This window comes from Protomyctophum parallelum (genome assembly GCF_964188405.1).
Source record: "Protomyctophum parallelum genome assembly, chromosome: 21".
In the NCBI taxonomy this organism is placed as follows: Eukaryota; Metazoa; Chordata; class Actinopteri; order Myctophiformes; family Myctophidae; genus Protomyctophum; species Protomyctophum parallelum.
The window spans coordinates 35076002-35353501 of record NC_139713.1 but is presented as its reverse complement, the minus strand read 5'-3'; the positions used below and the strand labels follow the sequence as shown (position 1 = coordinate 35353501).

Here is a 277500-nt window from a genome sequence, read left to right as displayed (position 1 = left end):
AAATAAAAAGGTTCCCATCACACAAAGATGTGGCGGACCCCCTGCCTGTAGTAACTCTGAGGACCTCCTAGGGGTCCCCCTGATGTTGAAGACCCTGACCTTACGTATACTATGTTAGTTCCATTGATCCAATCGATTGATTGATCATTCAAATAATCATGCTCTGAAAATGCAATGAAGGCATGCGGCCAACCCATCGGACCACTTAACGTGGTAGAGACGGGTGGGCAACGGACGCTGTCAAGGTTTTCAAGTGGACCCTGATTCAGAAAAGGTTGGGACTTGGGAACCGCTCCTCCAGCTCATAGCTTTGGTAACAGAGGGTTATATTTGTCTTAAGCACATGCAGACAGCACACATGCTACAAGTAGGGGGCATCCCCATTCCCCACATGGGACAAAGGAAGGGAGTGTGCTTCTATTTAAAACGTTTACATCATAGCTGGATGGTTGGAGAAGTTTGTCTATATGACTGCTTATTTTCACAGACAGTAGTAGGTACTGGCATGGTCTACAGTAGTGATTCTCAGACCAGTGGTTCTCAAACCTTTTAGCTCATGACCCAAAAGAGAAATTGTTTACCCGAATGCCCGGTACCCAAACTAGTGAAAATAGCAGATCTACAAGTTCGCAATGAGATCAGCTATTTTCACTACATTTGTTTTCTAATTAATGGATTAATTTATGGAATTTCTGTGATTTTCTTTGAAGTTATTTAATTCATTTCATTTTAATTTAAAACAAAATGTAGGACACCATAAAAATGTATCCGTGACCACAAATGGGTCCCGACTCACTGTTTGGGAAACTAGACCATAGAGCACTATTTTAATTGATTTTTTTATTTACACCGTTACAGTCTTAATTTAACTATGAGCGTGCCGTGTGCAAATGGAACTGTAACTCTGAGAGCTGATTGATTAGGCGTCCATTTTCTTTCTAAATAGCAATCAGCTCTCAGAGTTATAGTCTATTGGTTCCTAACTAGCAATCATTTAACTGGGCACTCCCTGGAAAAGAGTTAAATAGATTTACAGTCTAGAATGGGGTCCCCCAGAGATATGAAGCGTAGCAAATGGGGGTCCTAACACTAATGAAAACCACTGTTTTTTATTTTAGACACAATCATCTTTGGGCGTGTTAGCATATTAAGGAATCCTACAGTAGCTGCCAAAGGAGATATCTGCAAAGACTAACTCACTGGTTCTTCGTAACTCAGGTCCGGGGACCACCAGACGTCCAAATGGACCCTCATGGGTCTATAAGTAAACTGAGTGTCCCAGAGATTTAGAATAGTGTATCAAATGAAGGTCTGTTCTGTGGCCTGCATATCACACTGCGGGTCCTTGAAATGGGGAAGTAAAGGTTGAAAGTCACAGGACTAAGTTTTGCTGTCTCAACCAGCTATGATGGTGATTCTTTTTTTTTAAGTTTCGCATGGGCACATCAGTGCCCACAGAGACCTGGTAGGAGCATTAACCGCCATGCACTGTGGCCTATATGGAGCAGAGCAGCTGTGAGACGGCGGTGCCAAAGACTGTAGACAGCAAGACAGATGGTCTGGCTGCGGTAATGGCACTGTCTGTCACTCGCTAAAGGAAATAAATTAAGAATTTATGTGTGCTGTTCATCTGGGAGCCATTATGGATCTTAAGTAGCGCTTCAGATTTTAGATGAGAGAACAGTTTGTTGTGTGACCATTGCCCACATATACAGTACAGTACGACCCTCAAAATGTTCCCCCCACCCCTGTATCGTGGGTTTATAGAGGGTATGCGCATGCATAAAGTGTGTGTCAAAGTGAGTTGCAAAGTAAGTTTAACATAGTTTAATGCAATCAGATAGGACTTTTCTGTTTGGACGTATGGGCTGTCAAGGCCAGAAAGTAGTTTTTTGACACTCGGTACGGTAGGCGTTCCCCGCATAACTTCCGGGTATGAGGATGATGTCACGTGGATATACCCTCTATTATTGATAACCAGGGCCCACTTTTAATCCCTGGATCTGATTTGGATTTTGGGTGTTTAAGATATTAGGGCCCTCATTTATCAACCGTGCGTACGCCAAAATATGGGCGCACGCCGAAATTACCGACATTTTCGGCATTTAACATTTCCGGCAAAGCTTGAAATTGAACTTGAGTAGGACAAATAGTCACGTCTGGTCGCGAGCTGGCGTACGCTTTGTCCTTGGCTGTTTTTCTGTCTTACACAAGCGGAGCAGCCTTGTCTGAACTGCTGAGAGGCTGTCACAGGCATCTAAACATATATGTATTCACTCCTAAAATGTTTATATAAAATGTATGTATAATGTATATGGGCTACATGTAAAAAATAAATAAATAAAAATGTTAAGGAATACATGTGTCATATGAAATTAGTAGGAGATAAAATCGCGCAATTAAAAACAACAACAGTTGCAAGAGATGCTTAAGCCATTTAAACAGTGTTTTGCATGAGCGCATACATGCGAGGATTTGGGCTGTCTGTGCTGAAATATTTCCATGACGGGACGTTGGAGAGTATAGTGCAGCTATAGTGCTGCAGCTCAGCTGCGGAGAGTCCCAGCGTGGTATAGCCTACTTTAGCCTAATCTACAGCAGGCTGCAATGTCTTTCTGCAATATAATAAACCCGACGCTCAATGCCAAATGTACCGTGCCATGCTCCCAGCGCAAGTGGGAACTGCATCGGAGATATAGGTAGGCTATATAGGTGTGTGTGTGTGTGTGTGTATGAGAGAGGGGGGTGAGGCGGGCAGAAAGGCACGGTAACCATGGTTTCCAGATCGTATAGCAGTGGTTCAGGTCGCAAAAACGAGGGCGAGGCTTGATTTCTTAGGGCGTGCCAGATCAAATTCAGCCGTGACATTTATTAACGTGAGAACAAAATTAAGGAAGGATCAGCTGTTTGCGATCACTTTATAAATGCCGTGGCGACGTGGGTGTACTACGAAACCTGCACTCGAATCTGTGGCAGATTTGACACTCGATTGATAAATGAGGGCCTCAGTGTCCAGAGTTAATCTTGCAAAATACATTTGGATCAGGACCAGATGTGTGGTGCCAGTGCCAGGACAACCGAGTCACTTCCTGCATATTTTCTAATTGGCCTCATGGTGGCGGTAACAAGACAACTCACCCCGTTTCTGTTTTCCTCCCAGAATGTTCCCCAGTGAGGGGTGGGACAGCAGACGGCTGGACTTTGAATTTCTCTAACTATAAACTTTCATGACAGCAGACAGCCTAAGTACAAATATAATTTATGAAAAGCTACTACAGTGAAGTCTGTTCACATAAATTGTTGTATGATATGTGGGGATTTTTATATTTTTCCAAAAATAATACAAACAGCCAAAAGCATATTACAAAGTTATCCCCCTCACTGGTGAAAATCCCGGGAGGAAAAACGGGCAAGCACCGGGGTGAGTTGTCCAGTATTCATGGTGGCTCTGTAACAGCCCACTTTGCATTTCACACAAATGTGAAAGAAACTTTACTTTTGGGGGGATCAATGTAGCCAGTGGCGGTCGATTTTGGACTGACCTTGCCCAAATAGTGTCATACATCATAGATATGTCATACATGACTGAGAAATTGAGCTCGGAGCTCGCTTGGAGCTCGCTCTGTGAAGCGCCCCTTTTAGTTACATTTGTGGTGTGTGGCTACTCTCTCATTTCGTCCAAGCTTGGGTGCAGGTTTCTAACAAAGAGATGTTAAACATTGGTCTTCTAGGCTTTCTGTGTGCCGGGGGAGCTCCCTCACATTCCCATATGGGGAACAAATATCCTGTGTAAGCAGGGAACCTCCTAATGAAAAGATGGGTCAATATCGTATTCATAGAGTGCATTACAAAGATTGTATAAGCTCTCTGTTCCTTAACGAACATTTAGCAAATTTAGCAGATCTGCAAGCTCACAACAGGTCACTTATTTTTGGCAAATATATTTTGTGTAGAGGAAAAATAGGAGGTTTCTAGTATCCAGTTAACTTAATATATACTGCTTATTTGGTTAAGATGTGTGTGTGTGTGTGTGTGTGTGTGTGTGTGTGTGTGTGTGTGTGTGTGTGTGTGTGTGTGTGTGTGTGTGTGTGTGTGTGTGTGTTGAACTATTACCCCATAGGGATGTATTAAGTAAGCTGGCATGTGAATAGATTACCGAAGTGACTCCTGACGTCACTCGTTCATCTCCTGGGTCGGGAAAGTTTTTCTCCATGGAGAATAAAATGGGGTCATCTTAAAATCATCTCATATTAAAGCAGCATTGTGGTCCAAAAATAAACAAACTGTATGTAACTGTTTGTCTCTGCAATATTGTCGGAAGTGGTTCTGTATCGCTTATGAGAGTCAGTCACACATACTTGATAGAGTCTATTTCTGGTGAAATTAATTTGGCGGCGGTAATATAGCATCACCGTTGGCGGCGGTGGCTCTGGGGTAGAGTGCCTGGATGGTAACCGTAAGGTTGCCAGTTCGAACCCGGGCTCCCCCAGAGTTACTGTCGAAGTGTCCTTGAGCAAGACACTGAACCCCTAATTGCTCCCGATGTGCTAGTTGGTGCCTTGCATGGTTTCCGCTGCCATCGGTGTATGAATGGGTGAATGTAATGCACAATCTCTGTAAAGCGCCTTGGATAAAGGCGCTATATAAATGCACCATCAATGGGGAAAGAACGCGACCCAGGCCAGGTAGGATAATAATATAAAATCACCTACCGGTATATTTAGTAACTCTACCAGTAAGTGTTTGCTTGAATCCTCAAATCACCACTGGCTACAGTATATTCATATTTCTGTTTTTAACTACCGATATTCTTTTCTATCCTTCGGTTATTACTGCCACATAGCCTGCCCCATGCCTATTCGCTAGACTATAGTAAATATTGTATTCATCAGGCTTCATCAATGGGACCCTTTTATACTCGGCAGGGCATGAGGCACATGAGACGGAATGTTAGCGCAACAAAGGATTATACACAAAACAGAAACCCATGCACATGGGCCTGCGTATAGGCACGCACGCACGTCGTACGCACATGCCTATATGTAGATTACGTACACACACAACCATACACCCACACACCCCACACCCGCAAACACACACACACACACACACACGCACGCGCGCGCACATTATTGTATTACTATACTTCATCAGAATTTTAGAACAGCGATTTCTTTTAAAGGCATTTGAAAAAACATAACCTTTAAATGCTTCTCCCTAACCCTAATGCCAACATATTTTTAACCATAAAACAACCACGTCGTACGCACATGCCTATATGTAGATCACACACACACACACACACACACACACACACACACACACACACACACACACACACACACACACACACACACACAGTTATTATGTTCACTACATTCTGTCATCTTCAGAGACAAAGGATACACAGCTGTGTTCCATGTGAGATGATGGGGTTTGTTTGTTATTCTACCAAAGCTATAAAGTTTTAGAAGTGAATGACTTTCATCCGGTGACGGTGACATAAGGTTTAGAATCTCTCGCCACATTAACCCATTTTGGGCGGGAACCCCTTTTGGTGTTTTAAAGCATTGTTATACTTAAGCCACGTGCTATGATCTTGTAGGTCTGCTATTTTTTTAAATTCGTGAAAATGTGCCTCAAATCTTTGAATATATATTATTACAGAGTGGACATTTTAACTCAAATCTTTGCTTCTGGGGAGGTCCCTGGAACAACATATTTTCAGATGGGGGGGGCAGAGGCATATTACATATAATGTTTGGGGTCCTTGACATGAAATATTGAGCACCACTGATACAGAAACATAAGGTTTTTTCAGAGCTGTCAGGATTTTTAAGACGTGCATAGCCTATTTTCTTGTCGAGTCTGATACATTTTTGATACATAATCCTCTTCCTGGGATGTTGAGCCCGGTCCGAGCCGGCGGAATTTGTTTGGAATTTAATCAATCCAAAATAATTTATTTTGGAAAGCCTCTTTCCTCTTATTAACCACAAATGTATAAGTAATCCTGTAAATCAGTAGTTGCCAACACCCCCCTCACGTCTTACAGATGCACGTCTTGAGATGAAAACACACACACACACACACACACACACACACACACACACACACACACACACACACACACACACACACACACACACACACACACACGCACGTTGACTTGTGTTTTTCTCTGTATTGAGGGTCACTGACCTCCAGCAGCACTGTTGCTGCTGGAGGTAAATTTTGTGTCCCATGTTTTACTTTAATGGGTAGTGGGTACATAAGACAAAAACATATATAATGTGTTCTAATCCAGAGCTAACTAACAAAACTCATAAAGACATAAAGTGTTTGTGCTCGTAGTACAGACCTGGACCGGGAATCCTGACGGGCGGCTCCGCTGATCTGGAGTCAGATAAAAGTGGTATGTGTGTAGACAGTAGTAGGCTACTACTATTAACTTAGCAGGTTTATTTAATGTATATAGGCTTTAGTAGGCTAGCCGCTTATTTATAAAACAAGTTGGTAAATTTGTAGACATCCGTTATTGCGCACGCACGCATGCACGCACACACACACTCACACACACACACATCCAGTCCCCGATGATCACACTGCAACCACGTTACCATCACTTTACGTCCTAAAGTCCTAAATATTACTCAAAGTATATATTCTTTTAACACATATATATTTCACCGTGTAGTTTATGAATTGAACACATTGATAAAGGTCCCTGCTGCGTTTCCAATTGCTGCGGACGACAGCGCAGTATGAAGGCAAACACAGCTCAACTTCTCCGCCCATTCGCATTGAGTCTACCGAAGTATTGGGTGTGAATGTGACCTTAGTGTGACTCAGAGCCATCCAATAGTTGCGATATTGAGGGGGCAGGCAGAAAACAGCACGGTCACGTGGTTCATGTACTCACGCGAGCCCATAGACTCCCAATGCATTCCGTAAACGTCCGCTTGTTCCCATTCAATACTTCCGGTTGTCCCCATTCAATAAGAGCCGCCATTGGACTGGCCCCCATGAAGTGAACGGAGTTTGCGTAACTCTGTCTTACTCTATGGCTCTGATGTGACTGTGTGTGGGTCAGGACCAGAACAAAGGCCACCTCAGCAGACCTGCTGCACTTGTTCCAGTGCTGACTGGATGAAAAACCTTGTTGTGCCACAACATCTGGTCCTCATCTTGTTCTCTGGGTCATCTGGACAGCACCCTCCCCCCCATCATCACCACCACCACCAGGCCTAGCTTAAAACAAACCTCCAGAAAACGTTGGGAACATTTACCGCTGACTCTAGCAAAAATAATATGCCTGTCTGTCACGCCCACTGTCAGATTTAACAGTGTGAATGTGCTCACTCAGCCTCTAAAACAGGATACAGGAAGTTTGAAGCAGGATTATAAATGTGATGTATGAGAGTAGTTGCATATTTGGGCTTGTTTCCTAATGTTGTTTAAACCAGTGGTTCCCACATTTCTTCATGTCAAGGAACCCCAGATTAATATGTAATTGTCCACGGACATCTGAAAAAATATTTGTGCTTGTTTTCATAGACCTAGCTGCTTGATTCTCTTGCAAAATTTGGCAACACTGATCACTCACAGCAGCAACAGCAAGAGGAAGTTATGCACACACAAAACACAAAGGCTCATGGGACACTGGAATCAGGTGCATATCAGGTGTCCACCTGAGCAGCCATCAGCTTGGTAAAGCTGTAAACGATGTAATTTTCCATTCACAGGACCAGAAAATACCCCCTTTCCTGACCAAGAGCCGAAACTGTTAATTGTTTGATATTGACAGCAGAAACATAGGTTGTTGTTGTAACTGTATCGCTATAGTTTTGGTCGGTCAAAGGCGGCCAAGAGAACACCACTAAGGCTAAATAGGTCGCACAAATAATAGATTTGGCCATGCATTCGGCCGTGCAGCAATGCAATGTAATGCAGCATAATTTGACATCAGCATTTATTCAGCATTTGAGCCACGGACCACCATTTGATGACATTAGACTCTCAGACCCAAAATGTACGAATATTTTGCTGTCATTGGATAAGATTCTGTGCAATACCATGCTGTATTGATGTTGGTACCATTAGGAGAGATAACAGGCAAACGTTGATCAAAATAACAATTATCCTACATACTCTTTAAATGTGTAGACTTCTTGTAAATTAAGTAATGCAGATATAAAAGAGCATAAAATGAAACCAAATAGAACCATAACGATATATAAAAGTCCATTTGGTTACCAACTCTCCATCATTTAGCTGGGGACCACCTGGAACCCCCCTCAAGGACCACTGGTGGTCCCCGGACCACTGGTTGAAAACCACTGAGATAAAGGATTAAGAGTTTGTTGTTATCTGACCTACAGTAGGCTAGAAATGCCTCCTCTCACATCTCCGTTCCTGCACTCTTCTCACATAGCACCTCCTCACACTGTATGAGACATTTGCTTTCCAAGAAGATTACAAAAATAATAACAGAGAATAAACCAGAGTCAGAGAACAGAAATATGCACAGTATGGGTAAATGCGGCCGTGTTAGATCTGACCCGATAGATAAGCTTTGTGTTTTTTCTGAACATTTTATCTGATGTTCTGATGTTCTGATGGCACAGCTACCATTTCAACCCCCCCCCCCCCCCCCAAGGGGAACAGTGCTCTATTCATCCCCACTATATCGGCAGACTTTATCTGATTCATGTTTTCTCATGCATTTTTGCAAACGTGACGCACATGTAAAACGGAAAAACTTGAATAATAAATAAACATAAAATAAAATAAAAATATGTCTTGCAGGTTACGGAGCTCCTAAACCGCCCTGACAATGGAAGAGCAGTCCGTGGTGTCGCCCAGCAGTCCCCAGCAGCACAGCAGCAGCGGAGGCCAGGCCGTCGTCACCCAAACCCACACGCAGGGCCCGGGAAAGTCCAGTGTCATCAAATGTGGGTGGCTGAAGAAGCAAGGAGGCTTTGTGAAGAGCTGGCACACACGCTGGTTTGTCCTGCGTGGAGACCAGCTCGTCTATTACAAAGATGAAGAGGAGACGAAAGCTCTGGTAAGATGTTCACTACAACACTAGTCTCGCGTTGCTAGACTGTTGCCTCTCGCATTTTCCAAATGCTTCCGTCAAACAGTCTGGAGCAACGGAAGTGCTATGATGAGTAAAATATAAAGCGGAAGTGGAGCCTCCTCCCCACTTCCATTTCGCTCTTTGCAGTCGTGCAAATGTATCATTTTCTGGGCTTTTGTGCCTTTTATTGATAGTTACGGTGAAGACAGACAGGAGGGTGGGGGTGAGAGAGTGGGAGAGACATGCAGCCAAGGTCGTCATGAACGGGACTCGAACACACAACGGCCGGAGCCTATATATGTGGCATGCGCCTGGATCCTAATATAAATTAGAAATCATCTAAGCATATATTGTTTGCTGTTTTGCAGAAATGGAAATTTAAAAAAATAAGCTCTAAAGATATGTAAAAAAATATTTTGTGTAGTTCCAGACTCTATATAGCATTTGGAGATTGTGGAATAGTTGTCTGGCTACGCGAGGCTACTACAACACAAACACTCAAGGCCCTTGTTGAACACATAACTCCATAGCATGCAGTCAAAGCACAAAGGCACATATGCTGTAGAGCATAAACCACCACTGGTGGCCAAATAATAAGTGGGACCTGATCCAGTAATGGTTGTAAAAAACTGATCTAAAGCCTAATTTATACTTCATCACACATCTGTGAGCGACTGAGCATTGCAACACAATGAGCAGCATGATCACAATAATTGAGGCTTGTACTAAGATGGGTGTTGTATGACTTTTAAAACATGGAAACCTCAGAAAAGAAACGATACAGTGTAGAATTATAGAAATAATATAGAAAGTATCTTTACTTAAATCTGTTCACTCAATATCCTTAAAATAAAACAATACATATTACAGACAATGTGCAACTGTTTACTGTATATGTTATGCATAACATAGATATTTGCATGTGCTTAGTCTACCGAGACTAACCTCATGTAAATAATAAATATATAACATGCTGGGATATTACAAAACAGATGCATCCGGTGAACGTGAGGAGATAGCAAGACCCAGACAGATTGAGATTAGTTGGCTTGTTTTGACTGCCGTGGACTTGTTTACACTGCACCTTTAATGAAGGACACGCAGGTCTTAAGTTGCTGTCTCGCTCTGCATGTGTAGACTGATCGACCACCCTGGATCCTCACAGCCAAACAATAAAGAGGAGAGCCGCAGAAGGACCACTCTTCTAGTAGATTTGCACAGTACATGAATGCTAAAATTAAAGAGTGCTGTGATCCCCCCCTAAAACATGATCATCGGGTACTATGATTATACTGGGAGGAATATGTTTTTCAAAAAAGTGTACAGAAAGTGTCAAAATTATGTTTTATGTGGCCACACCCACCAGTTCATTATACGTTTCATGACATTATACATTTTAATTATTTTTTTTAATCTTTTATCTCTTTAGGTTTTATGACCTCGATTACACCCACACAACCTGAACTTGATTTCCTGTGTTCTAGGGTGTGTTCTGAAGCCTTTTGCGCTGCAATGAAAACAGGCAAAATCCCTCAACAGTGACATCTGCTGGCAAATTCTTATGACATATATGGGATTTGTGGACTCTTACCTCAGGCAAATCAGAGCACTTGTTTGACCCAGAAAACCCCAGACCACAGAAAATCTAGTGAACGTTAAAAGATAAAGTGACTGGTGCAACAGCGCCCGCTGTTGGTACCCTAAACATATAGGGACACAGGGACACAGCCAGGGACGGACAAAGCTGGGCATTGGAGTGGCTGCGACACTCAAAAATACCCACCTGAACTTAAGCTTCGACCACAGCAGTTGTGGGGAGGGGTTAGACTAGGGTTAGGGTTATGATGTCACTAAAATGGTGTCTTTCGATTGAGCATTTTGACTCAAAGGCTTTCAGCCAAACCAACCAAAAATACAAAGACATATTTGAATATTATAACCACACCTGGGGGTCTATTGGAGTAATGTTAACTCCATAGACACATGGAAAACTGAGTGCAAAAATCACGGCACTCCATCTTTAACAAATTGTTATTCCATCCTTATACTTCCTTTTAAACAGTGTGTGAAGGGAATGGTTTAATTCAGCAAGGCTGAAGTGACAGGTAGTGAAGGTAAGGTAAGGATGAAAACAAATATTTGCGACCCTTTTAAATGGCTGTGTGGCCCAACATGGGTCCCAACCCACTGTTTGGCAAATACTGTATTCATCTATTAAAAACACAACACAATCCCTGTACAAACTCAGTGCAGCTCAATTTACTCCACTGAGGGTGCTGGACTTATTTCAACATTACACGGTCGACTGACTTCGGGCTATTTCAGTAAGCTTATAATCTGAGCAGAGGTATTTAGAGAGGTACTTCATCTGGAATAAACTATCAGTTAAAAGTTATACATGTGAAGGCGAGGTAAAAATGATTAGACGTAATGTTTGCGGCCGTGTAGTGAATAAGGCAATGTATTTATTTAACAACTTTTGTTTGGCTTCTATCTGACAGGGACCTCAGTCTGAGCTTTGATCTTTGTCCAATGACGTGTGTGTTAAGACATCATCAATAGAGTATCAACTTCAAAAGGGAGTGTGTTACTGTTAATGTAGTAATGTTTATCATACAAAGGTACAGCATATGGAATGATAAAACACTGCGGGGAGAACACCATTGAGAACTGAACACAGTGCCTAAAGCTGCGTTCAGACCTGAATATATACTGTATATATCCGCCTCGGTTTCAGGCCTCGTTTCAGGTCGTGCCCGTTCGCGCAATTCTCGTCTTTGCTTTGGCTTTGTATGTAATCGCGCCGCTCTAACCATTCAAATCTGAACGCACTTTTAGGCTCCGCTCACACATTCAATGTTTTGTCTCTGTTCTGGGGGGAGAGGGGTGTTGTTTTTTTTTACTATTTCGAAAAAGATTGTTTTTATAATGACAGGATTCTGTGCCGTACAAATAGATATATTTCTCTATTTCAACTTCTCAGGTACCCAGATGCATTAAAACATTTTATTAAAATCTATTTCAGTGGCGGTGGCGCCTGGAAATAGAACAGTGGCGGGAAGGTTGGCCAGGCAGCACGTCTTATTATTGTCTGTACCCCCCACACAGATGTAGCCAGGGTCACTAGTCCAGTACAGTATTATTTTTCCTGTTGCATGCTCTCTGAAATGTGCAGTGTTTGCTTCTGCTCTGAAGTCTGAATGCAATTGAATTTGGTCCAAGTCTCTATAGTGTCAACATACAGTAGGAAACAAATAATGGAACTTCGAGTTCTAGTTCTTTGCTATAATTTACTGAACGTGACAGTGTTAGCCTAGTGAACATGTTAGCCTTTCTCATGGCATTTGGTTCTGTTTATTCTCTATGAAAAGGTATTCATTCCGTACGCCTTCAACTACCTGAGGAGCAGTCCACTCCATTATGCGTTGACGTTTTCCATCCTTTGGCCTAGTTCTGAAAGGATGCCAACATAAATTCCCCATGCTTTTCAGTAAAACTATAACTTTTTGCCTGCAATGGAAAACTGTAATGAAACTAGGTCAGGCACAGAACAGTTTGTTCAAAGTTCTTAAATCTCTGTAACCTGCAAAGTAGAGCATTGTGGAACACACAAAAGACCAACGAGAACAAGCTAACCAGACAGAATACACGCTAACTAGTCTAGCAGAGAGAGAGAAAGAGAGAGAGAGAGAGATCTCAGCCTGTACGGCAAAACACTGATACCTAAACTCAGGATATCTGAGTCAATATGGATTAACTTTCTATAGTTTCTATAGAGTTGTGATATCAGCACACTATCAGACAGACAGACAGACAGACAGACAGACTACAAGATCAGCAAAAGGTGTTGATGCTTGACAGAGAACTATTTTTACACTTGCAATTAATTACTGCTCTCATATGATGTGATGTCTCCATTCGTTATGTACCTCATTAGCCTAATTGCTGACTGCCACGGGAGCAGGGACATCTGCCCTTCTATTTCGCCAATAAGAATATCACACATAAGCCATGGCAGCCATTGGGTCATCTTAAAATCATCTCATATAAGAATTGCGGTCCAAAAATAAACAAACTGTCTCTGCGATATTGTCGGGAAGTGTCTCTGTATCGTTTACGATAGTCACTCATTATTTCTCATATAGTTTGTCTCTAGCGGATATTTGACTAATTCGGCAGCAGTAACATCAGCGTTTTCTCGCAGTCAATTCATTCTTCATATCCATTATGAGTGAAACCGGCGGGCTGATTTGTTTATTTTTCAAACAAAGTTCTTATATGGGGATTATAATACAAATAAAAAAGTACACAAACCTTAGACTTAGCGCCCTCTAGCGATATTGCGGTGCTCTATTGTGTAAAGATGTTGAGAGATGTTTTACTTTCAGTATATTGGATTGACAGGCAGTTTTGGGACCCTCATAGCTATACCCAGCCCCTCAGAGCCACCAAGACCCTCAGAGTCACGGCTGGAATGTCAGGAATGGGAGCAGTAGGGAGGTGAAGGGTCACTGAAGCGTGCGTAGAGCGCCGCACGTGTGGGTTTGGCATGAATATGCTGTCTGCATGCCCCAACACGCTTACACACACACACACACACACACACACACACACACACACACACACACACACACACACACACGCTCGCTCTCAGCGTCAACTGTTTGAGTCATAAAACAAAGGCTACACTTATCCAGTGGTGGATATGATCTGATTATTGTAATTCAGACCACTTACCATTTTTCTCATGGTAATAGGGTGAATAATATACTGGGAGAGTATTATTACTAAATGAATACACGGAGCTCATTTGTTTCTAGCCGTGAAACATGACTGTCATATCATGACGGTCGTGGCGGAACTTCAACCTGTTTTTTGCACTTCCTCCACATCTACATAAGCATTCAGATTTAAAATATAAAGTGCTTACCCCCCCCCCCCCCCCCCCCCCCTGGCCAAGGATGTTACAATTCGGGCGGGTACACTGTAAGTACCTGTATCTTACGTATTGTTCAATAAAATGCATTTTAATTAAATTGTTTGACATTTTCTCATAGTGTTATAATTTATCAGAGTGCAATACACCTCCAAACCGATAGGGGCGCGTAGTTGAAAGCATTATGGCAAAGAAACAGAGAAAATGTCAACCGATCGTATTAAAATGTGTATTATTGAACAACACGGAAGATACGCGTACTTATAACCGCCCGAGGAGAATTGTAACATCCGTTTATGTAGATGCGTGGGTTGGGTTGCAAAAAACAGGAGGAAGTTCCGTCATGATGATCGTGACGGACGAGCATGAATTAAACAAACAGTAGTTGACCTTAATGAACAGTTACAGTGCAAATCCATGAACAATATCCATTACATTTTCTTTCTTCATACAGTATGTATCTCAAAGGGTGACCACGCCTAGAAGTGGAGGAGTTGTGAAGAAAATCTATTTAACTTGGTCAGATATGTAGTAGATAGATAATGGAACCTGTAGATTAACGACCTTCCTGAACCACTGCACCATATACAGTACAGGTCATAAACTATTGCACTTGTTTTCTATATGCCAAAATGAATAACAGGCTCCATGGTAGGACAGATGACAGCAGGATTCTTGGATTAACAAGCCCTTTATTTTCCATTTTATGCGTTACGGAATCATATGCAGCTTGCCATGGTGCCTTTCTATTTCTTTAAAAAGTATGCAGAGTAAGTTTGGCCAGGAAAAAGTAGGATATAGTCTTACAAATGTACTGTGTACACGCACACACATACAGTCATACACAGAGTCTTGGACATGATAATAATGCAGGTAGCAGTGATGTCCTGGGCCATGTAACAAAAAGGCGGCGACGTACAGAGCTTATATAAGATACAGCTTAGATACTGTACATACAGTAAATTTAAAAAATATATTTTAAACATTTGCAAAAATAGCTGATCTACAAGTTCACCAATGTGTCACTATTTACAACGGTTATTTTAGAAATGTTTTAAATAGAGAGCTTAAGTGTTAATTTTGGGTTCCAGAAAGAGACATCAAATGTCTCTTTTGGGCCTTGAGCTGAAAATGTTTGGGAGAGAAAAACCTCTCAGAAGCCAGTGACATAATGATGCCTTTCTTTTCTTAAAAGTAAAACCCATCTATCTTTCATGTGGGCCAGACACCCACCCACGCCATAACACAGCACTAACCTCAGCCACTAGGACACTACAGCATGCAGAAACATACAATAGATACTGTAGCAACCTTGGAAACAGGTATGTGATATCATGTATGAAAGTGGTCTGATTTTGGACTTATACAAGTTACTTGTTAAAAATAAAAGCGTAGTCTTAGCATAGAAATATATATATTTGACACATTGGATCCTAACGACAGGTATACTCGTCATATAAATTAATTACGCAGAGCACGCATGATGAGTAGGCTCGTCTTTAGGCATTTGTTATCACTATAAGATTGCCTCGCTGTGTTTCATTTTCTCTGAAACTAATGCGCTGTCCGTGGTTTTGAACAAATCGCAGATGTTCGGAGGTTTTTTCGGACTGTCCGGTGATTGCGATTGTAACATTGCTGTTTTCTAGAGCAAGGATGACCTCATTTTAGCTCGCTAGCATTAACGCTATTACAACAGGTGGCACTAAATGTGGTGCAAGTAAAAGTATTCATTATGTAGAATGTCTATTTCAGAATCATATTATCCTGCGATTGGACTATGATCCACTTTTTATATTTGTATTGTGAGCTGTACATTTTTGACAAATTGGGAATATTTTCAATTAATAATTTGTTTAATTATTAATAATCTATATCAGCAAAGTAACTAAAGCTGTAACAAAAAATGTAGTGGAGTAAAAAGTACATATGCCTCTGAGATGTAGTGGAAAGGAGTATGAACTATCAAGACATGGAAATAAGAAAGTACCATAAAATTGCAAATTAGTTACAAAACCACTGATCACAACCGCAAGCAATTCTCTGAGAGTTTTCCCATCACTATCTTGCCTGGAGAGAGACTTCCCAGAACTGACCCTTACAGGCCTTAAATAACGTGGGACGCTACAGTAGCTTTCTGTCTGTGCTAATGAGCCCAGTAGTAAACCATCCAAAACAGTGGGGGGTGTCCCTATGTCGGAGCCTCCTGACAGCCCTGAGCAGCGTCTCCATGACGACGTGGCTACCGGGCAATGCGGGCATAGATGTGACTTTGCCTTCTTCTGTGGCCAAGCGTTTTACTCTTCTATACGTGTATCTTTCTTTAGAAACATGGCACAGTGTAATTATACAGCGGGAATGTTATTGCCAGATTTAACAACAACAGAAATACAGAAATCATCAAATTACAGCGGTGGAAAGTAACTTAAGTACATGGTATTTGTTTTTAGTACTTTACTTAAGTATTTCCATTTTGTCATTCTTGACAGCTTTAGTTACATTGCTAGTCAAAACGAACATTAACCATTTAATGGCTATTTGTTAATTAACATTAACAGCTATTCGCGAATACAGTAGCTGATAATCAAGCTTGTGAGCTTGTAGATCTGACACATAGTTTGGACAAAAATTAGTACTTTTACGTTGGTACTTTTAAGTATATATTAATGCAGATACTTTTATATACAATACATACCCTTTTTTTTTTCTTCCACCACTGTCAAATTGTAACAATTATTTTTCTTCCCCTGTGTTGAGTCAGGCCACACTAATCTGGAGTACATTTTGCTCTGCTTGAGGTTGGGTTTGTCTGGAGAAAACAACAGGCAGCCAGGGTTAAGATGACATTATGCAGTGGCTATGAGGCAAAGACATGGAGCTACAGTGGCGTTGTGGTTTTACAACTACTGTGGCTATAGTGACTTTGAGAAAAGGTCCACCTAGCACTCAATTACATACATGCAGTGAAACATAAACACACCCTAACCAGCACGCACACACACAAAGCATGCACACACGCACACACAGGTCGCACACACACACACACACACACACACACACACACACACACACACACACACACAATTACATAATGGTACAGTATATGCATGCACATACATCTTGGCTCCGCAGTTGCCAGGGGTGTTAACGAACAACAAAAGACTTTATATGTTTAATAGGGTGATGTCATCATGGCAATCTAGTGAGTGACTGGCCTTGCAGCTGCTGAGCAGAATAAGCATCTTGCAGTGTAACTGCATGCATGGCAAAACTCATTACATGCACGCACACACAGACACATGATATTGTATACATACAGCATATAGTTTACAGTATATACACAGGAAGTAAACAGAGTATAAGAATGACTCGCCTTATATCTTTTTGGTCCATGTCCCGCTCTGTACCCAGAGGCGATAGGGGGGGGCGTGTATACACACGATGGACCTTTTATCATTGGGAAAATACTTGTTAATGTTGTTTCTGTTTGTCTGGAGACCCTGATGCAAAGCAGACTCTGTTGCTGAGGGGCCACATCAAACAAGTTCTTTCCCTTCCAACACTCATCCACGCTGGGGTCAGTCTGGACCCTCTTTATGAGTCATGTTAATGCACTTCACCTGGGGCCTTAGTAGGGGCAGACCCATGTATGGGTTTGGCCAATATATCAGCCATTATTTTACTTTTTTTGATGACATCGGTAGGCCTATTGGCAAATATGCAGCTGATGTGTCTTGATTTTTTTAACCACTTTCAGATGATCTGATCACATGTTTTCGAGGAAAGTTTTTTTTTTTTTTTAAGATATTTTTTTGCGGCTTACGCCTTTTATTGATTTTTGAAGGGACAGACAGTAGGCTGACAGGAAACGGGAGAGAGATGGGGGATGACATGCAGTAAAGGCCGTGTCGGGTCCGGGAGTCGAACCCGCGGCACACTGCGACTGGATTACCAGTCCGGTGCCCAGACCGTTACGCTACGGCCTGGGCTTCGAGGAAAGTTTAATCAACTCTAAATGATTTTAGATTTTGCTTCAGATTTTTGAATTACTATATATTTTTAAATAATCAAATCAATCTTTTTTGGGCTCGATCTTCTATGTTTCGACAAAATATAGTTAAAAAACGTCAGCAATCGGTAGCCCAGGACTCTCCAAAATCGGCATCAGGTCCCAAAATCTGGCATCGGCCCGGGCTCTATTTCCACACTTGTGCGTGTTGGGGTCAGTCTGAAGCATCTTTATGGGTCTTTTTTTAATGCACTTCATCTGCTGGGGCCTCAGGTAGGGTTTCCACTTCCTGGTTGTCACAGTCATGGCTCATTAAAGAAGCCTCTCTCAGCAGGAAGGAAAGCTTACATCCTGGTAACGTTTATGGGTCCTTTATGCGGAGATATATGTCACATATTGTATACATTTGAACTAACCTGCAGATGCGGGTCATTTTTAATACAGAACAGATGGTGGTGTGGGTGCACAGTAGCATTATGGGTGCTGTATTTTTGATTATTATTTTATTTATTGTTATTATTATTAAATGTTAAAGCTATAGTGTGAGAGTAATCATTGCTAGAGTATAGAGTTTGTTCGGTAACTCCCGGTCTCTCCAGCGCTTTAGTAAACGGAAATTCATTTTTCAGGTGGGTCACCAAGGGAATTTCATCCAATCAGGAGATTCATCCCATTCATCAGCTTCAGTAATTGTATAGGGCTCTGGCTGGTTCCAATTTTGTATGCTTGCTTACTTTGTGTCATCACTTCCACTTCCACTTGTTTATCCTGCATCCTGTATGAGTTATCCCTCCTGATTGGATTAAATTGGTACCCTGAACTGAAAATAGATTACTTTCTGTTTATTGTAGAGCCAGAGAGATTGTCACTGAAAAAGATATAACAATGAATACTATCAATATATATATATATATATTTTTTTAATGGTTTTTAGGTACTGTCAAAAAGAAAAACACATACAAGTGAGTAGCACCACACATTTTATTTCAGCCAGGCTGATAAATCTCTAAACAAAAGGACCGTCTTTGGTGATTGACTTATAATGAAACAAAGATTGTGCTTCATTTTGGCACACGTTTGCACTTGGGAAAGCCATCCCTAGAAGACGTGGGGGCATGGGTTTATGCATCCGGATAGAATTGCTAATTGAGTCTGTTGCACGCGCAGGCACACACACACACACACACACACACACACACGCTGTGGCGCTCACACTTTCATATGTTCACAGAGATAATGTCCCATATATGTGACTTAGCTGTAGGAGTGGGGAATTTCACATTGTGCATTATAACTGGTAACACAATCTCTGGTAATATAATATAATCTCAACTTCTCAAGTCAGTATTTTAAGTGTGTGTGTGTGTGTGTGTGTGTGTGTGTGTGTGTGTGTGTGTGTGTGACTGTGTGTGTGTGTGTGTGTGTGTGTGTGTGTGTGTGTGTGTGTGTGTGTGTGTGTGTGTGTGTGTGTGTGTGTGTGTGTGATGCTGCTCGCCCAGTGGGGTCAGTGGTTATAGATCTGTAGGTAGTGAGGCTGCCTGTCGCCACCTGTAACACAAAACGTCTCCAATACAAAGTAAAATAAAACCCTGTTGCAGCAGCTTGGACGGTATGAGGTTGGGCTTTTTTGTGTGCTTCTGTTGTCGGTGACTCTGAACCTTAGTCAATTTCATGGACGCTCAGTTGGCGGGTCCATTTGGTTCCATTTGTGCACTTAACCTGGGCGGGAACCTATTTTGGTGTTCTAACCCTTCTGGACGGGAACCCCACTTGGGGTTCTGTACAGTATTAAAAAATGTAAACATTTTTATGCTGCTGAAATATTTTAAGTTTTTCAGAAAACTTGGGTCAGGATTTAGAAGCTTTTTTAGAATCGGCCTCAGTCCAAAATGAGTTAATTGTAACACAAATAACAATCCATTTCATTCCAAACCATTTCAATCGTTTAGCTGGGGATCCCCTGGAACCCCCTCACGGACACCTGGGGGTCCACAGAGTACTCCACGTTGAGAATCAGTGATTCAAGTGAATGAATGCTGAACCAATTTTAACGTATGTGATTCAAGACAATAGATTATGCGAACTCTTGCCTCATTATGAAATAGAGAAAATGCTTACAATAGGGAATGTAAACGGAAGAGTCAATGCACAATCTTTCATGGATGCACATACAGTACACACACACACACACACACACACACACACACACACACACACACACACACACACACGCACACGCAATCCATGCACAGACAAATGCATGCCACGTCCACTTGTGACAGCCCACCATAGCAGACGGACGCGCCTCCAAAGGGACGGCTAGACTGCAGCAGACATCTATCCTGTGGAACTATTAATAGGCAGAAAGGTTGTCGTGGTGATAGGGGAGCATGCTGATGCTGATACTATTTAAAGCAGGAGGGAGCTGCTGGCCTTTAGTGTCACATCGCTGATCTATCGCCTCTGCCCAGGCAGAGATTTGTGTACCCCCGTCGAAACACTGCTTCTTTGCCGCACGTGACCACTCAGCTCTGTCATTCACACCCACACAAAGACAGTGGTTCTCAAACAGTGGTCCCCCAAATTCATATGGATTTGTATTTGAAAAGATTTTGTGTGCCAGTCTGCCAGGGACCCCCCCCCCCCATAAGAGAGGATTTGTTTTCAGATGTTCAAAATGTTTTGAATATAGGGGAACAATTCAATATCCACTTCCCCAAGGGATGTGGACACGGTGAGACTGGCTGGCAGCCTGTGACGTCACATGCTGAATGCTAAATGCGTGCATTTACTTGCACTGGTCAATGAGAAACTATAAAAGGTGCTCCTTGGATCACCTCCTCGGAGCACTACCTCTGCCAGGTCAGGTAGTAGGTTATTGTGAGCCAGCAATGTTCAGAATGGGAAATAGAAGGTTCCCAGTTCCTCCCGAGTTATTATCGAAGTGTCCTTGAGTAAGACACTGGACCTCTGACTGCTCCTGATGAGCAGGTTGATGCCTTGCCATGCTTCCATGGTTGTGTGAGTGTATTCGAATGGGTGAATGTTAAGCGCTTTGGATAATGGCGCAATATAAATGCACCATTTCAAGGCCATAAATAAGTGTGTGTACCGGTATTATGGCAGAATTATCCTTCTGCCATGTTACAAATTTCTGTGATATATGTCGGAAACATGCAATTTAGCATAATGATATAAATTATTGTTTCCCAAGAAACATAACCTCGATTGGCCAGATTTATGCAAAGAATCATTCTGTGAAAATAAATCAAATAAATCAACTTGCATGAGAGCCCAGTAAATTTTAATTTTAATTGCTATTTTGGAATACCCTTCAAAGTTTATTCAAACCCACCAAAAGCAGTATACTTGAACTATCACAGCGTTAGCAGTCACCTGCATTGAAAGATTACTGGGACTTTGCTTTGAAGTGGGCATAATTGGAAGCTTTTAACGTGTTTTGGCAGCTGCATCCATGCTTTACAGATCTGCTTTAAAGCTACAGTCTGTGTGTTTTATGTCTCTCTCCCAATGGTGAAAGGTAATTGCAACAATGTCCCAACTGCAATAAAAAAAATATCTTTATTGATATTGTCGACCAGTGTCCTTCTGTCTACCCATTCAGCTATGCCACACATATTATAATGTATGGTTGAAAAGTCCCTTTAAAACTTTGTGTTGGCTACCTTTATGGTGAAATCAAAATCATCAAAGGTGGGCTACTGTACGTGATAGGAATGTGTATTTCAGTTCAAAGCAATGCTAATAATGAATAATTAGTTAATACCGTAATAGTTGTCCAAATGGGCTTCAACTCTTTTTTTATCATACATTATTTGTATGCATTTATGATATGAAAATAGTTCATATAAACCTCAAAGAAGTGTTGAATATGTTCTTCCTTCTGCATGTTTTGTTTAAATAGGTGTTTGGGAGGCCTCTGGTGATTTCTGTTTGCTTAATGGTTTTTGTTGTTTTGTTTTCTCCAGGGAGCTATTCTCTTACCTGGAAACAAAGTCACAGAACATCCAACCACAGGGGATGACGGTGGAAAATTTCTCTTTGAGGTCATTCCAGGTAAGAAGAATGAACACGCACACACACACTTTACACCACTCCCCCACAAACACACAACACTAAAACCTAGAGTACACAACCCCCTCATGTATATGTACAGATATAGGCTGTCCGGATGGGTGGGGTGGGAGTGTGGGCGGCTTTTCCCAAGCAGAGCAATTCAGAGAATGTGAGTGTTTGGAATGAACACACAGCTGTACACGAGTTGGGCCAAGGACCAATCGATCCACGTGAAACCTTAGAGAGAGGCAGCGGATGTGAGCGATGACCCCTAAACCCTCGCTTCATTTTATCTGCTGTGTTAAACCCAGCAGTTCCTCTCAGCCTCTCAGGAGAAACTTTATATTAAACGCAACCTGAGTTGGCTCGGTACTTGTTTTGGCTCTTGTTTCCCTCTACATAGAATCTCTTTGTGGGGAAAAAAGCCAATTCTTTGTGATACTGCCTGTGATACTGCTCGATTTAGGTTTTTGTCAGTATTTATCAATAAAACATATCCACATGACTGCCCAGTGCAGCCCAAAGTTCTGCAGTGTTAGTGTTAGTGTTAGTGCATTCACTTCTAGTCATTTTTACTAGTTGACTAGTTGCCTAGTTGTTTAACTACCTATAATGTAAAGAAATATTATTATTTTTTTACAAAAAAAATAATATATATACGGTATATATATATATATATATATATATATCCTATTTTTTCTTGTCAACTAGTACCAACAAGGTCGACTAGTGGATTTACTAGTCGACTAGTCGACTATAGTTGCTTAATGCCGGGCCTAGTGTGTGTGTGTGTGTGTGTGTGTGTGTGTGTGTGTGTGTGTGTGTGTGTCGCTACACTACTGCATCTGTAGTACTAGCAAGTATGAGTACATTTACTTTAGTAGTATTTCTACTTCACTTGAGTATTTCAAATTTCCAATGCTTTTACTTCTACTCCACTACATTTCAGGTAAAAAAAATAAAATAATAATAATAATAATATAAAAACACTTTTATGCCATATTACTTTATATTTGATGTATCCTGTAGCCTATGAGAGGTTGCTCTCAGAGATGTGAAATTAAACATGTCTAGTTTCTTATAATTAATCGCAAAACAAGAGCATAATATAGCCAATAGCCATACCAATTACATGGAAACAAGCATGCACAGAAAGACCAGAATGAACTTAAATCCGAATGAGTGTTTACATGAGTCCACAATTGTTTCAATAGGATTTAAAAATGGAATAATCCGGTCAGTTACATCAGATCTAAGTTTAAATCAGATTGGCCATTTTCATTCCGATTTAAGTTTTTGTAGGTGTTTACATGACAACTTTTAATAGGATTTAACTTTTATTCTGAATGAAAAGGGGATTTAACTGTCCATGTAAATGTAGCCACTGTCATTTGGAAATGCTGCTGTGAACTTTGTTCAGATTCAGTACATGCAGAAATTTGTCCCATTGTTCCTCAAAATGCCACACTTTGATGTACTGGCAAAATGTGGTATTTCAGTGTAAATCATCCGGCATTATGGGAGGCTTCTTCAATTAAATTGAGGCTACACAATTATTTAAACCCTTCTTTTTTTGGACAATATGTTTTTAAAACATCGAGAGTCACCCCATATGCACTAAGCAGTGCTGCTCCTTAAACCTAACTGGAAATTGACCAGGTAGCATTTTGTGATTTGTCTCGGTTCATTGTCTCGGTCTAAGCTATGGCTATAAACTAAGACCTCCCTGTAAAGGTGAAGTGAAAGTCTCTTGACTTGCAAATACTCACACCTAAAATAGCTGCAGTTGCTGTTTCACTGCCAACTGAACATTTTTAGGTTCCTCTTTCTAACACGTGTTTAGAAAATATTTGTCACAATGGTGGACAATAACAAAGTGAGACTACATTTCTAGGAAGGGAAAATGTACATTATTAATTAACCACTTAAGCCTGATTTGAAACTTAGTGAAAGTAACAGATCTACAAGTTCACAATGCATTGCAATGGGATTGTGAACTTGTAGATCTGCTATTTTCACCATTATGTTTTACCATTTTGGAAATAACTACAAGTCAATTTACCTAGGTGGTGCACTCCTTGCCTTTCCTGGCTGTGCCCTGGGTTGGCTCCCATAGTATCAGTTTGCTGGCCTCTAGTTCCGGGTGCCTGACGCAGTGCCCTGCCAGCCTCATCCTTCTCTCTCTGACTTTGTCTGTGACCCGTGGTATATCCCCATTGAGGACCACGTTTCTGAATGTGGTCTGTCCATGTGACACCGCCTAGTGCCATTCGGAGCATTCTTGTGTAGACTCCATCCAAGGCCCTTTCCTTGTTGTGCTTTGAGGTCTGCGTCTCAACTCCATACAGCATTACTGACTCCACAGGAGCTACAAACAGCCGCCTCTTGAGGTCTTCTCCCATGTAATAACGCTTGAGAATGATTTCAACTAGTTCTGTTTGAGTAATTTGGACAAGAGTGCCTACGAGAGCTGCTGACAACACCCACATAAAAGTATCATTTGGTTGTTGACAGTACATGACTTTGCTGATATTGATGTCGTCAAAAACGTCTGTCAAATTCTCAAATATATTTTGATGGATTTGGAAACCCCTTTTAATTAAATAATGATCTGTAATAACCCTGGATAAATTACCCTTTTGTCATCCCATGTATGCTTGTATGTGTTGTATGCAGAACAGGTAGCTTGTAGTTAACTTTGAATTCCACTTGTTCCCTGCTGGGTACAATGAGAAAATAAATAGTACCGCAGCACCATCTGTCATTGATGCCCGTGATATTCTGTACTGTGAAAGGAGCCTCTGTGCTCATTAGACAAGGAGGTGCAGTTCATATCCAGGTATAATTAGTGGTAAACAAAGCATAGTCACAGAGGGAAGCATTGGATGAGCTCATAAATATCATGAACTATCATATCACAACTACTAAACTGAACCAGTACCCCAAATATCCATGGGCACTTTCCTCGTACTGCATTGCAGACCCACAGATGGGGAGATGGGGGATGTCCATTATTTGCCACACAGTAAAACCCTGTAAATGTCATGGCAGCGACCGATATTGACATGAAATACTACCGTACACACAGGTTTTACCAATACAACTAAGGCTCTGTTCCATTTAGTGTAGCAGAGTCTTTCCATGAGCCAAAGTGCACAAATAGCTGCACTCTGACTCTAACCTTCATGGAACACAATATGGCCACAGCAGCCTTGAGGGTCCCTAGGTGTTCCCAGGCCAGTGCAGATATAATCACTGCACCTGGTCCTTGGTCTGCCCTGTGGCCTCTTCCCACCAAGCTGGGCATGCCCAAATGACCTCAAATACTCCTTTCTACATAAAGGAGCTGCGGCTCTACTCTGAGTCTCTCATGGATGACTGAGCTTCTCACTTTATTCCTAAGGGAGATGCCACCCTCCTGTGAAAACCCATTTGAGTAGGAATGAAGATTGACCAGTAGATAGAGTGCTTCGCCTTTTATTGTTGTTGCTATAATACAAGTAGCCAACTGGTTGCCTAACATTGTTAATGACTAAACCATTACTTCACTCACTGGAACCAAAGACCTTTATGAGTTTCAGTGGTGGGAGCCTGCCTGCATCCAGATAATACTTCAATTTCCATCAGGCAAAACAGTACTTTACCAAAGAAAAGGATGTGAGGACAGCTGACACATGTAGTGAAGGTAAGGGTGTGGCTGATCCTAAACGGCCTGTTAACCAGGTCAGGAATCAAATCATACACGCAACCAGGCTTAAAGGGACAGATCATACTGGTGGCAAGAAGCTTCTGGCTCAGCTGTTTATTAACCACATTATGGCAGTCTATATGTTTGACAGTGTAAAACGCTACAGTATGTGGTTTATGACTCATTCCTGGCATGCATGTAGCTACCACTGACAAGACTGAGGTCATGTCTTCTGTGTGTTTTGGGGGATTTGGGGCTTAAGCAACTTCAGGCACAGTTTCTCCAATTTTGACTACACTTTATGACTCCTCTTCCCAGACTACACTTCCCATGGCTACTCTTCCCATACATTTGTAGTCCACTAACTAAACAGTAGTCACATGACTACTATACGGTTGCTTTGTATGTGCAATGTGTTGCAGCACAACATATTATGAGCTTACAATCCGATATTTAATTATTGTAACACAATTGTAACAACAGTTTTTGGAACATTTTAGTTTGTAAGCTTTAGTTTGAGTTGCTCAGCATATACACTCATCTGTGTCCCAAAGTTTTCCAACTAGGCTTTTTCACTTTTCCAGTTCATTCATTGTGTGAAAGACTGCTTTGGCCCAAACCACTAGCTTCTTCCTGGCAGAGTATCTGTTCCACTACAAATTTCCTCTTTTCTGTGGGTGTTGCTTTGTTCCCAACAGTCCAGCTTGTGCCAAATCAAACTCTCCCAACGCATTGTACCCATGACTGCTGTCTTTATTTATTTGGTTTATTTTCATTCTAGCCAATTCACATTATCGGAATCACAATCACTTTTAATGGCCATATCATTTTCACATACAAGGGCCGACTTCATGTTCATTCTCATGGACAAGAAATTACAATGTTGTGAAAACACCATACCGGCATCAATACATTGTCTATTCACAGCTTCTGCCATATATTCTACAAAATATTTAGCAGCTGACAAACCACATGAACCCTAGCAACGGCGGACATTCAGTGAAGATATGAAAATAGCAAAGCTCAGAGTGGGTTTCATTGTGACACGTAGATCGACATGTTGATTTTCGCTGAATAAATTTGATGTTAAAAAAGGAGGCGTACCCCAGTCAACGAAGTACGGTTTAAAAGTTAAATTTCTTTACATTTTGATTAAAACAATGAACATACCAGAATAATAGAGTCAATGTTATGGGATGTTTTCATGTCACCAGGCTTAAGTCATCAGACTTCTTTTGACTTTTCAAGACTTCAAATGCAACAGTAGTGTAACTTTGATGAAAAATAACCACAAAATGATACTGAGTGTGTTGGATTACCTACAGTATCTCAAGTACGTTTCAACTCCCTGCAAGTCCCTTTCACATCATACTGAAATGAATGGAATCAAATGGCTTCCTCGAAAGCCAAACAAACCACAGTATGACTTGGAAAATGGTTGGCAGTAATTTCAGGTATACACTACAGTGAGTCATAGACAATGGGCTTGTTATGGCCTCAGCCTAGGGAAAAGCTAGGCACAACGAGGGAATGGTTCTCCCTCTTCCCAGCTCCCAAAACAACCAAGATAACCAAGACCAGCGCTAAGTGGATAATTACACCAAGAGTTGTTAAAAATACATACAAAGCAAAACCATTGTTTTCATATGGTGCGCACTGCTCTCTTTTCTTTTGGTTTTTAGACACTCATATTCACAACCTTTCAGAGTTGTCCTGCTGCTTCCTGTTTTGATGCTTGTAAATGTGGTATGAACGGCAGGACAATGGCAAATGCAGACAAGAGTTTAATATTAGACTCAAGAGTCAAGACTCAGCATCTGCTTGAATAAACGTTTTCCCTGTGATTCATTTAATTACCTGGTTATGCACGTACATAGGCCTGACCCACAGGCACGGCACGTTTTTTAGCCAAGGTGTTTTTGAATAATCTGCGCCTGCAGTGCTCACCCCATAGGAAGTGTTTGTTTAATCCATATGAGCCCAGGGTGGGCTGACAGCTAAATAATAAACAAAAGAGCCTGTGTCACATGCGCAAAGCAAGTTCAGTCAGGAAACTCAGTGCAGTTGCCGGCAGCCTCAGCATCATGTTCTCACTCACATGACTGACTCATCCAATCACACACTCATTCCATCTTCAAACTGGCTATTTAGACTGGCAGTTTGCACTGCTCATCCTGCTTGCTTGCTGCTGCACACTGATACTGCTGCACTGCTGTCTGCTTAAACTTTAGCTGCTCACCCTCCTCCACCCCAACTACCACCTGTCATTTTGAATCTGCTGTTTAAGTACGGGGGATTCGGAGTCCCTATGGTTGGGACTGATGCGCTTGATCAGAGTACCTAAAAAGCTGATCCAATTCATCGCCAAACCATAATAAATATATTGCTCATTTTTTATTCAATATTCCATCCATTCATGAGTCGTCCTGACTGAACTAAACATTTACCACCTAACTTGACCTAAGCATTAAGCAAAAAGTGTGTGTGTGTGTGTGTGTGTGTGTGTGTGTGTGTGTGTGTGTGTGTGTGTGTGTGTGTGTGTGTGTGTGTGTGTGTGTGTGTAAAATGGTAAATGGCACATTTATATAGCGCCTTTATCCAAGGCGCTTTACATAGATTGTGCATTACATTCACCCATTCACACACATTCATACACCGATTGCGGCGGAAGCCATGCAAGGTACCAACCAGCACATCGGGAGCAATTTGGGGTTCAGTGTCTTGCCCAAGGACACTTCGACATGTAGACAGGGATTCGAACCGCCGACCCATGGATCATTGGATGTGTGTGTGTGTGTGTGTGTGTGTGTGTGTGTGTGTGTGTGTGTGTGTGTGTGTGTGTGTGTGTGTGTGTGTGTGTGTGTGTGTGCAGTGCACACTGTGTGCGAGCTCACGCACACATTGGGCCTGATTCTTCAACGTGTTTCCGCTGATATATTGCCGTGACGCTGGCGGAAAGGCATTTACGTGGATTTCCCACATTAATTTGGAATTCATGGAAATGGCCGTGAACTTGACGCTGTCTTTGGTTCGTCGGAAACTCCGCTAAATCCTCCGCCACCTCTTTAGGTGGCGGAGAAATTTGCGGAAGCATACACTTGCATATAGATTTATTCTTCATGCTTCATGCTTCATGCTTCATGCTGAATCAATAAATAGTCCCCAAATCTCAGATAAAATATGTAGGCATGTGCCCCCAACATATTGGTCGATCAGCACATAAAAAAACGATATATATATATATATATATATATATATATATATATATATATATATATAAAAGCCGAGTGCACTTGTATGCCTAATGCATGCATTCTAGAGGCAAGTTAGCCTATAGAGTCCCATAAGGAAACTGCCCCGACACCTTTTATTTTATTTATTAGGATATTTCTATAGCATGCCATGCGCGATTGCGCTGCTCACTGGACAGCCTTCTCTAGGCTACTCGCAGTGCAACGCGTTGTGAGCTTGTAGATCGGCTCTCGCGGACTGCATGTTAAAAAACAAACTCACAATTATAATAAGAACATAGGCCTACACTTATCTGCATTTTGCACTGTACGAATCTAACGTTGTTTCGGTGTGTGTGTGTGTGTGTGTGTGTGTGTGTGTGTGTGTGTGTGTGTGTGGGGGGGGGGGGGGGGGCAGACAGCAGCGTGCTGCCGATCCGATTCACATTGGAAAATGAATAGGGCTAATAAGCCCTATATAAAAAATAGAAGACCACATTTATAGCCTAATAAATGCAGCGTGTTTGAAAGTCGGCCAGTCATATCAGTTTTAAACCAGCTCACCTTCACTCGTGAACATGACGGACAGACAGACAGAATTTATAATAATGTATATTGATCACATGGATGCCACACACAGAATAGTTTAACTCACTGGATAAACTCACTGGATTATAATTTCTTCAGACAAGAGGATCCCAGGCCTACGAGGTAGGCCTATAATATTTACTTATGAATGTATGGGGCTATGGGCTACTGTTCTTTATCGCGCAACAGTGTCGAGGGCCCATGCAGCCCCCCTCCCTCTCTCGTCTCTCTCTCTCTCTCGCTCTCTCTGAAAAGACGACTTTTGCATTGACATATCCGATCGGATATGTTTTACCTCTGCATAGGTGTGAGAGAGCACCCGCCTTGGTCCCGAACTTAATTAAATAAATTATAATTATATTGCTTCAGCGGAGCACGCACCGTTGCAAGCTTCGATAGCAGTGACCGCGGCTGTGATCTCAGACAAACTGCTGTCTGCTGAGTCATGCTTGAAGCCTTTTATGGTATGAAATTGGGCGTGGATCAATGCAGATGAGGTTGTCGGGTGCTTTTCCGATCACTTTGCACCCGCTGCATTCAGTATGACATACACCTGCGATACACCTGCGCACCTGTGGTACACACCACTCTCTGAATAACACGTCATCTCAACGTAGCTTGATCGGACGGATAAATACGATATCTGTTTCCGCCACCGTTACACTCTGGCGCATTTCGTTTTTGAAGAATCAGGACCATTATGTGCATGCTTGCGTGTGTGTGTTTATTAAACATAATTAGTTCATGTGGAACTCCTCAGCATTTTTCTAGGTGCTTTGTTTTAGGCTGCAAGGCAGTCAGGTGTGACTGTGGTGTGCCTGACTGCAACCACACAATGGAATAAAAAGCAGCTGTACTGACAGTATAGTGTTTAGTAAGACAAACACATACTTGGACTTGTACAGAATTGGACTCGGACAGTATAATGTACAAAAGCATAATACAGCAAAGCACAAAGGCACATGTTTCCGATGTCACAAAACGTGAAGGCCACTTCATGACAAACGCATAAAAGAGCAGGGAGGGTGTTTCTTTCCAACCTATAAAAGACTGTGGGCATGTTCTGGCTGTGTCTCAAAACCAGAGCAGATGCCATAAATGAACTCATGCAGACCAAAATGTGTTTGAAAATGTGATCACCAAGCATGTTCACAACAAGGGGGCCGTTGTGCATCACTAAAACATCTCAGGGTACAAGGGACTATATACTGTAGACGGAAAGTTTTAGCATTCTCAAGTATTTTTGCCTGCCAAAAAACGAAACCGGCTCCTACATTCTGTGTCCTCCTTGTCCCCTCTGTGTCGAGGGAAAACAAGGGGACAACTTATGTGGCAGCTAATAAAGAAGTCTAAGAGACGTAGGGAGTGAATGAAAGGGAAAAACTCCACAAATAAATTCCACTCGTCTAAATGTGGCCCTGCAGCAGTCAGAACACAACAGATACTGGTTAGAGCCAGGGACAGGGCCATCTGGGCCCGAGAGAGACACGGTGTTAGATCTGATCAGTACAGAGTTGTCCATTGTCTTGTGAAGGGTGATGATGGGGGGCTGGACAGGCGCCAGGTGTCTGTTGACTGCCAGGGGAACTGGATATAGGGACACCAAGACGACCGCTGCAGTGGGATGGGAGACTTTCTGCTGTTGAGCAACAAGACAATTATTCTATCTCACAGTTCAGCTCAGTGATTCTCAACCTTTTTAATTTCAAGGAACCCCAATTTGATATGCATTAGGCCATGGGCCCACATTTAAGGTGATTATTTATCTCTCTGACCCCAATCTCACACTGTAAAATCATCTGTTTATTTAACTCTGAGGCCTGTAAGGCCGGGTCCATTTGGTTACATTTGTACACTCTCTGTGTTGCAGTCCTATAAGGGTTGGTTTGGTTCTGAACTATCAATCATTTACCTGGGGACCCCCTGGAACCCCCTCAAGGATTCCAGGGGTCCCCAGACCACACTGAGAGTAAGTGGTTTAGTAGACAGCTATTACATCGTCTTACAGATCACAAGATCTATTCTTCAGCGTGTGAAACTGAAGTTTGACTGTCAGGGATTGTGTGAGACAATGATCTGCATCTGTTAGTTGGCACACCTGTCAAGTACATCTAGAACTGCCAGTGTTGTCTTAGGAACAGCCTCACTATTACTCTCCCATTGTACTGTGTGTACTGTGTGTGTTTGCTTTTCTCATCTTTCTTTTCGTACACAGAAGCTGATGCTTCAAGTGCTGTTTAGACTAGAGTGGCTATCTTCTGTGTATCCCACAGAAATGAGCCGCAGCTGAGTGGGTAGAGAGGCTGTCTGGCAATCAGAACAGAACTGAAGGTCTAACATTTGACCTTCAGCTCTCACATCTACGTGTCTTAAGTGTCCCTGAGCAAGACACTTAAGTTAACCCATACCATCCAGTGAACCAACCAATACTGTAAGTACCATAGCAGCACCCTGTGTCCACAGGCATACTGTACCATCATGACGATGGGCCCCGGCCGGTGCTAATATTTAGTTTAGGCCCCCAACGCACACAGAGACACAAATAGCCGACATGTATCGTGGGATGGAGGATCGCGTGTCAGCATGTAAATTGTCTACTTTCGCTGTTTGATTTGTCCTAATATTGGTGCTAAATAACACTTAAACTCACTGCCAGACCGGACGGGATGAATGGGCCGCTTCAGCTCTGAGCAGATCCACATGGGCACGCATGCAACTCTAGGACGCACACAGGTTTTTGGCAGAGAAAATTGGATTGCCTTGGCTTTTCTTCTCTCTTTCTTCTTCCTTCATGGGCCCCCATGGCGTCTGGGTCGATGACCCTGTCTCTGTTTGACCCAAATGGAACACCGCCTTAAGTAGGACCTACTATGATTGGCACAACTCTAAATTGCTGCTGTACGTGAGAAAGGTCTAGATTTGTATGTTACATCTCACTTCTCATGTACGTGGAATCCATTTGTGGATATCTTTCATGATTACAGTGGAGTTTTTGTTTTTGGTTTCCCCCCATGTAGTGATGTTGAATCACCTCAGGTATGCCAGGTATGGTGCGCAAAGACAGTTACCTGTCATGACAGGTAGATGGGCGGAGGGGTTTAGTTGATTACTGTACAATGTACATCGGTTGCAAAGGCTGCCTGCCTTTGCCAAATTATAAATTATGTTCATTGGGGAAAAAAAGGACATTGTGATTGTATAAGCTTCTGTAATATTGGAATGGGTGGTGTATGAGAGGAGATCAATAATATAGTATGACTAAAGAAATGCCCTATATGTATGTATTGCTGCACTGCACGCAATGTTAGGGTTTTTGTTTTTCACTTTAATACTGACTGAGCATTGCATCTCCCAGAGGCCTGCTGTACAAATATCAGTAATGGTCGCATAAACTCCTGTAGCCAGAGATCAGAGCACTGACCTCCTGCTCCATCTGAGAATAATCATCTGATTCCTGTAAAACTGCTACAGTATGTAGAGGCAAATAAGAAAGAAGTCCCCTGCTGTGCTGGAGACGGAGAAACCATATGCCTCCCTGTCCCCAATGTGTCCCCAAGGTCTCATGAACACACTGTAGGACTCACCATGCTTTTTACTCCATGCCTCGGGCTGGGGTTTTACAATCTCTCTCTCTCTCTCTCTGCCCCCCCCCCTCTCCCTCTCTCCTTCTCTCTGCCTCTTCTCTCCCTCTATTAAGCTCTGGACTTTGTTGTGTCCGCAGTGTCATTTTAATGCATTTCAAACAAACTAACTCTACCAAGCTCCACCCCCCCCCCCCCCGCCCCATCATTTTCTTTACCACTAATATACTATTGATATTATACATCATCATCATCATTCCCACTTCTACACGATATAGGGGCTTTGGGGCGTAGGTAGCTAGTGCAGCTATTTACTGGTCATACCACCGCTGCTGAGTTATAGGAATGTTTCCATGGTCACCCCTGGAGGCATACATCCCATCATTCATAGAGGACCTTGGGATCATGTTGCACTGAGCAGGTGGCTGGCCCCAGGCACAAATACTGTTTACAAGGCAAAACCAACAAATGCACAATATGTGGTTATGTTCCCTTCTGTTGATGTGTTTCCTCCAGCAACTCATCTGAGGCTTTCTGGGAATGTTGTTATTTTTTTAGTCTGTCCGCAGAGTGGTCTTGAGAATAACTTGAAGGAAATAGCTTCACCAGTGATTTGGCTATCCATTGTGTGCAGTGAAAGCTAGACCTCTGTTTGAAATAAAGGCAACAGTGCCCTCATGTGTTTTCTTTAATAATTACAGTGATTTAGAGAAATACTGATTACAACTGTGTGAAAGCTGCAGTTGGATCGAATTGACTCAATCTCCTATTTTATGTTGATGTGCCATAAAGAAAGACAAAAAGTGATGTAGCCTTTGTCAATTAAGTTTCCAGCTAAATGGTGGGAAGGGGAGGGGCGCTCTTATCATCGTACATCATCATGACGTAAAATAGACACTATACCTATTTGCTCAGACAATATGACGTAAAATTGTCCATTCAATGTCAATGGGAATTGTAGGACAAAAATAGACACAAAGCTGAATAGGCTATAGGAGGGGCTAGCGTCCCTCAAAAATATCACACTTGTGTGAAGTGAGGGGACACCCACTGTATTTATATCCGCCACATGACGTCTTATGTCAAACATTAAAGTCCATAGACTTGGCTGGCAAATGATTTACGTCATAAGTGCTCTCAAAACAAAACCCTTAGACTTGGCAAAGTCACATGTTGGAGTCGTTAGCACCGCTCAAAAAGCTACCCACAACACATGCTGCCGGGACGTGTTTCTAAGCTAGTAGCTTAGCCTACTTATATCTCAGCTAGCCTACTGCCCAACACTGCAAATAGCGTAACAGTGTTTATGGGTCATCTAGGCTGTTTGGGGACCACAGCTGGTCTCATAACATTCCACTGAAAATGAATAGCTGCTTGATCTGCATTTCCAGTGACATCATAGCACTCCATCCCACCCACACCCGCCACAGCTATATTGACTAGGTGCTGAATTCTGCACTCACGCACATTGACGAAACAGATTGAGATTTCAATCATATGCCGTGCTTTAGGTATGCATCTTGTGCACTTAGGCTACTGTTTGTTTAAAGGCAATCTCTGTGGTTGTTGCTGCTACAGTGATGTGTTGTCAACTTGTCATTGACTAATGCTGCTCAAATAGCCTAATAAACAGCCTGTTATCCAGGAGCATTTTATCATTATTACTTGCGCAAGCAGAGCGTGCAAGTAATGTTTTTCGTCAGGTGCTACGATGCGTATGTCCCATAGCAGCATATGACATGATGATATGCCAGGGTATAATTGGTTTTCGATGGTGACTTAATATACTTATACTAAAATATTGTATGAGTATACTGTAAAAGAAGAAAGAATGACAAATCAGTCAAATCAAAGCACACAACTATATGCGCACTGTCACAACTAGGGCCGGACATAACACTCCGTTCATATCATCAAATATTAATAATAATAACCTACACAAGGTTGATGCATAGAACCCTGATGCATGGAGTGCAGGTGCAGCGTACATTCATAATTAAGGTTCAAGTGCGCCAGCAGAGGACATAGCCCACATTGTTAGACCTTTTTTATTTCATCTCACAAATAGCCAGTGTTGGGCAAGTTGCTTAAATCACTTAAACCCATTACTTCATTGACTGGAGATCCACAGGGGTTTGTACTAGGCCCCTCCTTTTTGCCCTCTACACCAAATATCTCCGGTGAAAATATTTCCATGATGTTCTCCCCCACAATAGGCATGTTATTAGGGTTTGTGATTTGTGTCGTTTTAAATGTAGCTGGCTAAGCTACTAGTTTCTTACTTTCAAAAATAGTAACTGCAGCAAGCTCTCTTTCAAAATATGAAGCTAGATACATTATATCCTAGTAAAATAAATAGCTAGTTATACCTTGTTGAAGAATTAAGATACATGTTATAACATTGAGCGATTGAATAAAACGTACATGACATGATAGACAAAGTGTCATGACTAAAAACTATTTTTTGCTGACGTGCAACTGAAAATGTCAAGCTACCCAGCAACATAGCAACTTCTTGAAAGCTACATCATTCCGAATGTGATGAGGCTATACCACAATCTACTGCAGTAGCTACAGTACATTTCCCAGTAGTCTACTGTGAAATGAAGCTAAGCTACTCCCCAACACTGCAAATAGCGTAATGGTGTTTATGGGTCATCTAGGCTGTTTGGGTCCCACAGCCGGTCTCATAACATATCCCACTGAAAACGAATAGCTGCTTGATCTGCATTTCTACTTCTATCATAGCACTCCACCCCACCCCGGGCCCCACCCACCACAGCTATAATAAATTGACTAGGTGCCGAATTCTGCACTCGCCCACATTGACAGAACAGATTGCGATTTAAATATATGCAGTGCTTTTAGGTACATGCATCTTGTCCAATTACTGACTGTTTAATAGAGATCACTGTGGCATATATGCTACTGTGCCATTTTTTAAAACTAATTTACTGCTTTAATACCCATACAGGCGTGTGCATTAAGCATCAAAATTCAAATACAGTTGGCTAGGTAATCCATGTCAGACATTACACATGCCTATGTAAAAGTATACTATGTAAAAAGTATGTATAGCCTACATACTGTCAAAAATCAGACCAGTTTGAACTGTACTGTACTGCTGTACTGTACTCTACTGTACTGTACAGCTCTCCTCCCTGGCGTGTGTGTGTGTGTGTGTGTGTGTGTGTGTGTGTGTGTGTGTGTGTGTGGCTGCGTGGCTGCGCAACAGTGACATTTGGTGGTGAGCAAACGCTATTTCCGTGCTTGGACACACAAAGGGGGACACATTGCTGTCTATAGACCGATTCCGTAGCGGTTTCATGGTCGCAGCCTACGTATTTCCTGTAGGCGGAATCGATGTAGCTGTCGGGGATAAAACCCTCACCAGGCGCACCTCTTCCACTACAGTGAACGGCAGAGTGACTGATGTTAGTTTGCCTCAAACTTTACTCCTTTACCTGCTTTTTTACTAACACTAACATTACAAAGATGCCCAGAACATCGAGATGAACCTGTGTAGTTTATGGCTGCTCCAACAGTAGTGGCAACATAAAAAATTAAATAAAACGGAATGTCTAATATCCACCGCGGTGGCTGAGACCAGAGCCATTGAGTAATGGTTGAGACGAAGCAGGGAAAGATACATATTGCCAGTCTTACCCAATACCAAATCTTTCTGTTTTATGAACACAAGGCTGCTGTATTTTATACCTCATACTAAGCATTTAAAGTATGAGGTATAAAGTACACTGGCGTTATGTATCTGTCACTGCTTCGTCTCAACCATTACTCAATGGCTCTGGTCTCAGCCACTGCGGTGGATATTAGACATTCCGTTTAATTTAATTTTTTATGTTGCCACTACTGTTGGAGCAGCCATAAACTACACAGGTTCATCTCGATGTTCTGGGCATCTTTGTAATGTTAGTGTTAGTAAAAAAGCAGGTAAAGGAGTAAAGTTTGAGGCAAACTAACATCAGTCACTCTGCCGTTCACTGTAGTGGAAGAGGTGCGCCTGGTGAGGGTTTTATCCCCGCAGCTACGTCGAGTCCGCCTACAGGAAATATGTAGGCTGCGACCATGAGACCAGCTACGGAATCGGTCTATAGAAGGGGTCAGCACCACTCAAAAAGAAAGAATGACTGATCATTCAGAAAGCACACAACTATGTCACAACTCACAACATTCACTGTTGAACTACTGTAAGTAAGTAAGCAAGCCTTGTGGCCCATAGGGCAGGAGCCAATTTCCTGTTTCTATATCGTGAGACAGGCACACCCCCTGGACATGTCGCAGGGACCCTCAACCTAACCCTTGATGCTGAGTGCCAAGCAGGGAGGCATATAGGACGGGTCCCACTTTTATAGTCTTCAGTATGACCCGACCGGGGATCAAACCCCGACCTCCCCGTCTCAGGGCGGACACTCTAACCAGTAACCTCAAGGCCACTGAACTGGTGATAATAATGACTTACTGTTTGTTTTCTCCACCAGGCCGAAGGCATGGGGAGAGAGTATGTTTTGCACTCCGTCCGTCCGTCCGTCCGTCCGTCCGTCCGTCCGTCTGTGGACAGCTAATCTCCGGCATCGTTAACCCGGTCGATGCCAAATTTTGCACACACACTCCCTGGATGCCAACGATGAACCTCTGCCCCCAAATTTCCAGAACGGCCTGTTATAGCGCCACCAGGAGGCAGACTTTTGAAAAACACATTTTTGTATATTACTCCTCCAGATTCTGTCCAAAAATCGTTACACACTAACTCTATAGTCATGTGTTCAAGATGGATCTGTCCGATATTTCATATTCCATCCTAATTGGCTAATATTGGCTTTCAAAGTTTGCAGGATTGGCCCTTTTGAAACAAAAAGCCTCAAATCATGAACGCAGCGTGCAATTTACGTGAAATCTTTCACAGACTTTCCTACTAGGCTATAAAAGCGCTATAAACGGCAGATGTTGAAAATGCAGGGCAAAGATCTTTCCTTCGAGCCTCTTCTAGGGAGTGTACATACAGATTGGGGCAGTTATAGGTAAAGACAAAATTCTGTCTGTTATAGCACCACCATGAGGCTGATTTGAAAATGTTCAAGTGGCATTTCTTGCCTAGTGGGAATGTGCATGCAAAATTTCACCTAAATTGCACGCTGTGTTCATGATTTGAGGTATATTGTTCAAAACCAATCTTAGCCAATCAGGATGGAATATGACAAATCTAGACCCATTTTGTTTATTGACTATACATGTGTACTGTACTGTACTGTACTGTACTGTACTGTACTGTACTGTACTGTACTGTACTGTACTGTACTGTACTGTACTGTACTGTACTGTACTGTACTGTACTGTACTGTGTACTGATTTGTGTGATGTTTGGACAAAATCTGTAGGAGTCCTATGAATTCATTTTTTTGCAAAAAGCCAAAAACCACCACTTTCAGCTATTTTGCAGTGTATGTGTTTTAGTCTTTGCCAGTCTCTTGATTGACCAAAGCAGTCCTGCCATACAAGGACATGCACCTCAGGGACTTGTGTGAAGGCATGAATGTCGTTTTCAAGATACACAAAAGATATCTAAGTTACATCCACTGTAGTCATGTATTTGTTAGTTACCATCTATATTACAAATAATCGTGTATAGATTTAATATGGTTGGGACATGCAATATGTGGATCAGCTGTCTGACACCACCAACCTCTTCTAGGTTGCTTGGCCCCTTGCCGTAAAAATGATTTGAGCTCGCACATAAAAAAAGAGGATTGACAAATAAGAATATAAGATACCACAGCTATTGGTTTTCAGTATATGCTGTCGGTGTCCTACAGCAACATTCTGTGGCCATGGTCCCTCTGTTTCTTTTCAGTCGTCAATAGCGGGACCAAAGCTCAGGGGAATCTGCTTAATGGCTCATGCAGCACACCAGTTGTTGAGACCTAGTATTTGTCATAAAAATAACATGATTGATCCCCTATGAAACGAGGGAAGACAGCTACAATAACACGACGCAGGAGAATAATGTGTGGGCGCGTGGACTGGACATGGGATATAGCCAGCCTCTTATTGGTTTTATGTTTCAAATGGTGTTATATTCCATGTTACAAGTTAACAAAGCTGATGGGAGTAAGTAGCAGCTTATGGTGCTCGTTGTTAAGATGTTGTAACCCAGAACATAAAGCCTCTTAAAATGGTAAATGGTACATTCATATTATAGTCGCTGACGTCACTCTCTCATCCCCATGGTTCACGGAAGTAATTTCTCTATGGAGAATAACGTTGGGTCATCTTAAAATCGTCTCATATACTGTAAGCATTGTGCATTTGTGGTCCAAACAAACAAACCGTCTCAGCGATATTGTCGGGGAGGTGCCTCTGTATCGTTTACGACAGTCAGTCACTCATATTTGATACAGTCTGTTTCTAGCAAAAATGTAACTAATTCAGCAGTAGTAACATTAGCGTTTTCAGTATCCATATGAGTGAAACGGACGGGATGACATGTTAATTTTTCAAACACAGTTCCTATATGAGGCAATCTGAAATCCCCCTATGGTGATTATAATGCAAATTAAAAGTACATGAACCTGTGGACTTGTGCCCTCTACCGATATTGACGTCAGACTTCAGTGCTCTATAGAAATCGCTTTAGAGTAGAGTCGCCCATTCACACACCGACGGTGGAGTAAAGGCCTATTCATATTCCAGTTTTAGGTGATAAGGTAACCACCACGGCACGCCGCGGTGGTAATCGCTTCACCTTTTCGGCGCTCACCCAAACACATCTCTCTGTTTTTACTAACCACCGTTTCGGTCGCCACTCTAAAACTGGAGTATGAATAGACCGTTAAACCATGCAAGGCACCAATCTGATGATCTGGAGCAGTTTAGGGTAGAATGTCTCGCTCTTTGACACTAACTCATGGGGTATGCACATGTGTGCATGCACAGACACTATGGGCTCCAATTTCGTCTCTTCTTTCTAAATACACTGTTTGGGGATTTAGCAGTGGGGAAAGGGGTGTTCCCCCACTAAAGTTGTATTATGCATAGGTGTGGTTTGGGCGTTACAATAATTGACCAATCAACAAGTCCACGTGCCATTGCCTTTAAGAGATCTCCATATCCGCTGCCCGTTATGCCCAGTTCTATATTGCTTCACAGCCTTACGGTCTATAGCCCATGGAAGAGCGATGTGTTGCTGCCTTGAAATCTTGATGCACCCTGCCACCCCCCCCCCCCCCCCCCCCCACACACACACACACACACACACACACTACGAAATTAGGGCTTTCATTTGGTGTATAGATCGTGCGTGTAGGCCGTCTCTACGGAACTGTATGAAGCGAAAAGGAAAGTTCGGCAAAATCATTAAACCCCATTTGCTGCTATGGGCTGAACGAACCTGGCACAATTTTGACTATACAATTATATAAACACAATGGACACATGGAAGTTGCAGGCACTCACTTCTGCTGGATAGGAAAATTACAAAGAGATGCAATAGGAGAATAAGCTGGAGAGATGACGCAGCCTGACTCTGCGACTAAATTGGAGCCCAAGGTCCCATGCATGCATTTATAAACCTTCATGCCTTGATTTATTATGAAGGGAGAGAGAGACACTGTCGTTGTCAATTTTTATTCAAATTGATTAGGTTAATTGGCTTCTCTGACATGCATGTGTGGATAAAACAATCAATACAATGCATCTTAACAGTACACCATGGCGTTTTCTTTTTCATTGATTTTATAGTTAATTTTATTCTCCTTGCTGTAGGGAAGAAAATGTGCCTTTGGTACCTACGGTCATGTTGTATGAAATAGATTCCTTTGTACCCCAGACATTGCATGAGTAATGTTATTGAAATAAGTGCATTAGGGATACATTATGCAGATGGTTTGCAACTTTGCCTTGGTGCCTTCTTTACAATGTTCCCATTGTTATGTACAAAAGACCAAGGAAATCCCATGGTAAATATTGGGCACTTGGCGTTTGCACTGCGTATGATACCATTTTGGTTTTTAAATTAAATAGAGTAGTTCATGTGGAAAGTGGTAGTACTGAAGAGATGTCCTTTTATCAAAGTTGCTCTCGTGGTACATTAAAATGTCTGAACACTAGCCTATACCATCTGTTTGTGATGGAAGGCTTTTATTAATATCAATTCTCCTCGTCTTCCTCTCTTTACAGTAGGACTGGGCAATACATCGTTGTTGTCGGGCAGAAACCTCATATGTCCAAAACAGTTATATTTTATTGTTGTTATTGTTACTAGTCCTTAGCCGTTGTGAGATATCTGCCCCCCTTGTGGCCGTGAAGGGTACTGCGCCCGGGTGCGTTTGTAATTGACTAATAAATTAATTAATAATCATTAATGTGTCAAATCGAAAAAAGGGCTTCGTTACGCCCTCCATATGCATATGGTCAATGCCTCTGTGAAGTGGGAGTGATTGGTGCAGGCAGTAAGGAGTTACGGCACTGTTTCTGACAGACACACACACACACACGGACACACAGACATCGTTAGAATTATAGTATGATTAATAAGCAATTGTGAAAATAGCCGATGCGACGCGTTGTGAGCTTGTAGATCTGCTATTTTCTTTTATGTGACACTCTTGTATCATTAAGTAAGCAGTAGTATGGCATTGATTTATGAAAAGAAACCAATTTGAAACTTGGAGATACATGGTTTCTGCCCGATAGCGACAGACTAGATATTGTGTGGGATCGTAACGTAATATTGAGATATGGCATGCTGCATGAATGTTGTCTTTTCCTGGTTTCAAATACTTTAGCCCTATTACTTTCAAAAAAGTTCCAGAATAATCCAAAGCAGCGAAAATAGCTTGTAGATCTGCTATTTTCTAAACTTTTGGGGGGTGGATATTATCGTCACAATATAATATAGAGATATTTGGTCAAAGATAACATGATATTTGATTTTGTCCACATCGCTGAACCATATTTCACAGTACTGTACGTATGTGTCCATCTCGTCTGTTGGTTGCAGTACTGTGTGCTTATTGGAACAGTATGTCTGGAGGAGTGACCGATGAGAGCTAGCAGCACTAGTAGAGTTCCTCTCGAGCAGTGCTGATCAAACCTTCCAAAGTTTGGCCGCAGACCCCATCTGATATTTCTTTTTTCCCCACGATATTTTAGAAAATAGCCGATCCACACACTCACCAAGCATCATATTGCAAGCTTGTGACTCAGGTATTTTCCAATATCTGGTGTATATATTGTGGTTTAACTGATTTTGATGCTTTTTAACACATTTTGCTGGGGACCCCCTGGAAACCCCTCAAGGACCCCTGGAGGTCCCTGGACTCCACTTTGAGAACCGCTGCTCTGGATGAACTGGCGTGTGAGAGCTGAGAACTGCCATGAACCTGGTCTCAAGCCAGAGAGAGCGATGGAAGAAGTTTGGAAGTTAAGACACTTCCCTAACAGCCGGATGGAGGGGATTGGTATTTGACATGTCAACCCTGTGCCCCCCCCCACCCCCCGAACCCTGGCCCGCCCCACCGGCATGTATCAGGTTAGCCATGTCTTTGCAGGGGAACATGGAGTCTGTGTTTCATTGAGGCCGCTGCTAGGCTATGGGACATAACTGTTTGTGAAACATGGATCCTTGACTTGAATGTTCAGACCTATGGTATGTAAACTAATTTCACCTTGAGTAAATATTTGGATGTCTAGCTCTCTCTCAACCGTTCTTTCCCCCCCCCCCCTCCAAGCTGAATGGAACAGATAGTGCAGCATTTACTGCAAGCCTAGAATCCGAGGGGTGTTCTCTGTTTCAGAACATGAAAGCTAAATGACAGCTTGTAAGATCCAGTGGGATTGAATGTGTTTTTAGGGGGAGATTGTTGCAGACTCTTCTTAGATAGATAGAAAGGCCAATCAATGGGAAGAACCTCCGGTGTCTCTTAGGACTTGTAGGCCACCAGTAGCCGCCGTATACCAGACCGTACACGGCCGTATTTATAGAGCTCTGTGGGTGAGTCATTTGGCCAAGTCCCCACTCTTCGTTTGCCAGATTTACTAGTCCCAGGAGGGTGGAGAACCTCCCCTGACTTTGTGGTAGGCTGGCTGATTTACAATGCATTTTCTCCTACAGAGAAGAACGGAGAGAATCTCTTAGCTGTCCCACCCGGGTCCCTCGAACAGCTCTGCGTGTGTGTGTGTGCTTGTCTGTCTGCAGGAAAGACAGACAGACAGACTGTGGTGGACAGTGAGTGCAGTACTATGAGCCTTTCCATGAACTTGTATACTATAAATTCTACTGATTGGATTTTCTTACTGATTGAAAAAGATGGAGGCTATTGTATGTATACTCACCAGTAGAGGGTGGTGGCGGAGGTGGAGATATAAGAGATGGGAGAGGAGAGGAGGAGGGAGTAGAGGCGAGGAGGAGGGGTGGGGGAGCATAGTACCAGTTGCAGCAACAGCAGCAGCAGCAACAGCGGTGCTGTGGGTAGCAGAGGGAGACCCAGCTGATCTGTGAGCGGCAGAGGACAGGACCAGATGAGGAACACTCTGGAGCGTACCATACCATCAACAGCTTCTGTTTCCTCCCAGAAAGGGGGAGAGACTTATTCTGTTACCCATGGATCTGAACTCCAACCCAGGTCTGTGTTTTACATACCCATACTCTTGAGGGTTTTGAATGTTGCCGCGTTTGCTTTTGACTAAATGGCACTGTGCTGTACATTTTTTAACTGGCTAAAGTAGGCTTTTAGTTGTTAAACCATACCTGTTGATTCCAACAATGTTCCAGAACGTTTTCTCAAGCTCCGTCTTGATTGGTCGGATCTATGATGAAAGGGAAAGTGTTGTCTTATCATATTAGTTAATGGCTGCTTAAAAAGTTCTGTCTCATAGATAATTATTGTGAGTGACTGTGATGAGGAATATGGCATATACCGCTTGTGTTCTGCTTTCCCTATATTGTCGAGATTTTAATGCAGTTTAAGTGCCTTGAGATTTTATTTTTTATTTGTTCATAATTGAAAAGATGTCAATAATGGAATCATTTTACTGTGAGTGTGATGTCACACATTTTATTTCAGAAATACTGTTTTAAATGAGCAGTATTTGCTATTTGGTGATACAGAGTGATGAGATTGATTAAATGAATCTGATAAGGCTATCAAGTAATTAATATTGATCAGTAGTTGGAGGGAAGCCATACACTTCTTTCACTCACTACAGTATGCCCATAATCTGACCAAACAATGCTGATTCTGTTAAATGGCAAATGGAATGAGTTTACAGGTTATTTACCTCTTTTCTATAAATTAATTAACTTATATTACTCTCATATAATAATACCTGGGTGGGTGGGTGCTTGGGTGGACATCACAAACGTAGCATGCCCATATATGGAGACCACATTGAACTAGATACAAATCTAGTTTATTATAATAACTGTAGTTCCCACCTGCGATCAATAAAGGTCTGTTTATTTTAATTATGTAATATTTAAACATTCATGTACCTAATTTGTATTACTCCCAAAATAATACAAATAATACAAATTAAATTAAGTCACTGAATATATGATATAAAACATTTGCAATATTTGTAATCATGATGTAAGTAATTCATGAACATTTATAACTATATCTATTCTCCCTCTACTTGTCGGTACCTTTACTCTTATGTGAATACGTAAAAAAAAAAAAAAAATGTAAATGGCACTTAACATATTATCCTGGAATGGCAAACGCATTTTAAGAAATATACGTGTATGTAAAGTCCTCCTGCTGAAGCAAAAAGTATTAGCTTACACATTCTGAAGCATTTTTAGCAGGGTTCAACATGATGTGTGCCCTGCAATACACGCCGCTATAAACTTGTACCTTTGAATAACCACCATCAAAGGAATAGAAAACATGCAGCTTTGTAAGAAAACATTTTTATGACTGGATCAGATTTCACTTAGCTGTGGTCCTTCAGGCGGCCCAACGTGCGACTGAATTCACAGCTCCCAGCCTACCTATAAATCTACCGTGGAACATCTACCTATAAATCTAGCATGCTAAAGATGCTCTGAAGCCTGAATGTAAAATAACAGAGAGGAGAGAACGGGGGGGGGGGGGGGGGGGGGGCTACGCTGTGGGGAAGAAACCTTGTATCTCCATATTTCATTATTATTATTATTTTCTAATAAATGCCCTATTTCATACATTAGTTGTATGACGATGTCACGCGATGCAATGCGATACGTTGTGATATTATAGATCTGCTGCTACTTTTCAATTATCTCATGACAAAGGAACACTATGTTGAAACTGAAATGAGTCAAGTTCGCTCTACCTGCTGAGCCAGTGCAAACGCAAACTATGGGAAATGGTGTACTGTAAACTATTTACAGTACACCATTTCCCATGGTTTGCGTGAGTAAGCGAGCGAGGGAGTGAGAGAGCGACTGACGTAACAAGCAAACGAGGTTGTGTGATGATGGAGGGTCCAAGGGTCGGGGGGGGGCAATACTAAAGACCACTTCAATCTGTAAATGCTATCCGGTTAATGCACCGTGGACTGACGTCAACACCATCTGAATTAATCTGAGGAGAGGATTACCTGAATGTTCACCTATAACGACAGTACACTGGCATTACCTAGGCAGCGTTCACTATTCACGAAAGCCTTATTGATTCTGATTTAATATGACAAGAAGCCTCAAGAAACTAACCAGAACCATCATCCAAAGTTCACACGCAAAATGCATGTACGCACATAAAACCTAACCTCATTGTCAGCATTTCTCGGTCCTTCCCCCAGTGTCTCACTCTCTCTCTCTCTCTGCTCTAGGCTTACTGCTCTTTCCGACAGGCAGTGGTTTGGTCAGCTTTGTTAGAGTCAACAACATGGATGTGAAGTGGCGAGGCAGACAGGAACGTTGTGATCCTTATTTAACCCAATGTGATGGACGTTGTCCAATGACAAGTCAACAGTACAGTCCGCGATGCCTCTGTTATGTGTACAATACATTGAATACAGTATGTGCTCAAACTCACATCCTGAGTGTTAAAACTAGTGTAGAAAATGGACCCGTTCAGAATCAGATCTGTGGATTTTATTTCAGAATTGGTGGAATAACGGAGAACCCCTTCTGCTTGCATACAGCTCAAAATAGTATATCTTTAACTTTTCATGTCTATTGTCGTTGCAAGTTTGGTCTTTCTAGGTGGCATTATAAATGTCTTTAACCCATTCTGACCGGGCACCCATTTTGGTGTCAGCATCATGTTATGCTTTAGCTATTTAAAAATAGCAGATCTACAAGCTCATATCGCGCCACCGAGTGGCGCGATATGAGCTTGTAGGTCTGCTATTTTTTTTTAAATCGAAGAGCGACTGACATTTTTAGAATCTGATCTTAGGTCAGAATGGGTTCATCAGACCAGACCGCAGACAAGACAAGCACCCTGTGCTCAGTTCCTGAGGCTTTCAGAGGTCAGTGTGTCTCCATCTGTCACTTGTGGCTGTGATGAGTGCAGGTGTGTGTCTGCAGGTGTGCTCCTCATCTCTACTGAAAGATGGCATTCATTCACGAGGAGCAACAGGTGTCTAGTAGTAAAGTCTAATTCAAAGAAAGATCCTGAGCATACAGATGCACCCATATGGGACCAACATTACTCTCTCAGTTAGGGTTAGGGTTACACCCACAATTTTCACAGTTTATTTATCTTTGTGAGTTAAACCAGCGGTTCCCAAACATTTCCATGCCAAGGACCCCTACATAGACAATATAGGGGTGAGAGTCAGACATATCGATATTGCGATATATCGCGATATATATCGCTGCAATAAACATATCGTATCGTCCTCCTAATATCGTGATATTGATGATAGTAGTAGTAGTAGTAGTAGTAGTAGTATGACTAGTAGTAGTAGGCTACCCATTGTTGTGGACAGACAAGTTGTAGACAAGTTGCAAAGTTACAGTCAGTGTTTTACTGTTTGGAGGAGGCAAGATTCATGTACTTATTGGCCAGTTTGTGACACAAAACATATTGTAAGATTTTGGAATATATACATAATTCCATTCCAGATTTTTGCCTTTCATGGTTATTTTTTCATTTTCAGTTACTGATATTGTGATATATTGTTGACGAAATCTCTTGTAATATAGGACTATTTTGTATTGCAATATCACAATATATCGAATATCGCCACAGATATCATATCGTGAGGTGCCCATATCATCCCACCCCTAATAGCCATAGTCTCTGATATTGTGATATTGTGATACAGTAGCTTAAAACACTTTTGGGGAAATAAGATGACCAGAGGGACGACTCTGGTCATCTTGCATGGTACAGACAGACAGACTCAGCACATTTGGTCTGTGGGGAAGCCAAAGGTCCATTTGGCACAGCTACCAGGATGAGATTGTAAAGGATGAGCTGTCACTGTGCTCCATACAGTACATCATGAGATTTCTCATCAACTTTAAATCGCTGAGCCATGCAAAACTCCAGTGACTAGCACACTGTTACTTATTTTCTGTTAATAACACAATTTTCAACACGTAAGATTGCCTAGACAGAGAAACAGAGTACTACCCTACTACCCCTGGGTCACAGCATTATTTTTTCTCTTGCAAATCCTGTAGAGAAATCTTAGGTTGCGTCATATAAGAACTGTTCCAAAAATAAACAAACCACCCGGTCGATTTTGTCAGTGACTCTGTCAGTGACTGTGTCGTTTATGATATTGATTTATATATTTTAAAACATATATATCCATATATGAATATGAATAAAATAGCCTGGCTGATTTGATTATTTCTGGAACACACTCTGGAACTCTTATATGACGCGGGCAAAACAGGAATTAATTGGCACCGTACATATTATTCCATTGAGTAAATATAGGCTGCCATTACAACATTTAAAGAATGCACGTTCAGTACTACTATTACTTGACACTAGAGAGACCTTCTGTGGAGCCACTCTAGTCATTCACCCAGATCTGTGTGAAGTTTCCTTTGATATCCTGCCTCTCAGTAGCGTTGATGATTTACCAAAAGACTTGTTTATCCCATTCTGACCTGAGATCAGATTCATACGAGGTTTTCGCCGGACACACACTGGTCTGATGAACCCATTCTGACCTGAGATCAGATTCTAAAAATGTCAGTCGTTCTTCGATTTTTCAAAAAATAGCAGCTGCAGACCTACAAGCTCGTATCGCGCCACTCGGTGGCGCGATATGAGCTTGTAGATCTGCTATTTTTAAATAGCTAAAGCATAACATGATGCTGACACCAAAATGGGTGCCCGTTCAGAATGGGTTATAGAGTCAGACCAATGTATCGGTCTTGCTGATAATATTTCATCCATTATTTGACTTTTGGTATCTGATTTATACAGCTGACGTATCACGATTTTTAACAACTTTCAACTTTATTTAGGACATGCCATTATAGGTGAAAACATCCAACAAACTATTTTTAAATAGCTGACCTACAAGCTCACAATGTGTCACATTGCGATGTGATGCTGTTTTTGACCAGCAGTTTTTCAAATGTATTAGAATCGATTCTTTTTCTTAAACAAAATATTGTTCAAAACATTGGTAATCGATGGTCTAAGACTCTCCAAAAGTGGGATTGAGTAAATAATCTGCCATCGGTCACCAGGCTCTACTTCGTCATATAGTACACACAGTGTAGTGTGACTGGCGTTGCGTGCAAGTCTTCAGGTGACAGCAGCTGCCAGTACTCAGAAAAACTCAACAGTCCTAAAGGTTTTAATTAGCTTTTAATCCCCTGTCAGTAGCTGGTGAAGCTGTCACTGGTCTTAACAGTGCACTCCACAAGGATTCTGGCATTCAGACAGTCGTGCGGCACGTTGCCACACATGATCTTGGATTGAACAGAATGTTTGTGGTCTCTTCTCACTTTACACCCACGATATATTTTGATGTATTGAAAAAGTTGTCATTAGCTGCGAGAATGACGTTATAACCGAGGCAAATGTGGGCACGGTGACATTAAGTGTCCTGTCAAACCAATTATCACTTCTAACTTCTATTCCGATAAAGTGATGTCTGAGCCATGTTTCCTTTTCTTGAAGTTGAAATTGATTCCCGTTGCATAATGGTATATTTACAGCAGCCCTGGCAGAACACACAGACACAACTCTTTATTTAGTTGGCATGGAATCAGATGCTTGGCTCATTGTCAGCAGAGTTATCACTGGACAGAGTGACCCATTGCTTTACATGCTGTAGGTCTTGATGTCTGTCAACCATACTCACTCCTACCGTCCAACAGGTGCCTTTAAGCACTGCATAGTACATTAAACCCATTTAGATCTGGAAAGCATAGATGTGTCATTTTAGACTTTAAAAAGATATATAGCCTCCTGTAGCAACATAGGTTTTCCAGAAAACAGATACTGTAGGATTTAGAAGGCATTTTGCTTCTGTCGGAGATCTCTTTTTCAAACATTTTGTGGTTTTCCGTAAATTAACGCCCTACTTGATCATACTACAGCATCAAACAAAAGTACCTAAAGTAGCAGATCTACAAGCGAACGTGTAGATCTCAAACCTTTTCATGTGAAGGACCCCCAAATGGTATCGTATTTGGCCGCGGAAGTGAATCATGTGAATGAGAACGTGATGCTGAGGCGGCCCAATGAACCGCCGGCAGAAACGGCACTGAGTTTCCTGACTGAACTTGCTTTTGTGCATGTCTGTGGCAGGCGTGATGCTCATTACAATAATAATCAAAATCTTCAAAGTAACTAGTAAGTATAACTAAAGTTTTCAAATAATTGTAGTGGAGTAAAAGTATAATATTTGCCTTTGAGGTGTTGTGGAGTAGAAGTACCGGTAGGCCTAAACTGAGCAGCTTTATGGCGGTATCGGGGTGGGGGTGGGTGGGGTATGGGGGCCCTGCAGGGCAGCCAAAACCGCCCCAAGAGTTATTTTTCAAGTAATGTTTTATTCGTTAGAATAAGTTCCGGACACCAGAATGCATTGTGCTGTATATAGTACATAGACTGAATGATGATGTCATACCGTATAGACTTACTGCATCTCAGTCGTAGTGTGTCAATTTGCACATGGATTTAAAGAGTTTTCGCGTCAATGTTCTGCAACAGCACTTCCACACACACAATTGGTCCAATTCCTTGCATTTTGTGGCACGTCCTCCGGCTCTCCAGGACACAGATATCCAGCTAGGAGGAGTGGTGTCATGTTTGCCCGTCGGCGACAAAGAATGTGAGGCGGACCTGGCCATTGTTCCTTGTCTTATCTGATGTCATGATTTCCATGGCCCTGTGGGGGCGTGAGAGGGACAGTCTTGGTTCTCCTTGACCTAACCTTTGTGATGCTCATTATGCACCAGATGGTAATGGATAGCCAAAGGGCCTACATACTATATAGCCTATGCTCTCTATCAGACAATGGCTTTAGGGGCTTAATTTGAGGTTTGCATTTAGGTGTCTCCATTCTGACTTTATCTATTGAGGAGCAGGGACCACCGTGATGGTTGGTAGACCCCCCCCCCCCCCCCCCCCATAGGCTAATAAAGCAGCCTATGGGTTGGAGGTAAGTGTAACAGGACACCTAGTGTAGATACATGGAAGATATAGGCTCAGAAACACACCTGGGACAAGGTTAGACACATATCCACCATATAGCCTGTGGCCTACGACTGCACAGTAAAAGTGTTATTTCAATAGTATATTGTTTAAATAAACTGATGCTAGGTTCTATGACTGCCACGTTGCCACTTTGGCCATGTAAACGTATGTTTTCTCATGCCAATAAAGGTACTTTGAATTGAATTGAATTGACTGCCACAATGCGATTACCATTTCTTAAGCTTATTGTATGTCGCTCTAAATAAGAGCGTCTGCTAAAAGCCTAAATTGCAACATTTTACGTGTAAATCTCAGAATGTGTACAAATGGCACCAAATGATACGGTCCATTTGGTTCCATTTTACCCATTTTAGGTTTTACGTTTGAATTAAGTTAATTTAAACAAATGTAGGCTACATTTAAAGATCACATTAAGTTAATTAACTCTGAGAGTGTACAAATGGAACATTAAGGGCATATTCCTCATTCTATGTGCCTTTTATGAAGGAAAGCGCTGATGCCTACAGCATCTTTTCTCTGATGGAGAAAAAAAGAAAGAAAAACAGAAGAAGGGACGGGGGCGCCAGGCGATAGCCCTGTGGAAAGTGCACAATATTGACAGCAAAGCTTTAACTATAGGTGTAGGCGTAAATTAATGAAGCAACTATTAATGTAGTGATTTTGTTGTAGACACGCCGTCAGGCCAACGCCGACTTGCCTGTGTTTCTGCTCCTGAGGCTGGCTGTCAGACCCCTCTCCTTGAGGGCATGGCTGCTGCCTTTCTTGGTGTGGGGCAGCGCAGCTGACGCTGGTGAATCTGCAATATATATTAATAGGTCTGCCTTTAAGAAACCACAACTGCACAATGGATATGGTGAATACTATGTCATTTATAGTATGTGTGCAGTAGTTTAACATACTGTTTTGTTTGGGAGTGAGAGGAGCAGGGATGCTGGCGGTATATCGAGTGTGGGTGAGGCCCAGGAGTTTGAATCCTGGGTAGGCCATAAAAGATGGCAGCTTTAACATACAGTAGCACTGTGCTGTAACTCGAGTTGGAGATTCTATGTTTGCTTGTCGGGGGAAAGAAACCCACAGCCCCTTTCAGAGTCACGCCGAGCCCAATGACAGATCTGCCTGTTGTTCTTCTCATTATAGTTGGAAATAGGAGTGTGTGTGGGGGGCGGGGACGGGGGGGTGGGGGGGGGTGTACTTGTGAGGGCTAAATGCTACTATAGTATACTAGAATTTTTGGAAATAGTAGGATAATTTCCCTGCGCCTCATAAGAATAATTGGTTGTTTCTTGGTTAGAAAATAGTTAGGCTGTGTGTGCTTGCGTGCGTGCGTGCGGTTTCGTGTGTCTAGCCTGTGTGTGTGTATGTGGCCGAGCCATTGACTTCATGGTCCCCTCCACCCCAACCCCAACCCACTGCCCGCCCCCCCCCCCCCCCCTCCCCCTTTCAATGCTCAACTCCCCCTTCTTGTCTTTCCGTCTCACACCCTGTCAGCTGTGCTCACTCACTCAACCTGAGCCGGGGCCAAGAAGAGAACCGAGAGCCGCTAGCTGCTCTCTCTCTCTCTCTCTCTCTCTCTCCAGACTGAGTCACTTACATACATACAGTACAGCACACTGCTGCTGCTGCTGCTGCTGCTCCGACCTCCGGCCACCGTAACACACACGCATCCGGGACACTGCAGTCGCGTTCAGGGTCCCTTCTTGGGGGGGAGGGAGGGAGGGAGGGGGGTTTCCTCAAGCCATATAGGAGATTGGAGGGGAGCATGGAAGTAGTGGTCCATCATCATCATCAGCCGGTTCATCCTTTGCCAAAGTATGGATTATCAGACGTTCCATCTTCAAGCTCAGGTAACTTGTTATTATGGCCACGGTTGCCATTGTTTTGGGCTGGAATTCCTGGCTGGCTCAACATTTACATGAACTATTCTGTGAGTGTGTGTACAAGTTGTAACCAAAGTTACACGTGAGATAACTTAACGCGCAGCATATGACTCGGTACTACAGAGTCGAATGACCATTTTACTGTGTGTAGCCTACAGTTTCATTCTATAACCTATTTCCTGGACTTCCACAGTTCTTTTGTTACTGGACCATCAGTTGGCAGCATTAAAGGATAACAGGTTTCTTTTGCAGCAAGACGAGGTCAGGTCCGTGCAATGATAATTACGGACCGAGAGTCTCACCAGCAGCTGGATCTTTACAGTATTTAAACTTTAAACCACTTAAACTCTTTCAAGATGATGAAATAGAATTGAACCCTGTCTAGCATTTTGCACACGTGAGCGTGTGTGTGCGCGCCCTCACCGTGCAGCAAGCTTGTTGCTTTGCAAAGTGATAAACTGTAAACGACATGCATAGAGTGATTTCCTGCGCTTGTCGGAGGTATTTATGACGCGTGGGCTTCTGAGAAGTTCCCAGACTATCATTAGACACAATATTGAATCTCAACTTGCCTCTGCTTGCATGCAAACAAGAGCGCTCCTGCAGCCAGGATAAGGGAGAGGAGTGCACTGTTACACATATAAAGTGATGCATTCATTCATTCACTCATACAGTACACACATACACACACACACACAAAGGCAACACATTCACACACATGCATTCAAGCATGCATAAAGAGTGAGACACACACACACACACACACACACACACACACACACACACACACACACACTGCACCTGGGGAAACATGACATATGTTTTAGTCATTCAAAGCTAAACAATGCTGAGCCAGGATCTGAAACGTGTGTTTTCCGTTCTAGCGGCGTCTGTTTCCTCCATTCTTGGCTAAGAAGCACAATCAAAGTCTGTAAGAATTTCAGATTTTCACAAAGCAGTTGCCACAACTGCCCGCTTAGAACTGCCATATACTGTAAATATAATTCAGTAGCTTTGGCTTTCCATAATGCTTTTTATGCTTTTTTTTCTTTTCTTCACTTTTACACACGCACGCAAATTCAAACATTTAAACAAATTTGACACTTGACACTCTCAGAGGTAAATGAACAATGAGTATGCTGCAGTATACAGTAATCTGAACTGCCAACAATCCGTGGAACAGATCTTCTGTTGTGCACGAGAATATGATCAAAGTGGACACTGTAGGAGAGCCAGTGTTTGTGACTAATTACAGCACAGTGCCAGCCCTTGTTGTCTCCTACCGTACCTATTTTGGTCTGTAAGTCCAGTCTGACACCATGTCTAGCCTCTTATTACACTGCTTTTGACTTCACAGAACCCCCACTTCCATATGCATTGGTGCCCCCCATTTGATATGATTTCTATCGCTGGGACCCCAATCTACACTGTACACTTCTGTGTTAATTTTACTCTGCAAGTGTTCAATGGAACCAAAGAGTCCATTTGGTTCTATCTGTACACCTTTAGAGTTACATATCGGCTGGGGACCCCCTGGAAGCCCCTCAGGGACCCCTGGGGGTCCCCTGACTCCACATTATACACAGTGGGTTACAGAGGGCAACAGAAAATGTACATGCACCATAATTCACTATTAATTACAAAGGAGTAATTTATTGATATATGCTTCGTAATCTTAATAATAACCTTCAGATTTTCTGTAGCTCATATCAACTGAATGTTGATGATCATGTATGCAACTAACTAACTAACTATGTAAGTACTAACTTACTTACTTCTAAGTAACTAACTAACTATGTAACCAAAACTACACATCTAGACTTCCAGACCATGGCTGTGGTTTCAATATGTTGTGGTATGTATGACGCACGTGTTGTACATTTAAAGTGTGCACTCAAATTGTCTCAAGTGAATACGATGTGCAATCTTTCTAATGAAACGGTTTGTGCCAATAGATGCTGTAGGACCTTTTGATCAACTTCCTTGCCAATTTTGGTCTCAGCATAAGTGAGACACTGGCATGCCTCCGCAAGGAGACTGAAACTTCAGCTCTGACTAATAGTATCACTGTATGTCAAGGCATGATAAATCAGGGGAGGTTCAGGTACAGTGATGCTGTGGTGGAGAACCCCTACAGTCACTGGCAGCAAACTCCTGCCAGCATGGCTTTCATGTAAGAGGCAGTGCCCGCCAAGGTGCATCAATCAATGGTTTCCATGGTAACACAGCATCAGCCTCTACATGAACAGATGGTGATGTGTGTGATGCACAACATATTATTCTTTGTAATGTGGAGGCATCTTAACTTCATCCAAGCCAAGGTCAGTTAGGAATCTGATCAAATTGAGCCTTCTGTCAACTCCCAGTTACTACTGGATAATTAAATTACCTGTCATGTTCGTCCTTTGCAAGCGAAGGTGACCAATTGACTTAACGTCGTCTTGTGGGTGCGAAGATGGCTAATGAGGCCGGTCTGTGCATGGAATTCCTATTGCAGTGAGGGCATGTGATGTCCGGGGGTTGGCTAGGTGAGAGGGAAGAACTGGCTCTGGTCTTTCGGAGTTGACGCTTCAGTAAACACTGTAGACGTAGTAAATTGCACCAATGTTTTTTCCAAATCTCTTCAACCAAAATAGCCGATTTTTCAAGCTCATAACGCATCCCATTGCGTGAGCGTGTAGATCGGCTATTTTTTGGCTAATGTTCCCCCAGGTGTGATGCTTCAAGAGGTCAACTATACAGGGGACCAGACCTTGTAAATCACATTTGACTTGAAATGAAAGCTGGAGATGTGAGACAGGAGGAAAATGTTTGTTTTTCACACGGACGTGTGCATTCACTGGTTACCAACCTTGCTCAGGTTGCGCTTTTAGCCCGAGACTCTCGGCCATTGATTGACATTTATTTGATTAGGGAGGTTAGAAAACAATGCAATGGTATTTGGGAATGTTTGAGGTTCGCAATGGCGACAAATAAGGTTCCTCAAACAATCCACAATGGGTACAAACAAAGTCATAGCATCTGAATAGCAGCTTTGTAGGAAAAACCTCATTCTTGTTAGCAATATCCCTACTGTGAAAAAGTGAGTTGTTCAGGCTCTAAGCTACTGTACCTACTGTAGTACCAATTTCATAGTTTGTGTTGTTGTGCCGTTCATGTGCTGATGAGATTTGTCCAACAGATATAGGCTCAAAATCCAGCCTGGATTTTGGTCAGCATTTTGCCCATATGAAAACGAATTTAAACAGGAAGTTCAAATTCACCAAAGGTCTTATTAAAGAATAGCTGCTATGCTGCATTGTATCCACATTGCCACATTAGTAACGTTCCCTCGTTCTTTTAAATAATGTTTTCACAGTTGCTGTTGCTGTGTAATTTAGGCAGTTGAATATTGCTGTGATATTATGGGAAACCACTGGGCCAACGGGCTGAGTGTTATATTTACTGTAAACACCTGTAGTCCTTGTTCTTCAGACAAGGTCTGCCAGACATCAACAAACAACTATTTGGATGTCATACGTGGTGGAAAGTAACTTAAGTACATTTACTTATAAGTATACTGTACAATTTTGAGGTGTTTGTACTTTCCATGAGTATGTCAAATGTTCTGTACTTTTACTTCCACTACAATTATTTGACAACTTTAGTTACTAGTTACTTTGTAGATTTTGATTATTATTACAAAAAATACATTAACCCCTTCAACCCTATACATTTCGGCCTTTTGAAAATAGCCGATCTACAAGCTCACAATGCGTCGTGATGTAAATGTTGATGCAGATACTTTTGGTACTTTTACTCAAGTACATTTTGAATGTGGTTACTTCTACTTGTAACAGAGTACATCTACATTGCAGTATTGCTACTTAACTTGACTTAAGTAAAGCATGTGAGTACTTTTTTTCCATCACTGCATACACATACAGCCGTAGCCCTCTCATATTCAGTTAGCCTTGAGGAGTTGTAAGCCTGTGAGTGTCTGCGCTGCGCCTGGTATTCAACTCAACCTGTTTCAAACAGCCTGGGAATGTAACCACGACCTTCCTCCGCTCACGCTGATGCTCCTGGCATCACCAGCAAGGAAACATACAAATATAATATCCATATCTCTGTCCTTGATAGGACACCAGTGAAACAGGACACTATACACAGCCACAGAGAAGTTAAAGTTATAGAGATAGTTAACCCATTAAGCCTGAGATCAGATTCTAAAAATGTCTTTTACATCCTGACAGTTTTCGGAAAAAGCTATGTTTCTATGTCAGTCGTCAGTCATTTTTCAAAAATAGCAGACCTACAAGCTCGTAGCGCACCACTCGGTGATGGTTCACGAAAACGTGAAGCTTCAGAAATAAAGAAAAGGGTCCTGGCGATGCTGCAACTGCCACTCTTTCAGGGGGTCGTGCAGTGTCTTTGTTTAATACATAGGGTTACCGGGGTTTGGGGGTTAAAAAATCATCATCATCATACATCATCTCATTCCGGCCAATCACAAATTGCGTCCTCACTTTTGTCATCGATGTTTGTGCTTACGCTGGCCTAATGTGCATAAACACTCAAAAATAGTCCTAGGAAACCGTAGCAAAACAATGTTTGTGTTTACTGTCGTTTTTTATGTCCAGCTTTTGGTGCATGTGCAAACATGTTGTCCTACACAAACATTAAATTCCCATTGACATTGAATGGACAACTATTTCACGTCATGATGATGTACAATGATAAGAGCGCCAAACCGGGATCCGTAAATGAACCGTGCATTCATACAAGCACACATGCACATGTATCATAGACCCTAGGCATTTTCATCAGGATCGGAGACAATAATCTGAGCGCTTAGCACAGACAGAACATGGTGAATGTTTATATAAGTAGCCTCGTTCCCAGCATTTTCTCATCTCCGAGGAGAAAAGCCTGCAATGTCTATAGAGCAAGTTTAATTTGCACTTCCTACTTCCTACCCGGGTTGCTTTTCCCCCCCATTCTGAATTCCCATAGACGTTTTGTAAATCGCATCATATAAGAACTGTGTTACAAAAATAAACAAATGATCCTGGTGGTTTCACTCATGGATGAAGAATCAACTGACGGTGAGAAAAAGCTAATGTTACTACTAGAAACCGACTATATCAAATATGAGTGACTGACTATTGTAAACAATACAGAGACACCTCCCCGACAATATCATATCACAGAGACAGTTTATTTTTGACCCAAATCACCCAATGTTATTCTCCATAGAGAAATTACTTCCACAACCCAGGGGATGAACGAGTGATGTCAGGACTGGGAATTCCGCAATATGTACTTCCCCCAGAAACTGTATTTTTCAACCAACACTCCAGTCCTTTTCATGCATGGGGAAATGTAAACAGATCTGTAAAACGTCATTTCCTTGGGCGGTACTTCTACCAAATTCCAATACTTCCGTTTAGACACTCAACCGCCTAGATTTTGCCCAGCATGGTATGCAAGTACTGAAAAGAAGTGTAATATCAGCTTTATTTTAATTGTGGTGAAATCAGCCGGGCAATTTGTGAGTGAATGTTGAAAACCCCTGCCTGACATTTGGGTGTTTTACAGATATTTTGTCACGATATGAGGGGCGCTCTAGCCTCTTATCATACATCATCATACATCACCTCATTCCGGCCAATCACAATTTGCGTCCTCACCTTCGTCTTCAATGTTTCAATGTTTAAACAAACACTCAAAGCTGGCCATTCATTGTCAATGGCATTCAATGTTTATGCTAAGACAATGTTTGTGTTTACACAGACCCTCAAAGCTGGACATAGGAGGGGCTAGCGCCCCTCAAAAAACGAATTCACAATGAAGAAGGAGAACAACTTCACCGTTGTCTTAGTGCTTGAAGGTGCTGTGCACGAGGTTCTTAACGCCGGTGAGGTTCTAAACATCTATTATACAGTAAATATCTGTGTGTGTGTGTGTGTGTGTGTGTGTGTGTGTGTGTGTGTGTGTGTGTGTGTGTGTGTGTGTGTGTGTAAACGGTGCAGTCCCAGACGAACAGGGATGCCTGGTCACTGTACTGTATTGTATACCTCAACTCTGAGGTCTAATCCTGGAAGCTGTCCATGTGCTAAGTGAGTTTGACCCCTGACCCTGCAGTATAAACCATCTGCCCAACAGCCAGCATGGACCAAACTGGAACATCAACAAGAACAGGCTGGAAGAAGCGCTCTGTGTTTGGTTGTGACAGCCGCGGTATGCTGTATAATTCATCGCACACTTGTGTAATAGTTTCTCAACTGCCGTTTCGAGAAGGAAAAACAGTCGACACCGGCACCGGGGAATAACATTAAATATCTGTGTGACAATCAGTGTAAATAATACCATTTATTGGAGCGCCTACTGTATGACTACGGACAGTGTGATCGTTTGCCTCAAATTCTGTAACTAAGGTATAGCTCAATCACCGCTGTAGTACACTGGTTCTCAATATGGGGTCTGAGGACCCCCAGGGGTCCTTATGGGGGTTCCAGGGGGTCCCCAGCTAAATGATTGATAGGTTGGGAACCAAATGGACCCTCACCGGTTTGTAACTCTGACAGTGTACACAATTGAGGAGTCCCCTGGGGTCCAGTAAGCCCCAGGGGTCCTAGAGGGGGTTCCAGGTGCTCCCCAGCTAAATGATTGATAGTTAAATTTAAACACTGACGATGTTACAGCGTAGGTCACTGAGATAGACCTTTGGCCTAATGCATATAAACTGGTGGTGCTTGGATTTTAAAAGGTTTGAGCATCAACTGCTCAATTATAGTTATCATACCTTAACTACAGTACCCTTGTAAACCTTGTAAACCCTTTAAGTACTTGTTTAAGTATACCCTTGTTGACCAGAGGGGTATATTTGCAGGGCCCCTCTCCTTTTTGAGGGGCACTAGCCAGTAGCCACTCCGATGCATGGCTTTTGAAGATTACGTCATGACTCGTGTGGCAGCCAAGTCTATGGTATTTTTAATGCACTTATGAATATGATGTAAATCGTTTGCTGACCTAGTCTATTGACTTTGAGGATATTACAATGTTTGTCATCAGATCGTTAACACTACACAAGTCCTTTTCTTGAAATCGGCTTTTCACACTGCGCTTGATCGTCGACAAGGGATCACTTGTCGACGATTCTTTTTAAACAATTATTTGGAGGCCCACTTGTAATGTCCTCCCAGCCCCCCCACAGGTTGGGAATCTCTGTTTCTGGAGTGTCTCATGGTTGAGTAATAGGAAACTTTCACCGGCGCAGTGATTCAGGACATCCTACAGCATGTACACAGGAACTATGTGTGGACAACAGGACATGCCAGGAATGTACAGCGCTACACTCACACTCTCTGTTTACATGATCGCCCTGCAATGTGTCACGCCAAAAAACTCCTGAGTGTCCATTTAACTCTGAGGCTCAGGATTTTGGAGTGTGTGTGTGTGTGTGTGTGTGTGTGTGTGTGTGTGTGTGTGTGTGTGTGTGTGTGTGCGTGCGTGTGCGTGTGCGCGTGTGTGATCTATTTTGGGTGGTTCAGTTTGCCTGTCCATTGCGGTAATCCATAGACAAGGTGCGTTTTCCAAAACATAGTAAATCGTAATAAATCATCAACGTAAAAATAGTCTGCTCCTGCCATGGGTAAAGTGAGAAGTTAATTTACGGCGGCTAAACAGAAAAGAAACGTCTCCCCTCCTCCTGTCAGTCTGTCCCTATCTCTCTCTCTCTCTCTCTCTCTCTCTCTCTCCATATCTCTCTCTGCCCCTCTCTTTCTCTCTCTCTCACACACACACACACACACACACACACACACAGTCACACACACACGCATGTTGCTGCCTGCAGTGTTAAGCCCAGTGCTAAAGCTGGGTGCTCGGCGGTGTTACAGGAAGACCTCTCATTGTTGATCTCCTGAATTGGAAGTGTTTAACATACAGTAGGTCTGTCTGTCTGTCTGTCTGTCTGTCTGTCTGTCTGTCTGTCTGTCTGTCTGTCTGTCTGTCTGTCTGTCTGTCTGTCTGTCTGTGTCTCTCTCTCTCTCTCTCTCTCTCTCTCTCTCTCTCTCTCTGTACAGTACTGCTTGGCCACTGGCATGGGGAGTTATTGCACTTTGATCTTTGGCATTACTTGTCAACCACTAGTGGAATAGCCTCACAAGCCCGTCGCTGTCGCTAATGGTGCTGTCTGAACACTGGCTCTACATTTCTAAATGGAAGAGTAGGGAGACCACCTCCACTCTGCAGTGTTGAGGCCTAAACCACACCAGTGATTCGCCACGCAACTCCTTGCAAACAAACGGTTGCGAGTAGTCGCATGGCTAGTTGCATGCAACGTACCTTTGTCCCCAATGGCGGTTGCAAGGAGTTGCATTGGTGTGACATGTCCTTAAAACTGTTTTGTTGCAAGGAGTTGCATTGGTGTGACATGTCCTTAAACCTGTTTTGTTGCAAGGAGTTGCATTTACTGTATGTGACATGTCCTTAAAACGTTTGATAATCACTGCTTTTACAGTCATTAAATTAGGTGATACTCAAGTTAAAGGGACTTCTTCACCCCTTTGCAACCAGATATTTAGATGTGGACGACTCTGTGCTCTGACCTGCTGTCACTGTTACTGTTTTCATCACTGTGCTTTGACACCAAGTGGTCACGTTTTTAGTGCTCCCAATTCACACTGCACATTGGTACATTAATTGTATTTTTGAAGAAGTCTATCTGTCTGTCTGTCTGTCTGTCTGTCTGTCTGTCTGTCCGCCCACTTATGCAACAATCCTTTTTTTCCTTCTTTGCCCATTAGATGTTGTTTTCAGTGAGAATACTATGTTGCAAGAGCAGTCGTTTAGTTCTGTCAAATGAACACGAGATCTGGCCTTGCCTGGAATGATGTAATCATCTTGTGCTGTATTCCTTACATACAGTCAGTGTGCAGCACATTCATGGTGGGCAGCATGCTCATCTTAGGCTACAATCAATGAATCCAAACCCCTGGGGGTTGGATGGAGAAGTGAGGAGAGCAAGAAACATGAATAATTGAACCACACTAGATGCCGGTTTTGTTGGTGAATCATTTGAGAGAATGAATTGTCACCTTGTTTTGTATTAACCACTTAAGGCCTATACTTTGTCATATTGTGACAAAAACAACCACCCCATTGTCTTTTTATTGCTCATTTCATAAACACATCAGGTATTGGGTATAGGCCTACCATTTCTATGTGTGCGTGTGCGCGTGCGTGCATGTGTGCGTGCGTGCGTGCTGGTCATAGCATTTATTACCCAGCAAAGGATATCACACCTAAATAAGCAATACCGTTTCATTGAATCATTCGCATAATACCCTTCTACTAACGCTTCTTTGATCTTTCCAATCAACTGTAGGATTATTATGACTATTCTCGATTTGCCCCCAGAAAGACTGAAATGCTACAGTAGTATACAGTATATTTGACTGCTGTATATCTTTCTGTGTTTCAATAGGGGCCGACAGAGAGCGAATGACAGCCAACCATGAGACCTACCTACTCATGGCCAGCACCCAGAATGACATGGAGGATTGGGTGAAAACCATTCGCCGGGTAATATGGGCACCGTTTGGTGGAGGTCAGTATACTATACACCTTAGAATTCTCAGTGTTCTTTTAACTCTTGAGAGTGCCCAAAACGTGGACCCTCGGGTCCATTTGGTTACATTTTGTGGACTTTCAGAGTTACATGGTTTAACGGTAGTGTAAGTGATTTTCGTTGGTTAAAATAAGTGTTAAAAAGCTCTATATTGTTGCCCCTTGTCCATTACCTGAGTAGAAACAATTAATAGGATACCATTGATATGGTTGACTGTACGCCATTTTCTTTTCAGATGTTTTCCATGAGCTTTCTATCATCTTATTATAGTATGCAGTGTCACTGAGCAGTATGGGTTGGAGGGTTAAGGGATTTCTTTCTCTTTTTTTCTTTCATTTTGTTTCATATAAAAAAAATGTATTTCATTATCATAATGTTTAACAATTTATAATCTGTTCAATAAAAACATATTTGACAAAACAAAAAGCTCTATATTGTTGCTAGTTAGTGTTTGTTCAGTAACAGGAGTCTCCATGTCTCTCCAGCTTGAGACTGAAACTGGGATACCAATTTTATCCAATCAGGATAGAGAAGGCAGTCAAGATACAGATTAAACAAGTGGAATTGTAAGTGATGACACAAAGAAATGAGCAGACAAAATTGGAACTGGAACACAATAAAAATTAAGCTACTCTCTCCTGATTGGCTGACATTTTTACACCTACCTTTTCTGTTTATTAAAGAGCTGGAGAGGCAGGGAAACCCCTGTTACGGAACAAGCACTCTATAGCAATGATTACTATTAGAATAAAGTGATTTAACCTTTAACCCATTTTGGGCGGGCACCCCTTTTGGTGTTTTAAACATTATGTTATAATTTAGCTATTGAAAAATAGCAGATCTACAAGCTCATAGCGCGCCACCGAGTGGCGCGCTACGAGCTTGTAGGTCTGCTATTTTTGAAAAATCGTGAAAATGTGCCTCAAATTTGGAATATATTTTTAACGTTTTTTACTCAAATCTTTGCATATTTACAGATGGGGGTCGGTGGCCAATTACAGATCATTTTTGGGGTCCTTGACATGAAATATTGAGTGATATAGGCCTAGAAATTTCAGGAAAAAAAAGATTTAGAAGGCTTTTTTTATTTCGATGTCAGGCCTAAATGGGTTAAACAAAAAACCTTTTGTTTAAACCAAAACATATCACTTACTATACCGTTAGCACCAGACAGTGGCCTTGTGGTTAGAGTGTCTGCCCTGAAACTGGGAGGTCGCCCATTTATGTGCTATGATGTGGCTATGATGTTGTGGTCAACGTAGGTGTGTGACATGCTATTGACTGCAGTGCAGTGGGCGGGCTGACGTCCGTTGGCCCGTGTTCAGTGTGTTGTGCACGAAACGGGGCACATGTCCAGTCTGTGAGAGCTGACGGGGCAGCCCGGACAGGGCCGCTGTGAATAGACGACGCTGAGTTGGCCTCTTTGTTTGCAGTGCAGAGAGCTTGATGTCCATTGCAGTTGACTGCTCTTCAAAAGGACGAGTCATTTGTCAAAGATAGCACCGGAGAGATGTGGCTCCATGCCGGAGTGGTTTGGTGATCTCCCTGTAGCACGTCACACACACACACACACACACACACACACACACACACACACACACACAGTGAGCCTTTGACATACTGCAGTAGCAGCAGATTCAAACTAAGAGCCTATTGGCTAGCCCCAAAGGTAAGATTTATATCTCCAGTGTCTCCATCCCTGGTTGGCGACGGACCTCCAAAAGCGAAACGGCATCAGAGCTGGAAGCCTCTGTCATTTTGCTGCCATGATCGGCTGCTGAATACTCTCCATAGTCGTTGAGTTAGCCGTTGACCCGCTTGGAGCAACACTTGGACAAGGGAAGATTCAAAAAGAGCCCCCAGAGACATGTGCAGCTGTGGTCTCGACATTTGGATCCTTGGAGATCTTGCTGATGGTAATCTCTATGTGTGGGGAAAGTCTCTTCCTCCAAAATGGTTGCATTCTACAACATTTGTGTTATGCTTTATTTATGTTATTGTGTACAAATTTACCCACTTTAACCCTAGCGTCCCTATTCTGGGGATGTCATAATAGGTGAATATTTGGCAGAAATAGGCAAACATTCACAGAAAATAGCCAAATCTACAAGCTCTGTGAGCTTGTAGATCTGATGATGTTGGCAAAGAGAGGTAGAGGGGACCAGGTATAGACCCCTGGGGGGCCCCAGTCAATGACGTATATAGGGGTTAGTGATAAATGGCACAGTATATAGATCATTAAATGAAGTAATGATACTGTATACTAAACTTACTTTCACTTGGTTTGGCGACATTACAACATTTATTTCATTGGCAAGTTACTCACTCACTTATTACAGTATGTGTTTGTATTGTACTTTAGTGAAGAAGAAGGCGCATAGAGTGGTGGCTTGTCGTTAAAAGACCACTATTCAACATACTGTATCTTCATATAATTGGTCCTCACTAATGTTCATGACAAAATACCACATTTAGTTTCTACTAGTCTGTGTCTCATACAGTGTTGATTTCGTTGACTAAAACTAAGACGAAAAATGTTCGTCGACTACCTTTTTCCACTGACGAAAACTAAATGGAAACTAAATGAAAACTAAGCTACGATGACTAAAACTAACTAAATATCGACACTGGTATCATAGGAGGGCTGTGGTCAGTTCAGAAACCCGTCCATAAGTGTTATCATATTATCATCGTTTTAAAACTAGTTTCAAATAATAATATTACATTTGTATTGTATAGAACGATGGCTTCCATTATCTCATTGCAACTTTTCAGGAAGAGAAAGTGCAGATTATTAGCTTGGATTCCCCATCGATGATGTCACTGGTGGACGGGTTTCTGAACAGCCCTCCTATGAGACACAGACAGAGTAGAAAAAAATGGTGGCATTTTATCATGAACATTAGTGAGGACCAATTATATGGAGGTAGGTTGAGAAGTGGTTTGTTTGTTTTTTGGGAGATATTCGTACTAGGTTTTACATGAACATTATTTTCTAGTTCTTGAAAATGGTACATAGCATAATACAGTATAGTTAAGCATGACAGCAATAATGACGTTGACAGATTGCACTGCAACTCCTCATGCAGTGCTGTATGTACAGTTCTGTGTTCTTTTGGCTGTGATTTGAAATAGTCTTGTCTTTTTAATTATGACATGGCTCTACACGTGTGTGTGTGTGTGTGTGTGTGTGTGTGTGTGTGTGTGTGTGTGTGTGTGTGTGTGTGTGTGTGTGTGTGTGTGTGTGTGTGTGTGTGTGTGGGTGTGTGTGTGCGTGTGTGTGTGCGCGTGTGCGTGTGCGTGTGCGTGTGCGTGTGCGTGTGTGTGTGTGACTGACCGAACTTGAGAGTGTTGAAGGACTGTGTTAATTGCTGGTGGTGAAGAACTGTCACTTTCACATCAGATATCAAAGTCACAACTCAATGGAACTAGGTCATTCACACTGGGTTACAAGTACCATATGGGCTTTTTGTGCACGCACGCACGCACACACACACACACACATACACACACACACACACTTCTGGCAAGTGCACACATGCAATGCTACATGTGACCTGAGACATTCCTAGACTCATGATTAGGACGTCTAGAGAGTTGACCTGTTTTCTTTTTTACCTTTTTGGTTTTTGTTACACGTCTCTTTCCCATTGTTCAGTTCTCCTTGGGTTCTCTTTGGATATATCTGTGAACATGAGGTCACCATGGAAGAAAATAACTAAGAAGAGACCCTAAAACCATGACCAATAAATAGTTGTATTTGATGGACCAAGAGGAACACCTCAAGACCCTGCTTTTCTTTCCCTTTTGTGGAAACAGAAGATGACCTGACATGCCTTTAGGCTGATGCATCTGCGGTTCCTTTGACGCATGCCACAACTGTCGGACAACTTTAAACTAAAACATTTTCAAATGTTGGAATACAGAGACTTTAAAATGTGCGCCTCCAGTATTCTGTCTTATCAGAGTTTTATTAATAGACGCCTCTACCGGAAAATTCAAAGTTGTGTAATCTTTAAGAGGGGTGAGTGCAGCACATTACTGTGTGATTATAATTTATACATATCATTTATATATATAAACTACGTGCATCAAAATGTAAATGTTTGTTGGAGCATGGCACTACTTGATCTGTTTGGTGTGTTGAACAAAGAGGACCTTAGTATACTGTATGTTTTGCACAAAACATATTTTTTCTCTGTTGACTACAAATGCAAGAGTCAAAGGGGGATGCAACTGTAATAACATTTCACAATACAATACAGTACGGTATCTACCAAAATACCACTGTGTACAGTATATTTTCCCCCTTTTTGAGGGGCGCTATGTCCAGCTTTGAGTGTTTGGGCTATATCTTGCGCCACCCCTTAACCCTTAATTATCCCTAAACCAATTTGCCATTTCTTACTATTTAAAAAAACCTTTTAAAATAGTTCAAATAGCCGATCTACAAGCTCACAATGTCTCGAACTATTTTATCAAAATAGTAGAAAATGGCAAATACGTAGGGAATAAGGGATAAGGAATAAGGGAAATGGGGAATAAGGGAAATAGGGATAAGGGTGGCGCAAGATGGAGCCTAGTGTGAACACAAACATTGAAGACAAAAGTGTGTAAACACAAACATTGAAGACAAAAGTGAGGAGCAAATTGTGATTGGCCGGAAGATATTTGTGATGATTTGATTGGTTGAGCACGGAATGTGCTGTATGATGATGTATGATGATAAGAGCGCCCCTCACTTCACACGAGTGTGATTTTTAATTAAGCATGAAATGTGCTATATAAACTTGACTTGACTTGACTATACGGCCAATGGGACACTAGCCCCACGGCCAATGGGACACTAAGCCCGCTCTCCTCTCCCCCATCACACCATGACTAGAGACTGCAAATATACAGAAAGCCCCACTATAAGGTACAATATGCAAGAGAATGGAATGCAAGCTGATATATAATGACTTGGGTAATTTCTTGTTTTATTTCTTTTCTATTTAAGTTTGCAATTTCTTTCCCAAACAGTTCAGCATATGGAGGCTGGTACGCGCGCACGTGTGTGCGTGCACGTGAGTAGCCTCAGTCCGTCTTTATCTGGAAAAGAATGTGCTTTCTGCTCTGTCAGGAAGGCTGGACATAATCCCGTTCTGGTACACCATCACACCTGAGAGACCCGCAAATCCACATGAGAGCCCGGCCTGCAGACGGGAATTAGCCCGTTTCTGCCACGACTGACTGACGCAGACAAAACTCACGAGGAGCTCAGCAGGAAGTTACAGATTTAATCATTCACAGTCAAATCCCCAGCGTTCCATGAACTCTGCGGAGTGTACAAATGTGACCAAATGCACCCTTAAAGGGTCCATTTGGTTACATGTTGTACACCCTCCGGTGTTGAGCACTTGAGGATGTTATTGAGTTAGCCTACTATGGTGATTGTGGGTGTAGCCTACATTTAGTTGCTGGGAAAATACCCAATCTGCAAGCTCACAACACGTCGCATTGCAACATGTTGTGAGCTTGTAGATCTGCTATTTTCACTACTCATGTATGACGAAGGAGGGGCATTCATTTCCAAAAATATAAATACAATCACTTTAAAAGATTTCCCAACCAGCCTTTCATGTACTGAAAGCTGTACACAAAGCACACTAAAGCAGATTTCTTCTTTCTTTCTTCTTTTCCTTTTGAATCTCCAAATGAGAGATTATTGTTCTGGGCTATGCTCCCCTTGATGTGGCCTCTGTGATTGGTTGATGCAGTCGCAGTCACAAACGATAAAATACAAATAAAATTAAAGATACAATCTGTTACCTTTTTTAGTGAATAAAATATGTTGATACTAAAGAGTGTATGTTAATACATAAATAAATTGACCCAACACAACAAAATGAGTTATTTCCTTAATGAAAGTGTCGCACTGGCCGTCTGTCCAGCTGCAGCACAGTCAGAAAACAAGGAAGTGAGTTGATCAAATAGAATCCATTTTCGGGTACTGGCATCGTCTATTTCTCGCTTCAAATGTTTTCAATAACATTTTTGAGAGCAGTGTTTAGCTGTAAATGACATTGTGTGTGTGTGTGTGTGTGTGTGTGTGTGTGTGTGTGTGTGTGTGTGTGTGTGTGTGTGTGTGTGTGTGTGTGTGTGTGTGTGTGTGTGTGTGTGTGTGTGTGTGTGTGTGTGTGTTACATGGCTGTCATGTTGGATACAGCAGTAAATCAAGCAGTGCAGCAGGTGCTCTGAGGCTTTGATCAGAAAATGTATCCATACAGGTCTGTAATTCTGAGAGTACAAATGTAACCAAATGGACCCTTATGGGTGTAATGTCCTGAGAGTAAATGGGGTCCTCAAAATTAAAAAGTTTGAGAAAAAATTAGAGTAAAAGTGGAAACATGTATTGCAATTGACCAGGTATTACCTGGAGTCTGACTCCAGATAATAACCTCCAGACTGGAGATGATATGAGTGAATTAACTTTGTGTGTGTTATGTGTCTCAGGTATCTTTGGCCAGAAACTGGAGGAAACCGTGCGCTATGAGCGTCGCTTTGGGAACAAGCTGGCTCCAATGCTGGTAGAGCAGTGTGTGGACTTCATCCGCCAGTGGGGGCTCCAGGAGGAGGGTCTGTTTAGGCTGCCGGGGCAGGCCAACCTGGTGAAAGACCTGCAGGACGCCTTCGACTGCGGGGAGAAACCCTCCTTTGACTGGTACGAAAACACAAAAACCCTCCCTTGACTGGCACGAAAACACAAAAACCCTCCTTTGACTGGCACGAAAACACAAAAACCCTCCCTTGACTGTCACGAAAACACAAAAACCCTCCTTTGACTGGCACGAAAACACAAAAACCCTCCTTTGACTGGCACGAAAACACAAAAACCCTCCTTTGACTGGCACGAAAACACAAAAACCCTCCTTTGACTGTTACAAAAACACAAAAATCCTCCTTTGACTGGCACGAAAACACAAAAACCCTCCTTTGACTGTTACAAAAACACAAAAATCCTCCTTTGACTGGCACGAAAACACAAAAACCCTCCTTTGACTGTTACAAAAACACAAAAATCCTCCTTTGACTGGCACGAAAACACAAAAACCCTCCTTTGACTGTTACAAAAACACAAAAACCCTCCTTTGACTGGCACGAAAACACAAAAACCCTCCTTTGACTGTTACAAAAACACAAAAATCCTCCTTTGACTGGCACGAAAACACAAAAATGCTCCTTTGACTGGTAGGAAAACACAAAAACCCTCCTTTGACTGGTAGGAAAACACAAAAACCCTCCTTTGACTGGTAGGAAAACACAAAAAAATTTGTAAGAAATAGCAAAAATCGAGTACAAGGTCACAACGCGTTGCTTCGCGTTGTCAACTTATAGATTGACGGTTTAAGCTATTTTTGCGTGACAGTCTTGTACGACAATATTGTAGGGTATTGATTTAAGAAAAACATTCAAAGTTGAAATATGGATAGACAAGGTTTCTGCTCGCCAGTGACGATATAATAAATACTACACTGGTAGAAGAGGACATATTTCTATCACACTGTAGGTCTCTCAACAGCCACAATGTCTAGGCTACCTGCATAGCAACATTGATATCATTGTTGACGATCATCCTAGGCCATATCTTGTGGAAAATGTCTGTGGATGATGAAATACGCAAAAACAAAAAAATGAAAATGTATTGCACTGAAGCCCATAAGATAAGAGACCCTAGAGGAGTTTACATTACATAGTGTAATATAACCCCACCTCTAAACCAAACCATATCCCCCAGCTTTAACCTGTTAAGCCTCTAATTCCATACAGATACTGTTAATTATCAGGGCTCAGATATGTTATTCGCTCTGCACTGGTCCGCTGTGTCTGGACAGGAGGACATGACATTTAACCACTTGAACCTTCTCGACTTGGTAAACTCTACATCAACTATATTCACCAAAAATAGCTGATCTACAAGCTCACGATGCATTTTGGTCCCCCCCCACCCACACACACACACACACACACACACACACACACACACACACACACAATAGGGATGCTGGGGATCACGTGGCGAAGAATACAATGTGGGGGGAGAGTCTACCTGGAGTATCTCCATGGTTACAGACACCATCTGGTGAATCATTTTCTTTTTTTTTTAAAGTAAAGCTGTGTTTTTATTCAATACAGGCTCTGAATACAAAATCCCTCTTTTACAATCAAGTTTTATCTACAGTAGCTATACTGTATCATGTTTGTAACATTATTCTTATATAGATATATTAAGTATCCTATTGACGATCCTTGCTGCGTGTCACTCCCCGAGCCGTCTCTCTCTTGGTTTCGTGTCATTCTCTATACTAGTATCAATAAAAGCCCCAAACAGCCGATTACAAGCTCACAATGCATTGCAATCTGCTATTTTTGTTTGACACTCTTATGATGAAGTAGGGTATTCATTTAGGGGGGAAAAGGTTGAGATGCGAGGTTTCTACCCGACAGCAACGATATGCAAATTGGTGTGTCAAACTCGAACATAAGCCAAGCCAATTATCCTGCTGAGTACAGCAGAAGACAATAACAGTAACCATACATGCCGTATCTATTTCTGTCTGTACTGTGCATTAAACTAATTGTGCCACAGGGCTCAGTAGCACGAGACAGACGTCAGCAGAATATTTGGGCCAGATTTGCAGGCTTTTATTTCCGGCGATTAGTCTTCTTTTATGTAACGTGCAATCCAGACAGAGGCTTTTCTCGTGAGTACTGTGGATGGCTGATTTATCCTGCCTGCAACAATTCACTCCATGCACGACAGTGTTAGCCTGGCTAATAAGCCAGACCGAATCAGCCGTTGGCAAAAAATAATGGCCTGCCGGCGGATTACAGTGTGATTTGAGTCTGGGTTATTAGCCAGGCTACGACAGTGTGTCCTGAGTCTCCGGAGCTCCACTGATCTTGTTCGACTTGGATTCGGTGCAAACATTGCCTCTGGGACAAAGCAAGCCAAGCCAGGAAAAGTGGCATACTGTAGAAGTGGAAGTGAACCTTGTATTTCGCTAACCAATAACAGTGCAGAGAGGGTTGTCGCTCCAAATGTGGTGAGTGTTCTCTGCTGTGTTCTACCGGGGAGGGGAGGTGGAAGAGTGTGGCGCACAGATCCAGATCGTTGAACCAACAGAATCCACCGTATGTTTTTTGCCGGCGAATTTGAATACACCAGAAATGATAACGTTTGATATATTGATATCATATATATTATTTATTATCATATATTGATATATATATTTCATGTAGTCTTTTATTATCTAAGAAGAAATTGGTCGTGCCTTGCAGTGTGTGTAAATACAAGTAATACAGATGAATAAATATCAATGTTGTCTTGTTTTCCTAAACACTACATAGATTAAATTTGTCGTGAAGTCAATTGGGACATAACCTAAGGGGCAAGAGCGACAGATAAACAGATAAATCACGTGAGACGCTCTGAAGCTTTGTATCTTCAGAAGGGTACAATCTCATGAGCCTCAATCAGCCGGCATCAGTCCACACTGCAACAGGATCATTCAGACTGCCTCAATGTTGTCTCTGCAATGTTCTAAAATGGTTTTGTCTCACCGTGGTCTAAAACTGTCTAGGCTTAAGAACTGAGAGGACCTCTCTGTGTACACTCTTAACGTAGCATGCAGTGGCCGTTGATTTCTGTCTTAATATACAGCTGAGCTGTGTTTTGCGACGTGACACACCTTCACCCATAAGTCAGCGTGACAGGTGGGATCATGAATGATGGAGCCTCAACGGCCACATCCAACCTCCTCCCTTTTACGCCTCCTTTCTGGCCCCCCCCAGAGACCCGCCCAGCCCCCCTCCTGCACCCTCAACCCAAGCCCCATAAATCATTGTTGTCGGCCAGAAACCTAGCATCTCCATATTTCCATTTTCTTTTGTTGTCGTTTTATTTTTCAGTGGTTTCCACCCACCACCCACCCTGACAAGCACTTGGAATCGTAGTAATTGAGGCACTATACATTTCGTTTGACTCCTTAAAATTGATTTGCCTCCAGCACATGTATGGTTCACTCAGCTTGGTATAGTGTGGCTGCTTTGGAGAAATGTCTTTTAAAGATGAATATTTGGATAAAGTATTTTTTTATATATATATACTGTACATACGATACGGTTGATGATGCTGTGTTATTGGTCATGTTGATCATAAAAAAGGTCCTGTCATCTGTGGAAAGTAAATAAAAAAGTGATAAATAATATATATATAATAATAAAGTAATAAAAAATATCATAATGAGGATACCACCCGACATCGACAAAACAAGACGTGTTTTGGGGTGGTGGTCCCAACGTGCCTCATGTTGCATCATTCCCATGGGTCTTTCCAGTAAAGCCCAGGATCACAGGATCTGTGACGACGGCAGGTGTCACGTCCATATGAGTTGCACCACATGTCCCCACCTCTCACCCGTCCCACTGATTTATGAGCGGGATGGATTCACCGTAATTTATAACGGGGCACTAAATTCACGCTCGCCTCGTCCTCTGTCCCTTCAATCACTTTCAAAGCTGGCGTACGCATTTTGGGCATGTCATCTTGTATGCGAAAGCTTTAGTCGCATCTCGACGATTGTGAGTGTGTAGAACTGTAGATCAGCTATTTTCTCTCTTTTTGAGTGGTGCAACCACTCCAAGGAACAGCAATGTCCGTGTTCACCTACCTTACGTGTAGTGTCCAGTGACTCTATGTTGTGTTGCTGCCATTCATCCTAATATCCACTCTCTCTCTCTCTCTCTCTCTCTCTCTCTCTCTCTCTCAGTAACACAGATGTCCATACTGTAGCATCTTTACTGAAGCTGTATCTCAGAGAGCTGCCTGAACCCGTCATCCCGTTCTCCAAATATGAAGAGTTCCTAAGCTGCACCAAACTCCTCAGCAAGGACGATGCATCTGTAAGCCATTCAATAGAGCAGTTTGACCATTGTTGACCATTCACCTTCATTTACAGTGTTAACCCATTCTGACCCGAGATCAGATTCTAAAAGTGTCTTCGATTTTTCAAAAATAGCAGACCTACAAGCTCGTATCGCGCCACTCGGTGGCGCGATATGAGCTTGTAGATCTGCTATTTTCCAATAGCTAAAGCATGACATGATGCCAACACCAAAATGGGTGCCCGGTCAGAATGGGTTAACAAACAAAAGTGTCGCCTACGGATATATTAACTTTAAATTCAATCTAAATGATCATATTACTAATATCGTTATATTGTATACATCTGAGGTGTAATATAAGGAATTATGTAATGTAAACATGCTGTAAAATGCATAAATGATGTAATGTAAAACATGCTGTAATTGCAAATGGTGTCTTATAAACCCATTAGGGTTGGGCACAAGGTGTACATGACACGAAAATAAATAAACTATCTAAACTAAACTAAACTAACAATATGAAATAGTCGCCAGGAAATATTTCACATCAACAAATGTAATAATAGTTGATGCGTAATATTTGCATTCTGTCTGGATTTACTCATGAATCAAACAGTTAATATAGCCTATAACTTTTGGGGCATTTAATTTGCCCCAAAAATAACACTTGCCGATTGTAAGGACCTTTTGTAGTATGTCAACAGACGAATATCAATGCTGAAAAGAATCCCTTGCGTTTCTACATCCCCAAACTGCTCTCTCAGAGCCCAGTGGTCCAGTACAATGGCCGTGTTGTGCCTGTCTGTATTTGCAGCATGGTGATTGGATTTCTGTCACAGACTCACACGATAAGACGTGCTTCACAGGAGACCAGGTTTCTGCTTCAAACCTGCTCACTTTCACCTTACCCTTAGAAACTGTGTTCATTTATTCATAGGGTGTGTGTGTGTGTGTGTGTGTGTGTGTGTGTGTGTGTGTGTGTGTGTGTGTGTGTGTGTGTGTGTGCGCACGCGCACGTCTAGATTCCACTGTTGTAACCACTGTTGCAATGCATTGTAGTTGTTTTGCTCGACTACAAAGCATGTTGTTTAGAGCAGGGTTTCTCAACCCGTGTGTCGCGACCCCTCTGGGGGTCGCCAATTTATTTTGGGGGGAAATGGAAATGAAGAGTTTACATATAGTACACATATACACCTTCCCTAATGATGATCTGGTTTCAGTATTTAGTTATGGTGTATTGTCTCTATTATTAAGGTTATTGTAGCAGTCAATTTATATTGGGGGCCGGGAGGGGGCGGAGCGGGGGTCCCGAGACACTGCCAAAGCATCTCTGGGGGTCCCCGGCCAAAAGCGTTGAGAACCCCTGGTTTAGAGTGACAGGTGCTTGGTATCCTGGTTGCGTTGAGACGTTACACTGTATTATTGTCACTCTACTTATGTATGTGACGTATGTGACCGTTTACCATCAGTCATTTGTTGACTAGGCTTCATACCATTTACCCAGATTTCACCCTCGTAAGTCACTCTGGATACGAGTGTTAAAATGCTTCTCTTGTCATTGTGAATCTGTGAACTAAGTTCCACATGAATTATTCCGGCATCAGTAGTGAAAAGGTTTTTATGGGCATGTGCTTGATGATGGATTCATGGAGGTGAAACACTGTAGCTGCACACATGGGGATGTGTAAATATCCTCTGGACAGCTGAGTTCAGCCTAGAGATGCCCTGCCTTTTAAATGTCCAGCGGCTCAGCGTGTCCACAGGACTCTGAGAGCTGCTGCACCTGAGAGGGAATTGAGTCCAACGTGGAGCGAACAAAACACCATCACTTTTCTTCTTGCTTCACTATGAACTGCAATGCCAGACTCGACAGGTTTGAAAACCACACGGTGCCACAGAATGAGATCAATTTCTAGTAATCATGTGAGCTACGGATTGAATATGTGTCTAAGCTTGATTCTTTTGTCACTTTGTCCCTATTTTGGGATCATGTTTGGCATAAAAGCGTCAGGTTGCAAAGATAGATGCTAGTGTTATGAAGGAATATGGCAGTTGTCCAAGATGAACACTCCTATAGAGGTATGATCGATTGGCGCTTGACAAGGATTATTGATCAGTATATCAACAGACATGACAGCCTGTCTTGAAGCAAAGGTCCATATTAGCAGCCATGTGTGATATGAATGTGAAAGGACACATTGTTGGACACTAACCCCGGAGGGGTCGACATTAATCGACATTAATTGTGATGTCATGTGTGTTTTAAGCTGTAAATCACAATGCTAATCGATCAAAATTACATTCTGTTTTCACCAGGGCATAAAGGAACTGAAACAACTTGTGGAAGGTCTACCTCCTGTAAATTACAATCTTCTGAAGTATATCTGCAGGTACATAAAGTTTAAGTTCAAGTTCTACTCAAGGATAAACATTACAAAAACAAAGCATCTAAATATCTTCTTTTCTGTTTCACAGATTTTTAGATGAAGTCCAGTCATGCTCCGGAGTGAATAAAATGAGCGTCCAAAACCTGGCCACCGTATTTGGGCCAAATATCTTGAGGCCAAAGGTTGAGGATCCAGTAGCAATTATGGAAGGTCCGTATGTATGCCTTGTAGTCTGGTGTGTGAAATTAAGCAATATTACACGAGAGGGTGTGGTTTAATGTGATTATTGCCACGACAGTGATGCGGTCAGGAACGAGACCAAGTCGAGTTCCGCAAGCACTGAAGTGGCAATAATCACGTTAAACCACACCCTCAAGTGTAATATTGCAATTATACAACAGTTACCCTTAAAACTAAGAAAACTGTTTTAATGACAGATGTAGTCACTACGACCACAAATGTCCCAAGATACTAGCACCGAGTTTGCTAGCGCTCTGGTAAAACAGAGCAGCTGAATTCTTTGTTTTGATTAGGTGGTGGTTTGATCCATTAGGTAGGTGCTGGTTTGATCCACGGCTAGAAGCCGTTTCAACCAATCAGAAACGACCTGTTACCTGTATAATAGAGAATAATATTTGACATGGCATACTGTATATTAACCACTTTCAAAGTGGTTAATGATAAACATTTTGCAAGGAAATATAAACCTTTTCCAAATGGAGAAACTAGCCAGTCTACAAGCTCACACTGTGTCACATGACTGCGTTATGAACATGTAGATTGCCTGTTCTGTCACACAAAGAAGTAAATAAAGTGGTTTATTTATTGTTTATTTAGATCCCCATTAGCTACTACCTTAGTAGCAGCTACTTTTCCTGGGGTCCACACATAAAATACATTACATAATATGAAAACATTTTACAAGACAGTATAAGAAAAAACTGTTAAAAACTTAAAATACCAATACCAAATGTAAAACTATTGATTATATGATATTGTACATTATTGCATAAATATAACAACCTAATAACTCAACAGCCATGAATACAACAAAATCTTCTTGGATTCTAAACGCTACAGATGTGAACCAGATGAACAGTTCTTTGTGTAAGCGGATGTTTGTGTTGGGCTCATGTTGTACAGGTACGGTTCTGGTCCAGCAGCTGATGGCCGTTTTGATTGGTCGTCATGACGTGCTGTTTCCAAGAGACGAGGACAACGGCCCCGCCACGCAGGAGCTTCTCAACAACAACATGGAGTTGCCACGGCGACACGGCGACACCGCCACCATCACCGTGGGACAAAACCAGAACGCAGAGAACAACAACACTCAGATAGTCCGACAGTGTGTCTGGGAAGCGCCCGAGTCCCCTCCTCACCGGCAGCCCGAGTCCCCTCCTCACCGGCAGCCCGAGTCCCCTCCTCACCGGCAGCCCGAGTCCCCTCCTCACCGGCAGCCCGAGTCCCCTCCTCACCGGCAGCCCGAGTCCCCTCCTCACCGGCAGCACGGCAGCGGCGACAACAGCAGCTCCTCCCCACGCTCCGCCAGCCCTTGTGGCGGCGGCCTCCTCGCGGGACAGTTTGACCTTACCCGTAGCCCTCCTACAACTGTGAAGAAGAACCCCGCCTTCAGTAAAGGCAGTGGCATCGTTACGAATGGCTCCTTCAGCTCCTCTTCTCCCCCCTCCTCCTCCTCGGACCCCAACCACGAGAGGAGCCAGACTCTGCCCGGAGGCGGGGCGAGCCTGCAGGCGCGCCGCAACGGGACCCTTAAAGGCTCGGGCACGAAAATGGGAACCGGTGGGGTGACCACTGGAGGCGGGGGAGGGGTAGGGAACGGCGTTCGCATGGGCGTTTCCAGCACGGATGTGATGAATGGCACTCTGAACGGCCGCGGTGGGCTCTGGGTGCCAAACGGCTACGTGACACTGCGCGACAACAACAAGGCGCGAGACGGCTCCCACCACCACGGGGATCAGAACCGCCTGTCCACCTACGACAACGTCCACCTCAACCAGCACAACCTCCAGCAGCAGAACCACCACGTGACGGCCAACTGTCTGAACAGTGGCTGTGAGGACAAGCAGAGTGTGGACAGCGCCACCTGGTCCACCTCCTCCTGTGAGATCTCCCTGCCGGACAACTCCACGTCCTGCCGCTCCTCCACCACCACCTGCCCCGAGCAGGACTTCTACGGCAGTCACTACGAAGAGCTGGACGGACCGGGCCACGACAGTGACCTCTGTCAGTCCGGAGGAGGAGGAGGAGGAGGAGGAGGAGGGAATGGCAATGGAGACGGAGGTGTTGTTGGACGAGGGAGAAGCAGTGGAGGAACCAGTAGTAGTGATAACAGTGATGGCTTCCCGGTCAGTAATGGGACTAGTGGTCACAGCGCTCTCCACAGCTTAGTCTCCAGCCTTAAACAGGAGATGCACAAACAGAAGACAGAGTACGAGGCCAGGATAAAGAGGTAAGGATAGAATAGAACGCATCATTTCATAAATGTTTTCAGAAATAGCAATTTTGGACAAAATTAGCCTCATTTGCTTTTGCTTGTCGAACAGAAAGTAGACTCATTGATTGATGAACTGTCACCTTTCCACTTGACACCTTCTTCTAAATGTCCACTGACTGCCTTTCCAGCCTGGAGCAGCGTAACCTGGAGCTGGAGACAGAGATGGTGAACATCCACGAGGAGCTTGACCAGGAGAGGAAGAAGTACACCATGGTGGAGATCAAGCTACGAAATGCAGAGCGCGCCAAAGACGATGCCGAGCGACGCAACCAGACGCTGCAGAAGGAGATGGAGCAGTTCTTCTCCACGTTCGGTGGTCTCACCACGTCTGGCACTGGAGCGGCCACTGACAACCGTCGGCCAGAACGTAACAATACCATCTGGATCCAGTAGAAGGACCATTGCCGGCCAGAATGCAGTGATGTGGGCTGCGTCATTTCTAATGGAATGAGAGGGAACACTGGAGATGATGTGCTATGTGATGTGAATGTAAAAGGGGGTCCAAGTTGGTTTTAGTTTCTGTCATTACAGGGGATTCTACGTGACTGAGGAGAAGAATATAGGCACCTTTGGAAACTGAAGACGAGTCAAGTCACCTGTGAAACTATAGATGTCACCGGAGGTCATCTTGAACCTAACGATCTTCTACATACTCAGAATGTGGTATGGTTACATCAGAAAACTTGCACTCACTCATTTGTAAAGTCAAGTGAACAGACTCTTAATCTTAAAAAAACCCGACTTATGATACAAGCTCTGGACCTGAAAACCCTGAAAGACGTGGAAAAACACTCCCCACCCCCCATTTCACTTTTGAGATCCAACCAAATATGTAACCAACTTATTGTTCCATGTAAGTCTGTATCTGCCTTTGTACATAGAGGGAAACAATGCTGAAGAACATGTATGTAAAAACAAAAAGGAAAAAAAAGAAAGATCTAAAGTAATATTTTAATGTATGTATGATATTTAAGCAGAGTTATCAATATATGATATTTTATTTTGTATCAAGGCTTTTCCTTGCACTTACAGGTTTGTTTAATTTGTACAATGTGGTACTGAACATTTCATGTGCATTATCCAAAATGGGTGAATATACTGTATATGTGTCTATGCTTCTGTGCCGTTACCTTCAGTCCATGACCAAAACAAAGAAAGACCTGTAATGTAAATATTTTATAGATCATTGTAGACTAGACACTGCTTTAAGCATGATTCAGAAAGATTTGGCCTGTGTTCAATCAATACTTGAGGATGTTTTATAGCTTGTAAACTAAATTTCTGAGAGTTCCCAGTTGGAATTCATTGGGATGAATAGCCTCTATGTTGTTGCCTCTATTTCTGTTGTGATTTCAATATTGTATTCCGATGGCTGTGTACATTCTCCCCCGAAAAGAGCACTGTAGGTGTAGTCATTCTGTGAATGCTTTGGGAAGCGTAGCTTTGATGGAGTATTGCAATGTGCACAGTGGAAAGCAGACCGGGATGCCATGTAATCCACTAGTCATAACGTGTGTGTGTGTGTGTGTGTGTGTGTGTGTGTGTGTGTGTGTGTGTGTGTGTGTGTGTGTGTGTGTCTACTGTGAACATCAGATGTGTCAGAACGTATGAGTTGGATCAACAGCTAGATACAATTGTACATGCAACAGGAAGAGGTGTGTGTGTGCGCGTGCGTGCGTGCGTGCATTTCATAGTCTAGGGAGGTCAGAGTACAATTTGTGAATGTCTAAGTAACTTTGATTATGTATTTATGTAGCTTTCAAATGTTGTCTGCAGATGAGTTATTAATGGGTACAAGTGGAACGATATGAGTCTAAAGCTGTGGCTAGTCTTTTGTCAAACACACATGCACATACGTACAACGTACGTACACTCATGTGCATGCACGCACAATATACGCACGTACATACACACACGCACACACACTATCTGTTCTAGTGGCTCAAATCTGCTGCTAGGTCACTTTCCTGTGGAGAGGAGGACCTATTTAGGCCTTGCACCAGTCTTAATTAAACCTACGGTAATGTATTGTTCCTTGCACAACATTGTCACTTGCATAGGATGACTGACTCAAACACTGAACACTGAAAGAATTTGGCTTCAAACCGAACCTCTGAAATGTGCCGTCTACCGACCCGTGAAAATAAAGTGCCTGGACAACTACCAAACAGAGGGGAGCCTGGATTAATTAATCAGGCGATAATGGACTTCAGTGTCATTTCATAAATAAATATGGGGTGTCAAACAGTTCAAACAATTAAAAAATAGCGAAGATGGATGTACAAGCTAACAACTCAAGACGTTGCAACGCGAGGTTTGTACTTCCACTATCTTTGCTATTTTGCAGGGGAAAAGAGAACATTTAGAAAATGTTCCGACTATAATGGCATGCCTCAAAATAGTGACGCCAGGTCGAAAGTGGTTACGGAATGTATGGTTGCACACAAGAAAACACGTGTCTGTTATAGACACGTGTTTTCTGTCACATGTCACATGTATAGATGATGGACGGGCATGGATTGAGATGCACACAGCGTTGATCAGATTAATCTGTGGAAAATATTAAGAGTTGAGGAAAGATATGCTTAAAATAATGTAATGTTAGGTTAAATGTACATGAACACTCCCCTGAGACTCCAAATGATGCCCCTGATACACTTGATGCAAGCTGACGGTGTCGGCGTGATCTCTGATTCCTCCCTAATATAAGGAGCAGGTTATGGACAGAAGACTGGGGCAGTGGAATGTTTTCATGACACCATGCTTCCCACAGGAAAAGAATAATAAAGTTGTCTGAATTATGAGTAAATATGCACGTTTGTGTATCACTTTGTCGTTGACTTTGCTTGAATAGCCCAGCCCTTTACAGAACTTTGATTTAACCCTATGGTAACAATTTCTATCGAAGTCCATGATGTCTATAATGAATTATAAACATACAGTACAATGCATGCATTATATAATCAACTTATTACACTGCATGTATAACTAAAGTGCAGCACTCAGACATACTAGTCGGAATGATTTGTAAAATAAGTTTTCGGGGCAGTAGTGAAAATTCAGTCATTCTCAGTCAAAATAATAATAATGCATTAAAATTATAACATTCCTATCATTTTAGGGCATGTGTATAACGCATTATAGTGTGATCTAGTAAGACATAAGTGTTCATTGGATGCTTTATGGAAAAACAACAGCATTTCTGCCTACACCTCCAGGAATGTCATTAATTTAATTTAATATCAGAAAGAAAATGAATTTGTGAACATATAATTATAGCCGATCTACAACGTTAGCATCGATTATCTTCACTAACGACTGGATACTGGCCACTGCACCCCCTGCGGTGGTGGGGGGGGGGGGGGTTCTCGAGTTACGTGGACTTATGGTGCATTTATAGATTGATAGATGAGTAGTACTGTAAATCTCCATGTATCTTCAGCTCTTTATAAACAGAAAAATGCATAGTAACCAAAAAAATATCACTTGCACTACCAGGGCCTTCAAATACAGTACTTTTCTAACAGATGGGAGGCAAGCTTGACCTTTTTACTTTTGGAAAATAACATTGAAGAAACCGTTAAACTGGTTAACGTGTGTGCAGTCACTTTATTTTTCAATTTCTTTAAGATATTTTTTGGGACATTTCTACCGTTATTGATAGGACACAATGGAGAGAGACAGGAAACAGGGAGAGAGGGACAGGGAATGACCCGCAGCAAAGGTCAACAGGATGGGGACTCGACAGGCATGCACCTACATATGTGGTATGTAGTGGCCTGGAGCAGCTATAGGCCAGCGGGCGGCCCTGTACCGTCAGCACTGGTTGGCAGGTATATAATATACTTTTAGACCCACATGTTTGTGCCAGCATGGGTGATTCACACTATTTCTTCATCACCTCTTGTCTTGATTGCTTAAACATGACGTCATGGGCCGCTATATATGCTTGGTAACAGGCTTGATAAGCCGGCTTATTGATACCGGCTGGGTACTCAATAAGCTTATTGATACCGGCTGGGTACTCAATAAGCTTATTGATACCGGCTGGGTACTCAATAAGCTTATTGATACCGGCTGGGTACTCAATAAGCTTATTGATACCGGCTGGGTACTCAATAAGCTTGTTGTCGGGTTTTACGGGTTATCGGGTTTCGAGCTCCATCCCAGGAGCCTGGATGGCTTGGTTCCAGGCTTAAAATAATCAATATATATATACATTTTTTCAGAAATCTCTACAGGGAAAATGAATGGGCTTTCTATCTGTGCAAGCAGTCAAAATGACCACCACTGCACTGCTATGCCCTATTCCTTCCATGCTATTGGCCAAAAAAAAGCTATATTGTATAATCATTAAACAAACAACCCAGGATAAAACAATTAAAGAAACACTTCTCCAAGGTCAAAGATTTTGTTTATTTTCAATCACATACATATATTTTGTATTTTTATTTGTTTTATGTTTTATACATACACAGTTCCTTTAAAATGTTGAGTGTTTACAGTAACAGCTTCCAATATTCATTTAATTTTTTAAACTTTATTTTTTTCTTTAGCATTTTTGTGATTGGAATACTATATCCTGAAGCTTGAGACCATCAGCGTGAAACGGATACATTTCTTAAATTTATTTTCAACCTGAACAATGTCAACAGAATAATTTCCTGAAACAATAAACAGCACAGTCAAAAAAAGAGAGAAGAACCAATCAAAGGATTAAGGAATACAACACCACCTGATTCTGAAGAACCAAACTGGCTTTTCATCCATTTTAGAGTTTAGTTTTTCACATAAAGAAACCCCCCTCTAAACAATAAATATCAGCTTCACCTCATGGCCCTTGCAGTACAAAGTAGCCTGCCTCCCTGTCTGACTGCACTAAAGTGTTTATTGCATTTTGCATTGTTTGCCATTTACAATATGACATCCATCAGGAGAGAACAAATTGAGAGAGAGAAAAAAAGAAAAACGTCAGCCATCACAACTGTCTGAAGCCGCTTCCTGAAACCACATTTGATTTGATGGATTTGACTGTCTAACAGTTTTTGAGTGATGCAGAAAAGAACATAATAGCAAATATACAGTAGTTACTTATAGCACTGGTCCTCAACATCAGTACAGGGACCACTAGGGGTCCAAGAGTAGCTCTGCTCCATAGCCTTAAGCTGTTGCGGGCTTAAGGCTAATTGACCGGAGCTATTTTACAAAAGATTTGACCAAGATTTGAAATTAAGGTTGCAGTATAGTTTACTTCAGTCATTCTCAACTTGTTTTTTGTTGTTGCTCTGGAAGCCCAATCTACACTGTTAAACAGTGCCCCTGATACACCAGGGGGTCCAGTCGGACCCCCGGTGGTCCCCGGGCCGTACCTGATGTTGAGAGACAGTGACGTACAGTATGAATGTGCTCATCCTGAATCCTAAAGAAATCAGCTTACGTCCCCAGTGGTCAAATTAGGAGTGAAACGAGACAAAATATGGTTTGAATAGTCACAAAACTGCAACCTGTCTTTTGGACAACTTTGTTTTAAGCATACATTTTTATACAGGGTTGTGGGGGGGGGGGGGGGGGGGCATCAACACCATTCTAATTCTAATGTTGTTGTGACCGTACATGAATACACACACCCCTCCTATTTCCAGTTACACACAGTAGGCCTACTGCAACCCATTAAGCTATCACACAATTACACAGAGTACACAAAGAGTATTATGGCTCTTTACCAAAACCTCTCCATTAACTCCCTTAAAATCCATCACACAAAACTCAGGTCTGCTTCTTAAAGGCCAAAATATAAACACATTTATAATCTGAGCACATGTGTGGAAACTGCCTTTTTGACAAGAACCCAGATCATATACAATTCAGCCTTATAGACAGACAGATTGTAATGAATGCACACGCACACGCACACACACACACACACACACACACACACACACACACACGCACGCACGCACGCACGCACGCACGCATGCACGCACGCACGCACGCACACACACACACACACACACACACACACACACACACACACACACACACACACACACACACACACACACACACAGATAACAAAGCTGACCAGCTTTGACAAGCATCATAGAAAAACCACTCTTTTCTACATTCAGTGCTGACACCACGGTTTCTTTGTATAAGATTAATGAAGACTCAAGCCATTTGGAATAAAAAAAGGTCTAAAGAGCACCTTTTAGAAAAACAAAACTCTCTGGAAGGATATTCAGGAAAATGAGACAAAGAAAGAAAGAGGCGTTTTAAACTTTTTGCATTGACGACCGGAATAATTATGCTTATTGAGAGTTCATTACTTCAAGGTAAAAATTAATTTCATGGGTATGGTTAAAAATTCCCAGTAGAAAAACTACAACAGTACATTGGGAGAATCTGCAGTACTGGAGCCCACTAATATCACTCTAAAACCAGCGGTAAGAAAATCGTAGTCATGAAAGTTCCACCCTGTTTTTTCTAAAGAATGCCCTGAACAGACCCTGAACACAAAGACAAGCTATAGCTTATTCTGGAGAGACCGCCCTCAGTAACCCCCGTTAGATCTGTGGCCATAATCTTTGCATGTTTCACTCTACATAAGCCACTGGCAAAGAAAGTGTAAACTAAATGTAGTTATTAAATATCATGTACTATAGGTGTAGGTTTGGGGTTACGATCCTGTATGTACATGGTATATTATAGGCGTAGTTCATGCAAAAAGTCACACCGACACCGATGCAAACAGTACAGGACTGTCCAAGTAGTGTAGCCAAAATATGTCAACGAAAGGTCTATGGAACAGTCTTACTGTATCTGTGAGGCCTCGATCTGCAAAGACTGTATAGTGGAAACATCCCTCATTGTGTGGAACAATATTGTATAGTGATTAGTATAGTACCTTTTATTCTGAGTCACGTACTCAACACAAGCCATGCTACAACATACAGTACAAGCTAGTTTAAGGGTTGATTCAATTCAATGTTCAATGTTGTTTGAACGCATTTTCTTTTGTTAAACACATAGCCTAATGCTGATTTGATTCAACCATTTTCAATCTTGATTCGGAATCAACCACATTGGTGATCACTGTGAAATTATATAAAACAAGAGCAGATCACGGCCATTCCGTGAATCCGTGAAATAATCTGGTCCTAGTTATTATGCAAATGATGCATAGTGATTGCACTCAAGGTGTGGGTAAAAGACATACAGTAGCTCACAACGTTTCTACTTTCTACTTGTATACAACACAAATATGATGACCTCTGTAACTCTCATCAGCTGTGCCCAATAAAAACATCAACACTACACGTGTGTGGAGAAACAATAGAATGAATGAATGACAGAAAAAGTACAAAAACTAAAACTAATCCAACATGGGTCATGTGTTCCATTTGCTAATTGATAGGAGTACATCGTAAATGGTGGCCGCTACCTGATTACAAGTATGAGTAACATAAAATGTTTTGTAATAATTCTAAGATGATTGATTATTTGGAAATTGGATAAGATGTGATTGTGGATGAAGGTGGTGCCGTATTAGCCGAATGGAGAATGCAAATGCTGTTCTACAGTGTGTGCATGTGAGGGGTCGTGGAGAACTTCTAAACCTGGGCCCAGATGTTGACAAGAAAACATCCCCTGGGGGGTCCACGGAACTTCCAGAGCCACAGGAACGCGCCCAGGGTTCCGGCCTGGTTCAGGCGAGCCGCCCCGCGTTCCAAACAGTAGAAAGAACAGAGTTTCCATGTGGGGGTCCCTGTACTGTACTGTCACACCCAAAATCACATAATGGCTGCTAAAAACTCAGCTTCCCATCATGCAGCTGTGCACAGTGTGAAGCTCAACAGTGCCACTTTGTCACATGTTGGTACTCTAAACAGACATAGGGACACACATTGCTGTTCCTTGGAGTGGCTGCACCACTCAATAACGAAAACATTGAAAGAATATTGGGGTGGTGCGAGTTTATGAAAATTCCAGTTTGAGTGTGACGGGTTGTGAGCTTGCAGAGTAGATCTGCTATTCTTTGGTGTGCGACCAAGTATGAATCAGATATTAAACCTTCACGATTACGGCTTTGACCACTTGACCAGGCATGTTACTCTGAGAGAGGAGATTGGTAAACACAGCATAAAAAGACAGGCCATGTACATTTTCACTGTAAACTTGTGATCTGTTATTTAAACTTTGTTGTGCAGCCATGTAACTCGCCCCAAATTAAGTGATTATCGGCAAGCAGCGCAGTCTTACGTCAAAGTCTAAATTAGCCATGATCCAATGGTCGCACCTCCTTAGTGTCTCACACAATGGGCTCTATCAGTAGCTTCAAGCTTCAGTACCACGACTAAAATGGATAAATTCTGTATACAGTGAGAGGGAAAACAAAATCTGTATCATTCCAAAAGGCACTTGCCATAATTCAGCTTTCCGCGTCTATCAAAATAAATAAATTAAAATATACAATACATCTCAAATGTGATCTTTTCAACGCAACTGACTGTTAGGTAGTCTGTATATCCAATTCCCTTTTGATTTAACACAAACATTGCATGAGTCGTCATTCAGTGAAGTGTGTTTGATGTTTACATTGGAACAAAACATGGTATGAGGTAAACGGTGTGGCTCACTGCCTTCTCTATACCGACATTATCACATCTAGTTTTCCCTAAAATATTTCCTTGTATAGTCTTCTTCTAGTAATGCCACAATAACTTATAAACAGACCAGGCTCATGTGTCTACATAGTGAAATCATCAGTGTTCATTTAAAGGTTATATAAGTGTTTTATTATAAGTGTTATATAGCTATATTCATTGATATAGTATAGACTAGTGTTGCAATGAAACACTCTTCGTGGGGTTGTGGATGACATTGTTGTCCCTGGAAATGTATACCAAGCTGGAGAGACAGGGAGATTGACCCCTGTTACTGAACAAACTATCTATAGAGACAGGGAGATTGACCCCTGTTACTGAACAAACTATCTATAGAGACAGGGAGATTGACCCCTGTTACTGAACAAACTATCTATAGAGACAGGGAGATTGACCCCTGTTACTGAACAAACCATCTATAGAGACAGGGAGATTGACCCCTGTTACTGAACAAACTATCTATAGAGACAGGGAGATTGACCCCTGTTACTGAACAAACTATCTATAGAGACAGGGAGATTGACCCCTGTTACTGAACAAACCATCTATAGAGACAGGGAGATTGACCCCTGTTACTGAACAAACTATCTATAGAGACAGGGAGATTGACCCCTGTTACTGAACAAACTATCTATAGCAATAATTGCTATTGCAACATAGATCTTTACCGTTTTAACAAATAACCCAAAAATATCACTTACCACAGCTTTACTGTAACACAGAGATGGCAGGTAGATAGTGTACACTCTCAGAGGAAAAGTGGGACGATTTGTAGTTTGTTTGCCTGTATGTTAAAAACTACAGAAAGGTAAAGACACGGGATGCTGAAATGTAGCACACTTTGTTGTACAGTAAGCAATGCAGCTGCAGCTAATATAATTAATAATGGTTTAGATTTAATGTGCAAATGGCAGTGTACCAGTGTAAGGTCAGCCATCTATGTTTTTATCCATCTGTAGTTTTTCCACCTGCACAGGAAACAAAGTACAAAATAGGCCTTTCAAGTCCCTTTAACCACTTGAGTCCTTTGATATACTTTATCACACCATGTTATTGTGTGGCAGAAATACCCTATCTACAAGCTCAAAATGGGTTGCATGGTGCCACGTTGTGAGCTTGTAGATCTCCTAATTTTCGCCATTTCTTTTGCCCAAAATAGGGAAATGGTTAAATGAACACTCAGGATTTGACAGTGTCTGTGGGAGTGATGGGCCTGTGGAGGGGTGGAGGGATGTGGAAGGATAGATCACACAAACTAAGTAAAATGGAGTCAGGGACATTACACTGGAATCAAGCCTCATCCAGAAGAGCACCGAACGCAATGCAGTGAAGTGTGATTTGTGAGTGCACTGACCCTAAAAGGCTTGATCCCAGCCCTAACATTTACAGAGCAAAGTGTCTATGCCTCGCTCATACACACACACACACACACACACACACACACACACACACCCTATCCTCTGACCAGAACCCCCCGTGTTTGGAGCTTATTTACATTACATTGTATATAAACAAAGGTCTGCAGATTACAGACTTATTTTAGCATACAGTGAGATTAGCATAGTTTCATCTAGACATGCAGATCTATAGCTACACGCAGGGGCAACTAAGGTGGAAAGCAACGATGTGGCAAGGTGCGCTCATCAGAGAACTCCCAGTGTACTGGCCATCGGTCCCACTCTGCGCCCCTCAGCTGTACACAATTACATTATTTACAAGTAAAACAGGGTCTGCTTCAGAGCAAAATACATACCCTGGTGGATGGAATAGTCACACACAAACACACAAATATGGCAACCTCACATTAGGGGTGACATGTGTTGGATGGGGACAGGAAGGAGAGTCTCTGGGGCCATCCCTGTAGAGACGGGCTTGGGGGATGAAAGTGAATGGAAGTTTACAGTGTTGGTGAATAAAATGGCAGCCCACCTTGTCACATTGACTGAAGCATAGATGCTTGTGTAGGGGATTAGAAGACCAGCAGCCAGTCAATATACACTTTACAGAAAGATGCCAGTTTTAAGCATTGTTGATGCCATGTACAATAGGGGTGGGGAGATATAAGCAAAGCAACTAGAAGTTCATAAACATATATCTCAGCTCATTTAATTGAGCGTCAGTAGCCTACAATTTTTTGTTTATTTTTTGAATGAAAATGCGCAGGCTTTAGATTTTCGTCATTTCAGATTTCGTTATTCTACTGTCGTATCTACCCGTTTCCTTAAGTCCGTTTTTGTTCTCGACATACCCATTTTCATATTTTCGTATCATTTATTTGTATTTTTAGTTGTCGTCGTATTTCCGTCAGTCATTTTTCTTTTGTTGGGGTAGTAGCAGTAGGTTGGTTTCCTATGTATGGGGGGGTTCTTTCTTTCTTCACCTTCGGAAGAACGTGGGGTTGCGCAGGCAGGCGGCTAGTCACCTGCAACACCCCAGGGGTCCTGCGGAGGTCTCCAGGCTGCTGTCGGCGTCAGAGCAGAGGCCAGGGTCTGGTCGGTGGACATGGATGAGATGTCGTTGACGGAGGACGAGGGAGGGAGGCTCTCGCTGCTGTTCACGGCTGCACCTGTGCTAAGGGAATACAACGGCAGCGCGGGGGGTTCAGTGGTGGAAAAACAAAGGATACTCGCATGTTTTACTGTAAGTCAGTGATTTTCAACCAGTGGTCCGGGGGCCACCAGTAGTCCTTGAGGGGGTTTCAGGTGGTCCCCAGCTAAAAGATGGATAGTTAGGGAGCCATAAGTGGACCCTTATAGTATAGATCTGTAACTGATAAGAGCATAAAATGAAACCAAATGGATCCTTGCGGGTCCATTTGGTTTGATTTCACACTCTCAAGAGTTAAATTATTGTTGAACATGTGCATTAAACTGAATTAAGAAGTTTATATAATTAGGGAATTAGAATAATAATTGTGATTAACGTTTGCCTGTTATCTCCCTACCACATCAATACAGCTGATGGAATTGTGGAGATAATCTTATCTAACAATAACAAAATATTCAAAGTTTTGGGTCTGAGAGGCTAAATCTCATTAAATGGTGGTCCGTGGCTCAAATGCAGAATAAATATTGGTCCTTGATATGAAAGTGGTTGAAAACTTAGCCATTTTCAAATAGCTGAAATGAAGTGATTATATGTATGTTTTGTAATAATAATCTAAATCTACAAAGTAACTAGTAAATAAATACATTTTTCAAATAATTATAATTATATTTGCCTCTGAGTTGTAGTGTGGTAGAAGTAAAAGTATTGAAAATGGTACTTAAGTACAGTACTTAAGTAAATGTAGTTACTTTAGTTTACACCACTGAAGGAGTTACAGTGTACAAGGTTCAGTCTAGGGACAGACGGCAGAACAATGAACAAAACACGATAGATAACAACAGAAAACACCAATAACACCTACAAACAGTGTTTGGGATGTAACACAGAGAATTCTGCCTAATTTATGCACCATCCCTGCACGCCAGCACCGCGTTAATTATAGCCCACCTGCAAGCTCACAACTATCAGGATTTGTCACCTTGTGTTTTATTTTGTAGTGATCTTTTTTTGTTTCCGGTTTTCTGTGGTGTATTCAGGTTGTAGTTTACTGTCATGTTCCTGTGTTTATTTTGTAGTAACGGCCTAATCCTGTCTTCCATTGTAATTGCTACCTGTTTTGTCCCTGTTTTCCCACAAAAACAAATTTCACCCACTCTTTTACTTGTAAAACCGTGATGTGACAATAAAGTTGATTCTGATGGTGCTATTGAAATTCTAAATTACATTTTCAGCGTTCGCATAAGCCTGCTTCTTTGAAGCTAGGGCAAGTGCTACGGCAAGTGCTAGTCTGAAGAGGTGAGTCTGGAGAGGTGAGTCTTTAGACTACAGCGGAAGATTGGGGGTGAGTCGGCAGTTCTAATTGCAATGGGAAGTTCAAAGCCTGTGTAATGTTTCGTGTTCACCTGTTTCCAGTTAGGTTTCTGCATATGCCTTATTTTTGTTAAGTGTCTGTTAGTTTGTTGTTCCAGTGTGGTTTGCGAATTTTGTGTTTGTGCTCTGTATAATTGTATATTGTTGTTGTTTAGGGTTTGGGTCTGCCCAGTTGATTAAAAAAACTTTAGTTTAAATTTAACTAAAACCTTTTGACTTAGGGGTCAAAAGGTTTACATAGAAGTCAGTCAATTTGGCTTGTTTGGAGGGGGGATTAGGGGGGGCTACGCCTCCACCAGAGGGGGTTAAAGCGCTCCCTTGCACCCCTCTGTAGCCGTCCCTGTGTACTGTGTGTGCGGTGGCTCAAGCAGAAGGAAATGCACTCGCTCTCTCTCGGCCCAGGAAGATCACTTGTATCTTTGTCTCCCATTTGATTGCTTTAAGTGCATTGTTTGTTCAGTCACAGTGGTCTCTCCAGAACTTCAGTAGGCCTAAATAGAACATTTGGCATACCAATTTCATCCAATGAGGAGAGAGAACGCATACAGGATAAACAAGTGAAATTGGAAGTGATGAAACAAAAGCAATGAGCAGCAGACAAAAGAGACCCTTGTTACTGAACAACCACTCTAAAATCATACTGCCAGGCTTTGCACTGCAATACATTGGTTTGACTCCCTGCGCGGCAATACTACGCTGCACTGCATGTGACTTAAGTCATGTAGGCCTGAGTCATTTTCAGCTTTTTACAAATTATCAGTACAGTACAGAGTGCAGCACTGCAATATCCTGAAAAACATTGCATTACAGTACTGCGTCGACTAGTCTCAGCATGTGCTTGATTACAAATGATGGAGAAAGAGAGAGACAGATATAATAGATTCATCAAAAGAACCTATATGTATTGTCTTGTCTTGAATGTAGGCCTGTGCATTGACCTGAGCAAAACGATCTTCTCTTGTGGATAATCTAACCTAAACTGAACACACGAGCAACATTCAACAGTTCCCATGAATGGCTGCATAGGAACAAAGGTGAAGCACACTAGCAACACACATTCCCTTTCCTGAGTCAACACTCAAATGTTAGGGAATCCCAGGGAGACTAAACATGCATAGGCAGCTGTTATCAGCACTGGATTCTGTGTGGCCCATTTTAAGCAGTGAGTGATTCACTCCACTATGACCAATACTGCACTCATGTGGCAAAGTGTGATAATTACACTCACTTTCCAAAACTGGTGGAATAATGCCATTAAGAGCAGACTAAATACAGCACAGACAGTACACTGTACTTGATCCAGGACCCCAACCTTAAACATAGATCCATAGATCCAGCTCTGGTCCATAGCTCTAATGCCTTCATTAGAGCTATGGAACCGCCTTTGTATTGGTGAGTAGCTTAAATGTTTTTTGAGGAGAGGCTGGTCTGCGTTTCATGCGAGGGCTAGAAGCAAAGAGTGGCAGAGCCTTAATGCAACGGCAACAAAGGGCATTAGGGCTATGGACCAGAGCTATATAAACATGAACAATTTCATTAATAGGTCAATAGCTATAGGTACAAATGTTCAAAAATTGCTATTGTAATGCAGTGTGTAAATTAACCTTACATACATTATAGCGTTGCACAAATTTGCAATCAAACAAACAAGATGAAAAGGACAGAGACATATGGGCAATGGGCACAGTGTTTTTTCTTTGGTTACAAGAGTAATAACTCCATTAAGTTATTATAGTAGGTTCACTTACAGAGCGATTAGGGCTATGCAGTGAGAGTACCTGAAGGTGAAGGCTGTCCCTTCACGACGCCATTCTTCGTTCTCTCCTCAAAGTTCATCACCTCTTTGTATATTAGTTCTGTCAAGGAAAAGAAAAGCATTCAAACATAGTAACAGAAGAGTGTGAAATGGAACAAGAACAAATTCCATTTGACTCAGACTTATTTCTTGATCGCCTCTTGTCTTGATTGTTTAAACATGACGTCATGTGGGCCACTATGCTCGATAACAGGCTTGATAAGTCCAAAGCTTATTGATACCGGGTACTCGATAAGCTTGTTATCGGGTCTGTTTGTGTATCGGGTTTCGAGCTCCATCCCTACTCAATGCACAAAATTGAATGTGCATAACATATCCCCGTGTTTGAACTAGTATAACCACCTAATATAATGAGTTTTCCCAACATTACCTTTCCATTCATCAATGGAATGTTCTCTCTCATCAAGCGCTTTGTCATAGATGGCAGGTGGAGGCTGGAGAGAAGAGAATACAGAACACATTTAGATTTGGCTTGGTTGACCAACCACACGTCACAGAATAAACCTAGTTGTTTCAAGTAGTAAAAGAAAATGAAATTCGTCACTAGACAACTAAATACTGTAGTCCCTGAAAAGGCATCAAAAATGAACAACCCCGTTACAAAACTGCTTTGTTCAAAACGTTACAACCACTGTGGAAGTACTGTGACTGGGTGCAGTCACAATGCATCATCCTCAGAATATGCTAAATGAAAAGATATTCATTCACAAACTATTAATACAGGGATTTCAAACAGTTACTGTTACTGCAGTACTTTTGTCAACATGACAAAATGTCACATTCAGTGGCAGTAGAGCACTCTGACGCTGTAAGAACTTAATTAGAATGAAAACAATTTGAGGTGAATGAAATAAAATGAGCAGTTAATAGCCTTGGTTATTTATCATACAAACGACATATCGAGCTTTAATACACTGTATTTGTTCATTAAAATCACTCTTGATATATATATTTTTTCTTTTAAGATATTTTTGGGGCTTTTTTGCCTTTTTATTGATAGATATTCAGTAGCTTGACAGGAAACGGGAAGAGAGATGGGGGGGAACACACAGCAAGGTTCGTCGGGATCAGGACTCGCACTGTAATGCTGGATTACCAACCAAGGTGCCTGGACCGGCCCAGGTCCACCCTTGATATCTTTACACACACACACACACACACACACACACACACAGCCAACAATGAAGCAACTCAAAACCTCATAACTCTGACCAGGTGTCCAACCACCTGCTCATGTCCTATTTTGACGTCTACTGGGTTTTTCCTTGTCCTAGTCTGGTTATTTTATCCCTGTCACAGTCTAGTGTGACAGTTTGTCCCTGTCCTAGGCTGGTTATTTTATCCCTGTCACAGTCTAGTGTGACAGTTTGTCCCTGTCATTCTGAACCTGTCCAATTGTCCCAGTGTTGTTGTGCTAGTCATTCTGAACCTGTCCCAGTGCTGTCCCTGCCTCAGTCTAGTTTGAATGTCTATCCAGTATCCAGTCTAGCTCTTCTGAATCTGCCTCAGTCTCAGTGGATGTTGGATTCCCTGAAATAGAAAAATAGAGTCGCACTCGGCACACTGCATCACGTTCCCATAGGTAATTTATTATAATACCTATGCCTCTAGCTCTTCCTCAGACAATCAATGTAGCTGGTATTTACTTTTATCTGTCAAAAAGATGAAACATAACAAAACTCTTGAGCTTATTTCCCCCCCCCCCCCCACAGTTTTAGTCATTATGCCAATTACCGTAATTCCTCCCCACACACATTTGTCACTGCCATCATGACCAATGAAGGGCCTTTTTCAGGTCTTCAAACCAAGTACCGTGCGGCCCACTGAGAGCCAAGGGCCCCACTGGCCCAATGGCTAATTTGTCCCTGAGCCTCCGTCCTACTCCTCCCGTACAACGCTCCCTGCTGACAGGTGCCGCCCCAGCCCGTCGGAGTACGTGCAGCGACAAATATCACCCTCCCCGAACACGGGCCAATGGGCTATATATGCACGCACGCCATTTTGGAAAGAACTTGGGCCCCTTCCCTACTTCCTTCACAGGTGTTACATAATGATACTAATTAAGGCTCTGTTCCATTCTGGTCAGACAGAGTCAGGGTGCTGCTATCGTGCACGTTGGCTCACTCTGCTACACCAGTGGGTCTCAAAGTGTCCTTGAGTGGGTTCCAAATGGCTCCGTACGGGTGTGTAACTCTGAGAGTGTACAAATGTGTGTGTGTACATTTTGTGCACTCTCAGAGTTATGGGGGTCCTTGAAAATAAAACATTTGAGAACCACTCCTAAATGGAACAGAGCCTTAATATCATCGGTAACACCCGTGAAGGAAGTAGGGAAGCGGCCCCATAGTATAGGAAGAGTTATTCTGTGTGCATATAGCCCATCGTGTTCATTATAGACTCCCGACAAAGCCAGATGTACCGTGGTAGATTCAAACCCACACACTCTGTAGGGGTGGGCAGGTACTTAAAGGAGAATTCCCTGCTGCCCCTGTCATTCCGTTAAATAAAGCGGTTTATTCTGCATTTATTTCAGAGGGGTATGTGTCTCTGCCTGGTGGAAAGGCAGTTGCAGTGAAGATCTTGAGAGATACAGGCGCACTACAAACATACATCCATTCTCCTCAGTTTCAGACACAGTGGTCTTTACTCTTGAGCGCAACACATCCTGCTCCGTAGGCACGTAGCCTGGCACCACCAGTCTCGCCAAGTCACACAGGTAGCTGCCAAACAATGAACTTCTCTGATCACACAAGTCCTTTTCACACAAGGTAACATATCTTACAGATTTACTCATCTCGTTAGTTCTTAGGAAACCACCCGGATTTGAACCTTGATCTCCCACAAGGGAAACCAAAGACATACAGTACCACTCACTCATCGACTGCCCCTTTGTATTTGAGAGGTACTAAACTACTTATTGTCAGCCACAGCTACTCTTCTACATTGTACACCCATGATGAAGTTTCCCGTAGCAGAAAGGAGCTGACTTACTATCCGGCAGAGTCATTGAGCTGGTATTCTGCGGCTCGTTCATAGCATTGCTGGATGCCACAATCGTTCCACAAACGTATAATGATGTCTGCCATTTCCTTTGGCATGGTGCCTTCCTCCATGGTGTCTGCAAGGTGCTGAAGCTTCCTGGCATCATCCTACACAGACAGGTGGAGCCACAGACACAAACACACTCAAGGTTTGTTGTAGGAAGCGCGGTACCCAGGCTATTGAAAAATAGCAGATCTACAAGCGCGTAGCGCGCGCCACCGAGTGAACTACAGTCTTTTCACATTGAAAATGACATTTATACAAGATAACTGTGCATGAATGGTTAGAATTCATCACAGTGCTTCTCAATTAAGCGTTCGTGGACCCCCGGGGGCCCTTGGGGGATTCCCAGGGGGTCCCCAGTAAACGTAGGTAACGCAGCTACTATTGAAAAATAGAAGATCTACAAGCTCAAAGCGCGCCACCGAGTGAACTACAGTCTTTTCACATTGAAAATTACATTTATAAAAGATAACTGTGCATGAATGGTTAGAATGCATCCCAGTGCTTCTTAATTAAGCGTTCGTGGACCCCCGGGGGCCCTTGGGGGATTCCCAGGGGGTCCCCAGTAAACGTAGGTAACGCAGCTACTATTGAAAAATAGAAGATCTACAAGCTCATAGCGCGCGCCACCGAGTGAACTACAGTCTTTTCACATTGAAAATGACATTTATAAAAGATAACTGTGCATGAATGGTTAGAATGCATCCCAGTGCTTCTCAATTAAGCGTTCATGGACCCCCGGGGGCCCTTGGGGGATTCCCAGGGCGTCCCCAGTAAACGTAGGTAACGCAGCTACTATTGAAAAATAGAAGATCTACAAGGTCAAAGCGCGCCACCGAGTGAACTACAGTCTTTTCACATTGAAAATGACATTTATAAAAGATAACTGTGCATGAATGGTTAGAATGCATCCCAGTGCTTCTCAATTAAGCGTTCGTGGACCCCCGGGGGCCCTTGGGGGATTCCCAGGGGGTCCCCAGTAAACGTAGGTAACGCAGCTATAGTGGTTTGAAGTATATAGACAGCAGTGAACTACAGTCTTTTCACATTGAAAATGACATTTCTAAAAGATAACTGTGCATGAATGCTTAGAATGCATCTCAGTGCTTCTCAAAAAAGGGTCCGTGGACCCCCGGGGGCCCTTGGCGGATTCCCAGGGGGTCCCCAGTAAACGTAGGTAACGCAGCTATAGTGGTTTGAACTTTGAAGTATATAGACAGCAGTGAACTACAGTCTTTTCACATTGAAAATGACATTTCTAAAAGATAACTGTGCATGAATGCTTAGAATGCATCCCAGTGCTTCTCAAAAAAGGGTCCGTGGACCCCCGGGGGCCCTTGGGGGATTCCCAGGGGGTCCCCAGTAAAAGACTGAGTGTCGCGCTACGCGCTTGCAGGTCTGCTATTTTTGAAAAATGGAAGAAAAATAGCTTTTTCAGAAAACTGTCGGGATGTAAAAGACATTTTTAGAATCTGGTACCCAGGCCGGTTACCCAGGCTATTGAAAAATAGCAGACCTACAAGCTCGTAGCGCGCCACCAAGTGGCGCGCTACGAGCTTGTAGGTCTGCTATTTTTGAAAAATGAAACCACAAACAAAATATTAGTATAAAAGAAAACATCTGCTGATGCACAAACCTGGACTGTCAATGTTGTAATCTTGAATCATGTGATGTTTCTGCGTCTCTCTTGTGTTTTTTAGACATCCCATATGAGAGGTCCATGTCCATCGTCATCACAGTCCTCTCTGCCGTTATCTTCCTCATCCTCACATGCATCCTAAACATGAAGATCCACAGGTGAGAGAATGAAAGTATATAATGTCACACAACGGTTAATCTGTATGATCTCCAATGATCCCTCCAAGGAGTGATGCCCCCATTGGAGTGATCAATGAGGGGATCTATGCATTTCATTAAATTAAAAGATAAACCATTAATCAAGGAATCACTGCAATAAAAAACATTCCTATACCTAAAATGTTTTATTTATTTTACAACTCAAGTGTGAAGCACTGCCTCCTGCCTCCAGTACCTGGTCCTAAGATCAATGGATTTGATAAGCAGCTTCTCAAGGTAAGATAGTACAACACTGGAGTGTGTGTGTGTGTGTGTGTGTGTGTGTGTGTGTGTGTGTGTGTGTGTGTGTGTGTGTGTGTGTGTGTGTGTGTGTGTGTGTGTGTGTGTGTGTGTGTGTGTGTGTGTGTGTGTGTGTGTGTGTGTGTGTGTGTGTGTGTGTGTGCGTGTGTGCGCGCGCGCGTGTGTGTGCGCGTGCGCGTGCGTACCTGTATATGCTAACTGTATCGACAACTAATGTACTGCATAATTATTCCTTTGCATAGGCTGGAACATGTGAAGAGGTCTATCATGCACTGGTGGTGCCTGGTTTCCCAATAACTACCATATCTGAGTCCTGTGAGGACTTGCTGGTGGAGGACTTGGAAGTGAATGCTCCAGAAGAGCAGGAGATGATGTTAGAGGAATGCAAGGACCTCCAGGAGGGTTGCACGAAATCCAAGGGTTCCCCATCAGACAGTGACTCTGGCCGAGGCAGCTGTGAAAGCCACATCCTGCTGATGGAGAAGTGTGGAGAGGTGGAGGTCAAAGAATATGAGAGAAAAACGGAGGCAGATAGGATAGGGCAGCGATTACGTTGGGAGGAGAGAGAGATCAGTCAGGCTCAACGAGAGGGGATCACCCCCGACATGTGTGACGGGAGGGTGAGGGTGAAGACCTGGCCTTGTGTGTTCTCGCCACTACCTCAGTATAGCTCCAGATCCCTGGTCAATCTGGGCTCACTGGAGACAACCAAGCCGCTCTTCCTCTCTGGCAGCTTGTTCCCTCCGCCCTCCACGACCTCCCAGCCAGCTCAGCACCGCTATGGCTCAGAGAATGGCCTGAATCTGGCGTCTGGCCTGGACGAGTTCCACTTGGGTGAGAAGCAGCTCCATGTATCCCAAACCCAGCCTCACGTGCACCTCCAGGAGGCTCACAGTCAATACAACATTCCCACCGTTGGGCACAAGGAGGCCACTGGCAAGCTGCAGCTGGCCCCATTCCGGTCCAAGGAGTACGTTGAAGTCCATGAGGTCAGTAAGGACGACATGGTGCTCCTCCAGCCCCTTTCATCAGACCAGGGCCAGGGGGATGCCCTCACTCAGCTACCCCAGGGCCAGGGGGATGCCCTCACTCAGCTACCCCAGAGACAGGGGGATGCCCTCACTGAGCTATCCCAGAGACAGGGGGAAGCCCTCTCTGGGGAAGCCCTCTCTCAGCTATCCAAAGGGGAGGACTACAGCAAAGTGAAGGGGGTGGCCAGTGGTAATGGTCTGCTACTCCAGAGAGAGGTGGAGGCGAGGGGACAAGAGAGGGAGGGGTGTCCTTGTGACCACGAGGAGACAGACAGAACAATACAGATTTGCTGCACAATGTCTGCCTCTCTCACTACACAGACACCATGGACCATACCAAATGTCTCTACGCACATTCACATGATGCCCCTTCAGGAAGAAATGGTCCTGGCAGAAAATGGTTATGTGGACACAACTACTATTCTATTGAATCATTAGGAGTTATTTAGTGGACATGACATGAGTGAGACAAAACAAGCACTCCCCCGTAACCTGACACCACCGTGGGTCCGTCTGGAGGTCACTGGCTTGTTGTTTCTGTTGCAGTGCGTTTGGTGTGCATTCCCTTGGATTGCCCAATGCACAATTAATAGGACATTGAATACTAAATGACAAAGACGAGCTAAAGCTCTTTTGGGGGAGGAATATAACTGGGAAAAACACTGCATGATCTGTGTTAGTTTTGGATGGAAAAGAAAATACACTAAGAAACTGCTGATAGCTGGGAAAAAAAGATGTTGCTCTCACAATGTTAATTTATCTATTTAAGATTTATTTCTTATAAGAACCTGATAAATGGTGATTTTTCCACATCCTTCCACTGGTCCACTCTAAATTCAAGAATACAAAAAGCAATTCGCCATTAATTAATTACAATATTGAATTTGGGGTGGATGTGTTGTTGTTAATAGTGAATATTTCTCCTGTATAACATAACATGCAACAATGATTTTTCAGGGCTCCACTGGAATTTGTGTGATCTGGTGTCTACAAAATGGTTTTGTACAGAACTGAAAATGTATTGCAATTATTTCAGATTTTTTTTATTATGCTAGTAAATAAAATAAAACAAAAATGCATACTTTAAACAATTTGTTTTGTAATATTTGTTTATTAAGTCGGCTACTAGTACAGCTTAAATTTATTGCATTATATTATGTGGAAATAAATGCATAAATGGGGCTGCAACATTTAATTGAACATCTTTTTAAAATATATTAGGCTATATACATAATATAAATAAAAATAACTAGAAATATTGTTCCTGAAGAAACAATGTGGCAAGCCAAAGATTGTAGTATAAATAGTACAAATGCAGTCAAGGTGCCCCAAAGAATGTTCTATGAATAGTACAAATGCAGTCAAGGTCCCAGTGCAGTGCACTCTTTGACCTGTATATATCTGTGACTGTTGTATGTGAGTGTGTATTATAATGATTAATTCCTAATCATTATAATAGCTACAAAGGCTTTTAAAGTGTATTTAAAGTTTTAAACAAAGAAATAATAAGTCGAACAACACAAATCTATACAGTTAAAGAATGATACAAAGTGTCATAACAACATGCACCAAATCACTCCTGACTAACTGATGGATCCATCCTTAAAGTCATTCAACTCAGGATCCTTTTTATTTTTAGAGTTCACAGACTGTCCTGCTCAAATGCGGAAAACATCAAAAAGTGTGTGTGTGTGTGTGTGTGTGTGTGTGTGTGTGTGTGTGTGTGTGTGTGTGTGTGTGTGTGTGTGTGTGTGTGTGTGTGTGTGTGTGTGTGTGTGTGTGTGTGTGTGTGTGTGTGTGTGTGTGTGTGTGTGTGTGTGTGTGTGTGTGTGTGTGTGTGTGGAAGGGTGTGTGTGTTGGGGGGGGGTGAAGAAAGGTAGAAATAGAAGTGAATCTTTTAAATTTGGTCAGTTATGCAAATTACTAGTCTATGAAAATTGAAATATTGGCGGCTTGGATCTGAGGTAAAGAAACTGATCAGAGAAAACATACTGAAGTAATGGTGGTCTTCAAGTTCTTCCTTTTTAATGGAGACGGATTCTTGGTTTGGTCACAGTAGGAAGACTTCACTCTCCAGTATGGATGCACTGATTTGGTGGTTTTTAATGTTCTATGCAACTGAGCCAACACCCAAAAGGGTTCTCTCCTCTGTGAATTCTCTTGTGTGTCGTCAGGGTAGACATTTGAGTGAAGCTTTTCCCACATTGATCACAGCTGTAAGGTTTCTCTCCAGTGTGGATTCTCTTGTGCGTCGTCAGGGCAGATATTTGAGTGAAGCTTTTCCCACATTGATCACAGCTGTAAGGTTTCTCTCCAGTGTGGATTCTCTTGTGTGTCTTCAGGGTAGACATATGAGCGAAGCTTTCCCCACAATGATCACAGCTGTAAGGCCTCTCACCAGTGTGCATTCTCTTGTGTCTATTCAGGGTAGACATTGCGGTGAACTTTTTCCCACATTGATCACAGCTGTAAGGCCTCTCTCCAGCGTGCATTCTCTTGTGTGTCTTCAGGGCAGACATTTTAATGAAGCTTTCCCCACATTGATCACAGCTGTAAGGCCTCTCTCCAGTGTGCATTCTCTTGTGTCTCTTCAGTGTAGACATTGCGGTGAACTTTTTCCCACATTGATCACAGCTGTAAGGCCTCTCTCCAGTGTGCTTTCTCTTGTGCGTCTTGAGGTTAGACATTTGAGTGAACTTAGTCCCACATTGATCACAGCTGTAAGGCCTCTCTCCAGTGTGCATTCTCTTGTGTCTCTTCAGGGTAGACATTGCGGTGAACTTTGTCCCACATTGATCACAGCTGTAAGGCCTCTCTCCAGTGTGCTTTCTCTTGTGCTTCTTCAGGGGAGACATTTGAGTGAAGCTTTCACCACATTGATCACAGCTGTAAGGCCTCTCTCCAGTGTGCATTCTCTTGTGCGTCTTGAGGTTAGACATTTGAGTGAACTTAGTCCCACATTGATCACAGCTGTAAGGTTTCTCTCCAGTGTGCATTCTCTTGTGTGTCTTCAGTGTAAACATTGCGGTGAACTTTGTCCCACATTGATCACAGCTGTAAGGCCTCTCTCCAGTGTGCTTTCTCTTGTGTGTCTTCAGGGTAGACATTTGAGTGAAGCTTTCCCCACATTGATCACAGCTGTAAGGCCTGTCTCCGGTGTGCTTTCTCTTGTGTGTCTTGAGATGAGACATTGTGATGAACTTTGTCCCGCATTGATCACAGCTGTAGGGCCTCTCTCCAGTGTGAATCCTTTGGTGTACTTTGAGATAGTAAACTGAAGTGAAGCCTTTTCCACATTGGTTACAGCAGCAACATTTTGGTTTAACTGCGGGCAGGTCTGGACAGGTATCTGAGGTAGACAACATAGGTCTGATAAGAGACGCGGCTTCGTGCATCTATCTGCCTTCAAGTTCAGAGCAAACTTTATACACTTCACACTACTGTATATATTTAGTTGACCATGGGCTCCCTCAGGATCGAGTCTATACTTGGTCCGCTCCTTCTTCTTGGTCCTTCCCTCTATGGTAAGTCTCTTGGCCACAAACAGCTATAGCTAGAAATGCACTCTGTCGAGATACCAACCTGCACCTGCTGTTCTAAATCCTTTATACCCGTTATTAAACATACCTTAGTTACGTCACCTAGAATGGTGCCCCCTTATTGGCTGTTGATGGTGAAGTAACCAAAATAATCAACAAAAGAGGACACCGACATAGGCCTACATACCCAGCCAAACGCAGTACTTGCACGCTCTGTTTGAGCAAGTAATAATATAATATCTACAAGCTCAAATAGTCTGAGCGTTGTGAGCTTGTAGATAGTCAATATTAACCCAGGACACTAGGGTTCATTAAAGCAAAGAAACAGAGAGACCATGAAACTCATTGAGGTTCTGGTGGTTTTCAGGTTCCTCCTGTTGAACAGTTCAGCCATGTCTGCACTCCTAATTGTCTGGTTTGGAATGAAGGAATTCATATAGGACATCTTTGCTTTTGTTTTTTCAACCAAGGTTCATGTTTTAGGTTGTTATTAGAGGAAGAAAAATATGAGTAGGCCTATTATTATTATTTTTCTTTATTTATTTGCTGCTTTTTCTTTTTAGCGATTTTTGACAGGGGGCGGGGGCATTCGAACATGGGGCAAATATTATATATATATATATATATATATATATATATATTTTTTTTTTATCAGGTATTTGACCAATCTGGGAACTAAATCGTTACCAAGATATTTCTTCACCAATGTGTTTCTAAAGGTGTCTAATAACTAAAGTACTAAAAGTTTGAAATTCAACTCCCGGGGGAAATTGAGTTATTAGCATAATATGTGACCATACCACCATACCCATAACATCCTATATAAAGAAAAAAAATGCATCATTCCTTTAGTAGCAAGTGACATATGAAACTAGTTTTCATGATTCTGAATCCATTCCAAGCATTAGTTTTGCACAAAAAACACTCCTTGGGAGGAAAACGGCCATAGCCGTCATCACAAACGTGATGAGGTCAGCACATTTGGTCAAGTGGATATGGCCTAATTTAGCCCAAGGAGTGTTTTTTGTGCAAAACTAATGCTTGGAATGGATTCAGAATCATGAAAACCCCCTAGTTTCATATGTCACATGCTACTTAAAGAATGATGAAAATGTGACTTTTTGGCCTTATATAGGATGTTATGGGTATGGTCACATATTATGCTAATAACTAAATTTCCCACAGGAGTTGAATTTCAAACCTTTAGTACATGTTATTAGACACATTTAGAAACACATTGGTGAAGAAATTTCTTGGTAACGATTTAGTTCCCAGATTTTCATAGATTTCTCTTACTAATATTAGTTACAGTACCTCTACCTTCGAAGACATTCAGTAGATCCTATCGTTTGTGGCCTTTTGTTGCTGAACGGACTACGAGTGCAATTTGTCCACTAGGTGTCAGTGGTGTGAAGGATATCCAGCAGAGCTGCATTAGGACCAGGAGAGGTGAGAGCAGTTCATGACATGCAACTGCATGACAATGATGACATGCAGTTGTTGTAGCAGCTACAACAATTATGAACAAACAAAGTCAAACAAAGAAGATTTGAATACCAAGTTTGAACTCTAATGCCATGTATCTTGTCTTAATGCCCGTAGTTATCCTTAAAAATAAATCTGCGATTTGCTTGTTCACTGTTGTACTGTCTCTCTCACACGCACGTGCACACACACACACACACACACACGTGCGCGCACACACACACACACACACACACACACACACACACACACACACACACACACACACACACACACACACACACACACACACACACACACACACACACACAGGAGACTGGAGAGGATGAGGTTTCTGGCCAAAAAGTGCATTTTATACTATGGTGCATGGGGGGTTCAGAATCAGGGAAGGATTATTCAACGGGCCTGTTGGGCCCAGGCCCGGGGGCCTCTGAGCTAGGGGGGCCCCTGAGCTTCAGCCTCCGCGTGGCCGCGTTGCTGTCACACGGAGGCTCAAGCTTAGGGGCCCCCAAAAAGTACAAAGTATTAACTTTGAACTTTTTGGCAATAAAATAAGCCCAAATGTCCTAAACCAGTGGTTTTCAACTGATTGTGAATGAGGGACCGCCAGTGCAACTCCGGACTTAGAATCAACCTGGGGACCACTGTTGTGTTGGGTGGGGATATGGGCTAAGATTAGTGCTTTTGTATCTTGAACTTGCATCTTGCTATGCATCCCATGTGTATACAACATCCCACAGAGTGCTGCGCTACAAGCTTGTAGGTCTGCTATTTTTAGAAAAATCGTGAAAATGTGGCTCTTTGAATATATATTCTTTCAGAGCGAACATTTTTAACTCAAATACAGTATGTGCTTCTGCGGGGTCCCTGGAACAACATATTTTCAGATGGGGGTCGGTGGACAATTAAATATATTTTTGGGGGTCCTTGACATGAAAACGTTTGAGCACCACTGACATAGAAACAGGGTTTTTCTGAAAACTGTCAGGATTCAGAAGACATTTGTAGAATCATCCTCAGGTCTAAATGGGTTAAACGGTCCCACATAAGTGCTTAAACAGCAGTGACGGCTGTTAAGAAATAACTGGGGGGAACATTACATTATTTCCACTTGTAAAGTTTGTCTTGCATCGTGCCATTTATCTGGTTTCTGATTGAAAACAAATATTACAGTGAGGGATATCAATCACAACTCGTCACTATTCATTCATATATCAGAAAGTAACATAACTTAATGAGTTCTATGTTCTCTCCAGTTACAGTGGCTGTTATGATAATGTTGCTACTAAATCAAACACTAGAAAAGACACTTGGTCTATAGCAAACAATACTAACACAGGACTAACGGGATACTAACTGATTTACTCTTCCATGACTGGTTAAATTATTTGAAAGTGCTCTTTTAAAGTGTCTTTCATTTAATATTCCTTTTGGTGGGTTACAGTACGGTACATATTAGGTTTATTGGAATGAATAAGATATGTTTAGAATAGCTCACTGAGAGCAGTTTATAGTGGTTCCATCCGTCTTGGACCTAGACTCTAAGTGGAATCTTCCACAGGATGCCAGAAGCCGGTCACCTCCTGAGCTATACTGCTGCAAAGAAAGTAGAAGCAAGACAACTACTCTACCACAAATACACAAGCCTTTACATTCTCATCTAATTCTGATAGCAGACATACTACATAATCATCCAAATATACATGACATGACATTACATACTAGTTTGGTTAGAAATTCATTACTTTGAAGCTGCAACAAAGCCACTGTTGAAACAAGCATTTGTTTGAGAGACTAGAAACAGCACCATTGCATCAATACAATGATTTAAATTGTGCTTTTACTCAATCACCATAAAGGCGCACAGTTAATGTTCATTTCATAATCGGAAATTATATCACAGCGTCGTTACTGTATGCATGCATCTATGTGTTATTTCAGTAATATGATCAATATAATTCTGAGGACACATTGATAAGGTACTGAGGGATAATAACCAATAACATGCATGTATTTAACCTGCAACATCATTGTTTAAGGTCTCTGAGTGAGAAAGATGCACAGGTATGTACAGTACTGTGTGTGTGTGTGTGTGTGTGTGTGTGTGTGTGTGTGTGTGTGTGTGTGTGTGTGTGTGTGTGTGTGTTTTAAACAGAAAAAAATGAAAATATAAGTGAGAAGCAATGATGTCATCTGTAGCCCTCTGCTTACAGTATGAGTTGCTGTATCTGACTGGTTGAGACAGAGGCAGACAAGAGAGGGAGTGTGGAGGGAGGAGATGAAGAGAGGATAGCGCACACACACCATATCCTAGGGACGCACAGTGATCATCCTACGTATATGCCGGTATATGCTCACTGATCATCCGTTGGGAGACAGAAGCAGTAACACTAAAAGGTAGGTAAGGATCATGCCTCTCTGTTGCATGAATCTCCTCCCTCTCATACGCACACCTATAATGGCAGCTGCTCAATCGACACACCCCATCAGACCATTAGCATGTGTTCTTCTGCATGTGTGTGAGCATGACAGTGCACTCTGTACAGCAACAGTCCATCTATGACATAGTAGTCTATAGATAGGACGACTGTAGAGTAAAACATGTATTTGAATGTTTCAAATTTCAAATACATGTTAGCTATCACAGGCATCTAAAAATATGATGACCCATATTATATTTTGAAATTACAGAATATAAGTGAATAAATCAACATTGTGAAAGTCTTGTAATAATGCACCTCTTGTTAGCTTGCATCATAATTGTACAGAAAAGAACAAGGTTGCAGATATATGAACATAATACGTAGCCAGTCGCCTACATGCCGTTGTTCCAGATTACAGTCCTTTTCCATGGGGCTGTCCTGCTATGTCCCCCCAGCATGTTGGGATGGGTGTGGCAGGTAGACAGCAGACCACAGTTCCATTTCTGTTCAGATGATGAACATCACTGACACTCAGTAATAACTTGTAGGCCTATATATATGCCATTCAACTTTGCATGATATTATCCAGACAGTCTAGTTCAAGAGGGCATGTTCTGATATGTTCAAATGAACTGGAATAATTACCAATTATGTATGCAAATGTCTTGGTCACCCCAAGTACAGGTAGTTAAACTGGTACAATTGGTTGGTACTTGGTACCCTCTGCTAACAATGCAGAAAGTTTATAAGGATCACTATAATTAATCCTTTGGAGGACCAACTTTGACATACCTGAGTAGGAATTCTATTATGATTGTGTGGAAATTATTAATTAAAAAGGACCTTTCACAGTTTCAGCCTGAAGATATGTTATTCCTTCACATGTAGGCTGTAGCCCTGTCCTGTTCCCAATACCTTATGTTCAGATTATACCATCATATATAACTCTTATCACAAATCTGAATCTGTTGATTGCTGCTGTGATGTAAAAGTTGCACGTCCACAGAAAGCAAACAAAATGGAAAAATGCATGCATGTTGCATATTCAAGGGTGAATGAAATTGGTCCAACTTATTTAACAGTAGAGTGATTGATGGCTTGTTGGCCTGAGTCCTTTTGTGTAAAGTCTGGAGAAAACAGGAATGTGCTTTGTTTGTTTTTTATGTTTCAATATTTGATGCATTTACACTGAGACTTGTATTGTTGCGTCCGAAGGTCGCATTTACTATGAAATCCTGCGTCTCGCGTCCGTCACACCAACATATATGGTTGCCAATCCATCATGCCTTGTGACATCACTTGACATCATGGAGACCCTTAGATCTCCATATATGGATCTGACCTCGTGACATCACGTGACATCATGGAGACCTTTAACGCCTCATGCCTCTAAAGGGCGAGGTCGCGTGCTTCTCACCCTCAGGGTGTCTTACTGGTATAATTGTCAATGACAATGTCACCTGACACTGACAGTGACGTTGATTGGGGCCTGATGGTCAATGGGCCACAGACCTGTGTGGTGTGTCACACACTGCATATAAAATGGATTGCCTACACCAGGGGTTTTCAACAGGTGGTCCGTGGACCACTGGTGGTCAGTGAAGGTATTGCATGTGGTCCCTGACCATGCATTTAGTAATGTAGCAAAGTCAATATTTTGTATTTTCTCCATGGAAGTATGTCAATGTTTTGTAGCCTTGTGTAGCCAGACTTATCTGCCTTTACAATGAACACAGTGATATTTATCTGGCTACGCGAGGCTATCAATGTTAATGTCAATTACTGGGAAGTTTAGTCTAGATTTAACTGGGAAGAAAAGTTAAGTGTACCAGCTTGCCTGATTGCTCTTTCAGTAGGCTACTGTATATCAGTTAATCTGAGTTTAATGGAAGGTTGGATAAAAGAGAATGGAATAAGGGTAACCGTGGGATAGGAATATATCAGTGGTTCTCAAAAAAGAGAGCCAAAATCTTTTGGCTCTGGACCACTTGCCTGGGATTGATATAATTTGTTGCAATGAATGAAATCAAGCCCTTAACAGTATTAATTCAAATACTTTCTTACATTTGATGGACTTTTGAATTACTGTAATATTTAAACATATTTTAATACATTTAACAACGGCATTTTCTTTATATTTTAAAACATTTTGGACCACCTGCAGGCCTATTATGCCATTGACCACACTAGTCACCATCGGTTGAGAAACAATGGTATACTGTATAGGCATGGGATGCATTGCATAGCAAGTGTTTACGAAAGCATGAATCTTAGCCCATATCCCATCCCAACACAACAGTGGTCGTCAGGTTGATTCTTAGTCAGGGTGGTGGTCCCTGGTTCACAAGTTGAAATCCCCTGGTCTACACTGTCTGAGGAAGAGCTTCGGCTGAAAACGTTACCATTTAAGTAAAGATATTTGGTGTGAAAATGGTGTGCAGACTTTTTTTGATCCAGCCTCTTAGGTTTTAGATGTGAGTGTCTGTTTTTCAGCATCTTTTTCTAAAGCATGACCAACACGATAGATCCTGTCACAATGTAGCTTAGTGAGATATGACATTTCTCTAAACACATTTCTTTTGTCCTCTTTTTCTTTTCAGGATCTACTTCATTATAGACAACACTTATGAACTCTCACTGAACACAAGACGTCTGAAGCATCAGAAAAAAACAACTACAAAATTCAGACAGATAGAAGATGACTGCATGATGCAAGAAGTTTTTTACCTATTAATCAAAACATTCAAGTGTCAACAGGAGAAGTTACATACGTTAAAGCAAAGCTTGATATGCCCCCAACTAATTGGGGGCATAGTGTGTCCTCAGTTGTCGCCTGGACTGAGGAGGCTTGTAAGGACTGTGCCTGCGGAGTCCAGCACACTGATTCAACTCCTCTTCTTGTGAACCGTCTCTAACTCTGTAAATATTTAGATCTTTAATCTGCCAGTTTTTTAAAAGCATCTTAGGAGCCTGGTTACTACTTTGTGACCTTTGAACTCACAAGGAACCCAGATGAGGCCCTGCAGGCAGGGTTGGATGTGAGGTGGTCTGCGGTCTGCGGTCACTGGGGGAAAACTCTTCTATGCTAAGCCTTTCACTCTCTCAGCCACTCACTCTCTCTTCTTCTCGGCAGTGCTTCAGACAGGAGGGGAACTTGCATAAACACATTCCAGGGAAAGACACTCCAGGATACTGCAATGCTCTCAGATACTACGTAATTTAGATGTGTAATAGTGAAGTGATGTCTGTCTGCCTGTCTGTCTGCTAGCTTGTGTCACCTGCAGTTGCTGTCATGTCTGTCATGAATCATGGTTAACTTATAGTACTTACTGGAGTGTGACTACATTGTATGTCTACACATGTGTATTCAAAATTTGGTGTCTGTGCTATTTCACTGTCACCGTCCGAATCTGCTGAGCTGCCATGGGTTGTGCCATATGTTCCCAGCTAGTTGACCTGTGGAATATGTCGGTGAATAGATCCAGCCGCAGGTCTATGGAGCTCACTGCCTATCCAGAGGCTCTGCAGGGTGGCTACCACAGGGTGACTGGTCTTCATTACATGTCCTCCTTCTCTGATGCTGAAGACTGTTGCGATGACTCCAGCACAGGGAGCTCTGTCACCGTGGACTGGCGCAGACACAGGGAACAGGCGATTGACAATGAGCCCGTGAAGGGTTGATGAAACTGGCTGCCATATATATGTAGGCTATATGTATACTGAGAGAGAGAGAGAGAGAGAGAGAGAGAGAGAGAGAGAGAGAGAGAGAGAGAGAGAGAGAGAGAGAGATACTGTATACTGCGTAATACATAAATGAACATATTTGTGTTGGGTGATAATATAAACCACAATAAAAATCTGAAATGTCTTCTAATTTTATTAGTGGGTCTATACTTATTGCGGCTTGCCTATTTTGATCTAGATTGATTGGTCATCTTGTTTGAGTTAGATTAAGTTATCCATGATAATTTATTTGCCTCAATGTTGTTATTTATTAATTTCCATCTACTATTTTAGGCTAATTGCTATCCTTGGCCTACTGAGTGAGATGTCAATGTTTGCTGACTCCTGACATCTGTATAGGCTGCTACACACAGGATTTAGGCCTATAGGCCATAAGGCCAATATGGGACAAACCAGAACCATAAATAAATGAAATCCATATAGGCCTATATAATGTTACCAACCGACAAAATTAATTATATATCACTTCAATCTAATTATGCTATAATAAGCTCTTCGAACTATTATGCTGCTGCAGTGCTGCTAGTGGAAGATTGGTATTTGAGCGACCTGGTGTGAATTCCATGCCCAGGGGGAACACTTTAAACGTGATCTATTGCTCCAACATTCACCACATCAAACACGCCAGGACGTGCAGAGGTGTGGGGCATAAATACATTTCCCCCTTTTTTCTGTCAGTTAAAAATCACAGTATTTTCAATCTGTCAAAATTACACTGTAGCCTTAAATTGTAGGCAATTTACCGTAATTGTTTTTAGGCGTAAAGCTCAAGGGGTGGGAGCAAAACATGCGTCACTAGGGACGGGGGCGGGCGGGCGGCGCTATATAAACTTAGAGTGAACTTCAAGTTTACTTCATTCTCGGCACTGTCGGCAGCAACGTGTCCTCCTCAGCAGGCTACAACAACTGACAAGGATTTCGTGGATTTAATTAAAGCAGCAGAAACAACAACAACAAAAAACAATCATGATATATGATGGCGTTTGCTCGTGTTTTATTTTCTATGCTGTACTTCTCGTAATAAAGATGTACATCCTAGCAATAATAACAGGACAAGTGAGGCTTCGAAAAAAGGTGAGTGACCTAATATCCTAGCTGGTATCCATCGTTTAACCACAACTAGACAAATTCGCAATGCGTGAGTTTGTAGAGCCGGCTGAGAGTGTACAAACATCAGCTATCCATTAATGTTTTAAAGGCAGCACCGCACATCATTTGAAAGAGACTAGAGAGTATGACTATAGTATTTATTTTCCCATTCTTGGCTCGAAGGCTTTCGCCAACCCTGAGGATGCAGTCAGACATGGGGGTCTTCAGTTCTGCAGAGAGGATCCCACCGTGGAACGTTGCCTAAGGTGAGACTGCAGTCTGACACTATAGGAATTATTCAGGCCTACTTCTAGCCCTGGTCCAAGGCTTACAGCGAAGCCTTGGACCAGGGCTAGCCTACTTCATTCGTGTGAAATGGATACAGTCATCAAACAAGAATTGTCATTTGAATTTATAATGTCTAAAAAGTAGCCTGGAATTGAATAGTTGTGTTGTGTTGTCTGTCTGTCGCTGTGCTGATTCTGTTGTAACTTGTGGCCTACTCTATACTATAAATATATATAACTTATAATATAATATATAACTATAAAATCAACGGGTGAAACATTTTTTATGGAATTTTGGAGTGTGACTGTTTAGGCCTGTTGTCTGTTTAGTGCATGTATTTCATAATGATTTAATAAGATTTTTATTTATTGTTAGGCCAAATTAAAGGAACACATTTCTGTGTCTCAGTCAGAGGTGGGCTGTGGGCAGTTTAGTATGCCTAGCTGGCTACCAATGACATCATGGGTCTGGGGGTTCCAAGCTAATGGAAACTACAGAATGTCTCATCCTATAGAAAGTTACCATGCTTTAATACAAGCCATTCTGGCATGAAGAAAGAAGGAAAACGCATGTAATTTCAAACAAGAATGTAACATACTTTAACATTCTTGTTTGAAATTACCATGATGATGTAAATTGCTAGACAGGTTTATGAACTATCCACAGCCAACCTCTGAGTAGACAAGACAGAAATTATACCATCTACGGTTTTAGGCCACAACAACATGCAACTACTTGGCAAGTTGGCAGCCATTATCCCCAATGGCAGTTGCATACTTGTTTTGTTGCAAGGAGTTGCGACTTGTGCATTGGTGCGGTCTGGCCTTATAATGAGCATTAGTGAGGACTAATTATACAAAGATAAGGTTGAAATGGTGAGGAGTGAAGTGCTCCTTTAAGAATAGTAAGTAGAAGGTAAAGACATTGCAAATTATATATGCGTAAGGAGAAATCCTGCATGCTTCAGGTGTAAGGGCGCGTCGGTGCTCAACAGGTTGCATCAGTTGCAGCAGCATCCCTAAAATGTATTGGTATTATTGAAATAGTCGGCCTACCCCCTAGGGCAGGCAATATCCTCAAAAAAAGTTAAACGTCTGCAAAGGGAAGCCTTTTGGGTCTATTCTTCACCCTTAATGCAGCATCTACCGGGGGAGTTAATGACCAACCCAACCTCTCCTGTTTCTTATGATCTCTAGTTTTTTATCCTGGTTATTGTGGGCATACTGTGGGAAAAATATACAGAACAAGGTTTACAAATTTGTCAATATTCATATTTGTTTGTTTTGTCTTTTCGACATTACTAATCCTACCCCAAACCCTAACTGCATAAGGAAGCAATGAGTCTTAATGGCCACGTATGTCGGACTATTGGTATGTCGGACTAACGTATGCCCCCTCCCTCCACCTACAGTCGTGTTATCGGATTGAATAAATGCATGTTCACCCACATTCTGTGAAAATACAAGCTTGCAGTGTGAGCATGTAGATCGACTATGTTCCTTGAAGAGTTTTGGTGTGTAGAGGGAAACAAGGAGAGGACCAAATATAGCCCCCTCTGGGGGTAACCTGTATTGAGTTTAAATGTTTAAATGGTAGTTCACCCACAGCAGTGTTTTATCAGGTCGAACGCCTGTTTTGTTTTAACTTGCCATTCAGGAAATGATCCGTGGTGCTGAGGACAGCAGCTGCTTTCCCAACACTAAACTTTAAAATCCCTGATTCCACCCCCCATCAACCTCGAAGACTCATATTTTATATCTTTTAATGACGGGAAACATTTGTTCATCGTTTTCGCACGTGATTATCTAGCATCACAAATGTATCCTAATCAGTGAATGTTATGACATTCAGGGTCCAGTGTAGATATAATCACATCCCTTTCCTACTCTACCAATGCTGTGCTTGTGCCGTGTGTGGCTGGTTTTATTTTTATCCTGCCAAGATAATATTTCTTTCTAAGTTTCCTTTGTGGTTGTACAGGAAACGGGGTGGGTGGGGTGCTGGGGGGGCTTGTGGGTCTATGACATCCACAGATTCTGATGAGTCAGGAATTCCCAGAAGCAGCTACAGGGACCGAGCTCTGCAGCTTAATAAAACACAGCTTAATTAGGCAGTGGATAACCTCTCGTCACCAGACTTTCCACCTCAGAGGAAATGGGCAGAGGGCAATCCTATGAGATATGTGACTTTCTGAACATTTCATTTTAGGTACTCTCTCAAGACAGATTCAGAACCCCCCCCCCCCCAGATGGGTTCCCAAATTGCATTTTAGGTGACATGGCAATGAATCATAATAAAGTCATGCTTGTTGGAGACAGAATGTTGGGTAACAGATGTTTTTCATTTTGTATAGTTAATCATTCTCCACAGTAGCTCCTGATGTAATGTCTATAGCATGGAATGCAATCCAGTGGTTTTCCCCCAACATACTGTACTTTTCACTTTCATCACTTCAGAGGAAAGTTCATGATCCACCTTAAGTGTGTTTGACTTAAGATGGATCATCTGTCATGACAGAATAATCTTCATGCTATGCAGGGTTTTTAATGACCTGAATCCTTCTATCATTACACTTCCTGGCAAAAACAGAGCAGGTAACGTTTGTGGGCATTCTTCATGCTATCCAGAAAGAATTTGGGGAAGTGAGGGAATGATTGAGCAATGCTCTATAAAAACCAGATGTGTGTCAACGTCCCAGTTTTATGTGGAAAAGACAATATTGACCAAGTAGCTCTGATCCAATGGGCCTGTACAGATCCAGTTGATTACATTTCTACACGCTCAGAGTTAACTTGTCACTCAGGAGTTTACGGTGTAGATATACAGAGTGACTGACTGTATTTTGTCTCCCATGCAGGGCTCACCGCAACGACATGGAGAACATTCTTCCTTTCATGTTTGTGGGGGCCGTCTACTGCCTTACTGGACCCTCATTGGCCGTGGCCCGGCTGCATTTCTTGGTGTTTTTCCTCGCCAGGACGCTACACAGCGTGGCTTACCTGTTTGCCATGCGGGCACCGACACGGTCGTTGGCCTACATCATCGGGCAAGTGCCCTGTGTTTCCATGGCGATGCAGGTCCTCAATGCAGTGGCCACATATGCCTAACATCTCTCACGTCAGAACTGCCAGTTGCAGCAAGCTCACTATGGGTTTATCTCCAATTGGCTTGAGGATATGGCTTCATGTTGCAGTGTTCAGAATGTGGGTTTTTATCTCCCATTGGCTTAGAGGCAGCCAATCAATCATTAGTTTCAACATTGACAGGCTAATTAGTGACTGAACTGATGTGGGGTTGTGGCTCATATAAAGATACATTAGTGCAATAATGGTGTTTGCTTACACCAACACAGAGTTTTGTGAAACATTGTCAGTATTGTATTTTAGTAGTTTTCTACATAAAAGTCAAAATGTGAGAACTTCCATGTCTCTTTCTGGGGAAGTTGTTTGAAGTTATAAGGATTATTTTATTATGTACTGTATATTTTCAAATGAAGGTCGTAGTTCATGCATTTCATCTTGTTTTTCATCGACTGCACAGAATCTGAAGTATCTTAAGAGACAAAGCTAGACATTTGTTTAAACAGCTGGTCCTGGATTGGGAGTATGAAATGTTGTAATTAACAGTATACATCACTGATGTCTATGAGTATGAGTCTGTCTATGAGTATATTTATATTAACTTCTGTCTACTACATTCAGCTGAGGCACAATGGATAATCTGGCATGTGGAGAACTGTTCTATTTGACAGAACTTTGCAAGACTCTGAACAGATGTATTGAAGCTTTGTTGGCCTTACTTGACCCCAGAGGTACTAGGGCCAGTACATTTCTGTATTACTAGAAAGATGAGTTTTTTTTGATTGGGGCACATAACAGAATCAAGTCTAAAGTATCTGGTTTGAGATGTAGTTTTATGTTGATGAGACAGTATTTCCTTGATAACTTATTTTTGTACTTTAAAATTGTTCTTGTTCTACCGTAGGACCTATTTTTATTACTTGGGGCAGAGTGATTGTGCAATGCAATCTGTAAAGTGTAAATAAAAGTGACTGAACTGAAAACCATTAAAATTTTTCTAGTAACCTACTGTAGTTATGGAGAGCATATTATTTTGCTCAGGGGAGTGGGCCCCCTCTCCCCTGACGGCAGCATTCCTCTACCTCTTACGTAAGAACTTGGCCTGTGCTGTGTCCACCAAGCTGTCTCACTGGGCTGGGGTGCTCAGACAGAGTCACAGAACACAAGTGCTCATTCATGCATAGTATACAGTTGGCTATAACCCACTTTTATTTATTTGTTGCTGGTAACATGTGCTGTCTATAGAGAACAGTTAAATCCTGTTGTAACAGTGAAATCTAAATATATATATTTTTTAAAATCTTGTTTAAAAAACTAATCTGCCTAACGATGATCTCACTATGGTGGACGGGTTTCTGAACTACCCACAGCCGTCCTATGAGACCAAAATAAATGTTATCATGAACATTGGTGAGGACCAATTATATGAAGATGTGGTCATTTAAACGTGAGGACTTTACTATCTAGTTACTGTATCTTTAATATATTCTTGTTTGCTTGACATCCAGAATCATTCATTTTACTTTAAGTGGTTCCATGATACTGTATAGGATACAGAAAACTACAAAATATATTTTTCCTAGCTGAAAATGATTACACTTCACTTCTGATGATTACAGTTCAATCATTAATCAAGTGATGAAACGTGGAATTTCATTCATAGGACGAGTTAAATATCATCAATAATGCACTTCCCCTGTTCAAACAATGCTAATTACAGGTGGTGGCTTGGGTGTGTCCAGTATGTTTTGTCATATCCTGAGTCAAGGAGGTCTGGACTGGTCTGGGCTTGCATGTGCCCTTGGGCCATGCATGTTATATAGAGGGAAACAGCTCAATGTCATCCTCTTTCCTGAAGGTGACGCCTTCTGCATTTACTTATTTCAGTGACTTAATGGGTAACTTGTATCATAAGAACCACAGACTACATTGGAGTAAAATGAACGGAATGATATAGATTAGTGTGCACAAATAATTTCATGGAATAATAAATAATGTCTACGTACACATACTAATGAAGGACAAACACACGTTTTTGAATGACAGCAGCTGTGAAAGGTGGACTCGCTGTGGAAAACCACGGGTCACTGCCGGGGAATCGGAGACCTGGATGTCAATAGGCAAAAATTGTACAGCTTGTTCTATTTTAGCCAATTTAGTTTTAAGGTCCCTATACTGACCGACCTAAATGTGAGCCACTTACGGCTCACATTCAGGTTTGTGTGCACTGTGCGCACGTTCATTCTTGAGTTTGTCATTTATTAATTTGTCACATGGCTGGACCTTGCTTTGGGGGTTATTAACACAAAACAGTTTGAGAACTACTGATTTAGAAGGCATTTGTAGTTTCGGCCTCAGGTCTTAAAACACACACACACACACACACACACACACACACACACACACACACACACACACACACACACACACACACAGTACTGTACATACCAGTGCATCTTTCTCACTCAGAGACCTTAAACAATGATGTTGCAGGTTAAATACATGCATGTTATTGGTTATTATCCCTCAGTACCTTATCAATGTGTCCTCAGAATTATATTGATCATATTACTGAAATAACACATAGATGCATGCATACAGTAACGACGCTGTGATATAATTTCCGATTATGAAATGAACATTAACTGTGCGCCTTTATGGTGATTGAGTAAAAGCACAATTTAAATCATTGTATTGATGCAATGGTGCTGTTTCTAGTCTCTCAAACAAATGCTTGTTTCAACAGTGGCTTTGTTGCAGCTTCAAAGTAATGAATTTCTAACCATGAAGCCTGTATTACATTTTCAAACTATTACCAGGACCAGTAGTATGTAATGTAATGTCATGTCATGTATATTTGGATGATTATGTAGTATGTCTGCTATCAGAATTAGATGAGAATGTAAAGGCTTGTGTATTTGTGGTAGAGTAGTTGTCTTGCTTCTACTTTCTTTGCAGCAGTATAGCTCAGGAGGTGACCGGCTTCTGGCATCCTGTGGAAGATTCCACTTAGAGTCTAGGTCCAAGACGGATGGAACCACTATAAACTGCTCTCAGTGAGCTATTCTAAACATATCTTATTCATTCCAATAAACCTAATATGTACCGTACTGTAACCCACCAAAAGGAATATTAAATGAAAGACACTTTAAAAGAGCACTTTCAAATAATTTAACCAGTCATGGAAGAGTAAATCAGTTAGTATCCTGTTAGTCCTGTGTTAGTATTGTTTGCTATAGACCAAGTGTCTTTTCTAGTGTTTGATTTAGTAGCAACATTATCATAACAGCCACTGTAACTGGAGAGAACATAGAACTCATTAAGTTATGTTACTTTCTGATATATGAATGAATTGTGACGAGATGTGATTGATATCCCTCACTGTAATATTTGTTTTCAATCAGAAACCAGATAAATGGCACGATGCAAGACAAACTTTACAAGTGGAAATAATGTAATGTTCCCCCCAGTTATTTCTTAACAGCCGTCACTGCTGTTTAAGCACTTATGTGGGACCGTTTAATACATCGACGATGCAGGTGAGATTGCTTGGACATTTTTATTTCCATTGCACTTACCCAAAAGAAAACAAAGTAGCTGAAGACAAACATTCTGACAGAGATCGGACTCATGTATAAACATTTGAGAGGAAAAGACAAAAATCACAATTACATTTTCTAATTCAAACAAATAATCTTGCTGTCATTAAAGCATAATGACAAACAACAAAAACCTGGATCTATTGCTTTGCTTTAGACTTGTTCAGCTTGTTTGATGCAGTATAGAATGTTTTAACCACTTGAACCCTAGCTTCCCTATTCTCTGGGGAACATTCGCCAAAAAAAAGCTTATTTACAAGCTTACAAAACGCAATGCAACAGGTTGTGAGCTTACAGTTTGACAAATGTTGTGTAGAGGGGATAAAAAGAGCAGACCAAGTACATAAGGCTTTTGTCTTGTGAAATTCTGAAGATGGAGCTGAAACCGTGCCAAAATAAAGTCACGTCGACTCATACATGACTGACGACATAGGATATGCTGAACACAAAGTCCAAGATCAACATGAAGCCATGCCGATATTAGATTCCCATCTTATTTCGTTTGTATTATTGAGCCTGATGAGCCTCCTGTTTTTTGCCCTTTTGGAGTTTTCCACACTGCAGAAACCCAAGGACGCAACAAGTAAATAATTACTATTTCTGGTTCAATCTTTTTCAAGCACATCTTTTTCAAGATAAAACTTTTGGGCCAGAAATCTTCAATTACACATATTAAAACATTTTATTGGCAATTTATTGTTCTGAAAATTGGCTGGTATAATTACCCTCATAGGAACTACACAAAGTAGATTTGCAATATTTTGACTACTTTGCTTAATGCTTAATGTTGCTTTATTTAAGGAGAAATGTATGAATAAGCATTTTTTGTTTTATTGATAAAACAGCCAATTAACTATACATGTATATTCACTTCCCATGTATGTAGCATTATGGTCTTATGCCGTTTGTATGTACAGTATGTGCATGTATTGTAAAATAAATACATATGTACTAGGTACAGTATTCATGTATATGTACCTCTAGTCTTCAGTATGATTATGAGAATAAATACAACCTCTGAAGCAAAGAAACTGTGATAAGACATGATTCCGTTTGTGTTGTCTTTACCAGTCATGAAAATGACTTAATGTTACATGCAGTTAAAGGCATTTCAAATACAAATTAGCTGTATGTGCGCATACATGATTCACATTTTGATCATATGAGAATCCTTTTATTTGTGTGTAGCTCAGAATATTTAACTGATTTAAGCATTTACCAGGGGCTCAGATTACTAATGTGAACATGTTTATTTATGGTAAGAGAACAGTTCATTGATTCTCTGGTGTCTCTGAAACACTAATGTGCTAACCAAGTGGCAAGATGTGGGCAGAGCCATACTAGAAATAAGCAAATAATGGCAAACATATTACATTTCTATTGCTTAGGACCTCCAGGGAAACGTACAAGTGAACGCATAAACAAGTAAAGCATAACACTTGTGACCTCCTAAGCGTAGCCACCTATCCTCTGCCTGCCTGAATTAGACACGGTTTACAGTATGACACTTAGATACTACAGCAGCCACTGAAACAGCTCCATAGACGTGGCATGATGTGTTATTTTCCACTGTAACATCAAATACCAGAATTGAGCAATAATTTTCTTCCTACTACAATATATGATAGTTGAGTACCATTTTGTATTCTTGTGACAAGGCAACAGATTAATGCATTGCTATGATTACAGTGATCACAACAAGGAGTCTTCACCGCGGTGCAAATTCCTCGTTTCCTTGTGGAGGCAGGAGCGATGCAGAAGTCAAATGACCTGGTGAGAATGAAAAGACAAAAGCCTAGATTGTGAAACAAATGGTTCTTCAATCATGCCCTTGTGAAACATTATGGTCTAGATTAGAATAAAGTGTACACTAGTTTTGTGTACATAATTCCTGCCCTGCTGGCTTACAGCGTTATGTGAACTCATGACAGAGCCAAAGCTTCCACTAAATACATTTTTTAACCACGTAAGACCCTCTACACTTAGCAAAATGGACCTTAGCCTCGGAACCCCATGCATTTTTATTTAAATGGACCCAAGTTCCAACTGTACTTGGTCTGCTCTAGTTTCCTTCTTTGGCAGAAATAGCAGATCTACAAGTTTCCTCCTTCCTGGATATTTCTGGCAAATGTTCCTCCAAGAATAGAGATGCTGTGGTTAACCTCTTAAGCCCTATTTTATAAATATTTTCCTGTAATGACATGCACAAAATAGAGACGCCTGGGTTAATGTGGTTACATTTATACATTACAACAGGGTTCCCCAATACATTTTCCTCAAGGGCCATATTTTGACTAGGGTACCCCAGGCTGGGGGCCGAGTCCGCACGCGCAAGGTTGAGGTCTTGCCCTGAAAAATCATTTTCAGGGCAAGACCCCATTTGAAAAGGATTCCCAGTTTGACACCCATTTAATGCCATTTATATCTGGGACCCCCCAGATAGGGGCCACAAGGGGGCGCTCCGCGGGCCGCAAATGGCCTGCGGGCCGCCTATAGACCGATTCCGTACCGGTTTCATGGTCGCAGCCTACGTATTTCCTGTAGGCGGACTCGACATAGCTGCGGGAGTAAAACCCTCACCAGGCGCACCTCTTCCACTACAGTGAACGGCAGAGTGACTGATGTTAGTTTGCCTCAAACTTTACTCCTTTACCTGCTTTTTTACTAACACTAACATTACAAAGATGCCCAGAACATCGAGATGAACCTGTGTAGTTTATGGCTGCTCCAACAGTAGTGGCAACATAACAAATAAAATAAAACAGAATGTCTAATATCCACCGCGATGGCGGAGACCAGAGCCATTGAGTAATGGTTGAGACAAAGCAGTGAAGAATCCTGCAAGATACATAATTTCAGTCTTACCCAATACCAAATCTTACTTTTTGTGTTTTATGAACACAAGGCTGCTACTCATACTAAGCATTTAAAGTATGAGGTATAAAGTACAGCAGCCTTGTGTTAATAAAACAGAAATATTTGGTATTGGGTAAGACTGGCGTTATGTATCTTTCACTGCTTTGTCTCAACCATTGTTCAATGGCTCTGGTCTCCGCCACCGCGGTGGATATTAGACATTCCGTTTTTATTTTATTTTTATGTTGCCACTACTGTTGGAGCAGCCATAAACTACACAGGTTCATCTCGATGTTCTGGGCATCTTTGTAATGTTAGTGTTAGTAAAAAAGCAGGTAAAGGAGTAAAGTTTGAGGCAAACTAACATCAGTCACTCTGCCGTTCACTGTAGTGGAAGAGGTGCGCCTGGTGAGGGTTTTACCCCCGCAGCTACGTCGAGTCCGCCTACAGGAAATACGTAGGCTGCGACCATGAGACCCGCTACGGAATCGGTCTATTGGGGAACCCTGCATTACAAGAAGTAAGATTCATTAAATGGTAGCATTATTAATCGTCATATTTGAAATAATCTAGATACTGTTTCGATGATCTATATAAGAGTCTCACCTTTCGCTTTCTCTGTGCCTTAAAGTGCTCTGGTCTCTGCCTCGATCTTTCTCTCTCCGTGCAAACTGTCTGTGTCGACCGGGGCCACGGTCTGTCTCACTGCAATCTCGGGGCCTCCACCATAGATGCTCAACAGATATTGCCACGTCTCCTCTGAGATCTGACCATAGTCAGCACCTATGTGCCAAAACAAACAGAAATACACAGAGTGTGACTTCCTGAGGCAGTACACTGAACAAGGACAAACAAATAAGAAAGAAAAATCTGCAAACATCCCTTATTGTAGTTTACACACATAGTATTAGTATACTTGCACTAATGTATATGTTACACATTCTATATACCGAATTATATATTTCCGTCTTTCTTTTTAAACATTACTATTCTAATCATTATTTTGATCTGCTTTTTTTTAGATCCAGTATTATAATTAATTATCATTCTCATCTTGTTGTTATATTGTAATGTTGAACGTGATGCCAAACCAATTGCTCTGCTCATACAGTAGCTTTTCAACAGTATTGAAACATTACTGACTGTCACCTTGTTTGAGCTGGATGTGTCCTCCTTTCATAACACCAATCTTACTGTTGTCAATGGGACCAGGTGGCTCTAAGAAAGAAGAGGACAAACAGTACTTTAACCCATTCTGACCTGAGATCAGATTCATACGAGGTTTCCGCCGGACACACACTGGTCTGATGAACCCATTCTGACCCGAGATCAGATTCTAAAAATGTCAGTCGCTCTTCGATTTTTTTCAAAAATAGCAGACCTACAAGCTCATATCGCGCCACTCGGTGGCGCGATATGAGCTTGTAGATCTGCTATTTTTAAATAGCTAAAGCATAACATGATGCTGACACCAAAATGGGTGCCCGGTCAGAATGGGTTAAACATATAAACCCGATTAATACTTTGTTTTACACTGGTGTTGCGATGCAACCTGTTGTGAGCTTGTAGTTTGTTTTTTGTTTCAACACTAATCATTTTCACTTTTATTTATTTCAGTTTTCATATCTTGTATCCTAAAAGACATCCCTCTCCTGATTGGATACAATTGGTATCCCAACCTGAAAATGTATTTTCTGTTTAAGAGCTGGAGGGACTGGGAGACTTTACTGAACAAACACCCTAGCGAGGATTACTGTTGGAAATATAGCCATTTAAAACCAAAGCCATTTAAAAGCCAGTCCACACAAATGATTCGCGATGCAACGAGTTGCTACTTGTTCTACTTCCGACCTGCAATGGGCCAGGGGCAATTCTAAACGCTGCAGTTTCTCTCTGCAACGGGTTTAAAACACACCCTTTTAAACACTTGAGTCTAGACTTAGTAAACTGGACTCAAGTTGGCTCTGTACTTCTTGGGCTGCTTTATTCCGTCGACACCAAAAATGTTCTACAAGCTCACAGCACGTCTGCAGGTCTGCTATTTTTTTGGCTAATGTTCCACCAGAATAGGGTTCTGGTCCGGGTTCAAGTGGTAAATGTGGTTATGTAGCTGTACAGTCATACCATGGTCTTTGCCCTTAACAAAGCTCTCCCACTCTCTGAACCACTGCATGCTGATGCACAGGATGACAGTCGGCGCTTCCTCAGCCTGGAACTCTTTATTTAGCTAAAACAATTAGACAAGAGTATACAATCAAATTCAAAGGTTTAAGTTCACACATTCATACATAATTGCTTAAAACAGTACCCTACCTTGATGAAAGTGTCGATTTCCACTTTTCTGCGTTTTACCAGAGCTTCAATCTCCACCTGGCAGATGGCACACATGTACAGATGGTTCACAGCTGGACCACCTCCAAAGCTGCACAAAGATACAAGACATAAGATAGACCATTGGTTCTCAACCGTTTGATATGCATTAGGCCACGGACCCCCATTTGAACAAAATATTAAATAAGTTGTTAACATACAGGTAGTAGTGTGCCAGCTGCTCACCTGTTGTAAAGATATTCCCACACGTTCTGTGGCAGTATGACCACCAGGTCGTCTATGTATTGATATTTATTAGGTGGGATCCCTGTGCAAAAATAAAAGAGGTTAACTGTCATGTGCACAACAGACTGAGGAACAAGCTGAAACTGTCTATGTACAGTAACTACCATCCTCACCATGGGCCTGTTTTGTAATGTGTGATTCTGCGTTCACACCACAGTAGAGGCTACAAAAACTCTGATGAGCTACATTTCTACAGAGTCGCTGTTGAAGTGTTGCTCAAACTACATCACGTAAATGAGAAGAATATAGCACAAGGAACTTAATTTTTTTTTTTTTTTTTTTTTAAGTACATTTTATTCAAAGAGTATGACATCATATGCAATTTTCACAGACAGAGAATACGACTTTGTTTTTTTACATTTTCTCCCACAACTCCTTTCCCAGTCCTCCCCACCCACCCACCATCTTTCCCCACGAGGCCAGACATACAAACAACATATAAACACAGGTATAAAACCAATAGGTTGAGTACAAAACAATACACACAACATACAGTATATACACAGGTATAAAACCAATAGGTAGACAAGATACTAAGATACAAAGAAAGGGATCATATGGCTATGATTAATAAACAACTTCAATGGGGGGTAAAATAAGATTAACAATAATAAGAACTTAATAGTTTTTAATTTAATTTACATTACACTACGTCGTTGGAGTGCTAAAAAAAAAACAGTTGAGGCCATCTCAAATATTTTGTAGCAGGTCACACCCATCCCTTAGTGTTGGATATCAACGCCACTGGCTTCCACTGAAAATAAATCACTTTGTCGCCACTAGTGGCAAATTAAGCAATATTACACGAGAGGGGTTGGTTTAACGTCATTAATGCACGCAAGAAAATCGCTGAAAAAACATATTTTTTAATGACAGATGTAGTCACTACGACCACAAATGTCCCAAGAAACTAGCTAGCCTAGCCACTGAGTTTGCTGCGCTCTGGAAAACCAAAGCAGGCGAATTATTTTGATTAGGTGTGGAGTGGTGCTCGTTTGAACCACAGCTAGAAGGTTGTTTCAACCAATCAGATTGCTTCCTCGAAACGACCCGTTGTATAATGCAGCATAAGGAAATATGACTTTGCTTGACTTATGAGCTTATGACAGAGAGCACTAACCTCCATGGCGACAGAGAAACGTCTGGTTGCCGATGGGTCCTGGTTCTGTGAAGGTGTTGAACTTATTAAGCCATTCTCTGGAAATGTAAAACTGAAGAAGGGTGGGTTCTTTCATGTTGGCTAGAGAGACCACCTTCTGTCTCTCCCGAATCGATTCTTCGCTGCTCTTCCTGCACACCGTGAGGAAATATGTATACAACACATTCAGCAGTACTTTTTACTGATACAAACTTATTTGAGTGATCATTATTGTAGGACTGTGCATGGCTCACCTATAGAACAATACATAGGCCTCTGCATTCTGCACGACTGTTTCGTGGACTTCTGTTACGTATTGGTCATCAAATTCATACCACTGACCATTGATCACATTCTGACAGTACGCTATGTAATGCCCACCTGGAACAACAGAAACAAAGCCATGAGGAGTGAAATATAACAAGCAGAAGAAGGAGTCTAATTTATGCAATGTCTTACAACGGTGTCAACAGTGCTAAAAATAGCTGATCTACAAGCTTGCTTGTATCCAATTAATCCATCTTCAACCGCTTACGGACTTCCCTCTCCAGACCAAGGATGGTCTGGAGAGGGACTTGAGGCTTACAAATTCTTGATTAATGAGGGAATTAGTAATGTTAACAAATGTATGCCTATAAGGCTTCATTCACACATACCAAACACCAATCAAGCAAATGTTTGGTCGTTTTTTTGGGCCACCACAATGCTTTTCCAATGGGAGTCACATGGTTTGACCAAACATTTGTGTTTGATTGCTGATTGCTGGTGGTGTTCTGCCCCTCCCCCCCGATCAAACAAAAATGTTTGGTCAAACCACGTGACTCCCATTGGAAAAGCATTGTGGTGGCCTAAAAAAACAAAAAAAATGACCAAACATTTGATTGATCGGTGTTTGATACGTGTGAATGAGGCCTGAGTCTTCAGTAAGGAGATATGATTTGAGGTGCGTTTATCTAGGAGTTGAGTCATACTTCCTGCAGTGCCATGGTGACAGATGACTGACAGCAGATCATACGTGGTGATTTGGGAGGGACTTTCTTTAGCTAAGAAAGGTCGCAGGTCAAGGCACTCCAATGGGAATGAGACGTGGCTGCTGATTTTGAAGGAATACATGACCTCATGGCGAAAGCGCTTCAGGTGAATGCACAGAATCTAGATCATTTCAGGCACAAAAGATCAGGCACATGTTAATTTAATTGTGGTAAAACTGCCATCTTCTACAGGAACATTTAAATTAAGATTATTCACCTCAGGCAGTCGGAGTACTTTGCAATATTTTACACCATTTCTCAACCTGTACAGATGAAGATATTTGTAGATATTAGTTTTGTTAATAGACACCAAAATGATTTTGTCATTAAAGACGTCAAGATGATGGAGTCTGTCAAACTTTTAACAGAGAAAACATTTCAGTTCTTAAAATGTTACAGGTCTAAATAAATGTGACTGATATTCATTAATATTTTGTAAAGCGAAATATATGTAAATATTTAAAGCTGAACAAAGTTAACAATATATAGGTCCACTAAGCATCATTATAATGCTTAGTAGTGGAACTACATATTTCAATGTACTCACTTTTTACATCTTTCACAGCTGTACATGTTGTCCCCTGTAAAAAATAATGAATACATACAATTATGAAACATTCCTTGAAATACGCGTATTGGGAAAAGCTATGGTGGAAATCTTCACTCGCTTACCTTTCAGTTCATCTGCAGCAAAGAAGGCTGCAAGGCAGTCCTCTAGATTCACTATGGGTCCCCAAAACCAGCTGGGGATGCAGGAAACTACAAACCTGCACACAGATAAACAGATCCAATCTTTTAAATCGATGTAATCAGTAATTCATACCCATGAAATAAAGCTTTAACTTACTTAAATCGATGAAATCATTACACCCATGAGCATTCCACAATGATAAGGACTTCATAATATCCTGTTGCTGTCAAGTCAACGTAACTTTTCAAGTCTCTTAAATCCTATATTGTTAATATATTTCAACCTATGTATAATAATAAGAGTTAATTAATTATTTCAAACATACAATAAAAAAACACAAATACAAATACCAAACAGAAAATATATATTACAATAATAATAAAAACGATGAAAATAAAATAGATAACGGTCATAGCAAAATGATGTGTTTGCGAGCACACACTCAAAACAATTCAACTTTACAGAATGTACAGTACACCCGTTTCAGAATGTGAGAAGAATACATACCAGCTGATATATACATGGAATATTTGCAGTTCTATATTCACATACTGTAGGTAATGTATCATGTATTACAAGCATGTTGGGTTCTCAACAGATCAACCAGCTTCTCCTAATCAGACTAATACAATCAAAGCACCTGCAGGGGTGTGCAACTGACTGTGCAGCACGGTACCTCAAGTTGTTTGAGAGTTATTTTTCTTGTTCCCAATAACCTGCGTATAGAGTCCATGATGTACAGTAGTAGGTAGGAGAAGCACTAACTTGCGTATAGAGTCCATGATGAAGGTGATCCAGCCCTGGTCGCCGTACATATCGGGAGAGACACCCGTCTTGGCTGGAAGGTTCTGATGGATGGAGGCGTGCAGTTTGGCCAGATCCTCTTTACCGGGAATAGGTAGGGACAGGTCCTGGAATGTCTCCACCGTGGTGGACACCTATACCGGACAACACGAGTGTTAGTCTATAGACTGTGACACAGTGGTTCCCAAACTGTTTATTTAGCCCGTGATCCAAAAGAGACATTGTTGGAAACAAAATAATTAAGTCCCAGTGTTTGGGAACCAGTGCTGTAACAGACAGCACCCGTGTCTGTCACATCACATGACGGGTTATGGGTTAACATCCAGAACCTGCCTGTCACATGACATGTGTCCCCTTTAGTTGTTGTTGTTGTTGGGGCGTTAAGTCACTGTACATTTGCACATACTATACATAATTCGTTTTCTGTATTTTACGAATCCTACCTACCTAAAGAGGGTATGCGCGTGACATCATCATCGTACCCAGACAGTGGCATGAAACTACTTTCTGGCCTTGACAGCCTATCTGATTGCATTAAACGACGTTAAACTCACTTTGTCACTCGATTTGCCACTCACTTTATGCATGCGCATACCCTCCATTAGGAGCAGTGTGCCCGATTAATGGAGACTGCCCATAATTCCGTCATTCCATTACTCCGACTACATGGCTTCGCGTGCGGATAGTGATAGGGTTAGTTGGGGCGAGTCAGACTGAAGGGAGGTCGGACCAGTGCCATGTTAACCCTATTAATACAGCACCCTTGGAACACTTAGGGGTTAAGTGTCTTGCTGAGGGACACTGTGACAAATTAGACTGGGCAGACGGGTCGGCAAACCAAGTGACCTTCTGATTGCCAGAGGGCTTAATCACATTGTATATAGACACCAACACCTCTTCTGACTTTACTTTGTTCCACATAATTCAAATCAAATATTCACTTCACTTCTATTCATATTTCAATTTTCATGCAAGCAGGATACATTTTCCATTAATGAAAAAAGTGACAACTGCAATTTATCAAAGTAATTGCAATGTTCCATGTAGTATTCTATACATGTATTGTAGTATTAGTCTGCATAATATTTCTAGACAGAATATGTAAGCACTAAGCAGCTCCCCCTGCTGTTAACAAGCAGACACTGAAGCATTGAAGCTCACCCTACAGGCCAGGCTCTTTCCTTGGCATTTCTCCCTTGATCGTGCTTAAACCCATTAAGATCTGAGACCAGATTCTACTAAATGTCTTCTAAATCATGACAGTTCTCTGAAAAACCTATGTTTCTATGTTTAGTGGTTCTCAAAGTTCAAACTGTTTCATGTCAAGGACCCCCAAAAATTATATGTAATTGGCCGCCGACCCCCATCTGAAAATATGTTGTTCCAGGGACCCCCCAGAAGCAAAGATTTGAGATATGAAAAATTGGCACAATTGAAATTGAAATTTTCAAAAATAGCAATCTACAAGCTTGTAGCGCCACTCGGTGCCACGCTATGAGCTTGTAGATCTGCAATTTTTCAATAGCTAAAGTATAACACAATGCTTAAAACACCAAAATGGGTTTCCGTTCCTGATTGGGTTAAACCCTGACATCTAACTTCATTAAAACTATATGCCCAAACCTAACCCTAACCCCACATGCACAATGCCTAACCCCTAATGCCTAATGTGTGTGTGTGTAAATGGTTGAATGTAATGCACAATCTCTGTAAAGCGCCTTGGATAAAGGCGCTATATAAATGCCCCATTTACCATTATCCTAAAATGTTGGTGGAATCCATAATAATGCGACAGAGAAGCACAGGTGATCCCGTCACAGGACAGAGACACTGATGCAAAACTCACCCTGTCACAGGTCAAACATTGGACCAGGCTGAGGATGGAGCCATCAAAGATGTCAGAGATCACACTGCGGTAGCGAGACTGTTTCTTCTTCCTGGAAGTCGGCAGCAACTGAGCTGAAGAGAACATGTACCAAAGGGATGAATTATGAAGGAGAAACATACCAGGTTAATGTTAACGACTTATGGTTCCAGTGGGAATGCAAAACAAAGCGGCTTCTTTGCATACTGGACTACTGGTGAGTGGTGTCATCTTGAACCTTGTACGACGAGTAACGGAAATAACCAACCTACAGACTCACAAAGAGTTGCATCGTGACCTAAGTTTGTAGAACTGCCACTTTCACAATATAATTACTTAAATGTGGTTACTGGACAGTGGACAGTCACAATGGACACTACACATTTATACATTTTTGTAGGCGTGTATATTTGAGAAAAGTGAGTGTATGAAATCCAAGCTGGCTCCACACACCTTTCTTAAAGGAGTAGACGGGGCCTGCAGAGCGATGGGGGCTGGACCGCGGTGGACTGGAGGACAGCTTGGGGTGAAGCTCCTGAATGGTTGGAACCGGACTGCAGGGTCGGGACTGGGTCTGGGGCCTCTGGGCCATTGATGCTTCATTGTCTGGTACTAAAATACAGAAACAATAAAGTGAAGCAAATGACCTGAAACTGGCAACAAAAAAAAACAGTGTCCTGTATTATTGTGTAATCCTGCGGATCTAATACCTAAGGTGTTGTTGTTGTTGCTCTGTCCTTGTCCTGCATTCTGCGTCTGGTTGTTCACTTGGACCTGAGTGTTAGACGTTGCCAGCTCCTCTGCAGGACTCTCAGGGGTGCGTCTCTCAGCTGCCGTGTCCACGTCTGCGTCCTCGTCCATCTCCTGAGAGCCCCCGCGGAGCGGAGAGCCAGACACCTTCCTCTCCTTCAGCCTCTCCTTCTCTGAGATCAACCCCCCGGGGCTCACAGCAGGTATTCCCCTGACAGCGTCACATTCATCCTGCAATAGAAGCTCCGCTTCCCCTGCCCCGCCGCCGCCGCCGCCGCCGCCGCCTCCTCCTCCTCCTCCTCCTCCTCCCTCCCCCCGGTCACTGCTGGAACCTGAATCACATGACAAGAAGTCGTCCTCGGACGGGGAGTGGTCTCCATCCCACCTCTCGTCTCCGTCGCTTCCCTCGCCACCCACAGCAAACTCTGCCAGAGGCTCCTTCAATTCCTCGTGGAGCTGGTCCATCAGACAACGCAGGAACTCCTGGGTGTCCTGTCCCCACCACACAGACAGAGGGAGAAGGTCTGCTTGTGCTGCTCAGAACAAGCAAAACAACCTCGGGTGGTGAAATAACGAGGCAGCAGATGAAAAGATACTTTTTGGTGAATATGTAATAGAATGAGCATGCACACTTGCCAATTTCAAAATTAGAAGATGGAAGGAGAAATGTGATTTAGAAGGGTTTTTTTTTTTCTTTCTAGCTGAAATTCCTTGGCAGCAGACAAAGAACCAGTAAATATGTCCACTACAGGAAGATTTAAACAAAATATTTAAAAACCTTTAAAGGACCGACCACTTCACCACTTTTCAACCTACCTTCATATAATTGGTCCTCACTAATGTTCATGATAAAATGACACTATTCTTTCTTACTCGGTCTGTGTCTCATGGAAGGGCTGTGGGCAGTTCAGAAACCCGTCCACCAGTGACATCATCGATGGGGAATCCAAGCTAATAGAAACTGCAGGCTTTCTATTCCTGAAAAGTTGCAATACGATAATGGAAGCCGTCGTTCTCACGATAATACAAATAAATAAATCTCGTTTTAAAAATAATATGTCTAACGATGATGTCACTGATTGGTCGTGTTTCTGAACTGTCCACAGCCCTCCTATGAGACACAGACTGAGTAGAAATAAATTGTACTATTTTATCATGAACATTAGTGAGGACCAATTATATGAAGATAAGTTGAAAATTGGTGAAGTGGTCCTTTAATATGTTACACAACAGTCAATACCAAACAAAGCTAGAAGCTTCCACTCTAACAAAGTCCAAGACTAAAAGATTTTTTACATTTTATTTTCAGGGCATGGCAAATAATCTAACGGACTTAAAACAAAAGGTTTGGATGACAATATCAACAAAAACAATGGGGTCTTCTTACTATTAAGTAAGAGGCACTCGTACGTCAGGCGTTGGGTATTAAAGTGTGGATGGTTGTTGAGCTCTGGTGTGATGTCGGGTGTTGTTGGGACCCTACCTGCTGGGCATAGCCACGAAACATGGGGTTGACCAGTTTGATGCCATGAGACAGGTTGGTAGGGACCACATAGCTGGGCCTGGGGTGAGGGCAAACAGAGAAGGTTTGAATGATAGGCCATTGTGAATTATTTCATTAGAAGACAGGCAAATCGAAAACTGCCCAATGTCCCGCATTAAAGTTCTCCACTGTATAATCGAGATAACTCACCGCAACGCTAGGTTTTGACTAACTGTGTTGTATGCACTCAACGTAATGATAAACAGTATCACAGCTACAGGCATTTAAGGTACAACAGGCGTAGGTGTGTGTGTGGTATAATTACAGTCATACCACAGCTTTACATTCATTACACATATTATTTCTTAACCAGCGGGAGCAGTAAGTGATTTTCTAAATAGCGCTATATTCTCTTAGCATTTCTGTAGAGTGTTTGTTCACTAATAGGGGTCTCCCTGTCTCTACAGCTCTTTAGTAAACATAAAGTTGATGCTTATAAATGGGTACTCTATCCCGATTAGATGAAATTGACAACTCTGTTTATTGAATACTATATATATAGCAATGATTCTCTGAATTTGGAGACTTCCACACAAAACAACCAAATAATATAAAGAATTACCATTGGCCAATGACATTTACAAACTTCTGTAAATATGCTATTTTTGTCAAATGTTAGCCCATTTTTGTCAAATGTTCAGCTATTGTGATAATAGGGTAGGGTAGGGTTAATGTGGTCAAATCTAAAATCATCATGATCAGGTGATTTACTAGAAAAGACACAAAATGTAAAACAAAAGATTGTGATGTTTGATGACGATGTGTCTTCTCTTCATTTCCATACACGGCTTACCGTTTTTTATGCCAGAGCTCAGAGATGAGTTTCTGGTAGCTCTTACACAGAGCTGGTTTTTTATCTGTTCGGACTAGTCCACTACAGTCCAGGAAGAACTGAGTGAGAGGAGGGCTAAAGGACAGAGAGGACAGTAGGACACAATTCAATTTACATTCTAGTAGAGAAAACTGAAAGAAACAAACATTTCCCATAATTTGGCTAAATATAATGAAGCACTCAGAGGAAATACTCTTACCAATTGGACAGGGCTTGAAGGGCTGCATTCATATAACACGAGTTTCCAATATTTTTCATTCCCGTCAAGCCTAGAAACAACAGAATAAAGGGCCTTTCAAACGGGAAGCTAGGAACGCACACTTGTTGCCTGGATCAACGAGAGGTCTGCTACAGGTCTTCTCAAGAGGGGCGTGACAACGCAAGCGTAAAAAAAAGAAGCTAAACAGAATCCAGGTCTGGTGAGTCACGGTTGTGTGCACAAAATGAGCAAGCACGCAACAAATTCACGGGACTGTGCTCACGTAAATACGCTTGCATTGTCGCAACGGGACTGCTCCGCACAAAAATGCAGGTCTCATTGGAAATCACGTTAAATCGCTTCACGTTTGAAAGGCCCTTAAAGCAGAAAAATATGACTATTTTCAATCTCAAAACAAGATGCCAGGTGTTGATGCGATACAACTAGGCAGATGGATTTTAGACCTCACAGATAGTAAATTATGAATGCCAGTGTCATGATATATTAAATAAGCCTGGTACCTATTCTTAGACTTCAGAGTAATTATATTTCTTACAACATGGTAGATATGGTGAAACTGTATATATGTATAATACTGCAATTATTAAAGGAGCACTTTTGAGTCGCCATTGTGCCGATTGTTCTAATGTGAGTGAGGAGATCATAGAGTGACAAGAAATACTTTGTGTTCTGTGCATTTCTCCACAAAATTTGGCAATGAGCTTGTACAAATTGGGTCCTGAATAGATACCATTCCGGAACCAAGAACAAAAATACAATACTACTATACAAGGTATGAACGCACCCCGGGGTTTGATCTCATCCTCTTCTGACTCGGATCCTTCATCTTCTGCCACAGCAATTGGTACTGTTTTTATTGGGTGACCAGTTGGTGGCGGCATTGAATCCTAGGGAAACATTTTGGTTGGGAATAAAAAAACATTGAGCTAGCCCAAAACATCAGCATTTGTAGCATTTCAATTGGGGTTTTTTTTAATAAAAGAAGTGTAATGAATGATGATGCTGAGCAGATCTGACCTTCTTCAAGCGAAGCCGTACCTGCTCCGTGGCTTTACAATGGTGGGGTGTACTAGCGACAGACACCTGGGCTGGTCTCTGCTCCAGAAACACCTCCCTCTCACACACATAACACCAGATCCTGAACGTGGTCAGGTTCACGGTCAGGTTGTGCTTCTTAGACTGTGCACACACACACACACACACACACACACACACACACACACACACACACACACACACACACACACATCAATACTTTTGGATGGAGGAGGTAAATGCTTTCTGAGAAACAAATGAGAACTTTCAATAAATTAATGTTAGTAAGAGCATTTTACCTGTGCATGCAAGGTGCTGTGGTCACAGTATGATTCTCCACAACCAACATATGAGCAGTCATTCTGCATCACAGAAACAACACATTGGATAAGTTATATTATATTATTTATATATATATATATATCATACAAAAAATAGCCTTCCTTAACAAGTGTTTGTATTGTATGTTTGAGCTACGTAGAATAAAAGATTCCTGCACTGTCCTCTTTACTGCAAATATGTGTTGAGAGACAATGTTTCAGTAAGCAGACCTTCTCCATGTTATCTTATATCTGTAAGTAAAAATGCCAAGCTGTCATTTACAGTATAGTGTATTTATTTTCTGCCAACAAGCGGTGCTCTTTGCTGTCCAAACAGGGCATGTCAAAAAATGCTAAAAAGTCAATATTTAGCCCTGTATGTTCCCTCAGACCCACGCTCATTGTGTATACAATGTATAGCCTACATAGATAAACTAGATAAAGGGGCAACAAACAGAGAAGTGTACGTGTTCCTTCCTTCTTTCTCTCTACTCCAAAAGGTATCTTTAAAGACACATTATTTTCACAAGGGATAGTTACTTACTCTAAGAAGGTTGGGGGACCACCTGATGTTTTTATAAACAAAACATGAAGATGGATCATGGATAATATAGCAGCAAACCTCACTAAAGTGTCAGACATTTGAAATGTGTCCCTCTATATAGTCCCTACCTCCAGACAGGCCCATAGGTTTGGCCCCCCTGCTCCACATGACTGGCAGGTTCCCTACGAAGAGAGACAGTGCACAGCACATGATTATTATGAATACTGCTACAATAATGTGACACATTTTCCAAATGCAATCCAGAACGTCAACGCAAAAGGTGAGGCAAAGAAATAAAACCCACCTTGGATTTCTGCAAGAGTTCCTCTTTGGTCACCTCCCCTATGGAATCCAGGTGGGGGCAGATATCTTGGTCAGCCATATTAATTCAGTCTCCTCAATTGGAGATCTAAAGACTATTGAGATTAAAACATATATAACTTGTTGTTTTTAAGGCAAGCTGTTGTAGCTAACGCTAGCCAGTAGCTATCACTGTCATCATCAACATAACACCCCGCAAGGATTTATAGTAGGCTAGGTATGATTGTTTTGGTCATCTGTGCTAATTAGCTATTAAACCAAAAATATGTTTCACGCCATCATAGAAACATCTACCTTTCCTCAGAAAATGTGACAGCTCTTCAAATTAAAAGGCCTTGTTTTCATAGCGAATTATCGCTATGAAAAGGCTATTCGAGCTTTAAACGACGTCATCGTAACGACGGGTGCACGTCTACCAAATTAAAATAGAAAATGCAAAATAGTCTCGACTATATCAGGTATGTATTGTTCATTCTTATAATAAACGTGATGTTTGCGGTAGATCGACTGTAGATCCTGACAAGCGGCTGACGCGATGCGACTCCCCCCGCCCCTTCAAAACACAGCACACTGTCGCTCAAGGGATCCATTTCCTCCCTTCGCAACACAGTACTGACGTCACAGTCGTATCCTACCCCGACCAGTGGTTCCCAAAGTGGGGTCCGGGGTCCGGGCCCTGGTCCGGCCCCCCACCCCAGGCGTTCTTGAGGGAGTTCCAGGGGGTCCCCAGCTAAATGATAGTTTGGAATGGAACCAAATGGACTCTTATGGGTCTGTAACTCTGAGAGTGTACAGTACCAATCCATTTGGTTCCATTTGGTTCCATTTTACAATATAAAGTGGGGGGTCCCAGAGATAGAAATGCCATTAATGGGTTTGATTGATTGATTGAAATCTTTATTAACAGTTTGTAGAATTTACAGTACATTTTAAGGGCCATTAATTAATGCATGTCAAACTGGGGGGTCCTTGAAATTAGAGAATCTCTGCTAGAGCCGTAAAAATCCCTGGTTTTCTTTGCACTTGGTGTTGATAACCTAGGATCAGTTCATTCAGTTGTAGTGGTGTGGCGCATGGTGCAGAGTAGACTGCAGAGAATGCAGGAGAAGACTTTTATGAAAACTGACCCTGGATCCGTTTCCACCAGGTTCCGGTTTCCACACACTGGGTACTAAAACGGGCAGATCTACAAGCTCACTGCGAATAGCGGATGCAACGCGTTGTGAGCTTGTAGATCTGACTACGTCATCACACGCAAGCATCGCGATACTCTAAAGTTACCCAGAATTCCCTCGTACGTTCTTTTCTATCTGAACCATCATGGTGAGATGATATTATTGCATTTTTATCCGTTTGCATCTGTGTGTTATCGACGTTTTTATATCAAATTGAGCACAACCATCGATGTAGTTTAAGTAAACATTATATTACAAGTCGATATGACTAGTTTATGTGTCGCGGTTTTTGTAAAAATCCATGTTAAACTGCGATGTGTTGTGGACTGGTCACTAGTATACGGTGAATACGAATTCAACCCAGTTGCTTATACGTCTTATGTTTGTAATAATATTTAATTAACCCAATATTTGCACTTGGATCATTTACGGCTGTACACATCGGCAGTTTTCTTATGTTAAATTAAATGGCTGTTAAAAGTTATTATAGACGTTTGCCGGGTTCCGCGACGAGAGGCCGGGGCTTGTCGTCAATGCTCCCACTCATACACAGTGAATTTGTTAGAACTCAACCTCACGTGCATACATTTAAGATTAAAAGTTATCTGGTTGGTTGGCTGAATGACTAGACATCCTAACTAGTAAGTAAGCCGGTTCAGTTCATTGTATTATGATTATGATATCCTCCTGCCAATACCAAATCAGAAGTTGTCTCACTATCGAAACATTTGATTTGATGGTGCATAGACCCAACGTGTCTCCCCTGAACAAAAGGGAACACTTTAACGGGAAGTGATTGTTTTATTAACTGGACATAGTTCTGGAAACGTTAGATTACAATTTAGATAGATGCTAACCCCTCACTGGCTTTTACAATGGTGAAAGCAACCTGAATCACCTGTGAGGATCCATTTTTTTAAAACCCAGAGCAAAAGTGTTTATCTTAAAGTGTAGCTTTGTGTATTTACAAAATACAGTGAAGAGTGGTCATTTGCAATGATGTCACAAATGTGAACGTGGTCTTCAGAATCCTCATATGAGTGAATGTAGATGAAATTAAGCATGAGCTTACCTGAGCAAAGACCACTCGTTTTAAGCAATAGCTATCTTAAAGTCTAAGTTTGTATGTATTTACCTCAGTCAGTGCTGTTTAATTCTTATACATTGTCGTGTACTTGCTACTTTCATCTTTTTAGCCGAAGGGAAAGAAGGCGAAGGGGAAGAAGGTGGCACCAGCCCCTTCTGTGGCCAAGAAGCATGAGGTGAAGAAGGTGGTCAACCCCCTCTTTGAGAAGCGACCCAAGAACTTTGGCATTGGTAAGTATTATTTGACATCTTGTTTGGTGCAATCTAGTGCAAATGATGTAAATAAATATTTGCTATCTTAAACGTATGATGACAAACCACCAAGATCGCTGATGCACATGAGACTGAAAAGACTGCATAACTAGACATTATTGATAAAGGAACTAAACCTATTTATTTTTGTCCTTAACAGGTCAGGACATTCAACCAAAGCGTGACTTGACCCGCTTTGTCAAGTGGCCTCGCTACATCCGCCTTCAGAGGCAGCGTGCCATCCTGTACAAGCGCCTGAAGGTCCCACCTGCGATCAACCAGTTCACCCAAGCTCTGGACCGCCAGACAGGTTAGCTGGAAAACAAAAACTGCGATGGTCTAGAAGTATTTCAGGCTCGTTCACTTTCAAACATGACTGGAAAGGGCATTTTTTTGAGGTTGTTAGGTCTAATGCTGTGCAAATGATGTAAAGAATATTTGCTATCTTATGTCAATGATGACACCCACCAAGATCGCTGACGCACATGAGACTGACATGCCTACATTAACTAGAAACTAGCTCGCAACACTTCATGTTGAGCTTCTTTATGAGCTATTTTGTCAACATCTTAATCTATGACATGCCTGTAATCGGGATGACTGCATTCAAAATTTCTTAAATTTGTACTGTGCCGTTTCACCGCAGCAACACAGTTGTTCAAGTTGGCCCACAAGTACAGACCAGAGACGAAGCAGGAGAAGAGGCAGAGGCTGCTGGCCCGTGCTGAGCTGAAGGCAGCAGGAAAGGGAGACACGCCAACCAAGAGGCCTCCTGTCCTCCGTGCAGGTGAGATGCTGCAACTGAGAAAGGAAGGTGCCTTAAATAAACACCACCTTCTCATTCTGTTTACCTGAAACCTTGTGGAAATTGTTGGCAAGTTTACACTGTTTACTACGATTCATGCTGCTTTCTCCAGTCTTGCACTTTGTGAATCACTTGGATTAACCATATTTTAGTTCAGAGGTGGTCATTTGCAATGATTGAAATTATTCACCTTTTGGACATAGTTCTGGAAACGTTAGATTACAATTTAGATAGATGCTAACCCCTCACTGGCTTTTACAATGGTGAAAGCAACCTGAATCACCTGTGAGGATCAAACCCAGAGCAAAAGTGTTTATCTTAAAGTGTAGCTTTGTGTATTTACAAAATACAGTGAAGAGTGGTCATTTGCAATGATGTTTGAATGTGAAGGTGTTCTTCAGAATCCTCATATGAGTGAATGTAGATGAAATTAAGCATGAGCTTACCTGAGCAAAGACCACTCGAATGAATCCTCCATGTGTCTCAAATAGCTTTTTAACCCTGAGCAAAGACTATACTCTTTTGCAATTAATATTTCCATTTGTGTTTTTATAATATGCAACAAGAGCTTGGAAATGCATGCAATTTGTTGGCAAGCAAAACATTTCCACAAACTATTTGTGGATTCATGTATTTTATAACGTTTTTCACTTTTCACACCTACAATGAAAAGCCTAACTTTTAACTCTAGGTGTGATGTGTAGAAAGTTTTTGAAGGTTTCAAACTTGGTGTCTCATTTACACTGAATTTAGGCAAGTGATAGGCTGGATGGATATTAAAAGCTCATTGTAAGAGTTAATCTTGACATGCTTAGTGATGCAGACACTGGTCAAATTATTAGATGATTGTTTTGCTGACTGTTAGTAAAAACATGTCTGTCCCATAGGTGTGAACTCAGTCACAACTCTGGTGGAGAGCAAGAAGGCCCAGCTGGTGATCATTGCTCATGATGTGGATCCTATTGAGGTAAAACCTGTTCACAATGGATACACATGTGTACCTAAAGTTAAGCCATAATTCAGTGCAGAGTGGTCATTTGCAATGATGATTGAATATATTCACCTGAATCCTCCATGTGGCTCAAATAGCTTTTTAACCCTGAGCAAAGACCGCACTAGTGATGGCTATAAGCGTACCATTGATTTGCAATAGGATGTTTGACATAGGGTAAGATATTGAACACGACTATTAAAATAATACATTACTTAAATATATATTTAATTTTACTTTCCTAGCTGGTTGTCTTCCTGCCAGCCCTGTGCCGCAAGATGGGTGTCCCATACTGCATAATCAAGGGAAAGGCTAGGTTGGGAAGGCTCGTGCACAGAAAGACCTGCACTTCAGTGGCTTTCACCCAGATTAACCCGTAAGTACAATCTTGCTACTAGTTATGTGCAAACTAATTAGAATGGGGAACTACCTTTTCATACACGATGACATTACTCTGTTTTTAGGTCTGTGTGGACAGCCCTTCATTGGAAATTTTGAGTATTTAAAATATTGCTCCCACGATGGTTACACATTTGTTAACTAAACCATATTTTAGTTCAGAGGTGGTCATTTGCAATGATGTTTGAATTTCTTCGTCTGAATCCTCCATGTGGATCAACATCTTAACCCTGAGCAGAGACCACACTAATGATGGGCACAAGCATGAAATGTCACTGGATAAAATGCCATGCTTTCAGCATTGTTAGACAGACCTGGGGAAAAGCCCACATGACAGCATTTCATGTTGCTGATTCATGCTTTGAATGATTCCAGTGGCTTGATTAGCCCTATGTATAGTGTGTGCAGCAGAATTTGTGTCTGTTGGTTTCAATGTTTCGGAAAAGCCAAAAATCAAAAGCACTGGGACTTGTATACTCAATTAAGCTAAAATCTCATTAAATGTAAAAGCACTAACTTGTGGTCTTAACTTGAGAAATGCATTCCAGGTGACTTATTGCTTTTGTTTCTTCACAGTGAGGACAAGGGCGCCCTTGCTAAGCTCGTGGAAGCCATTAAGACCAATTACAACGACAGATACGACGAGGTGAGATTTCATCTGATACCCATATTAAACAAATGTATGGACATTGGTTCCCTTGGTTTGAAATGTGTTCGCAAAGATTTGCACTTGCCGTACTTGATTAAATGTCTAATTCAGTGCTGAGGTCATTTGCAATGATGATTGAATATATTCACCTGAATCCTCCATGTGGCTCAAATAGCTTTTTAACCCTGAGCAAAGACCGCACTTTAATAGGGCATAAGCATATCAGTTATACATGCAATTGGTGTTTCTTTTGTGTTCGTGATGCATGTACCTGTCATGTAATCCATTCTGTGCATTTTATATGGATGTGGTAAAAGGACTAGTCATTGAACCTGCCTTTGTATCTGTGTTCCAGATTCGTCGTCATTGGGGAGGCAATATCCTTGGTCCCAAATCTACAGCCCGTGTCACAAAGCTGGAAAAGGCAAAGGCCAAGGAACTGGCCACCAAACTTGGATAAAATGTAAATTGTTGAAATAAATGCCCATCAACCATAATTAGTTGTATTGTCTTATGTTATATCGTGCTTTACAATGTGCTTTGATTGGGAAGCCATAGTTGTGTATTTGGCCTTGGTTCATAGTACTGAATGTGAATCCTCAGTATGTTGATTAAACTGATGATTGAAATAACTGGAACCCAAATGATTGTAGTCCTACTTGATAAGATACTGTGCCGAAAACACCTGTTGATCATTGACAGTATCCTAGACCTGAACTATAGAGCACTGGAGTCCTGACGTCACTCGCTCATCCCCTGGTTCACGGAAGTAATTTCTCTATGGAGAATAACTTGGGATCATCTTAAAATCATCTCGTAAGCATTGTGGTTAAAAAAAATACACAAAGTGTCTGTGAAATTGTCAGAGGTGCCTCTGTCGTTTACGACTCATATTTGATACAGTCTGTTTCTAGTGAAAATGTAACTAATTCAGCAGCAGTAACCTTAGCGTTTTCTCTCCGTCAGTTGATTCTTCATATCCATGTGATTGAAACGGCCTGGATGACATGTTAATTTTTCAAACTGTTCTTGTGAGGCGATCTAAAATCAAAATCCCCCTATGGGGATTACAATGCAAATTATAAATGTGTGGACTTAAACCCTCTACCGACATTGACGTCAGCTTCGGTGCTCTATACATGAGGGAAACTAATTTCTCGTATGACTGCAATCCAGAACACATTTGAATCAAGTTGACTACATTTTCTTGAACCCTTCTTAGCCCAAATTCCCGCTTTACTAAATTGTAAGATGTTTAGCTCCATGGAAATCTGGGTTTGACTTGGGTTGATTAACCCTAGAACACTAAACATTGTCAAACCATCACTCCCTTTACCCAATATTCCATAAATATCATCGAATCAAGTACAGTAATGCAAGGCAACTTGAGGTACTCTTTAATATTTCAGACTTCACAAATATGGGGCGCCCTATCCTAGCAATCTTAAAAACTTGGGTATTTAAAAAATGGAGCTCGGAACTTCCTTTGGTCCAGCCATTCCTGGGATGTGTGAGTGGTCAGTGAAAAATTTAAATCCCATTGTAGGTGTATTGGATTTTTCTCCATTAAACATGGGTGAAATCCACCCGAACAGGCGAACACCAGGGATGGTCAGGAAAACAAATCGACCTATGTGACTGAGCATCAAGGTACTGAAAGACCCACCCATCTCAGATTATAAAAATATAATTGTCCAGGTGAAATTAACATGCACACAGGGCAAGAATGTCAACACTTATTTTAACATGAAAGAAGAAATTGGGTTGCAATTAAACTAAATCTGATTGGAATTGAACAATAATTGAAAACATGCTGCATGTGTCCTTGAGCAAACCACCTATTCATTTTACATTGTTGCCTTCACCATCGGGTTGTGAATGGTTGAATGTAATACATGGCCTATTTCTAAAGCAATTTGGTGAAAGTACGGTTACAGCAACGGACTGTTCTGAGTTTGATCATTGATGCTCAAAATGTAGTTAAATATTACACCCTTTTATTTAAAAACATTGTCTTGTAAATATGTGAGTTTCATCCAGACGGCTGTTCAGTTCATATCATCTTTTTGATGAACTTTGCATACCACATATAAGAAGTTGCAGCATACAGACCATACCTGGGGAAAGAGAGGCAATAATCAATATCAAATAATATTAATAATCAAATTGAAATCAACAAGATTTTAGTGGCCATTGGTACTTTCAAGCTGTTGTCCCTATTTTGGGCATGTCATAGGCAGGGCCAAAAACTCAATGGCAATACAATGTTAAGTTGTGAAACCTACCATGTTATTACGTACTGCATGTGTCCAGTGACCCTGGTCTGTCCACCTACTGGTCCACCAGGAATGGTGCTGCCTGCAAAAAAGCATAATATGCTGCTACTATCGGCTGTCCTTTGAGTTTTGATTTGTGAAAATTGTGTTCTTCAAATTTAGATTTAGGAGAGTTATGCTATTTTATTAATTTAATAATTACTGAAATATTCAAATGAGGAAAAACATGTAGACCTGAGGCCAATTCTACAAATGCTTTCTAAAAATCTAAAACGACTGCTTTTACCGGTTTTAATGGGTCCTACCAAAGTCTGCATCAATGAAGATGGGCTCAGCCCCGGTGACACTGGCCATGGCCTCAAGATCGCGGTAGTGCCAGCGATTTCTCTCCGCATCATTGTGTGGCACAAAAGGTTTGCGGATTTCTGTCAGCCTTACTATCCCTACCACGTCTACTTCTCCTTCCACCTGGAATAACAATGAAAAGCATCTACCAAAACCACTTTCAATGACACTAGACTCCTGGGAAACAGATTACGATATCCTAACAACAAAAGTTTAAAACCAGCTAGTGTCACGACAAGTGGGGACTGGGGAGCAGATCCAGTTTATCTACAAATCTCTTTCATTTTTTTGTATAACAAAATAACTAATTGATGCATCAGGCCCTGGACATTGCACCCTTGGAATGCATATGGAATACAAATACTCTGCATGTTCAGTTATTTACACAAATTAACCATTTACCTGTCCCCCTTCCCTTGTCTCGGGTCTTATCTTCTTCCTGGTAACATATCCTCTGTTCACCAAGATTTTTATGCTGTTTGAGAGAATATATGAGTGGTGGAATTTGAAGCTTCTTAACTCATTCTTAATACTTACTGTAATGATTCTCACCTTTCTTCATTACAGACTGACATTTTTTGTAGAAGAATTACAAACTAGATACTGGTCAGAATAGTTGATACTTACCGTAGGTCGGTACAGTAGAATGGAGTGATGACATTTGCTCCAGTCTCTCCACTGGAGGACAGTCTGCCAGCCTCCCTGGCCTCCTTCTCTGGGTCAACCGGTGACCGGGGCAGTATATACAGCTCTTGTGAGTGGTCGTACTGTCCTCGAACCGTCACCCTTCTGAATTCTAGGTTATTTAGCTCAAGAGGACTGGGAACCAAAGACACACTTGATTAACACAAATATGCTTTATTTATTTATACTTTCTCATACAACTGAGTTGCCGTAAATATCTGATCTTCAAGCTCACTACGGGGCACATTATGACACATTGTGAGCTTAGTAGATATGCTATTTCTGGCGAATTATACCATCGATGAAGTAAAAAGAAGAACTAGGGTATATACTGTACATTGAATAGCTTATGTAATCCAGAGTTATAATTATAAAAACATGTTTTATAGAAACTGAAAAGGGGACGATGAAAGACATCACATATGATGAAAAAGCTAAAACTACAATGATTTTACTTTTATTTCAGTTAGTTTTTAATTGTTAATTATAGTTCCTATTGTTTCTGATTCTAATCTAAGTACTTGGACCCTCGTCTGGTTCTGGTGTGTGACGACCCGGTTGACATTTCCATGGTTCGGACAAACGGACATTTACGGGCAGGCCTGCTCCGGGAGAGAGATTAACATGACACGGAGACTTGGTCACATCAATACAATCACAAGGTTTATTACACTTACGGGATCATATATAGCTTGGATTACTTCGTGTCCTACTGACGTCACTGACTAGACATCACAAATCACTGCCTGCAGCACGCGGCCTTCAGCGTGCCCCTAACAGACCTAGGGAACGTTACAGTTCAGACAGTGCACTATACACATATATCCATACACATATATAAGTACATTGCATATTCACGTACAAGTACCTGTTATCAGTACACAGCCTGTTGGATATATTACAACAGTCCACTCTTTGGCCTTGAAAAGGACATCAATCATCAATCAATCAAGTGCTGTGGTTAAAGTGCGGAAAAGTGTACAATCACGTATTGACACCGAAAAACCTGGGCACTCCGCCAGGGAAATTGTGTCAAGCCTCTCTCGTATCATTTTAATATGATCTCCTTACATAATCAATAATCATTGATCAATCTCTGAGCAAGCACGCGCACGCCACCTGATTGTACACGAAATGGAGAGAGATAGCAGAAACACAGGAAGAGCAGAGGGGAAGAACAATATATATATACAATATATAATATCTGTACAACATATACACAATTTGAAAATACTAAGGAAAGTTCTGGGACTGGAACAAGGAAGATGGAATGTGGGGATAGGAAAGGGTACATTATAATATCACATTAATGTAATATCACTTCAGATCACTGATCATTTACACTTAACATTACCTCGTGTCTAATTTCAACACTTCCCGGATCATTCCCTGCTAATCTATTCCTGATTTGCAGAACGCTCTCTGAGCAGTATATTATGACTCCGTCCTCAGTCATGTCTTATCTGGCCATGTTATTGCTCTGTCTGGAATGAAAGTACAGCATGTCTAACTGGATTAAATCAGGCAGGACTACCCAAGCCTACCTTTACCTAAGAGAAACAATTGCATTGATAACTGACATTTCTGACATTTATAACTGACACCACTCTTTTATACCGCTCAACGCCACTCTTTTATACCACTCAACACCACTCTACCCTTGATCTTGCCTGCCTTATCTCCGGAGGCCCTGTGTGAGCGTCATGTATAGGGACAGTGTATAATAACAGCAAAGAAACACATGTTTTACATTGAGACAAGCAACCACCAGTCATTAATCCAATAAAAAGAAAATGTTGCAAACCGTCCAAGCACCGAAACATTAAAACAAAATAGTCCAAACGTCCAGGACCTTATATTACTAGAAAACGTTCACGAGCGTACCATGTTCAAGAGCGTACCAACCAGCCCATTCCAACACACGACCTTAGTCCATGTCACTGGAACCGATACTGTTCATCGTCCAGAGCCAACAGTTCTTCATACTGGCAACCGCGCGCAATTGTCCCGTACCGAATCCATATCAGATAGCGCGCATGTGCCCATGAGGCCGCGTTGATGATATATCCATAAAAGTTGCGCGCGAACAATCTCGCGCACATCCTGACCCAGGACTTGTCTCATAAAAGTCTGAGCAAAAACAGCCCTCCGTCACAATGTGACTAGGATCCTATTCCCCTCATGAGTTCAGGATCCGGGTAATCTGAACATGGGACGTCGTTCAAATGGCACACCTGCATCTGGTCTCCTAGACCCCCCGCTGGGCCGACGCCGACCCTCCTGGCCTGCGGTCCGACATGTGACCTGTCAGATACAGACCCTTGCAGGACGCGGTCTGCGTCCGGTGTAGGCCGTGGCTGGTCTGGCCCTGCTGCAGACATACAGGGGGTCTGCATCACCGACGTGATGGTCTGATGTAGGCCGTGGTGGTTCGACCCTGATGTAGCGTCCGCTGTAGGCCGTGGGCTGGCCCTGATGTGTCATCCGATGTAGGCCGTGGTCTGGCCCTGATGTCATGGTCGGGTGGACCCTTGCAGGCAATGGGTGCTGTTCAATGCCCGAGGCCATCTCCCAATGTCCCCGGCTGACCGCTTAAGCCCGCTGGACCTGGTGCATACCAGGGCTGGGTCTGGAGAACCTTTCTGCATTTTGCAGGCTGCTGTGTCCTGTGGAAAAACTTGGAACAGCACAGGGTCTCCCCCCCCCCAAAACAAAGAATACACACGCATACTGTGTGTGTGCGTGGGGGCCTATGTCCTGTCTTCATTGGGTTTTCTTAATCACTATGCCTCCCATTGATCCATCACCCATCCAAGAGGACTACTAATATAATACAATTAAAATTCAAAATGTGTATTTTTTAGCACGTTGCGTGGCGCGTCTAATACTTACCGCCCGTGTGACCCCTGACCCCTGCTTTCTGGACCTCTGCCTCGTGCTGCCCACCTGCTCTGTGTAAACAATAATGCTACCGGCCCACTGTGTTCTACTAAGACACAGGGCCTTGCATTTCCACCACAACTATATACGCTGCGTGAAACCGCAGCCTTTCCAACCAGAAGCACAGTCACTCAAGGGTTATGGGTTACTGTTAATCCATTCAGAGCATTAGCGTCATACATCCATCTTCAAATACAATTTGTATTTGCCCTCTTGAAACACAATTAAACCGACACATTTCATACAAATGGCGGTAGGGGACATAAAAACATGAATGATAGTTATTATTCATGCATGTCCCAGGTCCGGCGGTCCAGCATGACTGCATTCCTGACTGCTTCTGTGCGTTTCTGTGAAGGAATATAAATATATTAGGGTTAACTATATGTTAGGGTTAACTCACCCACTCTTAACCACGCTTGTGAAACACAACGTGGTTTTATCACAGATTATCCTTCTGTACTGCTGGCCCTCCCTAACATTTCTCATGAACCCTTCACACCCTACTCTATTGCTTCCTCTCTTAACCACTCTTTTACGCTTAGGTCCTTTGTATCTTAATTTTGCTTTTTTTCCCCCTGAATAACACTTCATTTATGTCTACTTCATTTATGTCTACACACTGTATCCATATCCGCTATTTATTTATTTGAACTGAATATGATACTTCTCCCCTCTCCACAAAAAACATGCGTCCATGCTGTGGAATGGAAAGAAGCGACAGTCCAGCCAAATCTAAAGCCTTCTCTTAACTGAACACTTCTCTCACTCAACTGGGGTTTTTCCTAACCCAATTAGTAACTAACCCACTTAGTAATTAAATACAAATTATTTCAGGCCTAATAGTGCACTTATTATCTCACTACTCAAAACTTGCACACCTATCCTAATGGTGCACTGAAGCACCCCCTATCTTCTCTAAGTTTACAATAACATTGTCCCAAAAACACCACAACAAACTCGTCTCTCTTTGGACGATTTATTCATGAGCATCGCTCTCTGCTCCTTACCAGGTGTCATACTACTGAGTGGGACATGTTGTATAGGGTATGTGTGCTGTAGTCCTGTATTACTTTTAAAAAGGTTGTGGTCATTATTTAAACTGTTCCATTGTCCTAATTCGACGGTTACTTATTTGCCCTATCCAGACTTTATAAGACTAAAGTTGGCCTAATCCGATAACACACAGTTACTTGTCTTCACCATTGACTGGGCCTAGGCTCTATTGACTTTTTATTTCTCCCTACTTCTTATCTAGATGGAGTTCCCTTTCAAATGAATTACAGCTTGAGTTTATAAATTGCGCCAAAATTCTGCAGAAACATGGGCTAATTACCTTGACTAATGATCTTCGCTTTCCTACGAAAATGTCAGATCTACCCTGATGCACACACGTATGTGTACGCGCGTACGTACACGCACACCTCCCCTTTTACCCAGGCCACTCTTACTAGACAAAACATTTCCCTGTTGTCTATCTTTCTGTGTGTGTGTGCGCGTGTGTGCGTGTGCACGTGCCTCTGAGCTGCTCTAACTCTAAATGTGAAAATAACTTGCCACACATTTCCGAATTCCACCATAAAACTGGTAACATAAATATTTAAACCTTCCCACTCAACCTCGTCCGCTGATGTAGATGTAGATATGACTGCCCGTAGTCACGTGATGGAAAGCCCCGCTTCTTGAAACAAACAAAAACAAGTGTTCATTGTTCAATTCAATCTAGTGTGTCACCATCTGGCAACACACAACCCATCGCATGAAATCAATGTGTCCCATCCGACACAAAACAAAAATGCCCCACAGTTCAGTGCCAGACAAACGTTTCAGTGGTCAAAAACTCCACAGAATGACTTTCTGCTGCTCCTCTCAGCAAAATGGTTCAAAGTTCATTGGCAAACACGCTTAGTGGTAAACCTCCACAAAATGTCTTTCTGTCTCCTCTTAGCACAAAAAGAAAAGTCCAGGTTTATGGTCTTGGGTGCTCTGGCTGGAGTTTACCCCAGCTGGGTGGCTGGGCTGTTGACCATTCATCTTTTAGACGATTACAGAGTGGGAAGGATGAATATCCTTCATTTTTTTTTTTTTAATGTGGCAGTTTTACTAACATAAAATGTTGACTAAACACTTCCTCTTAGTGTGTGTGTGGGTGAGTGTGTGGTCGTGTGAGAAATCACATGAAGTGCTTACTTTATAGCAGCCATATGACCTGCGCTTAGGTTGACTATAGCCTAGAATATACACCTGACTTAAAATCTGACTACACCTTAGAATATGACTTGACCTACCAGGCCGGCTACGCCTTGGAATATGAACTGCGCTTAGGTCCTTTGGACTTCCCTGTGTAGGGTGCAGTCCCGGGCTGGACCCCTTTCCGCCTGAGGTCACCCCCCAGGCAACCCTGGACAGAGAAATCAAGCCTCCTTGCTTCCCGGCTCCTTCTTTTCAAAGGCAGCCGATCACAAAGAGCACTGCTCGCCTACTAACTCATTCGTGTTGGGCTAACAGTGGCCTGACTGAACATTGAGCCGAGCACCGACAGCCACCAGTTCTATCTTTCAAGCAACTGGCTTGGACTTAATGTCATTGTGACCCAACCGGCCAGAGACCCAGTCGATAGCGAACTCCTGACCCCGTAGTGGTGATTGGCCACCCAGGAGGAATCCGACGGTCTGATCCAGGACCCCACTTAGCTATGGGCTATCCGAACTTTGACCGTTTTCACTGGCCTTGCCTATTCACAGAGGTCGTCTCGTACGCACCTCTGCTAGGTGTGGGCTGTCGCCCACGTACCACGCATCGCCTGCCCGTTACCGCCGACGAGTGCGCTGACTAGAGGATACCACGGTAGGGTGTTAATTCACCCTTCATCAGACACGGAGGCCTTCAGTAGCTCTCCCCAGCACTATAACTCGTCTTTAACGTGCCCTCGGAGCCTCGCGGTTCCACCGTCCCCTGTTGGAGCCTAGGTTCAGGGGCGCCCAACCCCCCTCCCTAAGCTCCCTGAGTCATATCCATTATAGTTTAATTTGAATAAAATACCCTATGCTTCAGGCCTGTCTGATTCAATATTCACCACACACAATTTGGGATTACATTTGGTGCAATTTAAAGGGCTGTGTAATGAAATGTATTTGACTGGAACTCCACCAAAATACCGCATTATACACTGAATAATGACTAATTTTCACTTAGGTAATGCTTACATTTGTTAATACCTACTACTTAACCTGGCCAATTTGCGCTATTCATTTTATTTATTTATTTTTCTTAGTGCATGCGGCCCTTCCGGCCATACGAGCTTGTAGATCTGCTATATATATATATACTGATCGCTTAGTTGGGTGCCTAAATGTTCTATCCATAGTGACTTTTAATACCAATGATCGCGTGTATACACCACGCAGTCTTTTCCAAACTTGTCAAGTCACAAGAACTACACCATTTCGCTTCAAACAATCTGACTACCGTGAATGCGGCCCGTTTCCTTAATTTTTTTTCTCTGCAGATCTATTTTACTCCTGATGAATAGCCTCGCTCGTTACATAGTAATGTACCTGACCTAGCCAATGTGCCTATATTTTACAGCTGAATGAGGCCATACCGGCCATTACGAGCTTGGAGATCTGCTCTTTTGCTGCCTACATTAAGGTCCTCTACTTAACTAGACTTGAAGTATTTGTACATATCCTGTCCAAAATTGCCCTGGTCACTTTATTTCTTGATCACAGACAGTGCCCTGCCGGGCATAATGAGCTTGTAGACCTGCTCTTTTCTTTACTCTTTACTACATGGCAACTTGTCACCATAACCGTGACTAATCATCTCAGGCCTATTTGGTGCTCCTGATAAATAATCAAGTATTATTGCTGAAAATGGCCCTATCGGCCAGTACTCGACGTTTGTAGATCTGCAACCTGTCACTATGCACGTGACTAATCCGCTTCTAGATTAATAATGAGTTTCCGCTTGACTCTACACCAACTATTTAGTGTTCCTAGTAAATACTCCTGTATTGTTTGTTCACTCCTGAACTTTGGCCCAATGCCACATAGATTATTGGCCAGTTACAGCATTTTCTCGTCATTAATTAATATACTGGGTTTCCTGCTGCGTTTTCAGTGAGCAATATTAGCTCATACAGAGAGCTTCATTTGAGTGTCTAAGCATGTCTTTGACCTTGGCTATATGAGATAAGAGATAACACGCTCCGTGAAAGTCAGGGAGTGACTCTCTAGCTGTGTGGGGGTAGGGAAGTTATAAACAATCTTGTCTGCGCCTACGCTATTTTCGGCCCAAATGAGTTCTACTACTCCACTCCTAGATTAATACTGAGTTTCCCCCTGACTCTACAACAATCGAAACCCCCCCAAAAACAACTTTATAGCACTTCTAATCCTTATATGAAGGCAATTTTTTATTATTATTACACTATTTATTAGTCACGTGCCTAATCCACTTCTGCTTTTGCAGTGACCATTCGCTCTCATACTGAGAGCTACACATTAACCCTGGCCTCGTGAGGGAGTGACTCTCTCCAACTGATTGCTGTGGGGGGGGGAAGTTTATCAACAATTAAACAATTTGTCGGCGCCTACGCTTCATTGGCCCCTCTTGGCCCAGTGAGAACAGAGATAGGCACTCTCGTCTGATACAAGCCTGTGTGCTGTTGAACGGTATCAACTAGTTACCATGGATACGCCAGCCTCAGCGCTCTCCCGTCTAAAACCCGATATTGAACAGGGAAGATAAATGCTCGTCTCTAACGAACTCTACCAACCAAAACGCTTACAGTTTTCTCCGAACTTATCTTTAAGGCCTTGGGTATGCCTAAGTTTTGGTGTATTGACTTTTACAGCTCACAGGGCAGGCTAAATAGACACATTGAAACTTTACACTAATAAAACATTAGACTACTTTTACTGCCTTAGATAACCACCACATATAGCAGCCTCTGCTGCCTTCTTAATACTCATATTTTGGCTATTTGAGACTTCTATCTACATGCCTTGTAACTAGGCTGGACAATCTATTTCAATTAGGCCATTTGTGCCGCTTGTAGATCGGCTATTTTGCACACTCATTTAAGTGAATGAACCCAGAACCTCTCCTAGGTCCTTACTGAATACTGATTCATATTTCACTTAAGCAATCCATCATCCCCCTCAGATTGGAGGCTATTTAGCGCTGTGATAACCACATCAGATTGAACTACATACCGTGCATTACACTGCATTAATTCACAACGCATGCTACTGTTTAACTCAACTCCCAGACATGAAAGACACCAGAGATGCCACTCTTATGTGCCCATCTCTTACCATCACCCTGGCATAATGGATGACCGTGGCCTAACAACTGTGGTACACTTTCATACACATGAGCACCCCACTGCTGGGGGGAGCTTGAACTTCGACTGCCCATAGCCGAACTACTGTGGTACTTAAGCGTGTCTGGGAACCTCGACATCACTTTTCATAAACATGTGCACCCCTCTACTGGGGGTTGCTTCAACTTTGACTGTCCATAGTCGACAAGACACAGAACACAACAAAAAACATAGACGCCACATGGAATGCACAACGATGTCTGTTCACACACCAGCCCTTATCTGGTACCTTGAAATGGGTCCCTAAAATCTAGCAGTGACTTTTGACTTTGACCAGAGTGAATTACAGTATGCTGTGGGAACACGGCCACAGTCTTCAATACGCTATATCTCAGAAACGTAAATACGCTATATCTCAGACACGTATCCTGCTAGACAACATCATAGCAGATTTATAAAACAACAGGCAGAACTCACAGCTGTTGTGCGGGGCGTATCTCGTCCCGACTTCTAACCTAGCTGCGTGATACAAACACTAGGCCACTGTCCTGCTTCAAGAACAGTGTAATAACCAACAGAATAAATCTGTTCTGCTGACGTACCAAACGCCAGGCTTAATATGGACTCCAACCATATGCTGCGTGGGAACACCGACGCAGTCTTTTTCAACAGAATTAATCTGTTCTGCTAATGAACCTCATTAGGCTTACATATGGACTCAAACCATATACGCTGCTTGATCACAAACAGTCTTATCTCTAAACTCTGTCAAGTCACTAAAAAAATTGTATCAGTCACTTAAAAAACACACACTGACTAACAGGATCTATATCAGTGAAATTTGGAAGCTTGTACTAAATGTGGGAACAATAAAAAAGACAAGGTTTAACTAAGGTAAACCCTGCATCATAACCTATATTACTTTTACCAGACAAGAGGAGAGGCACTTTTTCTCTGGATGAAGAGTAAAATATGAAGTGAACTCACCCCTTGTCTGATCCCACTTCTGACACCAATTGTTATGATTACTAACTTACTGATTCTAATCTAAGTACTTGGACCCTCGTCTGGTTCTGGTGTGTGACGACCCGGTTGACATTTCCATGGTTCGGACAAACGGACATTTACGGGCAGGCCTGCTCCGGGAGAGAGATTAACATGACACGGAGACTTGGTCACATCAATACAATCACAAGGTTTATTACACTTACGGGATCATATATAGCTTGGATTACTTCGTGTCCTACTGACGTCACTGACTAGACATCACAAATCACTGCCTGCAGCACGCGGCCTTCAGCGTGCCCCTAACAGACCTAGGGAACGTTACAGTTCAGACAGTGCACTATACACATATATCCATACACATATATAAGTACATTGCATATTCACGTACAAGTACCTGTTATCAGTACACAGCCTGTTGGATATATTACAACAATTTCAGTTAGTTTTTAATTGTTAATTATAGTTCCTATTGTTTTGTTAACTTTACACAATATCTGATATGCTTACTCGATAGGAAGAGGAATAGGCTCTGCAGTAAGACTTATCAGGTCTGCAAGGAGTTGCATTTTCCACTGATGCCGTTTGACCTTGTGAAGAGGAGTATACGATAATTGACTTGAGGGATATTCAGTCACAAAAACAGCACAGCAGTTAAGATACAGTTACAGAGCAAGAAAAGTACTGTAGATACCTGTGACGGTGTGATGTGGGCAACACCACACCAATTGGAGAAAGAAAGCTGTGATTTATCACAGCTTAATTTTCATTTAGTTTCCATTTAGTTTGTCAGTGAAAAAAGGTAGTCAACGAACATTTTTTCGTCATAGTATTATTCGACGAAATCAACACTGCTTCTTGGGTTAGATGAATCTATCATTTTCCCTTCCACTAAACCTCCCTACAATCTCCATGTGGAGGGGTGTGAGTGGTTGTCCAGATGATGATTGATGACGCACTTTCTTCATTCATTGATAACTCTTGGGCTGTCCTTCACTAAATAAGTTTGACTGATAGTCATAGGAATTTGGCAAGACTTAATCGATAAAGCTGTTACCAAAATCTGTCTTGAGAGATTAGCAATTGTAAAACTGACAACACACTAAAGAAAGCATATACCTGCCATGTTCCAAGGCCAAACGTTGTGGCAGGAATCAAAAGCAGGAACCATTTGAGAAATGAGTCCTCTCCCTTTACACTACTGGCGGCTGTGGTACTTGACTGGCGCCCAAATGAAAACAACTTGCCTAGGAGTAAAACAAAACAAAACAAGTCTGTTAAGCAAAGACAGAAAGACAGTGAGCAATGTGCACCGACTGTACGTATGCCCATGTTAATTTCAGTATGATTTTCATCACCTATTTAGTATTTACCCTCTGTATGTTTGAAGATGTACTGCCTGGGCAGGAGAAGAGTCCTCTTTATGTAAATGACATTTGTCTGCAAAAAGAACAGTTCATTTGTAATTACAGTCTATTCTGTGTGATCGAATGGCCAATAATGTATGCATCACTCATTTATAGTAGCCTAGATCACAAGAAAAAGAAAATCAATTATGGGTGACATTGTAACATCCTTTTAGAATAAGTGTAGACCTAGAATGCCTGTGATCATTTAATTATACTTCGTAAATTTTCATGTATCACAGCACAGGCATAGATCCCTTCTGGTAATGCTGGTAGAATTGAAACATCGGTGGCATAAATGTGATAAATGCTCTGTTTGTACTCGTCCATTAAATAATTCCAAAGACGTGGAGTGAAAAATGGTCCTCTAGTTTTATATCCATGTGAAAGTTCTGGCACAAAACGTGTATTTAGTCAATTATCTCCACTTTTTCAAGAGATGCACACGGACATCTTTTTCTCCGGGCGAGGGGACGTATTTGTAAACAGGACGTATTTGTCAAATCAGTTCATCGATTATTCCGCCTATTATGCCTTTACATAAAAATGCTATTGACATTTGACATATCTGACTGCTCAAAAGTGTAAAGAGGATATTCGTACTTCTTTGTCGTCTTTGTCTACAAGAATATCTTATATCCTTGTATGTATTATGTAGAACTAGCCTTGGATCAATAGATGTAGTTTACTATTTGATCGATTCTTTCAGACATTTGCACATCTATGACAGATACTAAAGTAAGAGTCAGACTCGATACAATAAATACATCTATGATAGCCTTGATCCCAGGCTAATGTAGAACATTATAGTAGCGTTATCCTCAATATTGTAAAAGCACATTGAGCTGTTATACACACATTATAGAAAAATTATCATTAATAAACAACTTGATTGATTGAAATATTTATTAACAGTTTGCAGAATTACAGTACATTTCAAGCACAAACTCAATACAAAGACTGTTAACTGTGAGTGGACGACCCAATTAAGCATTATACTTGTTTTTACACTTGTTTTATTGAACAATGTGGACCCTCCACATTGTTCAATTCATCAAAACATTTAGAGACATACAAATAGACATTTCTATGTAGCTAAAGAACAGAACAGGAATTCATCATATACTCACGTTCCTTTTCAATATCTTCAGCGTCCCAATGGAATACACCAGCATATATTTCAAATAAGTCATGTTTATTAATAATCAGAACACCAAAAATGAGGTTAAATTAACAACTACTACATTACGAACATGTTTTTGAATAACACACCGAACACAGGGGGGCAGCGTCTAGTGAGCTAATCTAGTGAGCTAATTTAAGACTTCCGGTGGACGATCTCTTCAAAATAAGAGTACCCTCTAGAGTATTGAAAAAAAGTTTAATTTGCACATTAAAACTACAAATTAAGCATTTAAATGATGCTATATGATGCTATAAGACACACATTATGTTTCTGTGTAAGAATAAGTAATTAAATCCTTATAATAATAATAATAAAGTTATCTAAATGGATAAATGCTATTCACTGGAGTGCATGGACTTTATAAAGTGGACACTGGACAAAAGACGGCTCCGCAAGGCAACTATCTGGACATACCCACGCGTTCGGGGAGATGTCCTATACCACACCCCACTCTCCGCTAAGCGGGAGAGGTGTAAAATTCACAGTAGCAGACCTTCTACTGGGGTCAAGGCTGACAAAAAGTACCGTTTCCGGACCCAGAATGGACACTGGACAAAAGACGGCTCCGCGAGGCAACTATCTGGACATACCCACGCGTTCGGGGAGATGTCCTGTACCACACCCCACTCTCCGCTAAGCGGGAGAGGTGTAAAATTCACAGCAGCAGACCTTCTACTGTGGTCAACGCTGAAAAAAGTACCGTTTCCGGACCCAGAATGGACACTGGACAAAGAGGCCTCCGCGAGGCAACTATCTGGACATACCCACACGTTCGGGGAGATGTCCTCTACCACACCACACTCTCCGCTAAGCGGGAGAGGTGTAAAATTCACAGCAGCAGACCTTCTACTGGGGTCAATGCTGACAAAAAGTACCGTTTCCGGACCCAGAATGGACACTGGACAAAGAGGCCTCCGCGAGGCAACTATCTGGACATACCCACACGTTCGGGGAGATGTCCTCTACCACACCACACTCTCCGCTAAGCGGGAGAGGTGTAAAATTCACAGCAGCAGACCTTCTACTGGGGTCAAGGCTGACAAAAAGTACCGTTTCCGGACCCAGAATGGACACTGGACAAAAGACGGCTCCGCGAGGCAACTATCTGGACATACCCACGCGTTCGGGGAGATGTCCTGTACCACACCCCACTCTCCGCTAAGCGGGAGAGGTGTAAAATTCACAGCAGCAGACCTTCTACTGGGGTCAATGCTGACAAAAAGTACCGTTTCCGGAACCAGAATGGACACTGGACAAAGAGGCCTCCGCGAGGCAACTATCTGGACATACCCACACGTTCGGGGAGATGTCCTCTACCACACCACACTCTCCGCTAAGCGGGAGAGGTGTAAAATTCACAGCAGCAGACCTTCTACTGGGGTCAAGGCTGACAAAAAGTACCGTTTCCGGACCCAGAATGGACACTGGACAAAAGACGGCTCCGCGAGGCAACTATCTGGACATACCCACGCGTTCGGGGAGATGTCCTGTACCACACCCCACTCTCCGCTAAGTGGGAGAGGTGTAAAATTCACAGCAGCAGACCTTCTACTGTGGTCAACGCTGAAAAAAGTACCGTTTCCGGACCCAGAATGGACACTGGACAAAGAGGCCTCCGCGAGGCAACTATCTGGACATACCCACGCGTTCGGGGAGATGTCCTCTACCACACCACACTCTCCGCTAAGCGGGAGAGGTGTAATGGTGTAATGGTGTAATTGATATTGATCAATAACCTTGAGCAGTATAAATGACCTTCAATAAGACTAGTAAATGACCTTGACCAGTATAAATGACCTTGACAAGTACAAATGACCGTGACCAGTATATGACTGACCAGTATAAATTACCTTCATGAGACTAGTAAATGACCTTGACCAGTATAAATGACCTTTAGAAGACTAGTAAATGATCTTCACCAGTATAAATGACCTTTAGAAGACTAGTAAATGATCTTCACCAGTATAAATGACCTTGACCAGTATGCGGTCCGTGACCATGGACTATAGCCTTTTGCTTTTCCTTGATTTTCACCTTTAAAAAATCCTCAACAATGATGAAGAATCGCACACTATAGCGCGCCGCTCAATGACCTGAGACCATGGACCAATGAATGAAATACAACACATTGAGCAGGGCACTGCAGGGAGTTGAACCCCGTTCCGGTAAACCAGAAGTCCGACACCAGTGCCTTAGTTTTTGTGTTGTTGTTCATTTAAAGGTCCAGGTGTGCATACGCATGTGCCCCTGTGTGTGTAGGTGCATGTGTGCATGTGTGTGCACGCTTCAATGACCACTGTTGGACCCAATGGCGATCAAGGACCTCAGGGAGCCACCCATAATTCACAACGGTCACAGCGAACTCTGTTGCATCACAACTGGTGGCCAACAGTCGTAACCAACACCGCCACGACCCACAGGAGAATACCATCGCACAGTGGTATCAGACCAACCACAATCAGCCAGCCCTCAAACCAAACCCTTCGACCTAGAAGAACTCAAAACTGCAATGGGAAAGTTGAAACCCGGAAAAGCAGCAGGGATTGATGACATACTGGCAGAAATTATACAGCACCTGGAACCTAACGCAAAGACCTGGCTCGTGGGGATGCTGAACACATGCATGGCACAGAAAACCATCCCTTCTGTCTGGAGAAAAGCCAAAGTGGTTGCAATCCCCAAACCTGGCAAAGACCCATCATCCTCAAAGAGCTACCGACCCATTTCCCTCCTCTGCATCACCTACAAGAGAGGCTGCTACTCCAACGCCTCATACCACTCATAGACACCAAGCTGACTAAAGACCAAGCTGGTTTCCGTCCCGTCCTGTGCTGGACAGAGCTCAACCTCACCCAACACATTGAGGATGGGTTTGAGGGAAAACAAATAACTGGAGCAGCAACTGGAGGGCGAAGCAAGCACGCAGGCAGCTTGTGCCTGCCTGCGTGCCTGCCTGCCATCCTCATGTGGAAGCTGCATAGTTGAGTTTGTGTGTGTGTTTCTTTTTCTGTCTTTCTTTCTTAGGACGAAGATCAAGGTAGACGCCGTTGGAAGGCTCAACACAAGCCGATGCCCCTAGAGATCCATCCCAAAGCTTCCCTCAGGGAGTCCAGCAAGCCAGCTAGCCAGCAAGCCCGCCCAGTCAGCCAACGCAGCCAGCCAGCTCCGCCAGTCAGCCAGTGTAGAAAGTCAGGCTGCCAAGCCAGCGCACATCAGCCCTTGCAGTCAACCATTGTAGCCATACCAGCCTTGCTCAGTCAGCTCAGCCAGGCCTCTCTCGAGGCCTGGCTCTCTGTCTGCCTGGCCCGGTCTGCCCCGCCCTGCCTTGCAGCAACAGAACCAGCCTTGCTGGCAAGCCAGCCAGCTCAGAATACGAGCTCAGCAAGCCAGCGCAGCTGGCAAGCACGCAGTTAGTCTAAACCAGTTTCAGACTGGCAGGCCAAGGCAGACAGACAGGAAGACCGAGGCGCCTAGGCAGGCAGACAGGCCAGGAAGGCAACAAAGTGCAGGCAGGGGGACTGTCCGGCCTAAGGCTGCGCTGCAAGGGTTGGAGCCTGGCCAGCTCCTGCTGGTCTAGACTGAGTGGCTGTGGCTGCACAGTAAGGCTGCGGTAACCTAGTCTGGGCTTGCTGCTGCACTGGCTTGCTCAGCTCGCATTCTGAGCTGGCTGGCTTTCCAGAAAGGCTGGTTCTGTTGCTGCAAGGCAGGGCAGGGCAGACCGGGCCAGGCAGACAGAGAGCCAGGCCTCAAGAGAGGCCTGGCTGAGCTGACTGAGCAAGGCTGGTATGGCTGCAATGGCTGACTGCAAGGGCTGATATGCTCTGGCTTGGCAGCCTGACTTTCTACACTGGCTGACTGGCGGAGCTGACTGGCTGCGTTGGCTGACTGGGCAGGCTTGCTGGCTAGCTGGCTTGCTGTGCTCCCTGAGGGAAGCTTTGGGATGGATCTCTAGGGGCATCGGCTAGTGTTGAGCCTTCCTATGGCGTCTACCTTGATCTCCGTCCTAAGAAAGAAAGACAGAAAAAGAAAGACACACAAACCCAACTATGCAGCTTCCACCTGAGGAACCGAGACGCGAGAAAAGAACTGAGCGTCACTTGGGATGGTCACAAACTCTCCAACCATACCCACCCCATGTATCTTGGAGTTACACTGGACAGGACACTCTTCTTCAAAAAAACACCTGGAGAACACAAAAGCCACGGTCAACACCCACAATAACATCCTGTGAAAACTAGTGAACTCCCAAGTGGGGCGCAGACCCACAAACAATCCGTGCAACTGCCATGGCCCTGTCTTTCTCTACAGCAGAGTATTCCTGCTCAAGCTGGAGCCGATCACGTCACACCAAATTGGTCGACACAGCCCTAAATGACACCTGTCGCATCATCACGGGATGGGTCAAGAAAACACCTGTCCCGTCCGTGCCTTTATGCGCTAGCCGGCACCTCCCCCCGCACATCAGACGACTGTGTAACGCTCAAGATGAATGGAAAACACAGGAGATAGACAGTGAAGTCTGGAATGAAATGATAGAGAACACCTCACACACACAGTTTCCTTTCGTGGCCGTTTACATTCGAGGGTCGCCGGTCCTCTCGAACGGAACAGTTTAACGTCATGCCCAGGACGAAAAGATATAGAGAACACCATAATGACAAATAACAGCAGGAAGGCATGGGCCACAATCCACCGTCTTGGCAAAGACCACACCACCCATAATTCACAACGGTCACAGCAAACTCTGTTGCATCACAACTGGTGTAGGTATTGGATGGAGCCCGCACACCACAGGTATAAGAAAGACGTGATGCAGAGGAGGGAAATGGGTCGGTAGCTCTTCGGGGATAATGGGTCTTTGCCAGGTTTAGGGATTGCAACTACTCCAGCCTTTTTCCAAACAGAAGGGATGGTTTTCTGTGCTATGCATGTGTTCAGCATCCCCACAAGCCAGGTCCTTGCGATAGGTCCCAGGTGCTGTATCATTTCTGCCAGTATGCCATCAATCCCTGCTGCTTTTCCGGGTTTCAACTTTCCCATTGCAGTTTCACGTTCTTCTAAGTCGAAGGGTTTGGTTTGAGGGCTGGCTGATTGTGGTTGGTCTGATACCACTGTGCGATGGTATTCTATGTGGGTCGGTGGCGGTGTTGGTTACAACTGTTGGCCACCAGTTGTGACCAAGACCGCCACCGACCCACAGGAGAATACCATCGCACAGTGGTATCAGACCAACCACAATCAGCCAGCCCTCAAACCAAACCCTTCGACCTAGAAGAACTTGAAACTGCAATGGGAAAGTTGAAACCCGGAAAAGCAGCAGGGATTGATGACCTACTGGCAGAAATGTTACAGCACCTGGGACCCAACGCAAAGACCTGGCTTGTGGGGATGCTGAACACATGCATAGCACAGAAAACCATCCCTTCTGTCTGGGAAAAGGCCAAAGTGGTTGCAATCCCTAAACCTGGCAAAGACCCATTATCCACAAAGAGCTACCGACCCATTTCCCTCTGCATCACCTACAAGGCTATATGAGAAGCTGCTACTCCAACGCCTTGTTGCCACTCATAGATACCAAGCTGACTAAAGACCAAGCTGGTTTCCGTCCCAGCCGCTCCTGTGCTGGACAGAGCTCAACCTCACCCAACACATTGAGGATGGGTTTGAGGGGAAACAAATAACTGGAGCAGCATTCAGAGATCTCTCTGCTGCCTACGACACTGTCCAACACCGCACAATGGTCAGGAAAAGCCTCCTCAACAACAGGCGCTTCTATGTCCAGTTAAATGACCAGAGGAGTAAATGGAAAGCCCAAAAGAACGGCCTCCAACAAGGTAGCGTGCTCGCCCCCCTCCTTTTCAATATCTATACAAACGACCAGCCACTACCCAATGCCTAATGCCAGCGTTTCATCTACGCCGACAACCTCTGCATTACGACCCAACAAGCAGACTTCCAGAAGATTGAGTCTGTCCTTGAAAGTGCCCTCCAAGAAATGTCAAGCTACTACAATACAACCACCTGAAACCCAACCTATAGAGAACACCTCACACACACATAATTTCCTTTCGTGGCAGTTTACATTCGAGGGTCACTGGTCCTCTCGAACGGAACAGTTTAACGTCATGCCCAGGACGAAAAGATATAGAGAACACCAACATGTCAAATAACAGCAGGAAGGCATGGGCCACAATCCACCGTCTTGGCAAAAACCACACCACCCATAATTCACAACGGTCACAGCAAACTCTGTTGCATCACAACTGGTGTAGGTATTGGATGGAGCCCGCACACCACAGGTATAAGAAAGACGTTCTTTGTTGAAATACTGACAGCGTTTCGATCCATTTGATCTTCATCAGGTCATGTGTACACAAAACATACACTTTTATACTAAGGGAGTGCCCCCATTAAACAATCAAAATACCACATTTTGGTGCCCCTCCCATCACTGCAGGTGTGACACGTCAACCCTGAGTGAGTAGGTGGGGACCCAGACATATTGATGTAAATATAGTCTGTTCAGAAATTGTAGTGCCTCTCATAGAGCTTGTAGGTGATGCAGAGGAGGGAAATGGGTCGGTAGCTCTTCGGGGATAATGGGTCTTTGCCAGGTTTAGGGATTGCAACTACTCCAGCCTTTTTCCAAACAGAAGGGATGGTTTTCTGTGCTATGCATGTGTTCAGCATCCCCACAAGCCAGGTCCTTGCGATAGGTCCCAGGTGCTGTATCATTTCTGCCAGTATGCCATCAATCCCTGCTGCTTTTCCGGGTTTCAACTTTCCCATTGCAGTTTCACGTTCTTCTAAGTCGAAGGGTTTGGTTTGAGGGCTGGCTGATTGTGGTTGGTCTGATACCACTGTGCGATGGTATTCTATGTGGGTCGGTGGCGGTGTTGGTTACAACTGTTGGCCACCAGTTGTGACCAAGACCGCCACCGACCCACAGGAGAATACCATCGCACAGTGGTATCAGACCAACCACAATCAGCCAGCCCTCAAACCAAACCCTTCGACCTAGAAGAACTTGAAACTGCAATGGGAAAGTTGAAACCCGGAAAAGCAGCAGGGATTGATGACCTACTGGCAGAAATGTTACAGCACCTGGGACCCAACGCAAAGACCTGGCTTGTGGGGATGCTGAACACATGCATAGCACAGAAAACCATCCCTTCTGTCTGGGAAAAGGCCAACGTGGTTGCAATCCCTAAACCTGGCATAGACCCATTATCCACAAAGAGCTACCGACCCATTTCCCTCTGCATCACCTACAAGGCTATATGAGAAGCTGCTACTCCAACGCCTTGTTGCCACTCATAGATACCAAGCTGACTAAAGACCAAGCTGGTTTCCGTCCCAGCCGCTCCTGTGCTGGACAGAGCTCAACCTCACCCAACACATTGAGGATGGGTTTGAGGGGAAACAAATAACTGGAGCAGCATTCAGAGATCTCTCTGCTGCCTACGACACTGTCCAACACCGCACAATGGTCAGGAAAAGCCTCCTCAACAACAGGCGCTTCTATGTTCAGTTAAATGACCAGAGGAGTAAATGGAAAGCCGAAAAGAACGGCCTCCCACAAGGTAGCGCGCTCGCCCCCCTCCTTTTCAATATCTAAACAAACGACCAGCCACTTGAAACCCAACCCATCAAAAACCCAACTATGCAGCTTCCACCTGAGGAACCGAGACGCAAAAAAAGAACTGAGCATCACAAACTCTCAAACCATACCCACCCCATGTAACTTGGAGTTACACTGGACAGTTTAACGTCATGCCCAGGACGAAAAGTTATAGAGAACACCAACATGACAAACCCTACACTTAAACCCTCTATATTTAATAAAAAACAATTCTGGACAGGAATCCTGTATTGCAGGGGTGCCCAAAAGGTACATCGTGATCTACCAGTAATCACAAAGGCTGTGCAGGTAGACCATATGGCATGCCCCTGTATATAATCTATCACTTGAATTAAGGTGACTTGACACCAGCTCAAATGTTGCACACAAACATCAGTAGCAAAAGTACAAAGTTATTGTGACAGTAATAATTGCTATAGTGTGTGTTCAGTAACAGGAATATTCCTGTCTCTCCAGCTCTTTAATAAATAGAAAAGGGTTTAATCAGGAGTTGTAGTAGCCACAGGATAATCTAAGCGGTGGATATTGCTCTTTTCTTCATGTCTTTATGTATGTAAATTGTCTTGTTGTTTGTGTTATGTCAAATGCGTGTATATGTGTTCTGCATATACTTGGCTGCTGTGTTGCAAGTTTACTGAACACACACTATAGCAATGATTACTGTCACACTATAGAGCTATTTAACACTGTTACTGAACACACACTATAGCAATGATTACTGTCACAATATAGAGCTATTTAACACTGTTACTGAACACACACACTATAGCAATGATTACTGTCACAATATAGAGCTATTTAACACTGTTACTGAACACACACACTATAGCAATGATTACTGTCACAATATAGAGCTATTTAACACTGTTACTGAACACACACTATAGCAATGATTACTGTCACACTATAGAGCTATTTAACACTGTTACTGAACACACACTATAGCAATGATTACTGTCACAATACAGAGCAATTTAATTTAGGTAACCAAATTGACCCCAATAGTAGATCTTTACACTCTCAATAGTTCAATTGTTGTTAAGCATCTGCTTAATTTCCAAAAAAACTACACAATTAGAGAATGTAGAAGATTGCTACTTTTGATCCTTTGATTATATAATGCTGATTGTAGCATAGTGGTTAGTGACTGAGCTTTGTTAACATGAGTGCCCGGGATCGTTTCCCACCAATTTCAAAGAATGTTTGTTGCTTCGTGCCAATTTTCACAGAACGTTTGTCCTTTTACCTACCAAACAATACTATTTTCACCTCTAGTCGATTATTTATTCAGCGTTTGAGCCACGGACCACCATTTGAGGCCATCTAGTCTCTCAGACCCATTTGAGCCACTGACCACCATTGTGAGAGTCTATTAATGTGAAATGGTGGTCCGTGGCTCAAACATGTTATCACTTTTGAAGTTACTTGTTGTGTTTAGATATGTAAATACTACTCTTTAAAGCCGTGTTTCGGTAGTCGAGTGGGTACTCGTACTGTCGACGGTTAGTAAACATTGAGGCCGGGCATAGTTGTTTATAAACCTTCGACACTAACCATTCGGCTACTGAAACACTGTTTTACAGTTTCGTACAAACATCATATATAAACATCATAACAAGTAACTTCAAGTGATAGACGTTTGAACACACAAACAACAACAGCGTTAAGTATTAAATAACATTTAATCACTTACTTGCTCCGAAGACGGACCCGCGATGGTGACGTGGCACGTTCCAAACAAACACTGACCAAACCTACCTCCACGCGTCTCTTCCGTATTTGAGGGCGGCGGCACTTCCTTCCGGTATTGTAGTCCTCTTACGTTACATCCGGGTCCCTTGGTCCCATCCGCTTCTAATGCAAAATAGCTACATATGAACGCGTGAATCTTTTTTTTTTTTTTTTTACAATAACGTTATTTGTCAGAAAGGAAGCCATTGAGGGTTAAAATGGGTCTTAATGCTTCCAACTCATATAACTGTCACCAACAACACTTTTAATGATATTACATGAAACCTTTAGCATTACACTGTGGTTAATAGGTTTTTATTCACAATGGAATGTTATTGTACTCTTAATATATCATGGTGTAGCACAGCACAGTAGATTCATATTTCAATCGATCTGGGATGTTAAAATTGTGCAAAACTCTGTTCAATGAATGGCCTCTTCTGCTACATTAAACATTACTAAACATTAAACGTTACTTATACCTGTTATTGAGACTCCTATAGAGCATGTTGACATGGATAGCTTGGTTAGTAGTATCTCTGTTAGTTAATGCAGTTTGATTGATTAAATTAATAGCCTATTTTATTAGACAAAAATGTAGAACAGTAGTGTCATAGAGTGGAAAATGCCATTTGGTTTAATGTCACAGAATGCAGTGCCACGTAGAGCAGCATGATAAATGGTTAACTTTATAGTGTGTTCAAAAATGGCAGATCTGCAAGTTCAGTGTCTTGAATGAGATGTGCTGTGAGTTTGCATATCTGCTATTGTCCAGCATAGGACCGTTGCACAGTGAAGTATAAACAAGGCTTTAGGATTTATAAGTCGTTTTTAGAATATAATAGAATATTCACTCCAGTGAATAGCATTTATCCATTTAGATAACTTTTTGATGTTATTTAATTACTTATTTTTACACAGAAACATAATGTGTGTCTTTACAATAACTGTAATGTAATAATAATACTAATAATGTAATGTAATAATTATTAATTAAATAACCTTATTTTATTCTGAAGGCAACCGGATGTCTTAAATTAGCTAGCTCTCAGACAGGAAGTTCTAAATTAGCTCAAAAGACGGAGCCACACAGGGGGATTTAATATTACTACTTCCGGTTCACATTGGTTGTCACAATCGACATCCGGCGGTGTCGCGCACATATAATCAGATCTACAAGCAAGAACGCGGTACTACTGGCTCATCCGCGACGCCCTGTGAGCTTGTAGATTTGCCATTTCGGCAGCACCCTCGAACTTTGAGCCTTAAGCCACGCCCATGTGTCTGTACCATAGAGTATTAAAGGTCTGTACCCACGTGTTGACTTCTCTCTCTCTCTTGTGGTTTTTTCCCCGTCTCATGTGAATCTTTTGGTATTACTTTTGTTTAAATTACAACTTAAGTTTATACAGTCACGTTCATTTCTCGAGATGGATCTTCTTTGCAGCGAAAGACTCGTATATTCAGAAGTTGGCGAACAGAGTCTGTTCTCAACATTGTCGTGTACTTGCTACTTTCGTCTTTTTAGCCGAAGGGAAAGAAGGCGAAGGGGAAGAAGGTGGCACCAGCCCCTTCTGTGGCCAAGAAGCATGAGGTGAAGAAGGTGGTCAACCCCCTCTTTGAGAATCGACCCAAGAATTTTGGCATTGGTAAGTATTATTTGACATTTTGTTTGGTGCAATCTAGACTATATTATTATGATCTAAATTATGTAAAATAATATTTGCTATCTTAAACGTATGATGACAAACCACCAAGATCGCTGATGCACATGAGACTGAAAAGACTGCATAACTAGACATTATTGATAAAGGAACTAAAACCTATTTTCCCTCTTAACAGGTCAGGACATTCAACCAAAGCGTGACTTGACCCGCTTTGTCAAAATGGCCTCGCTACATCCGCCTTCAGAGGCAGCGTGCCATCCTGTACAACTTGTACAAGCGCCTGAAGGTCAACCAGTTCACCCAAGCTCTGGACCGCCAGACAGGTTAGCTGCAAAACAAAAACTCTGGTCTAGAAGTATTTCAGGCTTGTTCACTTTCAAACATGACTGGAAACTGGAAAGGTTGAGTGCAGTGTTAACCTTTTTTGTATTCTGTGTAAAATATTTGATTTTTTTTAAGGTTTTGTTAGGTCTAATGCTGTGCAAATGATGTAAAGAATATTTGCTATCTTATGTCAGTGATGACTCCCACCAAGATCTGATGCACATGAGACTGACATGCCTACATTAACTAGAAACTAGCTCGCAACACTTCATGTCGAGCTTCTATATGAGCTATTTTGTCAACATTTTAATCTATGACATGCCTGTAATGGGGATGACTGCATTCAAAATTTCTTAAATTTGTACTGTGCCGTTTCACCGTAGCAACAACGTTGTTCAAGTTGGCCCACAAGTACAGACCAGAGACGAAGCAGGAGAAGAGGCAGAGCCTGCTGGCCCGTGCTGAGCTGAAGGCAGCAGGAAAGGGAGACACGCCAACCAAGAGGCCTCCTGTCCTCCGTGCAGGTGAGATGCTGGAATGGGAAAGGAAGGTGCCTTAAATAAACATAAATATTTGCACTTAGATCATTTACGGCTGTACATATCGGCAGTTTTCTTATGTTAAATTAAATGGCTGTTAAAAGTTATTTATAGACGTTTGCCGGGTTCCGCGACGAGAGGCCGGGGCTTGTCGTCAATGCTCCCACTCATACACAGTGAATGTGTTAGAACTCAACCGCACGTGCATACATTTAAGATTAAAAGTTATCTGGTTGGTTGGCTGAATGACTAGACATCCTGATTCCTAACTAGTAAGTAAGCCGGTTCAGTTCATTGTATTATGATATCCTCCTGCCAATACCAAATCAGAAGTTGTCTCACTATCGAAACATTTGATTTGATGGTGCATAGACCCAACGTGTCTCCCCTGAACAAGGGGAAACGCACTTTAACAGGAAGTGATTGTTTTATTAACTGGACATCTTTTGGACATAGTTCTGGAAACGTTAGATTACAATTTAGATAGATGCTAACCCCTCACTGGCTTTTACAATGGTGAAAGCAACCTGAATCACCTGTGAGGATCAATTTTTTTAAAACCCAGAGGAAAAGTGTTTATCTTAAAGTGTAGCTTTGTGTATTTACAAAATAGTGAAGAGTGGCATTTGCAATGATGTTTGAATGTGAAGAAGGTCTTCAGAATCCTCATATGAGTGAATGTAGACAAATTAAGCATGAGCTTACCTGAGCAAAGACCACTCGTTTTAAGCAATAGCCTTCTTTTTTTTTTAACCCTGAGCAAAAGTTATCTTAAAGTCTAAGTTTGTATGTATTTACCTCAGTCAGTGCTGTTTAATTCTTATACATTGTCGTGTACTTGCTACTTTCATCTTTTTAGCCGAAGGGAAAGAAGGCGAAGGGGAAGAAGGTGGCACCAGCCCCTTCTGTGGCCAAGAAGCATGAGGTGAAGAAGGTGGTCAACCCCCTCTTTGAGAAGCGACCCAAGAACTTTGGCATTGGTAAGTATTATTTGACATCTTGTTTGGTGCAATCTAGTGCAAATGATGTAAATTAATATTTGCTATCTTAAACGTATGATGACAAACCACCAAGATCGCTGATGCACATGAGACTGAAAAGACTGCATAACTAGACATTATTGATAAAGGAACTAAAACCTATTTTCCCTCTTAACAGGTCAGGACATTCAACCAAAGCGTGACTTGACCCGCTTTGTCAATGGCCTCGCTACATCCGCCTTCAGAGGCAGCATGCCATCCTGTACAAGCGCCTGAAGGTCAACCAGTTCACCCAAGCTCTGGACCGCCAGACAGGTTAGCTGCAAAACAAAAACTCTGGTCTAGAAGTATTTCAGGCTTGTTCACTTTCAAACATGACTGGAAAGGTTGAGTGCAGTTAACTTTTTTGGTATTCTGTGTAAAATATTTGATTTTTTTTAAAGGTTTTGTTAGGTCTAATGCTGTGCAAATGATGTAAAGAATATTTGCTATCTTATGTCAGTGATGACTCCCACCAAGATCTGATGCACATGAGACTGACATGCCTACATTAACTAGAAACTAGCTCGCAACACTTCATGTCGAGCTTCTATATGAGCTATTTTGTCAACATTTTAATCTATGACATGCCTGTAATGGGGATGACTGCATTCAAAATTTCTTAAATTTGTACTGTGCCGTTTCACCGTAGCAACAACGTTGTTCAAGTTGGCCCACAAGTACAGACCAGAGACGAAGCAGGAGAAGAGGCAGAGCCTGCTGGCCCGTGCTGAGCTGAAGGCAGCAGGAAAGGGAGACACGCCAACCAAGAGGCCTCCTGTCCTCTGTGCAGGTGAGATGCTGGAATGGGAAAGGAAGGTGCCTTAACCCATTCTGACCGGGCACCCATTTTGGTGTCAGCATCATGTTATGCTTTAGCTATTGAAAAATAGCAGATCTACAAGCTCATATCGCGCCACCGAGTGGCGCGATACAAGCTTGTAGGTCTGCTATTTTTGAAAAATCGAAGAGCGACTGACATTTTTAGAATCTGATCTCAGGTCAGAATGGGTTCATCAGACCAGTGTGTGTCCGGCGGAAACCTCGTATGAATCTGATCTCAGGTCAGAATGGGTTAAATAAACATCACCTTCTCATTCTGTTTACCTGAAACCTTGTGGAAATTGTTGGCAAGCCAAGTTGGTGGTTTACACTGTTTACTACGATTCATGCTGCTTTCTCCACTTTGTAAATCACTTGGATTAACCATATTTTAGTTCAGAGGTGGTCATTTGCAATGATTGAATTTATTCACCTGAATCCTCCATGTGGCTCAAATAGCTTTTTAACCCTGAGCAAAGACCATACTCTTTTGCAATTAATATTCCCATTTGTGTTTTTATAATATGCAACAAGAGCTTGGAAATGCATGCAATTTGTTGGCAAGCAAAACATTTCCACAAACTATTTGTGGATTCATGCCTTTTATAAAGTTTTTCACTTTTCACACCTACAATGAAAAGCCTAAATTTTAACTGTAGGTGTGATGTGTAGAAAGTTTTTGAAGGTTTCAAACTTGGTGTCTCATTTACACTGAATTTAGGCAAGTAATAGGCTGGATGGATGGATATTAAAAGCTCATTGTAAGAGTTAATCTTGACATGCTTAGTGATTCAGACACTGGTCAAATTATTAGATTGTTTTGCTGACTGTTAGTAAAACATGTCTGTCCCATAGGTGTGAACTCAGTCACAACTCTGGTGGAGAGCAAGAAGGCCCAGCTGGTGATCATTGCTCATGATGTGGATCCTATTGAGGTAAAACCTGTTCACAATGGTTACACATGTGTACCTAAAGTTAAGCCATAATTCAGTGCAGAGTGGTCATTTGCAATGATGATTGAATATATTCACCTGAATCCTCCATGTGGCTCAAATAGCTTTTTAACCCTGAGCAAAGACCGCACTAGTGATGGCTATAAGTGTACCATTGATTTGCAATTGGATGTTTGACCTAGGGCAAGATATTGAACACAACTATTAAAATAATACATTACTTAAATATATATTTTATTTTACTTTCCTAGCTGGTTGTCTTCCTGCCAGCCCTGTGCTGCAAGATGGGTGTCCCATACTGCATAATCAAGGGAAAGGCTAGGTTGGGAAGGCTCGTGCACAGAAAGACCTGCGCTTCAGTGGCTTTCACCCAGATTAACCTGTAAATACAATCTTGCTACTAGTTATGTGAAAACTAATTAACACAATGGCATTACTCAGTTTTTAGGTCTGGACAGCCCTTCATTGGAAATATTGAGAATTCTTTCAGGAACATTGCTCCCACGATGGTTACACATTGTTAACTAAACCATATTTTAGTTCAGATGTGGTCATTTGCAATGATGTTTGAATTTCTTCGTCTGAATCCATGTGGATCAACATTTTAACCCTGAACAGAGACCACACTAATGATGGGCACAAGCATGAAATGTCACTGGATAAAATGCCATGCTTTCAGCATTGTTAGACAGACCTGGGGAAAAGCCCACATGACAGCATTTCATGTTGCTGATTCATGCTTTGAATGATTCCAGTGGCTTGATTAGCCCTATGTATAGTGTGTGCAGCAGAATTTGTGTCTGTTGGTTTCAATGTTTCGGAAAAGCCAAAAATCAAAAGCACTGGGACTTGTATACTCAATTAAGCTAAAATCTCATTAAATGTAAAAGCACTAACTTGTGGTCTTAACTTGAGAAATGCATTCCAGGTGACTTATTGCTTTTGTTTCTTCAGTGAGGACAAGGGCGCCCTTGCTAAGCTTGTGGAAGCCATTAAGACAAATTACAACGACAGATACGACGAGGTGAGATTTAATCTGATACCCATATTAAACAAATGTATGGACATTGGTTCCCTTGGTTTGAAATGTGTTCACAAAGATGTGCACTTGCTGTACTTGTCTAATTCAGTGTTGAGCTGAGGTGGTCATTTGCAATGATGATTGAATATATTCACCTGAATCCTCCATGTGGCTCAAATAGCTTTTTAACCCTGAGCAAAGACCGCACTTTAATAGGGCATAAGCATATCAGTTATACATGCAATTGGTGTTTCTTTTGTGTTCGTGATGCATGTACCTGTCATGTAATCCATTCTGTGCATTTTATATGGATGTGGTAAAAGGACTAGTCATTGAACCTGCCTTTGTATCTGTGTTCCAGATTCGTCGTCATTGGGGAGGCAATATCCTTGGTCCCAAATCTACAGCCCGTGTCACAAAGCTGGAAAAGGCAAAGGCCAAGGAACTGGCCACCAAACTTGGATAAAATGTAAATTGTTGAAATAAATGCCCATCAACCATAATTGGTTGTATTGTCTTATGTTATATTGTAATTTACATTTACAATGTTCTTTGATTAGGAAGCCATAGTTTTGTGTATTTGGCCTTGGTTCATAGTACTGAATGTGAATCCTCAGTATGTTGATTAAACTGATGATTGAAATAACTGGATTTTTTGTAGTCCTACTTGATAAGATACTGTGCCGAAAACACCTGTTGATCATTGACAGTATCCTAGTCCTGAACTATAGAGCACAGAAGTCCTGACGTCACTCGCTCATCCCCTGCTTCATGGAAGTAATTTCTCTATGGAGAATAACATGGCATCATTTTAAAATCATCTCGTAAGCATTGTTTCAAAAATAAAGTGTCTGTGAAATTGTCAGAGGTGGCTCTCGTTTACGACAGTCAGTCACTCATTTGATAGTTTGTTTTTTGCAAATGTAACTAATTACGCAGCAGTTACATCAGTCAGTTGTTTCTTCATATCCATGTGAGTGAAACGGCCAGGATGACGTGCTTATTTTGCAAACGGTTGTGAGGCGATCTAAAATCTCCCCATGGGGATTACAATGCAAATGAGTACATGAGCGTGTGGACTTGCACCCTCTACCGATATTGACGTCAGACTTCAGTGCTCTGTGTAGTCTATACATGAGGGCAACTCATTTCTCTTATGACTGCAATCCAGAACAAATTTGAATCAAGTTAACCAAATTTTCTTTAACCTTTCTTAGCACAAATTCCCTCTTTACTAAATTGTAAGATTCTTAGCTCCATGGAAATTGACTTGGGTTGATTAACCCTAGAACACTAAACATTGTCAAACCATCACTCCCTTACCCAATATTCCATAAATATATCTAATCAATATGGAAGTACAGCAATACTAGGCAAATTTGAGGTAATCTTTAATATTTCAGACTTCAAAAAAAATATGAGGGGCCCTATCCTAGCAATCTGAAAATCTTTATTCCTAAAAAGATAATTGAGCTCAGAACTTACATATCCCATTCCTGGGATGTGTAAGTGGTCCAGTGAAAAATTTAAATCCCATTGTGGGTGTATTGGATTTTTATCATTAAACACAAACCTGTAGAAAACCAGGGATGTGGGCAGGGAAACAAATCTACCTGTCACTGAGCATCAAGGTACTGAAAGACCCACCCATCTCAGATTACAAAAATATAATTGTCCAGGTGAAATTCACCGTGTTCAAATTACATGCACACAAGGCAAGAATATAACACCTTTATTAAAGGGAGTCAATGTAAGTGGTAACACTTATTTTAACATGAAAGAAGAAATTGGGTTGCAATTAAGCTAAATCTGATTGGAATTGAAGAATTATTGAAAACATGCTGCATGTGTCCTTGAGCAAACCACCGAACACCTAATCATTTTACATGGTTGCCTTCACCATCGGGTTGTGAATGGTTGAATGTAATGCATATTTCTAAAGCAATTTGGTGAAAGTACGGTTACGGACTGTTCTGAGTTTGATCATTGATACTCAAAATGTAGTTGAATATTACACCCTTTTATTTAAAAACATTGTCTTGTAAATATGTGAGTTTCATCCAGACGGCTGTTCAGTTCATATCATCTTTTTGATGAACTTTGCATACCACATATAAGACGTTGCAGCACACAGACCATACCTGGGGAAAGAGAGGCAATAATCAATATCAAATAATAATCAAATTGAAATCAACAAGACAGTTTTGTGTCTTCAGTGGCCATTGGTACTTTCAAGCTGTTGTCCCTATTTTGTGCATGTCATAGGCAGGGCCAAAAACTCAATGGCAATACAATGTTATAGTTGTGAAACCTACCATGTTATTACGTACTGCATGTGTTCATTCCTCAGGGTGACCCTGGTCTGTCCACCTATTGGTCCGCCAGGAATGGTGCTGCCTGCAAAAAAGCATAATTATCCTGCTACTATCGGCTGTCCTTTCAGTTTTGATGTACAAAATTGTGTTCTTCAAATTTAGATTTAGGAGAGTTATGCTAATTTATTAATTTAATTATATATAATTACTGAAATATTAAAATGATGAAAAACATGTTTCTAAAAATCTAAAATGACAGGTTAAAGAGGTCCTACCAAAGTCTGCATCAATGAAGATGGGCTCAGCCCCGGTGACACTGGCCATGGCCTCAAGATCGCGGTAGTGCCAGCGATTTCTCTCCTTATCATTGTGTGGCACAAAAGGTTTGCGGATTTCTGTCAGCCTTACTATCCCTACCACGTCTACTTCTCCTTCCACCTGGAATAACAATGAAAAGCATCTACCAAAACCACTTTCAATGACACTAGACTCCTGGGAAACAGATTAAGAAGATTACTACATAGCAGATCCAGATTATGTACAAATCTTAATTATTTTTGCATAACAAAATAACTAATTGATGAATCAGGCCCTGGACATTGCACCCTTGGAATGCATATGGAATACAAATACTCTGCATGTTCAGTTATTTACACAAATTAACCATTTACCTGTCCCTTTTCCCTTGTCTCAGGCCTTATCTTCTTCCTGGGGACATATCCTCTGTTCACCAAGATTGTTATGCTGTTTGAGAGAATATATGAGTGGTGGAATTTGAAACTTCTTAACTCATTCTTAATACTTACTGTAATGATTCTCACCTTTCTTCATTACAAACTGACATTCTTTGTAGAAGAATTACAAACTAGATACTGGTCAGAATAGTTGATACTTACCGTAGGTCGGTACAGTAGAATGGAGTGATGACATTTGCTCCAGTCTCTCCACTGGAGGACAGTCTGCCAGCCTCCCTGGCCTCCTTCTCTGGGTCAACCGGTGACCGGGGCAGTATATACAGCTCTTGTGAGTGGTCGTACTGTCCTCGAACCGTCACCCTTCTGTATTCTAGGTAATTTAGCTCAAGAGGACTGGGAACCAAAGACACACTTGATTAGCACAAATATGCTTTATTTATTTATACTTTCTCATACAACTGAGTTGCGTGCCGTAAATATCTGATCTTCAAGCTCACTACGGGGCACATTATGACACATTGTGAGCTTAGTAGGTATGCTATTTCTGGCGAATTATACCATCGATGGAGTAAAAAGAAGAACTAGGTAGTGTACATTGAATGGCTTGTGTAATCCAGAGTTATAATAAAACTTGTTTTATAGAAACTGAAAAGGGGATGATGAAAGACATCACATATGATGAAAAAGCTAAAACTATGATGATTTTACTTTGATTTCAGTTAGTTTTTAATTGTTAATTATAGTTCCTATTGTTTTGTTAACTTTACACAATTTTAGTTTTAGTTTAACTGTTACTGTAATGTGATGATATCTGATATGCTTACTCGATAGGAAGAGGAATAGGCTCTGCAGTAGTAAGACTTCTCAGGTCTGCAAGGAGTTGCATTTTCCACTGACGCCGTTTGACCTTGTGAAGAGGAGTATACGATAATTGACTTGAGGGATATTCAGTCACAAAAACAGCACAGCAGTTAAGATACAGTTACAGAGCAAGAAAAGTACTGTAGATACCTGTGACGGTGTGATGTGGGCAACACCACACCAATTGGAGAAAGAAAAGAAAGGGAACATTTTTATTCTACCATGTAACTCTAAAAGCTGTGAATGGCCATTGTATGGTGATACACCAAAAGTGGTGTCTTCAAATCACTAAATTGAAAGTCACAATCCAATAGGGTGTCATCACATTTTGGAATGTTTAAGTGTTAATCTAGTTTTAGTTGACTAAATATAAGATTGTAGTCGACTAAATATCTACAGTTGATTTAATAAAATGCATTTTGGCGGGCCTTGATGCCGTCATAATGGCCGATTATACACTTGCTGAAAATAGCCGAGGCGATCAACAAGCTCAACTCGTCGCGCTGCTATTTTAAGCACGCAACCAAGTGTAAAATTTTACTTATACTGGACTCTTGTCCACTAGTCCCTTCCTAACATTTTAGTCTAGATTTGATTTATCACAGATTAATTTTCATTTGGTTTCCATTTAGTTTGTCAGTGAAAAAAGGTAGTCAACGAAAACAAAATTGTCATAGTATTATTCAACGAAATCAACACTGCTTCTTGGGTTAGATGAATCTATAATTTTCCCTTCCACTAAACCTCCCTACATTACAATCTCCATGTGGAGGGGTGTGAGCGGTCATTGATAACTCTTGGGCTGTCCTTCACTAAATAAGTTTGACTGATAATCATAGGAATTTGTCAAGATTGAATCGATAAAGCTGTCTTGAGAGATTAGCAATTGTAAAACTGACAACACACTAAAGAAAGCATATACCTGCCATGCTCCAAGGCCAAACGTTGTGGCAGGAATCAAAAGCAGGAACCATTTCAGAAATGAGTCCTCTCCCTTTACACTACTGGAGGCTGCGGTACTTGACTGGCGCCCAATTGAAAACAACTTGCCTAGGAGTAAAAAACAAAACAAACAAGTCTGTTAAGCAAAGACAGAAGGACAGTGAGCAATGTGTACCGACTGTACGTATGTCCCTGTTAATTTCAGTATGATTTTCCTATTTACCCTCTGTATGTTTGAAGATGTACTGCCTGGGCAGGAGAATAGTCCTCTTTATGTAAATGACATTTGTCTGCGAAAAGAACAGTTCATTTGTAATTACAGATCATTCTGTGTGATCGAATGGCCAATAATGTATGTATCACTCATTTATAGTAGCCTAGATCACAAGAAAAGGAAATCAATTATGGGTGACATTGTAACATCCTTTTAGAATAAGTGCTGCAGCAATCTATTCATTTCTAACTAATGGACACCTGTCACCTTCCATCTGCTCTGTATGTGATAACATTCAACCACTAGATGTAGCACTTACTCTGTTGCATATTATGCCTTTACATAAAAATGCTATTGACATTTGACATATCTGACTGCCCAAAAGTGTAAAGAGGATATTCGTACTTCTTTGTCATCTTTGTCTACAAGAATATCTTATGTATATATATAAGATATTCTTAATACGTATGTATTATGTAGAACTAGCCTTGGATCAATAGATGTAGTTTACTATTTGATCGATTCTTTCAGACATTTGCACATCTATGATAGTTACTAGCCAGAACCCAATGCTACTGAAGTTTCTGACATTTTTTAGACCAAATTTCAGAAAAGCTTTACGGAGGGTTCCGAGAGGGGCTAGATATAGTTACTAAAGTAAGAGTCAGACTCGATAAAATAAATACATCTATGATAGCCTTGATCCCAGGCTAATGTAGAACATTATAGTAGCGTTATCCTCGATATTGTAAAAGCACCTTGAGCTGTTATACACACATTATAGAAAGATTATCATTAATAAACAACTCACGTTCCTTTTCAATATCTTCAGCGTCCCAATGGAATACACCAGCATAGATTTCAAATAAGTCATGTTTATTAATAATCAGAACACCAAAAATGAGGGTAAATTAACAACTACATTACGAACATGTTTTTGAATAACACACCGAACCATAGAGTATTAAAAGCACCGAACACAGGGGGATGTTTTTTAATGTTACTACTTCCGGTTCAGGCTCTTCTGTCACATTCGACATACGGCGGTGTCGCGCACATAAAATATCAGATCTACAAGCTACGAACGCGGTACTACTGGCTCATCCGCGACGCCCTGTGAGCTTGTAGATTTGCCATTTTCGGCAGCACCGTCGAACTTTGAGGCTTAAGCCACGCCCATGTGTCTGTACCCACGTGTTGACTTCTCTTCTCTTGTGATTTCTACCAGTTCGTTTTTTTCGTCTCGTGTGAATCTTAATCTTTTGGTATTACGTTTGTTTAAATTACAACTTAAGTTTATACAGTCAGGTTCATTTCTCGAGATGGATCTTCTTGCAGCTAAGGACTCGTATATTCAGAAGTTGGCGAGCAGAGTCTGTTCTCAACAGCGCCTGGAGCAAAGGAAGAAGCCATTATATGGTAAAAGACATGTTTTCATTAAATACTTTTGCTATTTTTGACCGTCCTCGGCGTCCCCTGCTTGCATGGTGATCATTTAAATCGTATTCGTAATGCATCGGACCACATTGGAAACGTTATCCTTTTATCTTATGATGAATTGAACAAGGTGGACCCTTTAGTAAACAAGCCTGAATGTTATGTCAGACTTTACCTCTTGCTGTTTACATTTGTCTAATAAAGTATTCAATCAATCACTATTCACTCGTAATGATGATAGCAATGATGTAGCTAGATGCGCGCTCCAGTGGCGAGATTCCTTCCCCTTTTGGTGAATCTTCTTCACTTTCCCAAAGGTGAAGAAGACTCGCCGGGGTCGAGTCCTCTCGTATTCCATACGTAGTGTAGGTTTAGGATATCTAGACTGTTACTGTCTATTCTCTCTGATCTCTCAAAATGCTTTATTGTCATGATAAAATATGTTATACATTGCCAACGCATACATACAACAAAACAAATCGCAATTAACATTGCGCACAGAGACAACAAGTGAACAACAAATATCCCAACAATAATGAACAACAAGCACTCACTCACTGTCTGTCACTGACTCACACAGATCAAGTTACCGTAGAAGTATCCTGCCATATAACCTTGTTGTTAATTGTCGTGCTGATTATATTATTGTAATAATGTATTTAGAATGGGGTTCAGAGACCACAGGGCTTCTTGAGGCTCTTCCAGGGGGTCCCCATCCAAATAAATAGTTTAATTTCACTATAATTCAATTAATATGAGATTATTACAATGTAATAAATCCACAAGTGTTTATTCTAGCGTTATGTCTACACCACTATGAATCCATTTCTCATTTACAAAAAAAGAAAACATAATTGTAAAGCAATATTATGGAGAATTTTGGACCTGAAACAGTTCAATTATTTGTTTCTTTGCATTCCTACTTATGTGACCATTATCCTGTCATTTGTTGATTAGGATATTTAAATTGTAAAATTATAATACTGACTTCTGCTTCTTTGTACAGTTCCATTTAAGGGTGGAGGTGATACTGGTCCTGCCAAGAAAAACAAGCCTAAACCCAAATCCCTTGTAGAAAAGGGCACCAATGGGACAATATCACCTCCTAAACTCCAACGGAAGCCTCCACCAAGTGCAGCCACAGCAAAACAGAACAACCACGAAGCTAAGATCACCAATGACGCAACAGCAGATGAAATGCAGGCAGCCAAAGGTAATTTTCCATTTACTTATTGATTTTAATACTCGCATCACATCCCAGGTTTTTATTTCAATTTGTTTTTTATATTTAGACCAATATCCAACTCCCATTCTATTGTCCTGACCTTTTGTGTTTTTGTTTTGTTTCTTCAGAGGGAACTACTGTTTCAAACTTCTCCGCCGTAGATGTTCTTCGCAAGAGACTACATGAGAAGATTGAAGAGTCCCGAGTGCAGGTAATATGTAACATTTGAAAGAGTATTCAATATTATAAAATGGAATATTGATGTCCAGTTGTCTTTGGATGCATTCCAATATCTGCATCCTGATGATCTAAGCCACAAACATCTAGCAAGCACTTGCAACTAATTGCATTTGATGTCACCATACTATGTCATGCATAAATGCATATCATTAAACAAGGAGGTGCAGAATTAGGTGACACACTGCAATGACCTGATGTATGAGCTTCCGAGCTTCACTACCTTTTTTAATAGCTCAAATATAATTTGAATTAACCACTTAGCCCTATTTCTTACTTAGCCCTATTTCCTTATCATACCGTTGTGTGAAAATAGGCGAGCTAAAGCTCACAACCCTGTGCTATGTAAATGGTTCATTTATATAGCGCCTTTATCCAAGGCGCTTTACATAGCTTGTGCATTACATTCACCCACACATTCATACACCGATTGCGGAAACCATGCCAGGCACCTACCAGCACATCAGGAGCAATTAGAGGTTCAGTGTCTTGCTCAAGGACACCAGGGTTTGTGTGTTTAAAGCTGGATCAACATGTATTAACATTAACATTCCATGCTTCTCTCAGGGAAACCCAAGTAAATCAGAAGCAGTTCTGGCAAAGCGAGCAAAGAGAAAGCTGGAAAAGGAACGCAGGAAAAGGAAAAGAAAAGAATTCCAGATGAAAAAGCTGGCAGAAGAAGCTGGCAAACTACAAGAGCAGGAAATTAAGAAGGAAGAACAGCCTGCTCCTGCTGCAAAGCAGAGGGATGACACCGCCATTATCTTCAACACGGTGGAAATGGTAGAGGAAGAGTATGTAGACAAAGTTCAGAAAAAGAAGGATAAGAAGAAGAGTGTGAAGGGCAATTTAACACCACTGACGGGGAAGAACTACAAGCAGCTGCTAAGTCGCGTGGAGGCACGCAAAGCTAAGTTGGAGGAGCTGAGAGAAAAGGATGAGGACAAGGCCCGTGACATGGAGCAGAAGATGAAGTGGACCAATGTTCTATACAAGGCTGAGGGCCTCAAGATCAAAGACAATGAGGACATGTTGCGAGCCTCGCTAAAGAGGAAGGAGAGGATGCGAGCCGGGAGGAAAAAGCAATGGGAGGAGCGAAGTCAGTATGTTGTAGGAAAGATGCAGCAGCGACAGGACAAGCGACGCAAGAACATCCAGAAACGCAAGAATCAGAAAATGGAAAAGACAAAGGACAGAGCACGTAAAAAGGGCAGAGTGTTGCCTGAGGATTTGAAGAAGGTTTCAGTGTAGTTTAGTAAGCAAAGTATGAGCAATATAACTACAGAACTGCAAACAGATTCTGTTGTTTTTCTTGCTGGCTCATAATATATCCCATTTTAGAAATGCCTGACTAAAATCTCAAACTCTAAAATCAAACAATATTCTGAAGTTGTTTCCTCATCCACCAGAAGGAAGGAGGAGACAAGGGTTACCTGGTGTTAACCCATTAAGACCTGAGACCAGATTCCACATATATCTTCTAAATCATGACAGTTTTCTGAATAACCTATGTCCAGTGATTCTCAAACTATTTCATGTCAAGGACCCACAGAATTATCTGTATTTGGCTGCGGACCCCCATCTGAAAATATGTTGTTCCAGGGACCCCCCAGAAGAAAATATTTTAGTTAAAAATGTTCACTCTCAAAGAAGTGCAGCACTCGTGCCGTGCTATGAGCTTGTAGATAAGTTTAAAAACAGATAAGTTTAAAAAAAGTTTAAAAGCTATGGGGTGACACAGATGCGTCCTCAGGTCTAAATGGGTAAATATGTAGACTACATTTTCTGTTCAAACATCATAATAATAATAATTTTAAAATGCATACATATTTTTTCTCTGATCTTCTTATCCCTGAGTCAGGACCTGTGCTAGTGTAGTGTTGTGAGATTGTGTCAAGAAAGGCCATTTTGGTGGTAGCCTGGTTTCTATTTACTCCTCAGTGCTCAGATCCGGTCTCGAATCCAAGCTGCTGTAGCCATGTCTACACGCAGACTGTTTCCGTATCCGCGCCAGGCCGAATCTGCACCCTACAAAGCTTATTGATGCCTGTTCAAGCTCTTTATTTAGCCCACCCCGCCTACACAGGAAGTTGAACGTGACACGAAAACCTCAAGGAGATCCAAAGTTCGGGGTTCGTCTTCAGTATTGTGTCAAGGTATGGGGACAAAGGGCCTACTTCTGTTCTCTTCTTTACTGTTATGATAAAAGTGTCGGCAAATGTGGCTGTAATTTGTCAGATAATTAATAAAAACGTTCATCCTAAGGTGAGTACGCCTGTTGTTTACTTGATCCAGTGGGAAATAATAAACACGGCCATGGTGAAATTGAATATGACGTACATTTGTTGAAATCTTTTCAGATAATTATGGCACGCCGCTTGCATGCGCGCAGATTAGAAGGTGTCGACAAAAACATATGGTAAGTGTTCAATATTGAGTTGACAAGTGATCACAAGACAGCCTTGTAACGGCTATAGTGTCGCTCGCCGAAAATCTTGTACTGAGCTTATTTGCGACACAGTTATACGACGAAGTATCAGGCGAATACATTTACTAGGATTAATGTTTGTGTCGGGAACGACATGGAAACACATCTTCCACATTCTACTTGGTCTGTTAAGACACTACATTAAGGATTATTTCAAGTGACAACCTTTTATGCAACTTATCACTTAAGTTTTTATTATTATGAGACTCACTTTTACTCTGTATCTTGTGTAGGTAGGACTACATGTGTTTTACTTTTTAACCTCAGGCATATAGGTCTGTCTAGTGTCTATGTAACGGTCGTCTCACCAGGCTTTCCACATCTGTCATGTGAATTGTCATCAATGCGTGTCACATGAACCAGTCAACGATAAGACTGTAAGACAGCAGGAGTAAAGTGGTACTAAACGGTAGCTTCACTGACACTGTTACATTAATGGGGAGGGAAGAGTCAAATTAAAATATACGAATTCGGATTTTTAAGGGGCGTTTCTCCATCGGTTTCCCGAAAAACGTGGCCGGTGTGCAACCACCTTTACATTATATAAAATATTTTTCTTTAGTAGTTTTTTTATGACAAAATTAGTGTGATTGATTTACACATTCAGTTAAGGGACATAGGAAATAGGGATGGCAGCCAACAATGCAGAACACTACTATTTCAGTGACAGGTGATCAATTTGACAAATGATATCATTCCTCACATCTCAATTATTTTTATTGACAGGGTTGAGTTCACACAATTGGCGGCTGACTACAAAGCTGTGAATCTAGGCCAGGGCTTCCCTGATTTCTCCCCTCCTGGTTACATCCAGGAGGCTTTCTGTAAAGCTGTGAGCGGAGGATGCTCGATGCACCAATATACCCGTGCTTTTGTAAGTGACAACATTCATCACAAATTGAAATAACTGAGAATCCTGTTGCATTATTTATCATTCATATCCCTTTCCTTTGTGTGTGTCTGTGGAAGTTGATAGAGCATTTTCATATTTCCTCAGGGCCATCCCGCTCTAGTAAAGATCTTAGCTAAATTCTTTGGCAGGATTGTTGGGTGTGAGATTGATCCTCTTGAAGACGTCCTTGTCACAGTCGGAGCCTACCAGGCTCTCTTCTGTACGTTTCAAGCACTGATCGATGAAGGGGACGAGGTAAGAAACTGAATTCAGGTTTGTTCATTATGTATTGTAACAAAAGAGATTGGTTACAGAACTGCAAAGTAGATAATTGAGATCAAAACAAAAGTCAGCCCCCACAATAAAGAAAACCAAAATGTTACTGATCCTCAGTACCCTTTTATTATAACCTAAACCTTGTTACCTACTTATAAGTTATATATCGTATTACACCTGGCTTTGTATTATTCTCTGTGTGTGTGTGTGTGTGTGTGTGTGTGTGTGTGTGTGTGTGTGTGTGTGTGTGTGTGTGTGTGTGTGTGTGTGTGTGTGTGTGTGTGTGTGTGTGTGTGTAAAAGATATGAAGGCACCAAGTGGGGTGAAAGATTACTCACAGTAAATGAGTAATCTACGGTATTCTAATCTATGACATTTGAGCCTGCATGGTGGCTCTTCCTCTTCTGAGGAATCTTATGCTTAATGTATACACACCTGTGTTGCGCCGTGAAAATAGCTGATCTACAAGTTTACAATGCATCGCATTATGACTGTTGCGAGCTAGTGGATCTGCTATTTTCATCCTTTGTGTCATGCTTAAAGGACCACTTCACTTCACTTTTCAACCTGTCTTCATATAATTGGTCCTTACTAATGTTCATGATAAAATATTAAAAAAATATCTACATTGTTCATTATGATTTATTAATAATTTATTTTATTTTAATTTTGTATTATCGTGAGAACGATGGCTTCTATTATCGAATTGCAACTTTTCAGGAATAGAAACCCTGCCGTTTTGATTATCTTATATTCCCCATTGATGTCACTGGTGGGCGGGTTTCTGAACTGCCCACAGCCCTCCTATGAGACACAGACCGAGTAGAACTTTTTGGGGGAGCATTTTATCATGAACATTAGTGGGGACCAATTATATGAAGGTAGGTTGAAAAGTGAAAAGTGGTCCTTTTTAAGTGGTTAAGAATATGAAACACGCTGAACCTTTTTGTCCTCGCAATCTGTGTTTTAGGTCATAATAATTGAACCGTTCTTTGACTGCTACCAGCCTATGGTGAAGATGGCTGGAGGAAAGGCTGTCTTCGTACCTCTGAGGCCAGTGAGTGACCATGTCAAGGACCCCAACATTTATTTGGCCGCCGACCCCCATCTGAACATAGGTTGTTCTAGGGACCCCACCAGAAGCTAGATATGAGTTAAAAACTTCACTGAAAGAATATGTAATTCAAAGATTTGCACAAATTTTCACAATTTTCCAAAATAATATTTTTCAACAGCTACATTTTAAATAATGGTTAAAGTGGTTAAAAACTATAAAGTGATACAGACGTGTCCTCAGGTCTAAATGGGTAATATATATACAGTAATGATGGCTAGTTTTTCAAGCGTCTGCTAGCATCTCTGTTTGTTTCATGGTTTTACAAAGTGATTAATTTAGATTTCTTTCCAGAGGGCGGGGTGCAGCGAGGTCCTTTCAAGTGGAGACTGGGTGCTCTCTCCTGAGGAGCTGGCCAGTAAATTCTCTTCACGCACAAAAGCCATCGTTATGAACACTCCAAACAACCCATTAGGCAAGGTGAGTTTCTATTAGAAGTAGCATGTCCCTGCCCACCAAGTCCCTGCCCACCACCACAGTTTGTCAGGCCTCTACACAAACACAATGACAACTGTCACCTCTCAGGATCTGGCATGCAACACTATTAGTATCACAGCCTGAGCCAATCAACCCGGTGCATACTGTATAGTGTTATCTGATCAGTAGTCATTGTCTAGGCAGAGCTTCAGCCAATGAACATACATGGCTGTAACATTCCAGCTTGTCTGGAATCTGGAGTTGTGTGCGTGTGTTTGTGTGCGTGTGTGTCCGGAGCTAATCTTGCAAACTGATGGATTGATCGCCACCAAATTCCTTGTGCATACTGCCAGTAGGCCACAGAAGTACCTCCACTACTGTCTTATAACTACTTCATATGCAGGTGTACAAAACAGAAGAGCTCCAGGTGATTGCTGACCTCTGTATCAAGCACGATGTGGTGTGCATTAGTGATGAGGTTTATGAATGGCTGACCTATGATGGAGCCAAGCATGTCAAGATAGGTGAGATACATCTGCCATTCAATAGATTAAATGCAAACAAGTATAACCATAACACTATTAAAACTTATTTAAACTAGATTTGGCATTGGTTTCATGTCATGTCGCACTTACTCTAGGTGTCTATGGTTGAACTCTCAGATCATGAAAATCATTTATGAGCTGCATGCAATTTTGCCTTTAAGCTAAAACTATCTTAGACACAACTGGCAAAGAAGTATCTTGCATTTGCTTTTTTAAATTATATTTGTTGTTTTATTTGTTGTTGTTTAATCTAGTTTGAACTACAGTTCTACATATTCAATTATTCTAACTATTACCGTTTACCATAATTTGGTGTCATTGTGTCTTTTGTAGCCAGCCTTCCTGGTATGTGGGAACGGACAGTCACTATTGGTAGTGCTGGAAAGACCTTCAGTGCTACAGGGTGGAAGGTAATATCATGATATTTTTCAGAAATCCTATCTGATTTACCATGAATTATTGACTCATGTTGCTTTTAGCTTGGGTTATTTTATTCTTCTTTTAAAGGTTGGTTGGGCGATTGGTTCTGGGAATATCTTAAAACACCTGAAAACCATCCATCAAAACTCTGTTTACCACTGTGCAACAGCTGCTCAGGTTAAGAAATATTTTACTTGCTTTATTCGTACTTGTGGCCAGAAGCACGTAAATTACAACATATAGGTTTATTTACTGAAAGGTTGTCTGTTTAGCTCATATCATTTTGTTCCCTTCTCCTTCATTCCTCCATTCAACAGGAGGCAGTCGCCGTTGGTTTCCAAAGAGAATATGAGACATTTGGGACTCCAGAGAGCTACTTCCTGCAGTTACCTGAGCAACTGCATCACAAGAGGAAGAAACTTGCCAAATGTCTGGAGAGTGTTGGTTTGCAGCCCATAATGCCAGAGGGAGGCTATTTCATGATAGCAGACATATCCTCTGTCAGTGAGTATTGACTGTATTATATTATGAATTATATCAATTGTTAGCACTATATTTAATCTAGGTGTTAGCATATATTCTGATTATTTGGGTAGTGTTTTATTTTTTTAAATGGTTAAATCTCTTGAAAGGGTCAACCTTTTTCAATGTGTTCTATATACATTATTAACTTTTATACATTACATTATAATATAATCTATAGTTTTCAGTTGTTTTGTTTTATTTTCAACAGAATCTGACGTGGATGACTCAATCAGCCTGGATGAACCTTGTGACTTCAGATTTGTTAAGTGGCTAATTAAGAAGAAGGTAAGAAAAGATTCAGTCACTATACTTACATTTTAAAGAGGATTTCTAATCCATCCATGCATCAACAGTAGTGTGTAGATTAGAACATGTACAGTAATGCATAAAAGGAAGCCTATTCTATATAGTTTTCCAAACAGGAGGTTTATTCCTCGTTTAATTCTGACTTTTTATTGTGTTGTTTTTGTCAGGGTTTGGCAACAATCCCTGTATCAGCATTCTACAGCTCAGAGCACTGTAAAGACTTTGACAACTATATCCGATTCTGCTTTGTCAAGGTAAGGTGATTCTACTGGTGTTTTCTGATTATTTGACATTTCCTGATCTTTATAGATCTGCTATTTCTGGTGCAGGGCTCTCACATGATGCAACCAAGTATAACTCAGCCTTTATACTCTCTCTTACTTAAAGGAGGACTCAACGCTGAATGCAGCAGAAGACATCTTGAGAAAGTGGAGTGAAGGAAAGTGAAAGAATCGTCATTGGACAGTCATCCATCCAACTATGTCTATCCAGTCTCTGTCCCAGATACTCTACTTGAAGTATCTATAATGCAATTTCTCCATGTTGAACAATAAAGCCATAGGCTATAGTATGTTATCTTGTGTTATGTAATTTTATTTTGTGATATTACAGTAATATATTGTATTACACACCCTTGTCAAGCACCTTGTCATTTGTTTTATTTTTGTAACATCTCTGACAGCTCGTAATGGAACATTTTCTGTGATCGCTCCTGTACAAATCGGTACAAAAGTATTTTTGCTAGTAAGTTTTCACTGGAATATTGTTCTCTTAACTGTGACAAATTTGTACTAAGTTTTCATGTAAAATGATGCAAAATAAAATATGCTAATTTATGATTTTGATTGGTCTTGCTTATGAAGTATTAAAGTTAAGGGCTATGTTTAATTTAAATTGAATTAAAATATGGAGCACCAATGGCGCACACAAAGTCTGAATTTTGGACCTCTGGTGTTCTGGTGTTAATTAACTTACAAAGACAGTTTTTACTGTAGCTTTTACTGTAGCTTGTGATTGTTTATGCATTTGTTTAAACTTATAGATAACATTTTTATCATATTGCTGATCACTATACCTTCGTTAATTATCCATATCATACTATTATTTATATTGTATTTTTAAGACGATTGAGTGCTGGCTTAGGCTACTGTAGTTATTAGTAATACAAAATCATTGATTGGCAATGTACCTCAAGCCAATGTCAGTTCCTTCAATCTACCCCATAATGGTATATTATGAGTGTGATATCAAACACACCAGAACCTTGTGGGTTTGCTAGTTTGGGACCATTTTTTCCTCTATGGAGAGAAAGTCAATGCAAAACTCCACCCATCTGTTATGTATTTTGCTGCACCTTAAGGTGCAAGCATTACACGTACTATGCAAGCATGGAGGTGAAGAAAAGTGTAGGGCATTAGTTCAATGTGCAGTACATAAAGACCAACAGTGGGGGGCAGCAATACGCCAACGGGTGTCTGGCGTCTAGCCAGTCTGCCGGAAACACTGAAGAAGTAACCCGGAAGTAAATACAGTTCACGTGTGGTACATTTGCAAGCAAGGATGTCAGACGACAGTGAGGCGAAGAAAATAAAACTTGATAGTTCACAGGTATTATAACAATAACAGCGGCCTCGACTCCAGTATGTTTTGGTGCAATGCTATTGTGTTCATATTCATATTGCACGCTTTCATTTTTACAGCGTGAAGAGAGAGTGGACTGGAAGAAATGGAAAGGAGAACGTGAGTATCATCCGGGTATCATCTCGTGTCAACATTGTTAATATTACCGTTATTATTAATATGATAACTTAAGTCAGATTTATACTGTAGTAGATATATATATTTCTCCGTAAATAGCTGATTTAGAAGTAATTTGGTTATTAACACAAACACACTGAGTTTGTTGATTAGCTATTTTCGGTGTTGTACAGCTGCAAACTAGGTAGATATCCTATTTATTTTTTTAATTACAGTACATTATACTGTCGATCAAGACTCAAGAGTGATCAAAAGTTTATTGCTGAAGTTATAATGCGTTTCAGTAAACTCGTAAGACCGGCAGGTGGCGCTGGATGCATGATAATTGGAATTTCATTTATGACTGCTACATAGTACATACATACACAAACATACAGTATAATGTATAAGTGCATTGCCAAGAAAAACACTGTTTTGTTCTACAAAGTCGGACACCAGGTAAACCTAGAATCTGTCTAAACAACATGCTATCTAAAATACGTGCTATATTCTAAATATGAGAACTGTAGATCACATTGACTACTGGCCAATGACTGAACGTGGTGTTTTAGGGGAGGGGGGTACAGACGTCCTGTGTTAGCATAATCTGAGTGTCTGGAATCACCTTATAGTTAATCATTAAATATGTCAATATTGACCTTCCTGCTATGACCTGGAAAACACTACTGCCTAGTGCCTACAACAGGTCACTTTAGCCAAAATGTACATGGGTTAACAGGAAGTGGCATTATACATTTGTAGAGCACACAAAATCAAATAAATTATTTTTTACTATAAATAATTATCTTGTACTGACAGGGAAGGCGGTTAAGAAACAGTGGAAAGAGGACAAGCTGATTAAACAGTTGGAGAAGCAGAATACAGCAGATGTGGATTCCGAGGAGGAGGCAGAAAATGAACATGACCACAACAGGCCAATTAACAAAGGTAACCTCACTTCCAGTGTTTATTTCGTTGATACCAGACTGCTTCAGAATCAATTGCTAGAACCTGTAATCTTGTGATTTGCATCTCTTAGGTCGGCCATACACAGTGAGTGTGGCGCTGCCAGGTTCTGTCCTGGATAACGCACAGTCCACAGAGCTCCGTACCTACCTGGCTGGACAGATAGCCAGAGCCTGTTCTGTCTTCTGTGTGGATGAAATCATCATATTTGATGAATACGGAGAAGATGTTAAGTAAGTCATCCTCTGCTTTATCTAATCAGAAACTCTTTTAGACCTGTCAAATTAGTTAATTAGGCTCGGCTAGGATGCAAATAGGAAATGCATACCCCACACTGTTATAATACCCGTTGTAACGTCTGTGTTGCTTTTGTGCCCATATATGGAGATTTCTGTATCCCCTTGGGCTAAATTGGGCCATTGCCACTTGCCCAAATGTACTCAAATGTCACATTCGGCTATGGACGGTTTTAGCACATGGAGTGTTTTTTAGGCCAATAAAAAATACTACATACCAAATTTCCCAATCCATGCTCCGGCTACCGGACTATTAATCAGTGCCACTAAGCCCTAATAGGGATTTTTTTTTGTGCCAGTGATGACATGCTCATAACAGGTTAAAAGTGGATAAGGTAACAGAATCACTATGTACTTTGTTGCTGTCTTGCAGAAGTGTAGAAGGTGAATTCACAGGTGTTAGGAAGAAAGGACAAGCATGTATCCAGCTTGCAAGAATACTTCAGTACCTAGAATGTCCCCAGTAAGTAGTGACATTTGACTGATGATTATGACATAATGAAAGATTATGAGATTTCTATGGCATAACCTATTTTGTTTGGTTTTTTTCTACCAACAGGTATCTTCGGAAGTGGTTTTTCCCCAAGCATCAAGATTTACAATATGCCGGTAAAATGAATCATTCCTAATTATTATTTTCAAAACATTGAATTTCTTTAGTTATTTCTCTTACTATACTACATATCTTTAGTTGTTTTTGCTTCTGTTTTCAGGTCTATGTAACCCATTGGACAGTCCACATCATATGAGGATAGATGAAGAAGCAGAGTACAGAGAGGGGATCGTTCTCGACAGGCCGACCAAACCAGGCAAAGGTTCTTTAGTCAACTGTGGAATGAGGAAGGTGGGCCGGTGTGGTTTAGTTAATTATTTTACATAGTTGATGACAATTTTTAGGGTATGGCCTCTGCTGAGTGAATATAAGCCTGATAAGTGAGAATTACGCTCGAGAAACAACGCACAAGCATGCTACACCGCTATTTCCGCTTCCATGCTAATGGAATGGACGCATAACGTAGATTTCTTTCTCACTCCGCCTCGGCCTTACAAAAAATGTTATTCCGTGTGCATTCTCATTGAAATGTATGGACCAGATGTCCACTGCGGCCAGGTTTGGCGAGAACAGTCGCACACAATAAAGAGTTTGAGCAACACTTATTTTGGTGGATTAGATTTACAAGTCAGAATTTAAAAGCTTTGCAACTAGAGACTGAGGACAATCTCCCACCTTTTGTTACTAACAATTGGGGAGTTAAAAAAACCTGCATTGCAGAACCAAGCCAAAGTCTTTAGTGTGGTCCTTCGTATTTGGGCAGTGACATGATTGGCTTCTAAAGTAGCGAGACATAAGTGAATATATAAGTCTAACTATATTATCCATCTACTCCTCCAGGATGTGCAGATTGATAAACAGCTGCAGTCTGGGCTGAGAGTTACAGTGCACCTTAAAAAGACAGAGAACGGTATGTATTTTCTCCACTAGTAGTCAGTGCCATGGTTTTTGGAGTACGTTGTCATAGAGCTCATCAAAGTGTTGTTATTGTTACTGTACATTTCATCATTGTCAGGCCGAAACCTTGTATCTTTTCTTTCTTATTTTGAGAAAATAACTGATCTACGAGCTTACAATGTGTTTGTTTTATTCTTTCCATTTTAACATTCGTGAAAATTACTGCCAAATGACATGCCCGAAATTGGACATACAAGATTTCTACCCGTTGTGCCCGACAGTGACGATTTGCACATAGTAGTGAGATTTGTGTGTGCACACTTATGTATGTGTGTAATATTTCTTTCAGAGAGCAAAATATGCAAAGGTGTGGTGGTGGCACCGCATGTTCCCAGGACGCAAGGTGGTCTGTACTGGGGTTATAACGTCCGCCTGGCATCCTCTCTCAGTAGGTTCTTCATATGAATGCAGCTGTTATGTATTGTCATTTTTCAGCCATTCTTCTATAGCTGGGCATGCCATATTGTTCATCACATGCATGGTTTTTATAATTGATATGATAAATCAAAAATGATATGCATTGATATTACCCCGCCCTAGCGCACACCATGAACACGCACATGTACATATGTTACTATTTTTCTACTCCTAGATTGCTCTTTCTTGCACTCTTTATTCTATCCCTTTGTTTGCTGTGCTATGCCGCTGAATTGTCTGCAAGGAAGCCAAACTAAAATAAGTTTGACTCTTATGTACCTGTACAAAAGATGTAACAATATACTTTGTATATTAGTAGTTATAGTTAATACTAAATAGTTTTTAGTGGGATTTAATCCTGCTGAAATGACCTCACCCTTTTGTTCTGTCGTCGTGTCGATTTCAGGTGATGTGTTCACAGATGGTCCATATGAAGACGGATACGATATGACGATTGGCACCTCTGAGAGAGGCAGCGACATCGACCATACAACACTCTCACCATTCAAGTAAGAATATAACAGTGCTCTAAATAGAGCTTTATAGGGGGGTCCCTGGAACAAAATATTTTCAGATGGGGGTCTGTGGCCAAATACAGGCAATTCTGGGGGTCCTTGACATGAAAAAGGTTGAGCACCACTGACATAGAAACACGTTTTTCAGAAAACTGTTTTTAGAATCGGCCTCAGGTCTAAATGGGTTAAACACTTGGTGTCCCTATTTTGGGCAGATCGTTATAATTATTGTAAAATATGGATAGCTAAAATAGCAGATCTGCAAGCTCCCAATGCATCAAAAAGAGTATTGCCTAACATATTTCTCTAATACACTTCTAAGCTATTATAATTGTTCACTTTTGCAGACATCTGTTGGTAATGTTTGGAGGGCTACAGGGACTGGAGACCAGTCTAGATGCTGACCAGAAACTGCATGTGACCGACCCTGCCGTTCTGTTTGACCATTATCTCAACACCTGTCCTTCACAGGGTAGTAGAACCATACGCACAGAGGTGAGCCTGAACTTTTAGGTTGAAATCAGATGATATTCTGGGCCAGATCTGCCTAGTCTTGGGTGACTTGATTTTGCCCCAATAGAGACGTCACTAATGCGTCCAGGTCCTGACCGTGCTTGCTGGGCTGGTTAATGTAATATAATATAAATAGTGATGGTGTCATGTTTGTATCGGTGTCCTGAACTACACATCAAAAATAGCTGTCTCTTTTTCCATAGGAGGCCATCTTGATTTCCATGGCGGTTCTGAGACAGAAGATCACGGCTGCTTTTTCAGACATTCAACAGAAGTGTTGATGGAGACATTAAACACAAATTTCACATGTTTTCTAACTGGGGCCAGGACCTGACATGAATTTGTATTCATAATGTCTATGTATATTTCTATTAACACAGTTTGGTTAAAATAACGTTTTGCAAACCCTTTTTGGTCAACACTTTGAAGTAAAGAAAATGTCAATACATCTGATGGATTCTAATGGTAGTGCCGTTGCAACCAGGGAGTTGGACACTCCCTGGTTGTAAAAAACAACCAGGGAAACATCTCCAACTTAGCTCAGTACATTTCTCTTGTATTGGTTGAATTTAGTCTGTATCCAAGATTTCTAGTTTTAGAGCCATTGAGCCAAGAATACAGCTGTATCCCAATATATATCCTGGCATTTATGAAAAACAAAAATCTACACCTATTGACTCCTTCACAAAGCTTACATGTAGCAATTCTGTTTGATTAAGAAGCTTCCATTCACACTGAGCTCAAAATCTTGTTTTATTGATACCTTTGACACCACCTTTCTGTCAAAGTAAACAGCAGCAATATAGTTTGAAGTGAGCACATACAATTTGAGCGTATATTTTGTCAGCAGATGCAAAGTTTAAGCCTTATATGAACATACCTTGAAAGGATTGGTGTTAGTGTGCACCTCACTACATTAGTAATTTGAAACTGTTCAAATGCAATATGTATAGAGAGATTCTGTGAATCTGCACCCAGCATAAGCCTGAATGTGAGCTGAGCGTGCCGTTCCCCTGAAGTGAACCAAATGCAATATGTACCATAAGCTTATAACCTGTTCCTGTTCATACAATATGGATAGAAATGCCATCAAACTGAAGAATATGTAATCATAGATACTATACATTTAAAGTCAATGTTAAGAGACTCCTTTTGTATATTATGTCCTGTAATTCCAACTCTCACTAATCGATAGATGCTAATCCCTCTTGCCAGTATTCTCCTGTACCTAGCAGACAGTACTCTGTTCATACAATAGCGTTGCTCAGGAAGATTGAATGGGATGTTATGTATTTCTATAGGTCACTTAGTTTTGTTCAACTATCTGTGCTGGCTCATACAATCCCCCTCAACATGGGAATTATGTGTACATTTTGAGGACATTTCTTAACAAAGCCATTATAAACATGTAAAAATACCTCTTTAAATTATTTTTTCCCCCTATTTACAATAACACTTGTCAGTTGGGTGCCACATTTCCATGTGGGATACAGTGACTATTTCAGGAACCTAAAGAAAGATGAGATTCCGAATTCTTTGTATCACTTTGAAAAAGAAAACATTTTTATAGATCTCTCAATGATCACTTGTTCCAGTAATGCATGTTTTCACAACCGCCTTCATGGGATGACTTCCATTCTACTTAGTTTGCGCAGCATATTGCACATCCGAAAACTGCGGATGTACAAGCTCAGAATGCGTCAAGTCACGACACATGAGCTTGTAGATCTGCATTGTTTGTTTCGCAACACCGGCGCACAACTAAAGATAAATCAGGCTTTACGGTACTGTAGCCTCTATGAAATCCCTTATGCGTTCATGTGAAAAGGATCAAGTAAAATGCTATGGACTATGGAGGATTCCTTCCAAGGCTCTTGATAGAGCAGCTATGATAATGGGTTCAGTTCTGGTCTCAAACATGTCTTTTCACCAGGTGGGATGAGTGAATGTGATATTATACAGCTTTGCCCAGCGTGCAAACACATGCTTCTCTGTTATAAAGCGATGATGGTTCCCTCTCCGACCTCTCTCGTGTTGGAGATATGTCACACATTCATCTGGTCCCCTGGGCTTATAGTAGTGATACGGAATTTTCTTAGATCCTTGTTTCCTCCTAAAGAAGAAATTGTAATGCTTAAATGCTTTTTTTTAATGCTTAAAGCACACTACAGGAAAAGTAGCACATTTTATGCAAAGCAAATAATGTCCTTGTATAGCATTGTAAATAAGTGAGATGAAAGAGCTTTCCCATTGTAATGTGTCTCCAATACTGTGTTAACCATAGACAGCCATACATGAAAGTAGTATATCATTTTTCATTGTATACGTACCCACAGTGATTTGGTGGAACCATTCCATAGACTTTGATGTTGTCGCAAATCTCAATGGCTATCACCATAGTGAACCAGCCTGTGCTCAACCACGACTGAGACTTTTGCCTGTGAGAAATGAATACCGGGTATGTCAATTCAGAGACATTTGGAAGTTGCACTCATTAAAATAAGTGTTAAATAGCTCTATAGTCTGATGGTAAGCATTGCTATAGACTAGACGTGTATTTGTTTTCAGGTCGCTATACCAATTTTATCCAACTCAAGGGATTGGAAGAGATGACAAAAAAACATTATACACTTGATGAGATTGGCAACACCCTCCTTAAATGTTTTTGAGGGGTGCTAGCCCCTCCTATATATACAGCTTTAATGTTTGTGTTGTCTGAACAAACATTCAAAATGCCTTTGACAATGAATGGAGAATTTACGTCATATGTGTCTGAACAAATCGGCATATCTTTGTCGGTAGGAACCCTTGGCCAATAAGGGACCACCATTCTTGATTATGATGTACGATGATTAGAGCGCCCCTCACTTCACACGGGTGTGATTTTTCTGCTAGAGAGACAGGGAAACCCCAAACACTCAATGGGACATTGAAGGGTGTCCCCAGAGTTACTGCAGGGCCGCCAAATCTCTGTGCGATTGGAACTTTGAATTGTATTTACATTAACCACGTGAACCCTAGCATCTCTATTCTGGGGGGAATATTTGCCAGAAATAGACGATCCACAAGGTCATCAGCGCTGCAGCGCTTTGTGAGCTTGTAGAAAGACTAGTCCTTGGCCTGAAAAACGTTGAAGACCCCTGCAACACTATCTGAATATAGGCCAGATTGCCAACTAGGCCCCCACCTGTTTTTGCTCAATTTACTCACAGAAAATCTGTGAGTAAAAGCTCACAATGTGCCGCATTGCGATGCGCTGTGAGATTGTAGATCTATTTTCACTGAATGTTAGACCCAGAATAAGGATGTCAGGGTTCAAGTGCTTAACATAACAATAAGAAATATGTTTTGAATAATTATAGCCTGCACCCATTCTTCCTTGAAATGTACCCACCTGTCCCGTCCAGTCTCCTTCTGAAACAGACTATCAAATTTGCGCATCTTGTTTGGTATGATTGTGAAACAAGAGAGGTTACTGTAGGTCATGCTGACTCTCTGTATCAATCTATACAGGGTTCCTTTAGCGTCTTTCCCAATCTTGGTGGGGGGTCCCCAGAATATGATGACAGGATCGCTGCCCGTGTGGTTCAGGAACTCGGATGGCCTCCGAGCGACCCTGAACACACTGGAATGGGCCACCACCCTGAGAGAAGTCCGATTCCCCACGTCTGGCTCGTGTCCCGTAGTGGGAGCATCGTTCATTCGGATCACACATTCAGTCTGGTCAATGTCTTTCCCTGCCTTGGAGCCCAGGACGTGGCTGGAGCTCGTCACCAGTGCGCAGTGATGACATCGCAGGGTCATGCTCTGGAGAAGGAATGTTACATTGTTATTTTATGATCCCCAACATCATACATGGGCAACTGGTGGCCCGAGGGCCACATGCGGCCCTCACCTTCACTTAAAACGAATGTTGAAATACTGATATATTATTGATTTCAGCTGCTATAATTCCAAACATGAACCCCTCTAAATTAGTAGCGTAATGTGTAGTATTAAAATGTTATTGTCTTTTTTTATGTCCAATGTATTTGGATTTAGTTCATAAAGTTAACATAACTATAATTAAAGGCATTTGAAAGGGATTTGAAATTAAATAAAAACGTTACTTTTCTGGATTAAATTAAAACATATCACACCCGTGTGCAGTGAGGGGAGTCTAACTCATGTTAGACTTTAATATAGGTGATGTAATGGTGATGTAAAACAAACGGTGCCAACACAAACATTAAACGCCATTAACAATAAAGAGACATTATGACGTATGAGTTACATTATGACCTAAATTTTCCCTTCATTGCCAATGGCGTTTACAAAACAAACATTGAACTAAAGACAAACATTAAACCTATCAAAAAATAATAATTAAGGATTTCAATTCAGAAATAGCCAACAAAGTCTTATGCACACCTCCACACCAGATCTTTGAGGTCTTTGACCGAAACGTTGCCTAAATAACGTGCAAAAATAGCTGATCAACAAGCTCAAAACGTGTCGCAGTGCGATGCATTTTGAACTTGTATATCTGCTATTTTTGCTATGACAGCCATATGCAATATGGCCCTCTGGAGTGGGCGTGGAAATATAGTGGCCCTTTCCATCATCAAAGTTTCCCACCCCTGCTCAACATAAATGGTGCATTTTATATATCACGCCAACAAATCAACACCATGAAAGACACACTCATAATGTGTTAATAGTGAAAAGATCAGAATGTGCTGTTTATACAGTACACATACAGTTCTATGTGTTCTACAATACCTTGTTTCTACCATATACAGGCACATAACCATCTTTTCCAGCCCATTTCTTCAGGTCAGTGACCTTTAAAGCATGATGGTTTGTACCGACACGGAACGGACCGGATGTCATGATGTCATTTCTACTGTTGGAGCTGTAGAGGATGAGGAGGGTTGTCAGGATGAAGATGGCTCCAAATATCACCATCCTCTTGCTCTGATTTCCTTGCTGTGTATAATTATAATAATAATTATTATTATTATAATGGTTGCAATAGTATCGTCACATTCTTGTATTAGCCTATATAAGTGCCGTTGTTCTCAAAGTGGGGTATATGGGGACCCCCAGGGGTTCCTGTGGGTCCCCGGCTAAATGATTAATAACCTAGTTATAAACCAAATGGACCTTTACGTGTCTGTACCTCACAGAGAGTATAAAAAGTGGAACCAAATGAACTGCAAGTTCCATTTGTACACTCTCAGAGTTAGGCTATACATTGACAGTGTAGATCGGGGTCCCAGTGATAGAGCTTGGGGTTTGTGGCTTAATGCATAGCGCCTAATGCTAATCAAACTGGGGGCCTTGCATTAAAAAAAAAACCCTACTGTTTTTCAACCTTTTTAAATACAAGGCCAATATGACTGTGTTTTAAACACAGTGGATATACAGCACAGTCAGCACTCATCACTGCCACTCCCTTCTGTACTGAGTCTTGTCTTGTGTCATACCTTGTCAATGAGCCTGGGCACCATGACGACTGATTATTATTAAACTGTGCAAAACTCTTGCTGTGATTATTTGTCATCATACCTTGGAAGAAAAAACGTGAGAATATCAGTTCGATTATCAGTAATTTTCAGAGAAGGCCCTGTATGGCAATCACTTTGTTTTAACATAACGTTATTTTTTCTGATGAGAACACTGTACATTGTTTTAGGTTACATTAACCTTACAGTAATACGATCGAACTAATACATTTTCTCCTTTTTCCGATCCCTGGGGGTCTGTTTGGAGAAATGTAGGCTAGGCATTTCAGCTGAGTCTTATGAAATATAGCCAAGCCTAATAATGTTTATGAAGTAACAGATTTCATGTTCTAGTAGTAGTATTTAATTATTAGCTACAACGGACAGCTAAGTACATACCGTAACCCAATGATATTATTATTAGAAAACCATCTTGCCCATTCATAGCCTCTATAGTATTCACAAAATGGTAACAATTATGTAGGCGTTCTCTACGCTTTAAGATGAAGGCAATAATTAGCACAAGAACATACCACATCATTTTATCAAATAAAACAAGACTCACCATTTAAATGTTTTTGTCGTGCCCGATCTATGCTTTCTTGACGTCTGATATGTCTCGTCCCCCATCTTCCTTCATGCACCACTCATCATACTGGGATCAATTCACCTCGCAGTTTACAGATGCGCTGCAGAGAGGATGTAGAAACGGGGCGTGTGTTGTGTATGGGGGAAATGGCCGGATACAGTAGGCGTGCTCTGTACCGGATGGGAGCACTTTGCAGCAAGGTAACTGCGGGAAGGCTGTGACGCGAGTGTAGTTATGCACCACTGTGGGAGAGGAATTGGATTCTACGTCATGCAACATTTCACTGCTCACTGCAGTGAAGGCCGGGGACCCTTTGGTGCTGTCATGAGTCCTGTCCTGTCCATGATGATATGTCTGTCCAGTTGCTCTTCATTTATATGCAGGCATCAAATAAATAAAATAATTAATTCAAAGAACACGATTTTGGGGAAGAATTTCCTATTTTTTTGTCAACAAAATGAGAGCCCTCATTCAATGCCACTTTGACTGCAATGCTGTGCTTGCACCTCTTGGTTCTCCTCAGACGTCCCAAATTTATAGCAGATTTGATTACTTCTCTGCCTAAAGCCCATGACCAACTAATTCCTCCGAGATCTCGGAGCTACAGAATGAGCGTAGTGCTGAGGGAACATTATACTGGGGCTACCCTAGCTCTGATCCATAGCTCTAATGCGTTGCATCTAAATGCAACCAGAGCTAGGGCTACCCTCTAGGGCTGCCCAAGGCTCTGGGGCTGCCTACCCTCATACCTATAGCCTCTGTACAGAGGCTTTTATTTCTGTTCACATTCTAATATACCTCATACGAGTCATACCTGACTATTTCTTCACAGTGACACCCACAATATTAGAGGGATCGACAATATGGTACCATTTCACAAAATGTGGATATGCCCTGACACCATCTCTTTAAATGTGGACTTTTGTGGGCTTCCTTCAAAACAGGCCTGAAAATAGATCTATCAGGAGACCACAGGGGGAGGTAAAACATTGTCCCATAGAAAGGCCAAGTGCCAACATTTTAGCCTTTTTTCTTTTTTAGTGTTTTATATTTGTTGATATGTATTATCTTTTTGTGTTATGCCTTTAGGCAAAGTCTGTACCTCATGCTGTTCACATTTATGACTAATAAGCCTGAAGTATTCAATAAGTCAATCAATCGTCAGTATAGTCACTGTTTCAATATTCATAGATTATTCAAACCAGAATATATTAGGTTGATTATCAATAAGGCCTATAGAGTGATTATCATCATCATACATTTTCGACTGCGGTCGAGATCGTGGATTTCACAATTTTATGCCAGACTTCCCGGTCCTTCATTGCCATCCCCAGTTCCTGCTTACTGATGCCTGTATCCCTAGTGATGACATCAGGGAACGACAGTTTTCTACCTCTGGTCTGCTCTGAGGCAAGACTCCAGAGAAGAGAGTGATTATACTGACACTACATCTATATTAATAAACTGGTGGATGGTGTCTATTTCATGTTCGATAGAATTGGAAACAAGCTATGTTTGAACTATAATTTGCATATTAAAAATACTATTGTTTTTGTCAATGACTGTCCAATAACACATGCTAGTCTAGTGCACTTTGACAGTGTATCCTATATTACTTGAATCCTGTATTATTTGAAAGCAATACTGAACCTTATGCACAGGTTACATATATTTAAAAAACAATGCTGCTAAATTATTGCACTTTACACCTTTGTATTTCCTTGTGTATGTATGTTTTTAATGCTTTGTAAGGTATGGTTTTTATGTGAGGACTGCGGATGATAATTAGCAGTTCAGCAAAATCTGGTGTATTTACGTTGCATTTATGCATTGTCCCGTCTAAATAAACGAATACAAAAATGCTAGTCATTTCTGCAAAAGACATCTGACAGCTTAAGTAAACAACAACAACCAATGTTTACATACGCATAACTATTTATATGATACAACATCAACAAATACAACAACTTGTTGAGTCAGTTTCTCTACAAAGATTGTAGTATTTATACTGTAATAATGATACATATGATATGACTGCAAAGCAGACTCTAAACAGCAAGGTATAACAGAAATAATGATAAACATCCTATTTTATGTTTTATAATTCAGTTTGATCAAAGAGTAATACAAAAATAAAACATGCTATAACTAATAAACATCGCATGGATGCACCGTTTGATCAGAGTAATACAAAAATAAAACATACTATAAGCTTATTTAATTGCTTAACATTCAAATCACATGGAAATACTGCAACATAAAAATAAACCCAATTAATGAATACTGTAAAAAGAATAAGGCACAGCAGGTAAGACATTAAAATGGTCAACTTTGGTAACATTATTTCAGTAGTGTTTGGGGTTAAGGTGCTTTATCTTTAAGCATACTGATACCATAAAAAAGACAAATATGTATATTATTATTACTAACGGTTTAAAATGTTAAAATAAAAATCAATTTCAGTGCATTAAAGTGATATGCCTTCTGACCATTTAAAAACTGAGACCTTAAAGTCTGATTGACTTTCACATAAGCAGTCCAAGTATTTTTAATTTCCAGTGGTTTAATCCCACTCCCAGTGCTGCACTCTCAATAAGTAAAGACAGTGATACACCACATGCTATACCCTCTGCATTATCCTAACCACTTAAGCACTGTATACTTTGTTGTACGACAAGCAAAAATAATAATCATATCTACAAGGTCACAATCTGTTGCATCACGATATGTTGTGAGCTTTTTTCTTTTCTTGTATAATAAATATTATTTAGCTATTTTTAAAATGTTAGGAAACACCTATAATGTATAATGTAATAGCATGTCCAAAATATGGATGCCAGGTTGAAAGTGGTAAATGGTGCATTTACCGCCTATAGCGCCTTTATCCAAGGCGCTTTACATAGAATGTGCATTACATGCATTACATTCACACACATTCACACACCATGCAAGGCACCAACCTGCTCATCGGGAGCAATTAAGGGTTCAGAGTCTTGCTCAAGGATACTTCGACACTAACTCTGGGGGAGCCCGGGTTCGATCTGGCCACTCTACCCCTGAGCCACCGCCTCCCCCGTGGTTAATGTACTGTAGTATTTGACAAGTTTGCAGCAAGCTGTGGCTCTTCACCACCATACCTGCGTAACACCATTGTTTTGCATGGAAAAAACACAAGCAAAATGTGAAAATAGACGCTGCATACATAAATACATGCTGGTGTAGTGTCATGCACCGATCAAGCTAAAATGTATTATTTTACACAGAAAATAACTATTAGATTGCAGCAAGCAATACGCAAAATTAAAATTAAAAATTTTAAAAAGGTGTTGACAAAGTAGAACTCGTGTCATAGAAGCCTGGTAAACATTCAATTCAGTAACACTGCAGAGTAAAAACTATCACGTTGATCTATAGATGGCATAAAAGAACAATAGTTCCACAGGGATGATCACATCAAACCTTAATGGTTCCAGTATCTCCTTTATCCTTGGCTCCACGAGGGGTGTTTAAACTCCATCTTGTAGCGTTTGGCCCATTTAGCATAGATGGCCTTCTCTGTTATGAAGCGATGCCCCCCGCGGCGGGTGTGTTCGTGGATCCTGTACATTCTGCATTCGTCAATTCGGCTCCGTTCATAGTAATGGTACGGGACGATGCTGTGATTGGCACGACTGCCACGAGGAGGAAAGTCACAAATATATTCATAAATGTCAGTTACGACCTATTTTATACTTTGCCGTGCAATGTTGAAATGGTGAAAATAGAATGACTATTTGCCCGCCGCCATGGATGCATTTGATTAAATGCATCCATATTGCCAACCAAGGCCAATATCTTACCTGCAGTGGTTATCATCAATCATTCCATAGACATAAATACTGTCACACATGTCCAGGGCTAGAACCATGGTGAAGAATCCAGTGCTGAGAAATGCCCCCGTCTTTATTCTGAGAAACAAAGGCACCAACTGTTATCTGTATTTGTACTGTAGCATATGTATTGCTTTGATTTGTGTTTATTATTTTTGTCAAAAGGAGACTCGAAAACATATGCTTTTAATAAATTCAGAGCAAATTCTGAGGTTTGGCTTGAAAAAAACATCTTGTGTTTTATTCTATTCTATATTATATGCTATACCTGTTTTTTCCAGTCTCGTTCTGAAAAACACCGTCGCAATACTGTATCTTCTCCCTGGTCACAGCATAGATTCGGACATTTGGATACTTGTTTGCCATTTTCAACAGGACATTGAAGATGTGTCCCTTTCCATCCTGCCTCATATTCCTTTCAGGGCCCCAAAACACGTATGTGGTGTCCGCAGAAGACTGGAAGTAGTACTTCTCGTTTTTCAGCAGCAGGGGGACACTGGTGTGAGAAACGACTCTGACGTTCGTCTGCTTCCCGACATCCCTCTCGTAGCCACGTGTAGGAGCATTGTTCATGCGAATCACACATCCACTCTTGTCGATCTCCTCTCCCACTCCAGCTCCCAGCATCTGTCCTGAGCTGGACACCAACGCACAGTGACTGCAGCGCAGGTCCAGGAAGTTCAGGAACTGTTAAATGAAACACAATACAATTTCATTTAAATAAAATAAAAATCACTATGTAGTGGACAGTGGTTCCACCATGGCCATATTGTCGCCGGAAGGAAACCTTTTATAGTAGTATGTAAAAGAAAACGTTACTTTTCAGGAAATCGAAAAGATAATTAGCCTGTGTTCCAAATAGATCCAAAGTTGTTATTATTTAGTCCCACGCTCTTGCCAATATTTCTAACTGGTTAAATATTTATAAAGCCCACAGACATACCAGGTGTGCCTATTTTGGTCATGTCAAAAATAGCAGATCTGCAAACTCATAGTTCCAGTATCGAAACAACATCCCGCCGAGAGCAACGACAACTTTGTAAGCAAACAGTATAAGGAACAAGACATCAAGCCCTGTACCACCTGTACAATAGTCCCATTTCTCAAAGCCCCCCAAGGGTCCCAGACCCTAGCTCTGGTCCATAGCCCCCAAATGCCGTTGCATTAGGCCAGAAAAGGATTGTTTTTCATTGGAAGAAAAATGACACGTAGCTTGCGGAGTTAGTTCAGTCAGATATACTCGAGGGGTTTCATGCTTTGCTCAAGGGTGCATACATATACTCAAGGGGTTAATATGCATTGCTGCATTATGTGGGTGTATTCAGTGTATGCAAGACCCACACGTCATTCGCTGATGTAGCAGTCAGCTGACCAATTAGGCGGGCTACTTAAGCTCACTAGTCTGCATGCTCTTCCTGCCTTCCTTCTGCGATGTTTGCTCCCACCACCACCGGCGGTGGGCTCTGTTATTTATGTTCCCCATGGGGGGGGGGTTTATTGTATATCTATCTCCCTGCTCTTAATGTTTAACGATGGTGTTTGATTGTGCCGAGTAGGGAGAAATGCAGCAGCGCTGAACGCCAAGATAATATATTATATGCACACTTGTATTCTCATTCTATAATAAATATTGGTTAAATCTATTCGTGAGTTGTCTGAAAAGTGCATTTTATACAGTACATGTGGTGGGGGGCTCAGAGTCCTTCCACCGGGGAAAGTAGTCTTTCTAATGACCAAAACCGCCTTTGTATTGGTGAGTAGCGAAAACATAATTTTTATTTGAGCAGAAGTAGAGAGGCTGGTCTGCATTTCACGAGGAGGCAATTCATTGAAAGTCCCATAGTCCCATAGTGTCTAACGGCATTAGAGCTATGGTATGGATGAATTGAACAATGTGGACCCTGTTGTAAACAAGTGTAATGCTTAATTGGGTCGTCCACTCACAGTTGACAGTCTTTGTATTGAGTTTGTGCTTAAAATGTACTGTAAATTCTACAAACTGTTAATAAATATTTCAATCAATCAAAAAAAGAGCTACCCAGACCCCACATTGTGTGAACCAGTGTCTTAAGCAATTCCTCACCTGGTCCATGTTTTCAGGTTTGATCCTGGTGTATCCTTTGAGACCAGAGTTGTGCAAAGAAATGGATCTGTTCACTTGACCACACCAAAACATCACCCCAAACCCTACAGCCACGAGGCAAACCCAGAAGAATTTCTGAGAGCAAAAAAAAAGACAAAACCAAAAAATATATATAGAAAAGATTAGTAGGCATATGTCACAGTACATTTGGAAAAACTGGGATTTTATTCCCTATTTCACTATTGAATTTCACAGTTTAACAATGTGAAAAACTCAAATATTGACTAAATTCTTACCAGAGATTTCATGTCACAGCTTTTAGGAGACCCCCACTGGTCCATAGCCTGATGGCATCATGGTGTTTGTGTGCGTGGCGGGTCATCTGTCATTGCATGAAAATGTGTGACAGACATTCGTGTTCAACCTTTCTTCCATTAAGGAACAAATTAACACTCCCAACTGGATTTACATTTAAGTTTTCACGAAAGCTAGCGTCGAGCTGAAATGAACACACCTTCTTTGATAAACTCTTTGCAACATATTTTAACACACCATCTGGATGCCCTAATAACTCGTTAGATTTGCTAAAGACTCGTAATATTTACTTATCACAACCCCCCCTCCTCCCATACGCAGCAGTACAGTACCGTTATTTACGCGTTAATTATTATCCCTGCTTCTGTTCTCGCAGTCTCGCAGATACTACATTTGAATGAGTGACCGACGCATAATAATACATATAATTCTATAATAAACCGGACACCAAAGATTAACAACGAATGGATGTCTATGCCGTTCGAATAATTGCTTTGAATATCTAAATAGTTTATATCCCAATATTTTCTGGAAGGATAGTGGTGGTGCACATGAACTTGTTCCGCCTGAAAACATCCAATAGAGCAGCTGGTTCCCACTATATCTAAGGCTCTGGTTCCCACTATCATGCCAAGCAGCTGCCCCATGGTTTGGGTGGAAATTTAACAGGTTAGATAAAACATATACGAGTCAAATTAAATAGTGCATCGCTGGTTTGGTATTATTACCATGTCTATTTTTTCACGGAGTTATTATTTATTGTTACTCGAGTCGGCATTGTGTGGGGGAACAATAACACTGTAGCACAGACCTGAAACATTAGTAGGCGGGCTCTAAAAACCCGGCTTGGTTTTTTCATGGGTTTTTACTGCTCAGTGGTCAGATCCGTATCCGCTCTAGACCGGACCTGTAACTAGCAACGTGATTTGATCCCAGTGACGCAATTATTGCATCTGCGATGCCATAGATCTGACCGTATGTGTGATGCAGTATATGATCTGTGGTGGCCGGTGGGTTTTTTCTTTCTTTTACGGTACTTTCTTTCTTTCTACTTCCTATCTGACATATGATTGGTCAAAAGGGCGATGGCCTTTTCCATACTCGGTACGCAATTGGCCAGTACCCCCGTCAGTCCAAAGTACGGTAAGTACCGCCCCGGAGCAAAATCTAGTGTGTGAAATGAAATGTCCTTCTAGCCCCGACTGATGGGATCTGATGGGATGTTAAAGGTAAGCTAATTGCTAACTGTAGAAACACATTGATGTCCTCCAGACATCAACAATCAATACATCTAATATATCTCATTGAATATGAAACTATCCTACAACGTCCCACGAAACTGTGATGTGATGTTGACACATTAGCCATATGTGGCTAATTCGTTAGCTAACATGGTTAGCAGCCTGTGAGTGAAGAAAGATTGTCTAGTTGTTGGAATAACTATCAAACTTATCCTTGCATCAAGACTAGATGTATTTTATCGACTCGATACGATACACCTATGATAGTCTTGATCCAAGGCTATATAAAACATATAACTGATCTGGTAGTACTGTCATATTTCCCAGATCATAAACATAAAAGTCACAATAATCACCAGATTTAAATAGGAGGCGACAGATGTTACAACAGATCATACAATAGTGTTCATGTCATCCAGTCTGCTCTCTGTTCACTTTGTTCAGCTTTACCATTATAACCACTGTCATTCTGACGTCCTAAACATTTTCACATTTTTCAAATGTTTCAGTTTTTCAATTGAAAGCTGCCAGAGCCTTCAATTCTTATTATCACACCATGTATGAGTAACATCAACTTGTTTCAGTTTGGTAAATGCTTATTTGGTCATGACAAGTCTAAAAGGTACCTGGCCATGATCGTTACCTTTTTAAATGGCACAGGTATCTTTATGAGATGTTGGTGTCTTGTAGCTGCAAGCAACTCTTAGATGCCATAATGCTATGTGGCATCTAGTGTTCCAACTCATTGACAGGCCATTCATCCAAACAGAAAAGTCCTATCTGATTGTATTAAACTCACCAAGATTGTAGTAGTACGGAAATGTTGTATCCTCTTTGTTTCTGTCAAGTTTTTGTTTAATAAAAATCCACTGTGTTATGAGCTAATACCTTCAGTCAATTCATTCCATGCAGATGATTGCACATAATGCGTTAACGAACGCTTCCAATCCAAACTCGGACACTCGAACTAAAATAATCACCTGCATGGAATTTATTGACATAAAGTAGCTCATAACATGTCTATGGTGGATTTGTATGAAACAAAAACTTGACAGATACAAGGAGGATGATCCAAGATTTCTGTACAGCTGCAATGTTGGTGAGTGTAACGTTGTTTAATGCAATCAGTTAGGACTTTTCTTTTGGGATGAATGGGCTGTCAAGGGTTGGTATTGCAACTCTATATGCCACTAATGCCAGATAGCAAGCATAAGTAAAGAGCTGCTTGCGCTAGGTAATAGATGCTGATAGTTTGAAAATGGACAAACTGATAGTTTGAAAATGGACAAACTAAGGCTTTTCTTGTCTTGATTCATGTGGGAAACGGGGAAAGTTAGTTATTGGGTTGGGTTTACTTTCCATGCTAAATCATGAATGATAGCAAGTCAATTTTCATTTGTGTAGTCAAAGCCATTTTTTTCATTCATGGAGTCAAGGCCATTACTTTTGATCAGCTGACCGTGTACTGCCCACCAATCCATCATGTTTCTTAAAACAATGTCATATAGGTCGCCACGGCGCTGCTGCAACATAATAGCATGAAAGAGGAAGATCTGCACACCTAGAAAGCTTTACCTCCAGATAGGTTCGCAAACCCAGTGCTGCCGGTCTTTGGGATACAGTTCTATTCAGAAGTAAGACCAGTATTGGGAATCTGGTTGAGAAGTGGATGACGACAGACAGATCACCAGCAGGCCCTGTCCTGGCTGCTCACAGAAGAGAGAGGAAGCCTTCTGGAAGGTGACTGTGACGGGGCCTCAGACAACTGTGGCCTTTTGGCATTTTTGTTACTGAGATGTCAGTCAGAAGAGTGGATGGGATGTCCATCGCCCAGGCTTTGGCCATGACAGTAGCTGAGATACCAGTGTTTCTCTATTCCACGTTTGGCCAGGTAAAACACTTTGTGCTTCTATGATTTGTTCTGTGCTTTAGTTGCAGTCTACAGCACAGTCAGACCACACTTATCTGTGTGGTCTGGTTATATTTTCTCTTTAACATTTTTGTATTGCTTTTGTTTAAACATACACATCAAGACAACAGGACATGTAAAAGATATATATTGTTGAAACAATGATCATATGTTTGACCATTTAGAAAAGATATCCATCTTTTATTATCTTTTTAGAAAAGATATCCATCTTTTCTAAATGAATAAATACTGAAAATGTAATTATTCTTCAGCAATATGGAGACCTCTGTGTTAAACGACTTAAAGCAAATTTGTTTCTTTCACTTGGCAAAAACATTTTCGACTGAAAAGTGTTGACATTTAGTGCATCAAGCCTAAGGTTGGTCAGGCTTGCTTAAGGTTAAGCTGTATCTTTAATTAGTGCATCTCCCTCTTTCAGTCCATATTCTCGTTTCAAACAGTTTATTGAGCAATATGGCAAGCATACATATATACATACGATCTAAGATTCTGTTAATTTAAATACAACATAAAACACATAACGAATATATGCAAACGTAATACAAAAAGAAAAAACACATAACCTGCTCTCTCTCCCCAACCCCCCCGGCTCACCTTTTCCTAATTATACATCCCTCCCTCCATCAGTCCATATTCTCTCAGCTTAAGCTCACACCCAGCTTGAAGAAGGTGCTATTTGCCACCGCACTCGGTAGTGTGGCACTGGCTCTCACCGCACACCATCTAAAACGGAGAGGTCGGAAAAGGAAACAGGTAACGCAAGGAAAGGAGGGACAAAAGACTGTGGGAATTCCTGAGGCATTGCTAAAGACGGGCCGACCCTCATCACTGAAGAGAGGTGAGGATGTTAGTCAAGTTCAACAAGTTTAACCCATTCTGACCTGAGATCAGATTCATACGAGGTTTCCACTGGACACACACTGGTCTGATGAACCCATTCTGACCTGAGATCAGATTCTAAAAATGTCAGTCGTTCTTCGATTTTTCAAAAAATAGCAGACCTACAAGCTCGTATCGCGCCACTCGGTGGCGCGATATGAGCTTGTAGATCTGCTATTTTTAAATAGTTAAAGCATAACATGATGCTAACACCAAAATGGGTTCCCGTTCAGAATGGGTTAAAGTAATGTCCCAAGTTGTTGAATGTCTCAAAATCTTGTGTTAAACTCAGAGACTCTTTATAGGGGTTTAACACTAGATTTAGCTTAATCTCTGCTACAGGTCCATTTCCGGGCCGTCAAATGATGAGTCCAAGCACACGGAGCAATGACGCGATAAGTGGAATCTCCTCTCTGGCCCCCAGCAAACACTCGCACAGTTCCTCACACAGCAACTCGGTACATATCAATCACATGTTTGTTTTTTTACCAATACAAAATTGTCCCTTTCGTCTGTCTTCTTTGGTCTCTCTATCGTATTAATTAGCTGTCTGTGTCTGTGTGTGTGTGCGTGTGACAGACGCGGGTCACCGTCTCCCCAAATCAGTCAGCCAACCCATCTACTCCTTGGGAGGCAGAGCCTGTAGTGGAAGAGACGGGTTCAGCAGAGGATGCAAATGCAGAGAATCTCTATATATTGGGTACGTACTTTCTGTAGTTGTTTTATACAAACAACATGACTTGAAAAATAATTTGGTCTATTGATTAACATTTATTTTTTATCATTCTTGAGATACATTGGCTACCAACATTCTGACCAGACGATTGGTAGTTGCTTGTCTAGGAAGAAAAAAAGAAAAAAAGTGTAGAGGAAGGAAGACTACAGTATAGACTTATATAATGTTAGTTGCCCACCCTTGCAGAAATGGGGGTGAATTCTTGGCTGTGTCTCTGGCTTGGCTTGGTGCTCAATTTATCACAATTGGCAGGGTTTACTGATGGTGAGTGATCATGTCCATGTTGCTGCATTAGTGACCAGACCACTGATTTGTTGGAACAGCTATTATACAGGAATAGGATTTGCGGGAGATAGGTTGAACAGAACTGATGTGTTCTCCCAGTGAAACTCCATGCTGTCAGGTGAAAAGAAGCAGCTGGTGACTATTGTATATCAGAGGCAGGCCCGGCCCTTCCTACAGGCCGAGCATGCAGCCGCCTGGGGCGCCATGGGGGTCCCAACTGTCTGCCCAGTGTATCGTGTTCATAAATAATTCATAGTGCTATTATAAGGGAAATGTTTGAATGATAAAGTTGGACACTTTGCAACTTTGTCTTACTAGAATAGCGTATAGCCTGTGAGTGTCTGCTTGGTATCTTTGCCTACTGCAAAAGCAAGTGCATGAGTCAAAAAGGTCAATGACCAAGTATGGATCTTTTATTTTATTTGACATTACATAACACAGTTTGAACTTGCAACCAGTACCCTCTTCAAGACAAATTGAATACGCCAGAGAGCATATGAATAGTAATCTTCAAAAGTGTTGAGTGTATACTATTGTTCATTATTGATGATGTTTGTGTGTGTGTGTGTGATGTCTTTACCTCGCTGTATCTACTATCTACACAGTACTGTCTCTTGATTTGCTCTATAACTGTATCTTAACTGCTGTGTTGCCTCTGGAGACAAAATTTCTCTCTGTGGGATCAATAAAAGTCTATCTTGGACACTTGCATCATTGCGTTCCCAGCTGGGCTAATGCATTCTGAGTGCTGACATTGCATGTCAGTGCTCAGCAGTGTTGGGACTAATGCATTGTTAAGTAAAGTGCTACTGTACTCCTACTTTTTGCGGGAACTACTAGTGTAACTAGTTACGATTTCCAATTCAATAATCCCATTATTAGCAGTAACCAAATTTTAAATGAGCTAGTTGTGAAAACGTGTGAAAAATGCTATTGCCAGCAACTTCAGACGATTAAAGATGTACTATGATTCTACTCTCACACTACTACTAATTGCCGTACATGTGTCAGTACATGAGTCTCTGGTGTAGACATTCACAAATATCATTTAGAGAATGATTTCTGTGAGAAAAAAAAATACCAGTGATATGGAAAATAACCTGTTTAATTGAAATCTCCATGGTTATACTTTCTCTTCCATTCTTCCCGTTTTCCACCAGGGATGGAGCTGTTTGAAGAAGCCTTGCAGAAGTGGGAGCAGGCGCTCAACATTCGCCACAACTTCCACTCTTCCTCCAACAGCAGTACCAGCCTCGCCCTGCAGGGAGCAGCATGTCTTGACGTTCCCTTGGTGCATAACATTTATGTTTGTATATTTTTAACCACTTATAGACATATTTTCAAAAGAAATCAAAAATGGCTGATCTATACAAGCTCACAATGTGTACACTACGGTGAGTTTGGTCTCTGGCATTTGAGAGGTAAAAACAAAAGGAGGGAACCAAGTTAGAACCCTGGTCAATATAGGGTTAACTGATATGAATGAATGATGATGATGATTTTGTTCACATTTGATAATGGGAGACAACTTATTCTTCTACATCCTGACAGTTTTCTGAAAAAGCTATGTTTCTATGCCAGTCGTTCTTGGATTTTTCAAAAATAGCAGACCTACAAGCTCGTAGCGCGCCACTTGGTGGCACGCTATGAGCAGATAACCAACAGATAACCAACATAGCCAACACAAAATGTATGCTTAACAACAGACCAGTAAGACCCCTGAGGGCGCAGCCTCGCCCTAAAGGGCACATTTACTAATACTATGACATCAGGGATCTTCATCACTGATGATGTCACGAGACCTGGGCACCATGGGCTTTCCCATGTATGGGGATTTTGAGTGATACACTGACTGACAGGAAATGCGTGATTCCATAGTTAACAACAGAATAAATATTGGCTACTGCCATCGATTAATTAATGTCAGTTTTATTCGCTGATACCGATATTGACCGATAACAGTAAATATCGGCCAATATGTGGCCGATACATCGGTGCATCCCTACCTGTTTGCATTAATCACTGTTTAATGTTTATAAATGAAATTATATTTACTGTGGAAATAACAAGATTGTTTCCAGAGAGAAAGTGAATGATTTCGGTTTCTGTCATACCTTTGCACTGTAGGGGGACACGCGTAATAAAGTGTTTGCAGAGAAGTTGGAGACCCTCTTACACCGAGCGTACCACCTCCAGGAGGACTTTGGAAGCTCTATCCCACCAGACAGCCTGCTGGCTGACTTTGGTAAAGCATTCTAATCATAGATGGGGGTGCAACACAGTGTTGTTTTCGTCGACTAAAACTAAGACGAAAAATGTTCGTCGACTACCTTTTCCACTGAAGAAAACTAAATGGAAACTAAATTAAAACTATGCTATGGTGACTAAAACTAAGACTAAATATACTGACAATTTCGCCAACAAATAAAAAACTAGACTAAAATGTTAGGAAGGGACTAGTGGACAACAGATCCAGTCTAAGTCATTTTACACTTGGTTGCATGCTGAAAATAGCAGATCTACAAGCTCACAACGAGTCGCGACGCGTTGTGAGCTTGTAGATCGGCTATTTTCAGCAAGTGTAAAATAAGTCATTATGACGGCAACAAGGCCCGCAAAAATACATGTTAGTCGACTAAATCACCTGTACATTTAGTCGACTAAAATCTTATGACATTTAGTCGACTAAAACTAGACTAACACTAATACATTCCAGGTGACTAAAATGTGACTAAGACTAAGTGAAAACTATTCAGGAGACTATGACTAAAACTAAAATAGAAATTTGCTGCCAAAAACAACACTGGTGCAACAATTAATCTATCAAATCAGTTTAATGTTTAAACAGTCATCATACTTTTGTTCTAAGCATCAGTGTTCAGTGTGGTTCACACATCGTTCTGGTATTCCTCTAGCAGCGAGTGAAGGAACACTTATCTTGCCTAATGTGGAGAGATCACTCAGACACCTAGATGATGATGCAACGACGATTACTTCTGACGATTCTTTCTTCTCAGCTGCAGAGGTCAGTTATTTTGTTCTGCTACCAGAATGTCTCCTGCAAAAAAGGTTGACCATTATTATTAATCCCACGGTGGGTAAATTCAGTCTTGGCTTCATCCACCAGATGGCTACTCAAGATGGTCTTGATGAATGCTTGTCGGTACCTATGCAGTACATACTAGGGATGGGCATTTGGACGTTTTCGGGGGAAATGTGTAAACTTTGGTGTTTGGTATGTTGGTGGTTAACACTCTGGCCGGCCAAAACAGAGGTCTCCGCCCTGTTAAATAATTACGCCCGATGCCCAGGACGGAGATTAATCAAAAGACGGAACATTACGTGTTTGATAAAACAGCGCACCAGTCTACAGTCTAGCGTCTATTGGGCAACATTCGATGTCATTTCCGGTTGGGACGTCATCCAAAGTAAGAAAAGTCTTAAAACGTGAATAACTCTTAATCTAAATCAATGATTCCAATTCTAACCAAAGACTATGTTTTTGATGGCTCATCGTGGTCACGTTGCTTGTCGCTTAGAAGTAAAGTAATCATACCTCCGGTGGTTGTCGATCCTCCCGCGGTGTGTTGGCTACATGCTATTATATCTAGCACAAACCAAGATGGCGTTGTGTCACCTTGAAATGGGCTCTGAAGCTGCAAATTGCTGGGCGTACTGATTTAATGGTTCCAAATACCCCTGGGCGATCAGAGTTTTAATAATAATGTTATTTATTTTGTATACAACTTAAATTCAGTTAATTTAGGTTATTTAGTCCTAAAAGGTTAGTGACACACATTTAGTGGGAGAGTGAGCTAGTGATGTACACCTCCTGCCTTCCTCGTCTACCTGAACTATCGCTATACTGGATTTGCGCTGTCAATCATAGTAATTCACCAAAAAACTATTTACTGTACAAGCACACAATGCTTCGTGCTGTGATGCAGCTATCTTTGGTCCTTGACATAGGTGCACAGCTATGTATAAATGAGGCTATAGTCATTATTTTTTTACTGTGAGCAGCTCTCCTTCTGTGCAGTTGTTTGATGCCATGACACTAGATGAGGTGTACCAGCCTCTTAAGCCTGCTGCTCTTTATGAAGAGGCCCTTGAGCTTGTGCGGCAAGACAAAGTGGTCTATCGGTCCCTCAGGTATGGCTAACGATTCATAATCAAGGTCTGCACCTAATACACCAGCAGTAGTATACAGAAAAATAATAACGTCTTTTTTTGTTTAATTGCTCTCATCCACCTCTGTCTTCAACAGGACCGAATTACTTGAATGTTATGGAGACGAAGACTTTCTTGCCAAGCTTCACTGTGTGAGACAAGCATTCCAGGTCAGTTCCTGCAGTATCAAAATCATGCTCACTGTACTGTATAATCATGCTCACTGTACTGTATGCATGGCTTACACTTGACTGAACTACGGTAGGTACTTATCTGAGATAAATGGTGCTAGGAGAGCAGTGCACTCCCACCCCTCACTGGGGAAGATTTCGGGAGGAAAAACGGGCAAGCACACAGACTGAGGGATTGAATCAGTCAGTGCAACACGTTCACCCGAAAGTCCTATCAGGCTATTGCATCACATCACAACTGCCGGCGCTACTAGAGGGAAATGTGCATCAGTTAGTTCAATAATCTAAACATGTTTTATTTGATTGGTAAATGACCCAAACTAACAACACAGTTTACCCCTCCCCCATGATCTGACAATGTTGTCGGCGCTCAGTCTAATACAATAGAGGGTATGCACATGCATAAAGTGAGTGGCAAAGTGAGTTTAACCTTGTTTAGTGCAATCAGATAGGACTTTTCTGTTTGGATGTATGGGCTGTCATGGCCGTAAAGTAGTTTTTTGCCACTCAGTTGGCATTCCCGCATAAGTTCTGGGTGTGATGATGTCACGTGCATAGTTAAATTATTAGATCATTAATCATTAGAACCTATGGTTAATCACGTGGGTAATGACCGAAAGAATAAGGTTGCGAATACAAGCGGCCGAAATGACGGGTGGCTGGCATCTTCCTTAGAGATAGGGTGAGAAGTTCAGTCACACGAGAGAGACTCGGAGTAGAGTCACTGCTTCTTAGCCTGGGAAGGTGGTTCGGGCATCTGGTTAGGATGCCTCTCGGGCATCTCCCTAGGGAGGTCCTCGAGGCACGTCCCACTAGGAGGAGACCCCGGGGCACATCGACTCACTGGCCTTGGAACGCCTCGGGATCCCCCAGGAGGAACTCTCTGGTGGAGCTGTTGCCCCTGTGACCCAACTACGGATAATCGGTTGAAGATGGATGGATGGATGGATAATCATTAGAAACTGCAGCCACAATCTCAAATTTTCTTATTTTGTTTAGTAAGATGAGTCATGACAGTACTTTTTTCAAGGGTTTTAGCTTGGCACAACCTGGTATAATATAAAGTGTCCTTTCTCCTGTCTGGTTCACTATCTAAAACTGATATTATTTTATGCAGGCTCTGTTGTTGGATGAAACTCACCGGACATTCTTTATGGAGTCGGGGAAGCAAATGATTGTGGGCTTGATGGTTAAGGCAAACAAGGTAAAACCTTTTACTTGGGTCATTAATTATTAATGTGCTTTATCTTGGATTAGTTTGACTTGTTTCTTTCAGACATATTGGAATAATGTATCTATTTTCTTACCCCACTTCAGAGTCCCAAGGCCTTTCTAGAGGCCTATGAGGATATGCTGCTGTACACTAAGAGAGAAGAGACATGGCCCATCACCAAAATGGAGCTAGAGGGCAGAGGGGTGAGCAATATTATTATCCCCCCCTGGTGCTAATCTTTGAATATATTCTTTCAGAACGTTTTTAACTCAAATCTTTCCTTCTGGGGGGTCCCTGGAACAACATATTTTCAGGTGGGCATCCAAATACAGATAATTCCAGGTGTCCTTGACATGGAAAGGTTGAGAACCACTGTCAGAAACATAGGTTTTTCAGAAAACTGTTAGGATTTAGAAGCCTTTAAAAAAATAATCGGCCTCAGGTCTAAATGGGTTAAGTTATTTTGGGGGCTTGTCTAGCATTACATGATTGTTCTAGTCGTTCTATTGTTTGCCTTTACCTACTTATCAGGGTATTTTTTCAAAAATAGTGATTTGATCCATATCGCCCTTTACTGGGACTTAAAGTGACTTCTTTCTGGTTTGTTTGCGATGTGATTTCCTTGGATGCATTTGGCTGTTATTCTATGTATACTCAGAATATCTTTATTGTCATTGTACAAGACAACGAAATTGATTTGCAATCAAGCTCAAGTGAATTTAAAACAAAAGACATAATACTCCATATAAAAACATACATTAAGACATATTGCACGGTAAGTCCCTTTAGTCCAAGTGTCAGAGTTCAAGTGTCAGTTTTTAGAGCTATGACTGCTCTGGGGTAAAAACTATTTTTCAGTCTGTTTGTCCTTGCATTGATGACCCTATAGCGCCTCCCTGAGGGCATAAGTTGCAGCAGGTGATGACCTGGGTGTGATGAATCCTTGAGGATGCTGTTGGCTCTCCTGCTACAGTGTCTCTTGTAGACGTCCTCCAGAGATGGAAGAGGACATGCCATGATCCTCTGGGCCGTGTTTATGACCCCCTTAAGTGATTTTCTTTCTGCCACCGTGCAGCAGGAAAACCACAGAGAGATGCCGTAGATCAACACTGACTCGATGGAACAGCGGTAGAAGGACAGGAGCACACTCTCCATTAGGTCCATTTTCCTCAGCACTCTGAGAAAATACAGTCTCTGTTGACCTTTTTTCTGGAGTGCAGTTGGTGTTTGTTTTCCAGGTCATGTTGTCCGCGATGTTCATGCCCAGGAACCTGAAGTCTGAGACCCTTTCCACCTCCTCTCTCTTGATGTAGATAGGCTGGATGGGCTGAATATTCTTCCTCCTGAAGTCAACTATCAGCTCCTTGGTCTTGGAGGTGTTGAGAATGAGGTTGTTCATCTCACACCATTCTGACAGCATTTGCACCTCTCCCCTATACGCAGTCTCATCCCCTTCTGTCCCACCACTGTTGTCATCCGCAAACTTGATGATGGCATTAATCGGATGGATGGGAGTACAGTCGTGGGTGTAGAGAGTGTACAGTAGGGGGCTCAACACACGGCCCTGTGCTGAGTGCTGAGGAGAGAGGAGGCCATACTCTCACTCTCTGAGGGCGGTCTGTCAGAAAACTTTAAATCTGGCAGAAACCTTGCATCTCTATATTTAATTTTTAGGTAAATTTACGCCCAGCTTCATTGTCACACAAAAGTAATAAATAGTACAAGCTCACATCACATCTTGACACGTTGTGAGCTTGTAGCTTTTTTTACGTTTGAATGGTCACAAGGTTTCCACCCGGCAGCAACTGTAGGTGACTTTTTGGTTGTCATTCTGTGCAGTGGTAGAACAAGTACATTTACTTAAGTACTGTACTACTTAAGTCAAATATTGAGGAATTTTTACTTTACTTGAGTATTTCTAATTTCCAATTCTTTGATTATTATTACAAAAATGTGATAACAAGCTGATCTACAAGCTCACAGTGTGTCGCAATGTGACGCATTGTGAGCTTGTAGATCTGATATTTTCAAAATATTATTATACATTTGAAACTTGAAATGGGATATTCTGCATAACAAGCACTTTCTACTTTTGGTGCTTTAAGTACATATTGTTACCAATACTTTTGTACAGTATTTACACTATTACTTAAAGGGGAATACCACTCATTTTCGACATTTTACTATGTCATTAATATACCTTTGAGCTGTTGGAAAAAGTCCACCATTCTGTGTTTCCTAGAACTGGAGGTATGAAAAAAATCTTTTTTAAAAGATTTTTTCTTTCTCGTATATAAGGTATATTAATGACATAGTAAAATGTTGACAATAAGCGGTATTCCCCTTTTTAAGTAAAACATTTGAGTACTTTTTCCCCACCACTGACTGCGTGATTCCTGTAGGTGGTGTCTATGAACTTCTTTGACGTGGTGCTGGACTTCATCCTGATGGATGCCTTTGAGGATCTCGAGAGTCCTCCCTCCTCTGTGGTGGCAGTGTTGAGGAACCGCTGGCTGTCAGACAGCTTTAAAGAGACCGTAAGCATGGATTCAAGTTCTCACTCAGTCGCCACCACTGATTTCAGTCATTTAGGATTCCATAGATAGAAGCCAGCGTGTCTTCTGTGAAAGCATGCTTGCGCACCGAAAATGGCAGATCTACAAGCTGCACAACACATCACAGCGCGCCATGTTGTGAGCTTGTAGATCTGCTATTTTCGGTAATTAGTTATTTTAAGATGAAAGATTATTTGAAGTGATCAAACTAGCAATAGAATACAAGTTTAGAAACATGAATGTCTCAGATGTCATGATTTCTTCAGCTGGGCGGCCTAAAACAACAACATTACATTTTCAGTCTTGAGTAAGTTGCATACACTCGCACACAGAATATACCTCTATATGTACATTATGTTAGCATGACACTATAAACTCTAGTCTAGTGGGTAAAATATACACTTAACATCTGTGTGTGTGTGTGTGTGTGTGTGTGTGTGTGTGTGTGTGTGTGTGTCTCTATCAGGCCCTGGCTACAGCTTGCTGGTCTGTTCTGAAAGCTAAAAGACGTCTTCTTATGGTGAGGTTGAACAGAACGGAACTACTTATTATTTAAAAAATAAAATAAAAACATTTCAATATCAATTTCAATTGTTCCATAGGTTCCTGACGGGTTTATCTCCCACTTCTATGCCATATCAGAACACGTCAGCCCAGTTTTAGCATTTGGGTTCTTGGGGTCGAGGCAACACCTAACTGAAGTTTGCACAATCTTCAAGGTATGTCTTTAACATTTTGAGTGTGTGTGTGTGTGTGTGTGTGTGTGTGTGTGTGTGTGTGTGTGTGTGTGTGTGTGTGTGTGTGTGTGTGTGTGTGTGTGTGTGTGTGTGTGTGTGTGTGTGTGTGTGTGTGTGTGTGTGTGTGGGGGGGGGGGGGGGGGGTTCTGGCTGTTAAGGCAGAAGGGATAAAATTATTAAAATATGCCCAGCGGCAATACAAATGAATGACCAATTGGCTGGAGATATCAAGAGCAGAGAGTGTTGTCCCCCAATCCCCCCCCCCCCCCCCACACACACAATACGTCAGTTGACGTATTGTTGTGCTTTAATGAAGTGATACGCAAGTGAAGGCTGTGTGAGACTACCAATACTTTCAACGTTGGCTGTTCCTCTCCTATGCACCTGTCCAATGTAAGCAGGTGTGCAAAAAGGCTTTTATCTAAAAAATAAAATGTTCCAAATTCAATCTGTAACAAACCTCTTTCTCACCTCTCCTCTTTAGCAACAAATAGTGCAGTACCTTAAGGATATGTTTGACCATGACAAGGTTCGCTTCACCTCTGCCCAGTGCTTGGCTGAGGACATCCTGAACCTCTCCCATCGGCGTAGTGATATTTTACTGGGCTATCTGGGAATTGAGAGCCTCCTGGAGCTCAATGGAACCCTGCTTAGAGACACAGGAGGCCCCTCTAACTGAGACTATGGGCGTACATGTCGGACGAGTATATTTGGGCTAACCAAGCGGGAAGGACAGGGAATCACAGCTTACCTTCTATTATACAGATTTTTTAATTATTGGCACCCAAGCATTTTACATTTGTACCTACAATGAATGAACAGTTGGGGGAATTTGTAAAGTGGTGTTGCCCCCAATGCAGCATGTGCTCAAGAGATGTCTCCAGAAATTGTGTACAAGGGCTGGACATAATGTGTCAAAGTGTTCTGAAGTAAAAGAAAAATGGTATAAAATTGAAATGTGTAAATGCGGCATGACCAAAGGAATTTGGGGAACACATTTTCTTATAATGTTCATATTTTAAAAGCCTAAATGTCAAGTTGGCTGTTTTGCACCACCATAAGGCTGATTGGTGTGTGTGGTAGCTGTAACTTGTTGTGGTTTCTGAGATCCATATACTCTATATCTGTCTGCTATATCCCAATCATATAAAAGACCCCGTGGTCAAAACTAATATATATATTTTTTAAACTAGAAAACTGTATGTATATATATATTGTATATAATATATATGATGAGTCAGCAGAACCAACAAAATATTATAACACAAATTATGTTCACTCACTGTACAATACAGATGGTAGCAGCGTTAAGCAGGAAGAAATTATTGTACTCCCTGCTTCCTCAACCATGTGAATAGTAATTAAGTAAGAACACAATTAAATGGGATAGAAAGGTAAAATAATGGTAATACATGAGGAATAATAAATACTGAATAGTCAAAATAGCCATAGGCGGATCTTAATCATATATTATTAATAGCACAGCCATCTATGTGACTGCAATGTCGGTAACATAAAGTGCAGTAAAAAATACTGAAAGATATCAGTAAATATTAGAAATGGCAATAGGAAATTAATTTTTACAGTCCATAATCGGTAAGCTGTTACAGTACAGAGGTCCAATGGCACATTGGAGAAACGGTCCCTGGGCTTGCTGGATGCTCCGGCACCAACAGTCCATTGCCAAGTTTTTTTTTGATCCTCTTGAGACTTCACCCTACTTCTCCTGGTGTAGAAGTCCTGCATGACTGTTTTATAAATTGTGGTGAGAAAAAAAAGGTAAATCTTCAGCGTATAAATGCATGTCCCTTCGGGCATTCAAGCTATCGATCTTTCAGTATTCCAACCAATAACCACTGTGCGTAGCTATGAGTGCACTGGACTGTGTGACGAATGGCTGTTTTGTGGTTTCACTGCCCGCGCAGTTTGGCTCAACACCAAATGAGTTAAATTATTTTTTAATGCCTGTTCTTTGTGGACCGTCATGACGTTTCACAGCTTAATATCACCTAAGCCATAAGTGCTATCACTAGGATATTTGAAGGTGAGTGAAAGCAGGAATTGGAGAACATGTTAAAGTATGCCAAATAAGAGAATTGTGGGAGGAGCATTATTCCTACAAATGGTGGAACAATTTAGTGCAGATCCTGTGTGTGTGTGTATGTGCCATACAAATGATCATAATTCAATAACTAAATCACAGAGCTTATATTATGATCTTAAGAGGAATCAGTGGACCCTTATAGACAATTTTAGTGTAAGTATTGTCAAAGTTTAGAAAATGTGAGAAATCATGCAATTCCACCTACCTTCACTCTAAAATGTTTTGCGAATTAAGAAATATTCCTTAAAAAATATGAGCGCACGATTTGTTATATTACACGTATGTGGTGTAAAAACGATTTGGTCTACACATTGAACAAGGCATAAAACTAGACTAGGAGAAGAAGAAGAAAAAGTTTATTTCTAAAGACAGATTTTAGGAAGTGATTTAAAATACATTGAAGATTTTGCTAATATTTCTTGGGCAGGTTATTCAAAAGTCTAGCTCTGATGTCAAAGACCTGGTCATCTTTATCTTTCATAATATCTGTAAAGCAATGTTCTTCTAGTCTGAGTCAAATCGTTGGAGTACTGGCTTTTTGTGTTTAAAAAACAAAACAAAAAAACATGATTCTGTGTCATCTGCCTAACAGGTTAAATTACAGATGATTTAACCAAGAAGGAGGATAGAGAAAACGATCAGATGTTAAATGAATACCTGAGGTACCCCACATAATTAATATGTACGTAGCTACTAGAAACCTGTGTTACCCATATCGGCCTCTGTATTGTAAATTGCAATAGATATATTTACCCGTTTCTTTGCCTTTATCAACTGTAAATATCTCTTAATATTGCCATTGTCTGTAAACATCTACTTGACAATAAGGAGGAGATATCTGATTCTGATGAGAACTTTGTGATGATAATGAAGAATTTCCTCACTTGGATACTGAACAAGTGTTATTGAGCATCGAAGTTATACCAGCTCAGAGCTGTGCCTTTGATACTCATCCAATGCTAAGGGATCAAGTAAAGTGATGCTGTATAGATACAGTATATATACAGTGTCAAAGGCTGACATGTTAGTAGAACAAAGCCATTATCTGCTTTCAAAAGTCACTGTCTTTTATGATGACATTCACATTCATTATTTACTTTACAAGAAAAAGAGGTTGCACATCCGCAATGGTTTTGTGCCAAACCCAAATCCAGTATACATTAAAAAAAAAATCCAAAAAGGTAGCACATCCAAAAATTAAACAAGCGGTGGACAAAGTAATCACATTTCCATTTATTTATTGGCACACACCAAAAAGGAACGCTGTTTCGGCTATGCAGCCTTCATCAGAGCATGCTCTGATGTACATTGATACACTGTTCTGTAGTGTATCTTTGTGGCCAGGCTATTATTTCTGTCTAAGCCATGGTGAAAGCAGCACTTAAAGCCTTAGTTGCACGTTGGTGTCACGCACCGCAAATAGCTGGTCCACAAGCTTGCAATCATGCTGAGAGCTTGTAGAGCTTGTTCGGTACACGACACGACACACTCAAGCTATATTCATCATCACCTTTATTTCAAATACAGTCAAAACAATACATCAACACAACATTATAAATCAGGATAAATTACAAAGGAACTTAAATGCAGAACAACCAGTAAAATAAGCAATTGAAGCAGGAGCAATCACGGTGAAAACTGTTCTGGAACATTCCTTTGAACTGACCGAAGGATGGCAGGGAGCTCAGTTTTAAGGAGTTTTGAAGTTCATTCCACGAGGTTGGGCCATTGACAGAAAAAGCTGTCTTGCCCAACTCTGTCTGAGCCTGAGGAACCTTGAGCCTTAAAAAATCACTAGAGCGGGTCTGATACATGCTATTGTTCAATTCCAACACATTGAGTTGAGTTTAATTCATTCTAGGTATAACTGCAAAATGCTACAGTGCCAATAGATAGTGTGTGTGACAAACTGAAGACCAGCATCACCTCTTCATCTACATCAAACAGATTTTTACTTTAATCAGAAACACAAAACTAATTGGACTGTTTTATGTGTTGACATCTCTGCACACATGTCTTTTATGGGGACTTGGCTTCACCTCGCTGGGTGAAATTTATAATTCTATGTAAGACTACTCAAATCACTTGTGCTGAGTCAAGTCTCCATATACAGAACACAGCATATGTCACAAGGTTTTTTCATTGTCCATGTGCAAAACAAAATCGTGTTAAATGTTTGAGTATTTGTATATTCATTTTATATTAAATGGGCTAGGATTTGTTTTTGTAATCCATTGCAAAAATAATGTTTTGCAATGAGTGAAGTCAGATGAAGGACCTAATAATTCTTGTTTCCTTGCTGATTTAGTACCTCTGTGAGTATTTATTTTATATGTGATAAATGTTTGGCATTCACAGGTGACACATATGCCAGTGAAATGAAAAGAGGCATGATGTTTTTAATAATTTCCCTTATTAGGTGAGCATGTCTGCTCCAGTGGAGCCAAAAATAATCGCCCTAAAACCTTTTGCCTGAATTGTGCCCATCAAGCTTCGCAAGCAGTATTTCACCTTAACTATTGCTGCAGCGATGTAGCTAGAATAATAAAAGTGTCACAAACCTTACCATTTCTTAAATCCATTGATCTGCAGAAAAAGGAACACCCAATGGGGACTAAATAGAAAATGTTGGTCTTTGAGTTATTTAATTATGTTTGTATTATGTGCCCTTTCCTGTTTCCTTTCTCTCATGGTTAAAGGGGAATACCACTCATCTAAAACTTGGGGTCATGATGTCAGTGACATGACCCCAAGTTCTGGACCTCCAAGTTCTAGGCTAAACAGAAGCGGGGGACTTTAATATTATTTCAACACTAAGGTATATTAATGACAGTCCAATGTTGAAATTGATTGGTATTCCCCTTTAAAGAGATGATTTTTGTTTTGTTTTTGTTTTTGCGTGATTTCTATGATTTCTCCTATACTTACTGGTATCCAGAATCTGACAAAATCATAGATGCCACACGGACACAAAATAGTATCCATGAGTTTGTCTAACATACTGTAGGGTAAATCGTAACAGAGTAAAAATCACCCAAAACAAAGTTATCCCTTTTAAGAGATTCTAATTAAGGGACCGTGCCATCCAGTGGCTAGTGTGAGCATTGCTATTCCTCACATGGCTATGTTTGATTCTCCAAAGTCTCTGCTGAAAGTTGGTGAAGTTAGTGAACTGTATCCTTGGATACATGGTAACTACTGTACACACTTCGAGTATTGTTAGAGCATAGAGATGCTGACTGAAGGGGCACTTGATGCCAAGCTAAAGCCCTAGGAATATACCTCCATTACTGTACAGATAGACCTGTGTCATGCTGGTTGTATTTTATTAGTTTATTTAAGAAAGTGCTAAATATTAACTTAATTAATGAAAAGTTGCATTGTAGACAGGAATGGAAGAATGCTTTTGCTTATACATAATTGAAGGCATCATGTTCTGTAGCCTGTAAATCATTTTCTGTTTCACAAGCCTGGATTCAAAATTTAAATAACGGTAACTAAATATATTTGGTATGACATTGATAGGCCAGTTCATCATGGTGGTATTTATTGATACCCCCCCCCCCCCCCCCGTGCAATGAATGTCTTCAAATTGCACAATGTGGGAATATATTTGGTGCTGTTATACTTGACCACAACTTAAAGAATCATACTGAAATTTTGCATTTCTGCCACTAGTAGGCCTAGAGGTTATCTTTTCTTCACGTTTTGTGATATGCTGTTTCTTTTCTTCCCCTTCGTCCATCCCTACCGTTCTTCCCTTTTTTGCACTTTATTAGAAAGATCTAGATGATTATGTCTGTTGACACTTTTATCAGCTAAATCATCTTGCTAATTCAATTTCATATTCATGAAACATGATGCTGACCATGTAGAAGAATATTATCAATTCTATGAAATGTAACCTTTTGCCTTTAACTGAAAACAGCATTTTTAGCGTTCATCGAGTTGAAATTGATATTGCATATAGATGTTCATCACCATCACCACTGTTGAAGTTATTTATTTTTGTTATTTTATTTGAGTGCCCCTACTACAGGTTCATTTAGTTAGAACTTGTAATTTGTCATATCCCCAATGAATTTCTAAATAAACGGTAGTCTCTGGTCCTGTTACTGTAACGTAATAATCAAGTATAGTTATATATCCTACAAATAAATGCCCCCCTCTTTGTATAATGTTTAGTCTTTTGTCGCAAGATTGGTATGCCTGGTAGTCTGAGAATTTCACATTTCCATGTGAACATTCATTGTACATTGTTTTGGATTGCGTCTTGTGCATGTGTCCCATCAAATCATTATAGAACCGAATCGCAGACTCATACTATATAGTTTTGAAAATCAATATGAGTCGAGACTCGAGAGTATATAAAAGAATATTTTTCTAGCTATGACATTCATTTGAGTCTCAAATGTCAGGTGCAGTATGCAGTCTATAGAATATAGCTTGATTTAACAAATCAGATGGTTAAGACAGGGATATTATAAAATATTTATATTTTGTGTTAAATCACTACTCTCCACTACAAGTGTCCTATTCATGCCTTTGGATTTTTATAATGTTACATTACAATGCCAGCACATACTGTAAATTAAGTTTGATTCTGCATATTTGTGTGATTTTATTATTTTTCATAATTAAACCTTATTCATTATGCAATTTCCCAACCTGTGATGGCTTTTTATTTTTGACTTCCAACACAGATCAATCTATCCAACAAGAGACTGTACTGTATTAGCACATAACAAGTTTACAGGTGTAAAGAATGTGCTTGAATGTCACTCTATCCTACAAGCTCAGAACATTTATAGTTTCAATAAAGGGTAACAGATTATAGGAATGGAAGAAATAAAGAAGCCAGGGAAACGTCAGATATTATGTGACCTATGCCTATATATTATGAGCTATGAACTACTATATACTATATGAAATATCCTCATATGAGCACTTTGAGCAGTGTAAAATAAGGTTGTGCATGGTTAAAAAAATGTGTAGGGGTGTTTTCATTTCATTTCATTTACAACCCCAGAAATATATACACACACAGTCACACATGTACACACTGTTGATACATCCATCTATCATACAGTTGAGACATCACTTGGCAGACATCAAACAACAAGTCATGTCATCACTCAGTCATCAACCAGGTCAACATGCAGCAGCAGAGAGTGCTCCAGCTGTCATCTATACACAAACTAATCCTGTGGTGGGGGATTATTTTCTGGATTATATTTATTTTGGATTTATCTTTTTTGTTCTGCCGACAAAGCCTAATTTCTATTTACTGTTCAGTGCTCAGATCCGGTCTAGAACCCGCCTGTGACTGTATCGGGCAATTCGTGCGCAAGCACACATCCCGTGCGCGCGCGGGCACACACACAGACCATTGCCGTATCTTCTGTAAACCGGATCTGCAACCTTGAGGCTAGTCTGACTCTTCGGCGATTGGTTGATTAGGCGCGTGTCTGGGCTGGGGTCGCGCGTGTGGTGCCTGCCCGGTTGTGTCCGGGTAAGATGGCGTCGGACGAGCAGTGCTCGGCACCACCTCAATGGCGGTCCATATCTTTAACGCACGTAGAGTTCCCCGAGGGTGAGTGAACAACGTGTCTTCTAATAACTGCACTTATTTTTTTATTAACAATACATATAACAATACTATTCCGGGTGTTTGTTTGGAGGGTTATTTGCATTTGAATGGACTCGACTAGACGCTAGTGTTGTTGCCAAATAATGCTCTGCTTGGAGATGAACGGCTCAGCAGGGAACTGAACCCGGAATGCCAGATAGTGAGACGATATCCCGCATGCGCAGTTGATGGTAGAATACCCACAATGGTGGCTAGCAGAGATGCTAATAGCTTAATTTCGACAGTGTCACATTGATTCCTGTATATGCAATTGTTTCATAGACGTTCATATATGTACCAGTGTACAGTATGAGAAATAGCCAGTGATAACAAGGCAAATATCCCACCGGGATATAGAATAATGTTGCCTTGCTAAGGGTGTTGGATTCCATTAACTGGGTCTGCTAATTAATTAGCCCCTTGCACAGAGGAATGCAAGGCAAAAAATAACGACGTCCTCGGTGATAAATAATGTATAATTGTGTAGCTATTGGGAGTATTACAAATCTGACCAAATTGGTTACATTTGTACTGAGTTGTTGTATCTGAGTTTAATTACCTTAGTTTTATAATATTCTGTATTGATTGAGAGAATACTTTATTAACAGTTTGCAAAGACAAGCACAGTATTATAGTACAGTACACGGAGTGTTAAGGCGATTAGACCCAATAAAGCACTACTATGGCTTGTTTCTATTGTGGTCCTTTAGTTTGTACTGTGAGAAAAGGGTGGGTAGGCTTTGACTTTTTACAGGGGTTTGGCTGTTTATAGGATATGATATGGGATCATTGAGGATGAATAAGGGTTTTAAAAATAGTGTGTTAATCAAGGATTCTATATACAGTGATGTTCTGCTCGTCACAGACTCTGTTGCACCTCAGCGATACAGAATTAGATTAAATAGGGTGGCCCAACAGGGAATGGCTTGATTGACAACACCAGGTCATTTTCTGCTCCCAAACTCTGTTTTACTTTTACTCTCTCATATTTTCAAATCAAACTTTATTTATAGAGTACATTTACAAAGACCAGAAGGTCAACCAAAGTGCTGTACACGATCATAAAACAAGCATACAATCAACACAAATGGCATAGTAAAAACATCGAAGCAACACAAGTATTTAGACAGGTTAATTAGGTCAAACAACATTGGAAGCCAGGGAGAAGAGATGTGTGTTAAGACTTGAAAGGAAATGTACTATGTTTATCCAGGGTAACTGCAGGACTAAGCTCAAGAACTTGTTTACAGCCAGGCCCTGCTCATAGAACATTTCATGGTAGGGGTTCAATGCCTTGTCCAAGGGCACTTCAGCGGTGGTAATTTTAACGTGCCGGTCCCGGGATACGAACTAGCGACCTTCCGATATCAAGACCACTCCGCAAACCGTTCGGCCACCGCTGGAAAGCCTCTAAGGAGCGGGCAGACTTAATATGTAGGGGCAAACAGTTCCAGAGTTTGGGGCCGGCCACTGAAAAAGCACGATCACCTGTAATTAGAATTTTGATTTGATGAGTCCAAAATGAGTAAAAGTGAAACGCCACTCATCACCATCTTCATAATAGATAAATACACAAACAGACAGAACAGAAAATTATTTTTTGTTATTATAATAAAAATGCTATCTCTTTATTTTTTTCACTGAGCCTGAGGCCCGGCCATACTGTGATCAGTGATTAGCATATATTTTAGGCCCGGTCCGGCCTGGTCGGGTTCGGGCAGAATTTGAGAACTCTAGTCCAAATATCCATCTTTAGTGCTGACATGATGACTCCTCCACAGCCATGGATGGTATGGTAAATGATAATGAAATTGTGGGAATCCTGACGATAATGATGTCTCACACAAACATATTGTCACCATGTTTCAGGTGATCTAACAGGACGAGTGCTGGCCTACATCAGTCTGCTTCCGATTGCCATCCTCGTGGGGTTCGTTACGCTTATAGTATTCAAACGGGAACTGCACACGGTGAGTTGGAGTATGTCACTTACAAGTGACTTATTTGTAGTGTAATGTTACGGTAACCTCTTTCTATCTGGCCTCCCTATTTTGGTTAATCATACCATGCATGGCCATGGAGTCAGAAGATCGATATTAATTGTACACATTTAATTTTGATTTATATCTTCCACTGTTAAAACACATTATAATTGTCAGTCGTAATTAATCGTCAAGTCAAATATCATGATTGTGACCCGTCACCCTAACCATAACCTATTGTTATAGATTTCATTCTTTGGTGGGCTCATCCTGAATGAAGGGGTGAACTGGCTACTGAAGCACATTCTTAGGGAGCCACGGCCATGTGCAGGTAAATGCAGTGCTGGGACAGCATCCTATACCACCCTAATTTCAGTGTTGATTTTGACAGAACATTTTGATTTTAGTTTTAGTCATAGTCTTTGGAATGTCACCTGGAATGTTTTAGTGTTGGTCTAGTTTTAGTCGACTAAATATCATAAGATTTTAGTTTATTTGTTGATGTAATTGTCAATATATTTAGTCTTAGTCATCATAGCTTAGTTTTCATTTAGTTTCCATCAGTGAAAAAAAGTCAACGAAAAATGTTCGTTATAGTATTAGTCGACGAAATCAACAATGCCTCATTTAACATAACAAATATGATGGATTCCGCATGAACTTCCTGGCTGGTTGCAAAATCATATCTATAAAGTACAACTAAATCATGTGGATTATTTATTTAGTGTGTTGTGCTTTGATGTAAAATATGGCTGTCCTTACAGGGGCTCATTCCTCGCTGACCACAGACTACGGGATGCCGTCCAGTCATTCCCAGCTTATCTGGTTCTTTGTTGTTTACTTCTTTCTTTTCCTTTATTTAAGGTGAGTTTCATTCTCTTTTAAAGTTAGTTTTGAGGAACCAGGAAGCGACATAGAAGATTCAATTAGATTATGTCGACTACAAAAATATCTCAGGGAACAATGCATCACAAAGGCATCTATTTAAAATCACCTTTGACATCAGTGCTCTAGACTAGACAGTACACTGTGTGTACAGTGTTCTTGAACCGTCTGGTTGCATTTCAGGGTACATATCACAACCCTCAGCCTCACAGTTATTTTGCATAATAAGACACCATATTGATAAGTCTTCTCTAAATGGTTAATCCCCACAATTTACCCTTTTCAGTTAGCTACATTAGCTCTATGATTTGGAGTCTTTAAAAGATTATTTCCGGGGTAGTTGTGAACCCACTCGTTTTGTCTGTGTTCTAGAATGCATCAGACGAACAATGCTCGATGTGTGGACCTGTTGTGGAGACACATACTGTCCATCATCTTGTTGGGCATAGCCTTATCAGTCTCATACAGCAGGTAAGACATTGTTTTCCTAACTTTTATAAATCGGCTGTGGATTTTTCATGTTCCAAAAGTCTTATTTTTGCCTGTTATCGCTTGTCAACCACTTAAGCCTAACCTCATCGTACAATGAATAGCCAACCAAAAAAGCAAATCTACAAGACGATTGTCTCTGTCGTTGACAGTGCCTTCACTCCCTCGAGTCCGTGCTGTTATTTGTTTATCATGGATTGCAAAAAATTAAGAACGAAAATAGAACAAAAATTGTATTAATTTACAACTGACCACGAAACGCAGAACTGAAACTACCGTACTGTTATTGCTACAGTATTTTATAGCCTATTAGACAATCCTTAGACATGTGAAAAAGCATAGCTATGAGTGTGCAGCCTTTTTCTTTATCTTCAATATTTATTTTCCAAGACCAGCAGCACCTCACCAACACTTCTCTTGTTCTTTTTTACTATGTGGGTACGCTCCTCACCAATCCATGCACAGATTTTCCGCGTTGAGCTACTGTAATGTAAATCTGGCCCTGCACCATGCTGCATGGCCTTGGATGCTCATCATTTCTCAAGGGTGCCAAAGCGAGAAGGCACACCCAGGGACGGCACCTGTGGTTAACTGTAGTAATGGAGCACATTGTACGCTTACAATTCTCTTCTCTCGCACTCTGTATCCATTCACAAGTGTTATGTCATATAGCTCAGGAAATCCACACACATCAACAAACCACTTCTCTAACGAATATGCTTCTGTGAAAATTGTTTGAGTTGAAAACATTTTCAACTTGTGTAAAAGCTCCCAGAGGCCGCTAGGTTCCTGATGGAAAAGGAGGAATGTTCTTGAATTTCAGAGAAAGTTCCTGCGGTCAAAAAGGGGTTAAATAACACATTTTGTGCTTGTTTTTGGCGCAATCCTGCACCCATATCAATATATGAACTCTTCTACAGGGACACAGCTATTAACTTTGTATGCCTAACCCTAAATTCATTTTGGAGTAAATTGAATGAAAATAAAGATTTTACACACCAGGAGCGTGACAAATAAAAATGTAAAAAATAAAGCATCTGTGATGAATATTTTTGCATAAAATTAAATGATTTGACAGCTGAGCAAAAAAATAAGGAGCGTGGAAATTTGTTGCTGATGTGGAGGCTTGCATTGACTTTATGAGTGTTTTCTTTTTTAAAGAAGCAAATAATTTGCATTAAGAAAACGCACTGAGTTATTTGCACAAGAAAATGCTCATGGTGTGTACCTTAAGTCATGTTAAATTATTATCCATGTACAAAAACAATATGTGGCACAAAAACATTATTTTAAAATGTAGGTACGCTACTGTATGATGTGTAAGATGTTACTTTAAAAATCATGTTTTATCATCCTCAGGGTCTACCTATTGTATCACAGCTGGAGTCAGGTGGTCTATGGTGGAGTGGCGGGTAGTACTATTGGCATATTCTGGTTCTTGTTCACACAAGAGGTGCTGACACCACTTTTCCCCAAGATGGCAGCATGGTAAGGACCCGTATTTAACTACTTAAAACCTATATACTTCATTCATTGACCATAGTCTCTACATTCACAGTACACCAAATTGTTTGACGAAAATAGCCGATGTACAAGCTCACAATGTGAATCATTGTGAGATTGAGAGTATTGCATCATTATAAAATGGTGCTACTGTTACTGTCTACTCACTCTGCAACTCGTGGGCATTGGATACCGCTGATAGCATGATGGTACATCATCGGAGGTAATCTCAAACAAGAATTATGCAGGTTCTTGCACTGTCCAATGTCCACGGCCCATCTCTGAAGCTCAAAGCGAGTAGATGGAATTGATGCCATTTTACAATGAGCTACTGTATTAGTGAGGTATATGAAGGTAAGGTTGAAGGCTCCTTTAAGAAACACAGCACCGGCCCAGGCCGTAGCGTAACGGTCTGGGCACCGGACTGGTAATCCAGTCGCAGTGTGCCGCGGGTTCGACTCCCGGACCCGACACGGCCTTTACTGCATGTCATCCCCCCATCTCTCTCCCGTTTCCTGTCAGCCTACTGTCTGTCCCTTCAAAAATCAATAAAAGGCGTAAGCCGCAAAAAAATATCTTAAAAAAAAAAAAAAAAAAAAAAAGAAACACAGCACCTGCACATCCACTCTGCTGATCTTCAGTTTATATCTGCTATGTTCATTTGTTTAGCAGATGTATATTGTTTATTTTGGTCTATTCTCAATTTTAAATGTTTTTCTTATTTTCTCCATATTAAATGTTTTAATCTGAAGCACATTGGGTTGCACTTGCTGTATGAAATGTTCTATATAAATAAAGTTTAATTTACTTTTTTTTGGGGGGGGGGGGGGGGGGTGTATATATTCATATACTCTTATCATTCGATCCCATTTTCCTTTTCCACAATAATAGGCCAATATCAGAGTACTTCCTGGTGCGAGACACAAGCCTGATCCCAAACATCTTATGGTTTGAATACACGGTGACCAGATCAGAAGCAAGGTAAGATTTTGTCCGGATGGAAACAGACTAAAGTTTACAGTACATCGTATTGTAAGATTAGATCATTATTATTATTATTTTATTTCATGCAGGCTTCACACTCTAATTTCACACACTTGCATTCAGCCCGGTGTTTCTACTATGATGGAGTTGCAGCAGCAGAGTACTTTCTTTCTGGTGCTCCTGCCAGATAGTAATGTCTTCTACAAGACTGTGTGAACAGTATTTGTGCTCAGTCAGTAATGTGCAGGGTAAATACCTGTCTAGCTTACATTATGGTCTCAAGAATTACAACACTTAAGTGCTTGCACAGTTGGCATTTTTACTGAGGGAATCCTCACTACCGGTATATCTCTCGGAGAAGTCGGGAGTCTTTCAGATTTTATTAGATTGACAGCTGTCGGAACGCATGGTACTGGGATTAACCACTGTGGTGCCGCCTGCATTTCACACAGGGGAATTGTCATTCTGCAGAGATGGTGTCATGACATCTGCTCGTCCCAGTAAGGAATTGGATAAGAATGAGAATGATAAGCCTGTGGGGGTTGGGTTCACCACAGACCTGAAAAAGGAATGCGCAGAAGATATCTCATTATCAAATTGGAAGATTGCAGGAATGGATGAGCTCTACCGATTTCGGTAACCATATGATATAGTCGTTCCTCTTAGATTCACACCAGCGTTGCGCGTGTGGCTTTCAGAACCCAGTAATGAGGCTGAATGTATCCACAGTCATGATATTAACTGATGCAACAATTGGGACTCATGTCATGACTGTTCACCCTGTGGTGCGGCGAGGCCTGCAGTGGGCCATAAGGCTCCAGTTGGACACAAAAAGGACCTTTTGATCATATCTCTGCAACAGTCGGGGACCTCAACCGCCGGAGGAACCCATGCATAATTTAAGTAGTAGTGTGCTGCACATACTGTAAGCTTTCACATGAACAGTGTCGCACATTAGCTTTAAATAGAAATGTGTTGCACATTATTAGCTTTCACTTGAGTAATGTGTTGCACCTACAGTATAGCTTTGACTGGAGTAGTGTTTTACATTGGCTTAAGTTTCACACGATATGCACACGTTCGTTTCACGTGAGTAATTGGTTGCACATTGGCTTTGACTGTGCCTTGCACATTTATTAGCTTTCACAGACATATCTCACAAAGGCTGTGGGTCCTTGTGGAGAATAGTCGAGGTTGACGGCTGTCGGTCTAAAAAATGGCACATCCACCTCTGCATTTGGCAGTCCAGCAGCTAGTCCTGAAGTATGTTGTGCTGCTCCGCCTCCTACGGAGATGGGATGTATTAATCAGGACAGGGTGACAAGTGTTTTTGATTTACAACTGTGTTTATGGAGGAACGGGGTGCTCCGGCTCATGCAAATTGTGCACGTCACCGGAAGAAGTAGAATTCCTTCACTTCTAAGTTCTAATGGGCCCCAGCCTGATTAGTTGTGTATGCAAACATTCTGCTTTGTGTAATATGGCAAGCCCAATAGCACATAGAGCATGATAAAGCTTTCTGTCTGTGTTAGTAGAACTAGTCTTTAAAAGTATTGTTTCTAGAGCCCCACTGATTTATCGGTCAGCCGATATTCTGAACCTGTGTGTGTGTGTGTGTGTGTGTGTGTGTGTGTGTGTGTGTGTGTGTGTGCGCACGCACACACACACACTCACTATCATGGCACATCAATGTTGGAATTTCTTTACTAATTGTTGATTTCTCCTTTTTTAGGAACAGACAACGAAAGCTGGGAACAAAACTTCAGTGAGATCTACAGTTCTTTTGTGAAACTGAGTTAAGGACCACACATTATGTACATGTACACACAAACACATGCTCACTCAACAAACACACTGGAGAACCATCTTTTGGACTTACATGGTTGCAAGGAATCGAAGGCCACACAGTTTAAAGGTTGTGAAAAGTGTGCCTGGACCTGGCCTGGAGCCTACAGCCTGAGCAAGTCCGTCCACATGTCTCTCCTTCTTGTACAGCTTGCCCAGATGCTTTTCCAACGCATGCAAGACTGTGCAAGAGGCATACTATTTAATGATAGATTAATATATATTTTAACTAGTCTAAAACGCACGCTGACAGTAACGGTGTACTGTAAAAGATGCAAGGAGCCAAAAGAAGGGGCTTTAGTCAAATCAAACAAACTGGCTAGTGCCATTACAGCATGTAATTAATTAGTGATGCTTTTTAAGAATATTCTATGGATAGCTGGTAGGGGCTGGGTGGGTGCAGAGTGATGGGTGGTTAATGCTAGTTGGATTGGGTAGATTTTGGTTGTGGATAATATGGGAGGGGGGAGTGGAAATAGACATTTTTCATTGTTCTATAAAAGAGCAATTTCTAAAACTGGTTAAGACAACAAATGAAAATTTGCACTTTGTGAAATGTAATAGTACAAATTCAACTAACACTTGCTAAATGTTAAGATCCCCTCTTTCCCCAGTTGATCTCCCCTCTGTGTCTATGACTGTCAGTCCTAATATATTAGCTTCCAAAGCTCATTTGCAACCTAACTGTACATTTTGTGTACCTTCTGTACTATTGAGCATCATGTCTTGGTTCTGTTCATATCCACATTTGGGGATTATGACAGTAAATCACTGTACAACTGCATTTTTGTTGTAATCCTTTGCTGTTTTACATACACAACGGACCGAGATGGTCTTCTCTTAATGCCTCACATATTGTTGCTGTCAGGCCGAAACGTATTTCCATATTTCAACTTTTTATCCCCCCCATCCCCCAATAAATGAATGCCCTACTTCCTGCCACTCAACTTTGTTGTGTTTTAAGGGTTTGAATAACTACATTAGATCCTTTCAGTTTCCTGGACATTTTTGGACATACCCGTTTCCACCCGACAGCAACGATATACAGTAGCAGCCTGGGAACAGAATTCTGGGAATCATTTGTGTTTTGTTGTCTTGCTTTCTGCCATGGCAGAAAACCCTTTCTTTCTTTTTTTACTTGCATTTCCATGCTAACATTCCATATCACTTGTTGAGAAAACTTAAAATATGACTGCTGTTTTTTAACTTGTTTTGTGGTGGGTGGGTTTGGGTGGGTGTGGTGGTGGGGATGGGATCAGGGCAGATGTAGCATGATATTATGATTAGGTTTCTTTCCTCACAACCAGGGGAACTGTTGTTCTGGGTTATGTGGGGGATCTAAAGCTGATTAGGAACAGTCATATCATTAGCTTCACAAAGGGAAGTAGTTCTCTTAGAAATACATTTTTCCATGTGTAACCCATATCAGGCTGAATAAAAAACAGTTTATGTAAAAAAGGAAAGAAAGTCTTTATTGCAGTGTTCAAAATTGCTTTTGACTCGATGTGACTGTTTTTGAATCCAACAACTATCTGAATAGCCATAGTATTAATTTGCAGTACAAACAAAGATTCTATGTCTATATGGATTATTCCCAGGCGAGTAGATAATTGTTATATGCATGCAGGTATGCTAATGTAATAATATCCAATGCCTTCTGTGTCAGGTACTTGTGCTGGAAAATTGCCAGTCTATAGAAAATGTTTTTATGAGCTTTACATGCTGGATACCAGCAAAGTTCCCTATAGGCCTACCTATCCTTAAAACCCTCGCATAAGTTTTTTTTCCTTTTTTTCAAAAAGTCACACCTGTGTGAAGTGAGGGGCGCTCTATCATCGTACTGGACACTGAGCTATATCTTGCACCACCCCTTATCTCTAAACTTATGTCATTTTTTACTACTTTAAAACATTTTAAAATAGTTCAAATAGCTGATCTACAAGATCACAACGTGTCGATGTAGAGTAGATTATCTAATTGAACTATTTTAAAATGGAAAATAAGTTTAGGGGTAAGGGGTGGCATAAGATGGGGGCCTATGTCTTATTTGCTCACTTGCTCAGACACTGATGTAAAACTCCATTGTCATTGGGAATTTAATGTTTGTATAAGACAAAAATAGACACTAAGCCGATTTTCTCAGACACGGATGTCAAATTCTCCATTGTCAACAGTAATTTTGTGTAGGATGGAAATGTACACTAATAGCAGAATATAGTACGTGTGCCTTGAGATTTTGACTTTTCACAAAACGTTTGAAAGCCATTGATTTATTGCCAGGGGTCATCACCATGGCATGCTGGCTTGTGTTGGACATTTTTGTCAAAATCAATTTTTTTACTAAATGAGTGGACAATAATACCAGAAACACAAAGAGCTAGCCCTGAATGACCACAACAGGTCTGTAACTCAGAGTGTATGAATGGAACCAGATTGACCCTTACCCCCTTTTTGAAACTAGCTCCTTGCCACTCGCCCTACACACTTCCACTTGGTTTGAGCATAGATATATAAATCATAGAGACAGCACTGGATGGGAGGGGAATCCCGGTGCCGTCTCTATTATTTATATATCTATGCTAAAACCGAGTGGAAGTGTGTAGGGCGAGTGGCGAGGAGCTAGTATAAAAAAGGGCCTTACACTTAGTTTCAAGGGGTCCTTGAAAATAAAACATTTGAGAACCACTAGTACTAGTGCCATATGCCATAGTATCGTAGTAAATAAGTGTCATGTCTGATGTCATATATTCTGTAAGAAGACCTGGATACTCACATTCAGATCAGATGGGTCTTATGATCAAAATGAGAACATAATGCTGTGCAAAAAGAACATCTAAAATTCTTTGTCATGTCTATGAATGTTGATGACCCCTGTTTATTGCATAATATTTTGTTTGGTAGCAATCTGGGACACATTTGGGACTCTTTTTGTGTAGACAGGAACTCTGGCTAACAATTAATAAATAACACTACATGTTTGTGGATTTCTCTTTCTCAACAAGAAAAACGAATCAGCGAATAGAGACACAACATAATGTTATTGTCAGACATTCCCTAGTATGCAGGCTGTGACAGGAATGTGTGCATATTAAATATCTTTTTCATCTTTTTGGATATTTTCTTAACGTACACAACACAGTTCTCCCAAGTCTTCGATTAGAAAAGAGAGGATGTTCTAGTCTCCTCGCCATTGCAGCAACACTATTTTACTCAAATGCTCCAATCCAAACTATATTCACACTTTTTTCAGCTGCTAAAGCGTGATCTCCAACTTGAACTACCATAGCCAACTTGTTCATTGTTTACTACCAGGCAGTCGCCTTCGGATGACGTTACCATTTGCTACAAGCACTTTCGGATGATATCTAACAACGTTAGGGAGCGCTTGTTTTGTCTGAATTGCCTCGCCCGACCGCAACTAGCCCAAACCAACAGCCGTGTGAGCTGGACAAACTGTCAGTAGGCTATAATGCATCCATTGATGTGTTGACATATAATAAAGTAAATATAAACATCACGTGATGTCACTGGCCATAATAATAGTTCCAGCCAGATCCGTCGTTAGATCTGAACAGACTGACTGCACCAGAGCGCTCCCTTCCACCGTCTCTCGGCCAATCAGAAGCCGGGTTCTCTCGGCCAATCACAAGTCGAGTTGTCCAATGTCCGCGGTTTGTTTAAATTTAAAATGTGAAAAAACGCGTGCACGTTCACACCGCGAACTGCGAGGATCGGCGTCACTGTGGTAACGTAACGAACGAAGTAACTGGCTGCCAATCGAAAGTCGAGTTCTCTCGCGTTGTTTAAAATGAAGCGCGAATGACGTAGATCGGGGTCGCCGTGGCAACGGCCTGCACCGCGACTGTTGATGCGGTGTGATTGGTCGGTTCAAGGTTTAAAACGAGACGGTCGAGTTCAACGCTTCAGTTGCACCTTTGACTTCGTCCAGCACAGTACAAAGAGAGACACACACAAAGAAAGTACCGGTTACAGCTTCAACTTGTCAAGTTATCTCAGCAACTCATTGCAGCAGCAACATCAATGAAGATGCTCATTGCTTCAAGGCAACAACATCCTCCTCTTCATCCCACAACAACAGTGGTGATGAAGGAGACATCCGAGCAGCGATATCAGGTGGTCCATGCAACAGGGCCATCAGTCTCCTCGTCTTCTTACTCCACCCTGGATGAGATGCAGGTGCGGGACGTCTTGTATGCTGCTGCTCCCTGGTGGCAGCAGCTGGGCGGTGACGACGTGACTCTGCAGGCCGGCACAGGAGGAGGAGACAGTTTAGAAGACCTAACGGCTGCCATCTTCGACAGGCTGCTTCACTCCGACGACTCGAGTCCTACTGAGGGGACAATGATGGACCCCTTCATCATGCCCCGTCCTCAGACGCACACCACCGCACACGACAGCCCCAACGGCTCAGCTGGTCCTCAGACGACCACCACCCCCGGTAGGTGGGACGTGATGACGCCAGGTGCCGCAGGAGGAGACAACAACGACGATGGAACGGCTGCATTACTTGAGCTGCTTTCCCCAGGCTCAAGCCTTTCTCAAGAGACCGCAACGACGACAATGGACTTGGACGCCACCGCCAGCCATGCTTGCTCAAGCCTCCCGCAGGAAACCACAACGATGATGGACATCAGTACCACTGAGCACCATCGTCAGATGGCTACCACCACAGCAGCCAGCCCGGCTTGTTCAAGTCTTCCTCCAGGAGACACCACACAAAGCCCTGACTCAAGCCTTCCTCAGGAGACAAGGACGATGATGGACTTGGACACCACCACTGCTGAGCATCGTTGTCAGGTGGCATCCAGCCCTGGCTCCTCCAGCCAAGCTCCGATGGCCGCCGTCAACAGTCCCAGCTTAGTTCTACCACAGGAGACGTTGATGGCCACCACGCCCATCCCCAGCAGCTCAGGACATCTCCAGGAGATGATGACCACCGCCCAGCTTCCTCAGGTGGTCACAGTGTACAACCCCGTCTCGGGCGCTCTCGACCAGTGGACAGTGATGGACACGTTGCAAAGCCCCCCCCAGCAGCGCAGGTCTGTACAACCTTGCCTCAGGTCTCCACCAGGGGACAGCGACGACAATGGACATGGTGCAAAGAAGCCCCCTGCCCAGCAGCACGGCAGCGGGTCTTCCTCAGAGGAAGGCCACCACCAGGGGCCGGGGCCAGCAGCCCAAAGTCTGGATGGACGCCGAGCAGAAGAGGCAGCTCCGTTTGCAGCAGAACAAGGACGCGGCCAAGATGTCCCGAGCGAGGAAGAGGGCCTACGTGGAGGATCTGGAGAGCCGCCACAAGGTGCTGGAGGCGGACAACAAGAAGCTGATGGACAGGCTGCAGTACCTGGAGATGTTCTGCAGCGTGCGTGGCATTTCTCCTCCGCAATGATTTATATAGTAAGTACAATATTGTAAGTATTGTACTTTTATATATGGTTTTATAATGTTTATTATTGGGTAAACATTATACACGTTTATTATGCATTTATTATTATTATTATTATTATTGTTGTTGATTCATATAGTAGACATTTATTGTAAATATTGTAGGCTACATTTATTGTTTATAGTTTATTATTGAAAAAACATTATACAAATATTATATGCATTTATTGTTGTACATATACTGTTTGTTTGGATCTGGTCAATTAAACAAGTTATATGCATTTTATCTTGTTCAACTATTACTTGAAACTATATTTCAACCAGCAGTATCTCAAACCAAGTGTCAGTATTCTGGACATGTCATGATAGCCAGGTGAACAGCATTGCTACACGTTTTTAGCTTGTAGATTCACTATTTTCAGCGAAGAGATTTCTAGAGATTTTATCTCTTGGGGAGTCGGGGACCCCGATCAACAAAACATACAGAGTTTAAGTGGCTACATACAGGGTTCTCACACCTAGGAGTATGAATTTCCAAAACATTTCCAGAATATTTAACCCTGAATTTCCTGGCCTACAGTTATAACAATCATTCAGCGCAATAACAAGTCTCTTACTCCTTTGTGCAATGCCCAAAGACAAGGCAATGTAGCAAAAATACAATTTCATGCCAAACTGTTTGCTACACCTGTCCTAGGGTATAGGATCCTGCTGCAGCACGGTGTGAGCTTGTAGATCTGTTTTTTTTTGTCATATCCAGTACACATTAGGTTGCAATCACGCAGCCTGTTCTGAAAAAATCTACTTCGGTTACATATTTCGTGTCATGTTATGTATGATTTGGAAAAAGTTTTTAACAAAATTAAATATTTTTCAAGGACCACTAATAAATTCCAGGTCCCTTGATAAATCCCAAACCTTTTCCAGGACTGGAAATGTTTTGTCTAATTTCAAAATATTTCCAGGAATTTCAAGACTGTGGGAACCGAACACTTATATATTATATATATTGTTTTAGGGCAGGCCGAACAGCTGATGAAATCACAGATTTGAGGCACTAAGGTTGCTTTTATGACATTTGAGACCATTCATGTTTTTGGAAGATGCTTCTAAACTTTATTGCTAGTTTGATCACTTCAAATACTCTTTCATCTTAAAATAACTAGGCTAATGACCAAAAATAGCCAATCTACAAGCTCACAATACATTGCGCTGCCTGGGACGTGTTGTGAGCTTGTAGATCTGCCATTTTCGGTGTGCAGCATGCGTTCACAGAAGACGCTAGCTTCTATAGAATCCAAATGACTTAAATCAGTCGTGGCGACTGAGAACTTTAATCCATGCATTCAATGGGAGCGCTTGTCCAGACTTCGAAGTGCAAAATCATAGAGGAGAGGAGAACATTGTTATGGCAATGCATGACAACAGAAATCCCAAATACTCTTTTTGTTTTAATACAATTGTCACAATTGATCCAGTCCAGATCACAGAAAATCCGTTAAACTGTTGATGACTGTAAGTGTGGCACCAGCTAAAAACACCAAAGCACTAAAAAATATATACTTACTTACTAAATTTACCAATAAAATACAAGTGATAATTGTAATAAAGTGCAGAGGTGCTTAGCTTAACGATTCAATCAGCCGACCATTTGAGAGGTCTGGTCCTCCGGCTCACATAAGGTCTCAGTTCATTAGTGTCTCCTTGTTTCTGGCTGGTTATAGAGCGTCGCAGTCCCTCCCCCTTTCAGAAACGACGAGTGGCCCAGGAAATGAAATGCAATGCATTTCTCCCATAGGATTTTCTTTAAGTATTTATTTAAAGACGGTTACGCCGTGGACAAAGCCAAATCGGATCGTGATAAATCATGACAATGAACACAATGTTTTGGGCCGATCAAATCATTTATAAGAAAAACAAAACAAATAGTGTTGTCTCCTGCCTTTATTTTCTTCTTTCTAATGATTTGATCGGCCCAAAATATTGTGTTCATTGTCATGATTTGTCACAATCCGAGTTGGTGATTTGCTGACAGGCTGCTGAGGTGATCTGTCCATTCCTCAGCCTTTGGCAGTAGAGGTCATTGTGTCTCTTACATTTGTGTTTATGAAGGTTGGAGTTTGAACTGAGTCTTGGAAGACTGGGACATCACTCCTGAGGGAGAGAGACACACAGACGGACAGACAGACAGATGGGGGTGACAGAAGGTGAGAGAAGGATGAAAGGCATGAGGCAGGATGAAAATGGTGATAAAAAGCTTCCTTCATCAAACAAGTCCCGTGTTTGGGAGTCCTACGGCTTCCCCGTTATTAATATCTATTTGATTGAATATGATTATCATCTTTCTATTTTCATTCATGCCAACTGTAGTTCCTGTTCCTGTGTTTAACCCATTCTGACCGGGCACCCATTTTGGTGTCAGCATCATGTTATGCTTTAGCTATTTAAAAATAGCAGATCTACAAGCTCATATCGCGCCACCGAGTGGCGTGATACGAGCTTGTAGGTCTGCTATTTTTTGAAAAATCGAAGAGCGACTGACATTTTTAGAATCTGATCTCAGGTCAGAATGGGTTCATCAGGACCAGTGTGTGTCCGGCGGAAACCTCGTATGAATCTGATCTCAGGTCAGAATGGGTTAACACTGACTGACCTCCACTGGTCTCCTCCCAATCATCACTGTCTTCAGTGACTTCAGTGTCAGATTCATGCTCGACTTCAACTTCAGAGCAGTACGAAGAGATATCTTCATCATTATCTTCACTTTTCACTGCTAGTAATGTCAACATTGACCCAACATGCTCCTCTGGTCTTTGAAGTAGTTCATCCTGCTCATCTTTAATGTGTGGAGGCTCTGGTTCCTCCTGGAGCAGACTGGGGCTCTTCTCCCGTTTAGGGGAAACCTTACACACAACCATGTGCAGGATGTCTAGGAGCACACAAATAACAATGGTCAACACTGTATTCCTAAAATGTAAATCCATTCTTCTTCCATGTTCCATGGAGAAAATGAGCTATTACCTAACAAGATAAAATTGACTAAATCGTTACTCACTACAGGTTATTACTGTTCTGAAAGTTTCAAAATACAAAAACATAATAATGTGAAGCAATATATTTAGTTACTTTAACCCCAAAATGAATAATGGTGTTACAGCCAAGGTTATAATAGTTTTGGAACTTAACAAAATATATAATTTCAAAATATATATTCCGTTACTGTTTTGGTAACTAGGGCATTTTGTCTATAATTTCAGTTAGTTTTAGTTACAGCTTCAGTTAGTTTTAGTTTTTTGGTTTTGTTTGTTTTCATTTAAGTTCAGTTAACAAACTGACTAGTCCAGTTTTAAATTTAGCCTATTCAAATAATTGTTAACTATAATAACCTTGGTTACAGCAAATATTGTATTTGAATCATGAAATTGTAAAACAATTTAAAAGCATGATACTTCACACCTGAGCTCTGATTTGGGAGTAAATTAGTCAGGCCACGTTATCAGAAGCACTTCTGACAATGAAAGCTTGAAATGTGGATGGTAGACTAACAATCTATGTAAAATATCTGCATGGCGTAGCTCTGTTAGTCTGTAAATGGGTCTGTGAGTCTGTAAATCTGTCTGCCTGTGTGTCTGGGGTAAATCTCACAAACTACTGTACTGAATCAGCACCAAATTTCATGTTCATGCTGCCAGTATGCCAAGCAAGTATTTTTCACACCTGATAGAAATTGCATCGCACATAATGGTAATGTTTTAGTTTAGTAAAGAGTAAGAATGTGCACACGCTAAGCTTTCAAATACTTGTTTGAAAGTTGTTAACCACTTAGTGAACTAACCCTGTACTTAATGAACTAATACTTAGTTGATCGGGGTCGGCCCTATACTTTTTCCATCAAATCTCTTGCAACGTGTTGTGGGGGCGCATATGCTGGTCTGATGTCCTGGTCTGACATGTGTGGCCGATTAAGGGCCGATTCATACTCCTATTTTATCGCTGTTTCGGCGCTGCAGTGCCGAAATGATTTCGGCTCGTCAGAAATCTTCAGTAGCACCGAAGAGACGACTTTAGGACGGTACCCGCCCCCCCCCGAACCTCAAATGGCGTCACATTGTAGGCTCTACATCGCTGAACCGACTTTTATTCGGCTCTAAAATAGGAGTATGAATCACCCGTGGCTCCAAAATGCGTTGCTGGTTAAGATGCATGCATGGCCAGTTAAGACTCACCCATGGCTCCGACATGAGTGACCAGTTAGGTATGCATGGCCAGTTTAGACTGACCCATGGCTCCAACATGCGTTGCAGGTGAAGACGCATGCGTGGCTCCGACATGTGTGGCCAGTTATCACTCACCCGTGGCTCCGACATACATGGCTGGTTCATCACACAGCACTTTTGGAACAGAGACCAGGCTTTCCTCCGAGGTGGAAAGCCTGGTGAGGCGAGGTTAAGACGTGGGTGGTCTTCAGGTTCCTGTTTAATAGAAATGTCTTCAGGTTCCTGTTTAATATAAACGTCCCTGGCCGAGTCTGGAGAGTTTATCTTGCAGTCTGGACTCTGGACTCCACACGTCGGTCTGAAATCAAGTGAATAAGGAAGGACTTTAATAACTGGAGACCTAGTGGTGTTAGCCCAACTCCCCAACATGTGAATCTTGAGATTTAATATGGGATTTATGTGATAGGTTAAAATCTGTTTTTATAAACAATTTCTCCTGTGTCATCTATCATATTTGGTCATGTCATCGTGAACTCCATATCATGGCGGTGGGGGGCTGCCCGTAAGTCCGACCTCCCGTTAGTCCAACCTAAGTGGCCGGTTTAGACTGAGGGTAGGGTTAGCAAACTGGTCAGGCTACTTAATTGGCCTCACTCCCAGAACCCACCTCACCCCTGCACATTTTTATAGGCTGGAATGTACAGCATCTTGCACCGTCTGCCAGGTCTACAAGATTCGCTACACACACACCACCAAGAAGATACCCAAGTAGGCCTACCCATGTTGTTGTAGTAGTCTATAGTAGTAGTAGCCTAGTAGTAGGCTATTTGTTTTTATGTCCGGATACCCCGTCCAGGACAGGCTTCAGACGTGCCTCCTCAGGATCCCAGAGGGATCGAGTTCAACAAACCATGTGCAACCCAGATTCGGAACAATATTTAAATGATTACTGCTGCTGGTTGTTACAGTTATTATGATCAATCACAATCACATTCATAACAAACAAGCAGATATAAGAGTACGATTTCATCTTAAAAGATGAGTAGGCTACATATCAAAGTTAAATAGATGAAACACAACAACGTGAATTTGTTCATCTTACCTGCTGTGTTTCAGACTTCAGTGGTTGACAAAACTGTTCTGAAACGACACGTTAGTTTTCTTACATGTTAAAGTGTCAACAGTCAGATCAGACGCTGTGTTGTTTTAACAAACTTCTTGTTCTTCTGTGGATTTTTAGCAGGAGCAAAAAAAAAGGCCTCCCAGGCCTCCTAGCCTGCCCTACAGAAGTCCCTGGCCACTGTGCTACAATTTACAATTTACAATTTAGGCATTTAGCAGACGCTCTTAATCCAGAGCGACTTACATTTAAGCAAGAACAAAAGCATGGGAATACATTACATAAAAGCATTTATCATGAAACATGCGTAAGCTAAGAAAGTAACAGTGGAATATCTATATAATGAATCTATACATACATATAATGAAACTATACATACACTATACATATAATACTATATATACATATAAACTATACATATTTACTACTATGCTATACATATGTACTATGGCGTGCTATGACTAAATACAATACAATTATAGTGCTGTCTACATAACATGCTATAAGTCTGTATCAAATGCTATCTAAGGCAACATAAATGCTATCTAAGGGGGTAGGGTAAGTGCTATGGGCCATGATGGAGTCTGAAAAGGTGGGTTTTCAGGCTACGGCGGAAGATTGGGAGTGATGCTGCAGTTCTGACTGCAATGGGAAGTGCATTCCACAGTTTTGGAGCCAGAAGGGAGAAGAGTTTTGGACGTGTGGAGCGTTGTCCCGGCGTTTTTAGTGAGGGTACTTCCAGCTTCCCTGCGTTGGCTGATCTGAGTGCGCGGGAGGGTTTGTAGGGTTCACAATTCTGCTTGTAGTATTAAATCACCAGACAACCAACAAGTGAACAAGGATCTGTTTGGGGCTACCAAGGGTGAGTGACAAGATGGTAATCACAACACTTCTCATTCACAGATAATTTAGAAAAATAGAATTCCGCCAAAATCCCGCTACTACTAGAGAGCTACTACTAGAGAGTCCATGGGTTCCAAAGAGTCAAGTAGAAGACGGCTCAAGGTAGGAACCTTGTTTTTTTTGTTGTTTTGTTTAGTTGTGACAGCTAGAGTGGCTGTATAATTGGTTCATGACTGGCTTGGTGGCAAAATCATGTATGTCTATGTGTCTATTCCTCATGGCTTTCTTTCTTTCTTTCTTTCTTTCTCCATTGTTTATTACCGGGTATTGATGAGATCTGTTGTGTGCTGTGTGACTATAGAGATCTGTTGTATGCTGTGTGACTATAGAGATCTGTTGTATGCGGTGTGACTATAGAAACACAACAACGTGAATTTGTTCATCTTACCTGCTGTGTTTCAGACTTCAGTGGTTGACGAAACTGTACGTGAAACGACACGTTAGTTTTCTTACATGTTAAAGTGTCAACAGTCAGATCAGCTCGCCGTGTTGTTTTAACAAACTTCTTGTTTTTCTGTGGATTTTTAGCAGGAGCAAAAAAAAGGCCTCCCAGGCGAACATACAGGGTGGTGCACATGCGCGCGTACCATAAACGGTCAACGGGGGAGCCATGGGACTAATACTATGCTGCAGCATAGGAATTGTATCACAGGGCACCACTCTGGTATTATAGCAAACACACCAGTGGTTTTCACTTTTCAACCAGCAGGGGCCACCACTCCACCAGTGGTCCAGGCGGTTCCAGCTAAATCATACATGGCCAACTGGCGGCCCGGGGGCCACATGCGGCCCCCACCTTCAGCTAATGTGGCCCTCAGATTAATTTCGGAATACTGATATGTTATTGGTTTCAGCTGTTACAACATTCAAACATGACCCGCTTTAATTACTTACAGTCTAAATTAGTAGCTTGCTGTGTAGTATTACAAGTAATGTTATTGTCTTTTTTATGTCCAATATATTTGTATTTAGTTCAAATTTCTTTTCAGGATCCCAATTAAAAATAGCAAAACAATATTCAGGATTTCAATTCAAATGTATTTCAAAAATAGCCGATCTACAAGTTCAAAACGCGTCGCATTGCGACGCGTTTTGAACTTGTAGATCGGCTATTTTTGCTACGACTGCATGCATGCAATGTGGCCCCTCTGGAGTGAGCATGGAAATATAGTGGCCCTCTCCATCGTCAAAGTTGCCCAACGCTGAGCTAAATGATGGAGAGTTGGTAACCAAATGGACCCTTAAGGTATTTATTTTAACCCTTGGCTTTAGCTTTAACTCTTGAGAGTTTAAAATGAAACCAAATAGACCAATTATTTGGGACTGTGCGCACGGGTGACTGTTTCATGTTTATATCAATTCCCAACAGATCTCCAAACCTGTTGTTTTGCAGATAAGTAAGCCTGGGACCGAGGCTAGTTGTTTTGGGTGTGTGTTTCATGGTGTGTGTGTTGGCTAGCGAGATGCACTATAATGCAGCAGAGATGACATGTGTTAGTATGACTGTTATGGAATACTATGCAGGTTGTTGAACTTGTTACACACTCCCTAGAAGCAGGCTTGTTCAGGGAGACGGGCTCCAATTTTAGCGCGCCCCTCTCACGCAAGACACAAACAAGCCCCATTGTTTGTAAGTATGGGGGGGAGTCCAATGAGTAGTGGACAGTGGAGCTGTCAGTGGTTGAATAGGCTACTGCTAAGTCAAGATAAAGATAATGTGGCAGACAATGGCAGTTGAAAGAAAAGTTGTCATATTAATTAACCTGCATTTTCTTTCCAGTTAAGTGGATGCAGGTGAGTTAGCTAAGTAGCTACCGTAAGCAGATAGCTTGAAGGAGAGAAGCAAGCAGCAGTGCAGCACTTCAGACGAGTCATTCAAAGTTCAGTGTGTATTGGGTGCACAGATCTGGCAGAAATAGTCTCTAAGAAAGGAATACCACCAGCACTCACCTTAGAATTTCTTGTTTATTCAAGTCATGCCCCCGCAGCAGATCAAACACAAGACTTTTTGGCCTGCCCAGCTGCCCTGTAGGTGTAGGGCACTAGGCCGAAAACGTCCAATTGCGTTTGATCTGCTGCTGGGGCTTGACTTGAGTAAACAAGAAATCCTAAAATGATAACAGTGAGTGCTGCCTGCAGCCTGACTCTGAATCCTTTATAAGATCATTATAAGAGGGTGCTGTTTTCCCTTTATTTGCTGATGGGTTCCCAGAGTGTGTGTGTGTGTGTGTGTGTGTGTGTGTCAGTCAGTTGTGGTTGAATTGAATCAGCTTCAGCATGCTCAGACAAGTCATTTAATGGTTGGTCAGAGAGAGGGAAAGCAAAGGTGTGTGTGTGTGTGTGTGTGTGTGTGTGTGTGTGTGTGTGTGTGTGTGTGTGTGTGTGTGTGTGTGTGTGTGTGTGTGTGTGTGTGTGTGTGTGTGTGTGTCAGTCAGTTGTGGTTGAATTGAATCTATAGGCCTATACAGTGGTTCTCAAAGTGGGGTCTGGAACGTCCACAGTTCGGCTATTATTAAATCAACCAGACAACCAACAAGTGAACAAGCATCTGTTTGGGGCTACCAAGGGTGAGTGACAAGATGGTAATCACAACACTTCTCATTCACAGAGAATTTTGAGAATTCCGCCAAAATCCCGCTGCTACTACTAGAGAGCTACTACTAGAGAGCTACTACTAGAGAGCTACTACTAGAGAGTCCATGGGTTCCAAAGAGTCAAGTAGAAGACGGCTCAAGGTAGGAACCTTGTTTTTTTTGTTCTTCGCTGCTGCTGCTTGTATTTAATGCTGTGTACTAATGTGATTCAAGCTGCTGTACTATTTTGAGGCCTAATTGACTGGGCGGCAATGAAACATGTGAGCTTATGTGTATGTGTGTTGTGGCTGCTGTGAAGGTTGTGAGTTGTGACAGCTAGAGTGGCTGTATAATTGGTTCATGACTGGCTTGGTGGCAAAATCATGTATGTCTATGTGTCTATTCCTCATGGCTTTCTTTCTTTCTTTCTTTCTTTCTTTCTTTCTTTCTTTCTTCATTGTTTATTATGTATTTGCTGAGATCTGTTGTGTGCTGTGTGACTATAGAGATCTGTTGTATGCTGTGTGACTAGAGATCTGTTGTATGCTGTGTGACTATAGAGATCTGTTGTATGCTGTGTGACTATAGAGATCTGTTGTATGCTGTGTGACTATAGAGATCTGTTGTATGCTGTGTGACTATAGATCTGTTGTATGCTGTGTGACTATAGAGATCTGTTGTATGCGGTGTGACTATAGAGATCTGTTGTATGCTGTGTGACTATAGAGATCTGTTGTATGCTGTGTGACTATAGAGATCTGTTGTATGCTGTGTGACTATAGAGATCTGTTGTATGCTGTGTGACTATAGAGATCTGTTGTATGCTGTGTGACTATAGAGATCTGTTGTATGCTGTGTGACTATAGAGATCTGTTGTATGCTGTGTGACTATAGAGATCTGTTGTATGCGGTGTGACTATAGAGATCTGTTGTATGCTGTGTGACTATAGAGATCATGTTTACCGATTTGCGTGAGTTTTGAATAAAGTCTGTGCAAGTAATATAGGCTAAAGAAATGTGCTTTGCAAAAATCGGCCTCATGGTGGCGCTTTCACAGACAGGTGAGAAAAATTCAGGACAAAGGTTTTTCCTCTGCCTCTAGGGAGTGCGCATACGAAGTTGTGAATTTTCTTAAGTGACATTTCGTCCTCGGCCTATAGTAGTCAAATCTATTCAAGTAGTCAAATCTAACTTTAATTCATAATACACAGTGCACGGTTTATTAAATCATTGCTTTAGGAATCTTTGGCCTAAGTACAGCCTTTTACACGATTAAAATGTAAAGCATCTACTATTACAGAGGTCTCCCCAGTTTATGAAGCATCCAAATCAGTCCTTGACATGAAAAAGGAACATGCCAAACAATAACTAAAAAAAGACAGAAAAAAGAAAAGAATATCCATACATATGAAATAAAGTGTACACATCATTTAGGTACATCATATTGTTCCAAATCTGCCAAATATATGACCTCACCTTTAAATGTCTCACAATTAATCTCACCAGGTGGTAAATGTCCACTGCTGATTGGCCTGCAGAAGAGCTTTATTCTTCCCCAGAACATGTTCTATTGATGACTAAGAATCACATTGGCAAAGTGGTTGTATGTTCAAAATGTCCGCCTTGAACCACTAAATTGACACAGCCTTTTTACATTAAAACCTATGAGAAATTTCCAAAAAGCGGCTGCATAGTGCAAAAGGCACTCAGGGCCGGATTAACAATGGAATTTAGTGGAGGTTAGGCTCCAGGGCCCGCAGCTTGCAAGACTGTTGTTGTGAGCTTGTAGATTGGCTATTTCTGCTACTGTCATGTGACACAATGAAATAAGGCATTCATTTACAACAACAACAAAAATATGGAGATCTGAGGTTTCTGCCCGACAGCTACAAAATGGAACAATAAACAGTATGGCTTGTTCCACTGTGTCCAGGTCTCTATAATTTAGCCTTGACAGTGTTAGACTCTATCACTCCAGCTGTTAGCATCCGCTCTATTTCTACTGGACTAAAACCATACTCCTGTAGGACCTGACATGTATGTTCTCCGATAAGAGGGTCACGTGCCAAGCAAGGTTCTGCAGGAGTTCGGGAGAGGAGCGGAGCTGGTCGGGGGCTCTCCTCACCCGCAGGGTCCTTAATGAAAGAACCTCTTTCCCGGTTGTGGGGATGGGAGCTAACTTCGTCGAAAGACAGCACAGGTGTAACACAGGCATCTGTCCCCTCAAAAACACTCAACCAATGGGCTTGGGATTTAGAGGCAAAACGCTCTGTGAAGATCCGCCTAAGCTCAGGCCAATTGCCAGAGCTCATCTGAGGAGGCAAGTCTCTTGTATCCAAACCTAAGCCTGCAAAACAAAACAAAAAAAGTAAGAGAAACTAAAAACTAGAAAGGTGTGCTTAGTAGAGCTCAAATCTATATCAGGAGGCATTAATGTAAACCCATATAATTTACTTTGTTGACTGGGGCCAAGAGGTCTGTACTCATTTTTGCCTCGTATACGCCCCAATATCAAGAATAGTCTATCTACAAGTTCACAATATGTCGCAATGCATTGTGAGCTGTTTTTGCCAAATACTCACCTACAATATTTTTGCCAAATGTTCTAATGATATTATGTCCAGAATAAGGTCCCTAGGGTTCAAGTGGTTAATACTAATAATACTAATAGTCTGATGAAGTAACATTAGGTCAAACTGATCTTGTCTCTTTCTCTGGCTCCGTCTCTAGGACAAATTGTAAAATACAGTGGAACATAAGGTTGTGATGTGCTGTTGGACATACTGTCATTAAGTTCCCCATTACGAAGTGCCACTTAAACAAATAATGCAGTAAGATCATGTCATCTGGATGCTACACAAAGTGGTGTGTTGTGATATGGTCGTTAATTATTTTTGTGCCAGGTCCGATACGGACCCTGCCGTTAGGGGACGTCATATCCCAGTGTTGGTCCGGTTGCTATGGCAACGCCCCCACCGCTCCAGCTATGGGATTGAAAATATAATCACCGTTTAAAGCAGTTGACACTAGGAGGATTTTCAAACGTCCATAAATCGTAATCCAGGAGAGCTGTCCTTGGTGGATCTTCTTCCATCCAAATTTCGGATTTAATTTGTGCCTTTGTACCACGACGCTCCCGCCTGGCTCGCCATGTAAAAGCTTCTGACGAAAGGTAAACACTAAACAGTATGTTTACTAAAGTGTGTGTAGTGAGTGTGTGTGTGGGGGGCTGGCAAACTCTGACTGTGTGACTGTGACTGTGTGACTGTGAAAGTGAACGAGTATGGTGGCACCTGGAACTGGGATTTATGCTATAGCCGCAATAATGACCCTTTTGTTAAAAGCACAGTAACAGTACAGTAGACAACAGAAATTAATCAATACAAGTTGTAATTTGGTGGCATAATGAGTTTCTTTTGTCTCCTCGCAACTTGATCCTCATGTAGGAATCCTAAACAGCAGGCCTGTATGAACTCCCTCTGGAGAAAACTACCAAAAGGCACATGAACGTCAACGTACACACGTTTATGTGATCCATATACACTGAAAACTAGATTAAGCCAACGTGCACATAAAAGCAGCAGTCATACTGTACGTAAGTACAGAAAACACTTTGTCTCTGTCTCTTTCCATTGAGTGGTGGGACATTTAATAATTTACTTTATTGTCCCACTTTTCCCATAGCCTGGAGGCATGATTGCTATTCCATTATAACTTTCTAAAATTACCAGTAGGCTATTGCATTATTACAAGAGAATTGAGGTCCTCTTGGGCCTGCTGCCTGCATACAAGAAATATGATGCTGGTCAGTGGATGCAAACGCTATGTCCTCCTGGTCCTAGGACCAACAGTCCCAAGACCAACCAGTAGGGGTCAGCAGAGACAAGATTACCCAACTGTGTGTGGTGCTAATTGCTAAATGCCAATGGCCTATTGGCCTACTCTATGGTGGTGACTGCTAAATGCTAATGCCCACACAAAACATTCATTCACCCCACTTCTCCGATAGTGTGTTCCACCCACGAACCGTGAAGGAACTGCTTGTAGAATTGTGGTTCCATGGCGCCTACAGCCACATGTTTTCCATCAGAGGTCTTGTAGGTTTCATAGAATGGAGCTCCACCGTCCAGCATATTCTCTCCCCTGGGTTGGTCCCACATACCGATGTGACGGGACTTCCATATGAAGGAACCTGTGTATGCTGCTCCCTCCACCTGTACACACACACACACACACACACACACACACACACACACACACACACACACACACACACACACACACACACAAGTAAAAGTTATGTTTAAGCCAGAAATTGCAGATCAACAAGCTCTTGTAGATTGACTATTTTTGGCACACGAACACTTGTTGTCGCATGACAATGTCAAGCTTTGGACAGTGATAATTTGATAGTTAGATAAAGACCAAAGCCAGGAAGAACACACACACACACACACACACACACACACACACACACACACACACACACACACACACACACACACACACACACACACACACACAGAAAAACATGAAATGAGGGGCACCCACAGTGGCTGCTATCATCATCCTCATTGTCCTCCACGAGACATGAATGCAGCGGAATGAGTCACAAGATGTATTTATATTGGCCACTTGACATCTTACGTCGTCATTTACTGCCCTAACAAACATGAAAGTCCATAGACTTGGCTGCCACGTGACGTCATCTTCAAAAACCATGCAAAGACATTTAGCCTATAGAAACAAAGGTATCGAGTGGTCATAATGATAAAGCTTACCATGCTAGCGTCTATAACCTGTCCCTTCCCTGATGACGTCCTCTCCAGCAGTGCCAGGGCCACGCCCAGTGCACAGGCCAGACCACCTCCTGCGAAGTCTGCAAGCAGGTTGAGCGGTGCGTAGGGTCTGTCGCCACCACGGCCAAGCCTAGATAGAAGCCCTAGGGCAGAAGAAAGCAGTGGTGGAAAAAAGTACCCACACTTCTTACTCAATCAAAATACTGTAATGTAGAAGTACTCCGTTACACGGGTTCAGAATAAAGAATGTACTTGAGTGAAAGTATTGAGTGGTATCATGTGCTTAAAGTACCAAGAGTAAAAGTACTTGTTGTACAGAATGTCCCATTTCAAACCTAAAATAGCAGATCTACAAGCTCACATCGTGTTGCATCGTGACACATTGTGAGCTTGCATCCGCCATCCGCAGGTCTCTACTGGCTTGGGACACCACAATGGAAATATATGACGGCATAACTGAGTCATAACCCAACTCACCCGTTATCCAACTGCATTAATTATATCATCCTATTTATATTAATCGCACCATCCGCCAACCGCGGTCATCCGCGGCTAAGGGGCGGTTCACACTATGGTCCCGGGTGCGCACTCGGGACCACTTCGCAGATGTTGTGGTAGTGTGAATGATGCGTACCGTTCTCGGGAGCGGATCGCCCAACTGTCGCCGGGACCGCATGGGGGGCGGGTCTCTTGACCGTTGAAGTGTATTCAGATATGGATCATTCCAATGTGAATGCATGCGTACCTACAGAAGGAAGTGGACTGTTTTTTTTTAAAGAATGTGACATAATCTCTAGTCGACGAGCCAAGCGTCAACAAAAACAAACACAGACGCTGCACGACGCAGTACGCGCTGATCTTATCCTGCGGACTTGGCTCTTGGCTTTGCTTGGCATAGTTTCCAAAGTAAAACAAAATAATAATAATGCTAAAGTAGAATCCATAGCAAACTAATATCAAACACGACACTGGAGCACAGAACTGACTGACACAGTGAATAGCAGGCAGGCTGACAGTGAAGTAGTATAACGGCAAAGAGCCAAAGAGGCAATGCATTGTGTGTCTGGATTTATTTGAGACAATGTCGCAGAGTTGATGGTCAGTGTCTGGGCGCGCCAGCCATAGTGTGTTATGCAAGTGTGCCCGGGTGCGCTGTTAAATGGTAAATGGTAAATGGTGCATTTATATAGCGCCTTTATCCAAGGCGCTTTACAGAGATTGTGCATTACATTCACCCATTCACACACACATTCATGCACCGATGGCAGCGGAAACCATGCAAGGCACCAACTAGCACATCGGGAGCAATTAGGGGTTCAGTGTCTTGCTCAAGGACACTTTGACAGTAACTCTGGGGGAGCCCGGGTTCGAACTGGCAACCTTACGGTTACCATCCAGGCACTCTACCCCTGAGCCACCACCGCTGTTGAATCTAGGGCAATGTGAATCATGGCCATCGGGGACCAGGCAACCGTATTCGGAAACGGTTCCAATGAAACGGATTCAGTCCGTCTCAGTGTGAATTGCCTATAAATCTGCCATCCGCAGTTCTCTAGTACCTATAATGGCATGCCCAAAAGGGGGCCGCCATGCAGGTAGGTTAATCGAAAGTGGTTATGTGATGTATTATTAAAAAAATATTTACAAAACTTATCAATCAACCAAAGAAAAGTCCACACCATATGTCTGTACCTGACATGGCAAGGTAGTTGATATCATGGCCAGCAGCAGTGGCATAGGAGCCAGTCTGTCCATAGCCTGTCAGACGAGCGTAGATCAGCTGAGGATTCTCCTTTAACAGATCGTCTGGACCGAGGCCCAGCTTCTCCATCACGCCTGCATGGAAAAATACAAGATGAATCAAAACCAATGATTCAAAACCATTCTATGATCAGCTCAGTCAGCCAATCGAAAAAGAAAAATCACACCTGTGTAAACTGAGTGGTGCAACTCCCCTCTCCCCCTGCCTCTCTCTCTCTCTCTCTCTCTCTCTCTCTGTAATTAGCACTAGGCAACAGTGCAACACTATCTCTCTCTCTGTTTCTGGCACAACAGCACCACTTTTTCTCCTACTCGTACTCATAGTCACATAGCCACACACATAGTCACATAGGTTAACACAGACATTGCTGTTCCCAATGGGCTCCCAGATTGGCCAATCCAAAACCTGTAGGAAACAGGAGTCCAAAACACATAGGAGTTTATAGAAGCACAGAAATATTTTACCAAGCATTAGGAGTGCCTGGCATTTTATCCAGGAAATCATTTGAAACCTTGGAAAATGTACTGAAGGTTAGAAGTAATTTTCAGTGGTGATGAGGTACAGACATAAAGACAAATGCAGACAGACACAAAAAAATAAAATAGCAGTGAAAGATTGAATAGCTATATCATTTATAACATAAATATAACGGCACTGAAGAAAAATAGCATACAAATTCACAGTGCAAAATAAATAAATTAAAATAATAAAACATTGAGAATAAGAATTTAAAAACACTAAAAAGGTCAAAACAATGACGGTGAAAACCATACAACTAAGCGTAGAGATAATATATCTTATTAAAATATTTCTCCATAACAACCATGTATCTAGATGGCAGAGGGAATAAGGCAACCATGTGCTCACTGCGACGTAGGTGATTAAATGTTAAAAAGTCAAAGGTGGTCCTGGATCAGACGGGATGGACATCAGATAAAAAAGACAGAGTAAACAATCAAGAGCACAAACATTTCTAAACTATTAGCATCTGTACTGCGCGCGCACGCACACACACACACACACACACACACACACACACACACACACACACACACACACACACACACACACACACACACACGACTTCGGTACCTCAATAATATCCTGTTTACATAAATGGTGCCAAAGGTTTCAAAACACAGCTGGCTGCAGTACATCGTTGCATATAGAACACTTTAGAGTGGAGGTTCTCTACTGTCTACCACTGTACACTACATTCTATTGGAACCAGATTAATATGGCAGCAGCTTTCTTTTCAACTATTTTCCTTGTTAAAATGTTAGTGCCTTTATTGATAGAGAACAGTAGCTGACAGTAAATGGGGAGAGTGAGATGAGCGAGCAAAGGTCGTCTGGATCGGCACGCCATCAGGCCGTACTAAGCAGCTTAGGTGCCAGGACCGCCGCACTAGCCACCCGGGCCTAAAATTTGGTTTCTTTAGGAGAGCCAACATCTTTTAATGACTGAATGACAGTAAAGACCCAAGGGTGGTCACTCATTCCTTTTCAAATGCAGACAGACACAGACGTGACTCTTCAATTCGTATGATTCTGATGAGGTCAATGAGAGAACATTTGGAGCTGTACTACAATAACTTTAGAGCAGCAAACAAAAACTCTACACAAATGTCGTCCATCAGCATTTCCATCTTCCTCTTTGTAAGGTTAGGTATTCTACTCCATGAACTACTGCATATTGTAATACCTCTTGTTCTGTTTTGGTTTGGTTCTAACTTGTCAGGAGTTATTGTAACACAATAATATTAATAATAAATAATAATATAAGGCCAAATAATGTTTTCCAAAGTAAAATAGTAAATGAGTAAAAATGGGTATCCAGAGTAAAATGTGCAAAAAGTACTGTAAGTGATATTTTGTGGTTTTAACAAAAGTGCATGATGAAAGTAGTCCTGACAATCACTGTATAGATTTGCTATGAGTTGGAGAGACAGGGATACTCCTGTAACTGGAAAAAAAAGGAGAAAAAAAGGAAAAGAAAACTCAATTGCAATGATTGCCATCAGAATGTAGCTATTTAACCCTTATGTTAACAGTGAAATGTATAGCCTTTAAGTGTTAAGTTATACCAAAGCTTCTGTATTCTGGGAAAACTTTCACAGAAAATCAGCTATTTTCAGTGAAGATATTTATTCATGTAGAGCGAAAAGAAAAAAACACTAGTAGGCTATAGCGCCGTGAGGGACTCTGGGTTTTAAGTGGTTAATGAGTTCTTCTGACCTTTTCGGTAAGGTTCCAAGACCACGTCCGATTGGACACAGAGTTTGCGGAGCACGGCCACGCCCTCGGAAGTCTTCAGATTCAGTGCTATGGAGCGTTTGCCCCGTGCCAACGTGTCCATTGCCATGGCAACCCGAGTGCGGTCCACGCGGATCACCTCGGCACCAAAGTCCGCCAGAATCATGCCACAGAACGGTGCCGGAGCCAGGCCTGCCAGCTCAATGACCCTCACGCCAGCCAGTGCCATAATAACACAGACAGATACAGATGCAGGGGACAGAGCTGTGGGAAATCAGACAATAACTAGACAAAGTGCCAATCGGCACAGGTCTCCACCAGGGCAGGTCAGGTTGTGGCCTCATGGTGGCGCTATAACAGGCTGTTGAGGAAGATTTGGGCCGGAGGTTCGTGTTGGAGGGATGCAGGTACAATGTTTTTCCATGTGTGCATACATAAGTTGTATACAGATCGATGCAGTTATAGCTAAAAACAGGAATTGGCCTGTTATGGCGCCACCGTGAGGCTGATTTTGAGGAAAAGATTGTGGCATGTCGTCCTCGGCCTAGTGAAAATGTGCGTGTATAATTTAACGGAAATTGCACACTGTGTTTGTGATTTGTGGCCTTTTTTCGAAATGGACGAATCGTGTGAGCTTTGGAAGCCAATCTTAGCCAATCAGGATGGAAGATGGGAAATGGTGGCGCTCCGTGTTGATCACATGACTATGGAGATAGTGTATAACGATTTGCGTGAAATTTGGATAAAATCTGAAGGAGTAATAATAGAAAATGTGTTTTACATATGTGGGCCTCCTGGTGGCGCTATAAAGAGCAGATGTGAAAAATTCCAGGCAAAGGTTTTTCCTTGGCCTCTAGGGAGTTGGCATACAAAGTTATCCACAGATCCGTGCAGTTAGAGGTAAAAACACTTTTCGGCCAGTTATAGCGCCACCTTGAGTCTGAGTTGAAATTGTTGATGTGGCATTTCGTCCTCGGCCTAGTGGGAATGTGGGTGCACAATTTCACGGAAATCACGCGATGTGTTCATGATTTGCAGCATTTTGTTTGAAACTGAGCACTCCTGTGAACTTTGGAAGCCAATCTTAACCAATCAGGATGGAGTGTGAGAAATCTGAAAGACCGGTTTCGTTGAATGGCTCTAGAGAGACTGTGTACCAATTTGCGTGATGTTTGGACAAAATCTGTAGGTGTACTGTGCAAAAACTTGTTTTGCACAAAGCGGCCTCCTGGTGGCGCTATAACAGGCCGTTCTGGAAAGTTTGGGGCAGAGGTTCATCGTTGGCATCCAGGGAGTGTGTGTGCAAAATGTGGCATCGACCGGGTTAACGGTGGCCGAGATTAGCTGCTCACGGACACACGGACGGACGGACGGACACACGGACGGACACACGGACGGACGGAGTGCAAAACATACTCTCCCCACATGCCTTCGGCCTGGTGGAGACAATAAATGCATACCTACAGGCTACATTGCAGAAAACCTGTGTGTGTGGCTGTGTGTGCATGTGTGTGTGCCTGTCGGGCTGTCGCATGCATAACTTGGGCTTTCTGAAACTCTGTTTATAGATCTATGTTTGACCAATAAAGCGTAGTTGGCCTGTGCTTTAAGAAGGCAAAGTCCAAAGGTGGTGCAAGTCTCTGATTTACCGTGACAGTGTTAAACATAGCCACCCATAGTTACTTGTTTTAATTGTATATCTTGAATCATGGCAAGGCTGTAATGCATTTAATATAACACTTAATAAAACACTGGCAGTTTAATCAACAGTAAAATGTTAGATTGTCCCAGAAGTCACCCAATACATTTAAGGAGCTGGGGTTGACTGCTGCCTGCTGCATATTGATATAGTATTATATCTATATCAGTGAATGACATACATCGTTTACAAAATTATATAACTGGTCTATCAAGCAATGTTAATGACAGGTGCTTACCTTTAGGTACAGGCTAAATGAACGAACAACAGCAACTCTGGCTTTCCTATAGCTTCTTGGTGATGTCAGACTAGGCTGCAAGATTTCTGGGAAATGAAGTTTTCATAACTCAATCAATGGATGGGCAAACTTTGATGCTACATCTAGCTACACAAGGACTGGTTTTGTCCACAGCTTTGTAAATGAACAGCATTCTGAAGTAACCTGTGATTTTTAGAAGAAGCTTACATCTTCCACAGCAATTTAACCATTACTTAGGTTATAATGTCTGTATGTATTCATATCATATTTAAATACAGGGAGTGGTGCACCCTTAAAACAACAATGGCTCTAGTCTACAGGAGTCTTCAGTTCATCCTCTGTGCATCGGAACTAATGTAGGATATTGGTTGGACAACATGGAACTAATGTAAGATATTGGTTGGACAACATGGAACTAATGTAGGATATTGGTTGGACAACATGATTTAAAGTCTTTCATATAGACACCAAGCAGGAAATGACCCTAAAATGAATAGGCCTAAATAAACAACAAATCTTTTTACAACAGCTATCGTTGTAAATGTAGGCAATAAAGTGTGTGTGTGTGTGTGTGTGTGTGTGTGTGTGTGTGTGTGTGTGTGTGTGTGTGTGTGTGTGTGTGTGTGTGTGTGTGTGTGTGTGTGTGTGTGAGTGCGTGTGCGTGCGTGCGTGCGATTGATGGAGAGAGACTACTCGTTCGCAGGCTTGGTGAAAGGATAGTGCAATTGCGTATAAAAGCGTAATTGTTTTGCATGATGGTTCGTTAGGGTCAGTTATTGAATTTTAGCCTGGGAGCCCTTGTCAAATATCAATTTTAAATATCAAATTGCAAGACTATCATTAACAATGAAATATGTGAAAATCCGCCTAGTATTTTTCAGACTATATGATCAGATTATTTCCAAATGTGATAAAGTTGACTTATTTTTACATTATTAAAGTCACAGAACATGAAATATCATCAATAACACCTTTATTGCAATGAAGAATTCAAATGAACTAGAACTTGACCAGCCATCGGACTGTCTCGCGCCACGCCATCCAGGTGGCCAGTTGTCTGGGAGCCCACTCATCCAGGTGGCCAGTTGTCCGGGAGCCCACTCATCCAGGTGGCCAGTTGGTGGCCAGTTGGTGGCCAGTTGTCCAGGTGGCCAGTTGTGCAGGGTGCCCACTTGTTCAGTCAGACCACATTTTGAGTGCGCAGACAGAAAAACAAGAGAATGTAAATTATACTACTTTTCGACCTTCATATTGTATGTTTGAGGGAAAAGGAACACATTTTTGGGCTATGCAATGATTTTAGGCAAACAAGAAGACCATTAGAGTGTCAGCCATAGATAGTCCTGTTGCGTCTTTATCAAATCAAGGTCAAAGGTCAAGGTATCTTTCATCGTTACATCTTTAATGTGAGTATTGTAAAGCATTATCTGTGGCTCAGATGGAATCATCAATGACATGAGATAGTAAGCACCGGTTCCACACTTTTAAGAAAACTAACTGAAAGTAGAAATAAACCACTCCAATGCCAGATGAAAACCAGTTGAATGTCCTACTGGTATAGCTGTTGGAATGTTCAGTTGGTCAGGCACATGCACAAGCTTTATGTGGCTCTTCGTGGTCTATAAATAACGTTATGAAGTATTTTTGTTCTTGACTGAGTGTCAAGCTAATTATAGAGCCATGATGTGTAGTACATGGTCTTAAAGGGGGTGTAGGTATTGGGTAATATATTAATAAGAGTTAAATAGCTCTATGTTCTGATATGCGCATGCATAAAGTGAAGTGCCAAATTGAGTGGCGGCAAAGTGAGTTTAACGTTGTTTAAGTAGTTTTTTGCTGTGTTCCCGCATAACTTCCGGGTATGATGATGATGTCACACGCATACCCTCTATTGAAAGTGATGATCTTTTTGGGGTTATTTCTTCTGATTGAACAAAATTTGTATCCCCATGTGATGCGACGTAGTTTACTAAAGAGTAAATATCGGAAAAAATAAAAACACAAATAAAGCTTTTGCAGTTAGGCTGTATATGTATCAAATCCTGGATTACATAGTATATTTGTTACAATAAACATACGTTTCTCAGCCACTTCTGCATTTCAGTTCAGCCTGAAGTTGTGAGCTTGTAGTTCGGCAATTTTTGGGGTGCGACACAAGTATAATTTACGCTTTAGGGGGCCACGCAATATGTGAGTGAGGAGGAACAGCTGCTTTGTCCATTGGAGGAAAGCAGGAGGAGTTTGTGTGCTCTGCTACAGCAGAACACCTGCCAACATGCACTTTGGACGGTCAAAGGGAAGTGTAAATGGATTTTGCATGCCACATAAATCACTCTTTGTTGGCGTGTTGCTCTGCATTGCTCAAATTGTTCAGAGCCAAAACAACATACGGTAGTTTTTATTTTATTTTATGCATTAACACGTTGAATGAAATTACATTGTCCATAATGCATAATTAAATGGTTAATGGTTTACTTCAACATGATCAACATCTTTTATTTATTTTTACATATTTTTACATTATGTATGTATGTATGTATGTATGTATGTATGTATTTGGTTAAAATGGGTAGGGTTTAAAAAAAGGCAAGAGTTTGCTCTGGTGCACTGGCCTAAAAGTGGGTCCTTAAAAACTGCTAAAACTTCTGAAATGTATGTATGTAGGTATGTATGTATTTAAAAGGGGGGCTTTTTTGTAAAAAGCCCAGCCCACAATACCTCCATATATTTAAAAAATAATTAAAAAAGGGTTACCAGTGAAGGGCAAAGTGCCTATTCACTGGGGACTATGCAAGGCAGAGGCGTCCGTATGTATGTATGTATGTATTTGGTTAAAATGGGTAGGGTTTAAAAAAAGGCAAGAGCTTGCTCTGTTGCACTGGCCTAAAAGTGGGTCCTTAAAAACTGCTAAAACTTCTGAAATGTATGTATGTAGGTATGTATGTGTGTATGTATTTAAAAGGGGGCTTTTTTGTAAAAAGCCCAGCCCACAATACCTCCATATATTTAAAAATAATTCAAAAAGGGTTACCAGTGAAGGGCAAAGTGCCTATTCAATGGGGACTATGCAAGGCAGAGGCGTCCATATGTATGTATGTATGTATGTATTTAAAAGGGGGGCTTTTTTGTAAAAAGCCCAGCCCACAATACCTTCATATATTTAAAAATAATTCAAAAATAGGGTTACCAGTGAAGGGCAAACTGCCTATTCACTGGGGACTATGCAAGGCAGAGGCGTCCACCCCCCTGAGTCCAAGTTAGACTAGACCGCATACCTAAACCATGGTCCGAAACTATCCTCTAAAACCCAATGGTAAAATGGATATAAAAAATGGACATTAGTGTGTGTGTGTGTGTGTGTGTGTGTGTGTGTGTGTGTGTGTGTGTGTGTGTGTGTGTGTCCTGGTATGTAAGATATTGCAAAATATGTGTTTTGAATTTTCTTTACTTTTTCATTCTATCTGCTTCCAACACTTTGGAAGTGTTAAGGATTCTAATAGATCCCACTAGATGGCACTTGGCACTATACTATTATCCAAGCAAGTGAAGCATTATAGTGGTCCATGGACTACTAGCCTACTTGAGAAGCAGTGCACTAAAATGACCAAATTACCTGGTGACCTAAGATTGACGAGTCAATGAATTCAGTTACTGTTTGGGAAGTCTGAGGTCAAGAAATTCCAAGGGAGTTAGAATCTAAACGAGGGAATTTCATTAATTATCGCCCTGATGAAGACCTCCCAAGGTCGAAACATGTTGGCAGTTGCCTTTTAATTAAATAAAGGCTGTTCCTCTTTTTGAGCAGTGCTAACCGCTCCAACGTGTGGCTGTGTGTGTTGTCTGTGGCAGATCGACTCGATCGATCAAAGGCACCGCTCACTTCACACGAGTGTGGTTTACTTACTCCTGGGTGTCTGTTGTTTTTTCAAGGGAAATTAAGTGTCATCTTTATTAAGAAATGTGGCCATTTAATGGTTTGTGTTTGCTCACTCATAAATGCATCCGCCTTGGTGACGGCAGACTGCTGGGCGAGCGCTGGTGCTTTTTGCATGGGGGGTCAGATGAACATATGGATTTAATTCTGTACTGGCCATATATGGAGCGTGTCTTGAGTGTACAGGCAGGGTTTGATGAGGTCAGATCAACATATGCAATATCAGAACAGGTCAGCTCCATGGAGATCTAAGGGTGGCAGCGGGGGCAGTGTCTTTAGTGTACAGGGTTTGATGAGGGCCCAGGTAGGGCCAGGCTTTAATTGTCTGGCCTGTTGAGAACTCTAGTTTTCGCCGGCTGCCGGGCGTGGCTGTCCTCCTAATAACTTTGGGGTGGGCCCATCTAGAGTTTGAATGGACAGGTCAGATAGGTGTCAGTCAAAAGGGAGACCTCGAAGAGGAAGGACGGGTGGGGGTGGATCAACATAATGGAATGTCAGAACCGGTCAGCTTCATATATGGAAGGGTCTAAGGGTTTGAGGTTTAGGTCAGATATAGAGTTGCTGGCCAGCTCCTATGCAGATCTAGGTGATGATCCAGTCTTCTCCGTGTATGGCTATCCAGGGTTTGATGAGGTCAATGTCGTGATCTTCATATATGGAGACGGACATACTGTATGGAGCGTGTCACGAGGCGTGACGGACTGATGGCCATATATGGTGGTGTGACATGTCATGAGGCGTGACGGATTGATGGCCATATATGGTGGCGTGATGGACGGACTGACTGGCGGACTGACAGGTTTTGCAGGTTTTCATAGTGATCTGCGACCTATGGTCACAATCAGTTACCACCATGAGTCTAATATGGAAGGTTGGATCAAGTAAGAGGAATAGATCAGTGGTTTGTTCTCAAACCTTTTTCTTTTTAGCTCTGGAGTATATTTCAAGCCATTTTCAAGGGCCACCCCAAGTCCCAACCCACCTTTTATAATCTTAAACCCACATATCCCCACCCAACACAACAGTCAGTGGTCCCCATGGGGCTTGATTCTTAGTCAGGGTTGTGGTTCCTGCTTCACAATCAGTTGAAAACCCCTGCTCTAGGAAATTGGGTCAACTGAGGCCAACTGTTCCAGAATCTGAATTTCAGAAGCTGCGAACCAAAACAGTTCACTAGCCTCAGTTAGAAAGGGGTTGTGAAATGTTTTGTGATTTGCCATTAAGTGTAGTTCCCTACATTCATCATTGTTGTGCAGTGAAAGCACTTGATCCAGTTTCATGTATGGTATGCCATGTTACACACATGAGATTTCAATTTCTTTATTATTTTTCTCAGCAAAAGTAAATGCATTGTGGTGTGTCAGTCTCTTTCCAAGTAACCTTTCTCGCCACTGTGCAGTTTTTGCTGATAAGACAAATACATTTCCTATTATGGGAAATGTGTTTATCAGGAAAAACTACACAGTGATGAGAGAATCCCTCAGACTTGACTAGACTTGACTGTGGGAAACTTGGTTTGCAGCATATGGTTCAATCAACACACACACACACACACACACACACACACACACACACACACACACACACACACACACACACACACACACACACACACACACACACACACACACACACACACACAGCTCTGTTTTGTCCCTGTGTGTTTCCCGTCATGCCCTGCTGTGTAGTACACACCCCCTTCCCTGTATGTATGTACAATCTATGTCCAGAGTAAACAGTAAAGCTACAGTGCCATTACCTGGTCTCCCGTCTCCTTATCCTTCTACATAAGTATACAACAGTAAATCCGAAAGGATTAAAACAGATAATCAGCCATAATAAACCATTAAAAGTTTTAAACTATAAAAGTGCACTCCTCAGAGTGCACTTTGGGTGGGCGGTTTTTGTTTTGTTTTACAGAAAACTATTAGGATTTGTAGAATTGGCCTCAGGTCAAATTTACCTTACCACCCAAACCTGCTATTGAACAGTGCCATTTGGTGTTGTTGTGGCCAGTGAGTATAGAAGATCATATTGGCATGCGACATTGGCATTTGGCATGGTCATTGATTATTGTAGGAGGAAATTAGGACACATACAAGAAGAAGATGTGGTGGCCACTGGCCAGTGTGTAGGCTGTGATTGTTGCTGGCAGAAGACTCGGGTTTTGGAATGTCATGGTAATTGGATCATGGATGGTGTGTGTAAACACGCGCGGGTTCAGAATCAGACTGCTAGTCTGCTACATTCAGACACATTTGACGCTCCCCTCTACCGGGAAATATAGGCTTATTATTTTTGTCTGAATCCAGCATAGGCTCCTAAAAATAGTGAAATGAGCAGTTAGCATGTCTCACGTTCTATTTATTTACCGTTCTCGAACTGTGAACTGTGGAAGTGAGACAGACCACTGAGTCAACTGATTCCTGATAGGGTAACACACACCCACAATCCTCACTATATCGTTTCACTTCCACAGTTTAACAGGATGGAATTAGCAAAGGTCCATCCATAGCAGGATATGTTGATGCATCGTTCAGTCTTTCCCAACACTTTCAGTTTAAGCCTTCTGCAAAAGAGGTAACACAGCTGTGTGACAGGATGATGGTGTTTTTGAGTGGTGCAACCACTCCAAGGAACAGCAATGTCCGTCCTAACCTATATGTGACTATGTTTAGAGTACCAGTAGGGGCAAAAGTGGCGCTGTTGTGCCAGAAACAGAGAGAGAGAGATAGTGTTGCACTGTTGCCTGCTAATTACAGAGAGAGAGAGAGAGAGACACAGAGACAGAGACGGAGAGAGAGAGAGAGAGAGAGAGGCAGGGGGGGAGGGGAGTTGCACCACTCAGTTCACACGGGTGTGATTTTTGCCATGCTTCATTACTGTAGGTGTAGTCTCTTGAGACAGACAAAAGAGGGTGCTGTTTTTTCTTTTTGACGATGGGATCTCAGATTGCTGTAGGTGTCACACTACACTTCAAGTTTGTTTTTAATTGTATTGGTGTTTTGGTAGCAGCTAGCCTACCACACATGGAGGACAGCCTTTCTTTATTTTATCTGCACCAGCAATGGAATGCGATTACGGACATCCTCCATGTGACAGAGGCCCATTTCCACCGGGGTTGAACTGGTTCAGTTCTTTTTGGTTCTTAGTCCATGAGCCAGAGCTCCAAAATTGGAACATTAATTATGAATTGAGTGGGCAAAACAATACCTACATTAAATTGTTTATAGGATCAATATAAGTAAATTCATATTTGAAAACCCTTCCACATGAGTAGCTTTTTGTCTACTTTGTAGATTTTTGATTAAAACACACCTACTAATCTAAATGTAGATTTGGATCATTATTACAAAACACACTAACCACTTCAGCTGTACAGTATATATATTTTGTCCATTTGAAAATAGCAGATCTACAAGCTCACAATGTTGTAGATCAGCTATTTTCAAAAGATTTTTGTTATACATTTTGATCTCGTAAAATGGAAGAAGAAGGCAAAAGCAAGCACTCGTTTGAGTATTTCCACGTCATAATGTCACGGGTGCACGGTTCTGGAAGATAAGTGAAAACGCACTTTTATTCTTTGGCTTTTAACACAGCATGAGACCTCTGTTCCTGAACTTGCTTCCCCCCCCCTCCTTTTCTTGTTTTGTGTGTTGTCATTGTATTCTGTGTTTTTGTCTCCACCAGGCCGAAGGCATGTGGGGAGAGTATGTTTTGCACTCCGTCCGTCCGCGTGTCCGTCCGTGTGTCCGTGTGTCCGTGTGTCCGTGAACAGCTAATCTCGGCCACCGTTAACCCGGTCGATGCCATATTTTGCACACACACTCCCTGGATGCCAACCATGAACCTCTGCCCCAAACTTTCCAGAACGGCCTGTTATAGCGCCACCAGGAGGCCGCTTTGTGCAAAACAAGTTTTTCGATGCCATATTTTGCACACACACTCCCTGGATGCCAACCATGAACCTCTGCCCCAAACTTTCCAGAACGGCCTGTTATAGCGCCACCAGGAGGCCGCTTTGTGCAAAACAAGTTTTTGTACACCTACAGATTTTGTCCAAACATCACGCAAATTGGTACACAGTCTCTCTAGAGCCATTCAACGAAACGGGTCTTTCAGATTTATCAGACTCCATCCTGATTGGTTAAGATTGGCTTCCAAAGTTCACAGGAGTGCTCAGTTTCAAACAAAATGCTGCAAATCATGAACACATCGCGTGATTTCCGTGAAATTGTGCACCCACATTCCCACTAGGCCGAGGACGAAATGCCACATGAACAATTTCAACTCAGCCTCAAGGTGGCGCTATAACTGGCCGAAAAGTGTTTTTACCTCTAACTGCACGGATCTGTGGATAACCTGGTGGAGACCTGTGCCCGGAAGGGCACTTTTTCTAGTTAGTCTATGTGTTTACTTACTGTTTTTACCTATGTACTGTACAGCACTTTGTGGCAGCTATGGTTGTTTTAAATGTGCTATATAAATAAAGTTGAGTTGAGTTGAGTTGAGTTGAGTCTTAAAGAAAATAATACCAGCACTCACGTAGTATCCTGGAAGGATTAAAGCTTTATTTTGTTTCCCCCCAGCAGCAAACAACAACAGTAAGGACGTTTCGGCCCGAGAGCGTCCTTACTGTTGTTGTTTGCTGCTGGCCGGGGGGAAACAAAATAAAGCTTTAATCCTTCCAGGATACTACGTGAGTGCTGATCTCGTAAACATTCTGACTACTTTTACTTTGGCTGCTTTAAGTATATTTTGATGTGCATTGTAGATTTTTTGTACTAAGTTTATTCAAGTACATTTTGAATACAGGACTTCTACTTGAGTATCTACATTGCAGTATTGATACTTTTACTTAAGTAAAACATGTGAGTACATGTGACTACTTCCATCATGGTCAGTGGTCACTAGCAGATTAATTGTCAATCAAGTTGCAGGAGGACGTTTTGCAGTTCTTCTGACCCACCATGAATCTCTCATTTCACCTCCAGTTCAACCTATTTCTTCAAAAGCAAAATAAAGACATTGCTACTCATATTTTGTCATTTTATCCCAATAACTGTACAGTTTAGCAGTTTGTTTTATTGATTGGATGATTGATTGATTGATGTGTTATAATTAAATTAATATTAATTAAAATGTTGACTTAATATTGAACAGTAGCCTCCTCCTGCAGATACATTTGTATTACTTCCTCATGTAGCATTGCTACACATGAAGTGGTTTTTTGTCTCCACCAGGCCGAAGGCAAGGGGGGAGAGTATGTTTTGCACTCCGTCCGTCCGTGTGTGTGTCCGTCCGTCCGTGTGTGTGTGTGTGTCCGTGAGCAGCTAATCTCGGCCACCGTTAACCCGGTCGATGCCAAATTTTGCACACACACTCCCTGGATGCCAACGATGAACCTCTGCCCCAAACTTTCCAGAACGGCCTGTTATAGCGCCACCAGGAGGCCGCTTTGTGCAAAACAAGTTTTTGCACAGTACACCTACAGATTTTGTCCAAACATCACGCAAATTGGTACACAGTCTCTCTAGAGCCATTCAACGAAACCGGTCTTTCAGATTTCTCAGACTCCATCCTGATTGGTTAAGATTGGCTTCCAAAGTTCACAGGAGTGCTCAGTTTCAAACGAAATGCTGCAAATCATGAACACATCGCGTAATTTCCGTGAAATTGTGCACCCACATTCCCACTAGGCCGAGGACGAAATGCCACATGAACAATTTCAACTCAGCCTCAAGGTGGCGCTATAACTGGCCGAAAAGTGTTTTTACCTCTAACTGCACGGATCTGTGGATAATTTTGTATGCCAACTCCCTAGAGGCCAAGGAAAAACCTTTGCCTGGAATTTTTCACATCTGCTCTTTATAGCGCCACCAGGAGGCCGACATATGTAAAACACATTTTCTATTATTACTCCTTCAGATTTTATCCAAATTTCACGCAAATCAGTACACATGATCTCCATAGTCATGTGATCAAGACAGGTTTGTTTGATTTCTCATATTCCATCCTGATTGGCCACGATTGGCTCCTACAGTTTTCAGGAGTAGCCCGCTTTGTACAAATCGCCACAACTCCTCAACGCAGCGTCCGATTGCGATGAAACTGTGCACGCATATTCCCACTAGGCTGAGGAAGAATCCTGGTGGAGACCTGTGCCCAGAAGGGCACTTTTTCTAGTTTTGCATGTTTCACATCGTCATAACGGCATTACAGGGTTTTATTCATTTCATTTTGTTTTGTTTCTGTTAAAAAAGGTTATCAGTACAATTCTTATCAATTACACTTGCATGTTTTGTCCTCCTCACACAGAGTTACCATTGCCACTGTGGCCTTGGGCCAAGGATATGCTCCATAAGGACATGTTTCTGTTAAATTAAACTATTGTCATGTCTTGTATAACATCAGATGACTAGCATAATTTTCGAAATTCCCTCATTCCCTCAGTAGGCTATATTAAGATCATATTTCTAAAACAAAAGTGTTAATGTTATGGATGCCAAATCCGATACACAGGTGTCATCGGCTTCGCCATGCTAGCTTGTGTTGGACAATTTTTGTAAATTATATTTTTGCAACGTAAAATACAGTACACAAACACAGCCCTAAACGGACATTGAAGGTCTGTAACTCTGACAGTGTTCAAATGGAACCAAATGAACCCGTAACTGTAACGGGTCCTTGGAAATAAAATGTCTGAGAACCACTAGTGTCCTATATAGTGGGCTCCTAGTTAGTCATACATACAGTGTCCTACATACAGTATTCTGAATAAAACCTGGAGACTTGACATTCAGTCATTTGGACATTTGGACTAGAAATCATGTTGGTCATGGTGAAAAAACACAACATGTAGAATTTGCCCTGGAGTCCCGGACGACGCTAATAAAATTTAAGTCCACGTCTGTGTTTGGACATATTGATGACCCTGCCGATACGCAATATATGCATACATGATTATAATGTTGTCAAGATAAGCCAGCAAATATCTACTATTTCATTGTCTTCTTTGTTAAATGTGTTGGCATTCTCATTAAAAACTAAATATCTCTTGAACTCGAATCCTTTTTATTGGATTTAAGTACAATTAGTGTGGTATACCAAGTCTTGAATGTGCAAATCTTGGACTATATATATTGCTTTAGTCTTGCATACTATGACTTCTCTGGATGGCACAGTGGAGGGTTAACAGAGGTCAAAGGTGTAGTAGAAATGTTTAAGGGTTGAATCCCACTCAGAATCAGAGCAGCTCACATGACGTTGGCCATTGGTAATAATTGTCTCCACCAGGCCGAAGGCATGTGGGGAGAGTATGTTTTGCACTCCGTCCGTCCGTCCGTGTGTCCGTGAACAGCTAATCTCGGCCACCGTTAACCCGGTCGATGCCATATTTTGCACACACACTCCCTGGATGCCAACCATGAACCTCTGCCCCAAACTTTCCAGAACGGCCTGTTATAGCGCCACCAGGAGGCCGCTTTGTGCAAAACAAGTTTTTCGATGCCATATTTTGCACACACACTCCCTGGATGCCAACCATGAACCTCTGGCCCAAACTTTCCAGAACGGCCTGTTATAGCGCCACCAGGAGGCCGCTTTGTGCAAAACAAGTTTTTGCACAGTACACCTACAGATTTTGTCCAAACATCACGCAAATTGGTACACAGTCTCTCTAGAGCCATTCAACGAAACGGGTCTTTCAGATTTATCAGACTCCATCCTGATTGGTTAAGATTGGCTTCCAAAGTTCACAGGAGTGCTCAGTTTCAAACAAAATGCTGCAAATCATGAACACATCGCGTGATTTCCGTGAAATTGTGCACCCACATTCCCACTAGGCCGAGGACGAAATGCCATATGAACAATTTCAACTCAGCCTCAAGGTGGCGCTATAACTGGCCCAAAAGTGTTTTTACCTCTAACTGCACGGATCTGTGGATAACCTGGTGGAGACCTGTGCCCGGAAGGGCACTTTTTCTAGTTCATTCTGACTTTGACAACACACATGCTAGCATTGCAACTATTTTGAGAGCGGCGAGTGCAACACATTGAACATGCTACTATGTGGGAGTTTTGTCGGGCATGACATTAGCACTAACACTGTAACTATAAAACTATTGGTTTAAAATATAAAATATATTGTTCTAAGTCAAGTGGATTGCAGCATTCACACCAAGTATTGTGTGAAGTGAGCAATGCCTTTTAACATGATGATGTCAGTCTGATGAGTGATGATGTCAACAACATGACGTGTGTGTGTGTGTGTGTGTGTGTGTGTGTGTGTGTGTGTGTGTGTGTGTGTGTGTGTGTGTGTGTGTGTGTGTGTGTGTGTGTGTGTGTGTGTGTGTGTGTGTGTGTGTGTGTGTGAGAGAGTGAGGGGGGGGAAGGGGGGGGGGCGTTGGAGCGGTTAGCACCACTCAAAAAAATACAATGGCCCGGGGATTTTATATGGCCTGTGACTTCCGTCCTAAAATGTATTATCTATATATCACTGTAGTTAAAATAAAAATGATGTAATGCGATGCATTTGTAAGTGACTTTGTCAGGGTCCAAATGAGATGCAGTCCGCCCAAATTTCATATTTTCACATATGGACCCTCCAAGAGGTTTTAACACCCCTGTCATGCCGAACATAAGAACAATTGGGATATTAAGCCACCCAACAAAGGGGATTCTGACCCCTGAGTTAAAGTTATAAACCAGTAGGCAATTGTTTGTGCATGGTTTGGTTCCTTTGCTAAACAAAATGTGTCAGATGTTGGACATTCCTCCTATAAGGGTTTGGGCTACCCTCTCCAAACTGCTTCCATGCACATCTGTTGCAACACTTTGGCCCTCCGTTGGTATTCACCCCTTCAATGCTTCCCAGTTCCCATATTGAGGACTAACCATCGCAAATACAAATATCCGCCTACTGTTATTGACAGTAGACAGTAGTCATATATAAGAACGGCCTACAGCAGCTACACTTCATGTGCAAACATAGATAATTTCACATTCGATAGGGCAATAATGGCTCTATTTTATAGATTTGTGACAAAAAGCATCCTTACCTTTTACTTTGTCGCTTGGTACTCTCTGTTATTAGTCAACTACATAAACAGGAGGATAGCCAAGATAGCAAACACATGCAATTAGCAGGGTTGAAATTCAACTATAACACAGCAACGTATAGGCATCCCGAACATTGAAGAAACCCAATGCCATTATTAATGATAGATTTTTGGCAACAGCACTGTGTTAAAGCGGCAGCATGTCACTGTTCCGACCTGTCATTAGTCCGATTACTAACACTATTCCAAGACCCAAACCCTAACCTCAGTCTTAACAGGCCATGTAGGTCGCTAACCCTAACCTCAGTCTTAACAGGCCATGTAGGTCGCTAACCCTAACCTCATAGTCTTAACAGGCCACATACTGTAGGTCGCTAACCCTAACCTCAGTCCTAACCATCTATGTCTCCGTCTTAACTGGCCACATATGTCGCTAACCCTAACCTCAGTCTTAGCCGGCCACACCTCAGTCTTAACAGGCCATGTAGATGTAGGTCGCTAACCCTAACCTCAGTCTTAGCCGGCCACACCTCAGTCTTAACAGGCCATGTAGATGTAGGTCGCTAAACCTAACCTCAGTCTTAACTGGCCACGTAAGTTGGACTAACAGGAGGCCAGACTTATGGGCAGCCAAGGGGAAGAGCCAGCATGTTTTGACAGACAATGGCATTCTTCTTGTTTAACATCACACAATAGGTCTTTAAGAATTAATGAAAGCTGTGTCCAAAAAAAAGTATAATACAAATTGTTTAGAACAATGGTTGCACCTGACTAGGAATTCAAGCCAGTGAGAGACTGGACAAAGATTTGTTTCACTAGACTAATTGAAAGATACTGAAATATAAAAGTGGACTCTATGGGCCCCTTTAGAGAACATCATCAGTGTGTCTTTGTCTTAGAAGTTTTAATCTCACAAATTAAGTACTGGCTGAATTGTCATGGAGTTTACTTCATGCTGGAGTTTACTTCATGCTGGAGTTTACTTCATGCTGGAGTTTACTTCATGCTGGAGTTTACTTCATGCTCTCTGCAAGATGAACCCTACTCATACTCTACTATCAAATATCATACTACCCATAATAGGGCAAAATGTCCATGTGCAAAACACTTCGGTTGGGTGTTTTCTTGCACCATTTCCAACAGTCTTCCTTGTTTTCATTGGGTGCTGTTTAGTTTATCAGTCATCGGCACGTTTCCAGAGCCTATCGTGTATTCTCAAGCTGGACGAATAACAATAGGATTAGGAAGTGAGGTTAATGTTGTTGGAGAAGCATCTTTACAGATAAAGCTAACAAGAAGTTAGCCCCATATGTTCCCTCTCCCTACGCTCATTCTGTAGCTCCGAGATGAGGTCACACACTGGGCCCCTCCCACCACGTTTCAGAAACGGCGCAAGTTTCCGCAAGGAACGTTTCTTATCCTTACCACACCATTAATCCAAAACGTGTAGGCTGTAGGGCCCATGTAGGTTTACACTAATTCAAATTTAGGATCGGTCCAGAAAATCCAACTAGAGATTTGAACCGAGCCTTTACGTACCGTATTTTGTCAGTCGCTTCCATGTTTATCAAGGAAGTTGAAAAGCTTTAGCGCCTCCCCGGCGCCTCCCCTGGTCGAAGATTTCCAACTGACTTCAGTTCACTCGACATGCACACGCACACTTCCTTGATAAACATGGAAGCGACTGACAAAATACGGGACGTAAAGGCTAGGTTCAAATCTCTAGTTGGATTTTCTGGGCCGATCCTAAAGTTGAATTAGTGTAAACCTACATGGGCCCTACACGTTTTGGATTAATGGTGTGGTAAGGATAAGAAACGTTCCTTGCGGAAACTTGCGCCGTTTCTGAAACGCGGGAGGAGGGGCCCAGTGTGTGACCTCATCTCGGAGCTACAGAATGAGCGTAGGGAGAGGGAACATATGGGGCTAACAAAAAGTGTGTTTTGGCACCTACAAATAAAATGTTAAAGGACCTATAACATAGAATTCTACTTTTTCAATTTCTTTTGTGATTTTGGGGCTCCCATATGTGTTTTCTATCCCCACAAATAACCAATTTTGAACAATCAGGCTTTCATATCATATGGGTGTTTTAATGGAAATTGCTCTCAGGAACAGCTCAACTGATTTTGGCCTCATCGTGATGTCATCAATGTCACCCTACTTATATAATTCCTCTCTTTTTCAGTCTTCAGTTCCAAATTTGCATGTCCACTTTGTTTACAATGTCCACCATTGTTGATATTCCAAGCTGGCATGGAATGGAAACAAGTCTGGGTTAATCTAGCATCAGTATTATAATGACTCAAATATTAAATAATCTGCATATCAGCACCCCACCACCTCAGGACATTGTGGTATTGCAGCTAAAACTGCTTTCAAAGTCCAGAAAGAAATGACAAGGCCTGGTTATATCAGTGGTGATTGAGGCTCAAACCATTAGAAATAGGTTTGAGGGCATGGACAATATGATATTAAATATTAAAAGCAGTTTTAAAATGCATCTTATTTGCGCTTTAATGCCAAACACATAGACATACATACAGTAATCACAGATTATTCAGTTCTGTGCTGTGTAAGGTTCCAAGAATGAGCTAATGGTTCTGGATTATGATTAAGATGTGAAACTTGGCTTATTGCCTTGTTGTTGATAAAGCCTAAATACCTACAACCTGTCGCCAGAAAATGCAGAAATAGTAACGTAACGATTGGGTTGGCTGGGTGGACCTTGCATTTTTCCCTGAAGAGTCACATAAAGACACAGTACGTATCACCACAATAAGCTTACCTTTTATTGCCTACTACAATTTTTCCACCAATATTTCACTGCTCATACTGTACATGTACCTGTATAGTCTGATGACTTTCCATCACAATTTGGAGCATGCTCACCATAAATTGTCTGTGTTGTGGAATCTCTTAAAAAGGCATTTCAGCAAAGATGACACACCAATCTGCAAGTTCACTATATTATTCAGCACAAAGTACATTTTACAACAAATTTGTTCTAGGTGTGCTTCGATCCATGTAGTTTCTGGTTGCTTATATAGTACCTTCCTTAACAAGGTAGACAGAGTGAAATCTTGCCTATACCAATCACAAGGTGTTTTAATCATATGAGAATCCAGCATCAGTAATAGTATCCATGTTGATGTCCTAAGGCTAATAATATCCTGTCTCAGTCCCCTCATCTGTGGCTACACCTGTTTTATTTTTATTGATTATTTTAATAGACAATAACAAATGCAAAACAGTACCTCCACTCACCTCAGCCAATCCTTGCAATCACCACAGTATAAATACACCTGTGTGATCTCCCAACCAACTTGTTTGTTCCGCTCAACGAAAAACCAAACATGGCTTGTGAGTAGAGTAGTACGGTGCTTGTAGATCATGTATTTCTGCTAACAGATCCCCCCTTAGGGATCTGTTAGGAGATGTTAGAGGGAGTAGGATGATAATTGGATTTGAATTAGTTGGATGGGCTTTATATACACAGGTGGAGCTGGAGGTGACCCGATTGGAGGTGGCTTGATAGGAGGTGGGGGTAGCTGCGTTGGAGGTGGGGTAGCTGTGTTGGAGGTGTGGTCCTGCTCCTGAACTTCAGCTATGAGCTCCATTAATTGCTTCAAGTTGTGTCATTCCTCTGCACCCCAACCTCCTCCTTCTCACTCTGCTTCCTTCTGTCTATAGTATTTCTCTCTGAATCCAGGGGGCCTGTGGCGGAGCAGAGACGACTGACTGCTCCCTGATCAGTAGAGCAACAATGGAGGTCTGTCACGCCTGTCTCGCCCTATCTTGGGTTCCTCTCATCCCGTTCCACATTCATCTCATTACGTTTCAATGAACTGTTAATCTTAAGTAGAGGTGTGGTCTCTTACTGGTGAAGTGTCCAGTAACTGGTCAGTTTGACCCATCTGTACCCAACCCGCGGAAATACGTAAATAGAATAGTAAATAATGTGAAACCCGAATTCACCCAGCCCGACCCAGCCACGGTGAAATAACACTTCCGTAGGCTACTAGTGAAAGCCACGCCTCCATCGTGGTCAAAACAGTAGTCGTGTAATATGTATGGATTTTAGGGTTTTCTATAGGCGTGTATATATGTAGGTATATTTAGGTATTGCTGTGAGATGGGGTTGCCGTACCATATGTACCATCATGTTTCATCCTTCCACCATGGTCAAGGCTAACACTGGGAATTCCTGGGTGGCCAAAATCCAAATTAAAGGAGTGTACGAACCTGAAGGCTGTCTGAAGGCCAATCAAAATAAAGAATTGTTTTGACTTTCACATTATGCTCCCACTCGACAAAACATTACAAGAACTGTGGGTGTCATAGCTGAGACACTGTGAAGGTCTGTGACAGTGGTGTAAAGTAACATATAGGCCTACTCAAGGCCTACTGTAAAATTATTAAATTATTATTATTGTGACCGAAGGGCGCGTTTACTATGAAAACCTGCATCTCCCATTCGTTAGTTAGTCACCCATGTATCACGCCTTGTGACATCTCGTGACATCATGGAGACACTTAGATCTCCATATATGGATCTGACCTCATGACATCACGTGACATCATTGAGACCCTTAGATCTCCATACATGGTTGTCAGTCCATCATATGTTAGTCTGACATCATCAAACCCTCTACACTCAAGACACGCTATATATGGCCATGAACCCTGGCCATGGCCATGAACCGACACTGACCTCATCTAACCATACATGGAGAAGACTGGATCATCATCACCTAGATCTGCATATATGGAGCCGGCCATCAACTCAACATCTGACCTCAAACATCAAACCCTTAGATCTCCATATATGGAGCTGACCTATTCTGACATTCCATACTGTATGTTGATCCTTTTTGAAGGGACAGACAGTAGGCTGACAAGAAACGGGAGAGAGATGGGGGGATGACATGCAGTAAAGGCCGTGTCGGGCTCGGGAGTCGAACCCGCGGCACACTGCGACTGGATCACCAGTCGGGTGCCCAGACGGTTACGCCACCGCCTGGGCCCACCCGTCCTTCTGATTTTGACATTCCATATGTTGATCTGACCTCATCGAACCCTGTACACTCAAGACACGCTCCATATATGGCCAGTACAGAATTCATTCCATATGTTGATCTGAACCCCCATGTCAAAGCGCCAACGCTCACCCAGGCGGATGCGTGCACTCGCCCTCAGGGCGTCTTACTGGTAATATTAATAATAGGTATATACAACTGTACAATTTTTTTAAGTTTTTTCTTTTTTTTTAACTTTACTTTACTCAGTATTTACACATTTCAATACTTTTACTTACTCCACTACATCTCAGAGGAAAATATTGTACACACTACCAATTCAGCCGTATATTTCGGCCATTTAAAAATAGCCGATCTACAAGCTCGCAATGTGTCACATCGCAACACATTGTGAGCTTGTAGATCAGCTTTTTTCAAACGATTTTCTATACATATTGAACTTGTGAAATGGGACACAATAAGTGACAATACATTTGTACTTTCACTCAAGTACATTTTGAATACGGGAAAAAAGTACTCACCATTTTTACTTCACAAGCTTTTATAGACAAATCCACAGAGGGTTGCCTGGGTGCGGCCATTACTGAGGTGTACCATTAAGCACAGCAGCACTGATTAGCCACACCTGGCCTACGGAGCACCTGCTCCATGGATTACACCTCAGTAATGGCAGCGCCCAGGGCACCCCTCTGTGGATTTGTCTATATATATGTGTACAAATATTTTGAAAATAGCAGATCTACAAGCTCACAATGCGACACATTGTGAGCTTGTAGATCGGCTATTTTCAAATGGCAGAAATGTATTTGTTTTGTAATAATAATCAAAATCTACAAAGTGTAACTAGTTTCAAATATTTGCAGTGGAGCCAAAACTGTACTGAAATTTGTAAATACTCCAGTAAAGTAAAAAATACCAAAACAAATTATTTAAAGGACCTAAAATTGAACTTTTTCAATTTCTTTTGTGTTTTTGGGGCTCCCATATGTGTTTTCTCTCCCCACAAATAACCAATTTTGAACAATCAGGCTTTCATATCATATTGGTGCTTTAATGGAAATTGCTCTCAGAAACAGCTCGACTGATTTTGGCCTCATCGTGATGTCATCAATGTCACCCTACTTTGA

At 41.6% G+C, this 277500-nt stretch overlaps 14 protein-coding genes and 2 pseudogenes across 24 annotated transcripts in view; 10 read left to right on the top strand and 6 right to left on the bottom strand.

Annotated features, from left to right (window-relative positions):
• arhgap24 (Rho GTPase activating protein 24) overlaps positions 1 to 81109 on the top strand; it is a 97126-nt gene extending 16017 nt beyond the window's left edge. The window contains exons 2-10 of one of the 4 annotated variants that reach the window (XM_083793683.1): positions 8809 to 9067; positions 22017 to 22104; positions 62183 to 62305; positions 68822 to 69029; positions 73138 to 73270; positions 75569 to 75642; positions 75728 to 75849; positions 76783 to 78109; positions 78283 to 81109. In XM_083793683.1, the coding sequence (XP_083649809.1) occupies positions 8837 to 9067; positions 22017 to 22104; positions 62183 to 62305; positions 68822 to 69029; positions 73138 to 73270; positions 75569 to 75642; positions 75728 to 75849; positions 76783 to 78109; positions 78283 to 78547 (2571 nt within the window). In that variant the 5' untranslated portion in view covers positions 8809 to 8836 and the 3' untranslated portion in view covers positions 78548 to 81109. Of the gene's footprint in view, positions 1 to 8808; positions 9068 to 22016; positions 22105 to 42787; positions 42856 to 43812; positions 43832 to 52563; positions 52678 to 62182; positions 62306 to 68821; positions 69030 to 73137; positions 73271 to 75568; positions 75643 to 75727; positions 75850 to 76782; positions 78110 to 78282 lie in introns of those variants that run through there. The other 3 variants (XM_083793686.1, XM_083793685.1, XM_083793684.1) reach the window with 3 other exon arrangements.
• A 29669-nt stretch (positions 81110 to 110778) lies between these two features.
• ptges (prostaglandin E synthase) lies at positions 110779 to 115150 on the top strand. The gene is made up of 3 exons (XM_083793469.1): positions 110779 to 110989; positions 111188 to 111270; positions 114150 to 115150. The coding sequence occupies exons 1-3, from the start codon at positions 110882 to 110884 to the stop codon at positions 114397 to 114399; spliced, it is 441 nt and encodes a 146-aa protein (XP_083649595.1). The 5' UTR covers positions 110779 to 110881; the 3' UTR covers positions 114400 to 115150.
• A 2799-nt stretch (positions 115151 to 117949) lies between these two features.
• usp20 (ubiquitin specific peptidase 20) lies at positions 117950 to 135073 on the bottom strand. 2 transcript variants are annotated; one of them, XM_083793070.1, is made up of 24 exons: positions 134520 to 135073; positions 134344 to 134397; positions 133651 to 133713; positions 133334 to 133495; positions 133101 to 133203; positions 132296 to 132365; positions 132058 to 132171; positions 131205 to 131283; positions 129682 to 130213; positions 129425 to 129583; positions 128954 to 129066; positions 127069 to 127241; positions 126285 to 126379; positions 126160 to 126193; positions 125830 to 125875; positions 125553 to 125733; positions 124836 to 124962; positions 124564 to 124733; positions 123384 to 123465; positions 123141 to 123249; positions 122952 to 123054; positions 121977 to 122045; positions 121434 to 121610; positions 117950 to 119741 (listed from the first exon to the last, which is right to left on the bottom strand). In XM_083793070.1, exons 1-23 carry the CDS (start codon positions 134595 to 134597, stop codon positions 121453 to 121455), a joined length of 2874 nt encoding a protein of 957 aa, XP_083649196.1. In that variant the 5' UTR covers positions 134598 to 135073; the 3' UTR covers positions 117950 to 119741; positions 121434 to 121452. The 2 variants fall into 2 exon arrangements, with proteins under 2 accessions (XP_083649196.1, XP_083649197.1); XM_083793071.1 differs by having other exon boundaries at positions 133355 to 133495.
• Positions 135074 to 135839: 766 nt separating this feature from the next.
• On the top strand, positions 135840 to 140390 carry LOC310879527 (large ribosomal subunit protein eL8). The gene is made up of 8 exons (XM_083794288.1): positions 135840 to 135859; positions 136908 to 137028; positions 137210 to 137359; positions 137696 to 137836; positions 138742 to 138821; positions 139091 to 139221; positions 139821 to 139890; positions 140249 to 140390. The coding sequence occupies exons 1-8, from the start codon at positions 135857 to 135859 to the stop codon at positions 140351 to 140353; spliced, it is 801 nt and encodes a 266-aa protein (XP_083650414.1). The 5' UTR covers positions 135840 to 135856; the 3' UTR covers positions 140354 to 140390.
• A 1481-nt stretch (positions 140391 to 141871) lies between these two features.
• Positions 141872 to 155146, bottom strand: LOC310879461 (surfeit locus protein 1-like). The gene is made up of 9 exons (XM_083794173.1): positions 155009 to 155146; positions 153846 to 153912; positions 153592 to 153719; positions 152983 to 153062; positions 143142 to 143333; positions 142917 to 142989; positions 142475 to 142637; positions 142179 to 142251; positions 141872 to 142010 (listed from the first exon to the last, which is right to left on the bottom strand). Exons 1-9 carry the CDS (start codon positions 155069 to 155071, stop codon positions 141947 to 141949), a joined length of 903 nt encoding a protein of 300 aa, XP_083650299.1. The 5' UTR covers positions 155072 to 155146; the 3' UTR covers positions 141872 to 141946.
• Positions 155147 to 165867: 10721 nt separating this feature from the next.
• Positions 165868 to 171285, top strand: LOC310878965 (large ribosomal subunit protein eL8-like; annotated as a pseudogene). Its single transcript, XR_014571108.1, has 8 exons — positions 165868 to 165894; positions 165966 to 166086; positions 166280 to 166427; positions 166812 to 166952; positions 169664 to 169743; positions 170013 to 170143; positions 170716 to 170785; positions 171144 to 171285. The product of XR_014571108.1 is annotated as a large ribosomal subunit protein eL8-like (transcript).
• Positions 167329 to 168814, top strand: LOC310879625 (large ribosomal subunit protein eL8-like; annotated as a pseudogene). The gene is made up of 4 exons: positions 167329 to 167433; positions 167827 to 167947; positions 168126 to 168262; positions 168639 to 168814. The product of its transcript is annotated as a large ribosomal subunit protein eL8-like (transcript).
• Positions 171286 to 172786: 1501 nt separating the features above from the next.
• Positions 172787 to 176786, bottom strand: surf1 (SURF1 cytochrome c oxidase assembly factor). Its single transcript, XM_083793584.1, has 9 exons — positions 176621 to 176786; positions 175819 to 175885; positions 175576 to 175703; positions 174617 to 174699; positions 173994 to 174185; positions 173769 to 173841; positions 173373 to 173535; positions 173098 to 173179; positions 172787 to 172923 (listed from the first exon to the last, which is right to left on the bottom strand). Exons 1-9 carry the CDS (start codon positions 176681 to 176683, stop codon positions 172860 to 172862), a joined length of 915 nt encoding a protein of 304 aa, XP_083649710.1. The 5' UTR covers positions 176684 to 176786; the 3' UTR covers positions 172787 to 172859.
• Positions 176787 to 177019: 233 nt separating this feature from the next.
• Positions 177020 to 179965, top strand: surf6 (surfeit 6). Its single transcript, XM_083792905.1, has 4 exons — positions 177020 to 177228; positions 178253 to 178459; positions 178600 to 178682; positions 179276 to 179965. Exons 1-4 carry the CDS (start codon positions 177132 to 177134, stop codon positions 179957 to 179959), a joined length of 1071 nt encoding a protein of 356 aa, XP_083649031.1. The 5' UTR covers positions 177020 to 177131; the 3' UTR covers positions 179960 to 179965.
• An 834-nt stretch (positions 179966 to 180799) lies between these two features.
• kyat1 (kynurenine aminotransferase 1) lies at positions 180800 to 186513 on the top strand. Of its 3 annotated transcripts, none has more exons than XM_083792903.1 (13): positions 180800 to 180864; positions 181069 to 181127; positions 181923 to 182070; positions 182194 to 182343; positions 183335 to 183421; positions 183773 to 183898; positions 184299 to 184419; positions 184774 to 184850; positions 184948 to 185037; positions 185178 to 185364; positions 185594 to 185670; positions 185859 to 185945; positions 186079 to 186510. In XM_083792903.1, the coding sequence occupies exons 2-13, from the start codon at positions 181075 to 181077 to the stop codon at positions 186136 to 186138; spliced, it is 1263 nt and encodes a 420-aa protein (XP_083649029.1). In that variant the 5' UTR covers positions 180800 to 180864; positions 181069 to 181074; the 3' UTR covers positions 186139 to 186510. The 3 variants fall into 3 exon arrangements, with proteins under 3 accessions (XP_083649029.1, XP_083649028.1, XP_083649027.1); XM_083792902.1 differs by having other exon boundaries at positions 180848 to 180973; positions 186121 to 186513; XM_083792901.1 differs by having other exon boundaries at positions 180848 to 180973; positions 186079 to 186511.
• Positions 186514 to 187234: 721 nt separating this feature from the next.
• On the top strand, positions 187235 to 191980 carry spout1 (SPOUT domain containing methyltransferase 1). Its single transcript, XM_083792904.1, has 12 exons — positions 187235 to 187299; positions 187392 to 187431; positions 188248 to 188376; positions 188468 to 188627; positions 189064 to 189153; positions 189250 to 189299; positions 189404 to 189534; positions 190084 to 190153; positions 190490 to 190588; positions 191024 to 191126; positions 191480 to 191627; positions 191849 to 191980. The coding sequence occupies exons 1-12, from the start codon at positions 187252 to 187254 to the stop codon at positions 191924 to 191926; spliced, it is 1146 nt and encodes a 381-aa protein (XP_083649030.1). The 5' UTR covers positions 187235 to 187251; the 3' UTR covers positions 191927 to 191980.
• Positions 191981 to 193556: 1576 nt separating this feature from the next.
• st6galnac6 (ST6 (alpha-N-acetyl-neuraminyl-2,3-beta-galactosyl-1,3)-N-acetylgalactosaminide alpha-2,6-sialyltransferase 6) lies at positions 193557 to 197776 on the bottom strand. Of its 2 annotated transcripts, XM_083792908.1 has the most exons (6): positions 197697 to 197776; positions 197114 to 197195; positions 196407 to 196613; positions 195040 to 195452; positions 193976 to 194083; positions 193557 to 193758 (listed from the first exon to the last, which is right to left on the bottom strand). In XM_083792908.1, exons 2-6 carry the CDS (start codon positions 197135 to 197137, stop codon positions 193572 to 193574), a joined length of 939 nt encoding a protein of 312 aa, XP_083649034.1. In that variant the 5' UTR covers positions 197138 to 197195; positions 197697 to 197776; the 3' UTR covers positions 193557 to 193571. The 2 variants fall into 2 exon arrangements, with proteins under 2 accessions (XP_083649034.1, XP_083649035.1); XM_083792909.1 differs by lacking the exon at positions 197114 to 197195 and having other exon boundaries at positions 197697 to 197766.
• Positions 197777 to 199706: 1930 nt separating this feature from the next.
• Positions 199707 to 204503, bottom strand: st6galnac4 (ST6 (alpha-N-acetyl-neuraminyl-2,3-beta-galactosyl-1,3)-N-acetylgalactosaminide alpha-2,6-sialyltransferase 4). Its single transcript, XM_083793556.1, has 5 exons — positions 203969 to 204503; positions 203673 to 203807; positions 201858 to 202276; positions 201560 to 201667; positions 199707 to 201391 (listed from the first exon to the last, which is right to left on the bottom strand). Exons 1-5 carry the CDS (start codon positions 204011 to 204013, stop codon positions 201202 to 201204), a joined length of 897 nt encoding a protein of 298 aa, XP_083649682.1. The 5' UTR covers positions 204014 to 204503; the 3' UTR covers positions 199707 to 201201.
• A 644-nt stretch (positions 204504 to 205147) lies between these two features.
• On the top strand, positions 205148 to 218881 carry miga2 (mitoguardin 2). 2 transcript variants are annotated; one of them, XM_083792996.1, is made up of 16 exons: positions 205148 to 205216; positions 206737 to 207119; positions 207786 to 207996; positions 208380 to 208495; positions 208617 to 208737; positions 210219 to 210349; positions 211186 to 211303; positions 211977 to 212083; positions 213098 to 213210; positions 213326 to 213398; positions 214537 to 214623; positions 214737 to 214835; positions 217035 to 217169; positions 217654 to 217707; positions 217790 to 217906; positions 218409 to 218881. In XM_083792996.1, exons 2-16 carry the CDS (start codon positions 207024 to 207026, stop codon positions 218601 to 218603), a joined length of 1773 nt encoding a protein of 590 aa, XP_083649122.1. In that variant the 5' UTR covers positions 205148 to 205216; positions 206737 to 207023; the 3' UTR covers positions 218604 to 218881. The 2 variants fall into 2 exon arrangements, with proteins under 2 accessions (XP_083649122.1, XP_083649121.1); XM_083792995.1 differs by having other exon boundaries at positions 211974 to 212083.
• Positions 218882 to 225512: 6631 nt separating this feature from the next.
• dolpp1 (dolichyldiphosphatase 1) lies at positions 225513 to 234914 on the top strand. The gene is made up of 8 exons (XM_083794315.1): positions 225513 to 225621; positions 227527 to 227627; positions 227886 to 227970; positions 228404 to 228503; positions 228897 to 228995; positions 230373 to 230501; positions 231408 to 231497; positions 233233 to 234914. Exons 1-8 carry the CDS (start codon positions 225546 to 225548, stop codon positions 233267 to 233269), a joined length of 717 nt encoding a protein of 238 aa, XP_083650441.1. The 5' UTR covers positions 225513 to 225545; the 3' UTR covers positions 233270 to 234914.
• A 14587-nt stretch (positions 234915 to 249501) lies between these two features.
• LOC310879208 (alpha-methylacyl-CoA racemase-like) lies at positions 249502 to 256609 on the bottom strand (the record flags this gene model as incomplete). The annotated part of the gene is made up of 5 exons (XM_083793689.1): positions 249502 to 249911; positions 251592 to 251778; positions 252346 to 252506; positions 254056 to 254199; positions 256363 to 256609. 5 exons carry the CDS (start codon positions 256607 to 256609, stop codon positions 249502 to 249504), a joined length of 1149 nt encoding a protein of 382 aa, XP_083649815.1.
• Positions 256610 to 277500: the final 20891 nt, after the last annotated feature.

Coding starts and splice junctions, on each gene's coding strand:
- st6galnac6 (XM_083792908.1), bottom strand. CDS start 197,137: ATGGTGCCCAGGCTCATTGACAAG. Junction 194,084..195,039: donor AAGGAGACTGGACGGGACAG/GTGGGTACATTT, acceptor CATTTCTCACAG/GCAAAAGTCTCAGTCGTGGT. Junction 193,759..193,975: donor GTTCCACCAAATCACTGTGG/GTACGTATACAA, acceptor TTTCTTCTTTAG/GAGGAAACAAGGATCTAAGA.
- usp20 (XM_083793070.1), bottom strand. CDS start 134,597: ATGGCTGACCAAGATATCTGCCCCCACCTGGATTCCATAGGGGAGGTG. Junction 133,714..134,343: donor ACCTATGGGCCTGTCTGGAG/GTAGGGACTATA, acceptor TCTGTGATGCAG/AATGACTGCTCATATGTTGG. Junction 124,963..125,552: donor TCACCATGGCACTGCAGGAA/GTATGACTCAAC, acceptor CTGTTGTTCCAG/GTGGGCATTACATAGCGTAC.
- ptges (XM_083793469.1), top strand. CDS start 110,882: ATGATATATGATGGCGTTTGCTCGTGTTTTATTTTCTATGCTGTACTT. Junction 110,990..111,187: donor AAGTGAGGCTTCGAAAAAAG/GTGAGTGACCTA, acceptor CTTGGCTCGAAG/GCTTTCGCCAACCCTGAGGA. Junction 111,271..114,149: donor ACCGTGGAACGTTGCCTAAG/GTGAGACTGCAG, acceptor TCTCCCATGCAG/GGCTCACCGCAACGACATGG.
- kyat1 (XM_083792901.1), top strand. CDS start 180,908: ATGATAAAAGTGTCGGCAAATGTGGCTGTAATTTGTCAGATAATTAAT. Junction 183,899..184,298: donor CAAACAACCCATTAGGCAAG/GTGAGTTTCTAT, acceptor CTTCATATGCAG/GTGTACAAAACAGAAGAGCT. Junction 185,038..185,177: donor ACTGTGCAACAGCTGCTCAG/GTTAAGAAATAT, acceptor TCCATTCAACAG/GAGGCAGTCGCCGTTGGTTT.
- surf6 (XM_083792905.1), top strand. CDS start 177,132: ATGGATCTTCTTGCAGCTAAGGACTCGTATATTCAGAAGTTGGCGAGC. Junction 177,229..178,252: donor AAGGAAGAAGCCATTATATG/GTAAAAGACATG, acceptor TTCTTTGTACAG/TTCCATTTAAGGGTGGAGGT. Junction 178,683..179,275: donor TTGAAGAGTCCCGAGTGCAG/GTAATATGTAAC, acceptor TGCTTCTCTCAG/GGAAACCCAAGTAAATCAGA.
- spout1 (XM_083792904.1), top strand. CDS start 187,252: ATGTCAGACGACAGTGAGGCGAAGAAAATAAAACTTGATAGTTCACAG. Junction 187,432..188,247: donor GAAGAAATGGAAAGGAGAAC/GTGAGTATCATC, acceptor TTGTACTGACAG/GGAAGGCGGTTAAGAAACAG. Junction 188,377..188,467: donor CAACAGGCCAATTAACAAAG/GTAACCTCACTT, acceptor TGCATCTCTTAG/GTCGGCCATACACAGTGAGT.
- miga2 (XM_083792995.1), top strand. CDS start 207,024: ATGTCAGTCAGAAGAGTGGATGGGATGTCCATCGCCCAGGCTTTGGCC. Junction 208,496..208,616: donor GTTCCTCACACAGCAACTCG/GTACATATCAAT, acceptor TGCGTGTGACAG/ACGCGGGTCACCGTCTCCCC. Junction 211,304..211,973: donor CAGCCTGCTGGCTGACTTTG/GTAAAGCATTCT, acceptor GTATTCCTCTAG/CAGCGAGTGAAGGAACACTT.
- LOC310879527 (XM_083794288.1), top strand. Junction 137,360..137,695: donor AGCTCTGGACCGCCAGACAG/GTTAGCTGGAAA, acceptor GTTTCACCGCAG/CAACACAGTTGTTCAAGTTG. Junction 139,891..140,248: donor ACAACGACAGATACGACGAG/GTGAGATTTCAT, acceptor TCTGTGTTCCAG/ATTCGTCGTCATTGGGGAGG.
- dolpp1 (XM_083794315.1), top strand. CDS start 225,546: ATGGCGTCGGACGAGCAGTGCTCGGCACCACCTCAATGGCGGTCCATA. Junction 228,504..228,896: donor TTTCTTTTCCTTTATTTAAG/GTGAGTTTCATT, acceptor TCTGTGTTCTAG/AATGCATCAGACGAACAATG. Junction 230,502..231,407: donor TTCCCCAAGATGGCAGCATG/GTAAGGACCCGT, acceptor CCACAATAATAG/GCCAATATCAGAGTACTTCC.
- LOC310879461 (XM_083794173.1), bottom strand. CDS start 155,071: ATGACTTATTTGAAATATATGCTGGTGTATTCCATTGGGACGCTGAAG. Junction 153,913..155,008: donor TGAAGATATTGAAAAGGAAC/GTGAGTATATGA, acceptor TTCTTTTTGCAG/ACAAATGTCATTTACATAAA. Junction 153,063..153,591: donor TTGGCCTTGGAACATGGCAG/GTATATGCTTTC, acceptor CCTCTTCACAAG/GTCAAACGGCATCAGTGGAA.
- st6galnac4 (XM_083793556.1), bottom strand. CDS start 204,013: ATGGACCAGTGGGGGTCTCCTAAAAGCTGTGACATGAAATCTCTG. Junction 202,277..203,672: donor AACCTGAAAACATGGACCAG/GTGAGGAATTGC, acceptor TTCATTTAACAG/TTCCTGAACTTCCTGGACCT. Junction 201,392..201,559: donor ATTGATGATAACCACTGCAG/GTAAGATATTGG, acceptor TCCTCGTGGCAG/TCGTGCCAATCACAGCATCG.
- surf1 (XM_083793584.1), bottom strand. CDS start 176,683: ATGACTTATTTGAAATCTATGCTGGTGTATTCCATTGGGACGCTGAAG. Junction 175,886..176,620: donor TGAAGATATTGAAAAGGAAC/GTGAGTTGTTTA, acceptor TTCTTTTCGCAG/ACAAATGTCATTTACATAAA. Junction 172,924..173,097: donor ATGCAGTACGTAATAACATG/GTAGGTTTCACA, acceptor CTCTTTCCCCAG/GTATGGTCTGTGTGCTGCAA.